Genomic DNA, 234,156 nt, shown 5'->3' with positions numbered 1-234,156 from the left:
GAATTAAACATTTAGGCCATGCTGATTAAATAAAGCAGCTCCACATACAGCTGGATGCTTGCTAGAATTTTAAGCTTTTCCTTTGATTCATGACCGAGATTCCCTGGCAAGACTAACTATTTTTGCCCTAAGGAGATTTACCAATCATCCAACAGGCAGCCATGTGGACAGAGTTTATGTCAGCCCAAGAGATGAACTCAGGTTAGGGTTGTTTGCAGGCTGTGTTGTCAGGTTGTTGTGGGATTGGTGCTGGTATTAGCAAGAGGGTCCAGTGGATTTCCCCAGTTTACCTCTCATACTTGCGTTAGACGTCCTTTAGGAAGCCTAAGGCTATGAGTTTGAACAGGCTAGTAAATGACTTTGCTGGGTCACCTAGATGGGTTTTATAAAGATGTCCTGTCTCCAGGCCCTTTCCACAGGTAGTTCAAGGGACAGAAGAGGTAGGGAGGAGTTGGGTGATGCTTCTAGGCTGTTGAGGAGTAACTGCAAGCCCATAAAATGAGAGCTTTCTCCCTTCTGTAGAAATGGCCAACTTCTATGGAGATGTCAACCTATTACTTAAACTTTCAGAGTGCTCCAAGACTACCAGTTAAAATCAGTCTTTCAAAAACAGAGGCAGAAAGTGTTTAGGTGAGTCACTAAGAACAGATATGCCTCCTTGAAACGACAGATGCCTCCACTACTGGCCAGCCATAGCTTCTTAATTGTATGTTTCCAATCCCATTTTATTTGTCTTTTGTTATGAAAAGCCAGATAATAAGCTTTCCCCTGCCACTTCAGTAATAATTTATGGTAGAACCAGAAGAGCTGATCTGCTACAAAAAAGTTCCAAGCAAAACCAAAAAACACCCCGGCACTTTTGAATTAATTTCAGTATTGTACTTTGCAGCCAGATTTCTAGGAAATGTTGCAAATAATCCAAGTAATTCAGTGGGGCTTTTTCGTTGTTTTCATAAAAACACAACAGCACATGGAATTTCAGTTCTGTACCAGAATCCACAGAAGAGTTCATTTTAACATAGGCCTCCCGACAGACGGTTCTCAGAAATAGGAGACCTGCGAGCTATCCCCCTCAGCTCTCCATAGGTAGCAGTAGTGCATCTCCTGCTGGTAAACTGAGCATCTCATCAGGGCAACCTGTTATGAAGGGATTTGTTTTTACAAAGACATTCAGATTAATCTCTTACACAAACAATTCAAAGACAGATAAAGGCAACTCAAAAATCACCCCAAAACAAAACCTCCCAGAAAACCCACACAAACTGAACTGCAAACTGAAAAACAAAAAGTAGATAATATATCTAAACATCCCAAGCCAGACTGGGGCCTTGGGGCCCTTCAGCACAACCGCTATTTATTGTGCCAGCAAAATCAATTAATAAATCAGAGGAGACCAAACAGTAAGGGATTTGCTCTGGAAGACAAGATTTATGCTGCAGCATCTATTGAGCCAGCTTTAAAATAACACAATTCAGATATCCCCAACTCTATATGGGGACTCCTTCGTTAGAATTTTGCAGGAGAGGTTATGAAAGCCAGCAGCTCTGTATCTTTTATCATAAAGTTCCTGGGTCAATTAGAAAACTCATCACACATTGTGAGAATTTAGTCACTTATGACTAATATCAATTTCTTTAGAGCTAAACCATTTGTAGTGAGCATGGGATACGTGCCCCTTCCTTCAACAGGGGCACACAGGAGGTCCTGATGGCAGGAGACAATGCAGGGCTTGATGAATTGCTCTGAATGTTGATTGCCAAGATGCATTTTATCATGGCTCCAATTAGGTTCTGGTTTGGATTGGGTCTATACAATCATCTCATTAGTCACCTAAATTTACCAGGAAGACAATTCATTTGACAGACAACCTTGCTGAAAATTCAAGCAACTTAAATGCACTGCCTGTGCATGGGGCAAGGCGGGGGGGAAATACTAAACACTACCGTGCTGTGCCAGACTGTTCATTTGCATGTACAAGAGATTTGTTCCCCTGATGCAAAAGGATGAGAAAAACATGCATTTTAATCAACAAGGTATTTTTCTCAGAGGACAATTATTAAATCCGATAAGATATATAGGTCAAATTAGAAGGTAGCTAACCACCATACTTTCCGTTACCAGAAACGGATCAGATACTTATTTCCTCTTGCTGTTGGCCTCTACAGAGCCAGCTGTTAGAATGTTCTTCTAGTCATGTGCATCTACTTTCTGCAACACCCTGAAGACCACAGAGATGGCTTTCAGTCAAGTTCTCCCTGGAACTTGTATCTGAAGACCATCTCCAGCTTACTTTTGTATTCTTCACAAAAAAAAAAAAAAAAAAAAAAAAAAAAAAAAACAGCTTCTCCTTAGACTTTCCAGATTTTTAGCTGCTCAGCTTAAGTAGGTTGGTACATCTTGGGACACCTTAAGAACTGAGTTTTTTCAGAATAGCATCCATAAACTGGAAAATCCTAGTAGGGCTTTCTCCAACTCCTTAGTAAGAACTACAAATTACATACTTCAGTAAATTCTTACAAATAATAAATAACCAGGAGCATCTCACAGAACACTACTTTAGTGCTATAATAGTGACTTCAGTTTTAGCTAGAAGTCTCAGCTTTAAGTTTTAACCTCACTGAAGCTGCTCTTGAAAACACAAGAGAAAGTTAGCTGGCAAAAAGACATGTTCTTAGAATAAAGCCTCAGATTTGGTCAAAAACAAAGCATCCTAATTACAATCCTAAGGATACAGAAAGCCATATGCCTCAGATTTCAGGAACAGGTAAGGAAAAAGAGTTTGACTGTGTAGAGAACAGTTGTAAAAATAGTTCTCTACTGAGCAAGAGGAAAATGTGAGTGCTAAGAGGAGCCAAGGATGAGTTGCTGTTTTACAGCCTAGAAGATGTGCTTGAAGTTTTTAATTTTAAAGATGGGGCAAGAACATCTATCTGCATCTCCATACAGAACTGGCCCACCAGAACAACAGCACCTGGTGCTAAGAAACAGCTTAATGATTATGTAGCTCTATTTCAAACCCGGCAGTTTTGAAATTATATGAACAGGTAACTTTCCAGGCAAGCCCTCAAGACTGTTTGAAACTTCTATACATAAAGAGCCAAAGAACTGCCTTTCAGGGCAACATGAATAGGCATCTTGGCAACCCCCTGGATGTGCCATTCCTAAATTCAGTGAAGAAACTCATGATTCCTCAGTGAAATCAGGTGACTCATCACCTAACACCAACTGAACTTCTTTAAAAGTCAGTTTGTATAACTAGAGGGCTCTGAAGAATAAAAATGACAGAAGATTTAGAGGCAAACCAGCAAGCAAATCCATCATGTTTTCAGTTACAATCTGATTTTTATATTGCACATAGACTTAAGAGAAACTTGAAAGCAACCTTCCTTTCTTCCTCCAAGCCATACAGAAGCATAATAGGATAAACACACATACAGCACCATGGGGTTCTTGTTAGCTCTTAGGTGCATCTCCTTAAGGCCAAAGAGGAAACTGGGCAGTACAGTTAGGGCAAAATAAATTCTCATGACCACAAAGTGACAAAAAATTGTGGCAAATAGTGGAGCTTTTACAGGGACTAACACAATTGCACCCATGTACTCCAGAAGTATTCAGGTGTCCACTTAGTTGTCTTTAGCACATCAGCTCAGTCCTGAATCTTCCTCCAGTTGGCCTATGTCCTGATAGGGGGCATACAAAGCCTTTACAATATGCTATGCCAGGGCAGACAGCTGCCCTGGCATTCCCTCTGGCCAAAGGGCTAAGGACAATGTAGGCAGCTCCGGCAGACACCAGCCTTTATCCTTCTTCTAATCTGTATACTGGCACCTTCTCCTGAGCCCTGGGGGAGCCTAACACTGCTCTCAGCTAGAGGCTTAGTCATCTCTCTGGGTCCCAACCCAGAACACCCTCTTTCATTCCCATTCTTCAACAAAGCAACCACCATACACAAAGCAGTTGTAAGCAAGCCAAGGAAGGTAGGGCTACCCAAGCTTCATGCCCTACATGCTCAGAAACCCTGCAAAAAGCAGAGAAACAAAGCTTAAACACTAATTCCTGCCCTTCTAAAGCCTGGATCTAGTCTCAGAAGAGACCCAGAGCAGAAGACTTGCTTCCAGTTTCATCCTTTCACTCCTAGAACTTGGCTCTGTGTAGTGCTTTCAGTGAGGGCAAGGTAGCCAGTGCCAAAGGAAGTACTCTCAGTAGTAATGCTAGATTTAACACAGCTGCATCTGGTATATATTCAGCTTCCCCTTCCCAGATGGCTTAACCCCTGGAACAAGAGAGATCAGCACTGTGACAACTACAAGCATCTGCAAGCCTAGATAACTGAAGCATTTTCATCCTATGCTCACACCATTTAGAAATTCTGAATGCTCCCAGCACTGCACCTTTCTAAGGGCAAGAAAACCTAGGCACTTAGAGATATCCTGAAGTTTTGAATTAATATCTCAATGCAATGTCTCCCTAATAACCTCCCTGCATATGATTTTTCTCTAAAACTAAGAAAAATTAGGACTCTGCTGCACTCCTGGCTCAGTTACACAGTACTTCCACCCTTTATCAGCAAGGTATCTGTAAAGAGCTCAGCCAACTGTATTGATACAAATATAGGCTTTCAAAAGCCACAGCTTGATCTTGTTGCAAAAAAATCCTTGAGAGCACTTTGGACCAAAGGGTGCATTTACTGGAGCCATCCAACATTTGCGATCCTGGCATGATCTCCCTGAAAGTTTCATACATACATATAGTCTTGAACTCCAAAAAAGAAAGTCAGAACAATTGCCAGCCTACATGTCAAGAAAACAGCCTGAAAAAAACTTGCAAAACAAGGAATGACCCCAAAATAGTCACTACTGGCAGTGTGAAGATGCTTACTTACCACTTTGAATATCTAGAACATCTACAGAATTTTTAAAATGCAGAATCTACTGCCAGTATCAGATTACACAACTGTCACTCAGTCCTGTGTTCAAATGCTTTTTAAGCTAAATGGATCTTCTATCACCTGTTTCAAGTTCTCAGCTAACCCTATAGCCAAACTCATCCTCTGTAAGGAGATACAATGCACAAATAAGTCAAATAATACTTGCCACTCTCTTCAAAGAAGTATCCATTTCTTGACATCGCTGCTGGTGGAGACTCTGAAAAGACAGAGAGAAGAAACGTGAGTCGTGATGCTGAATGTATTCACCTTACTGCTAAACTCATTGTAAGCACTGAATAAAACAGAAAGCTGGCTACAAAGTACTGTGGGTATCAGGAATTTTTTTTGACTATAGAAACTTTAGCCTTTTGGTTATTAACCTTAGCATTTACCAGAGTACCTTATACAGTCACAACCACTGTCTGAAAAGTTGAACTCTCTCAAGCATCCAGTACCGAGACCACAAAACAGCAAGACTGAAGATCAGGACAAGATATGTCAGATACTAAGTGTTGTGCACAAATCCTAGTACAGTCTAGGCTTTTGAGACACTCCTTTTTAATAGAAGCCATAATAAAAACCAGATTGTTTTGTTTGTCCAAGCATAAGATACCAGTTTAGTTTAGACAAAACAACTCTTGATTTAGAAGCAAACCAGGTTTCACAGTCTATTCTGCTGCTTCTAATCATTAGGATATCTCCATACCAGTGCTTGGCACTTGCAGATAAGCACAAAAACACTTCAGTCTTCCTTTACCAACTTCCTGAGCTGAGGTCCTGCAGCAAACATGCACCATCTGCACCAACAGGGTCTCACAATGAAGAGAAAGAATATCTTGCTGACCATAAGTGAGCTTGCAAACAACATCACCAGGACCAAATCCTTATATTCCCCTATAGAAGATGCTATATTTCTTAGCAGGCCAGTTTTATAGTCATTACTGATAAAACAGGTACTTACAGAGCAGACAAAGGGATGTTTAAACATAAGAGAACACATCTATTTCAGGTATGATCAATATCTAGTACCAAGCCCCAGTCTGTTTACTAGAAGTATTTGACAAGTCTGTGTGGGCTGAAAAGACCAGCCTTTCCTTGCAGGTACATGCTAGATTTTATGGTGAGCTATGAGAGCTCTACTTCAAGCCCTCAGAAAGTCACCTGAGCAGTCCCTGGGAAAACAGCTACTAAACACTATCTTATGTGTTTCTTCCCAGCCAAAATGCAATCAGAAAAAAAGAACAGGTTTACTGTCTTTCCCCACTTCATTAGGCTAATCAAATGTTACCTACGCAAGCCTGGGATGAATTTGGGCCAACAAGGAAAGACGTTTAGCCTGCTTTATTGTTCTGCAGATTAGGCTTCCTGCTTTTTAGTTTGAGGTATGAGTGTAAGTTTCCCAAAGATCCTTTCTCTATCCTGTAACTTCCTCAGCTTACAGGTTATCTGCCTCTTTCTTCATATCATACCTCACTTCCAAGCATTATAATTCACTCTGGTCCTCCAGGAGACTTTGAACATCAGACAGATACAGGTCACATCTTCGGCAATAGCACTAACCCCTAACTTCTAGCCCTCAGTTGTTACAGCTAAGCATAGCTAAGAGTTTGTGCTAGCTCAATGCGGACAGCGTTCAGCTGTACAGGTTCCTGGGGGACACCCTAATGATCATTTGAAAAAAATACATACGCAAATCAGGGCAATTCAAGTGTCTAGTCCGAGACAGAAACATAATGTTCCAAGTTCATCCCAGAACAATGGTTAGAGGAACAAACGCACCATGGCCAAGGGGCACCAATTACACAAGTCAATTGTTTCCCTCCACCTGGAAGGGAAGGAGAAGATCCATCCAGGCTGATTAGTATGTTAATGATCAAAGGATTTTTTTTTTTTTTTAAGAGCTCTTATTGTGTAACAATTGCAATCATATTTCAGAGAAACAAAATATGCCTAAGCAGGAGGATTACCTAAAGAATAGCAGGTCAACATTCCTGCCTGAGATGGCATACCCATTTCTCATGTCTATTACAACTTCTGAGAAAGCCCAAAGCAACAATGTTCATCCTTTGCTAGGCAGAGTAAGACACTGTTTGCTTTTGTAACTGAATGCACACCTATTCCTATGGTTTTGATAATGCCCAATGAACAGAAATTCAGAATCTGTTGCTTTCTTCATCAGAAATGCCTCCTAATTGCAGGATTACCTAGACTGACTTTACAGGAGTCTAGTGTGATCACTGCAGCATTACCTAGACTGACTTTACTCCTTTACAGGAGTCTAGTGTGATCACTGCTTGAACAAGACAAGAAGGGCAAGGTTGGGGTATTATAGCAGGTAGAAGCATTTCATTAGGTGGCACTGTTTCCTCTGAGTCACTAATGAGCCATGGTCCCCTAGGCAACATGCTCAGGCAATTATTATGTTGGAGGTGCTGTTTTTTCAGATGAGTCATAAAACAGAGGTCTTAACCTTGTAATTAAAGATGCAATGGCACATTTGGAGAGAGAAAGAAACCGGGCGTTCACCCTACTATGTCCTGGCTGAATTCCAGCTTTGGTAATTTAGCTTCTCCCTACGTAACACAGTCCCATAGCTCCAACTGGATTCACTCTTCCAAACAGTTATGCTGGAGCCTTTAGAAAAGTTCTTGCATCCTCCACAGAGGGATCTAAGCACATTAGTATCAAGAACTAACTGTAGTATGCCCAAGAGGTAAAAGGTGATAGAGGTTGTTTATACAAATCCAAACATGTGCACAGAAATATGGGACTAGCACAAAGGTCAACACAGTTTTAAAAGTGCAGGTAGGAGGGGGCAAAATGGAGGCTACACCATCTGCATCTTAGAGACTATCCACATAAATGAGCAGGATGAGGGAAACAGATTTGGGGAGGGTGGAGATGAACTCCTTTCTTCCTTACATCAGCCCCCTTCACCCCTGTACTAAGATAGGCTTGTTTGCGCCAAACCTGTTTTTGTGGGATGCTATCTGAGGACAAGGCCAGCTACACCATACTTAAGTACATGCTGAGCAGCAGGCAGCAGGTCAAGCATCAGTGAGCCTCCTGTGCCTCTCCTTTCACACGGCTTATGGAAATTTATCACCTGAGGTCTGCACTCCCTAGTCGTGTTTCACTGCAGACTGGACCAATGGGTTCAAGTTGTGCAGAACTGACAGCAAGCCATAGTCCTCTTTCCCCTAGCAATACAGCTACATACCTAAAAGAAGCTGCATTTCTTTTCCTTATCTCCCCTCTGCTCTGGAAATTCAAAGACCTCCAAACAGGGGGCAGTTGTAAGACATAGTAGTTTGTGTGTGTTGAGCTTAGCGAGAACTGGGCAGAGATACAAGTCTCCAGGTGTGTTAGAGATCAACATTACAACACCCCAGGGTTCATCCAGAGTTGCAAAAGTGCTTCCATGGAGTATAAATCAGACCCTGCACTAAATTTTGCAGCCCAAAGGAGCAGACCTACAGTCTGGGGTAGGGTGGAGGGGGACAACTTTATTACTACAGGGTGAGAGTTTCTTCCCTGGACCAGCACACCCACTTCTCAAGCCCACAGAAGCAGTGTTGCACATTCCTTTCCACAATATTTATTTTCCCCAGGTTTTCCCTCAAATTTAAAGCAATTAAATCCAACAAAGCAATTTCAGCAAGACACAAGGTCAGGCTTCTAGAGACAGAGTTGGAAAGCATTACTCGGAGGAACTAAGATCCACAGCACAGCAAGTTTTCCCCTTTCCTGAATCTAGCATCTCTCACCCAGAGATCCACATCCTAGCTCTTCAGACTCTCTCACTGAACACTTAAGAGAATCACTCTCCAATTGCATTCTCTATCCAGAGAACGCAGAACAAGATGCCAGCTTCCATCATCTCCCAAAGACAGCTCTTTTGACAATTTAACTCTTATAAAATGAAGAACATTGCTTAATTTACTTAGTTTCTACTGCCAACCCACCATACCCTCTACAGGGGGGGTCTACTTAAATGAGACTAAATTGGACAGCTATTAGAAGTGTCAGGCCAAAGTTTTGCTTTTGGGTTTTTTCTGAAAAAGCAAGGAGTTTTCACTAGCCTTTTTCATCCCTTATGTGCACTGAATTAAAAAGTAAAGCCCACTAAATTGTTGCAAAAATGAGAAAAAAGCATATTTCTTTAGTTTCAGGGAAACAAGATTGATTCATACATAAGGTGTCTTTTGACTTGAAGCTGTTTCAGTGACTCAGAGAGACAAAGGAAAGGCATATGAAGTTTACAGTATTTAACTGGTAAGAGAGTCAAGCTTGTTGTAGTTTAAGGTGCTCAGTTTTAAGGCTAGGATAAATTCATCGTTCTGTAGTGGGAAGTATCAGACAGAGTGGACATGTTTCCAGATTTCTTGCATTCTTACCATTTTTACATTTGCATTCAACAACAAAAACAGACAAAACCCTACCATGCTATCTTCTATTATTAAATTCCTTTGGGAAGTGTCTCAGATCTCCTAATAACCTATTTTAACTCTCTTGTTTTAAAGGTTAGTAATAAGCTCTCTTGAGCCTTGCAATATTAGTGGATTACAAATAAAAACACATTCTCTGGATACTTTGCTAACTTGATTAAAATGTTCTGCTGCTGGCATCTTCCAAGTAAACACATCTCTGCAGCTCAAGCCTTATATTGAAGCAAAATGTAGCTCTGCCAAGTTTAGAACATACACACTTCTACAAGTGGTACTACAGATTTCTGCATCTTATGACCTCCTGCCAATAAAGCTCTCCAAGTTCTGGTGTCTTACTTCACAGAAGCCTACTTTGAGGCAGTATTTCTAAACAACTATCTGAAAGGAACTTCTGCATTTATAGGCCTTTAATGATAGCACTTCTTTCATTATAGAGGCTGCCTACATTCAAATATGTCCAGAGTACATACAGCCAGTGCTACTTTAGTTATCCCTTAAGTATCATTTCAGGGTAGAGGATCAATAAGGTACCAAATGCTTCTGATCCAGGGTGTGCTTCAGTATCCCATTTCCTGCATTACTTGCTCCTCAGCAAACCTTTCTTCAACACTGCAATACTGGAGCTTTGGGGACAATTCTGAATCTCACCACATGCAATGCACTACTTTGTGGTAAACAAAAAAAAAAAAAAAAAAAAAAAGCAAATCACCAGAGTCTCTGAGCTAGAAGTTACAGCAAAAATAATCTGTTCATCTGAATAACCTTTCAACTTTCCCAGTTACCTCTCAGGAGCAATTGCCAGTTCTCCTTCCCAGAAGGAAGAAACCAGTTACCTGAAAAGAGAACTGTTCTTTCAAAAAAAAAAAAAAAAAAAAAAAAAAATTAGGTCTTCAGCTTTCAAGCAAGGTTTTAGCCATTTCAAGTTGACCTCCACGAACTCACTGACCAGCTTGGCCCCAGATCTCAGTTTAAGTGCATGTCCTCACCCAAACACAGGCAAAGCTAGAGGAAAAAAAAAAAAAAAAAAAAAAAAGAAAAAACTATCCCTACCTAGGACTCCACCAGACTTGGTATTTTAATATTCAGCTGTGGATTTGTTTTGTCCTCTCCCATATGTTTACACTGCAGGACAAGGGACTTTGCAGCTGTATGCACAACCAGAGTGCTACACCCAGGCATCACTGGGTTCATGCAGCTTAAGGCAGGGATGGAGCATCATTAAAAAAAACTCACATACATATCTAATAACTAAATTGCATTGCTTTACTCCTCCACCCAAAGTCAGCAGAAAACCAGACAGAGATAAAGGAAAAAAGAAATCACATACAAAGAATTATAGCCTAAGGGAAAACCTGCAGTAGAAGACACTTCTTAAAATATGGAGAGCATTGACAGAAAGGAGCTTGCGAGTCTAGAGATCTCTATATGCAGCAAGAGCTGAATAACAGGAAGAAGCCACCTTATACTTCATTTGAAACATAGAACTGGATAACTTTAGCTGTCAGTCAGGCTCACTTCCTAGTCCTCTAATAAGAATCCACTGACCACATTAACCTGCTTATCAGGTCTGAAGATATTACAAGATTTTCTCAGAGAGCATTGCTCATGTTTCTAACAACCATTTCTAGTAGAGGAAGTTCAAGAAAGAACCAAAAAAAATCCAACATTTTCTGGCAGAGGCATTTGCCGCACGTTATTTAAAGCTAAGTCAGCAAGAATTAATGGACAGCAGCATTCAAAAACCTTCCTATTTTGCCTTAAGGTGTAGACAGAAATGACAAGTTGCACAGGTAACTTAAGTAGCTGGCCCATTCCCACAGCGCTGCATACTTCAACCGGAAAGCTCTGGTGAAAACACATCTGTCACATTGGCACAAAGATAAGAATCATACCCTTATGCTGGCAATCCAGGCAATAGTGATTCAAGTTCAAAATGAAGGCTTGAAGTTTTACCTGATTTACCTACATCTAAAAGGTAGAAAGACAAGAAAAAAAACATACAATTCATGGTTTCAAAACCAATCACCTTAATTCAAGGAAGCGTAAGATGATTAAGGTGTGCTTGTTAATGCAGGAAAGCTCCAGATAAATACAGTGTACATGGCAAGCTCAGAAACCTCCCTCCAGAAAGCAGTTTACACGGATAAAGTTAGAGGACTTTAACCACAAGAGCTCAGAACCGGGGGTAGGAGGGGAAGAACTTGGATAGTTTATTAAATGGACAATATTAGCACTCTACCATCCAGAGAGGTTTATTGTCAGGGGAGAAAACTCAGATCAAAAGGCCTCATCTGCACTGCAGTTTTACAGCCTTATTCCCCCTGGAAACACCACACACGCTTTTTAAATGAACACACACACACCCATCAGTGCCTCATCTCAAGCAGAGGCTGACACAGGTAAAGTTGTCTTTCTCAACACATGCTGGAGCACTCCACCTCCTTCCATTGCCTGTTATTCAGCCCACAGCTATGGCCACAGGGAAGGGTGAAACAGAGCCCTGCAGATGAACTGCTCACTGGGCTCCAGGAACAGCTCTGTTGTCTTCCTCTCAATTAGATATGCATGGCGCCTCTCCATCTCATGTGCCTAATGAGATGTTTCTGATACTAACTCAAATGCTGCAGAAAGGAGTAAAATACTCATCACCACTATGACAGCCTGAGGATACACTCAAGCTGGTATTCATAGGAAAGGTGGACTCCTTCTGTCCACATTTCCCTCATATGCTACTTCCCCTGACACTTCCTGGCTTATCATTCCTATGAAGCTGTCAGGTCTTTGCAAAACACTGCCAGGTGCTGAAGGACAGCCACAATGTACAAAACTCATTTAATGTCAGGTACCTATGCACATACAGCATGCCCAAAAGTTTAAAGCAGGTATTAGCAAGACTTTGTAGCTGAGCATGGATTTCTTTGGGAACCACAACCTAAATGAGCTCTTTAATACATACTCCATGTGCAAATAGAGCACCCAAGAAGTCAGCTCACAAGGTTTGAGGTAGCTGAGACAACAGCCATGACCCAGTAAGATTTAAAGCTATTACAAACCCCTTCACCTCTGCAAGCTTTTAAGAGACTATAAAACATTGGCTAAAGCCAGTATTGAGAAGGAAAGTGCTTTTAAGTAGCTCAATTCAATGGCAAATTACTGAGCAGTAGCTCTAGCCAAGAGACTGAGCTACAGAGACATCCAGCTTTGCTCTTCTTACACACAGAAGTGCTGGGGACTGGGGACACAGGCTAATCCTTTAGCAGTCCTTGCAGGATGAGCACATTTGTTAGTCAAAGGCACTTTAATCTCAAACATGTGGATGTTTCCTCCTTTTCTTAAGGGCCTTTCACCCAATCTTTACTTCCCAAAAGGTCTCATATCCCCAGAGTTCCCATTTCTGGGACAGAGGTCTGCATTAAATCTAAAATGCTTTAAAACCCCTAGGACATGGCTTTTGTTGGCTTTTTTTGAACACAGTACTAACCATCCGACATTTCCTGGGCTACCTCAAAGCACACCAGAGGTTACTCAGGCATAAAACTTTGCTCCATGAATCTAGTTAAACAGCATCCTTGACCAAAGCATGACTGTCCTGGGATGCTAGTCCAGATCCAAACTCTGACACAGAGGGAGAAAAAAAAAAAAAAAAAAAAAAAAAACACAGCCTTACAGCTCAGGAGGTACTAAAGTAACAGCCCAGAGATTGTGTGCAAAGTATTCTTCAGATCCAGAGATATAGGGTAAGGAGGTCTTAAATCATGCCATGGACACTCTGGTAAATGAAATCCCAGCCTGCCATCGGGAAAACTCATTTTCACAGTAGCTGACTGAAGAGAGAAAGCATCATATTGAAAGAGTAGAGCAGGAAGCATCCTTCTGCCTGCTCACTCCCAGGCAAACACACGCCCACACACAAGCTCAGGCACCAGACATGTCTGCTTTCAAAGCATTTGTCCTAACGCATGAATACCTCCTCTTTCGCCACTCTGCAGCCTCCTCTAGAACACCCAACGCCCCAGTACAACCATTTGCTAAAAGATCACCAGTTGCAGCAGTGACAATTGCCACCCCCAGGCCTCAGAAAGGAGCACGCACATTTGGATTTAACCAGCAGCACCAGGCTGCCCAGGTTGACTCATCACAAATTAGCCCACCCAAGCAATTAATACGCAAGGCTGCCTCCCAGAGGTGATTCAGAAAAGGAAGCAGCCCTGCGAAGGAGCGCTGCACAGCTGCTTTACTAGCAGGATACACTCCCCTCTGGCACCAAGGCCAACATCCCCAGTCAGATGTCACGCCAGACCAATGGGTCCCCGCATGGTAGAGGGACCAAGGCTTGGTGCTTCCTGCACTTTGCACAAGCTGTGGCTGTCCAGTGTGAAGTTGCATGGGGTTTACACACAGCGGTGGCCTTTGGTAGGGGATCAGGACAAGCGGAGGAGTCAGGGAACAGTAACACTTCAGAATTTGGCTGGCCAAAGAATCTGGGTGATTCGCATGGAAGGGGGAGGTTTCATTTCGTCAGGCCCACTTAAAAAAAAAGTGATTTAAGACTCAAGAAATTCTTGCAGAAGTACTACATGGAGAGCAGAGAAAGCAAAATACCTCCAGAGATCCCACAAGTTGGCAAAGACCCAAGGACAGGCCAGTTGAGGCTTTTCAGTAGACTTTTAGTGATACTTATTTAAATTATTTAGAAAGCATTAACTCTTACTGACAGCTTTCCAGCCAGCTATTTTACACTTGCAGGGCCCTATCAGAAAACCTCATGACTCTTAATTAGAAGAGATACTTGACTGGCCTCAGATCATCAGGATTGGACTGGGTTTCTAAAAGGTACTTTGGATGTTTTTGTTAAGTGCTTTCCTTGTACGGACTGGGCTTCCAGAGGCCACTGCCTGCCACTTATCTGCATTATTGCTGTGTAAGACATGCAAAAAAAAAAAAAAAAAAAAAGTCTATCAACATTTCACTTGCTCAAGACTACTCTGAGTAAGGGAGCTGTTCCCTGGAACAGTTCAGCTGTGTTCAGTACTGTAAAAATCAAGAAGCTACAAGGTGTAAAATAGTAGATACAGCCCCCTTGTTTAGATTTTGGGTAAAAGATGCTTATTTCCACCAGCAGCATCCAGGGGTTTCACACTTCAGCCTTCCACCAGGGCACCCAAATCAGTTTTGCAACATCTTATTCTCTATCTCACTGCCACAAAGAATGAAAATAGCTGTCAGAAGGCAGCTGTGGCTGGGCCAAGTTTTGCAGCTAAATAAATTCTGCATCCCTCCCCACAAGTACCCCCCCAAAAGACATCTGGATGGACCAGGAGGCCAGCTTTAACTTGTACAAAGCCAGAATTCAGATCCAAAACCCAAGTCCTGTACTAGAAACACTGAAAGACACTGAAGTATAGCAGCCAGCCCAGTCACCTGATCACCAGAAAGTTGCATATTTTCAGTTGTGGTTCCAGACAGCACATCTAAAGAAGAGCCTCTCCCCACCATTAAAAGTGAAAACAGTCCAAGGGTTCACAAATGGCAGCCCACTGCTCTTTGCAGCCTAAACCCTCCCCATAGAAACAGGGATTTTTGGATCAAGGCAGGCTTGGCAGGAGAACATAAATCTTAATAACCCCATATAGTTTCTATATGGGGGAGCCACAAAACAGCAGCAACAGCAACAACATGGGTGGGAGAAGGACCAGGGAGGAAGCAGCACCAAATCTGCTTTTGCTGTCCATCATCAGCCCAAAATAAAGATGGCCTGGTCCAGATGGTGAAATAATTGCAGGCTGACAGTACACATTTGAGTGTTATTCATTAGAACATTGTTTATGGTTCGTCTACATGGCTTCCATGGCTACAGCAACAGGGACAATATTTGCGAGCATTTTGGACACATTACACAGATGCGTTTTGTTTTCGCTGAGCGGCACACTTTGCCCACGTGAAACATCAGTATGTAAAGCTCATCTGACAGGCTCTTAGGATGCTTTAGCTTTAATTAGAAAAGTAATGCTCTCTGCACTTATCTCCCCATGCATTTCTTGCAACTAAGAAAAAAAAATCAAACTCTGAAAGACAGCACTCTGGTTAATTTAAACCAGAATCTAAAAGGTATTCTCCATCCCTAAACACATCAGCACAGAGACATCAGGCACAAGCAAGAGATGCATCACAAAGCAGCAAAGCCTACTGAAATCACATCAAATAATGCTTTACTTTAGTGGATTAAATAATTGAAGAGCTGACTGAGCTGGTTTTCTAGATCTGTGCAATCGCATCATCCAGCACCAGTAGCGCTTCAGTATTTTTTTTTAAGACTACAACTTACCTGCACTACTTCTTTAATAGAGATGCTGCTCAAATGCAAAACAGCCTCAGGGGTCCCTCCCTTGGTGCTTTCCCCAAGGCAAACACTTGCTCCTGAAAGCCACTTGCTCAGGTGGCCACGGAGGCAGCGGCTTGTGGTTTTTCAATGGCTCCAACATTAATCCATCCAGGGCATCTTTCTCCCTCACTTCCAATTGGCGCCTGGCAAATGGGTGGAGTGAGAGCACGACCCATGAGAGCCCAGGGCCACCCGGCCAGTTTGGCTCCCGGAGAGCAGCCTTTGCACCGAGTCAAGCACTGGGGCAGCCCGGGTGCCGGCGAGCCGCCGAGCGCGCCGACACAGCCGCGCTCCGCATCCCAGTGCGGAACCGGCCAGGCTGCGATTCGGGCTCCCGCTCCTGCAGCGGAGGGCTTCGCTGTCTCCGAGCTATTTGCCTCTGCTAGGAAGGAGGGAAAAAAAGAAATAGACCAATTAAAGTGACCCTGCACTTCTCAGCAAGCCCTTTCTGCTGGCTGCTGTGCCGAGAAAGCTTGGGTGCCTCCTTAAGAAAGCTTCACAGCAGCGAGGCAAAGCTGAAGTGAGAAGATACTATACCTTATAGACAGAAGTACAGGGGAAAAAACCAAGATGTGAAGATGCAGGATGAAAAGAAAAAAACACTGCCAAGAGGTAGATATAACAAATCTCTTAAAGACATAGCAGCTGTATTCTGCGAGCCTGCTGCCTGCCCGGTTGCAGAGCTGCGCTCGGATGTTTTCCACACTGCCTGACACAAGAGATAGCTCAGCAGCATGTGCAACAGCAACACAACGGTTAATACAGAAACTCAGAAGCAAATACGGAGCCTGCACAAGGGACAGGGCAGCACATCTGTTATGAAATAGACAGTTGCAGGAAACAGCTGAAGAGACCTCACCTTATCCAAGCACTTATTTCCAAGTCCATCTGACAAGTACTCAACTAGCCAGTTCCTAAAAACCTTGGGGAGGGGGGAGAAGGATGGCACATCCTGCTCCCAGCCTGTTCTTCTGCTTCACTTTCTCTATTTCAAGATTTTCATAACAATAATTCACATCTCCCAGCTGGATGTTTAAAGCTTGGGGGAATGATTTGTGCTGGCCAAAACAAAACCAGCAAAAACGCAAAGCCCCCACATCCCCCAAACACTGCAAAAGATACCACCAAACCTCTCCAAAGCAACATTAATTCAGCCTTAGAAAAAGGCAGAATCCTAAATAAATATTTAATTGCCCAAGTGCTGGAATGACTGGGTCACTTCCATCTCTAAAATCCGTACAGTAACTTGGACAATTATGGTACCTGAAGAAATTCCCAGGGATCAGCTTTACCACGAGGTAGCAAATATCCCCCATCGCAAAGCAAGCTGAGGCAGGGCACTATTCTAGAAAAGCTATGGTTTTTAGCAGAAAGATTCAAAGCCACATACCCTGTTTTTAAGTCCCTGCTATAGGACTGTTTCCGCTATACAAAGCCACCAGCAATGTATGTTTTTAAACACCTCCTACACATTTTCTCTGCTGAGACTGCTCATCCAGTCCTGACCAGCTTTTCCAGGTAGGGTGTCACAGTCAGGGTGTTATTACCATGTCAAGAAAGTTTAGAGTTATGGAGTAATTGGAGCTGGAAAGGGCCTTAGAAGATCTTGGAGAGGGTCTGGCTCAATGTTAAATCAGATTGGTAGGACCTCATCTCAGGGTGCCTACCAGCTTCTCAGACAAGCTTTATGCAATGCAAAACGTCCTTAGAATCAGCACTTAAAGCATGGCTCAACCCAAAACAGGATTTGGAGTTTAGCATCTTTGCAACAACATAGCACATTAAATTCACTTATGAATCAAACCAAAATATAAGTTAAATTCTTGCAGCAAGAAAAATATCTGTAATAGAGTGTCTCCCACCCCTCCAATACCCACTCTCAATGCATATAAACAGCTTCTTCAGTGTAATTGAACTCAAAGCACCACAGTCTTAAAGGTGAGCCAAGTCTACCTAGGCTTCGGCAGGTGCTTCAGGTCTCCAACACCTCCAGATCCATTTTGGCAAGTAAACACGAAGCATCAGGACACCTAAGATTTGTTATTGCTGGTGGTTTGCGTTAAGGTTGTTTATCAGCTTTCTCCAAGCAGCCCACCAGAGCCCTGCTCCTGGAGAAGGGATGCAATTGCTTGAGGAAGCCGTGAGAGGAGAGGTCCCAAAAGAGCATCAACCCAACTGCAGCAACATGCTTGCCAAACCCAACGCCACAGCTGGGCATTGCACTCAAGGGCTCCCCAGCTCCCATCCCACCATTCCCGAGCCTTTTCCACCCTGGCACGCACCATCTGTAGCCCCGGTCCATCTCGTCACCAAGCGCTGGGGCCATGGGGCCAAGCTCTGTGTGGCATCAGCACTGGACCCAAACTGGCCATAGGGCGAGCGAAGAAACGTGAGCCGAGGATAGCAGAATGGCGCCGGCTCCATGAGGACAGAGAAGAGAGGTGAGCCAGGTACGAAGCAAACCGCGTCCCCCTTTGCCTCCTTGAGCGGGTTCTCTTGGGACATGCAGGCTTGGAGCTGCCTCACTGCGCAGCTCCTTCCCGGAGGGGGATTCAAGGGAGAGACCCCTACAGAAACCCCGTCCTGGCTGTCACAGCGCAGCAGAGCGCACTGGAAAGGCTGCGCCTCCAGCCTGTATTTAAGCGCGCCTCGCTCCGAGAGCAGAGATGCAGCACAGGAAGAGACAAATTCCAGCCCTGCGTCGGGCTGATAAGCCAGGTTTATAATATTCAAGAAGTATTGGCATTACTACAACTCCTCCTCCCCCCCCTTGAATATCTCGAGCAGTAGCTTGTTGTGCACAATAAGCAAAAAAAGTCCAATCCCTTAAAAAAAAAAAAAAAAAAAAGAAAATCAGCCTGTTCCGGTGGGAACAGCCAATGCGTTGAATAAAACAAACACACGCATGTTAAACCCTGGGGATGCAATTAGGCTCTGAGCAGAGGGAAGAGGCATTTAACTGCTAGAGCTAGGGATGGCAGTGGGTAAGGGGAAAGAAAGAAGGACTGGGAATAAACCTGTCTTGACACCCCCACGGGTGCCTCTTTGGCAGGGGGGAAAAGCAGCCAGAGTTGCAGCCCCCCTCCCCTGCAGAGCAGCAGTGCCTGCCCTGATATCACCCCCACGGCTAAAGGGAAGGAAAGCCACGTCTTCCTCAGGCCCTACTCCTCACTGGGCTTTCTGGTCCTTGCCTCTAAGTGAGCTCATGTGCATCAAGTCCCTCCACTCTGGCATGGTGGGACTTCTGAGCAGACTAGAAAATGCCTAAACAGACCCTCACATGGGAACTACAGCAAGGTGAACCCAGAAGTTGGAGTAGAAGCAGCCACGCAGGGATTGCACAAGCAGTCCCCTACAGAGCAACCTGTGGGCACCATGGCACAGCAGAGATGGCAAGCAGACATGCTCATCACCCTTGTGGCTCAAAATCCACCATGTCACGCACCCAAGGTTGCCTCACTGAGCTCTTGTCCCCGCCTGCTCTGTGGGGCTGCACTTGCTCATTCCCTGTGTACCTGTGCCATCATGCAGCTGAGCTGCCCCATGGGACACAGCGGTGCTGCCCATCACAACCTCCAGCTCTAAGAGCAAGCAGCAGGTCAGCAGCAAAGCATTAGGGTCCTCAAACCCATGACACAGAACGGAGTCCACATGAAAAGAGCTCCTGCCCAACATATAAGCCTGGTTTGGTTATATTACACCTGCTGGTGACCAGTGTTGGATTTTTGGGGGCTCTCCTTGCAGTTTGAATAGCACAAGCAGTTTACTATTCATTTTGGTGCTGTATTAAGAGCACAGCTCTGACCAGTACATGAAAGCTTGCAGAAGCCTCTCTCTCCTGCTTTAACAGCAGGACTGGACTGGCTGTGTCAGACTGAAGCCCTTAGTATTACTCCCCCCCACCCTTTTTAGTTGCCAGTGAGAACCAGGGCTGAATTTACACACAGAGAATCAATAGAAAAAAAAATCCAGAGGAGTTAAGTGACAGCTAAGCACTTTGATATCACAGCCAGTGCCGACAGATGCAGAAGCCTGCAGTGCTCTGCTTTGGGGCCAGCATGTCACTAGACTCAACAGCTTTAATGGGAGCTTATGCTAGATCATATTTAGAAGTCTACGCTGCATTTAGAACAGTTCTCCAGTGTCAAACCCCACCATGGAGTCCCAAAGCTTTGCAGGCTTCAGAGCAACAAAACACTGCTTGCCCCAAATCAGTGTTTGTTCACTGAAGAAATAGCCTCAGTGCTTCTCATGTGTAGCCTTAGCACTGTGTATCCTTTGTGGGACTCTCCCCAACTCCCTTTCCCAGCCACAGCACCATGCCCGCGCATTGCTTCTAGCAGTGGTCACAGATCATTTGGATTTAGTTTATGCTGGGTATCTGCTGGTGGAATTGGCAGTAGTTTGCATATTTAGAAGGTAGATGACAGTTTCATGATGAGGCATTAGTGTCCTAGAGAACTGTTTACTCCCAGAGAAATCCTGCATAAGGGAACAGGACCTTTCAAGAAGTGGTTTTGCATTAAGGATTCCTGGTAGCTTAAGTACCACCTCAGCTAGAGCAGCAGAAAGGTAATCAACCAGGCTTCCAGAGCCACCTAAAATTGGAGTGTGGTATTGGGACAATTTACTGACAAGAGCAGCTTCCCCCCAGTAACAATTTAGCACATGCCTCTATGCATAAAGTAGGCATGTGGAATACCACTTCAGCTCTGCAAGTATAAGGTTTGAGGTTTTAACATCATAGTCTAATAGGCAAATAATAGTATTGGACTATGCAGAGTTTGACTTAGTCCAGAGTTAGCAGAAGGGAGCTCAGCAAGTTAGCTGCAAGGAGCATCAAGCTTTTTGCTGACACTAAGACAATATAAAAAGTTTGTTTCTGCATCCCTTTGCTTTTAAAGCCAAGGCATCTTTGTTTTCACATTCAACTGCAAAAAAAAAAAAAAAAAAAAAAAAAAAAAAAAAAAAAAAAGAAGAAGAAGAAGCTTTAACAGCTATTTACAGCCTCAAGTGATTTTCTACATCTTTACTCAAAGTCAAGGCACTATGAGTTAACAGTCTGTTATCTTATGCCACCAGGGGAGTCAAGTGAACACTACACTCAAAAGCCAAACCCGTATTTCTTAGCCACATTCGTTTAAACAAGCCGAAGTGCTCAAATTGCCAGGGGATGACATGTGAGACAGAGGGGCTTCCTCTGTGGTACATAATTCCTACAAAGTGGCAACCGCCTAAAAGCCACAGATATTTCAGAACTAGAGGGCTCTGGCTGAGCTGCCTTAGCCAACGTGCCTTGATTTTTGGAAAGGAAACAAGGATGTACATCTCAGCAATGGTAGCAGCAATGAGAACAAAGTCTTACACCACTAGTTCCTTCTGGCATGCAAAAACCCTCTAGCCATGATCCCCACCCTGACAGCAACTCAGGGTTCAAATGCTGCAGGTTTCATCAGGTCAAGTGGTTTATCCTGTGCTTGAACATGGAGCTCAGGGAACACAGAGCAATACTTTTGCTCAGCAGGGATAAGATTCTCACTCTAAGGAAAGCCTCCAGGTTAAGAACTCCTGCAAACACCACATGTTTCAATAGTAGGGAAAAAGACTGTTCTCTTGCACACCACTAAGAGCAACAGATATGCCAGATGACAAGGCAACCAGTTAGTTTACACCATCAATTGATAAAAAATTGATAGTCCTGCACATGAAAGACAGCAGAAGCAAGTAGAGGAATAACAGGTCTGAAGCAAATTATTCTTTAATATTTAAGCTACAACCAGGCAAGGTGGCAGGGGCCTCCAGGGAGAAGCTTGAGGACCAGTTTGGAGACTGCCTGCTCCACAGGCAGCAAAGCTGTTGTGCCACCTACAGTTGCTTTTACTCCAGAACAAACTTTCCTAGGCAAGCTGCTGTGAAGTCAGGGGCATTCAATTTAGCATAAAACACAACACTAACAGAGCCATACTGATTAAGGAAGTGCTTCCTTTTGCAAGGCAGAGGGGAAGAGACACTTCAGAAGATAACTGAGTTTAGCATGAATCGAGAGCCATGTTTCTAAGCCCATTTAAAGATCCAGCCTCTCCCAGACTTTCAAAACAAGATTTCAAAAACATACCACCATGCTTTTATTGGGACGTACTAACACCCAAGTTTCTTGCACTGGTTCAGTCTGAGCTGCAAAGTTTCACCTTTTTATTGCTGCTTTTGCACCATTGCCGATGTGAAGTCAGGCAACACTGCATCCGTCAGCGAAGCAGAGTTAAATGCCATGCTCTGCCCTCCTCCCCCATTAGGTATAAACAAATACCAGAGTGTAGAGGGGTGGTGGAAAAAAGGACAGAAACCCAAAGTTTAAATTGCTCCTTTATCCTTTTAAGTTCCTTAACACCATATCTGTGCCCACTGGGTTTAAACAGCTCGCAGCTGTCAAATTTGCCCAGATTTACAGCATGTTGTTACCTCCCACCAGACAAACAAACAGCTCCTAAGCAAAAGTCTTAAACAAGGGTGCAGATCCGAGTATCCCCCCCACCATAGGAGGGGGAAACACAGACCCAGAACCCATCCCCGTCCCCTCTGGGTCTCACTTCAGACCACTCCAGCCTCCCTCCCTTCGGCATCCCGTGGCCAGGGGCTACCGCACAAGGAGGACCCTCAGCTCCCCCCCCCCCACACCCCTCCAAAAAGCTGAAGCAAGGAGAGGACACCCCACCAGCTGCCCAGCACAGCTCATCACACTTGGGGCTCCCCGCTCTTGCTAGCTTTGCCTCACCACATGGTTGGAGGTGAAACACCCGTCTCGCTGCCATGGCTTCTGGGGCTGCTTCGCCTTTTCCTCTCATCCTGTCTTCACCATCTTGACACTTTCAGACTTTTGCTGTTTAGGGTTTCAAGTTTATTATTTATTTCCTTTCCCCCCCCCTTCCAAAAAGGGGCAGCACAGCCAAAAATGAAACTCCCTGTGCATTAGTGCAGGCTGAAAGGGGAAGGGACTGTGCAGTGTCACACCCCTGCCTGGGTCCTAGCGCCCTCCCAAAGCCTCTGCCCGCTCGCGCTCAGGTCCATCCAAGGCCGGTTTTACTTTCCTCAGACTGCAGTAGACTATGCAATTATACTGAAATCATTGCTAGGTGAAGAGCAACTAAAAGCTTCATCACTGGGCAAAAGCACAAAGCTAGGAAATCCTAGTTCCCCAGCACCCCCGAGGACCAATTTACACCAAGAGGTGATTTACACCAAGAGACCAGGTGTCTTCACCTTTGTCCAAAAGGCCCTTCAAAACCTGTTTCCTTTGAGGTAATCTGATGCAGGTACATTTAAGTCAAAGACAGCCAACTTAGTTTTAAAGTAAAAAATTCCCTGAGATGGTGCAAGTTTGTTCATAAAAATCAAGCTAAAAAAAATTGAAAGCAGGTGTAGTGTTCTGCATCCTTTGCCTAAAAAAAGTAAAGAGTTACAGGATGCTTTGCTTTTTGTGAGCTTTTCCCAGCTGCTGCTATTTTGTTTGCAGCCTAAGCAACTGTTGGTGTTTTGCCATTCAACATGAAGTACCCCAAAAGCAGGGAGGTGCTGATACCAGGAGTGCAAAACAAATTAGAGAAGGGAAGCAGGAACCTGCAAAGAGCCTGTTGCATGTCAGCCCAGCACAAGTGTCTGAGCAAACCAGTGAATACAACTTAACACTCCTCTGTTCAAGCAAAAGCAAGGTAACAATTAGAGACCAGCAAAAGGACATCTGCATTATTTTCAGTGTATGTATTTATCCTAATGTAATACAATGTATAAGAACCGGACCCCAAAACCAATTTTACTATTTCCTCTATTTTTCCTTCCTCCAGAAAAAGAGGTTCTTTGAGCTGAACTAGCTGCAGCAATCGATTTTAGGTGCTTGGGGTGGCAGGGGGGAAATAAGTAAGAGTAGCAAATTCAATATCTTAGCATACAATTGCTACTGAAATTGGTCAAGTCATAGTAACCAGACAGAACCTTCCCTGTCCTCTAAACCATGAAACCACATCCAGACAGGAAAACACACACAACCACTCCCCTTTGCCCCCCTTAAAAAGCAAGTAGCTGGTACCAATTCAGCTGGAAGTGAGAATCAGGTTCTCTTCTACCTAAGGGCTTGAAGGCTTGAACTAGCACATAGATCCAGGTAACAAATACTGGAGAAAAGCCTCTATGCTTACTTAGTACTTTGATTAGTTCAAAGTCAACTAATTTTCCAGATTCAAAGGCTGAGTAATTACCTTCAGCTCACAAGATCCAACCTTCCAAAAACCAACATAGGAAGACAACTGGGGAGCTCTGATTTTATACTGATTACATTGATTTGGAAGACAAGTATTTTAAAGTAATGATTTGTGGTTCTGCTGAAGTTTTGCTTATATGGCATAAACTGATAGCTGCTTTAGTAATTTAATTGTGCAGATTTAATAGAGTTTAACACCTCCCACACCCTGAAACACTGAGTTCAGTTTCACCAGGTGATTAGATGGAGACTTTTGCAGTTGTCCATTACCAGTGTTCAACAGTTTCAATCCTCAGCTAGTTAGTGCTTGATGAAGCCCCACATGATGTAGGTTCCACAATGTCAGGCAAGCCCCCCAAAGGACACTTGTACTATAGTGAGGTGATAACATGGATTTTAGAGGATACAATGGGGCTAGACCTGTCCATAAGAGCAGCCAAGAGAAACTGTCCTTTACAGAGAAAAGGAACATCACCATTCACTACTCCGTATCTTCTCTGCACTAGGCTGTCAGATGGCAGAAGGTACCAGCTAATCCCCTGACTGGGGGAACCCTGTCTCCACTGGTGACCTGGCCATTCCCTCCCAAGAGGAGATGATCAAGGGGAAGGGGAGGAACAGCAAGGAAGACAAAGTAGAAAGCTGATGAAATTACTGCCTTTTGATCCTAATCTAGACATCATAAGTGTTTCAATAAGAGGAAAAATACATTTTTAGGAGTAGAATTCTATTTTTGATAGGACAAACAGCTCTTCCTCCTGCCCTGCCACAGCAGTAGTCTGGAATAACATGGAACATGCAACCGCATCAGGGCTTCAGCCATGGGCATGGTACAGCAGACAAACCCTGACTGGTAGCAAAACTCCATTCCCTAGTTTGCAGCAAGGGGCCAGGGCACATGGGGAAACCATAACAGGAGAAGGGCAGCTAGAAGAAGAGTTGTCAAAACATACAAAACAGCAGTGGCATTTGCAGGTTTGGAACTGAGATGCCAAGACTGTAGTGTTTCGTACTACCGTCCTACGGTTCTGCTACTGGGCCCATAACTAGTGATGAGTTAGCCAGATTGGTAGGGGAAAGAGTAGACAATGCTGAAGGAAGGGACTGCATGCAAGGGAATGCAGAGACGCTTAACAGGGCTATCCCCTGCAAATCTGAGAGCAGAGATCACATGGGAGAAAGGAGTTGGGCTGCACAGGAGCCACATATTGAGAAGAGGGAGGCTAAGGAGTCAAGTTCTCTGCTTCCCCCATGCTCCCTGCTGTTCTAGTGGATTTGAGGCTATATCTCAGTTTTATCTCACACAAATCTCCCAGACAGTAGTGAAGGACTCCTCAGAGACCTATATCTTGTGGGCACACAGCTAACAGGTTCAAAAAAACAAAAAAACAAAAACAAACAAACAAAAAAAAACCCAAGCCCCATATACATTTCCTTTTCTACCTCAAACCTAGCTAGGTTTCACCATGAATAATAATTATAGCAGATGTCTCTTGCTGGAGATTAGTCCCATTGCCAGGATAGCTTTCTGGAAGATGAACACAGGTATCAGCTTATCTGATTTGATATGAGGCACCAAAGTAGATATCAAATACCTTCTGTCTGGCGCTATCTAGTCTCTCCTGATGACTCCAGATCTGCTTTTTGCAAGAATTTGAGACAGTCACATTTGGCACATTAAGCATGGTCACCCAGAGAGATATAAAAAGCAAGAGTTGCACCCTACCCGGAGACCTTCAGCTTCTGAGGATCCTTATCCTTGTATTCATTTCTGGCAGGTAACATGCTTTAGGCACAAAGACAAGTTTCTTTCAGGAAGGATGGTTATTATTCTCTTAGCAAGTCACTTCAAGGACTGTCTGAGTGGCATTAAATAGGTCTATCTTTGTACCTAGACTTGTTCAGTGCTGAATCCAACTGGAAGTAGGCTTTTTGCTTGCCTTCCCAAACAAATAGTACAGGACCTAATCTTGCTGCACGAAGGGGATCAGTCACATGTCCGAACAGAAGATACCTTGGTTTCCTCCAAACCATGGACGGATATCAACTATATTTTTTCAGTAGGACACTGCCATCAACATTGATTCTTCTGGTAGGCTGATACTAGAGATGAGAAGGAAAGACTACGTAGACCCAAGCATTGCAGAGAAGCTTATCCAATAATAATGCATGAAGTAATGCTGGGATCCCCATGCCTGTGACACAGCTAAGATGTTAAGAGTTATTCATGGAATCAGAAATAAATACTACCATACTTGCAGAGCTTTTACTCTATTTTTATTTTACCTGAAACTCCCCTGATTCTGCTCTGCTCCTGATGCTTTGACTGCAACTCAAGTTAAACTTAAGGTTGCTTCACAGACCAAGCTCCTGTCAAACACAGCTTGGTTTGTGCGATCAGCTGGAAAGGGCCAGCTGTATTTCCAGGACAGTGCAATAAATGCTGCAGCACACCAGAGGGAGCACAGAAACCTGCTGGGAATCCCACCCTCCTCCAATGGGGCCAGCAACTAGATCATGGCTCCTTTTTCAAGCTCTTGGCATTAAGCTAAATGTTTATTCCACCACCAGTTTGCTTTGATGCTCTTCCAGCTTGCCCTGGAGCTGGATCCCACAGGTCTCTCCCAATCCCAGCACTAAGGATTATATTTCAGGATGCACATTTGAAGCTGCACTGGCACCCTGGCCTGCAAAGACTCAGGTTGGTTTTGGACACCAGATTTTAGTAGTGATTTTTTTCCTAATTAAGGCCAGAGTGACTAGTGATTCCACAGCCTGAGCAGTTACAGCTTGCAGGTTGAGAGTTCAGTGTGGATTCAGCAACAGTTTTTGTTGGTTGTCCCACAGCAACACAGACTGAAGCAGGACTGAATCAGTCCCTCCAAATACAAGGGAGCACATAAGTCACCCATTAAAAGTCAGAATTCCTTTGCTCTTAGTTCCCCCCACCATTCCCTACAGAGACATTCATCCAACTAGCAACTGAAGACCACTGCAAAGAAATAGAGCCATGGAGAGAAAGAAGTGTATACACAAAGCAAGTTAGCATAGAAGGCAAGACTTCTAGAGTCTGTCCCTCTGAGGGTGAGGGAGATCAGGCAAGTTTAAGGTCTGGCAGCACAAGGAGATAAAGCACACGTTTGATACTTTAGAGACAAATAGCACTTCGCTTCTTCAGACCATTCCCTCCAAAGGTATAAACATGCATGAGGAGAGGCAAGTACAGCTGGCTCTCATGGGGATGTTTTGAGCTACATGAGGCCAGAAAGGACAGTACCAGCATTCAGACCAAGGGCCACTGGGAAGGTCAGACTCCAATAGATAAACTTGACCAGATGTTTTCCTCCCAGTGTTGGAAGATGATTTTTGGAAATCAGGCACTCTCCAGCAGATTGTGCCAGAGCTAGAAACACCCTGGAAAGTCACACTAGCATGCAAGTTGTGTAGCTAGGACTGTCCAGCCAATTCACATCACTATCAAGTAGACTAGGGAGATGCAAGACAAAGTGATTAAGTGTATTTGCTACATAGTCCCTATCCCAAATACAACCCCCTCTTCATGCTCCAAAACAGTTTTTTGGTAGAGAAGGATGCTCTTACCTTCCTGAAGGGGAAGTGAACATCATAGGAGGAAACTGTAGCAGAGAAAGCAGCTGGCTAAGTCCCTGCAGCATCCTAAGAAGCTATAGGTATGGGTCAGGGACCATATTCTGAAGAGGAATAGACTTTCCTCTTCAGACAGGTGTCACCCATGCTGCTCCCTATCAAAACCTGGGCATCTTGTCTGGAAGGTCTTGCAAGTGTGCAGATCCCATCCTGCAGCTGAGCAAACAGCAGCAAGGCTGGACACCGGTAGTGCAAGTGCAGTTCACATGGCAGACCAATGCTGCCCTAGCACACATCTCCGATCACGTTGGCTAGGACGGACTGAACCCCCAGTCAGCCTCCTTTTCAGAGGCCCTAAGGGCAGAGCTCCAGTATTCTGCTAGCTGAAACAAAGCACCAACAGCAAAGTCTACGTAAAGCCACTCAAAGTACATTTGTGCTAGTCTTGGATATGGAGGTTGCCATAATCTTGCTCATACTATAAGCATGATTACTGCCTGGGTATTAACATACACACAGGAAGATACATGCATCAAGCTTAAAACTTCAAGCCAGTGACAATGGCATTAAGTGAGGACAAGTTCCTTTACTCACAAAACATAAGAAATACCAGAAATGCTCAGCATTTCTTCACTCTGGATGCTTCTTTCCCTAAAGAGATATTAACTGGTAAGACAGTGTAGTTAAAGCCACGCCCTTCCCATGTGTCCAAGAATGGACAAAGCTCAGTCTTTCCTCTCCACCTCATTTGAGAAAGAGAAAAAAAAAAAAAAAACACACCCATCCAGCCACCACAATGCTTTTAACAAACAACATTCAAGATCAAGCAGTCTGAAACTAGTCAAGCTTGCACCTTACTGGAAGGATGAAAGCACCAAGACAATACTTGATCACACCCATCTCCCTACTAGCTGGTCTTTTTGCAAGAGCAGCTGGAGGAACATTCTCTGGCTGAAATTTAGAAGATTTATCTGGAACTCTAGACTGCAGCCTGACACAGCTTTTGCTACATTACTGAAACACATGCTTGCTTTGACCCAAATGTGCAGCAAGTTAAAAATTTGGCATGGGCTTGTGGCAGCTGAAAGCTTCCACTGGACAGCACAGCCCCATGCACTCCCCTGTCTCATTAAAGCCTCCTATACAGTACACCATATAGCAAGGCATCCAAAGCTCAAGGGTATCCCAAGGGCAAACAGCTAAAGGGAAGCAAGAGAGGTTTCCCCAGGAAAGCGTCAAAGTCTTCAGTCTAATCCAGATCTTTGAGTGCTACTACATAGACACTGTCTGGAGTCCCTCCATCTCTTGATGGAAAGAATAGCAGCAGGCTTTAAGAGAAGACAGAAAAAGGAAGAGGGAGTTAAGAGTGCAGCTCAAGAGCAGTAGCATATGGGCCTGCAGAGTTCATTGCTCCTGCAGCTATACAGTCTGTCCTTAAGGCACTGGGGCACCCTCCACCTGAAGGCAGGATTTGGGACAAGGTTTCAAGAAATACAGCTCATTGTTTTACTGTCAAAGAAAAAATCCACTGCTAAAGGAGTGTGGCATTCAAATCGACCTATTAGTAGCTTAAGTTACACCCTGCCACTTTAATACCCCAGTGTCAGTTTACCCTTCTGTGGAAATTAAACAAATGGCATCTCCATGGAGCTCTTGAATCACATCTACATTTCATGGATCATTAACAGGACACAACATCTCCACCTGAATTGCTGTTCCCTAAACCCCACAGCAGCAGGCAACCAGGGACTGAAGCACAAGTTACTCTGCTAGACCACCTTGGCTTCATCTCAGGCACATGCCAGCCGGAGGGAGAACTGTTGTCTCATCATTATGGGGAAGAGTATCAACTGACATAGCAGGATCACCAAGATCCATCTGTATCACCAAAGGGACATTTTAGGCACGCATACAGGAAAAATGAGTTAGTCTGACATTGCTTCACTTTCTAGATGAGATTATGGGAAAAGGGAGAGGACAAAAATGCACCCTTAAGTGTTATAGGTATACAAAGAGTCCTGCTAACATAAGCAGGTTTTAGGCAGAGATAAAACACACAATAGAGATTTGCATAGAACCACAACTGAATAGCTGACTTCAGCCTTAGTTTAGCCTCAGAGCATCAAGTGATCTGTAATTCCAGAAGAGAATACACTTGCCAGCCTCTTTTGTGCAACAGTACTTTAAAGGAAAAACCTCAGGGACTAGTCTAGTCAGTAGAAACAGCCTCTCTTCCGTAGAGAACGGCAAACTCAAACATGAATGTTTTCACTGCTGCTGGAGGCAGTGTGCTAGAGATAACTAAACCATGCTAAACTCCTTATTTTCAAAATACTGATGGATTTAGAAATAAATGGTCCTTACCTAAGAGTCAGCTGAACATGTTATGAAGCTCGATGAATAGTATAGAACAGCAGATTTGGATGATGTCATGTAATAGAGCAATAAAGAATTACACAACTGAAAGGCGATAGATAAAGAACAGGAACACTCAGCAACATCCAAAGACATAAGATTTAAAGTTATTTCTTGCTAAGTGTGCACACTTGAAAAGCTCACTTGCCCAACACCCAGTTAGGTCACACTACATCTATGGATGTAAAGATTTACCTGAATGGTTCATGAACGAAGATTAGGGCACCAGTGCAGTTTCATGACTGAGGAAAAACCTCCCACACAAAGCAATAGATATGAAAACAAACCTAATGAATACAAACATTTTCCAGGCAAAATGTCATTTTTAAAAGTCTCAGCAGCAAGTTTGTGAGTACCTCCAAAGAAACGCCAATAGTCAAGAACTGGATGAGATCTCAGGCTAGAGTCTCACTTCTGACAAAAAGGATCATACACTGGAATGTGGTTGTGAAGAATCTTCACGCTTTGGGAAGACAACTTTCATCTCACTGAACAGATACAATTGCTGGCAGCAAACACCCAAGAACAGAAAAAGCCTCAAATTCCACAACAAGCTTCAAAGCCCAATAGTGTTTTACTTGCTGCTAAAACAGATTCAGCTTACTATGCTTGTTTAACATAACTTGTGGTGCATGAAAAGCCTCTTGCTTCTCCCCTTGAAGTGCCACTATTCTCCAGCAGCATGACAGTAGGGTACAAGTAGTGGGGATGTACTGTGTCCTTATAGTACAATCCTAAGTAATTACAAATTTAGCACCTTGTTTTGACAGTGCACAGATTGGGATCAGTGTTCTGGATATTTAGTAAAACACAGCAGTAGTAGAGGGATTTAAAATGGCAAGCCCAAGTAGCCTGCAGAGATGAATGTGACGTGCAACATCCCTACTTGGGTCCCCTTAGAGAAGGGTCATCTCCATCCTCCATGGCAGACTAGCAGAAACTAAGAAAACAGAGGCTGCTTTCATATGCAGTGTTGGTGTCCCTGCTTAGGTTTATGCCATCACCTGAGAAAGGGAAATCAATTTTAACAAGATCTACAGGGTCTGGAAACCCTTTTGACCAGCCAGGTATGGCAGTTCATGGTGAGCTGAAGGCCCCACAGGCTCCAGGACTGTCTTAGGCACCAAGCTTATACACACACACACACACACACACACACACACACACTTAAGTTAAGCTGTGCTAATTAGTGAGCTAAGCTCCATTCTATGGACATGCCAGTTCATGACTTTACCTCCCCACCATTAGCACAAACACAGCAAGGAAGGGCCAAGGGAACATTTGTTCCTCTCTTCCAGGAAAAAAAGTCACAGGGGTTAAGCACCTCAGCAGCACAGATGGGACAAAACCCATTTAACAGCCTTTTCAGTTTAGCCATAATCACTAAGGGACAAGCACAGAGCTATCTGGTTAGCAGTCACCTACTCCCACTAGGGCACAGAGGAACACATTTTAGTCACCAAGATCATAGATTTAAGGAGATATTGGCCACTCTCATGACCTTTCACAAAATACATTCCAGCCAGTTCCTGCCCTAAAGATACAGGATAGAAATACTCCCATTTACAAACAAGCCTTTCAGAACTAATTAGAACATGAAAGCAGTAGCTGGGTACATACATACTGGAGCACAGACTATTTGATTAACAAGAGCACTAATTTAATAAACTTAATCAGTTGCTTGATGATCAGTGGCATAATAGACTGCAGGAACTGCTGCCTGAAGATACAGCTACAGCTTTGCCTTTTTAAAAAAAAAAAAAAAAAAAAAAAAAAAAAAAAAAAAAAAACCCACATCCCAAACACAGTTGCAGAGGGATTTTCAACTAGGGTGATTTTGCATGTCATTATGCAGCCCTGGTGGTCACTACAACACAAATTCTAGCAGCATCTCAACATCAAATGCAAGAGTTGGCAATCCAACTCCCACACAAAGAGAAAGTTACCCTACTGCCAGATTAAAAGAAATCAAGCTCTTTTGATGTTAAAAGCCCAGCTGACCCAAATATGCAAGCTATTTGATAGCACTTGTTCTTTAAAGCTTCTTTGGACCAGTAGCACTCCTTCTGCCTGGAGGACTAGCTAAATAAAGCCCTTACTGCCATTAGCTCAATTACATTTTTGCATTAAATGCCATAGATATTGATACCATCAGGGGCTTATCAATTTCTTCTATGAACAGTGGCAAAATACAAGGCCATGCAGAAGAAATGGCTATTTGAAATACTTTTAGACTCCTTTCAAAGACTTATTTGCATTTCTCTTCTATTTATTAATGCCAAAGCTACTGCTTCACAGCCTGATCATAAGCATAAGACAGCTAACTCAAAGGTTAGAGCCTTTCTTTGCCTTCATTTTAGTCCACCATTTCTTTATGAACTATGACCCACATTGAACCAGTCAGCCCTTTGCAACTAGTTTTCCCTAAATGTCAAGCCATGGGCTTGTCAATAGGTAGATGTCCCCCTTCATAAAGGCCCTTTGTAGAAGCCTGGAGGGTCTACAGGCACAGAAGTCACTTATCACTTACCTGAGGCTATCTGCACCTTCCCCCACCACCAACCACATCACTTTTCCTCTTTCTACCTTCCCTTCCAGCACCAGGCATAAACTTCCATTTCCCATAGGAGGTCTGCTCTCAAGGAGGAGAAAAAAAAAAAGCACGGTTGAATAAGCCATTCTTGAGGTCATTCACAAGTGACTACTTTTCCACAACTCTTCACAAAAGAAAGTGTTTTGGATAGAACTGGAAGCTTCTGGCTTTGTTTTCAGTCTTTGCAAGGCAAAAGGGGGAACTTCCAAGCATTCAGCAAGCTTGATGTCACCTGCTAGTTCAGACGGATATTGTTCCAAGAAAGCTTCCAGGCAGACTGAAAGTTCTGTTTTGTGGCTTATTTGACCAGTCTGTATCTATAAACAAGCAGCTTAGTGTTAATAGTCAGAACATTAGTTCAGCTCCATTTCTTAGCATTAGGTATTGGTTTAAAGCTTACAGTTGGAACTGCTCCATTCAAAGTTGTTGGCAGAACTGACAGGATCCTGATAGCAAACCAAATGATTACTGTTTCTCAGAAAACTGACCTATGAGGAAAGCAGTTGTGGATAGTTTAAGACAGAGGAACTGGAAGGGAATAGAACAAAACTGAGCAAGATAATTTTGGCTGAGTATCAGGAAAGTCTGTGATTAAGCCAGTTAAACTATATCTAGTCATCCTCTCCCATGAGTATTATTCCTGCACAAATTGAAAGAAAAACAGGGGTTACCATATAGCAAACAGGCCTTTTAAAAAGTAGAGTTGGAAGAAAAACAAGTGGGTTCTTATCTCTGAATTCAGTGTCTTACTTCCAGTTCTGTGCCAGGAGAGTATAACTACTTCCTTGTGAAAGAAAGATCATCATATATAAGATGATGCAAGATATTCAGTGTAGGATTATTCTCTCTAAAGCCCAGGGTCAGCAGACTGCTTTACAACCATGTTCAAACAGATACTTCAAACCCTCAACTAGCTCTTAAGAGGGAAACTTGTAGCTTGAAAGCTACAGTCTGTTTCTGTGACTCCATTTTTCTCTCCTCTTTTTGCATTAGCCCAGCCATATTTCATGAATTCTCCCCTTTCTTCATTCTTCACTTGAAGTTGCAGAATGATATAGAATGTCTTAAGGCACCACTGTTAGTAAGGCATTTACCAACACAGAACCAAAATGTATGAAGCCAAACTGACAAAAATATCCCACAGAAGCCATTTGCCATTTTGAGATGTATTCAGAACTGTTCACCACAACAGACTCCTGTACAGCAAGCTGCAAATCCTGTTCTGCAGACAGTTGCAGTTACAACACACCTACCCCATTCTTCATATCTACGTTTTTGGGTGTCCTAGCTAAAGATAATGACGAGACTTCAATAAGCCACCTACAGAAATGCTGGCACACTACCATCCATTCAGATGATTTCCTCTTACAGACAGACTGGCTCCTGACTAGAAATCCTGAGGAAGTATGTAGAAGGGACTGAAATTAAAGCAGAGAACAACAATGATTTGCTTCTCCAAGGAGCTTCCACATGCCCTGCCCTTTTATCAGCCTTCTAGTTAGCAAAAGGGTTCTGCAGGCCCAGGATGCAGCAAGTGACTACCCAGAGATTGAGTAAATCACATCTGACAAGCTAATTCCTTTGCCACCAGAATTGTGGCCTTTAACACCCAGAAGAGGGTCACAAGAATTCAACCAGATGATAGGTATCTGCAAAAGGAGCCTCGATTTCGTTTGTGATCTGACAGCACTAGAACAGCTGAACCAGGTGCTTTGCAATGCTTTAACACTGGCTGCAGAACAGCCGCATAGGTTTTAAGTACTTTAAGTGAATCCAGATAATCTTGATCACTTAAAAGTTCAACTCCCCCAGTGAAAACATACTTTGGGGGTGGGGTAGGGAAAAAAAAAAAACACGCAACACATCTTAGATCCACTGAAGACCTCCAGTATCTGAGAAAATTCCAAGAAATGGATCTGAAGAAAGTTGCATTCAGCAATGGCCCCTCCTAAGGGTCCAATACACTGGTCAAAAGATACATTGCCAAAAAGCCCAGTGTTTCTACAAGTGTATTTGTCTAAACACAAACCTGCCAAGCATTTGTATTATACTTTAAATGAGACAGCACTGCTGTTCCCTAGAAAATACAAAAAGGTAAGATGTACAAACCATCTTTTGGCCACAAGGCCATTTCAAAATGACCATTTGTCTTCCCCAGCCCTGCATCCACCCAGGTCGCAGCACTGCTTTATTCCTTCAAGGCTTTCTCTTACTTTCAGTCCAAACTACCAACAGCTTCTATACTGCTGCCAGCTGGCAAAAACAGAGGGGAGCAAATCATGGCAGTGTTTTAAAGGAATGACTACACTGCTCTGTAGATTATGGCTTTCATGTAGTACTGTTTGCCTCCTAGAGATAAAGCATATACAATGAGCAGTCAAGCCCTCTGTTCAAACACATTGTATTAAGTGTTTTACTCAAAGTATTTTACTGACTACATACACCAGAGAACCACACAGCAACACACACTCCAGAATTCCCTCAGTTTAGCCATTTTGGTAATTACTGCCTGAACTATCACAGTCAAAATACTTTAAAGCAATGCTACACAGATTACCAAGCACTAACAGCCCAATAGTGGTCAGCCAATACCACCTTCCTAGGCCTTTTGTCACCTCCTCAGTGTAGGAGCATTCAGTGCTCAAGATGTCAGGATGAAGTTATCCATTTTGGTCCTCATTAAGTGCTCTTATCCGTTTGAGAAAGACACTTCCCTGAAGGGTTAACCTGTTTGTTACTCATCTTTTGGTAACCTCATCATGAGCAGTCCTTCACTAGACAGCCTGCTCAGACATCATATCTCCAGCTTTTATCTGCTTGCGGTAGACTGGGAGAACTACTTTGTGCCCTTACTGGAGACAGGCTGGTTCTGTCCCACTACCAAGAACAGCTCAGGCTTCAAACTCCACTCCAAGCCAGGTAAAATGAGATATGGCAACACCTGAGCAGTTCAAAACCTGTTTGCATTACCCTTATTGCCTAAGGTACATGCTCCAGCTCAGAACTGTTCAGCACTGTCTCCAGACTTCAAACTGACTTATCACTGCCTCAATTTAGTTGTGGATTGAGTCAGACTGCTTTCAATCTCAGTCATGAAAGTTGAAGTCACTCAGTAGCAGTGTCCCAATCCCATAGAGCATAGGGAAGTGCCAAGAGCACCATCTGAGCCAGATTCAAGACTATTATCTTTCCAAAGGATTAAAAGGTTCAGCTAGTGCACTTCCTCCAGAAGTAGTATTAAGGTCATGAACAAGTAATAGCAACAATGAGAAAACAGTTTAGGAAGTCCTGCAAGAGATATCCAGGAGCAGTTCGGTAAAAACCGGGCAAGACATGCCGAGAGTTAAAGGCTCGTCCCATCTCCTTACATGCACAGTGGTGTGTCTCACTACACTTCCCCCCCCACATCCCATTAATATTTCAGTCCCGCAGAGAAAGCTAGCTGAGGCCTGAGACTTACAGTAAGTACATTGGGAACTGCCATTATATTCAAAAGCTAACAACAGGTGGGGTCAAAGCAAGAGCACCAGGAGTTTAAGAACCACCCCATCAGCTGATCAAAATGTCTCAATTCAGCCCAGTATCCTGGCTTAGAAAACTATGAGCAAACATCTAGAAGAGAACTTCAGCACTAGTCCAGCCTATAAGGGAGACCTAGGTTATTCTGGGCCTCCAGCAACTCTGAACTCCAGGGACTTCAAGTTAGAGGCAAGGTCTTTGCTCTTCATAGGCTGCAGCACACCTCTCCCATGAAAGGACCAGTCACTCATTGAAGCCACACGTATTTTCATACAGTCCTGTAACAAGGAGGTCCACAGCATAGCGCAGGTCACACGAACAACTTCCTTCTACCAGTTTGACAACTTTCCTAAAGTGCCTTCATTTCCCACTTACTTTTCCTGTGCTCGTAGTCTCAGTCCTTTCAGGCTTGAGAAACCTGAAGTTTTAGTCATGCCTCATACAGAAGCTACTCTTTACCTGTGCTCTTCATTGCCTTTCTGACACTGCAGCAATGCTTAGGCCGACTGGGCAGGGGGCAGCACAGACCACCTCTACATTTCAGAATGCTGCATTTTACAGGCATACAAGATAAGTTCAAGAAACTAGGGAAGACTGCTTCTCCTTGGCTCCAAGAGCTTTTCCTCTGTTTTCTACTGAGTAAGCTACAGTTCTGCAGTTCTCTCCACTTTCAGTAACCAAGTGGTTCCAAAAAAAAAAAAAAAAAAAAAAAAAAGAAGAAGAAAAAAAAAAAAAAAAAGAGAGAGAGAGATCAGATCACACAAAGCCATTCTGATCTGCACAACTTTGAAACAGAATTAGCAGTGGCCGTGGCCTAGAGGAAAGATCAAGCAAACTGGGCTCAGTAACATAAGTTTACATTCTACTTCTGCCCATGAATTATGCATCAATAATCACAGAGGCAAGCATAGTCTAATGAGGACTGAATTAATTAACACTGCAAAGGGGAAGATTACAAAAAACAAGTTAAGGGGTTAAATAACTGCTCATCCAAAGCATCCTGACAGCATGTTTGCTTCTAACAGAAAAGGATTCAAATCCAGAAGTCTGGTTGATGAAGCCGCAGCACCTCTGCTCCAAAGCCAGGTGATTTGTAGTTATTTCTGACATCTGGTTGATTTATTTGAAAGACAAGCACAGCAGCCAAGAGAAACAGACCCAGGGGCCCTGAGTAAAGCAGCCAAGATGCCTTGAAGCTGGCTTCCTGCAGGTACAGACCTCCACATCAGACAGAGTAACAGACATCCTGGCAAGCAACCCTCCCTAAGAAACCAGCTAGGCAACAGGGTGGACTCAAGTCTTCCCACACCATGCGTTTCCTAAGCCTAGCAGCAGGGATGTCCATATGTTACAGTTGAAGACAATGCACTTGAGAAAGTGGAGTTCCCATTACACATCAATGTTTGGCACTGGAGTGCTGCTAAGTGGCTGGCAGCTGTCAAAGCAGTTATTAGTATCCCCAATAACCAGGAGACCCCAATGATGCCAAAACACTAATGCCATTGAAATTTTGAAGCATTTGACTGGCACAATCACAGGAGGCTGCAAGAACAGCCCTTTTCCACCTGAATCCTCCAGCTTTTGGAGCCAAATTCTCTGAGCTGGAAGATCTCAATGAATGTGAGACTAACAGTTTTGGGGGTAGGTTCCAAGTGTTTTTCCTAAGCAGCTCTTGGCCATCCCAGTTCAGAGACAAGGGCTGCAACTCCCAAGCCATTGCCAAAGCAGGCTGCTGCTCACATACTTGTGCTAAGAGCATGCATATGAACAAAGCCGCTACTTTTTGGGAGTCTGAACAGGATCAGCAAGCACAGGAGCTATCCAGGGTATCCCAAAACACCACCTCCTCCTCCTCTCCACAGTGCATCTCTGCAGAGATGAGAGCAAAAGTTCCCTGATTGCACATCCCCCCGCATGGTACCCTAACTCACAGGGCACATGCTGCAGATGCCTCATTTTGCATTTCATCTTTGGTAGCATGGCACACTAACAGTGAGCTGCTGAAAAGAGCAGAGCCAGTTCACACCAAGATAGCTCACCATCTGGTTCACAGCTTGCTCAGGAACCCTTGTCCCAAGCAGGAGGCAGGGAAACACAAGCTCTGTGGATTTCCTAGGGGGTAGCCTTGCCTCCAGGCTCACCATCTTAAGCCAGCACCATTCATCAGCTCTGCCATCATCGCCTGTCCCCAGGGGAGGAAGGCCACCGCTATGAGCCAGTCCACAGCCTCGCATCCACAGACCCGCTGCCCAACCCAGAGCTTTTTGGCAGTCTGTTGCAGCAGCCCTGCGCCCGGACTGATGCTGCAAGAGTTACGGCGGGCCAGGCTGCGCGGCTCCTCCAAATATAGCCGCGAAAGGGCATGCATTCTCCCAGGCAGGAAGGCCCCCTGCCTCAGGAAACGGCTCAGAGGGGAAGCACTCGCTCAGCCGCTTCCTGACTTGAACGGCCAGAGAAGCTGTTTGTGCTGGCAGCCCCGGGAAGGGAGACACGGCGTTCAGCTCAGCTTGCAGCAATTACCCGATTCCAGGGACTGCCCCTCAGGCTGCGCTTGCACATCAGGAACCAAGCCGCAAGATCGGATAACAATGCCTGAAAACTTCTCAGCCTTTCAGCATCTCCTGGGGAGGTACCCCAGCTCCTGCATGGTTTTTCCAGCTTTAGAAGAGGGGGGGAGGAGGAAGGGCTGGAAGAAATCAAGGCAGAAATAGATCTGCTTGCTAGAGTTCACAAGGGGAAGAGAGCAAGACTTGGGTGTCCTCTGCCCCAGTCTAGTATCTGGGCAGTCCTTCCTACTCTTTTCAACTTATTCTGGCTTATTCCTTATTCAGATAAGCCTGACATTTCATCTCTATTTCTTTATAGCCCCCAGAGAGGCTATTGCTGGGACAAAGCCTATCCCTACCACCAGCAGCAGGGAAGAAAGCTACAGGCAAGAACAGCACATTCACTTTAGGCTTCCTGGCTCATGGAGAAGAAAGTTAAAAAAAACAGTATTTGTGTACAAGAAATGCTGTATCTTATTACTGAAGTTTGTCCATAAGGCAGGTCCCAATTAACGGTGTCAGTATCACAATATTCCCAGTGCCAGAATCTGCTCACAGCACTCAATTCTTAGAAGTATTAGAGCAACAGGGAGGGGAGCAGGCACCAGGCCTGCAGAGCCTGCTCTCTAGCTTTTCACATACCTGGAGGAAGCCAGAGGCTCAGGAGATTTTCTATAGGTGCCCATAAAAACAGAGTCAGGGCAAGATCTAAATGCTCCCTAGCTTGAAAGTGGTCTAACCTACTGTAGACATTAGCAATTTGTCTGCAGAAAGGCATCTATCATCAACTCCTCTGCATCCAAAATTGCTCCTCAGATTCTCCCCCCCCCCCAACTTCCATAGCCTCTGAGCACAGCATCATTGCAATAGCAGATTGCTGAGTCCTCTGAGCTCCCTTCACACCCTCCACAAAGAGGGCCAGCACCTTTCTTGATTATAAGCCTTGCCTCCAGATGCACCACACCCCCCTCTACTGCTACTTCATCTCCCTCCCCTGGAGAAGGAAACTGCCTGGGTATTTTCCTTTTGGTGAGATCTCCAGGGAAATCTAGAAGCCTCTTAGCCAACCTAAATGTTTTTTTCCTGGGAGCTGGAACCAGCCTGTTTTGTCTCTATCCTTACACACACATCCTTGCTCCTGAGCTGGTGCAAACTCTTCACAAGACCCTCTAACCCAGGAAGAAATGTGCTTGCAATCTCCTGGCTGAGCTGCCAGCCCCTCTCCCTGCAGCTCTCACTACCTGTTCCTCCTCTCTGGTGTAGGCTGCTTCTTTCCAGGCATCTCCCCATCTTTTATCTGTCTGCCTGGCCCAGGCAGTCCCAGGACAGATTCCCTTACACACTCCCCTCCACTTCAACCCAACTCACTGCAGGGGACAAAGCCCACATCTACACCTGCAGGGACTTGAACATTATTCACTGCAGCAGGCAGGTTGCACCACTGGTGACTGAAGCACTTCCAGTAGGTAGCTGCACTTTAGTGCTGTCCAAAGAGGCCATGTGTGGCAAACATCTCACATAAGATGTAGCCAAGTCATTTTGACAAAAATACCCAGAGAAACATAAGTCTCAAGAGATATCTCTGCAAAAAAGCTACCATTTAGCAAAGGGACTTATACAATATTTCACTCACTGCAGTCGCTCTGTTGGGCCAGATTATTTAATGCTGCAAAGTTAACTCTTCCAGACAAAAGAGGGAACACTGAGGGGCTTATGACTTCCTTCTGGTAAGTCATTTAACAAGAAAGGAAACCCCAGCAGAATACACAGCACAGCATGTCCTGCGCCATAGGATTCCTGTTCTGCACATCTTGAATTTGACTGAATTCAATCACAGTTCTGTTTCCCCCCACCCCATCCCCTGAAAGAGCATTTTAGAGCTGACATCTCCCAGCACACGTGCCGTTGAGCGTCAGAGGCTTTTCTGGCTGTACGAATGTGACATCCTCAGAAAAAGCCAGAAACAGTATGAGAAACCTTGACCATCATAAAACAGTCATTTTTTAAAAAAAAAAAAGCTCACAAAAGAAAGTACAATAGGTATGTTCTACTGTGCTCCATTCCTCTGTCTTGCTATGGCATTTCCCCCCCACAGTGAAGTTTCCTCAGTCTTTGAGGATGTATACACACAGGCTAGCCTTCACAGCCTTGCCAGCCTCACATGTCCATCACAGCCACTTCTCTACAACACCAAAGGCTACCGATTTGCGGCATGAATTGGTTATCAAATCATGAATAGGACTACTAAAAAGACCCCTTTGAAGTGGGCCTGAACTCTCCTGTCCTTTTCAACTGCAGACAGACAAACTCTGAAGTTTGTTTTCCACACACACTAAGTTAGAAGTTTGTCAGATGTGAAACTACACATTCAACCAGAAATAGTTGCTGGAGCCCAAGTTCAAAAGACTCTCAGATCTGCTTTAAATTGCCAGGATGTTTCTCCAGGGAGAGAATCTAAGGATTAAACACAGTGCTTCAGAAGAAAAAAAAAAAAAAAAAAAAAAAAAAAAAAAAAGATAAATTTGCTCTCTGGTTCTAATATGAGAATGTTTATCCCAAGGATTAATCCTGGATTTTTTTTTTAATAGGCAGAAATTACTCACATGGGAGTCTTCCTAGGTCTGTGTCTAGAGAACTGCCTATTTTACAAGCTGGCATGGCTTTTACAGCATTTTTAAGCCTAAGAAGCTCTATTTCAGTAATTGTTTTGCATTTTATTTTGGTTAAAGTTCATTTGGATTGGAAGAAACACTATTGGCAGAGAAGATGGAGGGAACGCATTAGGCTAAGAAGTTTGGGTGCATTGGATAGCTGGAGGCTCATGCAAGACAGCCACAGTCAGTTCATCTCTCCTACTCCAAAGGGGATGCTCCATCACTGAGGATACTTCCTCAATGCAGTCATCAGGTGAGGAAGGCTCCTGAGTAGAGCAGAGCCTCCCAAGCCATATTGGCACCAATGCTGGAGAAGTCACGCAAGCCAGGGGAAGAACAGGAAAAAGTTCTGTCTGCAACATTACAGCACTGATAACCCACTTCCAGCTGCTGTCCAACTCCAACATGAGACATCCCTCAGCATGAACCACAACTCTGATTTCCCCATAGCTTCCACAGAAGATGAGGAACCAGAAGGACGTGCCTGTTGAAGAGGAAGAAATTCAAATCCCAAATGGCTGATGGCATTGAAGGAAAAGTTGGTTAAAATGAGTTCATCTGGTTTTAGCTGGCATATTCTTGCTGGAATGGCTTTGGGGTGAGCCAAGAGCTCAGGTTCCCCCAGGCAACTTCACATCCCTAAAAAAAAAAGGGGGATTTTAAGTGCTAGGTAATACATACATGATCATTTTTCTTCCCTTAAATAAAATTCAAGTGTTCAGATAATACCAGAAGACATAAGCAAGTATGAGAATGCTTGTTTTAAATGCCAGCCTGCCTCAGGCTTTTCCACTGGCAATTTCAACGTTTGAAGTCACCACAAATGATCATTTAACAAAACTTGCTTTAACAGCATATAAGAGTCACTTTTGTGGAGTACTAAGTACCTGGGGCCTTCTGTGTCTAAACTGCAGGATTGCTAAAGAGATTTTGGAAGGGAATGCATTTCTGCATAACAGACCTAGCCGCAGAGACACAGGGTAATGACTATGCAGTTGTGCATGGAACCAGGATGCCATGGTGCATCTTCAGAAGTGGTTCTGCCTCCTAGGCACATTTGATGCCTTGGTAACTTGTAATCCAGGTGCCTGCTCCTGAAATCCACAGACATTCATCTCCACAGCTTCCTGCCAGTTGCTAAGGATACTGAGGAGACAAGACCTTATTCCATCACAGGCTATATTACCTAACTTCAAAGACAGACATGGAACTAGGCATTTAGGTTAAGCAAAAGTGAAGAATTAGTGCTAGGTAGCCTCATAAGCAGACTTCCTAGGTTTGGAAGCCTTACATGCAAGCCACCAGATTGACTAGGTTATGTTTCCCCCCAACCCCAAACATCTGTTATGGATGGGCCTACATGCAGCAACAGGGCTGTTCTAGGCAGACAAGCTAGCTGGTAGACATTACTGGTCTTTTTATAAGGCAGGCATCCATGGATCTGCAGCCGTGAGTGCTCTTCCCATAAGCTGTGAAGAGACCAGAAATCAGCCAGAAATCAAAATCTGAAGATGTTTTCCTTCCCATCCAGTCTTTTTTGCAGTGAAAGCAAACCTGCAGGTACTTCAGTCCATCCCACAGTAACTTATTTCATAAGTATTCAGGTAAAATAGAGCTAATGTTGTCTTATTGCATCTCCCATCCTGTTTTTGCTAGTATTTAAACAGAGAAAGCTATTGTGCTCATAGTAAGATAGCATACAAAAGTCTTACCAGATTCGGTTTCAAACCATCAGTGCCAAATGGGCTCTTAGCAGGGTTTTAGAGGCAGCTAAAACTGCATATATGACTTCAGATAAACATACTGTATATATGCAGATGTATTTCATGTTCAATTTCCATCCAGTCCTCTAGCCCCGTGCCAGACAGAGCCCATCCTATTACTCAGCCTCTGAGGTAACTGTGAGCTGCTGGATGGCTTGTCACCCTGGGGAAAAGGTTGCTTCATTTCACTCTGTGGAGGTGCAAGCAATACTCTTAACAGTTTTTAGACACTCAGGCAACAGCTAAAGCTTCAAAAGGCTTCAGAGCTGATCAGAAGTGAAAAGCAAGGTTTAGACCCATGCTTGCAGTACTTCTTCCCAGGACACCACACCATTTTCAAGGTTCCCCTCAATTCCTTCGTACAGAAACCATCATAGCATAGCTGAAGTTGCAATTAAACAAAATAATCTAACAGTCAAAGGCCTCCTAGAGTTAGAGGACGCATGTGCAAAGCTGTTTCTATATCCAACCTTTAAAACAGAGCTCATAAATATGCATTAGAGAGACCATGCCCCACCCTACATCTGCCTGCAGTCACTGGAGCCATTCTGTTAGTTATTCTCCAAATTCATGTTTCACACCACAAGTGGTGGTTCCAGCAATCATCCAAGCAAGCAAATAAATTTGTATTCTTCAAGACACACAGCTACATGCCTCCCCAGATGCATTTTTAAATACTAAAGCAGGCTATCCTTTAGCAATCTTCCGAAAGGATGTCATTCTCACATTCTCATTTGCAAAGCTGGACAAACCAAGTGACCATGACACTTGTGTTTGAGTACTCTCCTATTAATGTCTATCTTCATGTGAGTTGAGACAAGGTCAAAGTTATATACACAGACCCTTACTTCAAGGTCCTTGCACTGCTTCACAATGCTTGCAACGTTTTCCACTATTTTTGGTGGAAGACCATTCAGCAGCAGGACATCAGGATGCCCCTAGCAGTTCAAGCAGTGTAGGATGACAGCCATATTTTACCAGCACTTCCAGCAGCTTGCCATTAGGCAGAGCTCAGCTGGAATTTGACCAACACCTAAGTTATCCATCTCCCAGAGCAAGCCAAAGGACTTCTAATCATTCCAGAAGTTCTGCAAAATACATTTTACTTAGCTAGTTTTCTGTCTCACAAAGAAATGCTCACTTGGCATGGGTATTAGTCCTCCAAAGAGATACTACTTAACTTTTAGTACACACTGTCAATGGTATGGATGATATCAGGTGGGCAGAGTTGAGTTACTTGAGTGACTGCAGAGTAAAGGCATTGGGCTTTCCTGGTTAAAACCTGTGAAAGCCCTATTGCTTTTCCAAGGTGAAAGTGGACTTTTATTTCTAGAGCAATTGGGCATCTCGAAGAGGCTTGGCTTTCAACAGCTCTGTCTCCAATGCTATACATCAATGGGTTCTCATTCTTGAAGGCCACTACACCATTCTGAAGGAACAGGCTTACATCAGGGACATAATTAACAAGTTTCCCCATGTGAGGTGCACATATGGCAAGGGAAAGTGACCATAAACAGATTGCCTTAATATTAAGGCATCTAGATCAGTAGCAAGTCACCTTCTATGAAATGGAAGCAGGGAAAAGGGCAGGCAATGAAAGCTACATCTCAGTCAGTGAACAAGTTATGGAAGACCCATAGCACATATGGGATTCCCTAAAAGGGTCAGACAGGAAGGTGCCTGAAGTCACTGTTTGTTATGAGAGGTGTCAAACAGATGAAGGTTCAACTTTGCTGAGCTTGGGTTGATGGCTAACTTCCCATCAGAACAAAAAAATCTACCTCTGACATGGGTCAAAGTGACAGTTTACTGAGGTATCTTTCAGCATAAGAAGCATCTGAATTCATACTTCCAATTAGTACTAGCTAAAGAAAAAGTAAGGGAGGGATTTAAGAGTGCCTTCGGGCCCCCTCAGAAATAAGCAACAGGAAAGTACACTTAATGTATTGGTATCCTTTGATTCCTGCATAAGAGATGCAACAGAAAGTAATGGCCAATCTTTTTCAGCCAGATAAAGGAGCTGAAAATGTTTTCAGAAAGGGAGAAGAAACTAAAACAAAACAGTAGTATCAGTTGGCAAAAAGGTTAGAGGCACAGTGAGAAAAACACCTAAGCACCTGCCACCCTCACTAATCTTCCTTTGGAAAAAAGGAGCTGCCACCCACAAATACAAAGTGTTGATGAACTGATAAGGATGCCTGTTACACTAAAAAAAAAAAAAACCTTGGTATTTAAAGCAATTTATTCCTCCCTCCTGCCAAGGAAGGATATGCTTTAAGATTTTTGCTTATTTAAGAACAACTTGTTCAGGGGAGAAAGTTAACATCCTCATATGGCTAGTCTCTATCTTTGTATTTTGGCATTTGATTATAAATCCTTACTTGCTGAGGAAGAATACACTTAGTGTGGATACATCCTTTCCCTGTAGCACAGTTGTCTCTGGTACACTATGTAAGTGAGACCAGACCTACAAATGAAAGTTACTCCAACTTGGGAAAGTCATGTTAGTGGAAGCCCACTTCAGAATTAGTGCCCATCATTTCAAGCTTCCTGTGCTTGCACTAGTCTATTTGCTGTATCACACCTGGACTGCATAGTCACCTTCTGGATCTCCATCTTTTCATGTTTTAGGTGCAATGACTCAAATACTGAAGTATCACATTCCTTTGTTGCCAATAGCCCTAAGTTTTATTTCTTAATAGGTACAGTAGGAGTTTAATGCATAGTCAGTACTTTCAAGACAAAGTGTTTTAAGTACCATCATGAAATACTCCAAAAAGACATTAAGAAAAGCTCAGATAATTCAGAGAAAGCCAGTTACATTCCTGTCTTTTCTGGGTACCTTTATAAAAGATTTAGAACTATCTGTACAACTTGCACTCTCTAATCAAGATAGGAGTCATCTGTACATTTAAATAAAATATAGTGGAGAACATTATGGTTTGTCATAGTTCTTCAAACAATAGAAGATCCTTCTTACCAGAAGTTCCTAACTTGTCAGAAGTATTACTTGGTCACCATTCAGGCTGACCATTTCTCCACTCTGCATAGACAGAATTATCAAATACAACTTAGCAACTGAATTTTATCATTGTTACAGATCCAATGTGCAGTGATTTTTTGATTGTGTGCATGTACATGACAGAACAAGAATCTTCCAGGGATTAGCCAAAAAAATGCACCACATTTAAGAGTTATTCTTGAATTGAGTATGTTTAATAGCCCTTGCCAAGCTCATTTTTGACCTTCTGCTCCTCCCCACATTACCATACAGCAGAGAACCACAGCCAGATGTGCTGCATTGATTCCCTACATGTCAAGCCAGCCAAGGGGTTGAATGACTTCAAAGAGCTTCCATTGCCACCAACAGCCAAGCATTTATTCCTGAGGGGTCCTCTGAGATTAAAGCTCAGTATTGCTCTGTAATTGTGTAGTTATGGAAAAGGCAGCTTCCAGAGTGCTGCAGATTCCAGAGGGCTTAAGTTTAACACCTAGCAATAATGGCAATCGGTGCCCAATCCCTCTCAGGCTGATCTAACACTGCTAACCCAGAACCCAGCATGAAGCTAGTCTTAAATTTCAGCACCATAACTAATGACTTGCTGAACTCTGCAGCAATAGTTGTTTTCCCATTAGATTAACTATTGTATACTAGAATGACATGAATGCAAGAGACAAGCACGAAGGTCTCTTTCCTCTAGGGGAGTTAGAGGCTGAAGCAACATGATTGAGTTCATTGTTAGCAGAAAGCCTCTCTGGAGGTTGTAACCTAAAGACTTTTTCACAAGAGGCAGCTGTCAGGTCATCTAAAGCCCCAGCCAGGTCCTGGGCAGCATCTTCATTTTACAAGAACCTGTCTCCTCCAACCTGAAGGTATCCACTCTCCAGTAAGGATTATCCTTATATAGACAAATCCTTAACTATTTCATTACAGAAATTGATGTATTGAAGACAACCCAACAGTACTAAATAACATGAACTTGGACTACTGAGAAGCCAGCTAGCTTCAGAGTACAAGCTACACTGCTTGCAGCATTTGAAAGTCAAAGGCTAGATTTCTCACTGACACCCCCCAACCATCGCCATTCCTTTGTGAGGAGTAAGAACAGTGGCTTCAAAAAAACACTTCATTTCCTCATACTTTCTCATTTGTCCCCGGTTCCACACTAATGCAAACCTCTTAAAAAGGCCATGCTGAAATCTAGACCTGCAAGGAGAACATCTTTTCTAGCAACACTAGTACCAGCAAGTGTCTGCAACCTCTGCAGGAGACAAAACACATCCATCTCCCTATACTTATTAGATCCCTTTCTGACCTTGGGAACTTCCAGAACCTCCAGAGGGCCCCAGTGACTTCAGCCCAGTCTATGCTGAGAGGTTGTTAGAAGAACAAAGCTCAAGTTGTAAAGGCCATCAGGTGGTAATGGTGGTGGTGACTACCTCAGCTTGAACCCAGGTCATTCACTTCAACCACAAGCCTATTGAGAGAGCTAGTAGCAAAACCGGCTATTTTTCTTGTTAATCCTGTAAGATGGAGCATCACGGCAATAAGCAAAGTTCAGCATTGTTCACCCACAATTGTTCACGCCAAGTACTGAGAAATGTTTCAAGCAAGGTCATTCAAGGGCTTTATAGGAGCTGCCCACCCACGATGCCAAGAGTAACTTAAATCTCCATCAACAAGCGTAGCTTTGATCTGAAGTGACAAGAGGGAAGAGTAAGATTTGCTTAAGTGCTCATGGTCATCCTACATTACCTATTAACACACAGCTTTTGAGGTTCAGCACATCTATGAGGAAGTGGAAGAGTACTGATAAAGGCAAAAGATACTGACACATCTGAAAGGAAACACGGGGCTTGACTGTTAAAAATAGCTACCATATACAATGATTAGCCTGACTACCAAACACAAGCAACTGAGATTCCAGGGAGCTCTGGGAGACAGCTCTTCTGATGGGGAAGGAAGTGGCTGGCAACTGGAAAAACACTCAAAATCACTTTAGTGAATGCTGCTTGCTGACTGCAGTTCACCTTCCCTATTACAAAAGCCAAAGCCCAGCCCTGTTGGGGCATTGTTCCCCGCTTTCCAGGGGTCAGGACAATTCAATCCTGAGGAAAGGTGTTTGAGGTATGAGTGCAGAAAGGATTACTTATAGCGCCAACTTAGTAAGAAAATAGGAGGGCAGAACACCTTAGCACAGAGGAGGCTGTGGTAGGGGCCCCTCATGCTCTGAATACACCTTTGGCATGAAAAAGCAGCAAGAAAAAATTGGGAACCATCCTGCCCTGCATGGAGGACACCAGATAGGCATCATAACCACAAGATATTTCTTCATTCTTCTCTTTTCCTCTCCAGGTTACAGGAAAGAAAGGATCCTCCAGTGTTTGTAGACATTTTGGGTTGCAAGTCATTAACATGTTACAGCTGTTAAACGAATGTGACCAAACTGAGGACAAAGGCTTCAGGAGTGTTCTGTCAAAGAGCCCACTATAAAGCTCTAAGCAGTTCACCCGCACTGGGGCAGGCAAGCAGGAGCCCCAGAGCAATAGTGCATCTCTTCTCCCTCCATCCCTAGAGATGCAGCCCCCTTGCTGCACAGCTAACCAACACACACATCCTTGCCTGCTATTGCAGAGCTCATGCACAGATGTCAGACCAGACAAACATCACTAACCTTTCAGAGGAAACATCTCCATGTCAAGGCACTTGCTTTAGTAGGCTGGATGAACACACTGCAAAACTCCCAATAACAGGGAATCTCCAGAGCTCAGACACTGATATAACATTGATAAAAACACTCAAAATGAAATCAGCCAACTCTGGCCTTCCATTTGAAAAATTCACTAGATCAACACCAGGCTTATTCCTTAAGACACAGACAGTAGGAGATGAAGTTTTTAAAGAGCTGTTGAATCACACCCATTCTTAAGAATAAATCAACTATTAAAAGACACACTGCTTTAGAGATACGTATTCCTCATTGTCCTAATTACAGAGTTGGCTGAATGCAGCTCTTTGAAAAATGAAACATGGCTGTTGTCATGCTGTTTCAGCAGGGTGGTGTGTCAGAGGAAGTTCTTTAGCAGACAATGTTCTTTCAGGGTCTGATTGTATATCTAAGGGAGGGCCACATGGCCCATGACCCCTAAAATGCATCTATTAAAGAAAATAGACTCTCAAGCACACAATCACTTCCATTTGTCTTTTGTACTATTGTGGTAGACAAGAATACTGGGCTATTTAAACAGGAATGATGTGGGGTCTGTGGAGGTCTGCGTGAGAGTGTGGCAAGTCTGAATTAAATCCATCACATACTTAGTGAATTCATCGGGGCTTGATTTTTAAGAGACTTTAAAAAGAGAGCCTTCTTTCCAAGAAGGCATCTTTAGACAGTATTAAGGCTGCCTAACCCTTCCCAGTACTGCTTTCAGTTGCTTATAAATTCACCAAGTCCTGGCTGTTCAAGATAGGAGTTTTCATACCAGCTGGATCTGCCTCAGGCAGAGTTGTTTTGGAACATGTGAATTCAACTGCTTCTCAGAAAGCAGCATGGGAATAAACATTGTTTTGTTCAGTTTCTGGTGACTTTTGGAAAAGCCTGAGACCCATAGTTTAGAACTGGGATTTTAATGAGCAGGGGACAGCAATGACAAATTTGACACAAAGCTGAAAATATAGGCAAATAAGCTTTTAGAGGAGAGGAGAAAAAGCAACTAAATTGCATATGCTCAACAACCCTTAGACTTTAGAATTTAAGGCTTGATGGTTTTGGCTTCACTGAGCAAACTTGGAAGCAGGTATGGGGCAGGCAGGAGGTAACTAAGATTAGTAGTCTATAAGAAAAACATGCAGCAGCAGGAGATATGCCACAAGAATCAATGACTGAAGATGTAATCACACCTTGAAGCCAGTATGCCAGAGAAACAGCCTGGGAATACTGAAGAGTTGTAACAAGCAACTGTGTAAGGACAGCTGTAGAAAGAAATGCTCTCCTGGCTCTACAAGGAAACATGCTCTTCTACATCTCAGGGAAGAAACAGGGAAGATCTTCATTTCCCCTATTCGCCATGTCAGCAGAACCCTATCGATCAAGGTATATTCCATACCTAGCACTGTTCAGAAATGCTGTTTGTTGTTGGAAGTTTCACATTAAGGAGCAGAGTCCACCTGGTAGTGCTTGAAGTGGGAACCTGCTGATGGACCACATGGACAACAGATGCACATTGAGAAATGCTTTCACAGTAGCAGACAGGAAGCATCTTCCACAAGTTTTTTTCCTATTTTGCAAGTGAAAGAGTATAGTCAGTCTTTAATTACTCAACTATAAAACAGATAGCATGAATTCCATCATTCTGTGCTTTTGAACACTGGTTTGTGGCCTGCACTTTTTTAAAGCAATTTGGCATGAAGTTGTTCATCTTAGGCTTTATGCTCAAGAGAAACTGACCTGAAACAGCAGTGTTTGCTGAGCCTTATTTAACATTTACATAACCTTATATCCAATTATTATTCATCTTGCCTTTATGCTTTGTAACAGGATTCAGTCTGAAGTATAACTGTATGCTTATTCCTGTCTAGCATCAGATCAGCCATAGCCAAATCTATCACCTTAGCTACAGACTGCCCCAGAGATTCCCAGCTCTAGTGAAGGGGTCTATATGGTACCACAAGACTTAAAGTCAGTAGTGTACTAGTTAGGTAGTATGCAAAACTTTACTATAGTATGTGGTTACATCATTCCCTGCCTGATGTCTATAGCATTTGGATGAAGGAGGCATCTCCAGTCCTAACTCCAGTGGACACCAGTAACATACACAAGTTTCTAGTCTATCATGTGCATGGTAGAAGCTGGATGAAGAGTCAGAACTTTAATCTCACTTTTTCTTCAAAGCTACTTCAAATAAGAACTGTGGTAACATCTAGGACATTTCTGCTTAAAGTTAAACCCTAATGAAATGGCAAAGGCTTAATCAGAGCATTTGAGAAGATCTGTTTGTAGATAACAAAGATAAACAAATAGATATTTGTTTTGTAGATAAACAGATATATCTGTTTCTAACCAAAGACATACCAGATCTTTAAGTAGAAAGATCTACACATGAGCAGAAATAGATTACAACCTCTTCCCAAAGGAAGCTGGGCTTCCTCAGTGTATAGAATCTCATTTGAGTTGAAGGTTTTCCTGGAGTGCTTTAAGATTTTAGAGACACAAACAACTGGATTTGAGAGGTGCAGGTATTATGCATGATTAACCTCAGTTCTGACCTCAGCAGCTCTTTTCCCCTTATACCCACACTGAAAAGGCCAATTTTGTATGCTTTTATCTTGTTTAACTCCTGCCAGCTTTCCAACCGCACTAAGTTTTTTCATACTTTGTTCAGGGTAAAACAAGTGCAATAGCATATGAAAATAACCTAAAAATGGATCTATTACATTGCTTTATTGAATTAATGGCCTACAGGAAGGTAATCAAGCCTGCCCCACAGAGGAGTCTATCCCTAAATCTTACTTACCCTGTGCAGTTCAGTTTCACCATCTGCAAGTTCAGAGCACTTAGTATCTGTTTACTGAAACTTAGAAGCTTGTTTTCAATGGGATTTCTTTTGTAAATGAGGGTTTTGGATTCCTAACCTAGGCAGAGATCACATGAGCAGCTCTATAGTCTTACTATACTTTAAAAAACAGTACTTTAATAGAGAGTAGGTTAGAACCATCCATCTGCCAATCCCTGCAAAGCCAAGTACACCTTAGGGGTCTTAGTTCAGGCCCAAAGATGTCAAACTTCCACTTGCCTTATAATATTATCCTTTAAGGACTGTTGGGCACAGCAAGCTCCTTTAAAAGGTCTTCTTTGTTAATTTAAGGGTAATAACAGGACCAAAAGAGAGTTAAGAGAGATTCTCTGCACCTAAGGATATCAAGCCAGAGTACATTGCATCCAAGTATGATGAACTCTTGGCTTCCTACTCATTGATAATAGTTGAGATGCTCTCATTCCACAGGCTTTTTTCCCTACAATTACTTCCTCACAAGATTCCAGAGCTTTATCAGCTCATTTTAAAAGAGTCCCAGGACCCATCTCAAGTGGAGTATTTGTTCTATACACACACAGGTTTAAGAGCCTTCTTAATCACGCTTTAAGTCTCTAGCATAGGTACTCCCATTTTGGGGATGTTTCTCTTCCTCTCCCACTCAGAGCAGAGATCACGTTTAAGTGCTGCTCTCCTCAAACCCAGTAGCTTCACACACAAAGTCAAGAGTGATCCTACATGCATGCTCTCATCCCACTATGAACCACTACAGCCCATCAGCTCATTTTCCTTGCTGGAAAGGGAGCAAGCAGTAGGTCCCTGTTCCCCTCCCTCTAGCTTTGCTTAGTGTCATCTCAGAACTCTGCAGTTCACTCTGCTAATGAATAGATGTGCCAAACTACATTATCACTTCCTCTGTGCTCGTACAGTCAGCTCCTAAAGGCATGTTCTCTTGCAAGACAGCTGCAGAGCTCTTCCTTTGTTTTCCCATTTCTTAGAAATTTGCTGCAAGTCTGATTTCCTAGTTACAGAAAGTTTAGTCTTGAAAATAACCTCACCCACATCCACTTTTAAAAATCAAAGTAAATCAGTCTGATTAGAGCTGAGATGCTAGCTTTGCCCCTCAATATCAAACAGCACTAAGTCTCATGGAAGGTTTAGCTCCTAGTGCAGCCACATGCAATTGCTGGCTTTGTATTCACTTTGTCTGCATTAGAGGCTTTGCTTCAAAAAAAGCCAGTAAACCCTATTTCAATGCCTGGAGGTTTTCTAGGTCCATCTACCCTCATGCCTCAAATAACCTGGATGTATCCCATTTTCATGGAGCAATAGAAGCATGGTAGTCTGCATCCACCAATACATAATTGTTCCAAAGAACTTATTTTCCCACCAACCAGTATCCTGAACAAACCTAACTACCTAATTGCCTTGTGCACACTCCAGGATCAATACTGGAACAAATTCAGTGGGACCACACCTACTCCTGGTGTAGCCTAATGGCCACCTCATCCTGACCACGCCACATCACAAACTGATCTGTCCTGTCTCACATCATCCAGCATGAAATAGGCCAATCCTGTATAGGGTTGAGTAGTTTGTCACAGTAAGTTCAATCCAGCCATCTTCTCTCCAACCAAGTATTATCCAACTAGACTGCAGGGCTTTGAACATTTAAAGGTAGGCCTCTGACTACCTCAAGGAAGCAGGGAGAGGTAGATTATGTAAATAAATGGCCACACAACCCATGTTGGTCAGAACTCTGGCACATGGGACTTGCACTGGATAAACAAGTCTTTCCTTGAGAAACACAGTAAAAACAATCAACCTACAGATTTATCCTTGGATCAAATTTGCACATGCATTCCCAAACATCTAGTGTAGTAAACATCCTTTAATGGGGATGTTTGTTGGACATTCCACTCCACATGCACCTTTCAGTCATGCAAAGGTCTTAATGTCTGTGAGATCATCCATCAAATAGGCATGTAGCTAGTTATTAGAGGAAGGAGACATGTGGGACCATTATATAAAACCTAGCTTCCTTAAGCAGGGGGGGGACAATGACTAAGAGCACCACCTCCATAGTTATTAGCCTGCTTCAAATACCCAGCACAGAGACTACAGCAGATTTTAATGACAAAATCCGGATGCAGCACAGCTGCAAGCTCAGTCCACTTTGATTCTTCAAAGACTGACAGCTCATGACATACAAGTCCAGGGAACTAGGTACCTCATTCACAGCAAGGCATACTAACACTGAGATTTATTCTGTTTTGGTCTGAAATAAAAGTCATCCTGGGCTGATCAAGCTGTCAGCTACAAGCTTCCAGGACACAAAGCAGCCATTTCATCTCCTCTGCACAGGGCATCACAGCACTGTTATTACCAGCTCCCTTCTAAATTCCCATCTCAGAGGCAAGGGAAACACCAGTGGGTTGAATGACCCTCCTGAGGAAACAGGCTGCTCCTGTATCTCATCACTTGGCAGTGATCACATGAGAAGATGGTCATCTGTAGTTATATATGGTCATGTAAGTGGCATGCAGGAACAGACTGGCAGGAGGCCAGCCCCATAACCACCATCTATTTTCTCTTTTAGTCTAGTCTCTAGATTATGGCTAATAAAGCCCAGCAGCTACTTGAATTAGGACATGTTATAACTGCAAGAATACAGGAATCCAGAGATTAGTTACATCTTCTAGTATTTGTCCAAAGATCACTTTGCACAAGCACAGAGATATGGATGCACAAGCATATTGTATAGATGCAGAAGAACTTCTGCCATTCAGATGGCAGGTATCAGTCAAGTCCTTACAGTAAATAGATCATCACCACCAGCAGATCCAGGTGCATTTGGAGATGCCAGTTTCCAACATATGACACTTGTCCCACAAGACAGACCAGCTGCAGTGCTCTGCATCATTCCAAGAAGCAGAAACACAAATGAAACCATGGATCAGTGACCAGAAAAGGAAGTTTGGGAACCATAGCAGTGTTAAAAATAGATTTTGGGAGGAAACAGTGACTCTGCACTTGAGAAGTCCATTTTGATCCGTTTGTAGGAACAAGATGAACACCTCTAAGTCTGTACACCAGAAGAAAAAAAAATCCTGGAGCAGTCTTTTTTCCCCTCTTTGCTTTTGGCTGCTTAGGTTGATTTAGCAAGGAGACACATACAGCTTTCATAATCCAGACAGTTGTGGACAGCTTCAGCTGACACAACAGCCTTTTGTAACTGTTGTGCTCTAAAGCACATTGCATGGCATGCACTAAAGCAGCCAGCCCAGACAGACCCATTTTGAAGCCCCACAGAACTGAATGCAAGCTAATATAACGCCTGAACCACTCCATCAAAGCCAAGCTAGACCTGGAAGCAAGTGAGCTATTGTGACTTCATGACAAAAACAAACACAAGCAAATTTTAAATACGCCTCACTCATGGGTTCAAGCATTGCATTAGCACAGCACCAAGCATTTAGATAAGGCTGTTGAAGTCGTAATGAGAGTTTACATAGAGGCATTTGTCTATATGCAAGAAAAGTGTCTGTCATTCCAAAGTTACCGCCACATCAGGAAGTGAGGCAGGGCCAACAAAGAGCTGCTACATTAACAACACAGGCCATCTACAGAGGAATCCAGGAAGTCACCTGAGGAATCCGCTGTCCTCCTTGTCTGTGCAGGCAAAATCCCTTAAGCAATTAGTCTGTTGATTTTGGAGTTGAAGCCAATTGCTTTAAACAATCAGCTGGTACATAAAGTTTTACTCCTTTCCATTATTATTAATCTGAAAGCTGACACCAAGATACAACCTGTTTGTTGTAGACTTAAACCTTTTGTCACTTTAATACAAGACAAGAATGAGCCTGAGCATCAGTTTACCTCCCTCACAAGCAAGTGCGTCATCTCTCCTGAAGGAACACAGCAGGAAGTGACTTATTTGGGAAAATGCCAATATTTAAAACAATTGAAATAATCTATTGATGCAAGAGATGTTTCATGCTTACTGTTATTCTTGAAATATTAGAGAATGCCATAGCTGCTTTCCTGATCTAGCAGGATGCAGAGAACTGGCTAAAGCTATGGTTCATTAATCACACATTAGAGGTATTTTAATGAGACATCTCCTTTCATTATTGGCACACGTGAACTTGTCTGTAACCAAGAGCCCATAGTGTTTATCCCTAGGTCAAGGTCAGTCTGGGAAAGGTAGTGTCACTACCATTTCATTTTAGTCACAGCAAGACTTAAGCATTTACTTGTCCTACCTTATGCTATTTGGAATATTGCATTTTCTAGAGCAGGAGGAATATCTGAGAAATCTGTATAAAAAAAGAAAAAAAACATACTTCCCTTTTAAAATAGTGGTTAAAAGCCTCAGCATTTTGAAGTGAGAAGCTGCAAGTTGCACAAAGCCAAATTTATGTTTTCTACTGAAAAAAAAAAAAAACCCACAATCAAGATGAAATTATAGTTCCCTTGCTTGAGAACATGACAACTCTGACCTCCAGAGCCAAAAAAAGCGTTTTCTTGCCTGCTAAGGCAAGCAGGCAAGAGGAGCTAAACATAAGCCCCTCTCAGAGGCCTGTAGAAACATGGGGCACTCCAGAAAAACTGGAGTTAGACAAACATTCATTTGAGAACCTCTGACTGAAAACAAAAGATCTTGTAAAGAAAATCCTGACTGACTTTTGCTACCAAATTTTAAATAAGACTCCACTTATTGTATATACCTTCCCTCTTTCTTAGAAAAATGGTCTGAATGAACACTGATGGTTTCCTCCCATTCTGAATTAGAGTTTAGGTAGAAAGCTGTAGACTTTGTCCTTGAACTGCCTGCCTGATCTCATGCATATGGAAGCACTTATGACTTGACAGCAATGCTGTTGGAAGTGGTTCCTCCCCTCTACTCAGCACTGGTGAGGCCACTTCTGGAGTGCAGTGTCCAGTTCTGGGCTCCCCAGTACCACTGGAGTGAAAATAGAAAAATACTAAAACAGCCAAGTGCTGGAGCACACATAGGAGAAATGTCTACGAGAACAGTTTTTTCAGTCTGGAGAAATGGCTAAGGAGGGAATCTTACTGCTGCCCAAAACTACTTAGCAAAAGGCTCTATAGGAGACAGCACAAAGCAAAAGGATGAGACATGAGCTGCAGAAAGGGAAATTCCAAAAAAAGGGAAACTCAGGTGGAAAGTCTTCCATCTTTGAAGATATTCAAAACTTGATCAGACAAAGCCATTAGCAACCTGACCTACCTTTGATTCCCTCTACTCAAGGCTGGAATGACTTCAAACTGCAAACCTCCAGACTTCCCCTTCAACCTCAATCTCCAATCAGAGAACTGTTGAGGTTGGAAGGGACCTCTGGAGATCATCTAGTCCAACCTCCCTGCTCAGCAGGGTCACCTAGAGCATATTGCATAGGATCATGTCCAGGCAGGCTTTGAATATCTCCAGAGAAGGAGATTCCAGTCTCTCTAGGCAACCTGGTCCAGTGCTCTGTCACTCTCTCACAGTGAAGGAGGTTTTTCCTCACATTCAGGAGGAATTTCCTGTGTTTGTGCCCATTGCCTCTTTTCCTATTGCATGGCACTGCCAAAAGTCTGGCCCCATCCTCTCTCCATCTTCCCTTAAGGTATTTGGGGATACTGATAAAACTCCCTGTAACAGATTCTAATGGAAAGTCTTAACTTTAGTAAAAATGCAAGTACTCTGCTCAGGATATTGAGGTTAACACCACTTTCCTTTCAGGACAGCAGCTGCACAGATAAAATGATTCTACTCCAGACTGTCCTCTCCCACACACATTAATAATCTCATTGTAAGAAATACTGCTTATTTCTATAATTCTTGCTACTGAAAACATTGGTGAGTCATGTCACAGAATGAGATTGAGCAATAATTCCTTTCCCTAAAGAAAATTTAAAAAGCAAGCCTAGAGTTTAGCTAGAGTGAACTCAAGCCCTGTTGTGAATAAGTGACTGTCTAGAGATGCAACTGAAACATGACAGCAAGAAGCCAAGGCAAACATCTTGCACTCTTGTTCCATCAGTGCAGGCACTGCAGAAAGCCATCTTGCAGTGGGTATCTATTGAGACTGGAATAGGAAAGCCTCATCTTTAGGAGCTCCTGTGTGCTTGGCCTTCTAAGATTTAAGAGCCCCATTCCCTTTCCCACTTCTCTCTGCTTCTGAAGGGAAGGATCAGAATCCAAAGTCCTCAAGGCAGCCAGGTAGGAAGCTCATCAAGCACCTCAAAATGAAGGTAGAAGAGAATCCCAACAGAAGGGCAGTGGTGGGCTTTTATAGTTGGATCCTGCAACCACACTGAAGTCACCCTGGGAAGCAGATAACAGTGGAAGTTTCCACTGTTTTCTCCTATGGTCTCTGTTCTCATATGTTGCATCACATCAACTCCTAGACTTCTAAGCTTATTTAGTGCCCAGCAAAGCAACTGAAGTATGCACCAGAGGTGATCAGCTTGAACCGCTGCTGGAGCGGAGGACTGCTTGTGTGCAGAGCCTCCTACCAGTCTCCAGCACAGTTGTCATGTCTGGCAGGGCATGAGCACCACACTGCTTAGAGCTCTGGAACACAGGACATAGGAGAGGATTTAGACCCAAGCAGAGCCACTTCTGGTTTGTTGAGGGAATTCTTGCATCCACTGTTGTCTAGCCCACAGCCTTGATAACATGTCGCAGCAGATCCCTGGAGCTAGCATGCACAGAAGAGGATGAAGAGACCACAGCACAGTGTCACTAGCTTTGGTCACGTTAGCTGAACACCAGTGCTCAGGCTTCAAGTTTCTTCTCCCACAACATGTTCCCTCCCCACCTCAGTCTCATACCAATAGCTGGTTCTCTGTAGAGAAAGCAGATGCATTTTTTAGCAGTAGGGGAATGATTTCTAAAGTTCTGCCAAATATCTTGTTTTGGCATATTCACATCCTCCTAACACTTTACTACAGGCCATTATCTTATGAGGGCTATATACAACTGCTGCAGTCTATGCACCTTCCCATACCAGCTTTTCTGCTCTGAACACTCAGAGGACTTTGATTAAGCAACATTTGACAGCTGTATAAAACAAGTATTCCTTGCAGAATTAGTTGCTTTGATTTGGCTGCATTTAGAAAGCTGACCCACCTGCCAGAAGATAACAGACACAATGCACAATACTCAAAGAAAAAACAGCCCATTTGCAGAGATGTAAGAGCCGAGAATCTTTTGCACTCCAAGATGCAAGTCTCTAACAAGCAATATTGTCAGAGGTGCACGCACCCCTTTGTCACCTTTGAGGGTCTATGAGAGTGTCTGCTTAGGCTAAGAAAGTCCTAGGGATGTAAACACAGTTGGTAGGAAGCATGGATCTGAAGGATCCATTTGCTTACTTGAGGACCTCAAATCCAACAGGTAGACTATGCTAATCACCTGGCAACACACCAGCTTCCCCAGAGGGATTAAGGAACATTCAAATAGCTTTTCTTGTCATATTGCATTTATTCAAGGCATACTTATGTAAAATGAGTACTTTCCTACTGCTACCATGACCATATTCTTTCACAAGGAGTTCTTATTAAAGCCTTGAGGTGAGATTAAGCAGCAGAAATGCAAAGTAGATACCCAAATTACTAATGAGGAATAGCAGTCTTCCAAAGAGTGAGCTACATGAGTTATGGCTCTTCAGTTTTCTTTTTACAGTCTGGGTTCCATCAAGGTCCTACCAACAAGTTCTTAGCCACCAAGCTCAGCAGCAGTGATAAGGTAATAATACCAAAAAATAAATTAAACTGACATTTCAGCAACCTTCTGCAACAAGAACTCGCATCTGAGGATGAGTATGGTCATGCTGGCATGTTACAGCTTCAGATCAGAGATTATAAAGAGCAGCCCAGTTAAGACTGCTGTGCACACAGACAGAACAGCATTAACCAAGGAGAGACTGTGACTTGCTTTCTGTCCTGGAGCCACAGCTGACTGGTCTCTCAGCCGCTAGTTTAAAGAACTACAGCTTGCAAACAGAACACCAGCAAAAGCAACTAGCTAGGACATGCTTTATGGTTTCTGGAGCCTGCCTATCAATCTTATCACCTGAAGGCATCAGTGGAGACTGGCTCCCTAGCCAGATGAAGTACTAAGCACATCTGCTTAGAACCTCCTCCCAGTGGGAAAGGGGTCAAGACATCCTCCACTGTCATACAAGCCATTTTGGAAAACAGTAGATTATATCTGCACTGAGACTGTGAGCAAGCAGGGCCTCTTTGGGCTCCAGCTATCACATGTCCAGATCCTTTCTGCCTGGGAGCTGAGAGATGGGAGTTGTGAAATGCAGTGTCTTTGTTGTCAATAGATGCCTATTCCCATGTCAATGTGACCTCACCACATCCAAATGGGTATCAGATTCTATCTTTTCAGGCTCACCACAGCACCACATAGCTACTCTGGCAAGGGGTGGGTTGTTGTCAGCATCTCTTGTCTCCAGCTTTCCTCGTGTACACTGCAGAGACAGTGAGCTGTCTTCAGCTGATCTGAGAAGCTGCTGAGCAGATATCCTCTGAACTGAAAACACCCAGCCCAGTTCAAGTTCAGATCTGTGCAAACGAGCAAGTAGTCATGCATACTCAGTAATATCATCCTGACAGCTTCATTGCCAAGTGCATTGCTGGCTCATCTATTCACAAATTATTCCCTTTTATAAGATACCAGTGCACTCAGAATGAAAGGTGTTATTCTAAGCTTATACCTTAACTATGATGGTAAAAGAAATATTCACAGCAATAAGAGCATCCATGCTACAGGCCACTTGTTAAATTTGGTATAATTGACTCAGTCTTTCCCACCTGAGGCAAAACACAGATCATTACTTGTAAGGTCTCACCAGAGCAGTCACTGTGGCTGAATTTCAAAGGCTCCCCTACAGGACTTAAGACATGTCTCACACAATGATCTACCAGAAGAGCAGTCAGAGGATCAAAGAGCATAGGAGAGCTAGGATTCAGCCTAGCAAAACTTCCATCACACCTATTGTACTGAACTGATTCCAATTTTAGTACTTCCAGCTGAGAGCACATGACAGATCCTGCTATTCATGATTCGGGTTATGCTTAAGTAGGAGAACAAGAAAAACAATGGTTTGCTAGAACTTGGCTAGTGCTTCCTTCAGCCCTGCACTGCGCTGATGCAGCTAGGTAAGCTTTTCATTTGGTGGGGACTGAAGAGAGGACCCTCAGCAGCAAGCCAGCTGTTGCACTGCTGATGGTCACAGCATCTCTTCCAGATGACAAGATAGTTTGAAACTCATTGTTTTTTGAGATAGGGTTCAGAGACATGTGCCGTTTTCACAACCTGGGGGCAGGGAGAAGTGTTTCTCTTTAAGCCATCTCCTCATCTTTCCCCCATTGCCAGTTGTGTTTGCATATTTAATTGTACTCTTTAAGTGAGATTTCATACAACTGAGTATGAGTTAGAGTAAACATCTAAACTTCCACAGAGGCTGCTCCCCTCAGCTAAGGCAAGGAAAGTACAGTAGAGATCTGGGAAATAGCCAGCTAAAAAGCCAATGAGTACAAGCAGAGCAAACAAAGCCACATAAAGTCCAAAACTGGCTATGCCCACTTGCCAGTAAGGCACACAGAGTGAGCAGAGGTAAGTTTAGGAGCTGCATCAGAGACTCGTATTTGCACCCACCTTGGACTGCCTTGGCCAAGTGCAGAGAGAAGCTGGTCACAAAAAGCTCTCAGTACCGGATGGTTGCAGATCATGAGCCCATAAACTGATGCCATTACGCCAACTGTAACTTTGCAAAATCATCCAGAACAACCATCAATGTACCTTTTATTTCATTTTGTAACAGATATGGTTTCTGTATTCTACAGCATTAATATTCCAGCCATGACTGATGTGATTCAACAGCAGCAACAGAGCAAAAAAAGACTAAGCAGCATATTTTTCAGTCTTCTCAGATTCAAGAGCTGCTCTCAGTTTACATGCAATTATTCAAATTTTATTTGTCATGCTGAAAAGCAGCAAAAGAAACAACCTGGGGGCTCACCCTCCATACTAGGTGCAGACCACCTTTATGAACCTTATCAGGATTTGAAGCTCCGCTGGCTTCAAAATCCAATTTCAGTGTAATTCAAGTATGCCATGTTACTTTAATCTGTGTAGCATCATTAAGACAAAGCATCATTAAGACACAAGTTTGTTTTCTATTAAAAAAAATCCCAGCTTTTATAGGTGAATTTTGGTATCATGCTTAGCATGGAAGCAGGGATAGCTGTGTGCTCGGTGATACCTGCTTTTTTAAAATCTATAAAGCATCTCTCATAAGGCAGCAAGGTAGACTTTAAACAGGAAGCGTTTGACTTTATATTCACTTCATAAAGCATTTACATGGATAAGAAGAGAAACAGGAGCTCCCAACAAGGCAGCATGGATTTCAGTTCAGAAAAAATATGAGTTTGCCCACTGTCCTAGCAAGCAATCTCAAGCATTGGGAAGCTTTAAAGCTGCAACATGTTCCCAAAAATGGAGCTATCCCCATTCAAGGCTTCTTATAACTTGAACACTAAGGGGGTTTCTGCAGTTGTCTTTTTGATAGCTTAAAAGACTGCCATAACCTGGAGATAAGAAACACCAGCTTTTACTGGGAAAGAACCAGCACAGAGAAAGCCTGTGCCATTATCAGAGTAGTAAGGCAATATGAAGACATTACAAACAGTTCAGAGATCTGTGCGAACTGGTAAAAGGACTGCATGGAGGAGAAGAGCTGTCAGCACAGCTAGACTGAGAAGCAGCAAGGCAGCACTATTCGGGTCTGCTCATCCACAGCCTCCTGGGTCCCCAACCACACCACCCTCCAGCTCCACCACAGCATTTGGAGGAGCTGCAGTATCCCATGACACAGGGCTTAATCTTAGGCAAGAGAGCTGTTTCTGCCACATGCTGGCTCTGCCATCCTCAGAAGATCAGCAACCCTCAGTCCCATATCAGGGGTCGCAAGGTGCAGAAGCATTAAGCAAGCAACACTTAAATCAAGAATTCCATACCCAGTTAAGTATTTGCATGCATAGCTGCACCAGCTTATTAGTTCAAAGCAGGTCCATGCAAGTTCAATTCTAGCTGGTACGAATGACTTGGGGAAGTCAGCATTGTCAGAGCTTGCACAGGTTCATGCTCCTGGGACAGAAGCACCACATCCAGTAACACCTTAGCCAACTGCCCCTGCTGCAAGTTCTGTAGATAGCTCAGATAAAGGCTTTCAGTGGTGAGGTGGAGCTCACAGCAAGAGAAGTGATGCTTAAATATAAGTAACTTCTTGCTCTTGGAAAGATGGACAAAAAGCTTGAGTGAGGCCTGAGTTAAGATGAAGCCTCAGTTATCCCCTGCCCTACAACAAAACTAGCTATCAGTAAGGTTGGAAGGGACCTCTGGAGATCATCTAGGCCAACCCCACTCCTCAAGCAGGGTCACTGAGAGCACATTAGACAGGGTTGCATCCAGGCAGGCCTGGAAGATCTCCAGGGAAGGAGACTCCACAACCTCTCTGCGCAACCTGGTCCAGCGCTCCATCACTCTCACAGGGAAGAAATTCCCCCTCACGGTCAGGCAGAACTTCCTGTGCTTCAATTTCTGCCCATTGCCTCTTGTCCTGTCACATGAGACAACTGAAAAGGGTTTGTCCCCGTCCCCTTGACAGCCTCCCTTCAGGTACTTGTACACATTGATCAGATCCCCCCTCAGTCTTCTCTTCCCCAGGCCGAAGAGGCCCAGCTCTCACAGCCGTTCCTCATGGGGCAGGTGCTCCAGCCCTCCAATCATCCTCGAAGCCCTACACTGGACTCTCTCCAGTAGCTCCATGTCTCTCTTGCAGTGGGGAGCCCAGAACTGGACACAGGACTCGAGATGAGGCCTCCCCAGGGCTGAGTAGAGGGGCAGGATCACCTCCCTCGACCTGCTGGCAACACTCTTCCCAGTGCAGCCCAGGAGACCATTGGCCTTCTTGGCCACAAGGGCACATTGCTGGCTCATGGTCAGTCTGTCATCCACCAGCACTCCCAGGTCCTTCTCTGCAGAGCTGCTCTCTAGGTCAGCCCCCAGCTTGTACTGGTGCCCAGGGTTATTTTTCCCTAGGTGCAGGACCCTGCACTTGCCCTTGTTGAACCTCAGGAGGCTCCTCTCTGCCCAGCTCTCCAGCCTGTCCAGGTCTGTCTGAACATCAGCACAGCCCTCAGGTGTGTCAGCCACTCCTCCCAGCTTGGTGTCATCAGCAAACTTGCTGAGAAAGCACTGTCCCCTCATCCAGGTCACTGATGGAGAAAGTTGAACAGCTAGGTGCCTGGATCAGCTCAGTGTTCAACTGGCAGAAGCTAGATCCTTAACACACTCACTAGCAAAACCTCACTGACCAGGATATTCAACTCACAAACTCCACCTTCCTTATTCCTCTGACTTAATCAAGCTTCTCCAGTTTCAGCCAACACTCTGGATGGAAGACCACCTCTTGCTCTCCTCATAGAAAAGGATCTTAAAATGGATGCAGTAGCCCTGTGCTATGAACTGTGGAGAGATTTTTCATTACCAACTGTAGCTTTAAGTACCATGAAATCAGCTATGGATTCAGCAGAAAGTCTGGCAAGGCATTCTGTACTAGTTTGACAAAGGAGATATTCCTTACTTGCATCAGGCTGAGCTACTTGGTCCCAGTCTGGTGAGAAAGAGTGGAAATATCCAAACCTAATTCCTGGAATGTTGTGTTTAATGGGAAATAACCTCGAAGTGTTTCAAATGCTCTTGCCTGTCACATGAACTGCCTCCTTACTACCTTCCAAAATTGCTGACAGATGCCACATCAGATCCATATTTGTTTCAAAGAAATTAGGCAGCGAGCATGATTTGATCAGCACAAGGACGCTAGCAATCAAGATGTTCACACAGTAGTGACAGTGGGTCCTGATCAACCCTTCAGCTAACGAGCTTAGACACACATTGTGTTGCCACCTTACAAGCAAGACAGCATGATACCGCCTGCAGGAGAGAGTTACAACCAGTGAAGCTATTCTGCACATGCTGAGAAAGGATGTTCAACACGGGATACCTATAGGCTATTTTAAATTAGTCTTATACATACCACTCAGTGACCATGTGTTATTAATATACCCCTTGCCTAGATGGATACAGCCACAGGCCTTAACACACCCATGGCAGCATGCATTACTTCTTAAAAACACATTCATTTCTTTATAACCCAGTGCAGATTTTCACATTTTGTTCTATTCATTAGCTGTGAATTGTTAAGGAAGTATTCTTATAGTCAAATGGAGATAAAAACCCAATGCGTGACATCTGGAAGCTTTGGCCTTAATTCTGTTTATGGGAACAGCTGATGTCATTTTGTTCTGGGAACATACATCCATCAGTTCCAATTGCACAGAACTTTAGAAAGAGCCACACAAAGATCAGAAAACCCCAGATATTAAAATGACTCGCCCCTTGCCAGGGCTTGGGGGAGACATGCGAAGAGATCTCTTCAGGCTCCAGCAGATCTTTCAAGCTACGGTACCATAGTATTTACATGGTAGACTCAACCCCCAACAGCAGTACCTCATGTTGTCTACACACCAGACATGTGGCTGGAGGCTCCCATACCCACATAGCTTCCTCACTGAGGATGAAGCCACACATCACTGTGGCTTAGTAGCAGCAGTGTTGAGTCCCTCCATCACCATGCCATAGGTCTGTAGAGGTCAGCAGCGGCTGATTACAGCAATCTGCAAAAAGGTAGCCTTCCCCCCCCCCAACCAGAGGATATCCATTTTATAAAGAGATCAGCAAGATAAACTTGCTTTTCGGGGGGGGGGGGGGAAGTAGTAGAATGTGGCTTGTTTTGCCCAAGAATGGAGTTCTCATAAGAATTTTCCTGCATCCTGTACCCAAACAGGCAATGGGGATCCCAGGCTTCCCACTCTTATCACCTCAGGCAAGCCACCCCGTCCCACTTCCTCTTCAAGCTGATGTGAAGGTGCCACACACTGGTCCAAGGAACAACACCATGGATGTTAAGCAAATATTGAGTCAGCTAGGATGAAAGGAGAAATCAGCAAGAAAAAATAAGTAAGAATTATTCTAGGCAGTGTTTCCACTCAGTGGGAGTCCCTCCCATTTTCTGCATTATAGCTGTTCTGTTCCCCACTCAGACCAGGAGAGGCCCTTGACTAGATGCAGCTCATCCCACCTTGCAGTCTACTTCATATTTTAAATTGCTGAAGAAATCAGCATGGCCCTTACTAACTCCTGCCATGAGCATACAGCCAGGATAGTTATACTACACTCCTGCACCTACTTCTGACCCTGTGCTCTACTGGGAGAGTAAAACTTAAGCAGTCAGTTCTACTTCAGTAGAAGTTACTGGATTGAAGGAGGGCTTGGCAAAGCAGCTTGCTCCAACTCTCTGGAGAAAGTTTTAGCCAAATTGTGTGTGTGTGAAGTAGTAGGTTTTGGCAGCTGATTGCAGCTGCTGAGTCCTCCAGGGAACTATTTAACTTGGGATTTATATTTTAGATTGGTCACTGGAATGAGAGGGTTGGAGGCACAACAGCACAGTAACACTGATGAGAGGATTTCCCAGCACTCACCCATGGCTCTGCCAGGGGAGTCCTTTCCTAGCTTTGCAATCCAGAAGGAAATTGAGAAGCCGACTCCAACTTCCTCCTTTGTTGAAAAGTTTTACTGAAAGCCTCAAGCATGGGGATCAAAAATTCCTTCTCCACAAGAAATAGTAGTTACAGAAATGCCTGCAATAATTTATCATTGGATACTGTAAGACATAAATGCCTTCAAGATATCTATCACTGTCAAGTCCAGTTAAATTTGTTCAGTGGGTTAAAAAAAATGACCTTGTCTCTTTGGGCAGAGGAGGATGGAGAGGGAGCAGGAAGAGAAAACTGAACAGACAAAGAAAAAGCACAGACCTTATTTCCCCAAGATGTCAAGGTAAGAATTATTAAGGTCTGGATTTCAAATATGGGCTTTTTTTAAAAAAAAAAGGGGGGGGGGGGACAATTCACTGGACTAGACAAGATTTCTAGATAAGGTCACTCACAAATGCCAGCACAACTGTGAAGTACAGAGTCAAAAGGAACCCATGCTTTGAACCAAGGCTTTTTCAGAAAGAAAAGCCTAGCTAGGCACACTTAAATAGAAGGTTCCCAGTCATTATTTCCCTGAAGGGAGCTCTTCTGTCATGAAGAACTGACCTATGAAAGGCAAGTATCTCCTCTGCTTCCCAGAGCCTCCCATGTGACTCCCACTCCCCACACTTGATCTGCAGGGACGGCATGCATCATCACAGGAGATATTCATCAAGAGAATGTCCATCACAGCAGATAACAGGGAGCTTCAGCTTTTGAACTGTAGCTCCCATTCACTGCACATCAGATTCACTGTGTTCTGAGCCAATTCTCACAGCTGTTCAGCAAATTAGGTTTACTTTGAAGACTAAACCATAAGTTCATTTTCTCCCAGGGTCATTGAGAGAGAAGACTCTCAGCTCCAAGTGACACTCAGCTTACTAGAAAGCAACCATGTCCTCTGTAGGCTCTTCCCAGCAAGACCAAGAAACCCAGGGACAGATGGAGGTCCCCCCCAGGAAGATGGAGAAGCACCATATGAGCTACTTCATATGAGTCATCTCCAATTCAAGCCCTGAGCAGCAGAAAGGATATAGGATGGCTAGCTTGCAGAATATATCTTAACCCAGGAGCAGAAATGCTCACTGGGGACAGACAACAGAATTGCTATCTGATCATCAGCTACCTGATGAAGCACACCTGAGCTTCTCCCACACAGGAAACCAGCAACCACAACCCTCCTTTTATATAGGAGGGCACTCCACAGCTGACAAACTCAACTTATTCCCCCTCCCCCCCCACAAAACACAAACCAGACCTTGAGAATTAAACAGAAGGGAAAAAGCCCACAGCAAGCCAAGTCCAGCAACCAACAACCAACACAGACACCTCTGTAGCAGGTCAGAGGAAGCAGGAAGAGGGGTGCATGTCTTACCTTCATGCAAAACAAAATAATGTCAGCAAGAAGGCTCAAAAGATTTGTCACCAAGGAGGCTGCTTGTGTTTCCTTACAAAAGCCAGCAGCTTCAGGAGCTGCAGAAGGATATTCCCAGGCCACAGTCTTATGCCTGGGAGCATTTTTCATTGAGCTCATCTCAGCTGCCTCCATCCCAGATTTAATGCTTTCTTGACTGAAGAAGGGACCAAACATTCAGCCTCCTTCAGTATCTCTTGCACTGAAGCTCCCACTTGGTGGCTATCTACATCACTTCATCCCTTCACTATAAGGGCAACCTGGTCCCTCAAAGTCTAGCCAGAAGATATGGTAAGTAAAGGAAGAATAATCACTTCTGGGACAACTGGAAGAGAAAAAGCCTCCTCATCACCTCACCATGGGCATTCAAAGGTAGCTCTTTGACCAGAAGCAGCATGCAAGGTTCAAAGCTTACTTTAAGTGAATGGAAGAACACTCATTGCACAGAATCTGTCCCTACAGCAGCTTCACATCTGTCACCCAGACACCTCTGAGGGAGCTAGGCCAGGTCACTCAATGTAGCATCACACAGGTTGTAACCATGTCCCCACTGACAAGGGGCTCACAGCCTCTTTCACACTCTATTTATTTCACCTCTTTTCAGCTCAGGCAGCCAAGGTTCTCACTAGGCATTAGCTAAAATCCCTAGGCACAGTCATTTCCTGGTCTCCTACCCATATGCTTAACTTCTCTCTTGCTGCATTAGCTCAAGTAGTCATGTACCACCCTGTCCACAAGCTTGCACTACCACAGGAGGCACGAGGAGCTCTCAGCTGCACCTGTGAACAACAGCAAAGAAATTCCTTCCTAGCAGCTATTGGCAGTTCTCCTGAAGAACATAGAGATGCCACCACTCAAGGGAGAAGAGGTTCATCCTTTCATCACCTCAGCTTCCTTATTACCCAAGTTGTGGTTTAGTTTCTCTGCCAATTATCTCATGCTAGCTAGAAGTACAAGCTAGCTATGGGGTACATGACATCAGTTTCTTGCAAGCTTCTTATCTGATACTCTTCAGATGATAGCAGCCCCACCAGCCTTTGTATTGAAGGGAAAGAAGTCTTGAAGTTTTTTTTGTGCCCCTTACATTGTTTCACATAGTCCTACATACACCACCCTCTCCCCTTTTCAGTCACATATCCTCTGCTCATTCACTCTCCCCTTATAGTAGGGCCTCTACTATCATCAGCCCTAAGCATTGCATTATTGCATTTCTTAGGAAATGCACAACAGACAACCCAAGTTCCTTAGGAAAAAATCAAAAAAAAAAAAAAAAAAAAAAAAAAAAAATCCATAAAGAGAGACATCAGAAACAAGATGCCTTTTAACCCAGCCCATCAACAACTTTCTACTTCACTTGCTTTAACAGCCTACACAAAACCCAACCACTCACTGAATCACCTAGATTAGCACCCCCCACACACTTCAGAGAGCCACAGCAAGACATGAATTCAACAAGACAGAGAAGTCACATCTTACCTTGCTGGACAGAGAGCACATTTCCATTATTTTCAACCTTCTTTGGCTCATCTATCGTTGGCTCAGCCATCTTCTCTCTGGACAGTAGGGGAAGGAGAGCACTACTGCCTCCCTCTCCTCCCAGATGGGTCTGACCCCATGCACCAGAAACCTCAGAAGTTCTGCTTCCCCTCTACTATCAGGAAAAAAAGAAAAAAAAAAAGGCACACAGCAGGGAGGCTGAGTCCTCTAATGAGGGTGGGGAAGGAAGACAACCTCCCCACCCACCCTAGCCTTTGCTCTCAGCTATTTCCTATAGATTCATTTATACTCTGGTGGTGGTGGTGGGGACTCTATTGAGTTAAAGCCTGACAATTTAATAGGTCAGGCCTGAGCTGCTCAGGGAGCTATACACAGCTTGCCCAAGCTGCCAGGCAATATTTCTCCTCTAGCCAGGGAGATAGGTCAGTGAAGGAGGTGGTGGGTTAACTAATGCTTCCTGAAATCCTTCCAGGATTTGAAAATGAAGATATTTCTGTGGGTGGGAGAGGGAGGCTGTCCAGTATCACCTGATGAGAAACCAGACCCAGCTGGTGAAGAGAGTCCACCTCCTAGGTGGAAATGGGCTCTTCCTCTGAAACTTCTTTCAGTTGCATCTTCTAGGGGAAAAAAAAAAAGACCTAAAGAAGATGCAGTGAGGAATAAAGAAGGTTAAAGCTCTTTAGAGTAATTAGGATTTGTGTCTGTGACATATTTCAGGGACTGTCAGATGGGGAGAGCTTAGACCATGAGACTAACTTTGCTTTTGGTTCCTATTCAGCTTCCTGTTTTTTGGAGTGTTCTCCGCAAGTTAAGTTTTTGTCGGAAGTAATTAAATTTTCTTATACAATTCTATGCTCCCAGTATTTCTGCAGTCACACATCTTGGTGTCAAAGCACTGTTCTATATAGATTCCTCATACTGCTGGGCCCCGGTGACTAAGATGGAAAACAGCAAGAAATCATAAAAATAAAAGAATTATGAGCTTGTCAGTATTGTTACAGACTTTATATCTTAGGTAGATTTGAGGTTTTAATCATGATTTCTGAGGAGAGAAAAAATATACACCCAAACACCTACTCCAGTGACAGTAAATGACACTTTATCATGCTCTTTTGTATTGTGTGACCTAAGTCTGTGTCACACAGTCCTCATATTGCCAGATGCAAATATTTATCACACTCCTTATACAGAGTTTGAAAAAGTTATTGAAAAAGTGCACTGAGGTTGAAAAGTTATGGACTTTGCCACAACTGTATTTTACTCTATCTTTTCACTTTGTTCTGCTCAATCACATTTTTCAGGGGTTCCTCCTCCCATTAGACTCTTTCACCGGATGGGGAGTTATTTGCTATTTCTTTTTATCCTCCTTAGTTTGTTTGAAGCATAAAGCCCATCATTCAGATTTTGCTCTGAAGATGGCATGGCTTTTTCTTCCAGAGCAAATTCCATGATGGTTTTTATACTGTCATATAAAAGAACTTGCAAAAAGCTCTGAAATGAACTTTGTACAGCTACTGCAGTGAGCCTGGAGATTAGAGGGAGAGCTGCATGTTTGAGCCTCTATTTTCTGCAGGTGACTCTCTTTTACAGCCAGCTGCAGCAGGGAGTGATCCCTGCTTTGAAAGGCAGGATGCCCTGAATGTACGTCTTTACCATGCTGCCCATGGAGAAGGAATATCCTCCAACTCATTTTCTTTGCAAAATAACTCATAATTAATGAAATGCAAGAATTCCACTGTGAAAATGTTTCCACCCAGCATGGAAGTTACCTCATCTCTCAAACATGCTGCTCTGACAGCTAGGTTATACTGAGCATCACAACTGGTGCCAGCAAATTGCAGTGGTGTGATTGGACTCAGATCAGAGAGCAGGTCACCCATCAAGAGGGATTTCCTCCCGCTGGTCTCTTTTACAAGCATTGATTGGGACCTGTCTTGCTGACATCAGTAACCTCATAGAGATGTTATTATCGTGAAAGATGAAGCATCTTTCATTCAGGGACCTCAGTAATGAGGACATGTGCTATCTCAGGAAGGCAGGACAATATTATTCTGCACATCTCACTAACTAGGTGCTTGAGCCACTAAGCAGTTGGTCTCTTGCATGACCATCTCTGTCCAGAGCAGAATCTGGCATCATTAAGCCTACTTTCTCATCTAAACTAAAATGAAAAAACAAATAGTTACATCAATAATTGAACACAGATATCTGCTTTCCTACAGGCTTGGGGAGGAGTGAGGGGCTGGTTCAGAGATCTACATGGACATGAGACTACCCGTGAGCGGATGGGAGATTTCTGATGTCTCCTCTCTCTGCTCAGACGTCCATTTCCATGAAACTTGTAGGAACGTAGTAATTCTGTGGCTCTGACAGATTTGGTTAGAACCAGCCAAAGGGGTAAAAAGTTATGACAGGGAGGAGGGGGGAAAGGAATAACACACACACACACACCGCTCCTCCATACACCATTTTGTTAGAAAATCAGGCTAATACTCTGTTTCTTTTTTGACACCAGAAACAGCAACAATTCCTGCTGGAGAAGCCTAAGAAACTGTTGTTATTTGGTACTATACTGCGGAGGAGAAATACTGTTGTGGAGGCAAGTTTAAAGGCAAGCGTCTTGAGCAGTTACCCTCACCGACACAGCTGAGTCCCAGCTCGAGTCAAGCCCTGCTCTCTGCAGTGATTTTGGCTTTATTTGGTGTGGTCTACTGAGGCAGATATTGTCCTTGCAGTGACATAATCCAAATATAAGGTAACTTTTATAATCATTATTAATATTTATTTATTCAGGCCCAATGGATTTGGCTAGTTTAGCCGAAATTTTTGATTAGGGAAACAGTGCCTTCTTTATTACCAGGGGAGGAGAGAAACAGGTAGAGGATTTTTGTGTATAAGTGAGTTTCCTAAGGAAATGAGTCCTATTCTATTAAGCTGCATGCGAAGGGGGAGGTCAGACAGTCACGCTGTTCAGAGAGTGCTGTCTGCTTGATATTGCACATTTTGAGGTGAAGACTGGGAGCATGAGCATAAGGTCTGGGGATGAGAACAGGTATTGTTTCACTTTCTTACCCCTGCACTGAGGACTTGTAGGACAGATCCTGAGGACATGGAGCAAAAGTTGGTTGAAAATTTCAGGTTTTAAAAATATAACATTCCTCACTGCCAGACAGAGGTGACCAAGATACTGAAGAGCTCAACAATTTGATAGACACTAGAGAATCTACACAGAGTTGTATTATTGTGAATCATAGAAAAGCTTTCTTCGGGTCTCTCATATAGATAGATATGAAAACTCAGCCATGAAACTCAAATTCATATGAAGGTGGCGAGCCTTGATATTTTTGAAGTTCCTTGAATTCCTTATTTTCTTCTTCAGTTTCACCATACTGTCCTAGAACGAGTGAATTCAGGCAGATACGCACTGGAGCACTTAGAAGCAATGCACATTTACAATAACTGAATCATATAATAGCTACCCATGCATCCAAGACCATAATCTCAAATGGCAGCAGCAGAAGACAAGTTAATAATAGTCATTGTTACATGATTAAATTAGGTAGACAGGAATAATTTTTGCAGGATTCATAATGGTTTTAATGATATTATTTAGTTACCAAGAACAATATATCTTCTCTATTCATGAGTTCCTGGAAATCAAAGATGTTGAGCTGTAAAATATGTTTTTAAAGACAGAGTTACAAGCTACAGCCTCTCTGAAAGTTAGTTATATACTATATTGCAATCCTGCAGCTCTGAATTTTGCTTATCCAATAAGCAGGATGTGAAAAGGACCTGGAGTGAGACTTCTGTGGAAACACAGGGATTTTTTTTTTTTTTTTTTTTTTTTTGACATTTTGGGCAAGTGTGAGTCTTGCTCTTGAAGTCAGACTCCACAGAAGGATATCATAGTGGATTGAAGCCCAACAACAACTTACATCTACCTCACTGACATTTATTTAAAGCAAGCTGTACTGCCATAGCATGGTTTGATGTTGACTCGTATCCTGCTTTTTGGCTGCACCATCTCCTCATCCCATTCATCTACTGATCAGGCCATGAGTAGTTTGTGTCCCCAAGATGAAGCGTAGCTGTGTGCTTTGAGGACACCCTGCATGGTGTTCCATGCTACACTACCTTGTGTGAATATACCACTCTAGTTGATATTACCGTAAGAGTCTACATTGCACTTCATTGTATGATGCAGACATACACTTATTGACTGTTACTGCTTGTGTACTTCCATATCTCCCACAAAAACACTCCAATCTTCATACTTTTTTTTTTTTTTTTTTTTTTTTGAAGCTCACAATGTTGGATATATTCTCATATCACTCTCTTCCTTTGAGGCAGCTGTGGTAGAGAAAATTTGCAGCACATTTGTGAAGGACTCTTTTTCAGTCTTTTCTGCATTAACCTGAGGGCGAGATTTATCATCTTTTCGTCTTTTCTCTTCTGATGTTTACTTTGGAATGAGCTATAAATCCAGTATCCTAGCTGGAAGATCCTTTGAGATCAGACGAGGTCATATCCATCTTGACAGGAATTTCATGATTTGCCTTGTCTTCCGGAGCCTCATGCCTACAGCCTTGTCCCTGAGCTATACAGCGGCCATGAAACCTTGTCCAAAGCTGTGAGTTCAAATAACATATGAAAGGCAGCAAGTAGATCTCCAGAACTCATGTGATCCTCACTTTTATCATGTTCCAGACTTTTCTTTCTTTCCTTTTTTTTTTTTCAGTTCTGTCCAAAGGTGGCATTTTTTGTGAATGAAAATTAACCTTTTGACTGATTTGTGGGACAGTGTCAGGGAATAATCTGTTTACAGGATTTTTGCTATTTTCCTTAAATCAGGCAAATCATAATTGTTAAGGCTGGACAAGATCATTAAATTAACAAGATCTGTTTGAACTCCTGTCTAGAACAGACCATTTCATCCTGTTAGCCCTTGGGTTTGTCCAAGGCATCTCTTACAGAAAGACATTTAGCTTTGATCTCAGGAAGTGAAGCAACAGAAGACTTCACTGCCCTTGGAGAATTTCACTTCTATTGTGAAAAATTTATACTCCGTTTCCCATTCCGCTTTGTCTGGCTTTAATTGGTGCTGAGAGAATAGCAAAGTGGCCCATGTAGCCCCAGAAAAATCCCACTTCCTGCGTTCAAGTCACAGGGCACTGTGCCACTATGCCATGCTGGCTCTTATCATCTTCACTGGAGAAGAACTGCGTGTCATTGCCCAAGTAAGTTCTTGCAAAGGCCGCTAGCACAGAGTGTCATCATTAACATGTGCCATAACATAGGAAACTTCCCTTCACAAGGAAGCCTGATCTCAGATTCTTTGGCTGGAGAAACACATCTTCTTTAGCGCTCAGTCAAAAAAAGCTGGGAGGACCAGGGAATTAAGATTTCAGAAAAGGCATTAAATTTACCCTAATGATTGAACTAATTAACAAGCAGTGGAACCTGCCTCCACTGGAGGTTTCCTCAACTCTGTGGTTATTCATTATGTCAAAAAACCATCCTCCCCTACTGGTACAAAATAAGCACCACAAAACCTGCCTGTTGGACAAGAAAAGGTCTGGCACTGAAGGCAATAAGCCATAACACCATGCTAACTTTCAAACCTACGCCTTTGGTGAGCTGATGGGCACCCAACACTGCTCCTCAGGCTTCCCTACAAAAGGGCATTTGCCCTAGGTAACCAAACCACTTCTGATTTTGCGCTCCTTGTACCTACTCCTTGCACAAGGACTTCTATGAAGAGAGCACGGTCATGGAGGAAACCTGAACAATTCATGGCATGTTGTTTGCCTTCCAGAGACACAGAAATTCAACAGTGAATATTGTTGACAATGTGCAGAATGATTGTTTGCAGAAGATCAGAATACAGCCGGGGGGGGGGGGGGGATTATTCCAGCTTAGTTCAGAAGGGGAGTGAGCAAGTGTTGTTACCATCAGATGTTATCAACTGTGAAATTACTCTGTTCAGTCCCTAACAGATAGGCAAACACATTGCAAAAGGACAAGTCTCTGCTCAGGTAAAGTGCTCCTAACAGCTAGTTTTCTGGCAGCATCATGAGAAAGGTTAAGGACTGAACAAGTGTAAAAAACACACTATATTCTCTAGCATTCAGGATTTCATTCTCTAGAATGGGTGTTCAGCAGCATAAACTCAATTGCCGCTTTTGCTGAAAGGGTAAGCTCCATCTGGTTAACTCAGTTTGTGCTTTATTGTAAGAAAAAAAAAATAGAGGGGAATTAAAACTCAAATATAACCCAAAATACAGCAGAGTCCCCAAAATGCTGAAATCTCATTTGACTGTTATATGCAATTGGGAAGTCCTCATGCAATCAATTGCCACATTGCTTTATTATGTAACACAACAGCAAACCTGGCCTTACGGCCTAAGAAAATATTTTCACTTCACTAACTCTTTGTAGCTGAATGAACCTCATATTACTAAGCAGTAATTTTTCATTTTCCTGAGGATGAGGCCTCCCTTCAGGCATATCGAAGTCAATGGTAGGACCTTGTGCAGTCCAATAGCTTTTAGATCTGGCTGTGCTAATTTCCCAGAAGATCACTGGAAAACATACTGGAAATGGCGACTGCTGTCTTCTACCCATGCTGGGACCATACTTGCTTTTATTTGGCTATCAGCTTGATATACATGATTTCACAAATAAATAGCAAAGATAAGATCACAGTAAGATGATCCTTAATATGAACAGAAAAGCAGTGAAGAGAAATGGAATGTTACTATTGTTTGCAAGAAGATTAATACATCATCAAACAGAAACGTTGTCTGATTTCTGAGCCTTATGTAACATTTTTGTGGTCACTGCTTTCTGGAACATCACAAAAGAGCTCTCTTGTCATTGACACCTGAAGGGTTTTTAGCTGTCTCTTCAAGCTTTTCTCAAGTAGAGGCAGCAATAGCAGTTCCAAATTGGCTTGACAAATTCTTCTCCTTCTCTTTTTAAAGGAATAGTGGTTTCATTAGTAACGCCTAATAACCCCACTGCATGATAACATTCATGCAGCATGAAGGAGAGGGATCAAGCACACAGAGCTAGCAGCTGCAAAGTCAAGGGTGAAAGTTCAGCTCCGGTTCTGTCCCCAACTAACCGTGATGCACAAGGCAAGAGTGGTGGGATGAGATACGTGTGACATCTAGGCATCTTTCCATGAGCTGTTTGTCCTTACAGCAGGTGCCCTATGAACCCACTCCAGAAGGAGAGCTTTCTCCTTTTCGATGCCTTCTTCAGCATTGACATTTCAGCAGCCTTGGTGAATTCAGGAGCAGAATTAAAACAGAGCTATTCATGCCAGCATTTACTGACTTGGCCTGTTGTCCCCTTGCAGGCAGCAGCGGTGTCCTCCTTGGCATTTTACACTACTTGGTGAAACTGAGGGTTCAGTCTTCATTGGTTGAAAGGGGAAGCTCTTAAAATATACAAGAGAAATAACATCAGTTTTTCAGTTGAATAGAAATGCTGCAAGGACCCAGCAGTTAATGACTGCAGCTATTTCTGTTCTTCTCAAAGACAAATCTCTTGGCTATGGATGAATATGCAGATTTTTTCCTGAATTCAGCTAAAAAGCACAAGCTTTGTGTTGTTACCTTGATTTACAGTCATCTGACAATGTTTGGACATCCTTAATTTGCAAACTGCTGCAGATGGGAACTCCTCCTTCGTATTCTGCAGGTGACACTGGGAGTGGGTTAAACCCTGTGGCGTAACAGACATCTGCAGATGTTGCCAAGACCATTTTCGCTGTGACTTCTTTCTTTTTATTTTTTTTCTCTTATACATGGCTTTACACTTATACACTTAAATCTAAGCAAGTAGATTTAAGCTCCCTTTGCTCTGCCTCAGCTCTCACCCCACTGGGCTCACACAGGCAGAGCAAAAAACACCCCATGTATCTGCTGGTACTGTTCAGTTCAAGCAGACTGTGAATTTGGGCCCTGGCTCTCACTGGGACTAGTGAGAAGTAAAAAATCCCTGGCTGGCTCTGATATGCTTTGATGTATATATTTTTTTTAGTGTTGTTGAGACAAAAACATGAAATTCCTTAAGGGAAACAGAGCTACTGATCTAAAAGGGGAGATTTTCACAGGCAGCCAAACGAAGGCTTACACTGCAATGCTCCGTGTCCATCACTTTGTGAGGCCTTATCTCATCTGCAACAAGAAAGGCCGAATGAACAATATATTTCTGACTTACTATTGCCCATAGTTCTGTTCTTTAACTTGAGCTTCCCTGATTTCAGGGAGGTGCTGCACTACTTTCTTACTTTCCACTGAAGTCATTCTGGTCAGCAAGGATGGATACACCTAGGATTCCTTCAGAATTAATTCATAGATTCTCAGAAAGCAAATTTGGCAGCAAGTGGTTCCTCCTATTTAATCTACTCTAAACCATGAGAATCCAGTCTTTTCCTAGTTCACTCTATGAACTGCTGAATGTCTTTGAAGGAAAAGGCTAAATTCAACTTGCACTTTTTCTGTGATGGAGAATACACACAGGCTTTGACAACCTACTTCAAAGATTATCTCCCATCATGGCTAAACATGTGTCGCTCACTTCTGATCTGAGTCTACCTGTCCTCCAACCACTGTGTCTTGCAATGGTTTATTTATTTATACTGAGGAGACTTTTGCTGTTAGATTTTCTCCTTGCTATGCCACTTGGACATTTATAAATAATGATTGGGTCACACCTTCACATTCATTTGGGGGTAAAGTTCCTATTACCCAACTTTAGGAACTCCATTGAAATACCTAAGCGAGGAGTCTCAGAACCTCCACAATCAGCCGAAAGAGACAGGTGCCTCCGGAAAGTGATCCAGAGCAGGAGTCCACTTAGTGACCCACATTTACCGAATACCAAAAATGCCTTAAGTATGAAAATACCCTGTTTGCTCATTCAAAAATGAGCTCCTTCCGTCTCATGCTGCAAGGAATGTCTGCTTCTCATGAATCATCTCGTGACTCTATCAGTCCTCGCTGTCAGCTTTTCACAAATCTTGATTCCCTGAGCTGCAGACGGTACTTCCGTGCCGGTTTCAGCAGGACTGAACCCAGGGGTAACACAGCCTTCCCATGCCTACTTTCTGCTTCCCTCTTCCACTGTCCTCTAGTCGCAGAGCTGTAGTGGGAGCCCAGGTTTGTGTGATTCCCTCTGCACCTCCAAGCTCCTGAAGCCTTTCCTGGTACAACGCCCTTGTCCGTAAGGCTGGCCTGCGCTCATGGTTCGCTGCTGTCTGCTTACTCAGCCATGTTCAAACACACTTTCGTTGCATGGTAATGAAAGAATCAAAAACTTTCTGCATTGCTGAATTTTTTCCTTCATCATTCACGACTTCCCGCTCTTTGGGTTATCTGAAAGATTTTATCAGTGATGAATGTATGTTTTCTTCAGGTCATTAATTCAAATGTTAAATAACATGGAAATGTTTTCTGTCCAACCCCAGTGGAAACACAGCGACTACATTTATTTCTGTGTTTACAATTACCCTTTGAATTCTATTTAGCTAATTTGCAAGCCATTTAATGTCTTCCACACACATTTTATACCATTCTAACTCTTACTCAAACTAAGAGCAGGACTAACTTGAAGCACTGCTTTCTACATTTTTTTGATGAAATCTATTAGATAACATTGGTGCATTTATTTAGAAAAATTGGTAATCTTATTTTAAAAAGATATCAAATTCACTTGAAATTATAACTACTTGGCCTTCATTTTGTTACCCTCCTTTAATTTCCTTCCTCTATTAATTATCCTCTTTTAATTTATTGCGTCCTGTGTGAGATTCTGTATTATTTTGCCTGGGATGGATGCCAGGCTAGAGGACTTACGCTTTCCTAGGACATCCCAATTACCTTTTGAAAAACATAGTTAAAACATTAGCTGGACTCCTGGCTTTCAGAACCACCCAAACTGACTGAAAAAAACATCACTAATGTCCCAGAGATCTCCTCAGGCGGCTCTTTGAAAACTCTTGGGTGCAGTTATCTAGACCCAGCCGTGTCAAGAATTAATAGCTGCTGCCCAACCCCCCCTTAGGGGATTACTGTTGGAATGCAAAGTATTTCACCATCTATGCTGTGATTATATTATCTGGCTATTCCCAACTACAGAGCAGAAATATTTACGGAACTTTTCTACCTTCATTATTATCAACACTTTTTCCATCTCACTCTGGTAATGGCTCAGTACCATGTTTAAGATTTCTTTGGCTTTTAATGTAATTTCAAAGCTCCCCATCATCCTCAGCCATCCTAGCCATGGATCGATCCTTGCATCTATTCTGTGTAACTTCCTCAGTTTACTCTGCCTTTGCCAGCTGTGAGGGCAAAATGCAAGATAAGTGAGTGGCATCAGGATCAACACATGGCAGCTCTGCTCCCCACTCGTGGACCTGCGGTGCCATCGGTTCACAAAGCTGAGATGGCTAAGAAAGACGACCTTCATGGAGGAGCACATGGGGAGGGCACGTACCTGCCATAGGGCCACAGAGCTCCAGAAGCAGCTGGGCGGATTGCTGGAAGGAGCTCTCTTAAGCATTATTAAAGACGAAGGCATCGCCTTTGGATAATGAAGTTATGCTGCAAATTGCTGGAGGCAGGGTAGCGGTATCTCTCCATGCTGGCCCTATTTTTATGGAAGCACCTCCCTGAACATCCACTGTGGACCGGTGTTTAGGAGCCAGGGCGTTCGCCTTGCTGGATATTTGCTCTGATCCCCTAGCACTGGCCAACTTCTTTGCAGGAAAAAAAGAAAAAATTGCCTAAGACTCACTTCAAAGAGTAAATATCCTCTGCCGATTAATTTTTTACACCCCAGTTGGAATCTGATATATCAGAAAGAAATACAAAGACAGTACTGGAAAAAACGTTTGTACTCAGTGTTCAACATTTAAGTAGGTGTTTTATGAGTAAACACAGTAAGACCATGGATATTAAAAGGAACGGTTTATTTGTTTTCAAGCAATATTCGATCAAGCCAGCAACAAAATTAGCTTCAAAGGCCTTGGAAACATTTCAAGCAAAAATCCTTTTACATGTGGACACTGTTCTTAAATAACAGTCGCTTTCTATCCTATTTCTAAACAGAATACATGGGCTTTCTCAGTCTCTCTCTTCTTTTCTTTTTTTAATAACGAAAAGTGCTACAGGTAATACATGGAAAACCCAGTTCTTCGTTTGTGCTAGAACTCCCTAAAACTCTCACCATATTACAGCAAGGAAATAAAGCACTACAGGCTCTTGTTTCAAATCTTTGTGGGTTTTAAATCTTTCATCTTTGTGGGTTTTTCTGAGCCCTTTAATGATCAGCGTCATCTTACCTCTTGCACAACCGTTCAGCCTGCTAGTCTCCTTCCTGACCTGCATTAAAGCAGTCTAGAGCCTCCCCTTGCAGCGTCCCGCGGCTCTTGCGGTGCCCTCAATGCTTTTACTAACATAAAGGAAAGAGATGTTGAAAAAAAGGAGAGCAAAACAACAGAAATAGATAAAGTCACGCATCTCGCTAAAAGCTCTTGACCTGCCCCTCGGCTGAAGAAGCGGTTGGTGTATTAACTGCCCGAATATTCCCTGCAACCTCCGAGCTAACTGGCACATGGGAAACTTCAGCTTCGGTGAGGAAGTGAGCCCTTTGGTCACTTGAAAACTGTATAGAAAGCTGCCTAATGATTTTTAATTGGTTTTCTACTTCACTGAAATTTATGTAACTTTTTAACTTTCTGTAAGATTTTCTACTGCTGGTTGTTTTTGTTGCTCTTGCTATTATGAAAAACGGGGCTTTTCAGCCTTGTTTTGTGCTTTTCTTCTTACAACTAGGGCAGCTCTGAAATCGGAACTACAAGAGTGAAACTGCAATAATAACACTTAAGAAGAAATTTCTATTTAGAATATTTATAAATCTCTGTTTCAGCTAATTCTTCATGTCCTCAGAAGTCTTAGTTAGGAGAAAACTTTTTATAATTAATGAAACATAGCTTTTCATTCACCTTAGGGACTGAAACACTTTTATATCACATCAGAGCTAGAGAAAGTGTCTGGAAATTCATACTCATCCTGTTTCTAACATTAAACAACAAATAGGACAAAAAGGCGTATGATACAAAAACAGCAGAAGACAGAAGATATCCACCATAGCACAAATACAATACAAATACTGAACAATATGAAATGCAAAATTTTAATCTTTGACCAAATAAGTAGAGAAGAAAATGTGCAGAGAGAGAGAAAGGCTTCAGCTCGCTTCCCTGTAGGTCTTTGCAAGCCACTTTTAATGCACGTGTGTAGAGACACAGATCTACTGCTGGCCGTAAGGTCAGCCACACCAGCTCAGAGTCAAGGCCGATGTAGCCCTGTGTCCTAACTTCTGGCAGTGGCTATAACAGCAGATGCTTAGAGAAGAGTATAAAAAAAGGGCCAGTGTGTAGCAATACTCCCCTGCAATGCTTGGTTAGGCTGCAATTTTTGGCTCCAGAAGCCTCTGAGCTGCAAGTGAGGTCTTTTTATTTAAGTTTTCAATGGACTTTTCTTCAATTAGTGTGTCTAATTGTCCAACCCCCCCCCCGCCCCCAACAAAAAAAGCTCCAGGGAAGGTTATGGAGGTTGGGCATCCTGCCAGGACCTCCTGCCTATGGTGAGAAACTGACTGACAAACACAGGAGAAGTTTTCTTGCTGGGAGGAGATATGTCAAGGAGAAGATTTCACTGGCTGGTACAGTTATCACTGGAAATCCTGGAGGGGTGTTTGGCTGGATGATTCTGGGCCTGCCAGGCAGCAGGGATGGAGTGGACTTCTCCAAGGATGGGAGAACCTGCTCTGTGTGCTCTCTGATGGACCGGATTGACCGAATGACACCAGCCCCCGAGTCCACAGCATACCTGTATATTCATGGCTATAGAGTCCAAATGAACTAGGTCCATATCTGGCTCTTCCTTTCATGGGGCAGAAAAGCCAGGCAAGGGGCCCTATTCGTGAGTTCAAAGAGTGCATGCAACTAGCATGTCTGCTGAAGGGTTGTGGAAGAGTTTCCACCTGGTTTAATTCCCTGACCCTGATGCCGCAGGGCAAGAGGACTGTCCTAAAGGTGAGCAGGCTTATTTCCTGCCTCCCCTGAAAAGAGGAGGTCACCAGACTGCAGGCAGGAAAGATGGCTCAATGGATGGACCAGGACTCATTACTTGGCTGGCACAAGCTTTATTTACACTGTATAGCTTTTCTAATGGGACAAGGCCTGAAACAAATACCAGGGTGGTAAGAAACCCAACACACTGAGCAAACACTTCCTCCTTTTGACCTACCACAAGAGAAGCTCAAAGAATAAAATCAAACCACTTCCGTGCAGGTGTTTGTTCCTTGTTTTTTAGCATGCAAAGATGAAAGAGACAGCGAGGTTGGAAACATGCAGCTTGATAATGAGCTGGTTGCTTAGAGCAATATGCAAAACTGGGAGACCTTACAAACACATTTCTACCAGCCCAAAGAGCAATCAAAACATGCAGATCACGCCCAGCCTCCAAAAACATTGTGCTGATGTACTAGAAAGTGTTTTCTGTGATATGCCTCTTAACCTACTGCAAAAGGACAGCTGGGCTTGAAACGAGCAGAAGGGAAATTAATATTCAAAGTCCTTCTCAGTTTTGCTGTCACTCCATCTCCAAAGCTCATAGTAGACTGGACTGTGAGAACGTTTTTCAAACCAAGCAATGCTTAAACTGCACCAATTATGCTTTTAAAGCTCGTCAAGACCAAAGGAAACTCAGAAGACCTACTTTTTTTCTGCCTACACCACGAGAATCATCAGCAGGGCATTCATTTCATGTCTGCTTATGAGAGAGCACTGGCTGGCAGAGCAGTTTTTTTGCTTCTATTGAGACTCTGAATCTTGCTTTTCCTGCACTGTCTTCCTTGAATATGAAATCCCCTGCATGTGGACATTCTGGGAAAGTGGCAAAAGACATCTATTCACAATAGGATTGCAGGAGACAGCTGAGGGACTAGTTCCTGGAATGATGAAAAAGACTTCTTTGTGGATATCTGTCTGGAGTGTTTCTAATTAAGTGATGATTTGAATGCTCCTGGGGTTTTGCTGAAATACTAGTTATATATTGAGACATGCTGACCCTCATATGAGCACGTTTTTAGTATTACTTGGATAGAAAGAAGTTGATGAATGCTTGAGCTGAATAAAAGCAGTAAAATGTGGCTGAAGGCAAGTGTATTTGAGCTGAGGAGGGGATCAGAGGTGTATAGTCATTCTTCAGTGGCTGGGTTTGGAGTTGGGACCCAAGATGTTGCTATAGTGATTAAATGTGGGAGATTATGCTTCTGAGGTGACATTTAAAACACAACATGGGGGCAGAGCCATACCCACCAGCTGTTCTGCACGTGTAAGTACTTGCTGTGAGCAAGTAGATCTAGAGCCACCTTTCCCTTGCTTCATCATAAATTGGGGAAGTTTGATGCTTGTTAGGAAGAGATTCAAGGGCTCACCTGTAGGCTTTTCTGTGTCATCTCCTCCCCTTCCTTTACCTTCCTTCTGTTCCTTGCACTGTCTCTTGCTCCTCTCCTCCTCAAACATAAGCAACTCCCATTCCCTTCCTAGTTGCAGGCTGATCTGGCACCATCTCATCCTCATCTCACTTTTCCTGAGCACTTCAGGCACCAGGTCTGGCTCAGCATAGCTGAACCTGAGCTCGGCGTGGCCAAGTTACCTCCCTGCAATTTGAGACCATCACCTGAGCATCAAGCTGTGCCAAAAGCTCCTCCAAAAATACCAGCCTTTTATTTATTTCTGTGTTTGGGCAGGCCTCATTCAAGGCCTTTGCATCCTATGTCTCAGGAATGGGACATTCCTGTTGTTCTTGTTGGCCTCACTAGCATCTTCTTCCTGTCCAGATGGTGTTTCCAGGAATATCCTTCTGGCTCAGCCTTATCACTCCCTATTTATGGCCCTCCATGGACCTTCCTAAGCTCCTACTCCTTGCCTGGGATCACAACATGTCTGCCCTCAGTGTAGCGTTGGCCAAGTATCTCTTCTGCCAAAGACAGCAGAGGTGGGTACCATCTCCACACTTGAGCACCTCTGGGCTGCCCACTCTCATGTCCCCTTCTCCCTCCACCCCCACCCCGTCCAGTAGGATCTAGCAAACAAACAAACAATTTATGAAAGCTGAGAGGGAAAGCCAACAACAGCTGCTTTAAATCTGTTGTAATGCTGGCAGCAATTGCATAAGGTTTTTGCATAAGGCAGAGGTTTTGTTGATGTCCCCACCCCATTCCTGAGAAATATTTAATTTATTTTAGTGTCACTGTGCCCACTGCCCATGCCCTCAGCACATTTGCAGTGCTGGAACCACCCGTCCACATTTGCAGCACACTGCCAGCAAGTGGCGGCATCAAAGACCATCTTTGGAATCATTTCTCCCCTGACACAATCCCACAAGAAAGAGGCAAGATTCAAAACAGCCTCCTCAGCCCAACCCAGCCAAGCTCAATGTCATTCCCTAGACATGCAGGGCACAGTAAACAGATGGGTCTCACCACGCTCAGGGGATTGGTGGCTCTTGGCCCTGACCGAACAGCAAGGTTTCAAATTAAACGACCCTTCAGCAAGAGCATCCTACCCTGGTGATTCTCATCTGCTAGCAAGATGCATTGCTAGGCCCGTGGCACAGCATCGCACGAACCTGTCCCCGAGCTCTGGTGTGCGTTAGATTTTGGGGGTGAAGCAACTGCCCTGTTTTGAAGATCTTACCTGGCCTTGCAGATCTGCGGCAAAGTCAGACTTCACATGTCCAGCCCTGGGAGCTGAGATCTGCCTTCTCAAGACTCACTTTGCACCAAAAACATCTTCAATATGAAAAAAAAATCAGCATAGAAAATACTGGCCATAGTTAGAATTCTACCTGCTATGTCTGTAGCATAACTTGTAGGCCAGATCTTGTTGTGTACGCTGACATATAAGCGCAACTTTTCCTTTGCAAATCAGGTCTGCACACTGTTTGGGGAAAGGTAGGACCCATATGCCCGAAACATTAGTGCAGAGCAAAGCCTGCAGCTGCAGAGTGAAGAACAGTTCATAATTTTTTGAGATGGAAGTTAGTCAGTCTCCTTATCTGGAGATATTCAAAACCTGCCTGGATGCAACCCTTTCTAACATGCTCTAGGCGACCCTGCTTGAGCAGGGAGGTTGGACTAGATGATCTCCAGAGGTCCCTTCCAACCTCAAACATTTTGTGATTCTGTGAAGCTGTAAGATCTGCAAGGATCTGCAAGAAAGTCACAAGAAACTTAGAAAAAACTAACTAAAAACCCCTAATGTTCTAAAGCAAAGAAACACCCAAAATTTTGCTTCCCATGCCACAAATTCCCATTAGGACTGTAGGGGAAAAAAATCTCTTTCAGCAAATTATACACATCTTATCATTTTACCCTGTCCTGTAAATTGTAAGGATACTGCCAATTAAGGATTGCCAACGTGGAACAGATGGAAAATATTGAATGAAAAAAAACGGTTCACTCAAAATCTGCTGTACTAATTTCTGCCCAAAAGGATATTTTCCCCTGCCTCCATTCCCCAAATGCCTTTCTCTTTAGGGACTTCATTCCAATTTCAGGCACTAAACACCTCAGACAGAGCAATGAAGTATTCAGGACCGTGATGTTTACATCCGTGTTAGGATTCATGGCCAAATGATTTGTTCAGAGCTGCAGAGGGGATTTGTAACTGTGCCAGGAAATAAATCCACATTCCCTGAGCCCCAATATGTTTTCTTAACTACAATGTAATTCATCCTGTCTCCAGAAAGGGACATTTGGAGGCTTTAGTATGGGCTTACTGGGAATAGTAATATCTGTTTCTCCCCCAAATTTAGAATTTCTATCAAAAAATAAGAAATCCAAGCCGGAAGTTTGAAATCTCTAATGGACTTTTTGTTGTTTTTTTAAATCTCATCAACTCTTGAGATTTTTTTAAAAATAGTTTTAACTTCACAGCATTTTGATTCATCCTGTTTTGACTGGGTTTAGCACAGAAGTCAAAACAAAACGAGATGATGAAATCTGAACGAAACCTCCCTCTCCCTCCTCTCTCTTTCAAGTGAAATGAGAAAGCTGAGAGCAGGGTTTGACTCCCCTGGGACAAATACTGTCAAACCTCATGCACCCCCATGAAAACGCTCCTACAAAACTGCTTCCGGAGCCATGAACAGTTCTGCCAAAGGTAGTTTGGCCTGCTCCACATTGAAGGGAGGGGGGAATAAAAAAAAAAAAAAAATCAATCTGTCATTTAAGCCTACGTCCCTCTGCCTAGCAGAGTCCTCTCAGCCTCCCTGGACCGACGCAGTAGCTTTGAGGTTTCTACCTGATGACAGCGGGAACCTGAAAAACGAAGTGCACGTCAGATGTTTTTCCCTGGCTCTTCCGAACATTCATGTCACTAATGAGAAAGGTGGGTTTTCTGCTGAGAGTTGAAAGGATTTCAGATTGCAAAACAGGGAAAGGCTTTCCCCTGCCTCATGGGATTTGCAGTTCATTGAGAGGAGATGAAGGAGAGGTGACATGAAAGAACGGCATAAAACGACGAGCGGTTCTGAGCGCAGAACTCCTTACTTCGCTATTTTCATCGTATCTTGAAAAAAAATAATCCACCCAGCTGAATTAAAAGGCAAACAGAGCACCTCGTCAATTTAAAATGTGTTATTACAATGCCTAATTAAACTGTGGAGCTCATCACCAACAGACATTATGCAAGCTCAGGTCTTTGCAAGACTGAAAAAAGAGAAGTGGAAAGAAACTGGCATTTGTCTGGCTAATGGAGCATCTTCAGTTATGTTAGTCTGGTTTGAAAAAGTTATCAATTCTCGTACTACAGAGCACAAATAAGCTACCAACAGCCCATTAAGATGAAATTTCCCCTGTGGGAAAATTGCATAATTTATCAAGTGTAGTGTTTCTTACATCTTTCTTTGAAACAGCTGGAAATTATTAATGCCGAAAGCAAGATCTGGAGAAAGATTGGCCACTGATTCTGGTGCTCTCTGGCAGTTTCTGTGCAATTGAATAATTAAAGCTCTGAGGGTACAAGCAGGCCAGGCTAGAGTTAAATCACTCTTGTATAACTTAAGAACTTCTCACTGGGTCTAGAAAGCAAAAATGCATTCTCCTAAGCCTATTCCAGGAAAAAGAGGGAATCAGAAAAGTGTGGGACCTTCCTACAACGTGAAAACAGATCGAAGGCAGTTTTACAAAGTGTTCCAGAGCCAAAAGGCTATGCCAAAGCTATGTGTGCTCAGATTCCCCAAGTGAGGGCTGTGGTTGCCTTGGTGACGACAGGATACAGCGACTACAACTCAAGAGGATTTTAACCCAAAGGAGCAATCTGACAGCAGGAAAGAGGGGTTGCTCTTAGTCATAAATACAAGGAACTGCAGGTCTGTGAAGATTTTTGTGTTTTCCACATAATTACATAAAAGAACCTGTGACATCCACCAACAAAGATGTTAGGACCATTACCAATGGTATCGATCAGGAACCTTCCTGGAAACCATTTTAGTGTCTTTCGTCTTACGCGTCAATTGTAAGCAATTTGAGACAGGGACTGTCTTCAATTTTATACACAGTACTTAACTCAAGCCATGCCCACAACTAGCACTTTGAGTTTCTACAATAATACAAATAAAAAAACTGGACAAAAAAAAAACAATTTTTTTTTTGTTTTGTTTCCTGGAAAAAGTGCTTTACTTCTCATTGAAAAGTCCTCAGTTAGACAAAAGCTTCCCTGAGGTACCACTGTAGCAGAAACCCGTAGTGCAACCTAAGGGGAGAATCTGGTATGTGATGGCAAATGCCATGACCCCTGCAGAAGAATGGTACAGAAGGCCACGAAGAGACAACTTTATATCTTCAAAATATTTTTTTCATCTTTCAATTAAAAATACTTAATTTTCAAATTTTTTATTGAAAAAAATCAAATTTCCCGTGGGGGAAACTGTCACACTAAGTCATGAACAAGATATTACTACCCTTGCTTTGGTTTGTTTTTTAAAACCAATGTACATGTGGACTAATGTTGCCCACTAGGGTTATTGATTTCAGTTGTTATAATCCCTATCTCATGAAATTGATCTTTTTCCCACTGATGTGTAAGTGGGAACATAAGTCAGGAGCAACACAACTGGTTCACTACCAGGACTGCAGCAGAGACAGAAATCCATGCAAAACCACAATGCTTAACCATCACTGGTGTCACCTCACACATAAAGGGAAAACACATGGAGAAGCACTCAGTTCTGGGACCATAATTACAAAAATAAAACTGTACCAAGATCCTACATACTCTCTCAAAAGAGGCATATGGGCACCCTAATAGTGTTACAAGAGATGAGTAATGCCTCAAATGCCATAGATGTTACCAGCAGCCATTTGTCTGAGACACAAGTCTATGTCAAGGTGGGTAGGGCCTCATTTATTTAATCCAAAGATGCCAAAGGTGCAGCACAGAGCAGAGAAACATGACTAAGTACTAATTTCATATGTGTGCTGGAAGCTGGTGGAGCTCGATATCTTGGATATTAAGAAGGACTAAATTATCCACAGGTTCTCGATTAGCAAATTGCTGGAGGATATGTGCCCTGGTAGAAATGAAATGTGATGTTCCAGCTCTCATCTCTGGCACAGGAACTCTAACCTACTCATCACTAGGAGCCTGGAGGGTGCAGTAGGAGTAGGTTGCTCTGCACTCATCTTTCTTACATTGCTTATCTAACCCTGTGCTCCTTGCCTCTGCAGGGAGTGGGTTTTGGACTAGATGGACCTTGTGATGACTTTTCCTGTCCCCTTGTTTGATATTAGCCTGGAATTTCTCAGGTATATTAAGTGCTTTTTCATATCAGGTCAGGGCCTGTTTGCTTTCCTCCTTGCTCCAGTCTCCCCCAGACACCAAGTCATGCTTTCCACTTCTGAAAATTTTGATGTAAAGCCAGCTGTCATGAGCCTGCTGAAAACTCTGTCCTCTTCCTGCCCTTCCCAGGAGCCCACACTTCTTTTTGGATGAGAGGGCACAGTCCCATGAAAGTCTGTGTTGCCTGCATAGAAGAGCCCTTAAACGTAAAATTCTGGATTCCTCAGGAAAGGAGAGAATCACTTCAAGGTGTCTGCTCCTGCCTGAGACCACCATCTCATGATCAGAAATATGGAATGTGCCTGATTTCTCTAACAACATTAGCATGAGCACCTACTTCAGCTAAATAGGACACTTAATTGCCATTAATGTTAAAATAATTAGAGCATGGTCAACAACAAAGGAGACAACACGATCATTGTAACTGTGTAGAACTATTCATGACCTTCCATAAAAAATACAGGCCATACTTTTCCTCCTCAAGCTCAAAGGAGAGTATAAATTCACTGAATAGAACAACCAACAGCAGTCCTCAAGATTTAGTCTTTCATCTCTCATCCAGGGATAAATTTATCTACAAAGAAAAATCTGTTGAGATTCATGAATGCAGACAAAGACAGTTGCATTAGTCAAAAAGCCTGCATTGCTAAATACAGTGCGTATACTGAGAGTGACCTAAATATCCATAAAATTACCCTATCTAATTTCAAGCAAGAAAAAGCTACACAGAATTGCTTTAATTAGCTTAAAAGGATGCTGTCAGCCACTTTCTGGGAGCATATTTAATGCTCCATGTTATTCATTGTACATATTTTGTTCTTCTACCATGGGATTCTATGTTTGTCTTCTCATCATTACTAGCATTATTATTATTTATTCTTATCCAGGTCTCCTTAGAAAATGCATTTTGTGCTCCTTTGTGCATCCCATCTGGTCACCCCTTCAAAGCATTTTGAACCCAGCTGTCAGTTCTAAGTTAACCACAGTCTGAGGAAACTTTCATTTCCTTAAAGTTTCATGTAAACAAGGGGTTGGGTAGAAGCAAGGGCTTCTGGTAGGGTCCTTATTGAAAGAAACATAAGAAAAAACAGCCATGGTAGTTGACAGTGAGGGGCCATCAGCACATACAGATTGGCAGGCCATTCAGCCCAGGCATGCTTCTGGGTGAGCTATACGAGTTTTGTCTCTTCTCTAGCACAGTTCACATGCAGCAGAGGTGCAAGGGAGATTCACCACTGTCATGAGGGTGAGAGCTCAGGAGACAAACCCACAGGAAAAGAGGCTTCTTCAATTCTAGAATTCATGTGAAAGCTCCTCTGCCATCCTGCCAACAGCAATACGAAAGTAAGCCTGGGAGATAGAAAATGAGACAGACTAGGAAAAGAAGATGGGAGGAAAAGGTGAAGACAGAAGACTGTATGGAAAGGTACTGAGAGCAGTAAGAATATGGCAGAGAGCAAGGACTGGTTGAATTCTGTATTGTCTTACACAAAAGCCCAGATCTTGTTGACTGTTTTGTACCACCGTGGATTAAATCTCAACATCCGAAGCCATGTTCATTGAAAGTGAGAATTTGTGGCCCTGTTGGGCAAAGTTTGAGCTGACATGCCTGGCATCACCAAGGAAGTCTGTGCAGAGGTAGGGGCAGAATCTAAGCCTCCAGAGAAGGATTCCTACATTTTAATCAGCCGACCTCACCCCCTTCTGGAACTGGGTTCAGAGAGGACAGACAACCTTAAATCTGGCATTTTCTCACTTCTAAACATTCAGCTTTGGAACCCAACTGATGATCTTTTTGCTATCAAGAATTCTTAAAGCTGGAGAAGAGAGACAGAGATAATAAAAGCCCGCAAAATCAGCAGTTCCCTGGAGAAAGAGAACAAGAAGTAATTGTGCAAGAAAGAGAGTACCATTTGAAACTGTATAGCGACAACTTCAAACATGCAGTTAAGATGTGAAGCTTCCTGTAGCTGAATATTGCCAATGTTTTACATGCGCCCAAAATGGGAGAAATTCAGGGATGAAGAATGCTTTGCAGGATATTAAATAGACCTATGGTTTAGGAAATTCCTGAACTGCCAGTTTTTAGAGACTGAGATACATCCACATCAGTGGAGGTATCACTATAGCCTTGCTGACTTCTCGTACTCTTCCCATGTTTTCACCATCAGTTGCTTGCACAGAATGGGCTAGATGGACCTTTAGTCCAGACCAAATGCTCGCTTCTATGGCTTTATTTTTAAATACTTCCTTTTTCATATGTTATTGCAGTAGGCTAGAGTTGGACTTCACTGAATGTCAAGCATTTCAGATAGAGAAACAGACTCTGAAGTCAAACCCAGAAATTTTCCCCCAGGAAATCTCTCAGGGAAGCAGCAGGCTTTTCAGTTAGTCCAAGCCCTATGGTCTCAAGCCATAGTGAAGCTTATTCTTGACAGCTGCAGGCAAAGAGGGGGAACTGCAGGTGGAGAGGGAAGCCCTGCTGTGGAGCAAGCCCTCTGCATCCATCTGACAGTGAGATAGAAGGGAGCTGTGAGGTGTCATTTCCATTTCAGAGGTGCAATGGCTCAGTTAAAAATCTCTGAGTTCTGGAAGGAAAGGGGATGACTTGTCTTGGTTTCCCCTTTGATAAATGAAAGGATCTAAGAAATTCCTCTAATGCATTTGGGGCAGTAGCAGGAGGTGTTACACTGACTAACAGCAAGCTGGGAAAGGCTGGAAAAAAGAAGCAGCTTCAAAGAGAAAGATTCAGCACTTCGGTGCTCCTGAGATATGGAGCATCCTTTATATCTTTGGTCTGTTTCCTGAAATGCAGTGCAGTGCTGAAGGCAGGGAAACCAGGGGCAGGACTTGGAGAGCATGAGTCTGCTACAAACACAGAGGTAATCCAGTGAGAGCCTCTCTCTTCATCGCTGGAGCTGAGAGAACAAGAGAAACCCAAACCACAATCTCTATCAATTTGGACAACCCAGCAGGATACAGCAGGGGAAGGAGAACTTGACCTCCTTAATCACTCCCAACTGTGAGAGGAGGGCTACATCTGGGTATCTTGCCAAGACATGGCTGGGACTCCCAACCTGATTCTGTTTTCCCATCTCTCTTTGCTCCCAGTCATCTCCATTTTGCCTCAGTTTTGAACATAATTATATCCAAATTCAGGCCTTGCAAATAGGGAAGCTTTTGCCTCTCAGAAAAATCCAGGCCAGCACCTTCCCTGGTCCAGACTTGAGCTAATACATCCTTCAAGCTTTCTGAAGATGCTTGCTGGCAACTAAACTTGTCCTTGAACAGATCTGAAGGAGGCACTTGATCATGGTAAGGAGATGAGAACATGGCACTGGGGTGATCATGCAGTATGTGGATGGAAGAGAGGGGGCCCCATTTCTTAGTTTTCTGCCATGGGCCTCTGTAAATGTAATAGAGCCTGACAGCCTCTTATCTGGGTGGGTGAGGGATTCACATCTCTGACCAAGTGGATCTGGAATATTTTGCCCCCGTTGTAAAAATGTGGTTGCCATAACTCACCCATAATGCCTTTCTTGGGAGAGTTTCAGGGAATGAATCTATCCACTACCAGTTCCCTACACCCTTCACTTTCCTTGCAACAGCTCCTGCTTTCCAAAATTAGGAAACTTTCCAAATGGAAATGTAAGGAATGTAAATTGATGCCTTCTCTCCAATATGAATTATCTGACTCCTGCAGCCATCCCTGTGAGATTATTTGAGCTGAACTTGACTGTTGCAATAATTAATTTCCAATCAAGCAAATTTGCCTACATCTTCCCTTTAGAAGTCTGCCTTAAATCAAGGGTTTAGGCACAATATTCCAGCTTGGTTTCATTAAAAATAGATTGCTATTGAAAGCTGCCAACACTGTAAATACAGGCACCGCGCCACCCTGCAGGACAGATACACACTTTCCACATAATGAAAACGTGCCTTAAAAGCCATCTCCACAGCAAACATCTTCTGTAACTGAGGGTTGCTGGGCTGCTATCAGCAACCCTGATGACCTTCTGCTGTTGACACGTCTAATCTTACACGGGTGACTTTGAAGCGACCAAAATAAGCGAGACAAGGGCTCCAGCAGGACTCGGGAAGGGAAGGTCTTGCCAACTTCAGAAAATTTCTCAGAGATATTTTGTGTGCAACCCACAAACCAGAGAGCAGACTCAGCTGCTCTGAGAGGAGAAAGGATGAGGAAGCAAAACTCCTCTCTGTAGGACACAAACAGCATTGTGAAGGCCAAGTGATGAAATAAATTGCAAGTGATGACAGACACCGAGAGAAAGGAGAGACAGGTAACGATAAAGCTACAACCCTCCAAAGCAGTGTAATTCACACCAGGTAAGGAGCCACAGCTGCCCAGCATCTCGGAGAGAGGATTCAAAACACAGCATTCCTGGGACTAGTTCTGACCTCATGGCAGCCTCCAGCCCAAGAAGGTGTAAGTGGGACCTGGATGGGCTCATCTTTCCAAGGCTGCCAGGCCCTTGGGAAGGGATGGATGGAAACTTTCTCCTTCTCCTCGGGCTTTACCCCTTCATTTCCCTAATGCCAGGCTTAGGCATATGCCCTTCTCTTGAAAGAAGTTCCTCCATAGAGAAGGTGTCACTGACCAGCTCTGATGCTTTTAAAGGACTGTGGACACTGACACTGCAGAAAATGAACCTAGCAGTGAGGAGAGACCATCCCAGCTATGTCTAGAGACTGAAGCTAAACTCATTAAAAGTACAATCTGATGACATGCTAAGTGAAGCCAGTTATATTTAGGTCTGCTGAACCCTTCATCATTTTGGGCTGTGTAGTGTGGAAATTCCAGCAACATGCCCAGGAAGATACAAATTCATTTTCATAATGCTGTCCAAACCTTCACCCCAAGTTTTAGAGGTGAGGTGCTCTCCTTCCTACGAAGATTCCAGCCAACAGTGAGGCCTTTATCTCTGATTCGTCTCCCACCAACACCAAGGTCCCTAAGAGGGTTGTCTCCAATTTGGTGGTGAAGGCAGTTTTGGGTTTTTGTTTTATTAAGGAAGCGGCCACTGCAGGAGAAAAGGGAGAAGATATAGTCAGGCAAAAGAACATGTAGTAATCTTGTTTTCCAGTTTCCTCAACCACCAGAACTGCAGGGAGGAATAAAAGTTGACAGTACAAGCTTGCCTGGTAGTTGAAGCACACCATGTATTCTAGACCTGTGAATAAATGAGAAATCTCCTGGAGAAACTGGTGTCTCAACATGCTATTCTGAGACCTACCACTGGTCAAGGGAAAGAATTCATCATCTTTTATCAACACTAGGATACAGAAGAGGAACTATTTTTTTTTCCTGCTTTTTCTTTATATATAAATCTTGTGCACAGTTATTTATTTATTTTTTTAAATAAATCATTCAGCTGCTTCTGTTTAAGGAAAAAATGGAAGACAGATGCCTGCCCTTCACTGCTTCCTCACTGTGGTCTCTCATCCTTCTCAGACCCCCAATTCATGCTTTAGTGCTTATGCACTGAAGAATCACACTATTCTTTAGTGATATACTTAAGCAGATCACTAAAGAAAATGAACGAGTGCTCTGTGCTGAAATCATGACTGGCAGCATGCAGAAAGGCAGGAGGAGAGAAGCCAACACCTACTTTTCGTTTTTCCTTTTGTGAGATGCTGAATTCAGCAATGGGACAAGACATTAAATATGTTCCAAACACACTGGGCTTTGTGGCCAGTATCTCTTTAGTGCCTCAACCTAAGTGTTCAGAGAAGTCCAATCCAGTAGAAACTTGGATGGTTTTATGAAGAGTTCCTGTGTTTCCTTTTGCTAATCTTTCTCAAGCCACTGGATACTCTCCATTGAGTAGGTGTATGATCCAGACTATGCCACTTCAGGCTGCTGGTCGGCCAATTAGTATCTTGGTGTTTACCCAAGATACATTCCTTCTAATGTATTTATGGTCCCCACTTAGCCCAAAATATAGCTTAAGGAGCCAGCTGAGGCTGGTCTTCTCATCTACAACAGAAAGGGTGCTAGGATCTGACTTTTGTCTAGCTCTGTGGTGAGTTCAAGGATATTCCCTGATGTTTCTACAGCTTCAGGGGCCTGAGAGAAGACAGGCTCCCTTTCACTCTCTCCAGCTCTCTCGTCCTCATACACCTGCAGACCAGGGGAGAGGTGGTGCCTGAAGAGAGAGGGCAGTCCTACTCCCCTAGTCCTTGTGCTGATGGTCTACTTGCTGAGTCCTTCATTGCCATCACCTCCAGTTACGACAGTAGAAACTGACTCCAGCTAGAGAAAAGCAGGTCATCCCTTACTCAGGCTAAGTATCACTGAAGGCTTTCTGCTATCCTTAACATCCTCTCATTCATTGCAGCCTGAATTGGCAGGTGGAGGAGACATAACTTCAGCTTAACTAAGTCAGTGGCACAATTTGAGGCCAAGCCCTTTATCTTTGATGTGTCTTTAACACTAAACCTACCTTCATGAGAAGCTTGGCAGGAGAATAGTTGTGGAGCAGCTGCAATATGACCTTGGTCTGTTATTATCCCATGTACTACAGTGGAATGCAGCAAACACAATATATAGCTTCCTTTCTCAAAGGGACAACAGAGATGTTACCTGACCAAGGAGAAACAGGACAGCATTGGCAGAGATGAGCACAGAGCTCAACTCCGCTAACTCCTTGTTCAGCTAGGACCTCTAGACCTGTCCCTCCTACCCACTGCAATTGAGGCATGAAGCATCTCCCCATGAGGAAACCAGAACAGGTATGGACTGATGGTGCACAAGGCCTGAGCTAACTTTTGGAGGTGTGAAGATCTGTTCTCTCCTGTCACAGAGAAGACACTTTCTCTATTCAACACAATATTTCTGCTCAGGTTCCTGGAAAAGGGGAATGCAGGATAAGTAAGGAAGAAAGCATCAGGGAAAGGAAGAGGTCTCCTGGAGGGGGCTTTTCCAAGGCTCTTCACCACATTCAACACTCCCCTGAATCAGCATTGCTTCTAAGACCTATTTAAATCACTGAACTGAGAAAAAGGGACTTCTCTGCCATGTGAATTTCTAAACCCGCTGCCAATTCTTAAATAACAGAGATGCATACTGAAGCCATTCTTGCCATTAATTGCTAGCAAACCCACATCCCCAGTAAGTGCATTGATAGCATATCTCGAGTCCAATTTTTGTTGCAGGATATATGTATTTTTTTAAAAAAACAGATTATTAGATTTTTTTTATTCTTCTTGCTTGTGCCTGACTGGCTGGGTTAGGGGGATACTTAAGAGACCACTGTAAAATTACTTTCATCATCTACTGTTCAGTCGGTCTCAGAATCTATTTTCCAGACTACAAAGCAAAATTACAGTCATTCAATATTAAAGTATTTGCAGAGTGGTATTAAGCAGGGGTGCTGCTGTATTATTTACCATGGCAACTCAGGATGCTAATTTATCTTTTTCCTAAATGTGGAAGAGCCAAGACACTCAGAAATACTCTGCCCTTAATGTGACAAAACGCAGTTGTGTTGCATAAAGCATTTTACCTATGCGGAGAAACCTCCTTGTCACAGTGAGGCAGGCAGAGCTGGGGATAAGAAGGGTGTTTGTGCACTGATTAGATGACTCAGAGTTGCCTGGAGGGGTCAGGCCTTTTCATTCATTAGCTTCCCTCCAAAACTTGGTAGAGAGGCCTCCAGGAGGGTCTGAATATCTCCTGCAGAATAATATGGGATACTTACACAGGCAACATTTCCCTGGGTTTTGTTTCAAAGTGGGTCGTTTTCTTTATTCTGCAGTGGATGTTTTCATCCTCATAATGTTTTCATGAGTTCTGCTCAGCTCAGATGGTCCTAAAACAACAGGCTCTGCTACCTAATTTTCCTTTCATTTGATTCAGCTCTGTCATCTTGCAATTGCATCTAGTGATCCATTGCTTTCTATGAGTGCTGTCATCACTGGCACCTTGTGGTGCACAGCATGCCATGTGCACATGAAAATGTTGATTTTTATTCATTACCACTAAATGATGTGGTAATGTCCCTATTCTTTGGAATTACCACAAAGGTGAAATGATTTGTCCAAAGTTGCTTGAGGAAGTTTTAAGAGAGTCTCTAATCCCCAGCCTAGAGAGTTCATTGGTCTTGTCTAAATATAAGTTATCATTGACTCATTTGTTGTTTTGAATCCAACAAGCTTCCTGCTACTTCCTCACCCTAAGCAGCCTCAGTCTCTCCAATATCTTGCCATGAAGGGCTTTTCCATACACCTGTCATTCTGGCTGCATCTAGGTTACCGGATAGGAGTATGTCCCAGCCATGTTTCCAGTGTGCCTTAGAGTATTCATAGAATCAGTAAGGTTGGAAGGGACCTCTGGAGATCATCTAGGCCAACCTCCCTGCTCAGCAGGGTCACCTAGAGCATGGTAGACAGGGTTGCATCCAGGCGGGCCTGGAAGATCTCCAGAGAAGGAGACTCCACAACCTCTCTGGGCAACCTGGACCAGTCACTCTCACGGTGAAGAAATTTCCCCTCACCGTCAGGCAGAACTTCCTGTGCTTCAATTTCTGCCCATTGCTTCCTGTCCTGTCACACGGGACAACTGAAAAGAGTTTGTCCCCGTCCCCTTGACACCCTCCCTTCAGGTACTTGTACACACTGATCAGATCCCCCCTCAGTCTTCTCTTCCCCAGGCTAAACAGGCCCAGCTCTCGCAGCCGTTCCTCACAGGGCAGGTTCTCCAGCCCTCGGATCATCTTCGTAGCCCTATGCTGGACTCTCTCCAGTAGCTCCAGGTCTCTCCTGTACTGGGGAGCCCAGAACTGGACACAGTACTCGCGATGAGGCCTCCCCAGGGCTGAGTAGAGGGGCAGGATCACCTCCCTCGACCTGCTGGCAACATTCTTCCTAATGCAACCCAGGAGACCATTGGCCTTTCTGGCCACAAGGGCACATTGCTGGCTCATGATCTGTGATCCACCAGCACTCCCAGGTCCTTCTCTGCAGAGCTGCTCTCCAGAAGGTCAGTGGTGCCTAGGGTTATTTTTCCCTAGCTGCAGGACCCTGCACTTCCCCTTGTTGGACCTCAATGAGGTTCCTCTCCGCCCAACTCCCCAGACTGTCCAGGTCTCTCTGAATGGCAGCAGAGCCCTCTGGTGTGTCAGCCACTCCTCCCAGCTTGGGAGCATCAGCAAACCTGGATGAGGGGACAGAGTGCCTCCTCAGCAGGTCATTGATGAAGAAGTTGAACAGTATGGAAGTCAGTACTGAGCCCTGGGGGACACCACTAGCCACAGGCCTCTAACTAGACTCCATAGCACTGAAGATGACCCTCTGAGCTCTGCCTTTCAGCCAGTTCTCAAGCCACCTCACTGTCCACTCATCTAACCCACACTTCCTGAGCTTCTCTAGGAGGATGTTATGGGAGACACTGTCAGAAGCCTTGCTGAAGTCAAGGTACACAACGTCCACTGCTCTCCCCTCATCTACCCAGCCAGTCATTCCATCAGAGAAGGCTATCAGGTTGGTTAAGCAGGATTTCCCCTTGGTGAATCCTTGCTGGCTACTCCTGATCACCTTCTTTTCCTCCATATGTCGGGAGATGGCATCCAGAATGAGCTGTTCCATCACCTTTCCAGGGATGGAGGTGAGGCTGACCAGACTATAGTTGCCTGGGTCCTCCTTCTTGCCCTTTTTGAAGACTGGAGTGACACTGGCTTTCTTCCAGTAATCTCTACTGGAAGATGAGCTGCAGTGCACTATATCTGCTTCCATACCCACATACCCAGATCTCCCTCAGCTGTGAGGGGGAATGGAACAAGGCCTGGTCTCCTGATATGGAGTCAAAGCATGGCCAGGATGCATGCAGGAGCCTGGGGATTTTCATGGACCACTGCTGCCCCATAGAGTCTATTCAGCTTCTGTTTACCACTCCCAAAGCAGGGGCAAAGACAGCCTGTGTTGTGGAAAGATGTATGGTTTGTAGAATGACACGATAACGCACAGTTATTAGTATCTTCTCCACTCTAAACACTTGGTGTGGTTTGTGTGCTCTTCTCCTTTTCTTGGCTTCTGCTGTTAGAGGAACAGGCTGACACACTGTTCTTGGTTAGTTCAATATTTACTTTGGGATTCCATTATTTCTTCAATGCACAGAGAGACACATGACCCACAGCCCAACAGTTCATAGCATTGAACCTTGCCTATACCTGTGACAAGGCCTGTGCCAATTTCTCAGCCATCCGTTACTAATCCAGCACAACATCTTCTGCTATGCAGTTATCTGTCCCACAGGCTTCCAATGAGAAGCAAGACACATGGGACCTGTTGAATCACATCAAGCTTTCCTTATGACCAGATCCAATCACAAATCCCTCACTGCAAGGTGATGCTTTGCTGCTCCCCAAAAGCTGAGGGAATTCCTTGTGGTCACAAATACCACAGACACATTACACCCACTAGTGAAAAGCATTATCTCTTGGCCATCAAGATAAAACTCTACCTCCCAGGAGCTGTTTGATCAATTCTCTACCTCCTGTTATCCAGCATTAAATCAAATGCCCTGTTGCTCCCGCAACATCTTCAAGATTTTGACATATGGAAGAAGAAAAAGAAATAGAGCCTGGTATTTACTTGCCCAGTAGTTTTGAAACACATACATAGTCTGGATGGGGAGTGTGGGATGGGTTGAGCAGGTAAGTGCCAAACATTTCAAGGGTCCTTCAGCTTTGGAGGAAACCTTAGGAGAACAAAGAAGCAGAGGAAGTGCCTGCTGTGAGCTAGAAGGACTGCTCTAGTGTCAAGTAGAAAGGAAAAACCCCTGTCCCAAGGGCAGGGCCATTCTTTCCAGCTCTAGAAGAAGGAGAGAGCATGGAGCCACCACATTCACAGGGCTGCAGTGTTTCTGCAGCATCCAACCCATCTTCTCTCTTCACATCCCATCCCTTGCTAGCCATGCCGAGCACACACCCTTCCCCAGCACCCTCCTTTTCCCACTCTTCTTACCTTGGCCTGCTGCAGTTCCCAGTTCTGCCTGCTCCTCTTCCCTTCTCCATATTCCTCTCTCACCCAGCCTCTCCTCTGAGGCCCTTTGCCTCAACCCCTGCACCTGCCTCAGATGTCTTCAACTCCCTTTGCTGTAACATTTATGTTTCTGAGGCCACAGTCTCTTGCAAACCTTCTCCTCACTCCTCTCAGGATCCTGTCTACAGCTCTCCTCACTCTTTCCTCTTCTTTTAGCAAGCACCTCTCCTGCCACTATACCCTTCACCACCCAGTTTTCACTCAGAGCTCTTCTCCACCCCCGCTCCTGCATTTTCAGCTGTCTCCATCAGTCTCTCTTTCTCTCACCTGTGCACATCAATGATATTTCACCTGCCCTCAGACTTTTTTTCTCACATCTCCCACCACATCCGAGTCCTGTGCTTCTTTGATGTGCTTGATCATCACAGTCACCTGCACAATTGTCTGTGGCTCACACCTCATATCCATCTCCATTACTCCACTACTGCCATTATGCCACTCATTTGTCCTTCTCCCTGCCACCAGGCTCTTTTTTTCCCCTCAGCAAATCAGTCTTCGCACCTCCAGGTCTTCCACCTTCCTCACTAGGCAGCAGAGCTTCTAAAACTTTTGTTGACAAGTCACATTGCAGCCCCAGGCTTCTTTACCAACCAAACATAGCAGTCACCTTTTGAGCTGCTTCTTCTCTGCTGCCTCGTCTGTACTCTGTACCCACCTCATCCATGCCCTTTTCAGTCTCCACTGGAGCAGTCTTGCTGACAGGCAACACAAAGGCCTTTTACATGATTCTGTGTGGTGTTCAGGAAGGCCTTGCTTAGGAGAAAGGCAACAAAGTCCTTCCTTATGGGATCTGCATATATGTGGTCCTCATGGCACTGTGGTGAGCACTGCCAAGCGAGTGATCTGAATGGAGATGCCCCTTGCTGAATTACAACGGATCTACCAACCCTATCCCACAATGTGTAATGTAGTATAAATGTAATCGTCTCTGCAGAATGAAAGGCATTTTGCCAGGCTGCACACAGCTTGGTCCTGGATGATAAAGACATAATTATGGCTTTGGTGGGTTTGCTTTACTTTGAGGTTTCCACCAGTGGTGAAATGTTGTTCCATCCTAACCTTAGGGAAGCAGATGATCTCATGAGCTGAAACTGCACAGGCCAAACTTACCACAGAGCATATTGAAATGGGAGAGCTGATAGCTCCAGACCCTCTCTGGTTGGCTGGCTGTAGCAAGGAAATATGTGATATGCCTTCCCCCGCGGCTAGGAAGGAGCCTGCTCAGTCCAAGATTTATTTGCTAAGGTGTGGGCTTCTTGGTTGTTGTTTTTGATTTTCCCTGAACACCTGAGGTCAGTAGATCCCAATTCCACTCTGCTCAGGAGAAACACAGGGGCTCATTGCAATTCACCACTAGTATCGCTGCAAGGTATCACTTCAGTCCTGTGTGCACGTTCCCACAGCACCAGTCTCCCAGATCAGAAATGTGCTGTGCCCCTACCAGATGATATCTCCATCATACAGCGGGGACATGCTCATGCTGGACTCTGCACCCAGTTCTTGTCTCTGACTGCCCAGTACAGCTCCCTTCTGGTTTCTGTGCCCAAGTTTCACTTCTGCAAAACCCAGGACACAAAGGAAGGGAATACATTTGGCATGCAGCTATGGAGCACACCAGGCGCTGTTATCCATCTTACAGGTTAAACAAAGACTCAGTGTTCAAAGTCAAACCATGTAGACAAGTACAGGATGAATAATGGCACTGCAGGCTTTTCCCTTTGGAGGAAGCAGGGGAAAACCACCGTGTCTACTTGAGCTCTTTCCAGCCTGGTCTCAGATCAGAGGCCCTTTCATGGTCATGATGTTAAAAAACTGCACTCCATACCTCATCCAAAACCTATTTCTCAGCAGTTCATAGCTCTAGTACTTGACTAGATAGTTCATTATCTTCCACAACTCTTCTCCTTCCCTGTTATTCATCCTAAACGTATCCTGTCAGTTCAACCAGGCTCTACTAGGACACCACATCAGGCAGAGGAAATACTGAACACTAATTTAATTCCCAGGCTTTGCTAGGAAGAATGCTGGTTGTCACAAACTAGACCAAAACATCTTGGAGAGATTAAATCACTTAGATGATCATGGGGCAGTTTTTGAATCCATTCCCTGTCCTGTTTTGTTTACTAGTGTAGTTATAGCCATTGTATCTACCCGGTGTTGCAGCACACCTTGCAGGCTGGCCAGCTTCTCTAGGAATCTTTCACATGGCTTTCTACTGGGCAGGATAGGCCCTAGTCTTCTTTTTCTGCATAGGCTCCTGTTGTCCTATCACTTGCTCTGTATCTCTCTTTCTGTCATGGTTCATTTTCCTTGCACATGAGGAGGAGGAAGAAAAGGGAGGAAGCAAAACTTAATGAAGCTCTTGAGATGGAAGAGTCTGGCAGACAACCTTGCTTGACATAGTCAACTGTCATCATCAGCTGTTTGCAGGTAATTATTTACGAGGAATTGCTACTCTCTATAAATCTATCAATGTTTCAATGAGTCTTAACCTTTTCCCCGTGCCTTCTGCTAGGCTTGCCAAGAGTAAAGGTCTGAGCCAATGGCTTAAAGAGGTGTAAATTACACTGTTTGTCTCTAGCACAGCCCAGGACGTTTTGCACTTTCTCAACATGCCATGGGATAGAGCCATGATTGACTTCATCGTATCACTGACACATTCCTCTTTCTGTCTCTGCAGCTGTTGTGACCTGCCTGAAGTGGCCTCATGTTCTCCTTGTGGGGAAAATAGGATAAATTAGTTGGATTACATTGCCTGATGCCTGTGGTGCTGCATGGAGCCAGGAGTTTGGGTTGAATTTTCTGCCTTGATGTAGGGAACCTGAAAGGCAGAATGGTGGGCAGGCTGCATGACAACACTCATGCTCTGGAGAATGGTTTTGTAACCAAATTCAGGCTACTCTAATTTGTTTCTAAGCTCTACACTAATTTGCAGCTATGTCCTAAAAGACATGTTTTGTTGTAAAGCTCTCTTCTTTATAAGACATTTAGGGATTTTAAGAAATTACAATTAAACCCAGCTTTTACCAACAACAAGCTATTTCCAACAGCGCACGTCCATATACTCCAGCAAACATTCACCAGCTCCAGTCCTCCTCTCTGGCTGCTAAAATTTAGTTTGAAAATAATGTATTTGTCATGGTAAGCCATTCCCAAACTCTTCACTTTGTATGGATTTGAATACTGAAAAAAAAAAATAAAATAACATCTTCAGAATCCCCAAAATGAAGTGAGCTGTACAGAACATTTCAAGACCATCAGTCTAATGAATACAAACCAAAACAAAAAAAAAAAAAAAGATATTTCACAAACTCAAATTTCACATCTAAACTACCTAGGTTAGTGATGAAGAAACCATGGTAACTGCACAATTTAATTGAGTGTTTTGTTGGCTACAGAGAATGGGAAAGATTGCATAATTGGTGCTTGGGAGTCTACATAAACATGACATGGTTTGGGTAGAGAGGAACACAATATAGCACACCTGGCATTGGGGTGTGTCTACTTTATGTAACACAAAATCAGAGGGTGTCAGGAGCTTTGTAGTGCTCCTCCAAAACAGCACAACGCCTGGTGAGTCAGCCATTCCTCACCACTCCACTAGCAGCCTGAACCTGAGGCTGACCTGGAACACAGAAAGGAGTGGCTTCATTCAAGGTCCTCCCCTGTCCTCTGAGCCTTGCTCACTTCATAGCAAGCCAATATAATGCACCACACAGCAGCAGCACCCAAAATGCAGCCATTTGGCTGTTAGGTCAAAACTTTACCAGCTGACCCCAAATTTCCCACCTCTGTAAAATGAACTAAATAAACTTTGGGTTCACCTTGCTTCCCTGCTTCCTTTGCTTGCCCTTGCTTCCTTTGACTTACTTTACCTCTGTTTCTGTCTGTTCAAAATTTCTACTTCACCCTTATTTCTCTGATCTCTTCCTGAATATTTTGTCATTGGCTATCTGGCTAAAATACAGCACTTAAGATCTCTGCTACAATTCTTCCAGTTGCTGTACATCACCATCTTGTTTGTCACTCATGCCAAAGCTAGGCATTGCCTTCAGCTCAATCATTGCCTCTAAGTTGCATCTAAATCTTGGACATAAGTCATTCAGAAAAAATCTCACAGGTTGTATCTGCAGTGCTGATTGGACCATAAGCCCCAACACACATACCAAAAAGCTAGAAGATATCCACACCGATCAAGAAGTTCTCCACAGAAGACCTTCCAGCCTAAAGCAGTACCTAAGATTCACTCAAAAAGTGCAGGCCTTGACTGTGTGAAGTCCAGCAATGACAGCTCTGCTGCTTGTCCTCTGGACACTGCAGCTTGTCCCTACTTCCCATAGCCAGAGGTAAATCCACAAGAAGCAACAAGAGTGCGTCCAAGTAGGGCTCTGCTTCTGGTAAAAGCAACACAACAAGGAGCGCTTTCTGCATCACTCTAAATAACATACAGCAGGGGCAGGTGGCATGAGCACATAGCATTGGATGAATGTAACATCTCCAAACTGACCCTAATTATCTACATAGATCTTCTCAGAGCTACAGCCTTTCAAGTCCACCTTCACAATTTGAGCTTGTGTTTGGGCTCTCAGTGTCTTCACAGCAACATCCCACTCTTTAGGTTGGACAAATACAGTCTCATCTTGCTAACAAGCCTAGAAAAAGTACAGAGAAGAGCAAAGGGAAACAGGTTGTAAAGTTCAACTGATTTCTTCAGACTCTCAAACGGAATGAGAAAGGCGAAGCTGAAAACACCAGTGAAACAAATTGCAGCACACTCACAACCTTGACACAAGTATCAAGCCCATTCCTGTTCTTGGATGTTGTGCAGGTGCACAGCCACTCTCTAAACTGTGTGTGACTTTCCCACCGTGCTCTCTGTGCTTGTGGCTCGAGGAGCCGTCAGAATTGAGCCGGCATGCGTGTAGACAAGCCTGGCATGTTTGGAGAGTCAGCAAACCCTGCTGAATGGAATCTGGCTGTGCTGTTTGTGTTGCTAAAGAGCAGCATATGGGCATGGATTCACTAGGCTCCACTAGTTGGTGAGGAACGGCTGGAACCCAGCTGCATTTCGAAATACAAGACATAAACAATAATTTGCCAAGGAGAGTAAAAGTAACACTTCTCAGCAGATGCTATAAACAGTCTTGCACATTGTATTGGAAACCATAAGGCCATTAGCCTTACTATCGATACCTCAGTAGCGCAAACTGGAGAGAAACCACTATCAAATTGCTCTGCTCTATGGCTCTTCTCACGTGCCTCCTTCTTGTGAAGGCCACTCCTCTCTTCGTTACGGTGACAGAAATTGCCCTTCTGCTTTCTTCAGTGCCTTTGGTTGGCCTCTCCAATGCAATTAAAGCTTGGCACAAACCCTTATTTGATAGAAATAGAAACTGAGCCTAATGGAACACCTAATATTTGCCCATGGAGGATAGGTCTAATTTTTTTAAGGGATGAACCCCTCCATGCTGCAGTGTGGCTCAGGGCGTATTCTAGTCCGGCATGCACAACTGGAGCCAGGTACTTCCTTGCTTTTCTGCAGCACTGAGCTGAAGCCTCACGCTGAATCCTTATATAGTCTTGCAATTGGCTACACGAGACTGATTTTCTTCCCAGACTCACCAGTCTATCAGTAAGGATGACCACACAGGAGGGAATATCATAATCAGATGTTTGCCTCCATGCTGAGGCCATGTGCTGGAACTAAGGATGACCCTGGGCTAAAGAGAATAGTCCTGACTCCTGAAAGCTCCCTTTTTTTTGGCCTCTCCTCTCCTGTTGAACCCTAGAGCTTTCCATTCAAGTGTGAAAGCATCCTCTCTGATCTCCACCTCTGCCTCTATGCCAGTCTTTCTGCCTCATTTCATTATTCATCCTTGGCTTCTGGCCCCACACATCAAGGCAGGCTCCTGACAGCCACATGTGGGGGGAAAAAAAGAGACAGTGGTTGCTGACAGGGAGATATTTGGCTGATTAGAGACCACCAACAGGAGGCACCTTAAGGGAGCCTTCTGTTCATCTCCTGCTCCCTCTTCAGCAGGTTCACCACCAGAGCTGGTGAATTTCCAAGCCTGACAAAGAGCACATGAAAGCAAGGGCTGCAGATGCATTTGGGAGGCAGAGGAGCAATGAATGAAATAATAGTAATAAAGCAATTCAAATCATGATTCCTCTGGTGCTTGTCCATGCTCTGATACCCCTAGCAGAAAAAGGCTTGGGGAAATATAGGCTATATCTGCACTGGGATGGGAAGAGTAGCCTTGAAAGCAGAGCTGTGATGAAGGTGCTTTCGGTCTGTATTACCTTATCCATCCTAGCTTGGCTTGAAGCAGTCAACACCTGCCTTGAAGCAGCCACGGCATTCTCAGGAAGCTCTTGGGATGCCTGTGGAAGATGTGGAGAAGTCGAACAGAAATATGAACTCATGAACCCCTTACGTGTACAGACTATACGAGAATATTAGGTTTCTTCAGTCTGGAAAAGAGATGATAGAGAAAAATACCACGGAGGTCCACACATCTGAGAGTGGCCTGGAAACTCTGACCAGTCTCTTCCAGGACAATGACCCGATATGTTGCAAGAAAGGGTAATGCATCAGGTGAAACCAGTAGGACTATTCAACAAAAGCCCATAGAGGCAGTTCTTCACTCCTGAGCTGTGTATATCTCTACTACATGATCATGAGGATGTTCGCAACTTATGCAAGCTCACAGGGAGACCAGATAAGTTAATGGAGAATAAATTAACTGAGAATTACAACATGTGTAGAGGCCACATTCAGCTCCGGAGATGCCTTAGATAGGATGTTCAGGGCTTGGGAGGATCTTCAAGGAAGCACCTGGCTCTGTTCTTCCACTTTTCCCTAGAAGCCTGCTTTGGCCATTGTCAAACACAAGACATAGGGTTAGACGGATGCTCTGTATGACCAAGCATGGCCTTTCTTATGTTCCTGTTATGTTGTCTTGCATCTGTCTAGACGGCCCAGGTGAAATGAATGAAAGCATAGGTCCACCTGGGCCTTGCTTCTCCAAAGGACTTCAGATGATCTGACAGTGTATGACGAACAGCAGGCAAAAGAGTGGTTTTGGAACTATAGTTAGGCAGTAGCACAAACACAGCCCCTGGGATTAGGGCACTGAGAGGCCTCAGAGACAAAAGACAATTGCAAATGATCAGTCTTAGGTTGCTGGTGCAGGAAGCAGTGAATTTGTCAACACAGGGAAAGCAGAAGCAGACTTGGTGTGTAGTGTTCTTTGCCTGGCAAGTATTCTGCAGCTAGCAGCTGCTTAGCCAGGGAGAACAGTAAAATAAGAGGTCGTTTGGGGAAAATTTGGAGAAATCCAAACCCAAAGAGAATTCAGTCCGTATTAAGGGTTATCTCTGTGTCCACATCACAAGGCACTCTGTGTCCCTCCTACACCCCAAAACACTGAGCATCTCTGCTCTTACCCCTGGTGGGGCCATGCGTCTGACTCTGGGGAATGATCTTTGGTCTGAAAACCCAGATGAGAAAACTGAAATTTATATTTCCCGAGCTGAGGATGAACATCTGTTCCAAGTACAGACAAAATCCCACCTTCCCACTTGAGCTGCCCCACCTTGCACATAAAAAGACTCTGCTAGCTTGGTCATAGCATCACACTGGGAGTTTGGACTTAGTAGGTCAATGCCAAAATCCTTTGCAGTCACAGCTTACCAGGTAGTATTCCCCATCGTATGAGCGTAGCCTACCTGACGTTCTCCTGGATGCCCAATATCACAACTGACCGTGTTGAAATTCACACATTTGGCCACAAGCTTTTATTTTGGTGGTTATTCTGGGGTCTCCGAGGCTAATCTTCTGCATCCTCCCATGTGCTGATTTGTGGACACAAAATTCTTTGCTGAAAAAGCTTGTTTCACTCTGTTCCTAGCATGCTCCTTCTCTGACTGGCTCGGGCACCTGCTGTGAATAGTAGGAGCAATAAACACATGAGTCCTTCCTTTTGGGGCCTAACTAAGGCAGAGAGAGCAAGATAGATACATACCTTTCAAGTGGATTTGGTAAAATAGGGGTTAGGGGGAAAAAAATTCCACACAGAAGGCAAGTGCTAGTTCAATACCTGAGCTGGGATTATCCTCTGCATATATAGTGCACGTGCTCACATTTCATTCTCCCTCCTTGTGTTTTCTCTTCACTTACCCAGCAGCATATATGCCTCCTGCTCAGCAAGGGCTAAGCAATCAGTTTGCAACCCCTAGAATATTCAGCCGTAAAGAAATTTCCCCAAAGCCACATCTGTTCATAGACGTGTCTTGTGTGCCCCATGCTGACAGTGGTCTCGTTTTACCAGGGGTTACTCTGTTGGCTCCTTCCTCTGAAATCCCTTCCCAACCTGAAGTGGAGCTTGCATGCTAGCCTTCTTGGGGCTGGTGATGCACGGCCATCCCCACCCGGTGCAAACTCCCAGCCCACCCACCATCAACTCCTTGAGGACCTTTGAGGGCCACAAAAGCTCTCCAAACCCATGGAGACACTGCCCAATTTCAAAGCCTGCCCCCCAACCCAACCCTGTTCCTTGGCCTGAGCTCATTTCTGTACCCGAGAAGAGTGAAAGGATTGCACAAGGAGGAGAAATGGGGAAATTCCTTCACTGATTCGGAAGTATTCAAAGCCCTGTGGCATCAGGACCTCGCAAGAAAGGGAGAACTTTAAGTTCTTCTCGATGGTATAGTTTATCATTTGTTCCCACTAGGAAAAAAAAAAGAGAGAGAGAGAATATGAAACATTATTCTCTCACAGGGAAAGTGGATATGCGCAGACTTACCTGGCCGAGGTGAAGACCAGTGTGGGCCTCTGCCCTGGATATTTTTTTCTTTCGAATAGTGCTCAGTAATGTCTGGGAGCAGCAACGATGCCTCAGTGCTTGCCCTCAGAGGCTGAGTACGAACCCCGAGCACCACTCGTTCTGCAGCATGGATGTTGCAGAAGCTCTCCGTCCTCCACCTCCCATCAGCTGCAGGTGCCCAGGAGAACACTAACACCTTGCTGACAGCGGCGCAAATTCATCAGCGGCCAGTTAATTAACTGACAACCAGCCAACTTTGTTCCCTTATCTCACAGCACACAAATGAGCCTGGTAAGGTAATTCTGCCCGAAGTGGACTTCATTAATGCGACACTAAGAAGTCAGCCCTGGAAGGGAAGCATCTGAAGAAACAGCAGATATAAATTCTTACCCTCGTGTCTGCATCCTTTCCATCTGGAGTGACAAAATACAGTTATTTGCTCACCAACGCCTGTGTCTGAAAGACTTTGCAGTGCAAGAGACCAAAGATTTAGGAAAGTTCTTTTGTTCCAGGAACTCTTACAAACTTATTAGTGCTGAGAAATGTCAATTAAAGAAATTTTGGTGCTCTGAGAAATTCAATAAGTCTTCCCTAACTCATGTTGCCTTTAATAAGGCATTTCTGACCATAGAAATTAGTTCATTTCCCAAACAACATTTTACCCGCATTTCACACCCCCCACACATGCACACTCAATATTTCAACATTGCCCTGTTTCTGGGACCGCAGATCCATGTAGGAAAGGTTGTCTGGGGCCTCAGTGTGAGTCTGAAGTTGCAATAGAGAGATAACAACATATGGTTACACAACATTGAAATTCTATGGGGAAATTGAAAACATGAAATGCACATTAGGCATTATGTTCATTTATAATGTGCGTCAGTATAACCTGCAGGGTTTTTTCCTCCCTTATTCAGAGGAGAGCACACTGGACCGAAAGTCTGAAGAACTGGGTGATATGATTAATTCTCCTAACTAAAAAAATAGGAATCAGCTCATGTGAAAAAAATGCCAAGGCTGCAGATGGGACTGAATTCAGAGAAGGGCAATGGCACTGGATCTGCTAGGCTACGAGTTTCTCTGCCTGTAACCTCACAATATTCTGGCTGTTTCATTTTTACTTTTCTTTCTTTCTTTTTTTTATTTTTTTTTCCTGAACACCCAGTAGGGCTAGCTGGACATGGAGTCAGTTCTGTGGACTTGTGCACACTTTGCAAGCCACAAATGCGTTGCACTTGCCACCTCCCATCTTGTGTCCTGTAAATAAATCATAGTTGGCTGCTTGTTGTGGGTCTTTCCTTTACTTTTCTTCTTCTTCTTCTTCTTCTTTTTTTTTTTTTTTTTGTTTTGTTTTTAGATTTATTAAGTCATCTTTAAAATGTTCACGCTCCCAGATATTTGCCAAGATTTAGCCTGGAGCAGTTCCTTCCCAGCAGCTGCAGCTTTAGTGCTTACAGTGTGGGGAATAGATTAATCCCTGGCGTCATGTCAATAAAATCAGCAAGTGACACAGTGGGCCCAGACTTTGACCCTCAAAAGCTTTGCTTTTGGAAGGTCTCCGGTACGATGATTATCCTGCAGCTCATTGTCAGGTTTACCTGTGCAAAGCCAGAGCAGAAGGCTCCCACCAGCAGGAGCTGCCTTGCCAACTTTCCTCCTATGCCTTCTCTACAACTTAATGCCGTAAGATAGTGATTTTCTAGAAAAGTGAAAAGTGGCAGAACTTTTATCTCAGAAGCTCACTGATCTATTTGCTGATGTCATGCCTAGCATCTTATTTATTCAATAATGTCTCAAAAAGTAGGATTTGTTTGAAAATTTTAAAGGTGAGTAAGTATGTAGCTGAGGATGACAGGGGAGACAACAGTGGCTTTTGATGGAAAAGGAACTGATGGATTGGAAGGAAGTTATTAGTGGAGTTTAAAGATCAGCCATATGGACTCTTTTTAAAAATATCTATAGTAATGGCTTTGACTAAAGGAAGAGTAGGGAGCTGATGGTGTTTGCAGTGGGTGCAGAGATGAAGACAATCTCTGCAGAGGTAGGAATTGGAAATACCATGAAAGCAAAATGTCAGAGCTTGAGAGACAAAAAAGGTGACATTTAATAATACAAGGTGCAAGAATGTGCACTGAGGGATCAAACAAAAAGTTTTACTTAAAGGGAAGAAATTACAGTTTGGAAATAATGGAAGAGGAGAAAGTATGGGTATATGAGCTATCTAAAAGCTATGGAAGTGAGACATCTGCAGAAAAATGACATCCCTGGATGTAATGTGCAAGAAATTTCGGTGCTTGTATGGAAATCTTAATGCCATTGCAGTAGATGTTAATGAGACTTCAAGTGAAGGATCCTGAATGGCTCCAATTATGCTTTCAGCCTCCCAACAACTTAGATGGGAATGCTCTTTACCAGCACCCTGTGGGGATGCAGCCCTGTCGGCTAGGAGAAAGGCTTGTCTAGCTTGGGGGCAAGTGGAAGAGCAGTGTGCTAAAAGGAGGAGGAATCTGGTCAAGAGTAGGCAGAAATTCAGTTGGGAAGGTGTTGCAGAAAGGAGTGAGGGTGCCTCCAAGCTCAGCAACTGTGGCACGGCCTGGGCAACTCTGAACTATGGCTTGACAGATTTAAGTTTACCCAGGACAGTTACTTGTGACAGCAGGGTCTCACCCAGACCTACATAGTCCAATGGTTCCTCTTGTTGGGCCAGGGATATAGGAACAGTGCCTGCTGTCTGGAGCTGCAAAGCTGCAACTTTCGTGCTCATTTTCTCTGTTATCCACTTGAGTCACAAGCTCCTAGGAGCTTCTTTCTAGGAAGAAACCCTTTGAGGAGGGTTTACAGGGAGAGCTCCCATAACAAGGCTTTGTAATGTTCTCTGCAGAGACCTATACCCATTCCCATACAAATGGCACTGTTTCCAGATACCATGTCTGTCTCTAACATAAGCTTTTTACCACTGAATCTATCCCACAAGAGTACAATTTTTGTAGACTCCAAAACCAATAAAACAAAAATGCAGCCCACACTTAGGTGTCTGAACGAGGCACCGGAAATGAAGGTTGAGCAGTACTGAATTCTGCTGTTCAGGGTCTAGATAGAACGTATTTGCAGCATAGATGTGATATATTGAAGAATTAGGTTGCATGCTGAAAGAAAGACATCTGTAAGTGTATAGTGACTGGTGAAAGGTCAACAAGAAAATGGGGTCTGTTTAGCAAATCATAACCTTGCATGAGCTGAGCCTTTGAAGCAGAGGAGTTGCCAGGTTGCCCCACATCACAAAATACACACAAACTAGAGATGGCCCTATTCTTTTCCTCCTACCTTGAAAGGCAGATGACCAAAAATGGGAACCCCAAACAAATCCCTGAGCAGAACTGGCCAAAGTTTAAATAATCAGTTTGGGTAGCAGTTCCCGCAGGCAGAATCACAGCAGAGAACTGCACAGGAAAGACGGCAAGATAGCTCCCTAGGAGTGGTAGGGAAGAGAGATTACAGATACTTCCTCTGTTTGTTACTCAAACAATATAGAAAAGAAAATTCGTTTCATTCCTAGCAGTGATGCACAACTGTCCTCTATTCACTACGTGCGCAGTGTGCTCCCCACTGTCCTCAGGCCCCTGTATGTCCCACAGGGCTGCTGCAGCTCCCAGCAATGAGAGACTTGGTGCTACTGGAGAGAGTCCAGCACAGGGCTACAAAAATGATTAGGGGACTGGAGCATCTGCCCTATGAGGAAAGGCTGAGAGAGCTGGGACTGTTCAGCCTGGAGAAGAGAAGAATGAGAGGGGATCTTATCAATGTCTACAAATATTGTAAGGGAGGGGGTCAAGAGGATGGGGATGGACTCTTTTCAGTGGTGCCCAGTGACAGGACAAAAGGCAACGGGCACAAACTGAAACACAGGCCGTTCTACCTGAACGTGAGGAAGAACTTCTTTGCTGTGAGGGTCACAGAGCACTAGACCAGGTTGCCCAGAGAGGTTGTGGAGTCTCCTTCTCTGGAGATATTCAAAACCTGCCTGGCTGCAATCCTGTGCAATGTGCTTTAGATGACTTTGGAGCTTTGGATACTCCAGAGGTCCCATCCAACCTCACCCATTCTGTGATTCTGTGAAAGCAATGTAGCTCCTGTGCTCAAGCTGTATAGACTGACCCAGCAGACAGACACCAAGCAGGGATGCAGAGAACCATAGCCCTTGTGCGGTGATTTGTTGTCATTACTGATCCAGCAGATAGGGACACAGAGCCGGCCAGAGCTAACAGCTGCCTTGCAAACACCAGCTATTACAAACTAAGGGTCCACAGCCCAACCTAAAACAAACCTGTCTTTGTGTATTGGACTCAGAGGAACTGTGAAACAACCCTGCATGAGGAATGTAGGAAAACTCCTCACCTCCTTCCTACATTGGAGAGCTTTCCAGCTGGCATCATAACTTCTCTTATAACTTCCAGCCAAATCAAATATGTCTGTGCTGCCTCCTTCTACCTCCTCCCTCACACACAATCTGGTCCAAATAACCATCTGACCTTGCTCTCCATATCCCCTATGCAAGTGGGTAGAAACTATTACAAGTTGGAGTAGATCAAGAGTCCCTCAAATATTTTTTTTTTCAAAAAATCTCAATTTGTCAAAAAAAAAAAATATTTGGGAAAGTACAAGGCTGAAAGGCTGTGGGAGTGCTTCGGATCAAAGCCGCCAAGGCTGCTCTTCCACCCATGCCCTGTCTTCCCTCTCTTAGCTCACTACATGCCCACCTCTGACAGTTGGAGCATACACTGGAGACTGAAGGTCAAGTCCCAGCTGTAGAGCAGAGATCCACGTTCACTTTAGCAAATACAAAACTAAATTACAGTTTCAACAGATTATCTGCTGTATTATTGTATTGAATCAAGTCACACCTGACTTGTTTCTTCATCTGTGAAACGGACAGAAAACTGATTGCGATCTTCATCTCCCAAGGGGTCTGCCAAGGAGTTGCATATTCTCTGAATAAGGATAGGGAAAGTGTAACAAAGTTATGTGCATTTAGACACAACACTTCCTCCATTCCTTTGCTCATTTTTGACCAAAAATTCATTACATGAATCTCCTGCCCATCATTTCTAATTAGAAACCAAGGGCCCTGTTGAACATGTGCCCAACTTCCAAGGAAGTCACTGTGTTCACTTTGAGATGGTGATTTAGGAATAGCTGTGCCCAGTGGTTGAGGCTTCGGCTTTATAGCATAATCTCATTTTGAGACCAGTATTACGAGGTGGGGACGACTGCTACGAGTCAAGTATTTCTCAGAAGCTGACCTGTAACTGTCACTGTGGACAGTATGAATTTTAGTCACATCCAGTGTTCCCCATGCAGCATTGTGTTAGCAATTGAAGGCAGCTCCAGAGATTCACCAAACCTCTCTCTGTCCTATACTCACTGATTTTCTCACTATACTGGCACCAGGCCTTTCCATTACCCTGGTACTTTTACTTGGCCTCTCCAAAAAACAGCCTGGAGAATCTTATGCAAGCAAAACACTCCACATTTTTGGTAGCTTACTTATTAAGACATTATTGTTAGATGGGAGCTGCCATCAAAACCATTTGGCTGGCTCCACAGGTCTTTTGTTTCCTTGCTGAGCTCCTTTCAAACCCACAATCTCCTGACATTTTCTTCCGCAAAGACCTATGTCTTGAGCTGCAGCTATGTCATGCATGGCCTTCTGGCATGCTGGTCTAGACTCATCATCTCCAAACAGAAACAGGTACCACCCTTCCTTGAGGAAATCTATCTGAAGGCACAAACCTTAACGTCGGTCATTGGATCTTAGAACTAGAAACTCTCATGGTAACATTCATATGAAGGTTTGAATAGCCAGTTTAAAGCTGTTTTAATTGCACAAACCATCACAATTTCTACTTCCACCCTGTCACTGAGAAAGCCAAGGAGTGTTTCATTTAGTTCCACTGCAGATGGAGTTTCCCTGTTGGCTTCAAGTTTATCAAGACTACAGCTGCTCAGGAAAATGAAGTTTTCTCAAGATTAAAATTTTCTCTTGGGAATCAATCATTTTGCCCCCCCCCCCCCCAAAAAAAAAAAAATGAAGGAAGACTCTAGTACCTAACAGTCCACCTAGGAAAAGGACTGGGTGCTGACTTCAATTAAGACTTCTCCTGCCTGCCTGGCAGTTCAGCTGCATATCTCTCTGCTTTTATTTTAGCCTGAGATCAGTTTTCCACGATATTGAAAGCAGCTGATCTCCAATGAAACATCTTATCTGCTTGTCTGAGGTGTGTCTTGCTGCCGGAATGGAATTGTTTGACTTGTTGAATTAGACAGTAAGAAAGGGTGGGTTTTTTTATGACATTAAGAGTAAATGAAAAGAAAAGATAAGTTTGATTTCTTTTAGAGAAGCTTAGTATCAGCCACCCACACAGCTGAAGTATCCTGGGATAATTTCAGAATTTTAATGTTAGGATTCCTATTTTCCTAACAGTTGGTAATTCTGAATCACTGTTTTCCAGATAATCAGACTTTTCAGCAAAAAGGAATTTGTGAGTTTTGCCCAGTGCTAGTTTTAATGCATAGGCACTGCTATTAATTTTCATGTACTCCAGGGATTCTACAGCTTACAATGGAGTTTATGGGTCCATAGAGATCCATGAACAAGAGTTAAGATCACAGTGCTGCTTGTTACACTAGCAACAACAATTAGCTGAATAAAAATAGTCCTGGGATGTGTGTATTGGATCCTCAGCTGGTGCCAGCTGGAATCAGTCTATTGCCTCACATGTGAAATACACACAGTCCTTCTGACAGAGCCAAAACTCCTGGAAAAACTAAGCAGCAACCATGGGTCCTCGGAAACCATAAATAACCCAAGAGAAGAGCAAGGCATTACAATAAAGTGAACATTTTGCCTGTGTAAACAACAAGCAAAAAAGCCCTCTGCTCAGTTTGTTGACCACTAGTTCTCCATCCCAAGTTTTCAGGATGCTGATGAGAACACCAAGCGAACATCATTTTGGACACATAGTCCAACAACATAAAGGAGCACTATGCTATCCTTTGTCACCAAACCAAGAGCAAGTCTCTGGATTCAAAGCAAACTTCTGCTCTTCAACTGCTGAGCAGAACTACCCAACCGTGCTCTTCACTCTTCTCCTGCATCCAGGTACAACAACAGCAGTTTCTGAGCACTTTTTGCTAAGAAATTACTCTGTTTTGTTGCTGCATTTCCCATCAGGGCTCAGCTGAGGGACTGTTTATGGTGATCTTCCCATACTGAAGGCTGCACCCTTGCCCTATAGTTATACAATAAATTCAAGGTCTCTGACTGCCCACTTGCTCAAGATGGAAGAGAATTTTTGAGCCAAAACAGCTAGTCTGTTTGCTGCGGTGTATCGCTCAAGCAGACAAAGTCAGCTCTTCCTTTCTCTTCCTACAGCTCTCCAACAGATGGCATCAAAGGTCCCTTCTCTGTTATTTCGGGATCATGAAGCCATGAAGAAAACCCTAAGTTGACATCACTGTCCAAGCACAGCAAAGCCTACCATATTGATAGATAAGCTCGTGAGAAAGGTGAATCCCTGTCTGTAACTCCTGGAGAAGGGCTGGCTATTTGTCTCAGAGCTCTTGCCCTGCACAGCAGTACTATAAGATAGGTAGGGATTAGAAGCTGTGCATTTTACTCACAAAACCACTGCTGAGTTCACATGTCACATCAAGATCTAAAAGCCACACTTGCTGATTTTCAACCAAGGTCTCATTAAAATATTGTTTATTTTCTTCCTTCCTTTGAATCTGCAATAATAGATCATTTGTTCCTCCCACACATTCCATCTTTGCAAGGCAGGGACAAGCAAAAATAAACAGCAGTAGAACATTTCTGGGAGCATACATCGTGCAACACTCTGCCCTATCCGTTCTTTTGGGGAGAGGTCTGCAACTCAGACGTGAGCCACAATGTGCAAAGAAGGAGACAAGAAGCAATGTGAAAACCAAAGACCCAACACAGTGAACGCTGCTGCTAACACAGACTGGAGACATATTTATTGTTATATACCTGGGAGTATCACGTGGTCTCTTCTACTAACAGATCTATCAGAAGTGATCCAAATTATTTCATTTTGCAGACTTTCACAGTTAACAGTGTCCAGAAACCTGCTGTGGGGCCCACATTGACTCTATGAACTCCATGCATTTCTGTGGGGAACAGACCTCAAAGGCCCTGACATTTAGTCCCTAGTTTTCTCCGTCCTGTCCCTTGGACTCACTTTTGGAAGCTTTTCCAACACTGAGATCCTTATTAGAGTTGCAATATACCCTGCGTTTATAGAGATACCACACAGTTCCTCACAAAGTGCTTCACGGTGCACCAGCTCCTGCATGGTGCATTGGTTGACCCGTGGTAACTTTTATGTCATCAGGCAAATGATCGCAGTCAAAACAATCTTACTGCTGTGTGTTACCAGACCTTTCAGGAAATCCCATGGGTGAGTTCTGCTTGGTAAGACATACATTAGGGTAGTATTGCATGGAAACGCACATGGGACTGTGCATGCTATAATCCTTGGACATGTTTCCCTGCTATTCCAGCCTTCTCTAAACAAAAAGGTCACATACATTGTTCCCTCACTTTGTCTGCAGCAGCCTGACAGCTTCAGCACGATGATACCAGGCCCAGCTCAATTATGTCAATTAAATACTTGTCCGGACTTCAAAGATTTTGGTGTCAGATTGGTGCCAGGAGGCGGGGTGCAAGAGGGGACGGCTCTTTTCAGCGTTATTAAGAGCTCATCAAGCACGTTGTCACTCTTGCGAGATGCCAGTGCTGTGGGTTTGTAAAGCAAAATGTGCCCGGTCTCTGTGGGATTTCTGTCTTTTTGATCAGAAAAAGGAATTGACTCATTTCTGGTTCAAGTATTCACCTGAAAGAAATAACAAAAAAATAAAGAAAAAAAAAGGGAACTGTGACAGAAAGGAACTGTCAAAAGCCCTGTGTTCTTCCTCAATCTGCAAGAAATAACTATTCATTAAAAGAAAGCACTTGAAAAAGGTCGTCAAAGACAGTGATACATAAGATGAGGCAACTTAGTGACAGACGTGTCTGATGTATTATTTCCTTTATTGTTCCTTAAAATATACCTTTGCAGCATAGCAACTCCAGCTCTGTGCTGCAAGTGGGTGAACTCTACTCAAGAGAAGCATACTCTCCTCGAGAAATCTTTCCACGACATTGTAGATATGTTCTGGGTGCTGTAGTAGCACAAAAAGGTCTCTCCTGAGATCTGAGTCCCCAGGTACCAAATGGTCAAATGCACTGCCAGAGATGGAGCTTGCAAGCCCAACCCGCAGCAAGCTTGCAGTGAGAGCAGCGGTGAAACAAGAGGCATTATCACCTATCCTCACAATCTGATTAGGAGACACCAGGACTTCAGGCTTTATCCACTCATAAAGGCAGGAATCTCAGTTTTCATTTTTTTTCCTGTATATATCATGCCATTAAGGCTGCTGAAAAAAAGCTTTAAAATACAATGTTAGAAAGACATCTCACTCAGAAAACATACTGAAACATCATCAAAATAAGCTGTTTGTTTGAATCTCGTGATCTTAAAGGCAATCTCAGAGCAAAAAAATCTTCCCTAGCTGGGATTATTATAAACTACTTGGATCTCAGCAGCATCACTCTTGGACACTAACCCCAATATTAGGTGTTGTACAAATACAGGACAAAAAGATAGCCCTGGTCCTCAAAGAGTACACATTTAGGTCTATGGCTTTCGAATCAAGCAGCCAGATAAGTAACTGGTGTCCAGTGGCGTTACATTGTCACCTGGAAATTTGCAGACTCCAAGTAAAGTACAAATTTTTAGCAGCAAGAACAGCTCAGTGTTAGTTTTGGAGTGTTTGGGGTAAATTCAGGCCCACCTGAATGCTCTGACTGGAGATGGAGTACCCTCCTGAAAGACATGCTGGTATACAAATACAGAGCACTGTGCTACTTGCGAAAAACACCGTGAATTTCTCTGATTACTTATGCTTAAGATCTGCTAGGCTATGAAGGTTGCTAGTTTGAAAAGCCAGCCCAAACCTAGGCTAGGTATAGCGGCTTGTCTGAATCATTTTAAAATACTTCCTTAGCTCTTTTTCCATGTATTCATCCCCTCTTTCCAGGGAAATAAACTGGATAAATGGCTTGTAGCCAATATCTGCAGAGTGAGCAATTCTCTCTCATCTCTTAAATTCTGTTTTCCTGCTGAGTGCTTTGTAAAAAAAAAATATAAAAAATAACCCCCAAACCAGCTTTTGAGCCAAGAGACTCCCTGAGTCTGGAAGGCTTCACAAGTAAAATAAAAGATTACAATAAAAATTACCTCCTCGCCAGTCTCTGCAACCAAGACTGCTGCCATGATCAGCGCCCTGCAGCTGGTCCCTTTTGGAGGCAACACCTTGGACTCCGATCCTGCAAATCCCACGTTCCCCGGTTCACCATGCAGAGGTGAAGTAAATGGTGTCAGATCAACCCTATTGGAGAGAGATATACTTGTAAACCAGCCTGAATTTTCTCCTCACTCTGCAATATTAGCAATGCTCTGGCCTGGGGAGGGATACTACAGCTGCTGGGGGCTGCAGCCAACCCAAGGGGCAGTTTTATTTGCCTAAGCAACTGAGCTGGAGACAGACTGGCATATAGTTGGAGAGAAGGTGCAATCTCAGACATGTAGTAGGGCACAGCACAAATTTGTCCATCTTGGCCCAATCTGCGAATAATCACCAGCAACTACAACTTAGGAAAGAAACTGGCCTTTTCTGCCATACATGGGAAATTAAGATCAAATCCGTAGCAGCTTTAGCTGGTGTGGGCAGTTTTTCTTAAATAGCTGGAGCCTGCACTCTTCCCACATGGCATTTCAAAGCAATGCCCTTCCCTGTCCACCCACACAGCCCATGGGCTCATCAAATCCCTTGTTGTTTCTGCACAGGGTTATTGCCACAGTCTCTCTTCTTGGCTTGGCTGATGCAAATTTGCCTTCATTGCACATGCAAAATACCTCTCTGGAAGAGTATTTTTAGCTCCTTGCATGGGTCTGGTCAACTCTCTCTGCATCCTGATTTTTCTCTTTGCACTGACTCCCCCTTTAGAAGGAAGGTATAAGTGATCTCCCGTTGCTATCTAAGGCCTCTGTGCCCGCTCGCGCCTCATCTCCTAACCTGATCCCATCTCCAGGCTTACCTGGCTCATCCTCTACTTGCTGCTGAATTCTCAGGCAAGCAGTCTTGTGCTACTCTCCCCAGCTGTCTTCATGCTGAGAGGAGCCCCCAAATGCAATCACAGCACAAACCCATCCTTCTCCTTTAATCTTTCTCTGATAGCTTGCCTTTTCCTGTGACACCTGCAATAAAAGGTTTGCCTCTTGGATAATCAAGAGAGCTGCCTGGCCACAGTGACTCATACGGGCTTATTGCTTCTTCGTGACTCCCTTGGTCTGTCTGTTGTGGTGTTTTCTGCTATTTCAGTTGCAAACACTTTTGTTCTACCTTTGGACAGCATCTAGCAAAAGAGTCCCACAGCCAGGACACTGTGACGTCTTACCACATATCAGAGACTAAACTTCAACCTGACCGTAGTTGCCTCACTTGGCCAGCACAGCTGAGCTGAGCTTGTTTCTGTAGCAAGTGTTGCTTCTGGAAGGGACACGGCCAGCGCTGAGGCAAGATGTCACTGATTTCCCCGCCTAAAGAAGCAGAGTATCATTTACAGTGGTCTCAAGCATGGCCAGACTGCCATCCACAGCTCTGCAGAGAGGCTTGAACACATGCCTTGGCTCCAAAGAGAGAACTGCATTAGCCAGAGGGGTGTAATGAATGCTGATGTATAAATAATAAACCAGCAAGATGAAAAGAGTAGAACACAGCATGGGATTAATCAGGTATTGCCAGAAGGATGATGCCAGACAGGCACTTCTTGTGGTCCCTTGCCTTACAGAGCCTTCTTGCAGCATTTCAGCAGGTCTCTGGATTGGGTAGAGACCAGTGGAGGGTCACTAAGTGCAAAACAGAGCCAATAATGGTCACAGACAAGTGGAAACATCTTTAAACTACGGCATTTCATGCTGTCTCCCCAAAGACCCACAACCTTCCTTCGCCAGCTTCCTGGTGCCAAAACCCGGTCGCTTTGAAATTTTCAGTTTGAAACCATTTTCCACAAACTGGAAAGGTCTCGTTGCTCTGACCCAAATGACATGTTGTGCTCTCCAGCAGCTGGGTGTGGTTTCCGCTGCGTCTGAAACGAAGAGCCGACCCTGGGCCGAGAAAGGAGCGCTGGAGAACCTGCAGGATCAGTAGGCTGTGATTTCCCTACCCAGGGAAGAGAAAGCAAACTTGGGAGACTAGCATCTGGGCAGCATTTGTATGACTTGTTTCGCTCCTCTTTTCCAAAATACTCTCTCTTTCTTTTTTCTCTCCACTTTCAGCCAAAGACTGTGAAATTTTCTTCCAAAAACATTTTCCCATTCTGCAGGCAACTATTTCCCTCCCTTATTCTTTCCTTTCTGTTTGATCAAGAAAATTCTCAATATTTGGAGACAGAGTTAAGATGAGTGAACAGAAACAAGGGATATGATGCCACTTAGTGGAACACTGTTAGATAATAATAAAGCACAATATACCAGCATCCGTGTTTCGGATTCTTGGTCATCTCTCTGAGAGGTTTTTCTTATTCCTGGTGTGCACTAGGGACCTCATAAGGTACCAAGCTAGAGACAAGGGATGCAAATGTGGCCTGTGCCTCACAACCCTAGAGGAGAAGTTCACTTTCTTTTTCTGCACATGCAGTCCTATCGCACAAGGGATTTTGCAGAAGAATAGGAAAACCAGGGATGCAAAAAGTTCAGGGCAGATGCAGTTGATTTTGAAGGTGTTGTGAATTGCCAAATGAGCATCTTGCAAGACAGCAAGCCCTCATGCTCTCCAAGCAGAGGGGGAGTGAGGACAACCCCTTGCTGTGCCCCGGCTAGATCTGCTCTTGGCTTTCCCCACCAGCTCCCAACTAGAGTACAGCCAGGATGGCAAAATTCAAAGGCTGGTGACAGTTCAGTGAAATTAATTCCTGGTGGGATGGCAAGAAAAAGCAGGCAGGAGCATCATTTTTTCAAAAGCAACACGGGAGCAATGCCCAAACCCATGGGCTGCACTACGTCCCCTAGACAGTTCCCCTCCCCGAGCAGGGGCTGACATGAGCCAGCTGCGCAGAGCCAGCCAGCGCTGCCCTGCTGAAGGCTGGCTGCTGATAAAAGAAAGTCTCTTATCTCTTCCCTCTCCCTCCTGTGCGTATACCCACATGCTCTGCAGAAGTGCCAGGCCCGCGGAGGCTTTGGTCAGCAGCAGCGAGCAGTTACCATGCTCGCAGGCGCTTTACAGTATTTTTAGCCCTCCTGACATTACCAAGGTGCAAAAAAAAAAAAAAATACATGTGCTGATTTGGCACATGTATAAAAGGGGTCTGCAAACCACGGGGATTTGCCTGCCCTTTGAAAACGGCGGGGAGCCGCGGCAGTATGGTGAGCCGGGTGAGTAGAAACAACCCCCTTTTCCTAGCGTTTTGCTTGCTCTTCCATCAGCTCGTGCGCACGCTGGTTTCCCAGGGAAACCCGGGTGCTACATAAACTCACTTGAGAGCATTTCCCAGGGTTTGCTCACTCTTCTACCTACCACCCCTTGGCTCTGTTCATTTCCATGCCAAAACAATACCTGAATGAATTTCCACATCCACATAGTGGGGTGGCTGGTGTCCACTGGGATTGTCCTCTGATGGCTTCTCTGTGGCTGTCCCCCATCTCCTGATGACCTCCACCCTCTTGTCTCCAACCCTCTGCACCCCAGCGGCTTTTTTGCCACCTCTGGGCTCCTCCTCGCATTTCTCTTTCCCTCTCCACCCTCTCCCAGGACAGTTACCCTGGGAGAGATGCCACAGAGATGTCAGATGGGCTCTCTGTTCATGCTGTGGAGGTTTTGCATTTGATCCTCTCTATTTCTGAGCCGCCACCGTTACAGCATGTAAAGGCAAGCCACTTTAGCCACTTTCTGCCCTCTCGATATTGAAACTGCACACAGCTGCCTTCGATAACGTTGCCTGGGGTACGTCAAAGTTGCACGGGGCTGTCCTGAGCTAACGGTCTGGAGCCTCCTGTTTAAGGCAGAGGGAAAGTCCATGCAGTTTCAAGGTGACTGGAATTATTCCCAAATCTGGGCTAAATTCAGAGATTAATTCCACCACCCCCTACTACCACAGGAGAAAAACAGGAATATTTTTAACAAAGAGACAAAGTGTTTGATGTGAAAATTTCTTGAAAGAACCCCAGAAAAAAATTTCTTGAAAGAAACTGTTTAGGGTTATGTCAAAGTGGAGCTTTGGCTTACAAAGGAGCTAATTTTTTTAAAAGGCACAAACATGGAAGTGAATTGGAATGAAATAGTTGGTTTGAACAGAAGGAGAAATCTTCAGATTAAAAATACAACTGGGCAAGTGAGGACTGTAGTGATGTCAATTATCTGAAGCGACCTCAGTTGCTCCAGTATCTCGGGCACTGTGGCCAAGTGCCGAGTGCGCAGCTTCCACTGCTTCCCTGAATACTCCCTTCCCAGTTGAGATGTGTCAAGGAAACAGAGATTTGCCCAGAGAAGCAAAGCAAAATGGGGCGTATGCTCCCCAAGACCCTTCTGCGGTAGGGTGCACTTTGCATGGAAAAGACCAGGCAAAGCATGAAAAATGAGAAATTCTGTGATTCTCAGGCTCTGCTGGGATTTATTTTTCAAGTCACCAAGCTCAGTGCATGTCAGGTAACGACAGCAGAGGACACAGAAGTGGCCTCTTGTTGCTCACTTAGCAAGAGGCAAGCAAAATCCTTCTCCGCCTGCAACAGCGGGTGTCTGTGCCAGGGGATGGGAGAGCAGCCCAGCAGCAACCGCAGCTCGCATGCACAAGGACAACTCGAACGTGTCAACAGCTGGGCACAAACAATTCATCTCCTCATGCTCAGATGTGGTCGGCGAGTAAATATAGAACGTACGGCCTCCGCGGGCTGCACCAAGAGCCGGTGACGGCAGCGCGGCTTGGGCGCCCGTGCAGGCTGCCCTGCAAAGAGCAGCATCCCTCACGGGCGAAGGGAAGGACCTACCTAGGGGAGGTCCTCACATTGGGGATCTCTCTGGTTATTGAACCATCCAGCACAAGATTAACTCATTGGCGCTGGTTACAAACACTTGGTGTTTGCGCATGCACGTACGTGTTAATGGAAAAGCATTTTGGGGAGCTTGGGGTAGACGCAATCTGTCTTATTCCCACCTGGACACGGCTGTCCTGCCTTGGGGCAAGCACCCCAGTGCAGCTGCTGAAAACCCAGCAGCCTGCCTCTGCATGGGAGAGGCTGGATGAATAAGGAGAGTGACATTTCTGGGCTATGCTAAGTGGCTCACAGCAGGCTCTGCTATTTGCATTGCACAAATAGTCATTTTATGATTAAAAACAACAACAGCAAATAGAAGCTAAAATGAGATAAAACTAGCAAGTGCTTTGCAGATGTTCAGGGCATTCAGGAGTTGGCTCTACCAGTGACTTTAACCCAACAGCCTCGTCAGTCCTGGATTGTACCTTTCATTCCCCCTTTTCACCCCTTTCTTCCTGCAACCTTTTCAATCAACTCAGCTACATTTCAAGTGTAAAGCAATAAAACAAAAAAGTGACATTTTTCCACAGAACTTGGACAGCAGAGTGAATCTGAGCACAAAAAAAAAAAAAAAAAAAAAAAAAAAGAGATATATTGAGTGTGAAGGATGGGAGTCCTCCTAAAGAAAGCATTTGCCTGTGAAGGTATCTCTTTGAAGCAAGAGAACACTAATTATAGTAGCTCTCTGTTCTCCCTGATTCCTGGCTCTAAAGGTGAAGAGAAATACTATATGATGAGTCCAGGCCATATGCAAGGAAGCAGAGGCATAAATGCATTCCCTGCACTCACTCACAGACCTTTCCAGTACACAAAAACATCTCTCTTCACCTTAATTTCTTCCATTCCCTTCCAGTGCAGAGACGCAATTGCTGATAGCCCACCAGTAAATCTGTAACTGTTGAAAAAATATATTTTCACTTGGAAACAGCTGAGGGCTTCTCTGTGGCATTGTCATCCCACTTTTCTTCAGGGGTTGGGAAAGAAACAGTACTTTCGGCTAAACTCAGTTGACCAAGTCCTGATTGGCTGAAATTAGCCATATGGGCAGGCAGACAGGCAGGCTCTGAAGGAATCTGTACAGGATATGTTCTTCTTTTTAAAAAAGCATCTATCTTTGCGTCCACAGACTGCCCTGGTTTCTTCGCTCCCTTACCAACTGCATGGATGAAGACCAGCTATAACAGAGGCAAGTCATCCAAACCCCAGACTATCAAAGCAAATGAACCAGTTTTCCCCTGTTACTTCAGGAATGCCAACCACCATGGAAAAACAACCTACCCAAAGCACATTGAGATGGGCCCATCACAAGAACCACAGAGAAAATGTGATGCCAGCCCATGCAGATAGTATCATGCCTCGCTGGAGGGAGACTCAGCCATCGGATGTTTGTAACGGCAACTTTTCCCTGGGACGCACTTCTGAACAGATTGACCGCAAGACCCCAGAGGAACTCCTCCACCGAGTCACCAGTGCAAATGGGAAGCTGAAGCAAGGCACGCTGAAGAAAGTCTCGACAGTGCAAAGAGTAAAACATGAGCTCAAGGATTCACCCTCCAAGGATGTTTTCCTGTTTTGGGCTAACAAAGTCAACAACGGCAGCAAAAAGGCTACTTTCCAAAAGCTGCTGCAGAAGTCATCTGTGACTGTGGAAAACTGTTCTCCAGTCCTTTTTTCCAAGGAAGGGCTTGGCAGCTTGAAAGAAAGGAAGCAGGCCAAAAATCCCCAGAGAAAAACCAGAAGCGATCTCTTTCCTGACTCAGAAGTTTTCAGCCATGTAGACACCCATGTCCTATGTGTAAGCCAGCAGGTAGGTACTGGTGTCCTTCAATATATGCACAGATGGTACCACGGGCAGATCCACATCCTAACATTTAGCTTTTTGCCTTATGGTCTGATGACAACAGTGGCAATGTAGTGCCTTAAAGCAAAATTAGAGGACCTCAAAGCCATGGGATATGAATTTGTCCTCACCATGGCCAAAGATCCCTGCACTACCCTCCTGCAACACTCCTGCACTGCTGCAACACAAGGTGCTGGCTGGCAGGGGACAGGGACTCATCGGGTGAGACTAGGCAGAAGGGCTGGTTTCTAGGGCTCATTATGGGGCAGGGTTTCTCATAGCCCCAGATAGGATTGCAGAGGGCAGAGGGATCCTAGAGAGGCTTCTGCAGAAGGTACCAGGACAGGAAAGGAATTAGATGACAGGTAGCATAGCGTGTGTTTACTTGCGAGGGAGCCAGCATGCTTCCCGCCCAGGAAAGCATGCAAAGCCAGTAGTAATCACACAGTCTGGCCACGTCCAGCAGCTTTAGCAAAGAATCCCCTTCGTATCTGTTAGTCCTGAATCCTGCTTTTTCACAAGTGAGAGGCCTCTGTTGTGTCCTCTTTTCAAGCAAAGCCGCAAGCAGGTGGTCTCGAAGCAGGGACAGCTAGCTAGGTTCGGACACGGGCCAGCCCCTTGCTCCTTTCGCAGCAGGGTGCCGGCAAACGAGGCCGTGCGGAGCGGGAGGTCTGTCTGCACAGGAGTAACTGAGCTCGCTTAAGGTGAAACCTTTGATTTGTACCTAGCCTGAGGCTAATCTCCTTTGGGAATTAGGATGCTCCAAAATTTCAGGGTCTACCTGGAGGGGAGTGGAGGGGTTTCAAAGACGTAAGAAAGAGGGTAATAAACAACTAAAAATACCTCCAAGGCAACGGAGAGCCATGGGAACAGCTTGTTTCTCTGTTTATTCAAAGTGCTAAGCTGTACTAAAATCTAGTGCACTTAGTTTCTCTAACCATGAAATATTAGTGCCAAGAGCAGCAGCAAAGCAGTCTACTGACTGCCTACGAGTGGGGTGTTGCTTTTCTGGTGGTGGGTGCTGCTTAGCTTTTGGAGTTGTGGGGACACAAGACTTCCCCTCCTGTGGAAGGAAAATTCCCCTCTTGTGGAAATCCCTCTCCCAGGCCCGCAGCCCTGCCGTCAGTTCCCAGGGAATCCATGGGAGAGCCTCAGATAAGGTAGGCTCAAAGATGAACATTTTTCCCAGCATTTTAGGAATAGTCTGGGGAATGCGTGTGTGCACCTGACTTGAGCACACGCAATGGATTTGGTAGGATCATTGCCTGGGTGGTTTTGGAGAGAATAGACCCATCTGCCAACTTTAAATACTCCACTGGAGCAAGCAGCTGCTTGTGACCCAAGATGCTCTAACCCATTTCTTCAGGCTCTGCAGACATAGTCAGGACCTGGATTATGTGGGAATGTTGTGACTTCCTGACTCACTTTTTACCATCTCTGAATGAAATAGAGAATAGAGTAGAACTGGGCTGCAGATCAGCTGGAAAAGAGCCAGCAGAAGCTGGACCACTTTTCATTGCTGTAAGAGTCCTGTGTACTGAACATGCACCAAGATGTGTCAACAGGGAAGCAGGGAGCTAGATATTGAATGGCTGAGATTTTCTTTTCTTCCCCACCCCCCACAGAAATAATTGACATTATTTGTTTGCCTAGCAGCTGCACACTCATAACAGCTTCATGACAGAAATGCAAGGGATCAGCAGGAGCACCATAATCTTAACATAAGTGCTCTCCGGCTGGACTGTGTTTTTAAATACAGCATCTCAAGAAAAATCTTTGGCCATTACAAATGCAACATTTCCCATAAGCAAAAGATAGAAATTTCCATCTATGTGAACCTCTCTGACAGGTGGTTTAGGGCAGGAAAATCATTAGGGAATGAAATAGCAGTGGCAGGAGCTTGGAGGAATGAGCTAGACTAAATTTTACCCACTGAAAGAAAAGCCTGCTGCCAAAAATGCATGTATTAGCACAAAGGAGGGAAGAGCTCAGAAATGGACATCACTGAATGGGAGGAAAGGGGTAGGAAGGCTTTTTAGGGGTCAGGGATGGACTAAAAAGTTAAAGACATTTTAGAGGTAGGAGCAAAAAAAATCTTCTTTCCACCAATCTTGGATAACAGGTTTGACAGAGGTTTCACAGCTTCAGGAAGAGTATCTGAGGCAGCATGCTGCTGATTTTCTCCCTTGTAAATACACTGTGTTGTTAACCAGTGCGTGGCTGGAAACTCACTGTCCACAGCTGGAGCATGATAGAGCAGCTTCATCAGAGACTTACCTCTGTGCAGAAGACCTTCTGGATGAGGGGATGTGTTGATCCAGATAGAGAGAACTGCAGCGGTCGATGTCCCAGCCAGCTCCATGTAGAAATGCCATCTTCAGTCCTAAGGCTTACAACTCCAGTCCTCTAGCTTTTTATAAAACACAGCTGGAAAAAAACGGGATAAAACATTGAGGTGGCCCCCACACTGAGCAGGCATCCACTGGCACAGTCCCTCAATGGCACAGTGCTGTGGCTGTGGTGATACCCATGGTCCAGTTAACCTCACCTGTCCTCTCCATTCCAGATGAAATCCAGGCAGGACAGGCTGTCCATCCCGGCCACTGTACGCCTGATCACTGCCGAATCCCAGAGCAAGCTGGAGATGCTGCGGGCAATATGGTTCTGGATCTGCCACAACATCGGTAAGTCTGGCCCCATGGCTCTGCGTAGATGGGGCAGAGCTAAGGCACCTTTCCTTGGGCCTTGCCTGTACCACTTCCTGGGTTTAGTTTCCCTCTGGCTTCACTTCCTACAGAGCAGAGACTCCTCAGGCAACCTCCTGTAAGCCCCATATTCCTCCTTTCCTGCAGTCAGTGCTGAATTGAAATATTCCCCTTTCAACCTACCAGGAAAGATCCTAGAGTAGGAAGTGGTCCCCAGAGTGAGACCCTCCATCCTGGACAGTACACCTGCTTCAGTCCAGATCTACAAAAGTATTTGGGTGCCAGACCCCCCACAGACACCAGTAAAGGCCACAAGCCTCTGTTTCACTCTGCTTTAAAACATCTGAGACTATTTCTCCGATAATGCGTGTATGGTGCAAATTTGACCAGGCTAGACCATGTCTGGCAGGAGTCATCTGGAGACATAAGAATCTCAGCACAATGCAGCTGTTTTGTGCTACTTTACCCTGCTACGTCCATGTGTGCAACACAACACGAATGCCCCATGCCTCTCTGAATGGCACAACAGCTGTTTACATGCACTGAGAATCCAGCTCCCCGAAGGCTTTAGTAATCCTTTGCTCATACACGGAATTGTCAGACTCCTGAATAATGATGGATAGAAGAGCTGTCATGGCTTCCAGGGTGGGTAAGCAGAGAAATAGGGTTGGGCAGGAGAAGGCATGAGGTTGTTTTGGAAATAATAATGCGTTACATTGGCCTGGAATTGTGCGTTTTTCTCCTTTTCCTAGAATACGATGTGGATGGTTTCCTAGGGCTGTCTCAGAAGATCCACATGCCAGAGCAGGTCCTGCAAACTGGACGAGCTGTGTGTTCAGGTTATGCCCATTTATGCCGGGAAATGTGCAGGTAAACCTGACCTTGCCCTTGTGATTCCTGCACCTTGAAGATTTGGGGGTAAGGGGCATATGTAGCTGGTACAGGCTAAACAGCTGGCATCATTTACCAACCACATCCCTGGACACAGTAACTGCCCTTCCCTCCATCTCTGCTCAGACAGGAGTAGATCTGGGCTCAGCAGACTGCCCCGCTGTCTTTCCCTAATTCACATTAGAATCAGAGATATGAGGGCTAAGGCTTGGCAGCGGCTCTGCTTGCTCCCCTGGGTAAAAGCAGCAAGCTGGCTAAAAGCTGAATTTGGCCAATGGCTGGCACAAGCAGAGGGGGCAAAGGACCAAAAGAAAGAGTGAGCAATGCTGGTAGTGGGGTCTTGGTGTTAAGAAGGAGGAGGTTGAACTTACCATGCTAGTTGAGGTGGTCAGCAAAAAGCAGGCACAAAGCAGCGTCCAGTTTGTGGTTACCCTCTCTGCTGGCTGTCCCCGAGCAGGGAAGCAGGTTTGAGCTGCGTGGAGGTCCCGGGATACGGCCGGAGCCCTGGCTCTCGCGGAGGCCGGCAGTGTCAGCAGCAGAAGTCCAGCCACATGTGGAACGCGGTGGAGCTGGAAGGACAGTGGTGCCTCCTGGATGCTTGCTGGGGTGCAGGGACTGTGGATGCAGAGAGCCGGTTGTTCATGCCCAGGTGAGACATCCCCACCACCTCGGGAGACATGGTCCTCAACACAAACAGGCAAGGCTCAGTCTCTGCTTGTGACCCTTGAATCACCTGGGTTTGGATCTCCATTTCAGATACACCTTCAGGGGTCATTTGCCGGTGGTTTAGTGAGCTACTCTGCCCACCTTCAACCAGAGCAGGCACTCGCTGACCTCACGCAAACGCAGACGCTCTGCACATAAGCGCCTCCATTCAGTGCCTTAATTCATGAGATAAAGTGATAACTTTTCAGGTGACAACTTCCCTCCCCCAACTTGTTTTAATTTGCAATGAGTGTCACTTTTTAAGTAATGAATCCTCATTTTCACAATAACTTTGCTCTAATGTGGCTCTGTATGTAATTACTTGAGATTTCTCAGCCCATGCTAATAATAACGCTCATGAAAGTTATTTGTACAATTTAATAATTACCATTAGCTGTATTACAGGATTGTCTTTTTCAAGTTTTTCTCTCTAATAATGCATAATGAAATAGGCATTATTAGAGAAATAGTCGTGGAATTTCCAATGAGCAATTATTTTACTGAGAATAGTTTTAAACACCAGCGAGTCTGCATTGTTTTAGCTGTGCATGGGAAAAGAGTAGAAGCAGACTGAAAGATCACTGAAAGCAAAAGGTAGAGATAACAGCTTCTTGTGGGTCCGAGCAAGCCAGCGTCCACTGCGTACTTGATCCTTGTTGGACAAGCACAACAAGCCCTAACCTGCAAGATGCTCAAATCTTGCAGGTGAACAGAAGCAACGGGGCTTCACGGGATCATTCCAACACAAGGAAGGATGTAGGATCATTCCTACATCTGCAGACTGATCCAGTCAGCAAATGCCTAAGCAGGGGCAATGTTTAGAAAGTCAGGTTAGATACATTCCAACTAGAACCAAGATGCATTTTTTTAAAAAAAAATCACAAGTGACTTCTCCGAAGAGCTTTAAATCAAGACCAAAAGTCATAGTAAAATATGTAACAAGCTTTTGATAGAGGAATCACTCAGTAAAACTATCTGCTGTGCAGTGTATGGGGCCACCTTAACTTCCCGTAAGTGGTCTGTTAAAGGGCTCTGAATAGCAATTTCAGTTCTGGGCATCTCAATACTGGAAAAATAGAAAGTAAGAGGAAGCTGAAAAGGCAGCAGCATGAAAAACTGAGCAACCAAATGTGCTCATTTATAAGGGAAGAATGAAATATGAAGGAAGGGCACTCGGAAGAGTTGTCCCCAATCCTGAGAAGATTAGGAACTAGTTTTAGGCAAGTCACAGGACTGCAAGTGAGGAGAACTGATTTTAATGTAGGGAAAAATTTGCAAATGCATCCGGGCTAGACAGAAGGAGGATCCTTCTCAAGGCCAAATGAGAGCCCCTTCCTCCCTTCCTGAAGTTGGTGCAGCTTTGATGGTATCAGCAAAGCATCACTGCTTGGCATGCGAAGGGTTTTCCACCCTTCTCATTCCTCTTGTCTTGCAGGTATGATGATTTCTTCTTCCTTACTGACCCTGAGCATTTCATTGAGACTCACTGGCCAGAGGACCCCGAATGGCAACTTCTGCAGCCCTCCATCTCGCGGGAAGACTTCGAACAGAGAGTTTTTAAAACTTCAGAGTTTTTCAGACTGCAGCTCTCCCTCCTTTCTCCGAACACTTCCCTCCTCAAAACAGGTAAGTGCAAGGGCTTATTTCTAATAATATTGTTCTTGCTTGTTTGCTTGCTTTAAAGCAATAAGCCTGAGGTTGGGAAAAACGTATCTCATTCAAAAATGGCCTATCTGTCTATTTTTAAGCACATTTAACATCCAGTAGAGCAGAGTATGTATTTAAGTAATTTCTGGAATCATAGCCTATGTGTGATACTGTGATTAATAAACTGGGAATTAGGATTCGTGAACTGTAATTAGTTGAGTCAGATCACTTGAGCCCTTTTGCCTTGGCTTTCCCATCTTAATTCACCAAAAGCAGCAAAATAGTTTCAAGGTACCTAAGACACAATCTTCACTGTATTCACAACTTGGGGAGGAAAACTACCAGTTAAAGCATGGTCTGAAATGTTCATCTCCCATTTCCAGAGAAAGAAGGAGGGGTGGGAGTAGAGTTGTTTTCCTTGGTTGTAGTTTTATGAAGTTTGTTCAGTTTGGATACAGCATGATCTTTATTTACCTGGACAGTCTTTGTACATCCATCCCCATGAGTGGTCCCAAGAACATACAGATTTTTTTCTGCAAGGGTAAGCTAGGAGACAAAGCTGAGGGGAGTTGTCAGAATTGATGAATATGAATGGCTAAGAGGCAAGGCACACTGTAAAGCTTTTGACTGAGAGGGGTTACAACTTACCCAGAAAGCAGAATCCTCCAGTATTTCCAGGACTCTGGAGCTTTACCAAAACTGGCTGTAGTGCACTTTTTGGAGGAACAAATGCCTGGCAAAAAACAAAAGATGCCTGGAAGCAGCTTAAAAGTCTGTGCAACCTTGTCTGCAGGGATCTCATGGTGCTTTGCCAGCGCAGAATGGCACAGCACCCCAGGGAGGGGTCTTCATGCAACTCTGTCTCGAATCATCTTCGCAACAAATGTAGGAACAGAGGAACAGACACTTTGAGAACCACTTTTGGGCCCAGGTTGCAAGTGAGGCTCCAAGGCATACAACCAAGTAACACAATGTCTGCAGACTCAAAGGAAAACAGGAGATTTACAGTCCAACCCGCCCCTTTAAACATGTGCCAAAGCGATAAATTGCAAAATATAGACTCCCACCACATAGCATTAGTGTGGTGCAAAAGCCTAGAGGGAAGAATGAAGAAAAATAAGTATTCATTATTCCCTCCACCTCCCAGGTTTTGATAGCCAAAAGATACAGAGATGGAGCCCAGAAGTAGCTTTGGGTCCTCGTTGGGCTCTAAGCCCTAACCAGAGGCTGCCATGTGCCATCGCATACCTGGGGAGAAGTGCTGGGGAAGCAAAGCAACTTGGCCCATACCAGCCACATCCCTTCTTTGCACCCACTTGGCCAGAGGAACTCATGTGCCCCAACCACAAAACTTGCTGGATGACCTGGACTGCAGGCATAGATTTCTTTTCCCTCTGAAACTGAGATGAAAGAAGAGTTTCCCATTAGAAGAGGAAAAAAAAATGCCAACTATTTCTCTGTGAATATCTCATCTTGAGGAGGGAAAGAACTGTATTTCTGGACTTGACCTGAATGGTTTAATTGCTTCAAGTAGCCTCAACAGTCAGCTCCATATCAGATGTGTGCTTAAAACACCAAATTGCAAATCCAGATTATGAACTAAACCAGATGTCTATTTTTATTGATGCAAAATTATGGTTATATTGATCTAGTTCGATGGAAGTAAACCAGCATCTAACCGGGTGTGTTTAAGCAACGAGGATAATCTCAGTGCAAAAGCGCTTGGGATCTTTGATACCAAATCAGCCCATTTTCCCTCTTCAGCTACTGCGGATCAATTCCTGCTCTATTACATTTGAGCAGCTCCCATCTGCTTAAAATGCTTAAAATGCTTAAAAGCTTTCAGCCAAGATTCCTCCCACAAATCACTGTCTGATGGGAGCTGAACGTGGGGCACCTTGCAAGGGACCTGATTTTCAGGAAATGCCTGGCATCCATACCCATCCTCTGAAAATCCAGCCCTTGTCTTTGGTGGCGTTGCCTGGGCCGTGAGGGTTGGTAAGAGCAGTGACTGAGCAGTGATTCAGTCCTACAGAATTAGGACTTTGTAAGATTTTTTTTCTCTAGAAAACCAGTCATTGGAGGCATGTTGTAGATACAATAGCAAGGGTGGGAGAGGGGAAGGGAAGACTTTTAAACACTTTGAGAAATTAGAAACATGCCTGTATTTTAATGGTGTTTTTTTCCCCTGAACAATTAACACAGCCTGCACTGACCTCCTGCAGCATTCAGCGTGCTGACACAGGAACACATCCCCAGCTTCACCTGGCCTCCCTGAACAAACCAGGAATCTTTAGCTCATGCCTTGAGCTAACTCAATAAAAAAAAACACAAATGTTTTTTTTTTTTTAAATGTAGCCATTAATTATCTCCTCGGGTCCCCTTCCCAAGGCGAAAAGCATTACTGGCTTCCTTATCTCATCATCGCTGGCTCCGCTGCATGCAGTGTTCTGTTCTTTTCTTCCTTCCTACACATCCTAATACGATGCAGCCAGCCAGGCCAGCAGCTTCAGAAACTAGCATAGAGCAAATTTAATAACAAGCAAACCTGCAGTTAATAAAGGCTGTCATCAGCAATGTCTCCACTGAACACTTGCCAGGAGAGAATTGTTTGCACTTACTGTGTGAGCCAAGTCACAGCTTTAACAGGCAAGGCATAAATAAAACCCAGCCTTCCCATTCTTTTCACATTGCTGTTTCAACCTACCAAAAAAGAACTGTGGGGCAAACAATGAAAAAATCCAGACTCCAACAGGAATCCCGCCCCCCAGCTATTATTCATTAGACTACAAAACATGCTTTATAATCTAATAATTAGCAAGGAACAATTTTTTTCAGCATGAATCTGGAGGGCCTTGTCATTTTATGTTAGTCCCCAAAACAAATGGATATTGTGCACAGCATGGGGGCTGATACCAGTCGCGGGCTCCCGCAGTGCCATCGCTTGGTGCTGCACTCTCTCCAGCAAAACCATCGTTGTGGGACCAGGACACTGCAGAGCAGCCACACGCTGAACGTGAGATGAGCAAATCTCAGGCACATACTGTGGACCCCAAGTAATGAAGAGTAGGCTTAACTTCAACAGTCCTTGAGGAGGGTGGGTTTAAATACGCATTTAGGCATATCTGTGTGCCATGGTTGGGGTCCGTGCAGCACCTTGAGATCCTTCAGGGCCAAAAGGACTCCAAGTCTTCCTCTCCATGGCCCCTTTTCCCCGTGCTTTCACCTATATCTGGAGAAAAAGGGTATATAATACCATGAAATCAGGGCTTTGCAGTGAGGTTGCCCCAGTACTTGTAACTCTGAGCTGACGTAGCTCATCATGTGCCAAAACGAGCTGGCTATCTGTTTGTCAGAAAATCCCATCTTCATCAGTACCAGGTCTGAAGGTTTGCAAAACTTTGTCCATCACAAAATCAGTCAATAGTCCCTTCTGCCCAGGAGCAGACAGAAATCCCATGAGAGGTTTCACTTCACTGAGAAACATCTGTCTTGCTGCAGTAGAGACTTGGAAACAGCAAAATAGCATGGCAGGGGGGTGGGGAGGGGGAAACCAGGGCTGCACCAGCTCTCCTCCTCCATGGTGACCTGTCTGAGGGGCTTTGTTTCTTGGTGTGAGGGTGGGTTCTCCTTGGCTTTAAAGCTGCCCGCTGCAGCCAGGCTGGGGGAGAAGGGTTTGCTATCAGACAACACATGTTGGTAGGTGCAGTGCCTGAAACCAGGGACCAAAACAGTCATTGGGAAGGAGCCCTGGACCTTATCTACAAGCCATGGTACCACCACCGGGTACCAGTAACAATGCACCCTCCTGCTCTGCCCTCCTCTCTAGTTAGAACACACTCCAGGCCACAGCATGTGGATTTTTTTTTTTTTTTTTTTGAAGTTATGATAAGGCCAGAATTTAGAAAAATACAATAATAGTAATAATAATATAATAGCAATGGAAAGAATTAAACCCATTTCTAAAATCTGGCAGTGTTGTGGGATCTCCTACCATCAAGGCTGGAACATCCTGATACTGCCAGTTGGTACTGGGTTGATACCACAGTACCAGACCCGCAGCTTAGAGGAACAATTCCAGCTCATGAGACAATGCAAGAATTACCAATGTATGGGAGACTAGCTTTGTTTTGGGTGTCTCAGTGCACAAAGGATAACTATATGTACCTATCCCCACCATCTCCAGACCTAAAGACATCTACAGGCAGGTAGTGGTATCATCACTCCACATTCAGCGAGGAGAGAAAATAGTAAAAGGTGAGGAAGAGTCTTGCTAAGGTCCTTCAGCAGGTAAGGGTAAAACCACAGGTGGAATCAGGTTTCCATCTCCTGCACAGACATTTTAGGTGCGCACTGCAAAAGATCAAGGTCTTGAGCTGAGATGTAAATGTATTATACCACTGATGAAAGAGTTGTAAAAGGTGTTTTCACCCTTCTACAGCCCATGGAGAAGCATCAGTGACACTGGGGAGCACTCATCCAACAGAGTTCACCTACCAACTCTCCAAACTGCAGGGCACAATAACTGGAGAGGATGTAGGCGCAGTTCATGGAATGATGATGGTGTCTGAGACCAGTACGACCATCAAGGTGACTCCTCCAACTGAGGGTTTGTTTGATCTCATGATCTTCGCACGCGATGCTGATTCTCAGGCCCCCTACAACTGGGTGTGCTCCTATCAGATCCAATGTCTGGAGCCACGCACTCAAGAGAAACTGCCTGAAAACCCTTTTCACTTCTGGGGCCTTCACCAAAAGGTGAGAGATTTTGGCATCACAGATAGCAGCCACAAAGGGGAGCTGCTTGTTGCTTCACAAGGAACTTTGCTGTTGAGTCTCCAGATATCCCGACCCTTGCTTGCCACATATGAGCTGGTTAATAGAGATTTAGATGCTACTCTGAGCAAGAAATGCCTGGCCTCTCAAACCGAGGAGGAGAAGCTGAGTTGTCACGTGCTCTGTCCTTTCCAGGGTTACTACCGACTCTCCGTGTTCGTGAAAGATTTGGGAGCCAGCACCTTCAGGAATGCAGCCAACTTCCTCATTCACTGCTTGGGGCCCATCAACCAGAACGAACTCTTCCCCGCAGGGCTGAGCATGCACTGTGGCACTGGGATCAGCTCCACCAGTAATGGCCTCTTCAACCCTAGCCACTCTGCCCCCATCATCACCACCAAGATAGGGAAGTGCAATATCACTTTCCACACACGTGCTGACGTTGAAGTGATGGCCAGCTTGCACAAGGACAAAGTCATCAGTGCCAAGTACCCCCTGGAGAGATACGTCCTGGTCACTCATCTGAAGACTAAAGTCAGTGTGTGCATTTTGCTCCCCGAGTCAGGCATCTACAAAGTAGGGCTTTTTGGGAGAAGCAAGGATGGCAAGGACTTTGTCCATATTTGTGACTACATCATACGCTGCTTCTCTGACCCCAGCTGGCCTCCTTTCCCCAAGGTGTACAGCCTGTGGGGGAGAGGGTGCATATTGCTAGAGCCACGAACGGGAGTGCTTCAAGAGCAAAGCTGGGTTCGGTTCAGGCTTAAGGTTCCCAAAGCCTGCAGTGCTGTAGTCATTGGGCAAGAGAAGGTGGTACTTCGGTTGACCCCGAACATGGTATGGGAAGGGGATGTGTTCACTGGGTCTGCAGGGACACAGGTCAAATTAGCAGCCAAATTCAGCCAGCATTGCCCTTCCCTGGAGGTCATCCTGGCATTTGAAGTTGCAAGTGGGTCACCTGCATCCCTGGGGTGTTCAGGGTAAACCACAGAGTAGTGGATGAATTCTTCAATGGAAGAATCAAAAGAACTAGGGAAGGAAGCAAAAGCTCTTAAAACTGAAGGATGTTGAGGAGACATGGACAAAACTCCCAGAACTTTATGGCATGTTGAGGAGAGTCTGGGTGTCACATGCAGAGCTTTTCTTCCCACAGGATATCCAGATATTTGCCAGGGCCTCCTATCCCACTTGGAGAAGATGCTGCCGTTTAAATCAGTACCAACACATGGAAGGCTCCTAATATTTTGCTTCTGTCAGAGGAAACCATTGTTCAGCTTCTCTACAGGAAGGATGTCTCATTGCTTATTACCAGTTTGAATAATTGTTTGGAATGTTTTATTTGACATCTATTCAAGAACTTGGAAACTCACATAGTTTCTTTCTTTTGAGAGAATAACAAAAAAAAAAAAAAAAAAAAAAAAAAAAAAAAAAAAAGGAAAAAAAAATAAGCCAAGCTGGAGCCAACAACATTAGATGGCAGCAAGATTTTAAAAATGTAAATATATAGTAAATCAAGTAAGCTCTACTTGTGGAGGAAGTCTGTGCTTGAGCAATGGAGAGGGTAAAGGAAGGAAAGGGATACCATATTTTATCAATTGTGTCTTTAAAACATCTTCCAGGTCTTTATTATTAGGGATGACATGTAGATAAATACTTAAGAGCATTGAGGGTTTGAAATGAAGAGAAGGAACATGCAAGGAAGAAGTTCTTTAGCCAAAGCATCTAATCACAGAGCAGAAATTGCAGGCAACTAAGTCTTAAACTCTGGCACATGCTGGAAGGCAACATAAACAGGAGATAGCAACACTGTGCAGGGCCCTCGCAGCATCTAGGAGAACAGATTATACTTGCTGTTTGAAAAAACATACTCTAAGAATCTAAAGAAAAGGCAGGAAAAGTAATTACATCATGTGACACATGGAAACAGTGCCACTGTTGGGGTATATTTAGACAATTTCAAAGACGTATTACATCATGCTTGAGAATAGTGAGATGGCTGTCTCAGGAGAGGAATTACAGCGTTGTCTTCACCTTTCTTGGAAGCTCTCTTCCAAGTTTGTACACTGGGTTTTCAGGCTCTTTTGATTAACAGGTTTTGTTTTCTGTGGAATCCTTTGCAGTGCTGGTTCAAGATCCCCATAGAGTGAGCACTGACTTACTGAAAACAAACTCGATTTTCATGGTTAAGTGAAAGACTATGGGATAAAAAGGTATATAGTTAAAATACTTCTCCATGCCTGCACTGGACTGATGCTGGAACCTGGGGTTCTGGCTGCAATAACAAAGAGCAAGAATTGTAGATTATTTTTGGATGCTGCACAAGAGACAGTGGGGTATACGGTCTACTTTTTTTTCAGGTTTGGTAATTTAAATTTGATTTGTAGTAGAAATGCTAATAGATTTTAACCTTTTTTGGAAATCTGTCAATGGAGCTAACGTATCACGTTTCACACCAAGCTTGCTGGAACTGCGCTGGTGTGTTGGAACAAAAGCATGGACATGTTGGAAGACTCCATTGAAGAACAAAGTACAAGGACTATTCTTGACCTAAGGGAAATGCTTAGAGTGACAGATAGCTAAGCTCTTCACTAATGATGCTAAATAACAACTTAAGGAGTGTGGATCCCTGAATTTCTCTTACAGCCCACATTCAGACTATTTCATATTGTACTAACACCTTAGATAAATTAGACAATCAGACAAAAAAAATCTACTGTCTGTGAGACTGAGCAGAGAATCCAACCCCAAAAGTCAAAGCCCTGAAAGCTGCCAGCATGCAGGACTGTCCTCTGCACTCCTGCCAGCTGAGTACTTTCACATCTCCCCTTCACACAAAACAACAGTCTTGACCTCCGCAGAGCTTCCCAGTTTGTGCTTCGTCCACAGATACCACTAGTAGTGAAGACACATCTGCAGAACCAGCAGATTCCCTAAGACGTGATTTTTGTTTGTTTTTGTAGAAGAACTTTAGCTTGACAAAGAAAATGACTGCTAAACAAAATGTCTCTCAGCTACCATACCCACCTTCCTGTCTATGGGTTTCTCTCTCTCAGCTGGTTTTGCTATTAATTTTTCTCAGCTGTGCCGCTCTGACCCTTTTGAATCGCTGTACGTGTCTGCGTGTACACGTGGGGCTGGAACTGCCCCATCTTTGCCCAACTTCATGATGGTGGTCATGATCACATGCCTCCAGAGAAAAGCTAACTTCCAGCTCAGTGATTAATTCCCCTTGATGCATCATAACAAGGTCCAGATTAGAATTACCTTGAATTAGGGTCCAAACAACTTATGTCAGAATATAATTACCTGGGGGTGCTGAGAACTTTAATGATACTCCCACGGGGGATTTTTTGCTTCAAGGATCTGAAATCAATCTATCCATATTTCCTCTCTGAGTAGGCTTGGTAGAGCACGCAACCTATTTTGAATGTCATTCTTATTTAGATTTACATACCTCAAAGCACGCGCCCCCAGGTCTAAGCGCCTTTGCAATAAACACAAGCACCACCTCTCCAAAAATAACAGCCCTGAAGCAAGTGCCACTCATGAAAAAACGACGATAAGCAAAAGAACAAACCCGTATGCCTCTCCCTCTCTCACCCCCTCTGCCCAGGAGGATTAAATTAGGTAAAGACATATTACACCACATACCTGCAGCGATAAAACACACCTAGATCCGAACAAGGTTGCTTCAAAATGTCATTAGGAGGCCTCCAGGCAAGCACTGAGCTGTGGACAGCCGAAAAACAAATAGGAGGCTGTGCCCAGCTCCAGGTGCCATCTTGATTGAAAGGCTCTTTTACAACAAATGTCAAAACACGTAAGACCAGGAAGGGCTGAACCAGAAACTTCAGCACTGAAAATACGGGCCTTGCCTAAGCAAGGGAAAGCCAGTCACCACCTGGAGTGAGCTTTTATCTTCCTCCATGGAGCTGTGAGCGATATTCATGGAACATGGAGTCCAGACTCCTTGGTTTTATACATTTCCCTGTGTTCTGCCTGTGCATATTTTGCTATTAGGGTGATCTATGTTAATACTTAGTTAGGCTGAATTTTTCCAATGAGGCCATAGCATTGAGGTACCTACACAATGTGTTTTCTTTGGCTTGTTGTTGTGCTTCTTCACTTAAGTGCTATTAAAACCTGAGACGACTATCCTTTTCCACCTGTGTTTGGACTTCGTTGAGTTTGTATGTGCCCATGGGTTTTCCATGTCAGGAGATCATGCTGAGGCTGCAGTACAGGAACTGGTATGGTGATATGACAGAATGGTTCTGCTGGTGGTTCTTTCACCCCTGGAGAAACTCATGGCTGCATGTGCACTTCTACACGTGCACTGCGTGTTCACGTACCTCATGGACCAGCCTGGCTCAGCTCCAGTGAGGATGTCCCTGCACCCTGTGCCCATAGAGATCTTACTGCTTAGGTACCTAAGGTAGGATCCATCTGTGTGGATACCTGCACTAGGACAGGATTCACTGACTATGGAAGACTACAGAGTGACCAGACCAGATGATATGTCTGTTAGGATTAAAGATGTCCCCAAATTAGTGTCATCATCACTAAGACTGCTGGGTTTTGGTCATTCGGGTCAGAGAACATGCCTGAAAAAAACAGGTCTTGCATGCCGAAGCATCTTCAAAGTGCAGAAAGATGAAACATCATCTACTTTCAAGGGTTATTTCATGCTTTTCCTCTTTGGTCTGAAAACTGGAGTCTCATAGCAAAGATGTACGAAAAAGCTGGGTATAGAAAGAATACATGGAGAAAAGTATTCCTCAAAGCAGAGCTAAGCTTTCTCATTCCGTCACAAGAGGCATTTCGGTGAGAATGATCTTGTTCAGCATGCCCCTAGAGATACGGTTGGGGAGAAGAGTGGGAGGGAAGAAGGTTTAAAAATATTCTTCAGAGGAAGCTCAGCTGCAGCTGTGTCTCCACAGGCAGGTGTGCAGTAGGGACCGGAGCTAATCAGACCTCTGCCAAAGGCACGTCTACCTCTCCAGAATGCAACACCGTATTGATAATGCAAGGCTAAGTGGAAAAGATGAATCAGGAAAATCTCTGAAAACGAGCACAAGCACAAAGCGTAAGAGACTCAAGTTGTGGAAGTCCACCCCACCCCACCCCAGCCCCTTTCCACAAAAAAAAAAAGGGAAGGAAATGATGAGCAGGCATTTTTGCACAAAGAGGGAGAGAGAACTTCCAAAGCTGAATGCTGGTGGGAAAGCCGCAAAGGGCATTTCTATAACAACAGAACTGAGAGATTAGCTCCTGGGTAGGCTAAGCAGCAGGCAAACACATCTCCTAAATCCCGCATTATTAAGGATTTAAGCTACAAACCCATTTTACGAAGCTATCCAACCATGGACACCTCGTTAGCATTTTTATGATTGCAGCCAAAGATGCTTCATGTCTAGGGCTGAAAAAAAGATAAAAAAGTCACCATGGGACATAAGTTTGAGAACAAAAGAGAGAAGGAACAACTTCCCATTGTACAAAGTAACAGCCAAACTCCTTAGGAGAGACTCAGCCAAGAGCACTGGAGTGATAAAACCATGACATCACATTTACAGCAACACATTTACTTGTTCTACCAAAGTCTTCACTGCCTTGGCTCTGCTGTTTTCCATCCTTGGGTACATTGCGTACTCAGTAAATACATAAGAAAGGGACTTCTGCTATCAGCAATCCTGTTTACCATGAATAAAAGCCCGGTAACCAAGGTTACTCGTGTTTTGCTCTTGTGGTTTTGTTTCCAGAGAAAGCAGTATTTCCCCTCCCCTTTTTGGTGTGGCAACAGCAACTCCTCAGAGAAAACAGGGCTCCATTGTACTCACCCCTGAGCACAGAAAGATGATTCCCACTCAGCAGACCTTTCAGCCTCTACGTAAAGCTCTACAAGAAACTGTTAAACACATGGTACCTTGGCTGGCAGCCTTCACCTTCACCTAGGCCAGGTGGCAACCAGAACCGGTGCTAGGGGAAAGACCACAACTGTACAATGACGGTGACCTTGTCTTACTCTTCTAGTTTCCAGCATTTTGGCAGTTTAGGGCCTGCCACAGGCGGAGTTTGCCTTCTCGTTATTCTGCTTCATGGATTTTGATGGAATGTTTCTTCTATGAACTCGGCTTTCTGAACGCGTTTATACCTTTGGCATTCCCCTCGAGAAAACACAGCGAAGCGTTCCTGAGTTTAACTGTAGATTGCACAAAGAAGATACCAGTTTCCCTGGTAGCTAAATTCAACCCTGCTTGGAAACACTGCATCACTTACGCAGATCAATTGCAACAGGGTCTTCATATCTCTAGGTACTTTGTGTTGCTAGTAACAATAAGATCAGACTTTTTTTTCTTGCATATAATACTACTGATGGATCAACAGTAAGGTTGATTACCTGGCCAGAGGAGAACATGTTGCAGGATGCCACTATTCTCATTACTCGGTATGGTGATAAGCTCTGCTAGCAAGGGCAAGCGTGTGCCCACACAACGGCACTTGGCTCTGTGCAGCCTAACGTGATCTAGCGCATGAGGACCAGGCACCTGTGAACCACATGGGAAGAAGGTGGCAGAGCTCAAGCACTTGAAAAAGAGAGCAGAAAGGATCATTTTGCAACGATGTTGTTAGGGTTTTTTTGCCCAGTGATGCTCCTTTTCTAGCAGAAATCAGTCCCCTGTTGTCCGAGTCCATTTAGGTCCCATCTCAAGTTGGGATATGCAGGCTTGGGGTCCATTTTCAGATCACGTTAGTATCACAATTGAAGTTTTCGAGTGAAGGATGAGCTCAGGCTTCTTTTCTCTCTTAGATACAAACATACTTTATCAGTTCATTTTTTCCCCTATGCCCTCTCCGAAGACACTTTGAATTGATTTTTTTTCAGGTATCTCAAAAGGAGAATAAACATAGCTCAGATCCCCAAAATAGCTGCCGCCAAAGCAGCAGCACAGAAGCCAGGAAACAGCTGTGCTTTTGCACATTGTTTTTGTTCTCCCACCTTGTTTTATCTTCCCTTGGGAGGAGAATGGAGAGTCAGCTTTGCTCCTGCCCTTGCAATACTCTGCTAGTTTGCGCGAAGGGCTCTGTGCAGGGATCTACAGCCCCACACGACTCCAGGCAGATGTTGTGTCTCTTCAGTGCTCTGATCTGGATTTATCATGCTGAACTGAGCCTGGCCCCTCATTACAACCTCTGCGGGGTTAGCTAGAGAGCAGGGTCTGGTACAGGGTGTTTGGCATCTAGAAAGCCTGGTGTGTCCTCAGGAGGTGCTGCACGTTCGTTGCACAGCCAGGAGGACATCCCCACTGACTCAAACCCTCACTGAAAGCACCCACAGCTTGAAGGGAAGAATGAAGGCCCCAATTTTCCTGGAGGAACACACTGCAATGGGGGTCCCATCCTGCCACGAGGGGGTGCCACATTGAGTTTGGGGAATGACTGCGTCCTGCTGCACTCATTCCACAAGCTGAGAGAGATCATCTAGAGAGGAGACCTTGGGGAATCACAAATCACATGCTGCTCTCCATGGAAAGGGATCACAGCTCCTGATAATGCCCTGTGACACACAGGGCACTGAAGTCATCCAGGTAAAGTCCAGCATTCGCTCTGAGCCCCATCACCAACATCAGTGGATCTCCCCGTCTGCTATAGAAGGTCTTTGCTGTGACAGCTTCTGAATGGCTTGAATACAAGCTGAATAAGGGGCAGCCTTGTTTCGTGCTCTGGAAAGAGACCGTGCTCAGAGGAGACCTTCAGATCTGACTGAGCCGCTAAGTACAAAGATGATGGGACTAATATCAAAAGTGCCTGTAAACATCCTCCCAGACATGCCTCACGTAAACCCATTCTGTGTCCCATACCACACATACAGCAAAACAGGGGTCTCCTTTGGCAGAACTTTCCTTCTGAGGCAGAGACAAGATTTGCTCAACATCTTTTCCCCACAATCTTGCTTTTTTTCCTTAATTCCTCCTAAGAGACGCAACTTTACAACAGCACTTGGGCTAAGAGTGTATTTCTAGTACAGACAAGTGGTCAAAGCCATGGCTTTGAATTGCACAGCTGTCCAAACACATCTGTGCAGAGAAGGATGAGTCTTCACATGCACCACAGATGGGAGAAAGCTGCCAAAAGCAAAGCCTTGGAGACTTCATCCACTTTCTGCTGCAGAATGCAAATACACCCTGAGCAATCTCACCACTTCTCTTGCAATATTTCTGGAAGCTGACATGGAGATGTGACTAGGAGAAAGAAGGTTTTCTGTTCTCATCCTGCTCCCAGTTAAGGGTCCCCCCTCAGAAATGCTGATGCAGCTTTCCAATGCAACCGGCTAGAAAGTTCAGCCCTCAAATGCCTTCAGGGAAGCATCATGCCCCAGAAGAAGCAAGGGAGAGTCCTAGGACCAGCTAAGCAATGCCATGGCCTGGCACTGGCAGCAGTCCTGCTTTGAGCGGGTTGTGTTAGAGGTCTCCAGAGGTCCCTCGCCAGTGGCTCTCCCCAGCTCAGTGCACCTCGTCGAACATGACAGGAGTTTTGCCATCCAAAACAACACCAGGGTGTCACCTGCTCACTGTTTTGCAGCATATCCACACGCATGGTACTGCTCTGGCAGAGAAGGATGGACATAGAAGGTAGCAAAGCCATGGGAGCTAAAAGCAGCCTTCGGCAACCCAAGTAATGAATTGTGCATCATCTTTTTAATGTACCTTGCAAACCAGGCACGTTACAGCCGCACTTGCCCAAGCGAGGTGAGTGCCAAGAGGCCAGTGCTGAAATCAAGGTACCAGCAACAGAGAGCAGGGGTTGAACCTAGCATCAGTGATGGGCATTTCCTCCTACTCCCTGTGACTTTTCTTTCCAAGCAAGGCTTAACATCTCCCTTTTCTTCCTTGAGAAATGAGAGAGGAAATCTAGCTGCACATGACATAATTAATTAAAAGACTGACTTACAGGAACAAAAGCAATAAAAGAAAAAAGAACAATTATATTAAATTAAATTAAAAAAATAAGCTGTGGCATGATGGCTTGGTTGAATGGTTGAGAGCAGTTTTCTGCAAGCTAAAAATCTTTCACAGGTATTAGTTAACTCTTCAAGGGCCGACCGACAACCGCAAGGCTTCCTGCAAAGCGCTAAGGAACACCTTCCTCAGCTAACCTCGCGCGCGGTGAATGATCTGAGGGGGAGAAAGGCAGAAGCAAGAGCATCCTTCACATTTGCTGAGCTTTGCTTCTGTCTTTAAATGTGGCAACTTCCAGGAACTTGCATGCTTCAAGACAGGGGATTCAGAGGGAGAGGTCTAGGAAGGAGAACTGAAGAAGTTGCACAAACATCCAGATCCCGGATCTGCCTCCTATTTTTAAAAATCTGTAATTAAAAACATAGACAAAATGCAGGTTTTAAAAAAGTGCTCTCAAGAGGAACAAAGCAAGCAAGAATGGTGCTGCATGGAAAATTTTGTCTCCAGAGTAGAAAAATCAGGGAATTAACTAATTAAAAAAAAAAAAGAGAAAAAAGCTCAAATCTTCACATCATGAGGAAAATATTGATTTTCTCCTTACCATTTTGCAAGTAGGCTACCGCTGTAGATTACTAGTTCAAACAGCAATGGGGAACCTACTGGGACAGCCTACGCAGGAGACTGTGAGCCCCACCGTTAGCAGATACGCGACTTGGGCTTAGGGCAGGCCTTGAAGGCTACATATAACAGCACCAAACAGCACTGGAAATGTTAGATCAGAGCTCGCCCGGGGCTTCCAACCAAAGAAAAGGGACGAGCGCATCTCCGCAGCGAACAAGAGAGACTTGGCCATGGTAGATTAGCTGGAGATAATCATCAGAGATGTTTTCTCACAGCAAAGAGGTGACCTGGGGCAGGGGGAAAGTGGCTTTCTGGTGCGCTCCAGCGGGCAGCCTTCCCCCACTGCAGGCTTTGCCAGAGGAATCCTCTGGGCTGCTTTTTGCATGCATTAAACTTTGATTGAAAATTATCATTATTTTCTGTCCTCACTGTCTGCCAAGAAAGCGCCAGACGGGTGAACTCAGTGCTGCCGCTTGCGAGCAAGCTGAATCAGGAGCTCTCCGAAACGCAAACTCCTCTGCTCGTCCCAGAGGGACTGGCGAGTTCAGGGCAGAGTTTAATGTCTCCTGGACAGTTCTGATGTCTCCCTCCTCTGCTACCAGTCCCACGGCATTGGCTGGTGGGCTGCCATCTAGACTGGTAAGGAAAGTTTGCAGTTTGAGGCCAGCTGAGGAGAGGAGAAAGAAAACTTACAGCTCTAGCTATATGAAAAAACGTCCCAACGTTATAAGCTTTTCCTAGATATCAACACCTTCTGGCTTGCAGCATCTATGGTTTCTCTTCCCCCTACTAGAAGACATTTTTGGAGGTGAGCTCTGCCCTTCAGGGGACATCTGCTTTGGGACATCACGTCCACTCCAGCAAAGCACCACCGAGGGATGCTCCCACCAGCCCCATATCACATGCTGCCGGGAGCGAATCCTGACACCTTTCCTCCATGTGCCCAGCAAACCAAACGGTCATTTCCTGTAAGAGAGCCCAGAAGGAAATGAAAGCAGCAGACTTCCTCACCTTCCACCACAGCCAGGATATACTGATCTGGGCTTGCCCTCGTGCTAGCATCATTGCAAGGCACTGTCCAGGCCAGAGCACTGACAGCATGAGCTCATGTTTGCCCAGAGAAGAGCATGAAAACAGCGGTCCCCCTTATCAGGACATTACTCCAATTAATTCTAGCAATTACCCATACCCGGCCCACTGTGGCCCATCTGCCCTTCCTCACTCCAGGGATGCTCCTCTCATCCTTCATCCACTTTGGCAGATCTGTGCTAACCATGCTGTCACATCTGGAGTGTGTTTCCACCTTATTGCTGAATCAAACCACAGTTTGCTTGTTTGTTGCCACAGTTGGACTGGAGGGGAAGGACAGAGATCCCCAAAGCCTCCAGCAAGTGGAGCTGACCCTGACACACAGACCTATCACCAATGGCTCAGAGAGACCACACCACCCTTCTCCAACCTATGTGGGTAATATTGCCGCAGGGCTGACCTACGGATGTCTGTCAAGGTTTGGCACTGTTTAATAAGCTGCTGGTTAACAGCAGCTGTGCTGCTGTATTTCGTTGGGATTTCCTCCATGGATTTAAGTCAAACTGCTTGTATTTATCAAACAGCATTCCTCCTAGGGCCTCCGTTCAGTTTTATTATTCAAGAGAGATTTAAGTAAGTCAGACACTAAGAACAACTTTTTCAAGTTCAAGAACAACTTGGGAAGAATACGGGAAGATGGGAGCTGCTCAGTTGGGGAGGAGAAATCTCCACTGCTGGATTGAACTGCATGTTGAAAGATGCCTCAGGAAAGAGTGACCTCCTGGGGCAATGGGAATAAATGAAATGACTTTTCATGGGTCTTTCCATTCTTCTCTGAATTTCCTACCCCTCTCTTCTCTCCCTCTTCGCTACCTTAAGTCCTTTAGTAGTCATGACCACTTAGGTTGGGAGAAGATGCTTACAGGGCTCAAGAACCAAAGCAATACCCACAGCTGCTAGCAAGGAGGGGCGCAAGACAAAGTCAACAGCATATTATAGCTACAGCTAAACCCAGGAAATCCCCCTTCATGCGTGTCCTTCCCTTCAATTGGATCCCTTTCATGTAAAACCTATGTCTCCCTCAGGACCTTTGCAAGTCTGGTGGGCCTCATACTACAGAGAGCAGCAAGAGACATGACAAGGGCACATGGAGGTGGCTAAGATGACCGAGAACAAACAAGGACAGAGGGAAGGAGCACACTGTGCTCCTTTCTGTTCCCACCCCATTCTCCTGTGCTTCCCCACAGCATCCTGTCCTATGCCCTTGGAGGCTGTACTTGACCAGCCAGCCATCAAATTCATCGGAAAGTTTATTACAGTTTGTACTTACCTAACTTAACCCCCCCCCCCAAAAAAAAAAAAAAAAAAAAAAAAGAGCTATTAGTGGAGGGGACACTCTGCTTAAGAAAAGTTTGTATTTTATTTGCTTTTCAGCAGAGATTTTAATCTGCAGAACAGAGCAAGTGCGTACAGTCTGGTGACAAGGGCTGGGAAATGGGAGCACTGACAGACCCTGTTACACAGTAACTGGTGAGATTAGCAAGTACGGTTCACGCATGTTAAAACAACAATCCCACACTTTCTCCACCTGTTCTCTCTCAGTTCTAGTTATTTTCTTTAGTAGCAGTTCCCTCCCTGCTCCCTTTGCCTATTTTAGAGAAAATGAGTGATGTAACTCAAGGAGCTTTTTAATCACATCTTTAAAGAAACAAGGCCGCAGTGAGAGCAAGGGATGGCCTGTATTTTTGTGGCTTTTCATTAGCAGCTTTTGAGTTCTTGGCCAACCTCAGCTGGAGCTGAAGAAAGGGGCCAAGCCTCATGTAGCCAAGCCATTTCTGCAAATGGAAGGGAGCCGCTGAGCTATGTCCACCCTCATGGATGCCTCATTAAACACCAGAAAGCCTAGGAGTGCAACAGCCCTTGCATCACTGCCATGGGCCAGGCTGGCAGCCTGGAGATGGGGGAGGACTCAAAGAGACTTTCCTTGAAGTAGGGCAACTACTGGCTCTTCCATCTGCCTTCCTACTGAGGACCAGCACAAGTCCAGGAACAGCAACCGATTTCTTCCTTTTCTTCTTAAAATACAAAGCAGAAGTCTTCCATTCCCTCCAAACTGGTTCTGGGAGTACAGCACTGACCAGGACATCAGGACAGGCCTAGAGATCCAGATCACACCCCTTGCTGCCAGACTCACTAGCAAACTCCTGTGATTTAGTCACTCTGTAACTACACTGACCTACAGCATGCCTGAGCCTGCTGGATGAACCAGCGCCTGGATAAACCTGTCTCCGCTGCCTAGAGAAGAGTAGGGAGGCTACACGCCTAACTTGAGTGAGACGTCCAACTCGGGTGGATCGGGGTCTCCCAAGCCATACCTCTGCGCGAGGATGGCACAAGGGAGCCCTGGCTTAACAACATCTCCTAACGGCATCTTTAAGCACTAATGCACAGGAAGACCCATCTCATGCGGACGCATTTCATCCTGCTGGTACATTCTGAATTGACTGTGCTGAATATGAGCAAATCAGTCTCTGACAGTGCAAGGCATAATACAGAATAAGAGGCACGATAATTTGTAATTATCTGTTCATGTTCTTTGTGCCAACAAAGGCAGAAGCGACGTGTCTGATGGTACAGGATGAACTTCAGCCCTTATCTCTAGAGGTTCCATGGGGAAATAAAACAAAATTCTCTATTGTTGCACAGGAAACACATCTTTCAATAGTCTTAGGCATCAAACCTGCCTCTGGGACCTCCTCTGTCTGCCGGTGACATCCCTCCTGACCTTGAGCAAAACGCTTCCTCTCGGTTTCCCTGTGACATGGCGAAAGCATGCAGACAACCCCATAGCTTCAGGAGGGCACCTATCCCCAAACTAGCGCTAAGGCAGGGGGAGAGTACGAAGGCTCCGTTTCGATATAGGTGGCAGGCACGCCAGCGTAGGGACTGCTTCTCCTCCAACGCCTCGTGCAGTCCCCAGCACCGGGGACTCCCTTGGAGAGGAATGGACAAATCCACCAGCAACAAGAGCAGCAGCACGCTGAGCACCGGAAGCGTCAAGAGCAGCATTGCTTTCGTGCTGACTTCAGGCAGGAGGCTTTTGGCCATGTGTTTTGTTTTCGCTGTCCCCACTGTGATGAAGGGACACGGGCTCAGGCAGGTAGGTGACAGCGCTGTAGGTCGCAGGGAGTGCTGTGAACCAAGAGGAGACACCATCCCTGTGTTTGCCTACAGAAGGGACACAGACAACAAGGAGCCCACCCTAATCTAATGCATAGTCCAAGTAGCCACACAAGCCTCCTCACGTGCTCTGAAACTCTCCCCAAAAGATACCTTACCCTCTATGGCCCATCTCCACCATACGTTCCCTATAGCCTCCCCTCCTTGCCTGCTCCAAGAAGGAGGGGAGGCAGACCAGCTCCTGAATTACTCTTTCTCCATGCCTTCACAGAGCAAGCAGAGGGAGAAGAAAAAACTGCCGACAGAACCAGCTCTTAAGTGGACAAGATAAAGAGTTAAAGCAGGCAAAGCAAAAGCTTCAGAAGAAAAACGGTTATGTAATAAATCAGATATTAGAAGGCAGGAAGGTGTGCTATATAGAGGAATCAAAGTACGGAACAGGATGTATATAAAGCAAATATTGAACTAACTTTGATAACACAGAAAAATAGAAGATTTTTGGTGGGGTTAACTGAAGGCTCAATTTTAACTATTATAAATTTCCTGTTTTACTCGTGTCGGGCGGTTTTACAGTGATCTATACAATACATTGTGTGCCTAATGATTTCCTAGCCATGAATGGGTCACTCAGATTTTACTTTCCATGCTTTTTTTTTTCTTTTTTTCCCTCTGTCCTGGAGAAATAAAGCTATTGAAACCCTCCAGGCCTTGCCCATTGGGTGTTTTCTTTCCTACCAAGACATCAAACTAGCATGAAGGTTTATTTTAAGCAAATTCAATAGGATGTATCATACAAGCACCTTGTTAAAAGCGTACAATGGGAGCCGAACCCATGGTTATTCAATTAACAAGTGTTCCATTTTCATGCAATTCCTGTTGTGAATTCATTACTCTAATGAGGCTAGCAATTTGTGAAGCTAACAAGGCATCATTTGTCTACAGACACGTAGGCTAAGAAATTCCAAGTCAACATACATCGGAAGGCAGACTTGTTTGTGAAAAGCTAAGCAGAACTGGAAACCTCTACAGGTACTACCAGACTTGCCTTAAATGAAAGACAAACTAAACAAGAGTAAGGAACATGATTAAAAGCTCTGTCTCAAGAGACATGTTCAGATTTATCAAGAACCACCTAGCTATTCTCTCCAAGGAAATGAAACCTGTATTGCAGGCTTACACTTACCTATTATCTTTCAAAGCTTTTCAAGCTTAATGTTAGTTGAAGTTTTTATTCTTCACCTACTCCTATTGGTATGGGAGCACCATGCTCCTGCTGGCTGCTAGAGGCCTTCATCCCAACTTCTGCTCTGTATTCATCTGTGGCCACGGAGTGCCTATTCTTTCATCAGGCCAAAGAAAGACTCGTATTTAGAGGCTCAGCGTGAGACAGGATCCACTCTGATCAGTCATGCTTGTACGTTTCTGAGTATTTCTTTCTTGAGCATTGGTGGCCGGAAAAGCACAGGCTACGTCTAGGTTCTCCCTTACCGGACTCGAAATATCCTACTATTCACGCCCCAGAGTCCACCTGTGTTTTTCAAAGGTGCTTCCTTGAATTCAGGTTTTCTTCCTCAGTTCTTTATAAATACGTGAGCTCACACCCCTCAGTCAACATCCTCATTAATTGGTTTTTAGTGCTTCCTCCTTTCTGCTACCTCAAGGTCTTCCACTTCATTCTCCATTTCTTGACTCCCCAGTGTACAACATTCTTCTCTAAATTCACCAGGGATGTAAAACAACATATAAACTAAGATCATTCATAGAAGTATTTACTACACTCATTTCTTGTGAACTCCACTAAGTAACCTTCTCCAAGCCCAATTAGTCTCCTTCCAACTGTCATCCAATCTTTCAACAACCCCCACAGCCTCCAATTTAATGGCTTCCCATCTTGTAAACTTACCAAATGTATTGCCAAGAACTGCCATATTTTCTTTGTTAAGTGAAGGATTCTCTTACTGAAGGAGGAGGTCAGGGTGATGGGGTGCAGTCTGTCTGAACAATAAGGGGAATAAAGAAGTCAACCTGCAGAGGTCTTTTCAAACCCATCTTTTATGGTTTCTAGGCTAATCCATGCTCTTTCAGATACTCATGTATGAGCTTCTTCTGTCCCTGACTGTTGGCAGTAAGAAGTGTTATCTTGTACCTGGTGGGGAGCGGGAACACAACACAAATCAAAACAGAACAGTTTGAGATTTTTAAGGCAGAGGAGATCTTGCAAGTCTCAGCTTGATCTTGCCTAATCTCCCACAATAGGGATTTCACTTGTACACTCCCAGTATCATCACTGAAATGTGGATACCAGAGACACTACATAAAACAACATGTTTCAGTTTGACACATCTGGAGGTAGCTGAATGAAGCCCAGGAGTCTGGGGCTCCACCACTGGCATCCATGCTATGGGGTAGGCAACCTCAGCTCCACCTAAGCTCCATCAGCCCACAGATCCCACCAGATGAGGTGGCCCATCTGAAAGTGAAAAGGAAGGGACAGAGGTTAAAGCAGACACACACACAGCTGTGCCCAGAGGTCCTCCTTTTTCAGGAAGGCACCACAAAGACTCAGCACTGCCAGTTTCCCCAAGATACAGGCCAAGAGTTTTTAAAATTGGGAGTATTTAGAACAATACAGCCTTGTATACTGTCTTTCTCAAGGCTATTACTCCACTTTATTTTTGCTAAGGCACAAACATAAGGATACGTCATCCGTTCCTATGACACAGGAACGGTAGAAAAGATTATTCCCAAGTTAAATTATCACGAAATTCCCCAAAACATTGCTTTCTTAGAAGATTTGTTGATATAACAATGTATTTGCAGACGTCTTAAAACACTCTGGGTCACAGGGACTACATTGGTGAACGTTCAAAAATTTGATGCCAACATGAGCAGACTCAAACTTGAATCTGCATGGAGAAAGCTTTGCTGGCCCATAGAAAGACTCGGCACAGAAATTCTAGCCACCCATTCTGTTCACTGCAGAAACCTAGTAGCTATACAGCACAGACCCCAAGACCACCTCCTAAATGGGTAAAATAGAAAATGAGGTGGTGGAATGGCGTTTCCTGCACTATTTCTGGAAGTTTTAGGCTAAGTACTCCTGAGGAAGAGGTAGAGAAAAGGAGAGGTTTCCTGATTTTTACCATGGAAAAATAACTAAACAGGACAGAGTACTCTGAGGATTACAATATAGGGCAGAGTAGCAGGTAGAAAGGCACACCTGAGTCAACCGCCTCAATCATGGGAAGCACAGAAAGGGGAATCAGGAGCTAGCAGATTATATGTAAAGTAGCAATACAGTGTTAGCTTTAAACGCCTTCCTATAGCAAACCTTATGGCACATATATACAAGTACACACACACACCCCGTATCTATCTATATATATATTCATATACACACTAAAAGTGTATTGTGAAGTCAGAATGTGACATAAAACCCCTCCCCCCCCCAAAAAAAAAATCCCAACTTGTTCTGTATTTTTAAGTTATGTTACTTCAAGTGCTCCAGAAAAGACTGTCATAACACATCCTTCCTAAGCCCAAGGCTGATATCTGCAACATATACTTGGACAGAAGCACAGTGAGAGGAACAGATTTGAGCTCTCAGCTTTGTTAAGCATCCTTAGCAGCACACAGCTAATTCTAGGGCCTAATCGCAGCCTCCTTTTGTGTCCACTTGTTATTCATGACTTCTGTTGAGGAGAGCATCTTGAATTCAGCCCAAGATAACCACTTAACGTCATGCAGCGTTTATGGAGGGGAGAACAGTTAATCCAGAGGTCTCAGCCACCAGAGGTTCCCGTTAGTCTGAGGACCAAAAAACATTCACAAACCAAACATGAAAGTGGTCTTTTCTAGAAATTCCCAATTAACATCGCTGGTCAGAGTTTTCCTCTTTACATTCCAGCTAAAGAACTCTTAAGAATAGAGCTGTACAGATTACTCGCCCCAGGCAGACTCTGAAGAACTGTACGTACTAAAACATCATGCACTAATTTCTCTAGCCTTTCTCTAAAAGGCATTTCTTTTGCAAAGAAAATCTCTTAAAATCTTAGCAAAATGATTTTTACATTTTAATGATCAAATGCAAACTGATCTCAAATTAAACACTGAGAATTCAAACTGAATGGAGGAACAAGCAGCAGAAAATACAGGCAGCACAAAGGCAGCAACCAAAGCGCTATTTAAAACCCACACTTGATGGATACCTCAGGTTTAAAAAAAATAATAAATGAAGCAGCTTTTATTTCTTTGACCTTCACAGTGACTTAGCTGCGTTTGCAGAACATTTTTAAGAATAACTGCTTGGCAAGATATAAATAAAGCCAAAAACTGAGACTGTAGATTTCCCTACGCAAGCACCTGGTGGGGCGATGGTGAAAAACCTTCCCAGTTACTTGGCTTGTACCAAGGTCTAGCCCAAAGGCTGGAGTTCAGAAGATACTCCCACGTTATTAATAACAGGGCCTGACTGCTCCCAAAGTCAACAGGAGAGCCATTTCTGGGTTCCACAGTCTAAGATTAAAATGATAACGAGCTGCCTCTCTCAGAAAAAAAAAATACAGTGATATGAAAACTGTTCCGTTCCGTTCCGTTGATGGAGCCTACCACGAAGTCAAAGGGAACCGCGCACACTCAACAGTTTAGAAGAAATGGATGCAGCCCAGGTGCATGTACAAATGAAAGTGTTTGTGCCTTCAAACACCAGCCGCTTGGCAAGTGAGAATTCCTGGATTTCAGTCAAATGTATATACAACAGAAGCTGCTATTTCTTGTGTGGGTATACCTGGAGTATACAGAACAGTCTGAATTTAAACACGTTTTTACAAAACAGTTCATAAAGTGAACCAACCGCAAAGCTATACTATAAAAATTGCAAGAGTGTTTGACAACCTGAGACTTAATTCATTTATAGACTCAGCTTCATCAGCTGACTCATGCAGAGCCTCCCACGCAGAGACCAAAGCAAAAAAAGGAGGGCAAGGTGGGACTTTAGATCAACAGAAGCTGATCTTGAATCTGTATCCCCATTTATATCATTAAAAGGAAAAGGATTTAACCTACAGTTAAACTTAACTTATAGTTGCATATATGCAACTATCAACTCTTTCTCTACAATAAATCCATATAAACTTTCTATGATGAATATTAGTAAGCAAATAAATCGTGAGTGGGGAAAGGCAGGGAGGAGGGGAAAAAAAAAAAAAAATCAACCTCATGGTTAAATACAGTTTCTGAAAGATGCAGATGGCAGGTGTGAAACTAAGATACCTCACACTCTATAACCAGGTTTATATTTTACCCAATTAGAAGCCCATGCAAGACAGTCAAAAAAATAGCTTAAAAAAGAATCAAATTTATCTCCCTGTTTTAGTGTGAATACAGTTGCCTTTCTTCTGTTTTTCTCTTTGCTTTGCTACTTCAGAAAACTAGCCAGTTTTAAAACAAAACTTCTAAATGCTTAGAAATTCAAGCTTAGGAAATAATCAACTAATTAAAGAGATCAAAGAATGACAGAAGATGGATACTGTTTATTGGTTCTTTCCATCACATCTGAGTTACAAGTGTAAAAGTCGCACAAACTACAGGTATAAACATGTAAAACAATACAAAAATAAATGGAAAGGTAATTTTATATTCACTGAATCAAGTTGTGTAAATAAATACAATAGGCAAAAAGCTTCAATCACACAATTCAGTTTAACTGAAGTTACAGTAGTGTTTGTAAATATAAGATTTTAACTTAAGTTGCAAATATTAAAGCATTGAGAACTAGTATAAAAGTGAATTTTGGCACATTGTAAAGTGAGAAGTGTTATATTAACATCTGACAATTGTGTAAAAATGAAGCAATTTCTCACTAGCTTTCTGAGGTACATTTTAAACAATCTAAAATTAGATTAACGCTGCAGTTCTAACAACTCACAGTTTACTATACTAGTTACAATTTTTCCCTTTTAAGAATACCAGCAAAGTATGCTAGAACTTAAATCTGTGCAAATTCAGAAAAGTCTCAATTAAAAAAAAAAAAAACTCAACTTACTAGGGAACTTTTACTTGCAGCTTAAATCCTCCCTGCAATCAGTTTTGCTAAATGCAAAGTGTAAAACTGGACAAATACCAAATTGCACAGCTTAATATAAAATACTCCTAGATCGCAGCATGGTTCAAGTTGCAAGCATTCCTCTCCTAGATTTATCACATTTTTCTCCCTATAACTTCAGTAACTTCTGATCACACTCATTCTCTCCGTGAGGGGGAAAAAACACCACAAGTTGCTAACATGAAGGTCAGCAAAGCATGTAAACCCTTTGAGGACTCTCAGCACTTCTCCACAATATCAGAAATGCCTGGACGTAAATTTACTATTACCAATTTTCAAAATACAGTAAAAGATATAGGAACAGTGTAATGGCACTTTTAACATATCCAAACATTTGCATTTTAGAAGTGGTAGTTTTTGTTGTTTTTTTATTTTTCAGTTTTACAGTAGCTAAAAAACTAGATCATTAGAAGTAACTTAATCCTCACCTCAACTTCAAAAGAACTGAGAAAAACAGATTACCCTATAGACGGGTTTTGATATGGTATAAACATCTCTGACCAGAGTACAAAAGTTACACTCTTCTTAAAAAAAAAAAAAAAAAAAAAAAAAGTGCTGCCGACTGCAAGAAGCAACTCCAAAATAATCAGCAACTGCTATTAAATTAGCAGCAGCATCATATATTTATACATTTTAGTCCTCAAAGAGTTTTTTTTAAACATTATAACCATTTGTGCTAATATTCTTCACTAGGTTAATTTTAAGTCCTTTCACCAAAACCGTTTTTCCTTTAAAAAAAGAGGGTGCAAGCAAGACAACCCATGACGTCCATTTATTTTATGCTTAGCGCACCGATGGCGTCATTTGCAAGGCACTACTATGTTTAAAGGATACCATTGTCACAGTTTCGCTATTTCGGTAATTTTTTTTTTTTGTTTTAAAGTCACAGTTTTTAAAAAAAAATTGAGGTAATCAAATTATTTCAATATCAAAATATATTAATTGAAACAGTACCAGTATGGTGAAAGGTCTTCATATTACACAGTTATTATCATATAGCATGCAGTACAGTATATAAGTATACTAGGCCTTTGTTCTGAGCTCTTCTGATTCATTTTTTAAAAAAACTTCTCAATTTGCACAGGAGCACACCAGTTTTACATATGTATTTCCTTTTTAATCACAAGGTATCTCAGTTGTAATTACATCTTACTATGCTAATTCATCTCACCCAGATGAATTAGCCTCCTGGACAATTATTTAAAGAGCTGCACAAATTGGAGTTCTTAAAAAAAGAGTTCAGCAGAGCAAGATAAGCTACAGTATCTTCACCTATCATTTATCAATTGCACTTAAACCTACGCTGTTATTGACTTGCAAGTTGAGGCAAAGCACCCAAGTGCCGTTTGTCTCAGCCACTGGTGTTTCTTCTGACATTACATAGTTCATACCACTACTCTAGAAATATGGCTTTGCAAATTAGATAACTTGTACTGGAAAGGAGCACACTGGGTTTACACTAAGTTTATTGGCAAATAACTATAACTTTTTAAAAATTCCCTAATGCCCCTTTTATTGCAGTGTTACCTCCAAAATTCTGTACTCTATTAATCCTGGTTTGACATATAGTTTCATGCAGCCAACTGTACTTAGTTTACAAACACCTGCTAGTCCCCCAGGATCCACTGCTAGCTACATTTACTCTAACAGGCACTACAGTATATTAAGACTAAAGTATAGCCATGCATAGATAACTCACGAGCCTTATCATGACGCTCTATACCTGTAATATGGGTTACCCCCAAAAGCCTAAAAACATGAACTAATTGCTGGCTTTTACTGTACTTTAACAGGATACAAGTAGTTTCATAAAGTCTCGCGGTGTGCAAAAAAATTCTTAAATTCAGACAATTTAAGTCTAGTAGGAAAGCTATTAACGAAACCTTATCACATTTATATCCCAATCTGCAGCACCTGGAATTGCAAGTCTATACTGTATAACCACCACAGTACAGGCGCCAAGTCAGCTAGTAGCAACTCATACTAAAGTCTACCTAAATGGTGTTTCAGTTTTTCATAGGTTTACCGAAATTTCAGCCATTTAAGATTCCAAAGGTAAAAAATGTATTTCCTACAGCATAATATTGTACATAGACTTAAGTTTGACAGGAGGAGTAAAATCTTATTCTCCTTCCGTAAAGAGACTGTATGGATTTTAGTTATGTGCAAGTATTTCAGCAAACAAATTATTTCTTCAGTAATTTCTTACTGTGTAACATACCTCTAGCCAAAAAGAAACATTACAGCTGCGTTTAGGGATCAAGTTGTTCCTAAGGCAAAGGAATCTGAAAATCAAAAATCCCCCCTTGACTGTTTTCACTTCTCTAAATTCTGAACACATAGCATGCTACAATAATCTGATAATTACTGAAATTTATTTGAATTATGTTTAAGTAGCTGCTAAGGTACCTTATAATGCTTCAGCCAATGATCTATACAGAGACACTTAAAATTGTACTAAATTAAGTTAAAGGATATATTGCCATAATTCCAACCGCAGTATCATTTAATAGCTGTAAAGTTTTTGGTGCAAGTAGTTGAAACCTAGTGTAGCAGCTTCCTAGAATGTTAGTGTGCAAATTCTTCTGAAAGCTTCACAAACAAGGTATTTCATATTTGAAACATTTATTTTGATATTTTTCACCTTTGGAAATAAGTCATTTTCACAAAGACGACTTCAGCTGAAGAATCCTGGTTTTTCGTGCTCTCTCCCTTCTCTTGCTTTACTTAGTTTTTACTACTGAAGTAAGAATCTTTCCAGATAATCTTTAAGCAACATCAAGTCACAGATTACACCAATTTGTGCAACAAATTTTACGGAACCGTGAAGAAAGTCAGATATCTCCTGTTATCTTGTTTCACCCTGAATTGTATAAATATCTTTTCAGAAAGAAAGAAAAAATGAAAATTTCCGCTGCAGATTCAAACAGTGCAGAGGTTTTTCAGACATGCTGTCCCCTTGGACAAAGGCAGCGGTGCTATGTGTTCCCCCATTTCTCGCTTTAGGAACACCCTAACAGCAGCAGGATTAGGTACTCTCCTTGGAGTTTTTAAAATGTTCCCCCATTTCTCGCTTTAGGAACACCCCCCAATCCCGCCTGCTGCAGTACCCCACTGCCCACAAATGCTTCAGTTTCAAGGGACATCTAGAGAGTAACCTGGTTTGATTATCTGCACGACAGACCAATTCCATGATTCCGTTCTGATCTACTAGAAAACACAGTTTTGCTTCTTTTCTTTTTCTTCTTCTGGATACATTTTCACTACTAGCTAGGGATTCCAGGCGATGCTTTTTACGATCTGGAATGAAGGTGAAGTGGAAGCAAACCTCACAGTACAAACAGCTAAGCAGTTACCAGATTAAAATGCCAACCTTACAGGAGTGATCTCTTTGTTTTAAAACAGAGTGCTGAAAACTGATATTTCACTTCTAATTTTTTAGTTAACCAGCAAGGACAACAGCATTTTTTGGTTACTGACAATAGATGGTTCAGAAATCCACAGAACGCACATGCTTATGTCTTCTGCTCGAAGAGATCATGATATTCTTGTTCTTCTAGTTCTCTGTTGTACTTCTCTATTTCTCTGTTGGCCTCTTCCAAGTAATCATTCATGAATTGGTCCATTACTGATTTTGAAAAACTGAGGAAAAACACATTTGTCCAAATAGTGTTTATTAGAAAAGAAAGAACAGGTTTGAAGGATTAGTCATTTCAGGGCCACTTACTGAGAGCAGAAATACGATACATCACCTTCTGGGAGACCTACTCTTTATTAATAGGGATAAAAGAGTTGCACAATAGGCATCTCCCAGGCAAGAGGAAAAAGGTAACATAACCACAGCAGTTTTGCAGATGTTTACTGCTATTTTGTAGTGTGAGTCTAGAAATTCTGCCCTAAATTCAAATCAGCCAGAAGTTGGTAACCAGTTCCTACACATACAGTTTTTACTTTCAAAAGTAAGACAGTAGTAGGGTCACAGTATCAGTTAGTATTACGTTTCATGAGAAGTGAACTTTTCAGCCTAAAGCTCAGGTTCATGGATGCTGGAAGGCTGCAATATGCAATTAGTTAGATCCCTAATAGTGTCAGTAGTTGGAAGAAGTGTTCTCTGACTAATCTCTTGTTCCTCCTATGGAAAAAAATCCCCTACTGTTAGAGAAACCCTGAGCCTTGTGCCTGTATGGAATTAGGCTTCATTCCACAGAGCTAGGCAAAATTCAAGGTAAGTGGCAGTAAGGATTGTCCTGAGGATGAGGTTACTTCAGTTCAGTGCTTCTTGATTCTTAGTACAAGTCCACTTACAGGGTCTCATACAGGTTGGGAAAGACAAAACTTTAAAAATGGTAGAAGCAGAGTAGGAGAGCTCAGGGTGTCCCTGCCTGTTGCTGGCTCAGGCTGCCTTTGGAATTTGTTCTAAAATCGAGACTGCGCTCACATTGCAATATCGCCATTCTTTAAAGATAACTTTCAACTCCTCTTTAAGGAACGGCACGATTTCATTTCAGACAGTAGACACCTACAAGGAATGCACTTCTGAGTGTGTCACCAGTACTAAAAATCTAAGTGGCTGTTAACAGAGAAATTGTGGCGCATTATTTAGAAATTAGCTCAGTGTCAATATTTTTGGTCTTCTGTAAGAGTAACAGACATATTTAAATAGATTTTCTGAAGGACAAAAGTCACCTAAGGTTTAATCAACTCACACCAAAAGCTAATACTAGAGTGGTGGCCTACTGAATAGGGAAGCTGGAGTCCACTCTGTTATCATGTTTTCTACCACCATACCACAACCAAGAACTTACTCAATGGACAGAAATCTGTTTAAAATTTTAAGTTGTCTTATAAGACATGCAAAATACCTGTTTGTTCTTATTCCAAAACAGAAACACAGAATCCACCTGAATTTGTGAAGTTCATCAAACTTATGGAGTGAAAAGTAAACTGAGAATATAAAGCCAATATTGAAATTTAAGTAATAAAGACAAAAATGATAGAAAGCTAGGAAATAAGAAAAAAGAAAAGGAATATACTGGAACATCAGTATTGCTCTAGTGTTTCTTGCCAAAGACAGAAATATGATCAGGTTTAAATTAAAAAAAAAAAAAAAAAAAAAAAAAAAAGGCAGTTCAGGAAAGAAAGCTAGAGGGCCCTACTTTTGGCCACAGTTTACATTCTGTAATTCATACCAGAGAAGACCTTGTAGAGCAGCCAAGTAAGGACAGCCCATTTAGGAAGGTCTATTTGTCAGTTTGATAAGTAAATCATATTGGTAGCTAAGATGAAGTAGTTTTAAAATAAGGTTTCACTTGCTTAAATGAATTCAAATAGTTATTAAAAAAAAAAATAAAATGCAACCCCACACCTAATCCTACACTCTATTTTGTATTACTACTTTGCATACAGTAAGGTTTTCATTTTTCAGGCTATGTTCCAAACTACCGTAAAGATATGCAACAAAAGGTAAGATATTGTAGTAAAACACAAAACAACCCTGACTGTTTTCATTTCAGTTTGTGCACGCACACATATGCGCACAAAACTATATTCATTTGGCAGTTTTATCAGTCAAGACCAGGAATTAAAAACATTACAGGACTGTTTTATTTGAAAAGTATTTCTTTCACAAGCTGTTGCTCAAATTATTCTCTGCATTACCTCATGTACAGCAGTTTGGGATTTTGGGGGGTTCTATTCTGCTTCTTAGATCACACATCTGAAAAAGTGTTTTAATACAGTTTTAAATGGCAAGTGGCCATGAACAGATTTAAGCAAAACCACTTTTCACTTCATATTACTACCTGCCAGTCAGTTGGCCCTTAAACATAAGATCTGCTTTGATAGTCTACATTTCAGATTTATACAGCCTGTAGTCTAAAATATTCACCAAACAAAATGTACTTTAAAGGATACATGGATGATAATCCATTTTGTCACCAAAAAAATTCACAAATTGAGTCCCATTGTAAAAATAACCAGCTGGAAGTGGATCCAAGTGGCGTTTCACCTAAATTAAGAAGCAATATACTGTATATTAAATATTTAAAACTAAAAACTGCTAGAGACAGTCCTAACAAGCTTAAATAAGGATAAGAAAAATTCCATTTGCTGAACTTTAGCAGACAGGGAAGAAGGCATGGCTCCTGGCTAAAATGAAGCACTTTGCAAAGACAGTATGACAAATGAGATCCATTTAGACTCAGGGAGTTAGATACAGCAACACTAATCACAGCCATGCCAAACCTTTAGGAACTCAACTCCAGAGATAGCACTTATAACCCTAAATTAATTGATGGGCACAGGCATTTAGGGTTGTAATTTGCACGTGACAGGGTGATGTGCAGAGTGCAAGGCAGGGAGGAGATGGAGAAGAGCAGATGCCTGCACAAGCGAGAAGTATGTACATGTCCAGTACCCTACATTTCCACAGTATCCCACACTTCCACCTGCTTTCCAGGGCTGACTTGCGGCCCCGAGATAAATGCTGATACAAGACCAGCATTTACATCTCAGATCCCTCCTGGACAGCCTTGGTTGTGTTTCTGAGTATATAAAAGCTAGTAAGTGCTATAATAGTTTAGTGCTCAGCTCACTTGTTATGGCAGATATGAAGGCGCTCCATCATACAAATGAGCATTAAGGAAATCAGCCAAAAGGAAGTCTTGCTATTAATTACTTCTACTTACATGAATGTTTTTTATCTCCTGAAGGGTTAGCATTCCTCTGGTTTTCAGGGCTTTCCTCTGAGGTTTCTGTAAAAGGAATTAGAGCCCAATTATACATTTACTGCATGACAGTTGTATTAAAAACAAACAGAACAAAAATAAGTCACACAAAAAGCTAAAACAAGTTATTTCTTTAAAACATGGAAAAGGTAGTGAAATTTAGAATCACATGCTCAAGCCCAACACGGAAGTATGCATTTCAAAGCATCCATTTTTAAAATTAATTTCTAGACATAATTATTCAGTTATGTGAAAATATTCACAATTATATTCTGAAAATAAAATAATCACATAAGTCACTGTTAGAGAAGACAAATTATAGAAGTATTTTAAATAATTTAAGTACAGCTTTACAGAAAAAAGTTTGTTATATGAACAAAGAAACAATCTTGGTTTTAGTCTGAAAAATTTTAAAATTCATTTTTTTAATGAACTCCCAAAACTTTGTGAAACCCTAAATTAACCATCACCAGTGAGACTGAAGAAAGAATAACCAGTCTCTGAAGATGATTTTGTTCAATCTTAGTTAAATGTAGTTCAGACAGTCCTGAACTAGTCAAACAGAAAACACTTCACACTTGAGATGCATTTACTTTTGAGTTGCAAGTTTTCATAAAATTAAAATTCTACAGAATGCTTTCTTTAGTGTCAAAATCAATTGTCTCCATATATTACCAGGTATAGAATGAATGAGATCTTACCATGGAAGTACACTGTCCTGAAGTAATATAATCTGCTAGAAATAGAGCAGAGAACCTGAAACTCTTTAGAACAGCCCTAAATGGTCTGCAGGAAACTTGTTTTCTGCCCAACACAACTTTCTAGAGATAATACGCAAATCTGAAGCTGTAAAGATGTAACCATGAGTATTTTTAAGTAACTAAGGTTCCAAAATGTACATCACGAGAGTGCAGAGTTAGAACCACATGTTCAGGTTCCAGACTAAGTGCTAAGAACATGTAATTGGCATGGTTCAGCGGTTTTTCCATCCAGGTGTATTTCTGAATTCAGACTGCCAAGATTCACTTTTTCAAGACATTAATCTGCAGCCTGACAAAACTGCTGGTATTATTTTGTTGTGTAGTAGTAAACCATCTTGTCCTGCACTCCTGAACAGACTGTTTCTGCAGAGAGTTGGCCTAGCAGGACACTACAATTGCAAAAAGTGCCTGCTAGACCATTCACTCTCAGTCTAACAAAATGCCTATTCCCTGCCTCCTGCTCCAAATTTTGTGGCACAAGCCTATTAGCTACGCAGGAATACAAAGTCTTACATAGCTGCATACTCAATAATTTTGGCAAGAAAAAATGAAGGGAAAAAAAAAAAAAACAAACTCCTATACCCTCCATTTCACCAGATTACTTTCAAGGAGATTTAATTAGTGAATCCAAACAAGTTTAACTTTGCAGTGTTATGGTACTTTAAGAAAAATTATTCTACACTACATGTTAGCTTTTGGCAATCATGTCTCAGTCAAGTATTTTGGACATACTCCATTTGCTCAAGTGTTCAAGACAAGCAGATCAATCCATGAATATGCTGTAGTAAATATTAAAATAATACACAAATTACAATACACATTTGCAAACTATCAGCACTCTACTTGAAATACATTTATCCTGAAATGTTAATGCCTTGGTAGAAGAGAAAGTAGTTAAAACAACTGCTGAGACACTCAGATTTCTTTTCTAGTTGTTAAGAAATGCCAGATAGATCACACTTAACAAAAGTAAATATGCTCACAAACCTGTTTTGCAGTTTCTCTCAGCCAGTCTTTTATATCCTCTTCCTTAAGAGAGCAGCCAACGAACACAAGGAAGTACTCCTGTTGACTGCTGCAATCTCTGTTATCATTTCTTGAATCAGGAGGAGTTGGCCCCTCCTGAACAGGCACAAGGCTTAGCAAATTAGACGATGTATTGTGACAGACTTCAATCACTTTATCAGAATCTAACCAAGAGATCACAGAAGAAAAGAGTTCTAGTAATTTTTAATCTAATTCAGCATAACACACTTATGTAGACAGAATACAGTATGAAAACTGTTTTCAAATACAAACACAGACATACAGGCACAAGACACTAAGTATTTTGTCTTTACCTGAAAACTTAACTTTGCCCATGATGTGATATATGTTTCCAGAAAAAGGACTTGGTTTGAGCAATGACTTAATTGCTGTTTGAAATAGAAGACAGACAGGTTATCTCATTTATTTTTCTTTTTTGTGTAGCTTCTGTTCACACCTATGCTACAAGTAGGTTCTACTTCACATCCTAGCATCCTTCACATCAGGGGAAAATGTTGGCAGTGTCCCCTCTAGCCCACACTACATAACATTTCTATATGTTCTCATATCTTCTCTATAGGGAAAGTGGGAATTATAACGTGTTTGGCACAATGAACGCTTACAGTGTGAGCGGAAAGTAAAATGGCGCTCCTTAAGACACTGCTTTGCTAAGGAATGAAGCAAGGAAAGGCATGATTAAATATCTGCTATAGTAACCTAACACAGAAGTGAGCCTATTTTCTAGTAACTACAAATACTTATTCTGCATGAAAAGTAGGAGCTGACACTCACTTATAAATGGCTTTCAAACACTACTAAATAAATAAACTAAAAAATAAAAAGCAGAAATAGATAGCTGTCTAAACCCCCAAAACAAAACAGATTTTCATTTGAGTGAAATCATGGTTCAGTTTTCCAGAGCAGACATGAAAGATCATATTTATAAGGAAGAGAAGTTGAATTTCCAATTAAAAGTTTACTTCAGTAGCAATTAAAGAGCTGTACTATCTCAGTGTCTTCCTTCCCTCTTTATTCCTCAGTATTTTCAACTCTGATTTAAGTCAAGTCTGTCAAAGTTCATTTGTACCTTTACATTTGGTCACAAATCGTGTTTTTTCTAGAGGACGATTAAACCACACACAGATCTGAACCATTGGTGGAAAGACAGACCCAGCTCCAAATTTTCCTTCATACCTTAAGACAAAAAAAAAAAAAAGAAAAAGAAAAACACACACACGCCTTCAACAAGTAGAAAATACAGTTTTGTTTTTCATCTAACAGACTTATTTTACAACAGATAAGCTTTCTCATAGAAAGAAAAACGCTAAGTTTATTCTCTAAGAAGAAATCTGTAAAAGCGTGATACTAACTATATGAGGTTGTTCAAAGAGCTCTGAACTCACCTGAACGTTCTTCTTGCTGCTGTTCCCCGCCCGCAACTTACATCCATCATCAGCTTGGGTAAGAGTTGTCAAAAAGTTTTAAATAATCTTTCCCTGCTTTACCTCTCTACCTTTTAACCTCTTCTTCTGACATTCTATACTTCACATCAATTCACTTTAGGAGCCTTCTTCACATCCAGTTTAGAGGCAAGTATTAATTATGATAAAAAAAGATATACATACACACAGGACTGGCAAGCTATGGTGAATAAATTGTGCTTTCATCAGTATGAGTGCAACTAGAAAACAGTCAGCTAGGACTTAGAATGGCTGACAGGCTTATATTCTCCACCAAATCAGTGCAGCACAGATATCTGCAACAAGATGTGTAAAGCACCCCGATCCCTGGAAAACATCACTGATGTTAGATGGAAAGTTTGGTACAGTGTATTATTTTGCCCTTAGCCTCTGCCAAGGCTGTCAGTAAGGTTGCTGGGTTTTTATGAATAATTGTTCTGTTAATAGCTAGACTGACATAGCGAGTTCGTTCCAGCAAGACTGAAGAGCTGTCAGAATGAAATTACACTAGTCAATATTGACCTCACCCAACCCTTCCCAGCTCATTCCCAGAGGGTTCTTCTCAGTTCTTCCAAAAAGCAACAGTAATCTCACCATTTATTTAAATGGTGGCCAGAAAGGATCCTTTCCCCCATAAAAGGGCAACAACAGTGTATCTACTAAGAATCATCACCCGTTTTGAAAATTATTTACAAAGCTTGTTTGTTCCGAACGAGTAGCCTTGAAAAAATAAGATTATATATACACACATATATACATATACATACATAGAGAGAGAGAGAGAGAGAGAGAGAGAGAGAGAGATTGTGAGACTTTTTAGTCTTCAAGTTAATTAGAATATTTCCCAGTCTAGATACTTGCCAGCCAGGATACATTAAATATCGAGCTCTCATCATCTGAGGATTTGAAAAACTGCTTTCTGAGAGAATTAGTTCAATATCCTCATTCCTATAAAGAGATAAAGATGAAGATTTTTAATTTATAGGCTCAATAAAACGGTTTTTAAATAAAACAGTCACAGTAAAATTGAGCATTTTTCCCTTAGAACAACAGCAACAGTAACATAAGCCTACTCTGCAAGCAAAAACATACATTTCCTAATCCCTTTCACAGAAACGTAAAGGAACATATACATGACAAGCAGTTAAGAAAAAAGCAGTCAACTCCTTAGCTTGAAATACCAGAGACAGACAAGAGAATACATACAACTTCTAAATGCATGTGTCCCATCTGCTGAAAGTAACAAATACTCGAAAATTACTAATATTACCTAGTTACAACTCCGTTTTCTGCCAAGATGAATGAAACAGCAGGATTTGCGGCTCGGATAAGGCTTTGTAGTTGCACAAGCAGTGGATGCTTCTGCTCAGTAGCGTGACTTGTGAAAATGACATTACTCACTAGTCCTGTGTAAAAACATCAGAGAATAGTTCAGAGAAGCCAGTGACTAATGAACGATTAAGTGACAAAATCACCATTTTTCTCATATTTTCTCTCCATCTACACTGCATTAAAGTTCCTAAGAACAAGCAAGGAACTTTGTCCCTCTTTGCTGTCCAACAAAAACTCAGAAGTCCATCTAACTCTATACCTAACTGTGTGGAATTATTACACAAAATTATTACTAGCTATCTATTTTGCAACAGCATCTAGAGGGCAGCCAGCTCAGAAGCTCATTGCATCACAAGCCATAAACCCATAGGAATGAGAGCTCCTGAAGAGGACAACCCCTTTTCGGCCACTGGGAAGACCAAAGGGGAATTAGGCAGGATATTGCAATTTGGGAGTTCTTATGACTTAATGAAAACAATCTTACACCCCCTAACCCCAGCACAAGCCTATGAATACAGCACAAATCACTGAAGATTTTACTGGTGAGGGAGGTCTGCTTTGTTAAAACACAGCTACATCAGGTCAAGACCTTTCTTTTGTTCTTTTTTAATTAGACGGAATTACCGTAACAGAAGCAATTTTGATCAATTAATGCAAAAATCAATGCAGGAAGAACAAGTTTAATAATAATAATAAAAAACCAGACATTTTAAACTACCTGGCAAATTCAGTGTGCAGAAATATAGCTTTAACAGCTAAAAAAAACCACTTTGGACTTTGACAGCTGTCGCTTCCAAAGCAACAAAAGTTTTTGTTTGTTTTTTTAAAGACAGACTCTGGAATTCTTTTCAGAGAGCAAGTCTAAATTCACAAGAAACTGAAAAAATACAACAAATGGAAACAACGAGGTAACTAATTTATCCTGGGTCCCTTCAGCTGCGTCACCAGAAAAGTGATCCCCTTTTCAGACCTCAAAAATCTCCTCCAGTCTACTACCAATTTGACTGAAGAAACAGTTACTCTTTTCAAAAACTTTCTAATATTCGAAGATGGCTGTACAGTCTTCATGTTATACCCTCTGTCTTTCCAGATGTAAGAGAAATTTCACATTAAGTGAGAACAGCTGCCGCTACTGCGGAAGCCTCTGAAGGAAATAACACACCAACAACCATCAAAAGCCTTGTGAGGCTGGAAGGGATCTCGTTAAGGAAAAACACTGGAGGATATATTGGACTTATCTTCTAATTAACTTCAGTGCTATAGGATTTTTACTTTCCAATTATATCAAGAAGGAATTACACCAGAATGAATCTCAGCCCCGTTCCTCGGCCAATAAACTGCAGAGCTGACTGTTTGGTACTCCCTAGGATGCCCAGAATGTTATTTCTCTGGTCAGAAGGTGCAGCGTGTTCACACTCATCACTAGTCAAAGCAGAGTATGTTATGAAACTCACACCATGATCTGCTGAGGTTCTTCCTGATCTTCACAGAAGTACACTTATCCTTGCACATGCTTCTTCATACAGAAATCTAACATTTCTGGGTTACCTACATTATAGCACGTGCTCCCATTCACTGCTATTTGCATCACTGTCCCTCTCAAGCTAGAATATTAATTATAACCTTTGCAAACTTCCATCTTTATTTTTTTAATCCCTCATAGAAGTTCCTACTCCAAAATTCAGAAACATGTAAGTCTTCTGTAACATAGCTACTCCTGAAAGAGACTGGGGGAAGACAGTAACAAGTATGCAGAAATTGAGTCATATGAATGCTTGGAATTATAATGTAGATCATGCAATTAAAATGAAAACTATGAATAAGCTAATAAACCACCACCACATTGTGGGTGTGCTGCATAGTGTTTAATTTTTAATATCCCCAAACAATACTGATTTAAAAGCCAAGTTTAATTAAAAAATAAAGTTATACTTTCTGTGAAGTCAACAGGGAATGATAAAAAGGCGTGTAATATAAATGCCACAAAGCATACACAGTCAGAATCACCATATATTAAAGAGAATAGATAGTTATCAAGGACTAAGCTGGCAAAGACTGAAGTTAGGAAGACAAAAAAAAAAAAGAAAGAGAGAGAGGGGGGGAGAGAGAGAGAGAGAGAGGGATTCAAAGGTTAAAATATCCATCAAAATAGAAGCCAACGCATTTAATCTCACTCCTCACCCACACTTTTCTCTATCACTCCCTTCTTTTGCACTTCTCTAAGTGGAATATCTTTTAAGCACTAGCTGTCTTGCTTGCTTGTAAACTCCCACACAATCTTTGTAGTAACAGAAGACTTCTGGGTTCAAAGCCTGTGGAACCTACCAGCTTCAGCTCCGCACACACGTACACTTAAGCCTTACTGGTGCTAGTATCCCACAAGAATCAGCCCTAGGTTTAGAAGGTGACAGACCATATTGAACTGACAGACATGTGGTGGTAATATAGAGAAAAAATAGTTGTCTAAGAAATAGAAGGTACCTATGTAGCCTTAGTAACTAATAATTTTGACCTCTTCTATTTGAACTGACACCAATTTCTCTTTATACTGCATTTCTAAGATAACCGGTTTTGATTAATTCTTTATTTGCACATCCATCTAAAGGAGAATCTTTGCAGCCTGGGGAATAGTATGTTAGATAGAAGCAGTAATGGAACAGAAATAAATCTAAAAAATATACATTTAGCAATAGTAAGGATCTCCTTTGTTCCCAAATGTAGGATAAGCACACTAAACAACAGTCATGCCTCGATGTGTATGACTTTATATACAACAAAAGAGAAGCCGATGTGCACCTAGAATAGCAAGATGTCAACCTATGGCTCCTGCACAAGGAAAAAAAAAAAAAAAAAGGCAACAAAAACATACACCGAGGCATATTTGAAAAAGGGTGAGAGAAAAGGAAATTACAGCACACAGATGGTAGCAAGACTTGGAAAAAGTTTAAACAAATACGCAAGAGACAAAACAAAACTGAAGTTACAGTCATAAATCATTGATGCATGCAAGGCTTTATTAGTTTTCTTTGATCCTGAGCCATTTCCACTAGTCTTGTGGCTTTCCAAGCAGAAACTGTCAATCATGTAAAATGATGATATACTAAAAACACACCTAGGTACTGATTAAAGTAATCTTCACATAATGGAGCAAAACTGGAAACCAGCAACAGAAGACTAATCCTACTTGCACTCTTAGGTTTGAAACACAACTGATGTGGACAAGTGGTCATTCCAAAACTCTAATTGATCCCTATTTGCCTGTAACTGCATTTGTCTTGTTACTTGCACAGTAAGTTTTTTTTTTTTTTTGTATTTGTGCAATGCAAACATGAATGTCACTAAATACTGTTACTTTTGATCTAAAAACCAATTCAATTATGAAGAAGTAGATTCTCCAGGTTGCGCATAAAACAATCTCTCCCTCCTTCTTGATCTTCCAACCTCAGCAGTGACACACACATACATGACTCTTGGCCCTAAATCTACCCAATAGTGTTTGGATTCCTACATGCTATAAAACTCTCTATATATTTTTAAAAGGAAAAAAAAAATTATACTATTAGCCGATTTATATTTGTTCTCTACTGTACAAGAAATACAAGTCTGCATTTGCCTGGAAAGACTAAAAGTTTACTCCATCTCAATTCAAGTTACAGTTTTCCTCCTAAAAATCTATTAGGCAAAAATGGCCCCCAATCATATTATGCAATTTGCTTTAAAAGAAGAGACCCCTAGGACATCTAATGTCATATTTCGTATCTGAAGTCTTACTAGATGACAGAACCTTGCAACATGCAGAAATAATTTGCTGCCAGAGGAACATTTTTCTGACTTCCAGTATTTTTCCTTGTTTTAGGAAAAGTTCCTTCTTGAATGATGACAAATTCTGACCAAATTAGGTTCATTTTCGAATGCACACTTTCTTTTTTTTTTTTAAATAAAATTTCTTTTTTTTATTCCGCTATGAAAGAAAAAGGCTTAAACTCTTAAAATAGCAATAATTGTTGAGAAGTTAATTATATCTTTAACATTCTCCCTGTCTTTTCAAAGAAGAAAACCCATGGCTATAAACATGCTAGCTATCTTTTGGTCAGTTCCTCAGTTTGTAGCATCAACATTCCTTTCCCAAATGAGAATCTAATATTGATTTATTTAATCATGTATACATACTTCTCATCTTATTCACTATTTCATTCTTCCAGTTTTTCACCTTTTGTGCACAATCAAAAGGTGGCATAATTCTGACATCATTACAAAGTGCTACAGAGTCTAAAGAGCCACAAGAAGAGAGTACAGCTACAGCTTACCTAGACAGCTATACCTGACAAAATACAAGCAAATACAAAAAGCAGAATCCTGCAGCTCATTTGAGCAGACGAAAGCGTAAGATTAGTATCACTCTGCAATACCAGGTCAGAAAGTAACTTAAAAAAAAAAAAAACAGCCATCACTGGTCTGTGACCTGTATTAACACAGACCGACATTCCGACTTCAAGCTGAGCTTACAGTCTGCCTAAAATAAAGATTATTTCACCAGAGAGAGTTGTTCATACACACACAAGATTTACTATTCTCAATACAGTGAATCACCATTTCTTAAATGTGACTGTAAAGTGCTGTTGCTAAATTTACTTTTCCTCTTGAAACTTGAATTTGATGATAGGTGAGAAATGATGGTACCCTGCTTATGCTAACAATTTCTCCATGTTCCCAGTCTTATCAGGAGATCAATGCAGTAAACATCTTGAAACAAAGTCAGGATATAAGACTGTATATACAGCTAAAAATGAGATCTTCTCCAGTTGAGTTCTTTTTTCATCTTTCATCACCTCTCAGCTCAGAACTGAAGTGTATTGAAGCAAAAACTACCCTGTAGCTGTATTTAAGTAGAGTAGTTATTCCTTCAAAAACTCCTTCAGTAACATTATCTATCTGGGTTAGAATACAAGATGAGTGTTATTCCCTTGAAACGTGCTTCTCAGGAGACAGCCTAGCATATGTACTTCATTTAATTACTTTAAAGAATGTGACAGACTAAAAACTGCTACATATTTGTCTGGTCTACAGCACTGCTGTTTAACGTGCAACTACTCAGAAAGAATGAGAAATAGATCTAACCATTACCAAACAAAACAAAACACCTAAAAAAAAAAAAAAAAAAAAGTGACTTTAAGTAATGTCTTGAATTTCTTCCAAAAAAAGAAGAAAAAGAAATCAGCCTGGCTAAACAGTTCCATTATAGGGAGAGAATCTACTATGTCTTGCAGCTCAGAATCTGCTCTAATGCCAGATGAGACTCCCAAGGATTCCCCATATTGCACTAAGAGGGGAATGTGGGGAACAAACTAACTAGTTCATTTTTTTCCTTCCTAAAATAGACCAAACATCAACCAAAGGACAGCTCCTCTTCGCTTCCCTGGAAGGACACAATTGACAACCAGTCAGTGTGGCTCCTAGATTACAAAAAGAGCCTAAGTTACCAGCAGTTTAAAGTAAGGTTAACTCATAGCCTTGGAAGAAAAAATTCCCTTGTGAGGAGATGCATGCATGTATCGTACTCTAGATTGTTAAAATCCTCTCCAGGTACCTATGGCATTCAGCAGTACAGGTAGGGAGAGATTGTCTGTTCTGGGTAGATGGTTCTCACCTCTAAGAATTCATCATGATTTTGACTTTAAGCATGCACAGTGTATGTATTTGACAGTATAGCTCAGCTATTTGTTCTACATAGTTAATAGTCAAAAAAGACTATACATACCTTGTGAACACTGGTCCAAGAACTTGGGAAAAAGAAGTCTAAAAATATACAAAGTTTATATATTAAGAATAGATAGTATTTATATATATGTCCCTTTTATACAAAGTGTTTCTGTTCATTTGAACATTGACAGTGAGAGTCCCACTAGCCAACTGACTTGCACGAATTATGAGGAAAGAAACAGAAAACAAACATCCCCACAGGTAATGCATCTCAAGAGCTCTCCCCCAAAGTTAGCCCTCTAGATGATTTTATTTTTTTCAAATGTATTTGAGAGATAATACCCATCACTCAATCAATTCCATATTCTATTAAGTTAGAAAAGCCTCAATAGTTCTTTAAGTCTTGTTGAAATAATCGGAATTTTCAGCTTGCCTTACCTAAAGAATTGAGCCTTCAGAACAAAGTAGGAACTCATCATGGAAAGACTGTATGTACTTAATGCTTTCTGCCCCCTTTTAGGTATCATACGAACTTCTGATATAGTGTCACACATTTGACAATTATTTTCATGAGTTTTATCACGCACAGAAAAGCTTCAGAGAGAAAGATAGCATCGTATCTCTTTCCTTTCAGTCACCTCTCCCTTCCTCTGGCTTGTTAGTCAATACTGCAAACAACTCCACTCTAGATCATGAATGAGCTGGACATACATCTACTGGATCAAACTTTCAGTGACAGGAAAGTACTCTGCATTTCTTCATTGCAAAAGTTTCAAATCAAACATTAGATCACCTCTTCTGGAGGCTCACAGTGAAATCACCAAAGCTTCCCAACTGAAAGACTTGCCACTGGCAGTATATGGCTATTTCATAAGTTCTTATCAGAAGAAACTTCAAAGCGAGACACAAATAGTCTACATTGTAGGCTAAGCCTCTTCCTTCAATTGCTACTCCAGGAGACAAACAATGTTAGTCAAAGGATTGTAGACTATTGCTGCTATAAATATTACTCAGTAGCAGGACAAGCAACACGTTAAGTGAGTTTAAAAAAAGCTGAGGGAAGCAACTTCTTCTTGCCACATTTTCGGAAAAAAAGGTTAAAATAGGACTCTATCAGCCAATTAACCAGTATTTTAAGTAGCCTGTATTATTTATTTACAGACTTTGTTATGGAGTTCAGAATAATCAGTAAGGTAATTTCTATTTATTGACTAGTGCAAAGCACAAGAAGTTTATTATGGTGTGTTTTAAATACAGTTAGGGATTTTTAGGAATGCACATTTACGAAACGATTGGGTAGTTCAGTTTTGAGTTTTCAAAGTTATGTGAAAAAAATAGCAATTCTAAGAACTGCAAAAATTGCAACTACTTTATCTTACTTCTATCAAATTAGCTGCAAAACATAATTACAACACTTGACTATTGCAGTTCTACAAATAGATCTACGAAAACAAACCAGCACTGTTTGAAAGATTGCTGAAGTTTGGAACACGCATACTATGAAACAGCAACCATATCATACTATTTAAAAATGCCAGCAATGTGGCTTTGCTACTGATCCCTCCCCACCCTGCCTCTGCAGCAACCCAGGATATCAGATTTTAAACTTGCAATATTTGCTTCTGTGTTTTGTTGTTCTTTTCTACAAAATCTGAGAATGCTTCCTCTAAGTTCCATATCTAAAATATGGAAATTTTTCATTCAATATTCAAAGTAGCGATATAATCAATAATCCAAACTGAGATGCAAATCTCATTCTTTAGCCACATTTGCAATAAGACTCGCTAGAAAAGTAAGAATAAAAAACTAACACATGACAGGACAGTTGACTGTCAAGATTTTACACGGTCTTTATGTAGAATATACATATTTATTTTAGCAGTGTGCTAATGCCAATGTTTTTTTGTTCTTTCACAACCTAAACTTTTAGAGCAAAATTATATATCTAATGAAAATCAAGTTTCATCACTGTAAATCAAACCATATTAATTTTGCCCAATGGGGATCACCTAGCAGTTTTGAGATTTAAGATAGATCAATGGCATTTAACTGTCACATAGCTCAAGTTGTCACAGAAGTAATCTTATAATTTGCACACAATCTATTTTCAGACTACTAAAATGTATTTTTAAATGTACCTATGTTCCATATAGCAACTCAATGGCTCCACGCAAGTATTAATTGCTCCAATGAGGAAAGAAGATTTCACTTCTGGGTCAGGATGAGTTTGCAGAGCCTGTACAACATCAATAATATCAGTATATCTGTAAAAGAACAAAGTGAAAATTTGCTTTCAGAAAAACAAAGCGAAACATTTCAACATCTAATAAAATGCTTGCAATAAGGTTAGATTTCTAGAAAAGCCCCAAAACAGCTACAGGGTAGTTCAAAACTCTGCAAATCCAGGCAATTAAGCAGTCTGCATCTACCATGAGAAATAAAGTATTCACAGAGAAAAGTAGTATAAGCTTAGTAGTGAACAACCTTAAGTCTGGCTTCCTGGAAGTCCCAAAAACCCATAAAAGTACAAGCATATTACACCTTCTGCAAAACACAAGGGTACTAAGTTTCATTCAACTAAAAGAGAAATTAGTAAGTAAAATTTCTCAATTTTACCAGCATTCAAATTTAAGTGAGCTATTATAATTAATACACCAATTTTCTATCGGTTCTCCAGATACCTCTGTATTATAGTTCTGTTTGACAAAGTCAAAACAAACCTGAGTTTTCATTCCAGAAGTCTATTTTTCAGTAAGCTATAATCTTTTCTCAAAACCAGATCAATAGTTATAAAGTTAATGGATCGCACAGAAAACTCTGGCTACCTTAAAGTTTTCTATCTCCACACTTTACTACCCAGAAAACGTGGAAAATCCTACAACTTATTAACCATTCCTGAAGTCAGTGTCAACTGCAGAAAAGTAATTATTTCGCATCTCTGTTGACTTTATTCCATTCCTACTAAAATTAAGAAAAAAAAATTCTCATCTACTCTAACATGGAAAAGAATAATGCTTTTTAGTGTTATCAGAATGGACCATAATGAAGAAAATGCTCTAAGTTTTATACAGGTCCACAGTGAAACAGATTAACAGTCTACAAACCGGAAATACTACAGCCATGTTATGGTAGTATTTTGCTCATGCTACTTTAGCTTGTCAGAAAAAATGTATGTCATCTGCTAATGTCTTATACAAAAATAGAGCAGGGAAACATGCTGTAGAAGATACTAGTTTGCAAGTGCTACATGTAAGGTGGAAATGGTGCTGTCTCAGGGTCTTTACCTTTATTTCAGAAGACAACTGGCATTTACGCTGATTATTTTAATCAATCTTACTTAAATATTCCCTGCTATATCAAGTGAACAGTATATTTCTGACAGCTTTATATTGGTAGTTTCAGAGGTCACAAGCCTTATGGAGCTGTTCATTCTATAGTATAGAGAATAACTATTATGCCGTATTACCTCTTCTTCCTCCTATCCTTTATTAACTGAAATTTTGAAAATTCAAACAAAGAAATTCAAGTCACATTTTCCATAGCTAATACTTTTAAGGAAGCAAAGCACTGACTACCACAGATGCAAAGAAAAAGCAAGAATCTGTACACACAAAATGCTAAATATCTGGAAAAAGGAAAGATTAGTTCTTTTGCTTACTGTAGCACATCCATTCTTTGTTCAAAAATTAAAAAAAAAAATCACATTAGTTTAGGATTTTACGTTTTTATTTGGAGGAAAAATAGCAAACTGAATGAGCCATTTAATTCTGAAAACTATGAATTTATTTTTTAGTTATTCTGGTAGCATTTGTTGATCTTTCAGAAGTTTAAGGTATTGCAAGCACTCCGGATATAATTACATACTAATTCACATTTCCTGAAATTAAAATTCTACTTCCAAGCTACTTAAATTAAAAGTTACCAAAATATCCTCAACCTAATGCCTTAAGTACAATAGATTTTCCTGTGAAAGAAAGGGATGTGCTCCGCCCTTATTTTTAAATCAAAACATTTCAATATTTTAGCAGTCTTTCAAAGAAAATTATACATGAGAAGTAGGGTGCGAACTCAGTTAACATGCCTTTCTGCATTGTGCAACAAGTTGTTGTTTATTTAGCCCATGTTTTATTGTTTTGTTATCTGCAAAATACGTGTCCATTGGGAAAAAGTAGCAAGTATTTGTGTACTAACGAGGACTACAATATGCAACATTCTTTCCATAGACATTAAAACAATGCTACAGCAGGTACAGTAATATTCACCTACAGCTCTAGAGTGCAGTTTACAATATGATCCCATGCTGTCCCCCCTCTACTGCCCTCTTCCAAATCTATAGTGTTAAAAGACTGAGACCAGTCTTTGCCCTTCAAGTGCAAGTCTGCAGTAGATATGAGAATATGAGCATGAAGCAGTCTCACCAGTCTTTGAAGGACAAATGTCTCTATCAAGGACTTTGGGAGATTAAAAAAAAAAACACCCACAGCTGTACTAATAAAGTGTCATTTAAGAACAGCCTAAGATGCAGCTGGAGAAGGGGAAGAAAATGCCTTGTGGGACGTCAAAAACACAGCTAGCTTCTCAAATGCGGAAGGCAAACCAAACCCAGCCCTTTTCAGTACATGATGGAAGGAGGATTTCACAGTCACCTTATTTTCTATGAGTAATAAGAAATAAAAACAAGCAAGCCGCAGAAAAGCTGAGCTTAGTACATACATCAAATAGAATTAACAGAACACCACTCTTTAGCATATAAATTCAATTGCCTCAGAGTGATGGAAAACTTAAAGTGCCTTGAAAATAGGAACAGAAGATCCCTTATTTTATGCAACAGTTCAAACATGTTTCAAACATTTACCCTTGCAAGACCACTAAGAGCCTCTTGTTCTTTCTAGTGTAAGTAGCTTGACGGACACTGTGGTTTTGCTGCGCTTCCAGGACGCTAGAGAGGTAACGCTGGAAATGGGCTGCACTGAAACATTCAGGACTATCCATAGTTTGTCGATAAACAAGCCACCTAAAAAATTAAAAAGGTAAGCAGTTAGCGCTTTAAGACACAGTATTTCTGTTTACTTTTTCTTTTGAAGCAATGACCAAGAATAGATTTGACAAGCTCTAAGATCCCATATCTCTCATAGCACATAGGAAATAAATTTACTTGGCCTTATAATATTTCAGCGTAATTACATTCTTTAAATTACTGACAAAAGGATTTGTGGGTTTTAGGATTTTATTCATTTATTAATAAAACACTGTTCAACAGCTTCTTCAAAGTGGCATATCAAATGAATAATTCTGACAGTACTTTTTTCTTTACAGTAAATGTAAACAAAACTTCATGAATCCAATATATAAGACTTTGGGCATGAAAATACGCCACTGTAAAAATAAAAAGCAACAATGACATTTGCAGCAACACATGATGATATGTAGTATTACAGAACAATTCAGAAGTTACCTCACATGTCTGCACTAAAAAACTAACCCACAAAAGTATTCTGAATCAATCTGCCAATAGAAAAAGATTCTGAGCCAGAAGTAATACAACAAAAGAGTCTAGAATATTACTAAGATTAACCTCTAGGGTTTCAGGTTTTAAGATTTAAAAGCAAAAGAATTACTTTTAGGATTTTCTAGAACAAAGAGTTGCATCAGCGCACAAAATAAGGCAAACTTCTACGTGAATTTGTCTTACTGCAATACAATTGTAGGAGATACATTCAGGACATCTATTGCAAAATAGAAACCAGGTCAGACTGAAAACAATGCTATATAGCAGGATTGTTAGTATAGTCTTTTCTCTGAGAAGAAAAATGCACTTTAGACTCGCTACCACATAAATCAAACAAACAGAAGTTCTTCACCTATTTCCTTAAAGTTGTAACAGCTACCACTTTCACATAAGCTTAAGACAGGATTCATTTTGACCCTTCTAGGATTACTCTTAACTGTCAGTAGAATCAGGGATAGTTCTGGATGCAGACAGCATAGACCTAAAATGATACCTGTGGTATTCTATTTCTCAATATGAAATATCAGCAAATAATTTCTTGTGGTATTTTTCTTGTCTGAGTATCTAACATCTAAGAGCTAATACAGCTAGCATAACACAGTTAATGGACATACCTGAAATGACAGAACTGCATTCATGTAGTACTTCATCAAGCTAAAATACCATAAGTTTACTATGTAGAGCTAATATTTACTGTATTTATTCTCAGAACATAACTGAGAGGCAAGCTGGTATCAGCACCCCCATCTTAAGGATCAGAAACTGGGATATATAAAGAAGTTTAGGAGAAGAATTTTATTTTCATTTCCTTCTTGCTGAATAGTGAGTGCATTGACAGCCAATATGACCATTGCTTTAGAACACAGAAAAAAGAACTACACTAACCTTCCACGCTCCTTGTTAAAAGTTATGAGAAAAGTGGACAGATCACTGCAGTGACATCCTGGAAGGCCTGTAATAATTGTGATGATCACCTAAAATATAAGGAACAGGTAAGAAGGGGGCCCTCTGAAATGCTAGAAATGGGCTAGTGACAACTGCATGCACATAAAGTTATCCCTGTAAAATCTGAAGTCTAAACACAAAACTAAGAGCCATCAATTTGCTGAAGCAGCATGACAAATACAGTGACTACAAACGTTTATGCAGTTCCTCAGATATGCCTCATTTTAGAACAATGTGTTTTATCGTTCTGTTTTCCAGAACATTTTCCATACCTTGAATACAATGAAAATATAGTTAACAAACACGGTCCTATCAAAGCCATTACATGAAGACCTAGCCTGCAGTGTACTAATGCAAACACAAAACAAAAACATTGCCAGAGCTTGAGGAGCTCTTTTGGGAAGAGACTGTACAGTAACAGCTCCAACATACCAACATATTTCCTGCATAAAGCACCCTTTTCCTGATGCCCACTTCTGTGGCACCTAGAGAGGGATCAAAGCACCTTCTGGTCTAGCAAAGAAACACTGAAAAACAGTCAAAGTGCACTGCCAAAGCATATGGTGTTCTACAATACATATTGGAGCACAGCACAGTGGTAACCAAGCTAGCTCTGCAAACAGGACTGAAACATTTCTTTACATGGTGCTGAACTGCCCTGCTTCTAACAGGCATATTCTCTCTTCCAATTTTTACCTATATTTACAGAATCACAGAATGGTTAAGGTTGGAGGAAGGGAGCTCTGGAGATCATCTAGTCCAACCTCCCTGCTCAGCAGGGTCACCTAGAGCATGTTAGACAGGGTTGCATCCAGGCAGGCCTTGAAGATCTCCAGAGAAGGAGACTCCACAACCTCTCTGCGCAACCTGTGCCAGTGCTCTGTCACTCTCACAGGGAAGAAATTCCCCCTCACGGTCAGGCCGAACTTCCTGTGCTTCAGATTTAAAGATACAAATGTGAAAACTTCTGTATGTTATCTTAAAAAAACATTTTTGGATGCTCACACACATACTAATGTATTAGTGACAACAGGTTCAGAGAAGTAACTCAAAAGTCAGAGTTATTATGTTGGTATGTTTTATAGAACTTGGTATGACCATTAAAAAAAAAATCAGTCCTTCTGTAAACTCACACATACATACTTAAATGATCAGATTTAAATTAGATTTAAAAATACTATTAATACAGCTTTATTTAAGTTTCAGTATGGTCTGGTCTTTGAACTAAGTCTCAGGAAATAAAACTGCCACAATACTGCAATATTCCAAGAGAAAGATAGGCTATGTTTCTGCTTCTTTTTTGTTCTTGCTTAAAGCAGATTTAAAACATTGAAAAGTTACTAGGAAATATTTTCTCAGAAAATGTTATTTAAAGCACTCCTGAAGTTTGACAATTGTTATTGCCCCTATAGAGAACTGAGCGTTCTACAGATAATATCAGTAAATGTTAAATATCATGTGCTGCCTCTATGCTATTTAAAGGACTTTTATGTTCCAGAGAACAATTCAGTTAAATTATTCAGCAATTCAAAAAAACAAACTTCTGCTTTAGGGCTAACTCGCTCTGGGCATTAAAGAAAACTGTTCACTTAAAGATCTATTCCCCATTTTCTGCCTCTATTTTATCAGAGCTGAAGGGCTATTAGCACTTCCAAAGGACTGTTCAAATGAAAAAAAAAAAAAAAAAAAAAAGTAACGTAAACATGAAAAGAGGACAGAACAATTTATTCCAAGAAACACAGTCAAAGCAAATTCAGTGTGAAATGACGGTATGGGAAAGAAGGCAGAAAGTATGGTTAAACATTTGTCAGTACTTTACTGCATTACATATAACTAAGAATATAGAGTAAATATCCTATGAGGGGAAGTATTATTGGGTTGTTGCCTTACCTTATCACTTTCTGCTTTTTCAGGAATGATTTCTGACTGTTGTAATAACATAGGAAGATGTGCTCTCATTATTGGCTCATGACTGACGCTGCTGACCATAAAATGTTGCAGAAACCTTTTAAAAACAAAGTTTTATTTTCTTATAATTAGGACCAAAAGACTCTGTTCACATAAATAGCTGACAAATAATTTTACTAAAATAAGACTGTTGGTAAAGGACAAAGAGGCTTCCTAGAGAGGAAATAATTCATCTCTGCATAAAATATCCAGTGTGAAGACAGACTTAAAAAAAATAATTTTTAGAAAAGTATTACAGATACCACAATGTTTCGTACTATTTCTGAGAAACCTCAACTCACCTTTCTAACTCAGGGAGGGTAGCCGATAGTTTCAGCTGACTGCATCTTTCCCCAGAAGGAAAAGACAAGGCATTAAATAGCTTCTGAACTCTGGAGTGTCTGAAACAAGCAAATTAACTGGTAAGTTAAAGAACCACCTAGACATTTATCACCTTTAAATCAGATGGCTACACAATAACTAGATTTTTAAATCAAAGCAGTAAACGTTACACTAAAAATGCAAAGATTGATTTTGAAGTCATTATTAAAGTTTTCATGGAGTGTCAGCATTTTTCTGATTGTAGCATACAGACTCCAAGGTAAACTACGCATCCAGCTAAGTAGCATGAACTTACAGTCTCTTTTGTTCCACAGACAGGAATTCTTTCTGGACAACCTTTAAGCATAATCCTGAGCTGGTCTGGTTTTGCCACGAGGAAAAAACCTGGAACAAACCAGACCAACTTGTAAATGTCATTAATTTGTAAGCTTAGTTTTGAAGTAGTATTTACGTACAACCCATGGCCTCTTACAGTTTGTTTTTCTCTAAAATTACACATATTTTAACTAGCGCTTTGGAAACAATATTTCACAGTACTGTTTCTGCTAATAGTATTCAAAATGTGGAAAAATCTCCACAGAACAGATTTGAAAGCTTTTCCTTGACTAGATTGAAATTGCTTTAAGAAATAGCTACTGAAACAACCTAGTTTTCCCCATCTTCATAGCTGGGAAAATATTCCTACGGATGAAGATATCCGCAAAAGCAACTGTATCATTCACACGCATCCTTTAGTCATAACATACTTCGCTACTAAGAATGATAAGTATTTGTTATAAAACTGTTACAGCAAGAACTATAATAATACATATCTCCTTCAAGCAGTCCTGTAATTTGCATGAGGAAAGAATGCAGCATTCCTGTTTCTAGAAATGTAAGACAAACTCTGTTCCTTCCAAAAGAAAGGGAGCCCTTCGTTTCTCTAGGGAACAATGTTTCGGCTCACGTCCGATTCCTCTAGCCAAGTTACATTAATATGAATGGCACTATGAACCTAGAAATCAGATTCAGATGAACCATGCAGCTATTTAAATGTTCAGTATTTCCCTTCTTTTAATAAGGTAACAGCCATTGTCATTTTCCACAATAATTTGCTGCAAGACTAAACAACTGGGAGGGAGCAGGGGGAAAACTGCTTTCCATTAACGAATCAGCATCATAAGCACAAAGGTACTGACATAAAAAGCATCAAAAACAAAATAAACTTCTGATATTAACAAAGACAATATTGCTTGTGTTGAAGGATCCATGTGGCTAAACAAATAAGCACTTCAAAAAACATACAAGGACTGAACAAAATGGAAAGAGGACCTGGTCAACAGCAGCAGCAGAAAGGTGTTCTTTAGAGGTCAAAGAGTTAGGGATAAAGTGAAAACACAGGTCAGGCTCAGCAAGAACTTACAAAGGAAAAGAGCAAAACAAAAGGGAATCTGAGAACTAAAGAACACAGAAAAACACACTACGGCATTAGAAAAGGTAGGAAAAAAAAAAACGGAGAGAAATCAGGACATCCCAAAGTCTAAGCAAGTTCTCCTCCACTATCAGTGAGGATGTGAAAGGTGCCATTCTGTCTTTGCAGCATCTCCAAATCAGATTCCACTTCTGTATTTTCAAAGTGTTGCAACCAACATCTCAATTACAAAGAATTTATTGCATCCAAATACGGAGGAATGGGTAATTGCTGTTCCCTATTTCATGGAGACTTGGAACATTAAATAATCAGCCCAGTCTTTTAAGTATGTATCATGCCGTATGATTGGAAAAGAGTATAAATGGTACCTATGTATTAGCGAATCCTTGTAACTATGTTCTGTAATGGTGACTTCAATGTCATGGTAAGTTTTAGAACAGGGTCTTGGAGGAAAATAGCAAAAAGCTGAAGGTAAATAGTAATAAAATACATGTAATAGCTGTTTCTCACGGCTTATGTTGTGAGGAATACTTGATTTTATGAAGTTTTCTTTGAGATAACATTTTCTAGACAAAAGACATGTTTTATCTACTTGAACTTGAGCAAACCATACAGTATGGTGCCAGATAAGAAACCGTTAAACTGCAGAAACTGAAGCTCATTATAGAGCTGTGAGGCAGAAAGCTAACTCAAAGGAGGACAGGTCTAAATAGCGTAGAAGAAAAGAAGTATCAGGCATGGAAAATTCACCAGTGGAGTTGTTTAGGGAATGTGCTGAGAAATTCTTTCAAGAGAGTGGCATAAAGTGAAGTGAATTCACAGCATTTGTTGGAGTGCAAAGTTGGGAGACAGTCTACACAGCACTGACATGATTTACATAGCAAAAAAGATTTAACTATTTACGGAAGAAGCAGAAACAGTAACAAAAGCAGGAAGAAGGTAAGCACGAGAAGCAGGAGTGCCCACATAAAAACTTCTGTTATCAACTGGAGTATCAGTGGGGTGCCAAAGAGATGGATCTCCTGGAGCTTCTCATAAAACACCTCTAATCTATTAACTGAAGACAGCAGTGAAAAAGCAAAGGCAATCCTCAGGACATTTTCAGAAGAGACAGAACTGTTACTGCCTCTGTACAAGAAACATGTACCCTCACCTAGAATACTGCATACAGTTTGGAAATCTATGTCCAAAACCCAATAAATTCAATACAGATCCAATAGGGAAAACAATTATGACAATCAGAGGAAAACAGAACATTTTTATAAGCACAGACTAAAAAAGGGTATTATTTCAGGCTAAATGAGCCAGGAATAGAATAGGTCTGAAGTTCCAGAACACCTCAAGGATGTTTACGCTGACAACAGAAGAAAAAACAAGTAGATCTAATAAAATAGGCTTGAAATCTGGGGGAAAAAAATATCCAAGAGCTAGCATAGTAGAACAGCAGGAGTAATCTAAACACTTTCAAGGTAGACAGAGGACTGATTTTATGTTCTCATTGATACAACCAGTGGAGACTATTCTCATTGAGCTAGGTGGTCTTTTCCAGTCTAGTGTTACAATCGCATATCAAAATCCCGGTGAAATCCTAAAATCTCCAGGCTCATTTCCTCAAAAATGCTATTGTTATAAAGTTGTCTTTAATAAAAGCCTCTGCACTACAATGCATGAGGCCAATCTATTTCAGAAAATAATACAATGCCATATGGGATCCTTAACGACTTTTACAAAACTTCCCTCATGATGATGATCCTAATGTGTCTAACCACAAAAAACACACACAATAGAGCCTCTGACACTACATACAATTGCTGTAGCCAGTTATACACCAGTGCTACATTTAAGATGCAACTACTAGAAAACAAGCTTTTACAGTACTCACTTAAGACGACAAAATAAATGCACATGGCAAGCATTAAACTTCACAAGCAACGTGATCATTAAAAATACCTACATAAACTTAACCTTCTCACACATGCAAGGTCTTAAGATCAGGAGTAATCACTTCTCTCATAATAGTGAGGTAAAAGGGTTTACTGATTAACAGACTATGACTCTCTCTCTATGTATGTATAATATATATATATATATATATATATATATATATATATATAAAACCTGTTACAGAACATGTATTGAAAAGGACCACATGTCAAGGCAGTCTCTCATTGGAGACTCTCAATGTTAAGTTCTACAGAGCAGAAGATGCCACAGGACAAACAGAATCAGTGCTTCTAGCTGGAAGAAAGCCTCTGGAGATCTCTAGACCAACCCCTCCTCAAAACAACACAACTGGCAATATATATAAGATCAGCCATAGCTTTGTCTAGTCAAGTTTTCAAAACCTCCAAAGATGGACATTCACCCATTCCTAGCCTGCACTGATACATGGAGTTTTTCTGCCTCAGGTACAGATGTTCAGTTTTCTTGAGCATAAGGTTTCTGTTGATGCAATCCTCCAATTTCTTAAGGTCTCTCTACAAGCTCTGTCAGTCAGTGTCAGCCAATCCTTCAACTGAGTATCATCCCAGGCTTGTACATGAAAATACTAAACAATACTGGACCCAGGAAACAATACCTTGTTGCTCTGTTCATTATCAACAAACTGAATTTCAAGCCACTGATTACTATCTGTTGAACTCTGAAATATAGTAAGTTTTCAACCCACCTGAGCAGTTCATTTCTCTAATCCATATCTCCTCAGCTTTCAAATGAAAATGCTACGCTGTGAAAAGTATAGCTAAAGTTAAGGTATATAAAAAAACTGCAGCGCTCTTCTCATGCATGTGGCCAGTCATTTCATCACAGAAGTCACTGAAGTTCATCACAAACATGGTCTGCCTTGGTAAATCCATCCTAAGTATTCCCAATTACCTTCTTGTCTTTACATGTTTGGAAAAGGATTCCCAGAAAAGATGCTTTATTATCTTCTCAGGGACTGAATGGGGGGAGACCAGCACAGACAGATCTAGCTCCCAATATCCTCCTTTCCTACCTTTTTCAAAGATGGGTGTAATATTAGCACTTTTTCAGTTGCCAGGGGTTCCCATGATTCTACATAAATTATATAGCCATTCTCAAAATCGTATCAACCACATCTTTCAACATACTAAGTATGTACTTCCTAACGTGCAGCTCCCCCAGTATTGGCTGTTCCTTCTCCTTTCCAAATGGTGCTGGTTCATAGAGATATGATAACAGGTTTTGCTTGTGCAAATTGAAACTAGAGAGTACAGAATGGATTAGAGTACTAGGTCTTTCTATCGGATGACAAGCTTTTACTGTTCAACCAACATGAGAAACAAACCCAATAGTCTGTTCAAACATCAGTTAACACAGTTATATTAACAAATCCACCCTTGCCACTCCTCCAGAATGCATGCGAAACATCTGAATTTTTTTGAGGGTAAAAAAGTAAAACACCCCAAGGTTTATTTGCCTTACCTGTGAATAAAAGGCTTTATAAATCTTTGTTTTGGGGAAAAGTGCAATCATCAAAAAGTTTCCTTGGTTATGGAATTCAATTGGTAGATGTGCAAGCAAGGAACTTTTGAAGTCTATAAAGACAGCAGCAACAATACTGGTTGAATCCTAGAAGAAAAGAAAGAAGATAACTAGTAATTGTGTAATTATAACTTAAAAAGTGAGAAAAAGGCTTAATACATTAAATTCCATAGATCAGGAACAAAGGATTACAGTCCTAGCTGGGCATGTATAAGTATCTGAAGATTCATTAACTTGTATCATGCATGTAAACTGCAGAAGGATCAACTGCAGTCACTTAAAGTATACTGCAGTTTCTACTCCCTGCCATTAGAGTTACCACAAGAAAGCATGTTAAGATCCTTAATCTGAACTTTGTCTGTTCTTGAGAACAACACGCATTTTAATATCTATTCCCTTTCCCCTCTTTTCCCTCCCCAAAACTAGAACTTCAGCCCTTTCCTCTGCAGAACCTCAGCCCTTCCTAAAGCTTCACAACAGAACTACCTTGTTAATCTACACCTATATTTCTCCCTGACACAGATACCTTAGAAGACTGAATAATTAAGTTTGTCACCTAAAAAGAAGGATGGTACGGTGCTATTACAGACTCTTCATATCATTCTCTTCAGCTCCTGACATGAAGGGAACCCTGCTGCAATGACGTAAAATGAACCAGTCTGCAATTTAAAGTACACACCACTTGCACAGTGGTAGTATCATGTTTTTATTACTTCTATTGCTCCTGCAGTGGAATTGTATTACTTTTGCTAACAAAGTTGAAGCCCACATGATTGATCTCCCTCAGAAGCATGGGACTCAGTTTCCTTCTCATTTCTGGTTTAATACATCAACATTTACCCTTGGTTTTCCACATTCTAGGAGAAAAGTTTATGTAAAACTACACAGGATGCTGAAGTGTTCTGCTCTCCATCTTTGACTTATAACTCTTTTCTTTTCTCACTAAAGTATTAGACATATAGTACAATTCAGCCATATGAAAGCATATCCCTGGAGAACAGGACTTCCATTACTCAGAATACAAATTAAAAATCTAGTAATGCTCATCTCTCTTTCCACAGGTTAAGTGGACTTAGAACTTTACTTAGTAACTTCTACAGAAGTAAGCTCAAGTTGGGAAGACTTGAATAGGAATCAGCGTCAATTCAGAGACATTTACAAACAATCTCTACCCCCTCTGCTGACTCACAGATTAGTTATAAAAGCAAGCCTCTAAAACACTTAAAGTGAGAGACAGTTACTATCTTAAGAGAAAACTGCTTTTAGACTGTAGTGCATAGACCCTGCACTACAGTCTAAAATAGATTCTGCAGGATAACTTGCAGATTTCATGAAAACTGACTAAAAGGCAAGCTCATACATATTGCAACTAAATATGAAAAGCCTAATAGAGCATGCACCTCCCTTTAGAAAATGTTCAGTGCTCCATAAATTGAAGAAAACTGAAGAATAATTCCCATAGGCACCTAGTTAAAATACTCTATTTCAGAATTTTACAAGACATTCCTACTATTGAGAAATCTAAGTATTACTTAATTATGTTTCTTCACTTGATGATTCACAGCTGAAATGAATATTGGATTCAGGTGCTTACAAGTTTTAAGACCTAGTCTTAAATAAGACTCTAGAAACCCAGCACATGGCATCTAGGCTCCACACAGTCAAGATGCCTTAATACAATATATTGATATACTGAACAGCTACGGAAGAAAAAAAAAAAAAATCTGAGAGTTTGGAGATTAGGTGCCAACTCAGTCTGCTGCGTTTTCTTCTTTCCCCCCCAAATAGCTGGTACAGAGCTAGAACGGTGCTGCCTTACTTCATGGAAGACTGGAGATATAGGGTTGTGCTAAGATTGGTATGATTTCTTCTTTAGGTCTTCATGGGACAGTCTTGTGACGGATCTGATGTTATCCTCCACGCTCTGGATGTTTACAAGTCTCAAGTACTTCAGGAGTCTGGGTGAGAGCTGGCTGTTCAGTTCCTTGCTATAAGAATACTTTGGGTGTGTGTTGGAGGCAGAACAACTGCAGGCGTATTTTCAGGTCAAAAAGAGAAGCATCTAGCAGGCACGTGGTAAAACAGCTGCTGAGCAACTGCATTTTGCATCCATAAAATCTCATATTTTAAATCTACCATTAAATTATCCTTTCCTTTGCATCTGCATTGCTGTTATACTAACTTTCAAGAAAGCTCACTAACAATTACCCATCTCCTCTTGTCACTTCTTAGTATTTTAAGCTCTCCATCCTTTCATTATGCCAAGTCTGACAGAGAATTTTATTGTCTGACAAGGTTTAGCCTTACACAAAAATCTGGCATAAGTTCAAGAATGATAGCCAGATCCCATAAATAGCTAAAGTTTCATGAAAGTGAGTGTCTTGAATTAAACAATTGAAGGAAGGTCAGCATTAAAATAGCTTCTTAAACTACGAAGGGGCAATCAATATGATATATAAGAAAAGGCAACTAAGGCAAGATTCTCTTCACTGTTGTGTTTTCATCTCAATTGAATTGCATGCTTTTTTACTGATTTCCTCCATTATATGATGAAATCACAGTCACACAATGCTCTCTGGAGGTCACTAAACAAACATTTAATAGTGTACCTGAAGAAAATAGAAACTAAAGGAAACCAAGATGTCTTTTCAGTGCTTAGGAAATGATAACCACCCAAAATAATCTCTCCTTTCGATTCCAAAAAGATATGGTTAACCCAGTGTGTCTGCCTCAAAGAGAGGAAAAGAAAAAAAGGAGTTGCTGTCATTAACCTAATTCTCTATTCCTGCAAAGAATCTTACCAATAAAAGAAAATAATCCATCTGGCAAGTCAGCCAAGCTAAGTGAACTGATACAACTTGATCACAGGAATGGCAAAGCTCTGTGCCTAACATTGTCTTCTACTGTAATTACTACGAATATGTGTAATTACACGCAACATGCCCTTCCTTCTTATTTCTCTCAACTTGGAAAATGCAGACCAGTCATTCCCTTCACCCTGTCAGTTACACAACACTCCACAACAGTAGACAGATACTCCTCATGACCCCTGCCGAGATAAGCAGTACGTTGCCATGAACACTGGACTGAAGGTTAAACGTATTTTGAATAGACGGCAACATTTCACCCCACCAATACACCCTATGACTTCGCAATGCCTTGAACTTTTCTCCATCCATCACTTAAGATGGCTAGATGTTTTAGGAATGCGATGTTCTGCAACTTCTCTGTTAATAAAAGGTGATTTTCTATGCCATTAAGAATGTATCAATAATTCAGTTCTCTCTTACCCGTCTACAGTTTAGTTAATCGAAAACTAATACAAAATGTCATAATCACAGCAGGGCTGAGGTGGAAGGGACCTCTGGAGATCATGTAGTCCACCCCCCCCCCCCCCCCCGCCCAAATGTGCACGGAGAACACATTTCCAAGGACTGCATCCAGATGAGTTTTTAATATCTCCAAGAACAGAGTGTCTACAACCTCTCTGGGTAAAGTGCAGAGATTTACATCAATACTATTAGTTTTATACACTCTTAAACTAAAACTTTACTTGAAAACAAGCACCTATATTAGTATTTTAGAAAAGTATTTTTTAAAAATCAATAAACAGTCTATGACAACAGGAACATACAAACAAAATACTCACTCCATCGTAGAAAGAAATGGAATTCATATGGTTCTTTGAAATGGAAATGCTGCCATGGTGGGGATGAGAAAAGAGAATGCCATCTGAAAAGAAGTTCAATTTTCCTAGAATTCAAAAGAAAAGGATTGCAGTATCTCAGCATCACATGACGAATGTGTCTTCTTTCTGAAGAGGAGATCTATATTCTTGCAAAATTGCCATATTCAATATGGAGCACATTTCAGTAAAAAAAAAAAGGGGGGGGATAAGATCTGATGGTTGTACGCTGGATGCTATACAGATCTCTACTGGATCTCACAGTCAAGGGACAAAGTCATGAATATGGTTGTGTCTCACTTAATCTTATCCCACAGAGCCCAGTTCTCAGAAATTTTTGACTTTTTTAAAGAAAATTAACCACCTAAGAATTTCTATCATGATTAGTTCCAAATTTACAGATATGTGGAACTTTGACAAAATAAGCAGAAGTTGCATCCAAAATAGAATATTTAAAGACAATAATACTATTAACAAAGATTAGATTTTCACCAAAATATCAGCATATTAATACAGATCATGCAGCCATGTAGAAGAGTCAGAGAAGACAAGTTTTCTTCACTAAGAGAAAGTTTAAAACAGGAAAAAAATCCTTATCTGCAGGTCTGAATTTTATTTTGCATACAGAGACTGCTACTGGGTTAGTAACTTGCCTGGCAGCTATTAGGCTAGTGACAGCTAAGAGATACAAGTATTCATTCCATCTCCTCCTTTCTTGCTATCTTACGGACATTTAGGCTCTTAGCAAGCCTGCATGACCACAAAGGAGCTGGAAAATGGAAAAATAGCAAGGCCAGATGATAAAACGGATAAACAAGAAAATTCTACCTTTAGAGTTCCATAAACTGACATTGGCAAAAATACTAAATTTCTGATAGCTGTAAGAAAGTCAAGAATGAAAGAGTATGCAAGGGCTGCAATCTGGACCTCTACCACCAGTACTACAACATGCATTAGAAGCAGGATTACATACCATGCACAGTATGTATGTAGAGACAGGCAAAGAGAAAGCTAATTACTTTTTTTTTTTTTCCAAGTAGCATGACTCAGTTATGCTTTTAAAAAAGCAAAATAGAACAGAACAGCTAAAAAAAATTCAACTAAACATATCTATCTGCGCTTTCAGCTCAATCTATCAATGCTCTGAAGAAACAACAGAAAACAAAGACATTTTCCTCTTGAAATAGCAGGTTAAAATAAGACCTCCAACATTATTCAGTATTAGGGCTTTGTTTTAACAAACGAGAGCTTGATACAAATCAAAGCATTATACCTAACCATTCTACCTACGTAGGTGATTTTAAATTACATAAAAACAGTATCGTCCCTGTTAGGTAAGCAGGCAATTGATTTAGATTGCAGCTTCCAGTTAACACTAAAGCTGCACCAAAAAGATGCCACTATTAAAGAGATGAAGATTAAAACCACAAATTTAAAATTTCACTTCAGCAACTGAAAGAGCAACTGAAAAAGAGACAAAACCTAGTTGTTAACAAATTCACTATATTCTTCAATTAAAAAGCTATACACAGACGGATGGATTACAGGGACGTGGATGTTCAGCTGTTTAACCTGCAAAAAGAAAGGTTATTGCTTATACTTCCAGCACTTGCAAAATTCAAAGCATAGCACAGGCAACATGCCTTCTGTTGGCCAGCTGAAGAAGAAAAATGGCAAGATGCAGTATCTGGAGTACAGTTCTGTTAAATCTCAGAGTATCACATTTCACAGAGTAAGAGTTGAGGTGGAGGAAAGAGGGGAAAAAAAAAATCACAGAGACTGTTTCTTTTGAAACAAAAATTGGAGCTTCAGAGAGCAGTAATTCACCCAAACAGCCTCCTATAATTACAATTAGCCAATTATATCAAGAACAACTTTTTATACTACCTTTCAATTTACACACAAGTTACTAATGTTGGAAGAGAACATTTAATCAGCAAGAGTCATTGATTCACTTAAGTGTATCCTATGAAATTCTGGAATGCAGCAATTGTATTAGCGTAATAAGGAAAACATTTACTAGTCTGATTTTTCTTTTTTGCTGTATTTTGTTTTTTCATTAATGTAACCCCTTAATTACAGTAAGAAACAAACGATGGAGAGAGGAGATGAGTGGATATAAGTGTATGACAGCACTTCTTCCATCTAACCGTGCCAGACTACAGAGTTGCAAGCTCACTAGAGCACAAATCGTGCAAGATAGTTTGCTATCTTGTGAACTTGCTATCTTCTAGCACATGTGAAAGGGAACAAGATAAAGTTCATTTTCACTTGACACCTAAGAAAATATCTTTGTTGAAGTGTTACATAATAGTCCTTATGCCACCTACTTATAACTCCCCATCCCAAGAGCCATGAAAACATTTAACTTAAATGTCACCATAAAAGGAAAAAGCAAATTCCTCCATTGGCGCAGACAGTCGGTTTTCACAAAGCCAGATAAAAACCATTATTTGTTTCCCTAATTTACTGTGTGAAACTGCACCTACAGCAGTGTGTTGCAAAATAGCTAAAATACTTTATTCTGCAGCATCCTTCCTACTTGAAGATCTGTTAAAGTCAAAAATAAATTCTGCCATGTGCAGACAGCTGTCAAACTGCCCTGCGCATCATTACTTATTCTCAGTACTACTTTTGTATAGCTACAAAAATAAAAAAGCTGAAGCTTTTCTCCTCAAAATTGTAAACTTGTACTAAGCACTTAGATGACAGATGCTATGTTCTGTTGTGTATCGATACTGTGGAAAAAAAAGTACCTTCACTAGACAGGAGGAGTGAAAATATTAGGCCTTAAGGAGTATGTTTTGATTCAGAAACTCCTATTTATTCTTCCACAAGTTTTCTCAAAACAACGTAAGGTGCATTACTGCAATGCTGTGGAGCGAGGGAATTCACTCTGCCACCGCACTCTAACAGTCCTCCTGAATTGATTGGGGGCATTCATGTCACCTAGTTTCTTGAAGGAAAAGGCACTAAAAGAGCAGCAATGTTCTATCTGAGCCCAACATCAGTAACCTCGTGTCAGAGAGAGGTAATGTCACTGAATCTGAAAAGGACCAAAATCAAGTATTTTTCTTTGATATAGTGAGCATCTGTGATAATAAACACTGCAGCTCCTGTGTAAAAATGACAATGGGAAGAACTAGCACAATGTCAGCTCCAGGAAAAAAAAGGCTTCAGTGGAAGCAAAGAACACCAGGCTGTAAATAAATTTAGACTCAAACCATTCTAGTGTCCTACATCACAGGCAGTGCATTACACTGTCCAAAAACTGCTTACATACTTGCCTCCACCTCTTAAGCTGGAAGCCCACTATGTTCTCTCACTACTTCATTCCAGACTCCTTTCAACCTAGCCTTCATATAGGTATAGAGAAGCCTCAAGACACTCCATATAATCAGTTAAGGAGAGAAGGAGCCAGTCTGCTCACTCCCATAGTCACAGCTCCAAAATATGCACAGTCTCCCAAGATTGCAAAGACTCATTCTCAATCATGTGATGGGAGTCTCACGTGTCTCAAAATCAAGCCTATAGCACTGATAGGAATCCTTCTCCTGGAAGGAAAGAAAAAAAAAATGACGAAGATTGGGAATTTCAAGCAGCAGTTGAGGTCAAAGAAGAAAAATATGGCATTTAACAAGAGGGAGTTACAAAGGCAAAGAAAGCAGCTTAAAAAGGCAGGATAGGTAGTCTCACCAGATTTGTGAATCCTGCTTTTGTATTTCTCTCTCCTGTTTAGAAGGAGGTAAAAAGACTCTTTAAGCAACTGAAGAAGACAGCTCACCTTTTGTAGGCATGGTCTGTGGATTACTAGAATAAATATATGCTCCATCGCCTCCAGTGAGTAAAGTGCCCAGAAAAGATTTATCTTCCTAAACAGAAAAGAAATAGTAATATGATGGTGTGCATCATGTCCTGGAATCTAAGTCAGAATGTTTTTTCACAGCTTTGCTATCAAGAATAAAAAATTTTAAACAGCCTCTGTCAGAACTTTAAAAGAGTTTTAAATGACACTGATAGAGAAGAACTAGTAAAAGACACAGCATGTCAAGAATGTATTTTTTAAAAGCACTTCTCCTCTATTTGGTCTTGCCAGCAGCTATTAAGTTACAAGCCATTGTCACAACCACAAGGCATAGCTTTTTGTTTTTAGAATGTCGATCTACTGAACTAAAAGTATATTACAGGAAAATAAATCTATTTGTAATGAAGATTTCTGGTAACCACAAATTAAACCACAAATGTGAAACTCATGTGGGTTAAGATGTTCCCAGATCCCAAGTTCTCTTCTTTTCGTAGTGCTTGAAGTGTTTTTTTTTCCAGACATTCAGCATGCTAATTATGTTAAAAGAAAGTTGCATGTAGAGTGGCATTGGTCTTTATTATTATCCTTTTTTTTTAAACATGTGAGCTCCATGGGTAGTATTTAATGAGCCTTTCATAGAATCTTAGTTTTATTATTGCTGATGGGTTTTGTCATTCATTGAAATAGAGAAAATTCCAAACTTTCAGAAACAATATATCTTTTTCTTGTAGGCCACAATTTGAAAAACACATGATAGAACAGGCCAATTTTTTCTAACAAACAAGAAGAGTAAACAAAATACAAGCCAGCCTTACTAGCAGTCAATATTTTCAAGAACCAGTATTCCAGAAATACAATCTCTGTAACTCCAATGTTTAATTTTACCTTCAGTATATGTTGTGCCTTTTCAGATAGTTTCACATCACTGTCTTCAACCTGTAGGAAGAGTTTCCATTCATACTGTTAGTACATAAAGTGAGACTAATGTTAAACTACTTTATTAAAAAGTACTAATGAAGATAAGGCCAAGGAACTCTTTAGGTACCACAGATGGTTAAAAGTCTAGAGACCACACTCTTGTTTTGCAAACAGTTTTGTACTTCTCAACACTGTGCTACTATAGGACACAGACAGCTCCCTGACACATACTCAAGGAGATACTCCCCAATATACAGTCTTTATATGCTAAAACAGTGCTGAATAGACACAAAAGAGTACCTGCCATTCAATCTTTTTTATCATTATAATTATTTAAGCATTTCAGCTTAATAACATTTATTGGAACCATACCTTTAATATAGTGTAGTATATTAGAGATCTGAAAGATGATCTTCATTTCTGTTGGGATGGGCTTTTAAGTAATCTTAACTGCCCAACAATAAACAGAATTTTCAAAAGTGATACTGTGTACTTGAAAAATCATGCCTGTAGCACAGCTAAAAGTTGAAGTGGTAAAAACAGAGTACCTTAAAACTTGTGTTATGTTTTCATAACATGTAACATGTACATTTCATTTATGTATCAGGCTGTTTCCACTTATTAGTAACACTTAGTGTCCACAGCTAAAAATCATACTATTTCAAAATTTTATTTCATCATCCAAATCTTTGATTTATTCTCATACATCTATATATTTATAAACATATCTATATATACATATATAGATAACTATGTATATATATATATATTTATAAAAAGTTTCTTTTGTCAATTTGCATATAAACAGAAAAGCTTCAAACAAGTTCCTATGTACTAACCAGCCAAGATGCGTATCTTGGAATACCTGCAGTCAGTATTATGTGGCTGGTTTCTGAATTAATACTGCCATCTGCAGGGAAATAAATGAAAAACAAAGTAGTATAATATGATGTATGTACTTCAAGTTAGATTAATAGTTTGGGGGTGGGGGGTGTCCTAAGAAATACGACAATTATTTTAGAGACTCATTACTGTATAAGTGAAGCTTATCTTTCTCCTACTGCAACATATCCAGAACATATCTAGTTCTTACTCTGGTCTTGGTACATGATTCTTATACTTCCTAAACTACATATTTCCCTTTCTCCCCCAGCTTTTGCCTTTGGTCTACCCTGCAACCTACCCCAAACTGGTAGTCCAAGACTTGTGTTTCTGAGGTTGGACTATGAAGTTTAAACTACTATATATAATGTTAATGTTTGAATGTACAATAAGGGGTCTTCCTTTCTTCTCTTGCCAACCATAAAACCATTCTAACTCCCATAGTTAAAAACCCATAGCAAAATACCGTATCTGGATACAAGAATTCATAAATATTGCCCACACAACCTTAATAATGAAGTTTTTGTCACATTTAAACAATTTGGAAAATATGCACTTGTTTATAAAGTTCTGGAAATTATTCAGTATCCTGTATGTTAAATACAAGATTGTTTCAAAAGCAAGTATTTTAAAATCCCTTTAAAAAACTTCACACCATGACAGATCTAATAGACTAACAAAGCCAGTGTTCAAATTAAAAATAGTTACCTTTTTCTTTTACGTGTATCTGTGAGGTTAGAAAGGATTCTGAAAAGACTACAGACCCCAAGCATCCTCTTCCTGTGAGCAAGTCTGGAATGTCAAACACTGTCATAGATGCCTACAGCCGTCACATGGGAAAGTAAGAGAAAGCAGAACTTGAAATTATTTCAAGCAAAAGTAAGATGGTAAATTTCAAACGTCCTAAAACTCAGTGCTTCTATGTTGTTCGCAGCAGAAAGTCTGACACAGTAACTGTATTTTAAGGGTTTCTTCCAAATTCTGTTATCCAACCCCATTTGTAAAACTCAGGCGTATCTCAGTTTCAGTATCTTCTCCCAGAACCTCATCTATCCCCTCACGTTTGCATTTATATATCTACAGTGCTCAGCATGCCCCCATATGAAAAGGTATGCAAGCTCTACTTTTTTATATATATATATATATAAAATGTATAAGTAGAATACTGAACAGCTTACTTACCGTTTTAACCAAATTCAGGCTATCCTCGTTATCTAATGGAGTAATTCTAGAACAGTAATGATAATTACATATTTAAAGACTAGGTCATTTTGAGTGACTTCATAACAGTCAAAAAACCTATTTCGTTTTAAAATAAACTATTATCTGTGTAGGCCATTTCAGCCAATTAGGCAACATGAGGATTAAAAAAGTACAAGTTTGTGATGTCAACTAAGTTAAAAGCACATTTTTTAAATGGAAACTCTTAATGGGCTCATGCTGCTTCTACTCATTAACAGACTTAATAAAAACACTCTGCACAGATGTTTTACTATTACTTTTAAATGTTACCAAGATTCTACAGAATCATAAAGATGCGAATCCATTAAACTGTCTCATACACAAAAGCAAACAGTGCTTGCTCTTACAGAGAACAATCAAATGCAATATTTTTCCAGAAGCTCTGAGACAGCAAAATATGAACTCTTATTATTTAGCATTTTTTATAGTCAGTAATGAGAGAAAAAAAAAAAGAAATGCAAAATACAAACCTTCCATGATTATTCACAGCCTGAATTTGAAAAGAGATTTTGGAGCTGCAGAACAGAAATTGTAACAGTGAAAGTGTGTTTTATACTTCTTTACACATAAAAACATGCAGTAATAGGTTTACTGCAAAACAGCCTAAGTGTTTAAAACCAGAAAAAGAAAAATGAAATAATTACTGATTTTAAAATGTTTTAATGCATTATGAAAAGTCTTGGAATCAACTGTCATGCAAGTTAAATTTAAAAACAAAGATTCTGTGTATTTTATTCCCCAAAGAAGCTAATACATTGATACAATACATCAACTAATAGCTATTTGAAAGTACATACCGTAATGCAGTTTTGAGTTGTGCTGAATGAAGGGTATCTAACACAGACATAAGCATCCACTCTGCTACCTCCTTTGCCTGAAAAATGAAAAAGTCAATAATAGAGTATCTATTTTTCCCATGAGTTTCCCATACTTACAATTCCCAGCCACTAAAGAAACATCCATCAGATAAGCAGAGGCAATACACCGAACAGTAACACTGATGCACCAGGCTAAAGTTTGCTCTTTGGCTTTGCTTTAATTTTCCTTACTACAGGGTTTGGAAAATTCATGACAGATGAGCAACAGCTGTAAAGAGATTAAGTTTAGATATCTAAACTCTGAAGTTTCACTCATTTAGCAGAGATCAGAGACACTGGTTGGAGGCCATAGTACTAATTTCATTAATGTTACAAAGTTATTCCAAATGTTTTACTTTTTATTTTGGTTTGCATGTAATCTTGTATTGCAAGCAGTCCAAATCAACAATTACAGTGTACAGAATCAGTACTTCATTTACCTTGGATTCAGTGGAAGTTTTAGCATAGCACTCAATGCCAGCAAGCACAGCCTCTACAACAGCAGTATATATTTGCGACAACAGCATACTGAAGAGAAATACAAACACAACATTTACTAGATAGACAGAGTTTGGCTTCCTCCTCTTTTTAAAGGAGCAGTTTTATCTCTCATAGCACAGAACTCCCTCATATGGAAGGGGTCCTTGTTCAAAAAGTGACTAAAAGCTTTGTACCTCTATCATCCCAGTTTAAAAATTAAATTTGGGCAAGCAAATTGCTCATATTAAACAATAGCTTGAAAAAACAAACTCATGGCACAAGAGTAACCCTGTTCTTATCATAGTCAAGAAAAAAGAATGTTTTATTGTTGACTTTCACTGGAACTGTCTTGAGGATCACATCCTAAATATTGAAATAGAAAGAGTGGTAGCCTTACACTCTGTAAAAGCAAGACTGGAAAACAGATTGAACCAACTTCAGAAAATGTCTTGTTCTGAAGGATGTCAAGCAGATAAAAAAAAAAAAAAACACAAAACAAACTAGTCACTACAACTTTTTGAGCACATCTACATCATAGCTTAAATCAATTCTCTTTTAAAAAGAGAACGGATAGTACTGAAATAGATGAAGATTAGGTAAAGCCGTAAGTGAGTTACAATTCCTGACATATTTACAGCTCCAAAGGTGTTCAAAAACCACCTCAGCCCAACTAAGAAGACATAGCCATCATCTTCCAACTAAATTGGAACAGGAAGATAAATAGATTGGCAGAATATTCTTACTTCCCCAAACTTCAACTCCTCTTGCTACTCCTCTGCAAATGCCAGATTTTGAGGGAGGAATGGAGGAAAGAAGGGAAGAAAGGAAAAGGATATAGCGTTTAAGCCATATGCAAAGCATGTCTGAAGGATGGGGAAAAAAAAAAAAGTATCTGAAGCTCCCAAATATGGCCCAACCTGGAAGAATCTCCAAATGCACCAATGCCTATCTAGACAGACATCACCACAAAACAATTCAAACAAGCCCTCCGCAGACCACACTCATTTAACTACATCTCTGATGACAGCAAGAGATTTTAAAAATCATTAAGGCTTCCTAGTTTTTGTTTATATCTATGCAATTTCATGAACATGTCCATTTCATTTATGCTTTGAGTACACACATTAAGAAACAGGTAATTCACCTTAACTCCATAAAACTCCTATATTCACTCAAATTCCCATCTATATTTGCAAAAATAACTAGTAACTTCACATTTTTGTCTTGGAGAACAGTACCGCAATTATCATAAGTCAACAGTACTTAGCATAAAAAGTAACCACTAACAGCTCCTCTGACATATCTGTATCATTTCTCTAACCTATCATGCAGGTTTGCAGGTGGCTCTTCAGCAGAAGTAATAACAGGCTCCTGAAATTTTCGTAACCACCACCAAAGACAAAATCTTTAAGAAAAGCCTAGATTTGTCATTGATTGAGATTGAGAGCACCACCAAAGCAGATTACCTACTTGTCCATGCTTAAGAACATGGTATCTAAAACATGCCTAAGAGTGGACATCAACATGGATAAACAGCGTGTCCTTTTGTGAAGGTCAAAATGCCTAGAAGCTGCATAGGTTACTAACAAGAAACTTCGGAATTTGGCTTTTATCTCATCTTTAAAACAGTAAACTCTCTATGCCAGCCTGAGTGCTCCCTGCTGGCATTATCACTAAAAATGCTAATTCTTATACATCGTTTAACTTAATGAAACTAGCATAAAGATTACTTTTACTTTTATCCATGGAACATGTTCCCATCCAGTTATGGATGCTTCCACCCTCAGTTTAGGGGCACAAAACATTTTAAAATGATTTAAATGAGTGTTAAGATTGAAAAAAAAAAGTTTTTGTAAAATTTCTGAGCAAAGTTTACTAACATTTCCTTTCAAATATCACTATAAGGCTGAAGGGATGTTATGCTAAATAACAATTCCTAGTTTATTTATTAACATTCTAGGAAATCCTTTCATATTCACATTACTCCAAAGAAAAATGTTGCTCTGCAAATCCCAACAGTTACTGCTTTCTGAGTTGAAAGGGTGAAGGGTTAAGGAAAAAGTTCGCAGCTTACATTTGCTCAGCTTTCTTGTGCACCTCATTGTCATTTCCTGTAAAATAAAAAAATATATATATAAAATATATATATATATATATAAAAAATAAAAATGAAATCTATTTGCTTTAGGCATTTCTGGAAGAGAACAGAACTTTTCAAAGAAAGTTTCTACTGCACCTCTTTGTCCTACTTAAAGACCTTATTTATATTACCTTCAGCTTGTCTTTTTTTTTTTTTTTTTTTTTAGAAAAAAAACATACACACACACACACCCCAAACAAACAAAACCAAGAAAAGCCCCATCTCTCACACTGTAACTTTTATCAGTACTGCCAGTACTTACTATGGCAAAGATTTTAAGACCTGCATGCCACAAGGACAATTACTGTAGGTCAGATTAAACATCTCCCTCACATTGTATCCCGTCTCCTGCAAAGGCCTTTATTGGATGGCCAGGAAAATCATGACCAGCTCATGCTCCCAAGGTTCTGGCCATCTTCTGTTCAGATAGATTCTGAGCTGGACACAGTTTCAAAATACACAGTAATCCTAAGGAAACTGGGTTAGTGGTCTTAGCCACTTAAAATGGCTAAGAAAATTGTTTTTAAAAATTCCACATGGTTTGCTTTTATTAGGAAAGAGCACAGTTATAAAACTCAACATTCAATACAAGCAAGATGAAAAAGGAAAAAAAAATCATAATTTTTCTCCATCCTTTCTAAAATACTTCACTATTTTTAAAAAACTGCTTTGTATGTTATTTGTATGTTATATTGTATGTTATGTTTGTATTTTATTTGTAAAAGCTCTGTACCCCCAGACACTGTTCACATTGCATTCCAATGCATACACGCCTCCAGTTCTTGAAATTCCCTCTATTTAATCTTTTGAATTTATTCAAATTAAGAGTCACAGAAATTGTGTTTAGTGTGACCTCTGAAGGTCACCTGGTCCGACTGCACACTTAAAGCTAGCTTAATACTGCCAAACTAAGAACTTCACAAGAAAAAAAAAACAAACATAGTATTATCATGTAAATCACAGAATAATTTAGGTTGGAAGGGACCGCTGGAGGTCACCTCGTCCAACGCCTTGCTCAAAGCACGCCTAGCTAGATCAGGCTGCTCATGGGCTTGTCCAATACACTCTTGAATACCTCCAAAGACAGAAGCTCCACAACCCCTTGGGCAACCTTTTTCAGTATTTGACCACCTTCGTAGAACTTTTTTTTCCCTTAAAATACAGGAATAAATAAAAAAAAAAAAATACAGGAATACTTCTGAATCATTCTTTGAGAACCTCTGGCAGATTTTCAAATGAGGCTATGGGACATGCCACAGAACAGTGTTCTGCTAAGATCTTATGTACTAGCTATAGAATTATGCAGTATCTATCACTGAACAAACACTACATGGCATAACACTCGAAGGAACCAAAACCACATTTTAATCAATACAATCTTAAATAATCAATGAGAAGAACTGCCTTAAATTACTCCTTGATTCTTAATACACTTACCCAGGAAAGGAATGTGAGTGGTTCCGAAGAAATAGGTCCTTGAACAAGCCAGAGGTCCCTTTGGAGATACACACTGCACTACCTAGTTTTCAGTATTAATGAGATATAAAAATATCTTAATAACAAAAAAGTGGTGCAATAATTAACAATAACTAAGTTTCCCCCTAAGTTTGCTAAAAACTGACATACTACAGGAAGTGTAGAACATCGGACCAACTGGATTTTAAAAAAAAGTGACTTACGTTTCCAAAGGTATATCTCAATTTTGACTTGACTTCAATGGTTCAAAAGCTTTGGGAAGAAGATGAGCTCTGAACTGTGTAGGTGTTGAGAATATGTTTTCAATTTCCTATGTCAACTGCTCTTCTTACGAAATAGAAAGTGTGTCAGCTTCCCATAACTATGCTCGCACTTGATCTTATTTATTGTTTTCAAGACACCCTATTAAAACAATGCCATCTGTATCTGTAAATAAACCGTCTTTTTAAGAACAATGTCAGAATCTGAGGGCAACTGATGGGGCAGATACTGCATCAGAAAAAAAAATCATTTGAATTACAAAAGGTATCAAATAGACTTAACTGCAATTTTTAATAAAGAGAAAAAAGTGTCTTTACAGCAATAGTGTTAGAGCGGCAAATGGAGGATGAGATCTCACTGGAATGCTAATATGGTCCTTTCTTCGGCTTCTGACCCATGTAATGTGTCCATCCTTAAAGGCAGCCATGTATGAAATGTCATGACAAGATCACCAAAATCATTCCCTCAATCATACGTTCATTCCATGACGACCTGTACTCGACAAGCCACATCCACCTACTCAACAGAACCAGACTTACAACTCGCACAACTGACGGACACTCCCGAAGCCTATGGCATTTGGCTAGCAGGGAGCACTGCACAATGCAATCTGCACACTACCTCTCCTCCTTCGCTGCGAGTTACCTTCTTGATGCACCCAGCCCAGCCAGCCAGAGGATCTGAATTCCCTGGGGTCGCTTCCCCAGTTACGTCCCCTGCGCAGTAGGGCAACAAGCCATCGACCTCATGATATGTTTTAAAACTAAACTTTTACTTGAAAATGGAAACAAGTTAATCTTAAAACTTCATCTTAACATTTGTTTGAGCACCAGAAGAATTTTCAGAGTTTCATGAACTGTTTGATTGCTGAATCACAGACATACGTGTATCCAAATTTCAAAATGTTTTGTACATTTACAAAGTCATTGTCAAAAAAAAAAAAAAAAAAAAGTGTCTTCGCTTTTTAAGAAAGAGCACTCATTCAACTAAATTCCATGTGTCATAGTTAATATATCATATGCTACCATTAGGAAGATTTCATGTTAAGGCTAGATCAACAGTCATCAGAAACATTTCCCTCTCCCCGACACCACATATTTACAGCAGCACAGTTGTTTAAAAAAAAGTCTTTTCAAAATGGAATAAAAATATCACATCATTCAGCAGCCCATGAATAAATACCCATTATAGTTTGCGAGAAAGAAAAAAAGGAAAAGTTTTCCTTAAACTGACTGATTAGCTGTTAATATATGCTTTTGTATGTTAAGCATTGGGTATTTAACGTGTGAAAAAATAAGTCCTCTCGAGAGACATACAAATCCGAAAAACAATGAACTGCTTAAAAATATCAGTTATTTAAAAAATTCTCACCATATGCTTAGCAGTGCTTCCACCAAGGCCAGTGTTTCGAACCAGATGTCCTTCCGATGGAAAATTAAAATTACCAGAGTTCAAGTTTTCCTTAGTTGAGTGGCTACCGAACAGAACAAAAGGCTGCCGGCTAGGGCTAAGAAGAAAGAAGAATCACCACCACAGCACTAGAAGAAAACTTAAAAATAACAAGGGAAATGAAGATTTCAAGCCTGATGGAATACCTATTGAATTTTTCACTAGAAAAAAAGGTCAAAAATAAAAAAACACAAAAACACCATAACACAGATGCACAGACTGAAGCCATAGAAAACTTCATTGACTAGATCAAGTTCCACACTTTAAAAAAAAAAAAAAAAAAAAGGATTCAAACGGTTCCAATTTTTTTTTGTATACAAAAACATATCTCAAAACTATTTCTTAAATGATAAGCATTAGACTGGATTTTAAGACCTTGCTATTAGAAGTTTTCTTAAAAAAAAAAAAAAAAAAAAAAAGGCAAATTGCCTTGAAGAGTTGAGTAGTTTAAAATTTCTTATCAAGGAAAACCCTGAAATAAGTAACTGGAATTAAGCCAAACTGGTGTAGTCTTTATTTTGGCTTTGGGCCCAAGACTCAACTGGCGAGGTCAAGGTTTTTGTTTTAATTAATTGTAAGAAAGATAGGAAAACAGCTTGTTTGCTGAAAACAATAAAGGACACTGAACTTCACTGTGTATTTCCAAATAATCTACAGAGACATTTAAGTAGCTAAGCAACCTTTATTCAGCTCAAAATAGTAGAATGCTTGCTTTTGCCTGATATGACAATGAGCCTTCCCCTCTCGCTTAAGATTCTGTGCCAAAATAAAGGTGACTTGTGTTCAATAACTTAAGATCTATTTTTTAACTGTTCCAATTTTAAGCATTTATCTTGTGGGTACTGTGACACACAAAAGTATACTGACTTCAACTTTCATATTATGATTGCTTTTGAGTAACATGAAACATACAGTCAGGTTTTCAAAAAGGGCTATCCTAGTTTATTAAACTTGTGGCCAAATTTAAACACATGAGCACAAAGACTTTGATCATATTAGAATGCACAATATCAACAATTTCAAGTATATCAACGTTACGCATGTAATGAAACTGCAGCATCAAAGCTCATGAAAATGTTGACCAGCAGCTCTGTGTGGTACTTTATATACACAAAGACGGGATCCAATATATTGAATTGGTCCCAAAGGGAATTATAAGCATTCTCATGACATCACAGATACAGAAATAACACAGAGATATAAGTGAGATCACAGTTTCACAGCGAAGTGATAAGTAATACCTGTTATCTGTTATATGGCTCGAAATCATTCCATGACTGAAATAACTTCTGAAAGGCTGCAAAGGAGAAAAACACATTCTGATTAACTAGTATATGAAAGGACAGTGTGAGCTATCACCATCATTAAGAACAAGTCTGAAAACTCCTCAGCCCTCAAAACTATTATGAACTTCCAGAAACAAACTCAAACACTGTTAGTCTGTACTTTTTACCTTATTCGCTATGTTATCAGCAATAATGTTTGAAACTTGACGATTGCAACCTCAGCTTGTCAGGAAATGCACGCACAGAAGCTACCATCAAAATGAGATTAGATCCACCTACAAATAGGGATTTCTTGTGCACACATAAAACAACTAAGTTTCATTATCGGTGAACAAACACTCAACCCTGAGTTGTAACAGGCAGTCCAAAGCTGTCACAACGTGCACTAAGTAAGGTGGGTTGTCAATTTTAAAAAACTTTAAAATTAGGATTCTATTCCTCAAACATGAAAAGAGAGCTGGGATAGGAAGGGGGATAAAATGCTGAACACTTAGTATTTTACTATCGTAAGTATAATTGATACTTGTAGCTTACTATTACTTATGCTGAGTATTTATTACTACTTCTGCAAGGAGGACACTGGTATTTCAAAGATCTTCTCAAGTAAACGTACCTCCCCCGCCTGAGATTCTGATAGTTCCAGAATGAAAGGAATTTCAGTATCAAAATTAGCAAAAAAGCTGGTCCACTGGTGTTCAAAAGTCATTAAATCCTGGAAGAAAAATATTCAATGTGTATTCATTACAGCATGCATTATACCAGAGAGAGAGGAAAAAAAAAAATCACAGTCATGTTACTCAATAAACATATATTAAACATTAGCTACATTGCAATAATATAGCTTACATTCCACTATGCAGTATAAAATACTACTTGACCACTGAGACAGTAAGAAAGTAAACAAAAGAAAACATATTATAAAAGTTAAGGTCATCCAGGGGGAAGCGGCTGAGGGTATTTTGTTTGGTTTTTTTTTTTTTTTTTTTTTTGATTGCCTTTTTTCAGAAGAGGCAGAAAAATGAACAGTGCCTTCCACCCACTAACTGCTTTTAATCTAAGAAAGCACACTGTTTTGAGATCATTCATAACCTGGATCTCATATTTCCCATCAGACTCTCAAAATAAGCACATATATAGATTTAATTTTATTTCCAAATCTGTACATGGTTCTGAAGTAGATATATTAAATGAGCTTATGGATGGAAGATGAGGAACAGAGCAGGGAGTTTGGGAAGTTCATGATGTTCAACTGGCAAGCAGTCATTTCTTCACTTGCACTGATTAAAATGTATGTATGTATGTATTTTACAAACATACATGCATTTTGTTCCAGAAAAGGAAATACCATTTACACCTCACTAAAGCAGAGACTGAAAATGAAGATGACCCACAGGTAAGAATTGTATGCAATTAAAAAAAAAAAAAAAAAAAAGAGAGAGAGAGGCAAAAACAAAAAAAGAGTATGTCATGCTGATAAAGGAACTTTACAGAACTACAAAATCTTAAAATTCACAAGATAAATTTGTTCACAAGATTAATTTCACTGTTTGTCACACATTAATTTGGAAGAGACATCCTGATTTTAGAATTTTTTTCAAATATATAACAAACAAAATATAATTATAATTCTAGCAGTTGCATGAATATTATATAGTATTTATTTTCAACCACTTCATTAATATAGTAATAGATAAAATTTAGAGAGTGAATTCTGATGAAATCTTGCAAGTCTTCTAAAATAATAATAAAGGCTCTATTAATGGTTTAAAATTAAGATTTACATTTAGGGGGAGAAGCGATCATTGCAAAACATTCTAGCCTCAAATATGTTTTTCATAGAAAGTAAGCGCTAAAAGCATTTTTGTCAGCTTATTTGGAACATGCCTACATTGTACAGAACATGAATTCTTTTAAATCTCAAGCAGAGTTAGAATTTCCTGACAGTAAAGCCGTATTAACCAAAAAAGAAAAAAAAAGTTTGAACTCCAAATATTCTTTAAGTAAACACAACTTATATCCTTACTGAAAAAAATCATTTTGAAAAATTACCAGTTTCTGTGAAATAAGTAATATGAAAACTCTATCCATTATTGTTAATCTTCTTCAGATAATTTGAGGTCAATTTAACAACTTCCACACTCAAAAAGCTTTAACATAGTAAAAATAAGTCTGCTACAGAGTAGGTTTATCAGGTATAAAATAATAATCCCAAACACTTATCTGTACTCTAACCTGAATCCTTACTGTAACATTTCCCCCACTTCCACAGAGAGGGGGTAAAGGAAGTATCTTGTAGTGTGACTATTTAGACTAACAGCCTTATAAAGTTTTGAGACTTGTCTGATGTTTTTTAAATCATCCATATTAAACAACATGATTTTAAAATTTTCATCATAGCAGTAGCTACAACAACCCAATAGGGTGGAAATCTACCAATATTTTATTAATAAAGGATACTTAATGATGACCTTGCTACATTTTAGGAGCCTGTTTTGCTGCTAAGTTTGAAAACTGACGAAAAAAATACAACCATTACTCCTGAATACTTAAACTACACTTCAACAAGGGACAGCCATCAATGCAAAAATTGGTCTGAAACCAACTCAAGCTGAAACAGTTTCTTATTGTTTAAACCAACAGACCAGGCAGAAGTTACACAAGTTCTTAAAACTGAGTTTAAGAGACAAATAATATCTAATAATATACACATACTGCTTTCATTTCTAGCATCGAGATCAGACCCCTTATTACAAGAAGGAAATACTTAACAGTGAATGCTTGTATTTCATAAAGCATCACTGCTGCCACTGTGTGTCACTGTTATCCACTTAAACTAGCTCATGAAAGTGTTTTCTCCTGAAATAACAGTTGTATGCTAAAGTGGATTTTTCCCCACTTACCACAAGGGAGGGCTGAAAAACACAAACATTCCCAACACTTTCTACTCTGTACATAGTCCTATGGCCTAAAGGATATCCACGTCATCTTTCATGAGAATTTTACGCATTTTAAGGAATTAAAAGAATTTTACAGAATCCAAGACAAGCTGCTTTCTTCTTCTACAGAAGTTCTGCAGAATTTGTGGATGGTATCAGGAAAGGAAAGAGACCCTGCAATCCACAATGTCCACAGTCAGTAGATTAAGCCTGCAAACACTTAAGAAACAACAACCACCATTTTGCTCTGCAGCCGTGCAAATGCAGGAGTTGGTTCGGCAGATTTCACTTGCATTACCTCAAAGAGCAAGTCCTCCAAGGAAACGGGATCCATTTTGCCGTATGTTTTCCACAGATCAACACTGACATCCATTAACTGAAAAATATTTTAAATGTATTTCTGTGAGAAATGCCACTAAGGAGTACCACAGACACAGGTTTATGTTGCATTGAAACGGACTTAGAAGCGTGCCACCCAATTCGAGAGTCCTTCTTACCTCTGGAAGTCTGAAATGTTTTTATGGCAATGGTTACAAAAGAATTGACCAAATCTGATGCAAATGTTATGGATACTGGAAAGATTCATCTGCTCAACTGACAGTTTAAAGTACATGTAAAGTTTTGTTTGCATCTTTCAAACAAAGCGTTTCCCCCAAAAACTTCTCAAAATTGAATATAATTAATAAAAGCCAAGAAAAATATCAGCTGGTGCAGCCAAAAGGGAAAGATTAAGTTTCCTGAGCTAAAACAGCCAATAAAGGGATTCCAAGATTACTAGTCCTACATGCTAATCAATTCTTACAGTAAGCGTAATGTAAATTTAAGGAATATTAAACTAACCTAGCAAGCAGCATTACTATTTTTTTTTCTCCTTCCAAGAATGCCGATGAAGACTATTCAAAAATGTATTTTTAAGGGACATCTGTATTTGAGTAACTTCTGCATTTACAGGGTTGCTCCAACCAATTATTTCAAACTGCAACACTGATTGAAATATTGCCTTACATCGTTATTCCAATTATTCATATTATTGGATGCAGCAATAAAGACTTCTAAGACATTGCTTCTACCCAACTATTGATACAATAAACTCTCTGGATTACAGCATCTTAACCAATTGTGACTTTCATACGTTCGTTCTACCACGGAACACAGAAAACAGCTCTTCACTGCTATATTTTTTTTAGAAGAGAGGAAGTATCCTTAAAACAGCAAAAATACTTTGTAATTTATCATCAGATTATTTTGAGGAATACATAGCAGGGGGAAGATACGTTTGAAGAGCTAAAAATGCATTAAGAACATCCCCTCTTCAAGAGTATTAATTTTTTAGATTCTTTACAGCAATCCCAAACATACATACACACAAATATTTGTATGTATGTATGGGTTTTTTTTTGTTTTAAGAGATCTAGCTTTTTCCCCCTCCATCTGTGATACACAGCAGCTGCTTAACAGATAATCATGCATGAACAACTACGTAAAGCATTAAGAATGTCGCTTCCCACTTGAAATCCCCTTATGATTCTAAGGAGGAAGAAAGCAAGAACCCAAGCTGGAAGTTGGCTGAAATGTGTGAGTTATACATACATACTCTGAAAAAACAGATGCCGAGAATCTGCACTGCTCCTTTTCAAGTCTGCAAGAGTGCCATGAGGGCAGTACTGCCCCTCACAAGGAAACAGGAGGGACCGTGCTTTACCAAGTTATCGCTACACAGGTAACTGTAACCCTAGCACAATTTGCTTCGTGGGAACCTTTGAGAAAATACGTAGTTAAGACCCAACTTCTGCTCCCACCGAATTCGCACAATTTTTCACTGACCAATTTCAGACCATCAGGAAGGGCTACCTATACCTAGTCAGACCTCCACAAGAATGCTTAGCTGTTTAGGCTTTGCATTTAAAGGTTTTGACACGTTCACACAACAATACTACTACAGTACTGTAATGAAATGAAGAAATAAAGCAGAGAAAGATTTCAGTGGAAAGAACAGAGAGGTCAGGAAGAGACCGGAACACTAACTCACAGAGGAGTTTTGAGCAGATGTGCAAGTATTGCATGTGATGAAATTCTTTAAACAATGGCAATACTAATTCCTTGTTTTCCCTGAATTCTGCCAATTAAAAAAACAATATTCCAGCTACACAAATGGAGGAGTGAAAAAAAAGAATGGGATATTTACATTTCTGTGGCAAAGGCGCCAGAAAATGAAATAAAAGAAGCTTCAAATACTGAAATATGAAGCCTTTCTCTGAAGATGCTCTTACAGTGTATCTAATGAATTGGAAAACCAAACAATGCAAGTTTTCCACAGTGGAACAGCAAATCCTTTTTAGAACTAGAAGCATCATCCAAAATCTTGACTATTACCCTATTTAACAGGCCAAAATGACCCCAAAATATTTAATGTGTGACAGAAAACCAGATACGTTTATTGTACCAGAACCAATGACCCCAAGAATACAGTCACTTCTTAGTTTATTTTAAAGCAGCTGTGACTAAACAGCTTCTCTTACAATGCTCTGGCAGTTCTATCACCACTTACCAGACCTAAGTTTCTCTGTTATTAGCAGAGGAGTTCTAAGTCTAGAAGATAAAGAAAACATCCTAAATCACGGAGGGAGGAAAGAACCATCAATCCAGGACAGAATGTTGCATAGCTCATTCCAATCTCTCAATGAGAGTATGGTATCTATCTCTATTCTTGGACATTCAAAACTCAGCTTGACAAGATCCTGAGCAACCTGATGCAACTTAGAAGCTGGTCCTCCTTCAAGTAGTGGGTTGGGACTAGATGATCTCAACAGGTACTTTCCAACCTAAATGATTCCATGACTATTTCTGCTTAAGAAAGGAGAGAAAACAAGATGAAAAATATAACTACTTACTTCGTATTTCATTGTAAAGAAGCCATCACCCCCAATTCCTTCCAGTGCAAAAGCCTGCACTATTGGCCACTTTTCAACAATGAACATATCAAATATCTGTAGATGGCCTGCAAAAGACATATTCCACAAATCTCAAACACTGATAGTTTATTAACTTTCTATGAGATGTTACAGTTGCTCTAAGATTCTAATAAAGGACCTTGATTACCCTCTTTGCTCATGCAATTTAAAATCTTTAATCGAAGTATAGATTTTGGTGAAGAAGGTAGTATTTGAAGAATGCTTTCTTTTTCCACTCCAAATTTTGTCCCTTTTTTTCAGCTCTCAGTCTAGAAAAAAAAGATACTCCTTCTCCTTGCAAATTAATGATTCTTCAGTCAATTAAGACATACCACTTTTTCTTTAAAGAGAAGCAGTTTAAAAAAAAAAAGTTTCCAGATTCCACTTCCTCAAGTTGAGAATACATGTGGAATTTGTGAGAAATCAAAGCCAACTGAATTAGCTTAGTTTGAATTTGCACAGTTCAAAATAAACAAAAAAAAACAAACAAAAAAAAACACGTATTTTTTTTTGAAATTTGCACTTCGCCTACTATGGCTCAAAATCCCAGCATGCCAGACAGCAAAGCACTGCATGCACTGCTTTTGCATTATTCACTGCTTGGATACCACAAAGTACACTTTACCAAACAATATAAGATTACATTGTTCAGACTGCAAGGCTGGCTACAGATCATAACAGGAAGTCATGCAGCCCAGTCTTTTCAGTGCTAAAAAAGGAAACTTGCATAACAAAATGTTTATTCTTTCCCTACATAAAGAAGTATTTATTTGAAGCTCCCACTTGAACAGAGAACTTCTGTACGTAGCAGAACACACTTCTCTGAATGCAAATTATTCCTCTGCCTCATGCTGTGAGCATCCACTCTTCAGATGAAGTCTAACAGATTACAGTTTTCAAGAAGAAACGCAACTCAAGTTAAAAAAAAACAGAACCACCAGTGGCATATTAATTGTGATTTCTTACCAAAGACAAGAAAATCTTCATTCACTGAACTACATGAATTGCATTATACAAAACATTTATGCTAAGTATAAAACAAGCTAACCCACCTTGGCAGCTGTATGGAATACCAATTCGACTACAATCTCGAACCATGTCTACAAAGCTGGAAATTTTGAATTCCTCAGCAACTTCTTCATCTTCATCTTCATACTGGAAAAAATAATTTAAAATAAAATTTCAGTAAGCATAGCTAATTTGATTGTTAGATTTATCCTAAAGACCACATTCGTAGTACAGTTTTAACTCGATGGCAAATGCTACTTTTTATAATCCACTAACTTATTACCTACATCTCCCAGAAGTTAGAGAGCCTGTTTAGCTTCTGTATTTTGGAAATTCTGTCACAGCAGATACGTATTCAAGACAAATGAGACAACTTCTTTTAAACCGAAGTTAACTGGAAGCATTATATAAAAGCATAAATATACACTTTGCTTTCAGTGAAGTCTTTAAACATCATCTAGTAGATTCTGGGCAGTCTTTAGACGACTGAAAATGTTTTGAGAGTATCAACTGATGAGCCACAGAAAACTGCCACTGAGGAAAAACCTATTTCAAGTCACTTGCTTTCTGGAGCAAAATCAGGGGGCAGTAATGTTTCATTTACCTTTTTTCTTTTTTTTGGACATACATTGCTCTGAACTGAATAATACAGAAATAATTTACACAACTATGAACTTCAGTAGTATACTGATCATCTGAGTTTTGGATTACACCCAACCAGTTTATGTTGGAACAAGTTACTTTAAGAGAAGACTGAATTCAAGACGCAGCCCAAGTTACTACCATAATGTTTTCTTTCTCCAGTCCTGGGACGTTAGATCCAAGTTTCAGTTCAAAGTCAATCCCAAACAACTGCCAGTTCCTCAAGAGGTAAAATACCATCAGAATAAGAACTTCTTTTTCAGTAAGATGCTAAAAGCTTGCCAATCTCATAGTTGACCCCATCTTTATTAAGAAGTTGGACAAGACTATCTCCAGACGTCCCTTCTAGCCTGAATTATCTTATAATTGGTCATGTACACACATTATGGATCATCCATGCAGAAACATCACCAGTCATAATTCCCACCATTTTCAGTCTGGAAAGAGGATACAGCCAATATGAGGAGAAAAAAGGCCTCTCTCTGCCCTCCCCATTCAAACTTTCACCAGTTACACCCATTTACAACATAGCCTTCTAACAACTAGTTGCCTATCAGCTTCTTCATTTATGTTATCCACAGCACAAAGAATCACAGCCAGAGAGTAAAGAACAATCATTTTCATTCCAACTCCTCTAATATCACTTTACTATGTTAAATCTAGTTCTTCTAGGAATACTTTCACTTCTAGATGTAAGACAAATTCATATCCAGTAATTATTGCTCAACGAAAATGAATGCTAGAACTCAGCTTTTTTCCCTTACTGAGGTTAACAGCTCTTGAAAGGAAGAGTTGAAAAAGAACATACTTAACAAAGTTTATGGTTCTTAAACGGTTTACTAAGCCGATATTTTCTAAACATCTAAAGCTATAGGCATATGACACATTAATATGCTACTTTGGTGACAAATAAGTATCATTGGAAATTTCAGTGCTGACTATATCACTTGATTCAGATTCTACTTTTCTCTCATCCCACATACTTTTTTCCTCATTAAAAGATCATTAACTCAAGTCAAAATAATAGCAATTAGTGGGGAGAAAAAGCTTTTGCTTTCACTCTCTAGCAAATACAATTATTAGAAATTTGTTTTTTGTGCACACATTAATAAAATAATTAATGCCCCTAAATAGGAGCACATCACTCCCAACAGAATATGAAGGTGGTGGGGGAAGAGACTTCCAGAAGTGTAAAAAAGTTCCACTTTGAGTATCAGTTCATTAGCAAGCTATTACAGACATGCAGTTCTCATGGGCATTCGTTTTCCACATACCTCATTTTCAGTTAGACAGTGAAAATGCAAGTTCCTCCAGTATGCCACATATGGCAAAAGATAATTGTAATTCACAGGATTACAGTACAGATGAACACTGTCAGGTTTTATTAATATGATTATATCTGCAACAAGCAGAACAGATTTTATTCTAGAATCAAGAGGGCAGACAGAAGATTTACACAACCACAAAAAACAAAGGAGCAGAACAGAACACACATTTTCCTATATTATATTTCACTTTTTTAATAAAAAAGCTGGCAGTCACATACAGTTCCAAGTACAACAGTACTTTTTACTGTTCAAAACAATAGTGAGTTTATTCTAAACTCTTACTCAGAACTTGCATCAGTCTGTGCTTTGAAAAGCCAAGACCGTCAGTGATGAACACTTACAAAAACGTTAACTGTATTTGCCCTTGCCTGGCATTAGATCAAGAGCTTTTTCCTACTACAAACTACCATAGCAGCATATCCAATGTAAAATAAGATAGTCAAAGTTTTGTGCAAATAAGGGAATAATCTATGACCTTGATAACTGGTCACCTTTCAAATATAAAAATGAGAGTTTTTATTTTTACTTCGGCAAATTATCTCAAGTATTTTAGAACCCCACATTAACATCTGTTATCAGTTATTGTATAATCAAAATTTATTTTATATATCTATATATAAATAAATAAAAATATATATACATATATCTAGACTGAACTAAGATTTCTACTAGTGGGCTCTTTTTTTTCTATATTTTCTCTAAATATTTCTCTATATCAAAAACATTTAGGGAAATACGGAGGGGGAAGTTAAAAAAGGAAAATACTTTTTTATGAGTTTATCAGCTGTATATTCACAATTAGGAGGAGATTTACTGACCTTTTTTTTTAATTCACTGATAACTATGCCCCTTCTGCTGACTCACCATCCCTCCAAAAAAAAACTAAGAAACACGTGAAAAAGGTTATCATACTACTCACCATCAAGAACTTCTTCAGGAAACCCAGTTCTCTCAAAGTCATTGTTACTCTGGTTATACAAGCCAAAAAGCAGATAGTTTGCTAGTTCCCTGCAACCTTCATTGTATCGACTATCAATTCCTGCAAAAAACAAACTGTTTGTGAAATGTGTGCTCTAACGTAGTACTCTCGAACAGCTTGTGTTCTTCCCTAGTAAGACAACTGTTTAGATAGGAGTATTAACTGAATCTCTCATATAGTCAGTGAATACTTACTCCAACATCCTGGAAAGACAGGGAAGGAAAAAAGAGTTTTTGTAATTCATTGCTACATGCTGACATTTCACTCTTGAGCTAAATCCACAGGCACCGCTTAAAAATAAAATTTAGCTTTCTGCAGTGTTAAGCAACAGAAGTTCAATTTTATCTAGCAATCCAAACCTAAACATCTGTATATATGCAGTGTTCATTCTAATGAATATGCTCTTGATTGAAGCTTCCTAATAAACTAATCCCATGACCTAAATCTCCTGCTTTAGAATACATGATTAAACATTATAAGTATTATAGTGCAGTCCCTGAGTCACCAGAAAGCCAGTGCAGTCTTCTAACAAATCATCAAAAGATTTGACAAACATATGGCACATGAAAGGCTTCCAAGGGAAGTCTTTTGTGTTCATTGGAAAAATAAAAACAAAAAAAAAAAAAAACCCCTAAAGATCCATAGCAAGGAGAGTTAGAAGATAGATAAATCAAAAGAAAAAAAAAAAAGAAAAAAAGATTAAGAAAAAAAAATCACTCACAGATTTAGGGAATGTTTTCGTCTTTCTGCAAGACCATCAATACACACAGTCATAATTCCTAATACTTAATTCAAATGTAATAAATCTCCACAATTAAAACTATGTAAGCAACACCATCCCTCACAAGCATACATAACAGCAGTCACTAGTCTTGACTATGCTACAAAATTTCTCATAAGCATTAACATCAAGTTATATAAGTTGTGTGGCTGTACAAAAAAAATTCGTTAAAACCGTCCACGTGAGAGATCAGTGCAACAGCATGTCATAACACATGCACAGCACAGCCTGCACGCCTATGTTTCAGGAGCTGCATCAGAAACCAAACTACTTAGGAGTAGTTCTGAAATTGGAACAAACCATAAGCTCTCTCATCTTAAGTTTTGGAGTGCTAACCAGATGCTCTGCTTATATCCAACCATTGAATCCCATATCATACTAACCACCCTTGTCTGCATAATAACTGGTCTTCAGATAACATATGTTCCAAGGCATCAGGTATTCAGTCTAAACCTGCAGAGGAGACGAACTTGAATCCATCGCCTGGATCTACCAAGACTTGCAGAGCCAACCGCTGTCTCTCTAGCTTGTGCTGAAGTTACAGAACCTTTGTAACTCTGTTCTCGCTTCAGGGCTTTGCGATTATATGCACCGATAACGCACACTACTAAGTTGCATTCCTTGAATGGTGTCGGGGCCAGGGAAAACTGAATAATACCTATTTTTCTCACCACCTCAAAAACAACAACAACAACAAAAAAAAAAACAGTTTCCTGCCAAGATCTTGGAATCTTCATTCCACTGCTACTTAGCTTCTAGTACTGTTCTCCCATTTCCACACACTCCATCAGAGCACACTTTTCTTAAGCACAAGCCACAGTTCTCTTTCAGAGAGCACGTCTCACAGAAGGTATGCGAATTCTCACACCCAGACACTCAATTTTTCCCTTCTGCTACAATGATCTGCCTTTGTTACACCTATTGTCTGTGCACACATTGTCTTGCAGGTAATCTGGTTTACTGCTCGCTTGCCTAACTGATCAGATAAACATCCATTCTAGTGCAGCAGTTAGGACAGTCCCTTTTGATGACAGCAAGCTGTTAGATCAGCTGTTCTGTAAGAGCGCATTTGTAGGCTGTACTGAAGTTTCAGGAGCAAACATCATCTATCAACTCAAATGCTAATCTAACAAAAGACACCCTAAACATTAGTCCAAATAGCATGGATGAAAGTGGCCATCTCACTACATTTGCATTTTTACTTATCAGGCTCATGGCTAGGAACTCCAAAGTCCAGAAAGCCAAGGTAGCATGCCCAGGTACAGGCTAACAGAATAACACAGAGCAAAGCAGTAAAGGAAAAAGGAGAGAGGAACAAAGAAAAGACTGGCAGACCAGAAGACAAGGGAGAAATTATCCTTATAAAAAAAATTAAGATGTAGCCATTACTGAAAGAGTTTGAGAGCAAGTATGCAGGCACATCAGCTCTTCTTTGGACTTGAAACAGAAAGATCTTCAAAGCTAAATATCAAGCCTCTGTTTTTCCAGTTAAACTAACTGGCCTCTGTTTTTCCAGTTAAACTTACTGAAAAAAGAAAAATGAAAAGAAAGATGGTTGGTATTTTTGACATGAGGAGGAGGTAGAAGACAAGACAAGAGGAAGGTGTTTACAAAGGAGCAGCTGATCAGCTTAACTCTTAAAACAGGACATGGGTGAATTTATTGCCTGAAGAACACACCCAGGCTACCAGGGAAGACAGTGTGCCATAAAACCAACTTCAGAGAATACCTGATTTTTTTAGTATCCAATAGAGACAGGATTTATCATACCCAGACTTTAATACTACTCCACACAAGCATATGGAGTTAAATGAATAGATACATTTAGCGGAAAATAAACAGGAAATGAAATGATGACAAAGATAAGATACCTCCAGTATATCATGAGGCCTCACAGAGCAACAGGAAAAGCTATTAACTAGGAAAACCTCACAAGCCTGGCTCCAGCTGAGCTGCGCAAGTTTAGTAACTCCTAGTCTTTCCCAGCTCATCACAAGGGTGTAGTCGACAGTGACTCAGTCTGTCTAGCAGCCCACTGCTGCCCAAGGAGCTATTCCTGCTCCTTCTTTTCTTCCTGCATGCAGTGCTTTATCTGACCTCTCAGGGAGCTGATTCAGTTCGCTAAGCTGGCAGAAAACTAGTTCAGCCGAGTATGGAAAAATTCGGTCAGCTCAGTAAGATGAATCCAGTACACAAGAGCTAACAAGCACTGGAACTGATGCAAAATGCACGTGGGGAGGGAAAGGAAAGGGAAGAGGAGCAATCTAGGAACAGGTCAAGACTAGCCTTTTCTGAGACAAAAAGTATTTGGGAGGGCTCAGCTATCGCAAGTGCTTGGGCAGCAGTTGCTAAGCTGACATAAACATAATCTACATGTAACAGAAGCCTTGTTTTCCCTTTCTTCCAGTCATGCATTTTTTACATTCCCCATGTATCAAAACAAAGAATAATTGTTTTTTAGCCCATTTAACAGCCATGTGAGCTCCAAGGACACAAGGTGGGAGGCCAGCAGGAAGGTGAGGCTGGAGAGAATGGACCTTCTGACAACTTCTGACAGCTGCTCAAAACCACTAGGCAACTGAGAAGCAGCAACCTAAGCGACATGCACATTAATCATTAAAACAGTCTCCATTTAGACATGGAATGAGATGAACAAGGTATTGAAGTGTCATTAAGATTTCTCCCACAACCTAAGACCAACAGTTCTATGTAGGATAGACATTTCCTAAAAACTTGTAAAGAAGGAACGCTATATACTAAGTATACAGCTTCAAATACCAGATTAACTTAATGAGCTAAAAATCTCAGTTAAAAGGTAAGAAGCAAGAAATGCTATTGCTTAAAAATAGTTTACAGTATAATTTAGGGAGTTTCATATCCAGTTTTCTTAGCAACTTTAACAGTGATTCTTCTAGAATCTGGAGTTTATCAGACATCACATCTTTAATTAAAAGACATATCTGGCATGCATCTCTTCTCTCCCCACCTCCAAATTTCTTTTTCATGTCAGTTGTGATGACATGTTTTCCCTGACAAAGAATGCATGTATACTACCATTCAATCATTTTAAAATAAAAAAAATGTAGAATTATTTAAAAATCAGCAGCAGCTACTTTTAAATAATTGTATCAAGCTTAAATTCTCCCTTCTCTTTGGTACCTTACCAAACTGCTTTTAATTTCAGTATAAATATTAATCTAATTGAAGTGAAGCTATGAGAGTTTATATCACTATCTCATGGCCTAGTATATAAAAATAAGGAGGAAGGGGAAAGTTAACTCTAGGTACTTAAAGCTAGCAGAGTGAAATACAACATGCGTTGACTGGAAGAAAAAAGTAGGTATAGGACATTATCTGGTTTCCATAAAAATCAAAAAGATGCAAGACATGAGGATATTTAAATTTTGTTATGTGAAGCCTGTATTTGAAGACAGATTTAATGTCTTTACAACAGAGAGATGTTGCTTCTAGACCAGAAGTTATGGGGGAAATCCTACAGCCTACATTAGATAGGTCAGAATGGACAACAACAGTCCTATTTTGGGTATAGAAAGAGATTAGTACAAAGCACAAGTCTAATGAAAAAAAACACACTTCATATCTCTATAACAGAAATGCTTATTTATTAGGAGGCATGATCTTTTGCAAGGTTTTAAATAATCCATATCACACTGAAGCTTACAGAACAGGATTCCTTTCACATGTAATGTTTGCTCTAATGCCATAGAAACAACATCTCTTAAGGAGTATTTTGAGCGACTACTTTTATGTCTGGGATTTATTGCAGCTTCAGAATTAACAAAAGTCAAGGAGTGCATATATATATATATATATATATATGCATATATATATGGCAAGAATTGGGAGTTGACACAGCTTGCTGTATTTTTACAAAATTAGACTGGCATCAAAGGCAAAACCAAGTACTTTTTCTTGTAAAATTAAATGTTGCAAGGTTGCCACTTAAATCAAAGTTACTACTTTTTTAACCAAAAGGTTTCTTAAACTATTACAAAAGAGCAAGTAGAACAGAAAGTCTTATTATGCAGTCAGCATCTATCAAACTGGAATAAGGTTCGATGTTTTTAATCAATTTTTCACACTCCAGCAAATAAGCTTCAAGTTTTCTTGCTTCACCATTCAAAAAATACAAAACCTATTAGTACTCATAGCTTCTCTAGGGCTACACTAAATTTTCCATCTTTAAGTGTTAAACATAATCTGCATAATCACCCTCTAATCCTATTCTCTAGGTATTCCAACTGTCATTCCTGAAATTTTCTTTAATATCTTAATAACAATTATATATTGAGAAACAAAAGTCAGTTATACACAACGATACTAAAGCTGTATGAAAAGCATGTTACTTTCCCAAAACATATCTGCATGTACAGCTTTGTTTTGCATCGCTCTTTTCCCCTACTCTGAGAATAAATAAATAAGCACTGAAATTGCATGTTCTTTATGTGCCATAATTTAAATTACAAATGCTGCCCAGGCTTCCCATATGACTTTTAAAATTCATTTTGAATTATTTCTTAAGCATCCCTCCCCCCTACTTTTTTCATTAGCAGGTTTTGTTAATTCTGCTGCTAGTTTTTCCTGCAAATTTTCATGTATCTCTTATAAATCAAGCCTGTCCCAAGCACTACCCTCAACAGCCTTGCATATCACGATCCCTAACGTTGGCACACTTAGGTTTTCCTCCAGTCCTTTAACTTCCCTACCAAGTCTCATAAACATATACAGCACCTGCTAGTCCCTTCCACCTCCCCAGCGAAGCGGCAGAACCACCCACAGGGCACGTTCCTTTGGCCTTCAGTCTTTATTTCAGTTGTCAGCTAGAAGACAAATGCTGCCTGGGCAACCAACTGTTTATACCAAATAGATATGGGTTAAGTTCTCCTCATCTTTCCTTCAACGCGGACATTGATAACGAGTCTCTCTTCTACCCAGCCACTCAGTTTTCACAAAGCTTGGAGGAATGTTGATATCACTACTACTACACTAGCAAGTTTGCCTGAAATTAGTAAACAGATTCATAAATTATTTAGGATAAGAACAGCAATCAGGTAGCTCTCCTCATTGATAAACAGGCTGGGAGGGTAGGGGCAAAGGAAGAATAAGAGACAACATTCATATATTCATCTTTTATGACTTTTTTGGGGTACAGCAAGCGTACACAGAGAGAGAGAGACAGAGAGAGAACTAACCTAAAATGCAAAGGATTCCATCAGGTTGAGATTTGCTGCTCTGTGTCAGGATACTCTGAATGTTTCGAAGGCGGCTGCAGCTGCAAAAGAAAGAATTGGTCCTAAGGGACACTGTTTTGACATGCTCAAATCTGGTAGGCTTAAGTGTTGATCTATGTTGTTTTCTTAATTATATGAATTCAATACACACAATTTGACATGGTTACCTTGAAATACACTTAAATCTCACACCAATCCTTCCCCAGATTATTTTTTGTCTAAAGCGTATCAAAGTACGTAGTCCTGAGAAATGACTGACCCCTTAAGAATCCCTTCTAACCAAGTACCCTGTTAGTCTCTAACCTGCTGCGAGAATTTTAGCCCCAAACTTCCCTCTTCTCTCATCCTGTGCTCCTTTCTCTACCGGATAAGTACAGTAGAGAGCAAAACTGGAACACGGGGCAGGTGATGCCGAAGTAGAAAGCTGGTAACAGAAAGGACTGCAATGGGTTCTACTCTTCAGTAGTATGAAAGAGACGAGAAGAAACTCCAGGACCTCCAGCTCCATCCAGCAGCCTCCACTCTGCGTAACTGTACAATACAGACATGTCCCAAAGCTCCTATAAAATGAGTGGAAAGCCTGATATTTGCAGAAGGGTATGGAGGAGAACAGGAGGACATGGAGAAGTTGCTACACTCCCAAAACCTCTGTCCCCACTCTCAACCTTGCAGAGTCTCAGCAAACTCCTTGTTCAAGACTAATAGCATCACGTTATCTGCTGGTGTCACAGCGATGGTTTTACTTACCAGTATAATGAAGACTCATTACTGTCACTATTACAAACATACACACAAGCAGAAATGCAGAACTAAGGGAACATTCAGATAAAAAAAAGGAAGCAACTTTAGTGAACACAGATTTAACAGCTACCGAACAGTGGATTTTTCTATAACAACTTAGTCTTGAGGCACTACAATTCTTCCTTAGATCTGGCTTTATTCACCAGAAGTATATTCACTCCATAATGGAAAAATATATAGCCAATATTCCTATTTAACATAAAAGCTGAACAGAAGGAGAGTCTCCTTTGAAGAAAAATTTTCTCTACAAGAGAAATTAACAGACTAAACTTGTACTATTGAGCTTCAAGTGAAAAAGAAAACAGCAGGTCAAAACGACTCCGCAGGTGAAAAATACTATATGCAAATCAAAAGCAGGAAATTTCTCTCTATATACTCAAAGAAATACCTAGAGCATTTTCATAAGTTACATCTTAAGTCACCTTTCTCAATTTACCTTTCTCAATTATTTCTCTATTATAACCATGAAAAATTTCTCTACAATGAGCAGTCAGAGAAAACTGTAAGCCTAAAGTATGATCATTTTATGATCCACATTAAAAAGGAAATGACACAATAATACTAAGTCTTGCCAAAAATTTCATAATCAAAATAAATTGATCGTATTGTTATATGTGCCAACATGCAGCTGTATCAGCTATAATAGCCACACAAACTGAGAGTAACATAGTTCATACTTCTAACCAACCTTTTCTTTAGCACAGATATAACGCAAGAATTTTCACTGCTGATAATGAATGTATTTTCTTCTTTACAGAACTGAGCTGTTCAGCTGTAGAAAACAAATGTCTCCTACAGAAAAACTTAAAACAGAGCTAAATTTATCATCTGCTGAATTATTAGTTATTTAAGTCAAGTAAAGAGCAAATAGACCTTTGCAGTGATAGTGCAGTTATAATGCTCTACTTTCTCAGAAAGACAGCGCACATGTGAAGAGTGTAAACCAAAGCTAATCTAAGTGCAACTCAAAATCTACGCTAACTAAAACTGATAAACATTTCAAGATGCTGAAATTTTAAGTTATTTGAGTTTTGATCTTAGCTTACAGAGAAATTATTTAGGGATCAGGTGAAGGCATATAGAACTGCTTAAGTCTCTGTAAAACTCTAGCGAAACAAAATATGTATGGACAAAGCATTACCTCCAGACTAAAATGTTTCTTAACCTATTTATAAAGGACTGTTTAAGAGAAACTGTGCATCCCAAGATCATAGGAAGGACAGACTGAAAAGAAGGTGGAAGAAACATGCCCAAGGATTTTTGCAGTTACACAATAAGCAGCTTGCAGACTGCCTTTTAATAAAACATTCGCCATATCAGAGGCTGCATCTTCCTGCTATTGCTCCACATGTGAGAAAAGAAACTGTCATCAGAAAAACCCTATGAACGCTCATGAAGTGAAGGCACGAGAGGTAATTTTCCAAAACATTCCTCTCAAACAAGACTCAAAAATTCCTCTGCTAGGAGCGTTCACCTAACTCAAGTCAAATTTAACTAGTTTTCCAGTAAAGAAAGGTCAGATTTGAGCTTAAGATGTTTTACTATAAAACCTCATATGCATATAAACACAGCGTGAATACATACCACCATTTTGCAATTTTATTTTCATAGACTAATCATTTTTAAAGGAAAAGGACATTCAGAACTGAACTTGACAAAATAAGTAGCAATACTACTTGCAGCAACTCACACACCAGGGTAACACTCATTTAGTGAAAAAAAAAAGAAACACTTTACAATACAAAGTAAATTACTCCCCCACTGAAATTATAACTTTAGTATGCCTTTTAAAATACAAAATTCTCAAATCAATATATGCTAAGAAACTCTTGCCACACACAGTTTAATGTCAATGCTACACTTCATTCACGAGACTCTCCTGATACAAGAGGAAAAAGCATAGGTCAAATTATACATGAATTATACAGTTAGATATATGACCATAAATATGTTTATTCCAATTATAATATTGGAGAGTCTTCAGAAGGATATTCTTCCTTGCCTTATTTGAAGTCGCTTCTATAAAACTGGAAGTCTTTGAAAAAGCTTCTTAATAGAAATATTTTCTACATCATATCAAGTGCATATAAATCATTATATTCACAGGCTGACATTAAAAACAGAAGACTTCTGTGCCTGAATAAAGCTATTATTCAGAAATACCAAAGAGAATAATTAGAACTCCAACTACGTGCTGTTAATACAAACTAAACTGCATACAAAGTCAGAAAAAAATAAGGTATTTTCTTGCATTTCACACTAAATAGTCATCCGACAAAAACAAAGAAACAGGCCTGGGAACAAAAATCCATGACTTCTCCCGCCTCCGAAGCAAGTGCCCTAGCAAGGATACTGGATTTTATTCCTTCTCTCTTTACCAGAGTAACGCAATTTCAAAGAGAAGCAGGGAGGAATGACCCACCTGGAACACTGTAACCCTCCGGTCACTGGGATGCTTTCCCAAAAGACGTAGCTCTGAATCTCCTCGGGCTCAGGGGGAGTATAGGTACCGTATCACAGAGCAACCTCTTTCTGTGCACCCTTTCTTCCCCCATAGGCAAACGTATAACCACGATTTCATTTTACAGTAGCCTGATCCTGATAATCGGCATTAGAGGTCTTTCAAGAACACAAGTATATACAGCCCTTTTAAGGAAATTCAGAATTCTTGGACTCCAATGAGACTTGGACAAGACACGAGTAGCAAGCCATTTAAACTAAGTCCGCTCCAAACATACACAAGGAAACATCGACAGAAAACGAAGCAACTTCAGAAGTGGATAAGGAGCTGAAGTCGGTTAATTGAGAGTTTTTCCAGCTCGCAGTTTTGGACAGACAACGTGATTTCTAGACCGGTGTCAGTCAGGGTGAGATTCCCCGTTACTGCAAGGGATCCGCTCGCCCAAGCCGCTGCCTTTGTTGTGGCTGCAGTAACAATCTTGAAGCCATGTGTCAAGTCAGATCAGCTTACTGATCCAAATGAACTCTAACCCAGGAATTAAGAAAAAAAAATGTTTTCAAGCATCAGCAAGATGATCTGACTGCTGAAAAAGGAAGGTCAGAAGGCACAGTCGTAGCTTAGGGCACCAGCTGGCAATGAAGTGTGCTTAGGCCAATTAAGAAACTGTAAGATGAGGTAGTTGATTGTCTGCTAATCTTGGACTAGAGCCAAAAAAATTAGAAAAAGCAAGAGAATTCACCATCATTAACTTTTAAGAATTACTGCTCATCTGTTCACACATCTTCATACTAATTATGCAAAACGCCTTGCTTTACAACATCTAGACTGTTATAATTGACAGTACAAAAGTCATGCATGTTGGCCAACGCAGACAACATTGGCAGTTGCACCTTTTCCAATTGTAAAGAAAAAATACATTTAAAGAGAATTTCACATAATAGTTAAATTTTCATTTCATAAAGGCTTATTTATTCTTGCACAATGTGCTTTTTTTTTTTTTTTTTTTTTTTTTTGCATCCCGTATTGCTAATTCAATTAATTCTATGCACTGCAAGGAAGATTCCTTTTCTTGTTGTCCTAAGCCAGTAGCACCAGTGTAGCAACGGTATTAACACTGAATTAACATCGATCCCCTATTGATTCCCAATTGATTCCTACCGGCTAGCCTACCATATGTTTGGGACAGCCACAGCTGTGATTCAGTGTGCAATTCATCTGACAAAGGAGATAATTTCACTGCTGTACCGAGCAGCGAGTTGAGTATGTTTTGCTTCATATTGGCAGATGTTACACTCCTCCCCCACAAATGCTGGGCAGCCTTTAAAAACCCACACACAGTTAAGCTTTAATAGATAGCAGTGAACAAGGGGGGAAAAAAAAATCTGAGATGCTCCTTGCGAAACTGTGCAAATCCTCACATTAATAAGACTGATCTTCAGGGAATGAGTTGAATAAATTCATGCTCTCTAATGTTAAAACCACTGTCTAAGAACTTGATTTGAAGGGAAAAAGAAATAAAAAGAGGAAAGATGGAAAAACGTATTAGGTGTTTTCTAAATTCCCTTCCCATTAAATTGCCCACTGCTACCATAGGTTCCAGGTGATCCGTTTCCACTCTACCTCAAAAAAAAAAAAAAAAAAAAAAAAAACAAGGATATTCTTCATGGGCATTTGGTTGACCTCACATTTTCTACCAGAAACAGTGTTACTGGCTGCTTATATTTGAATACTGAATTTTCCTGTGCTTCCCACAGTATGACATTATCACTGTCTTAACCAATTTGTGAAAACAGAAACAAGGAGTCAAGCTAAAGTACAAATCCTCAGAAATTTCAAAGCAGTTGTACATTTGAAATATAACATCTAGAGTTAAGACTGACACTTAGGCTTTCTCAATTTTTTCTTAAAGTTTAATTAAACAATTCTATTTTACTGCTTGTCACTCTCAAAGGACAACGCACCTCACCTACCCTAAAACAAGGCAGTCTTTCAGATATTTTCAAAATTTCTCTACAATGAATGTAGGTAATTTGAATATAAGGAGATCTAGCAACTTCAAAACCACTTAGTATGTTTAACAATTTTAAGTAGTAAATATTAAAATAGATTTAGGGGAACAAAATTCAATTCTTGATGTGCATTTTACAAGACCAAAATCTTTGCGTCCAGGGTTTAACTACATAATAATATCCAGTTCTGCAACTCAAAGACTTCAGAACACACAGGAAGAGTCACAAATCTCTCTTTACTGAATGTTTGGAACTACCTAGTGAAGTTGACCATGAGCCAGCAGTGTGCCCTTGTGGCCAAGAAGGCCAATGGTCTCCTGGGGTGCATTAGGAAGAGTGTTGCCAGCAGGTCGAGGGAGGTGATCCTGCCCCTCTACTCAGCCCTGGGGAGGCCTCATCGCGAGTACTGTGTCCAGTTCTGGGCTCCCCACTACAAGAGAGACATGCAGCTACTGGAGAGAGTCCAGCGTAGGGCTACGAAGATGATCAGAGGGCAGTTGCTCCAGCCCTCTGATGAGGAACGGCTGCAAGAGCTGGGCCTCTTCAGCCTGAGGAAGAGAAGACTGAGGGGAGATCTGATCAATGTGTACAAGTACCTGAAGGGAGGCTGTCAAGGGGACGGGGACAAACTCTTTTCAGTTGTCCCATGTGACAGGATAGGAGGCAGTGGGCAGAAATTGAAGCACAGGCAGTTCCGCCTGACCGTGAGGGGGAATTTCTTCCCTGAGAGTGACGGAGCGCTGGACCAGGTTGCCCAGAGAGGTTGTGGAGTCTCCTTCTCTGGAGATCTTCAAGGCCCGCCTGGATGCAACCCTGTCTACCATGCTCTAGGTGACCCCGCTGAGCAGGGAGGTTGGACTAGATGATCTCCAGAGGTCCCTTCCAACCTTACTGATTCTACGATTCTAAGTTCTTAAAATATAAGCTTGTTCAGGATTATTGACACTTCAGGGCATCTGATCAGCAACATTATCTTACAGAATGCACGTAGACATTAATTTTGTATTTTCTATAACCATGCTCGTATCAGTCCCTTTTTTGCTGGAAAAAGGATTTATAGGCTCTCTGTAGTATAAGAATTCTTTAGTTTGACAGCCAAATGATAGACTAGTAGAACTCCTGGTAGCTACAGATACCAGACTCTCCTATCAAGAAATGGATGGTCAAAAACTGTATGATAGCACCTACAACTAATAGCAGTAAAGCTGTGAAAAAAAATAAAAATGATGATGAATACACATGAATACATAAGGTCTGAGAACCTCAATTTCCACAGCTGTCATGTCTTATCACCTTATCCCTTTCTCAAAAAGGACTCCAAAAACCCTTTCAACAACCAGTCAATTTTTGAAAGTTACTGTACTCCCAAAAACACCTGCCTAAGTGTATCACTTTGATAACCAATACACTGACAAATGAGAAGATTTTGTTCTTCAAAAACAAAACAAAAAACATACCACACACACACAAATGAACAACCCCAAATTCTCTTACTATGCTCCAAATGTCACATAACTAAATTAACTATGAATTGCTAGGGACACTAAGCCACACTAAAATGGAAGACATTGAACAGCTTTTCCCATGCGAGTAAGCCACATACCCAGTACAGCTATTCAGCACACTTGTTTACTATAAGCAACCAATAGGACCTGTTTTAATGCAAGTGTCAAGTAGATACATGCCAGAACAGTCTTAGTAAAACAGAAGGTCTTGGCATTAGAAAGTGGACTGGAAGCCAAGTGAATCTGGGTGTAATCAAATGATAGATTGCCCATGGCATGCATGTATGTATTCCAGGTAAACAGAGTGCCTCGTGGCCACTTGTCTAACAGGCTGATTTATGAACACCAAGTCTATATTTTCATTGGCAGCTGCTTTCTTGAACTGCAGCACGTTGCTGAGGAAGTCAGCTATTTCCCTCCCCCAAAATGTATCACCTAAGAAAAAAGACAATATTTAAGAAAACATGAAAGGCTAACAGCTCAACTGTAATTACTCTGTCATCAATCTCTTATCAGAAAGAGAAGGCAAGTGTCTGTCTCTTCAGCTGAAAACAGGAGTACCTATTACCGGATCACAACTGCTGCAGCCACAAAGCATCAAACCAGAACACTCTCCATCAATTTAGGCTTAAGGATTGGAAAGGGGTAATTTCATGTAAAGCTCCACTGGCAGCTGAGATAAGGTAATAGCTCACCTCCTCTCCTTGGCAACTTTTCCCTCCTAAGTACTATTCTACTTTTCTATTACTATCAACTACGTAGTCCCACCTCCCTCATGACTTTGGCCTATCCTACCATTCAGTAGTCCCTAAGGCATCTTACATCCTCCTACAGTAGAAAATTTACCCACATTCAGTCCTATGTATTCACAGACCTTCAGAAAGAAGTTTGGGCTCTGTACTACGCTGTATCAACAGGCACTGAATAGCTTGGGGTAGCACTTTCAGCAGATCAATCTACTATAAGGATAAATTGTGATCTTTTTTTTTTTTAAAAAAAAAAAAAAAAAAAATTATCTGCAGAAGTTAGAGGCAGTTTGCCTACAACAAAAAATACCTAGAAGCAGAGGTCTATGCACAAGAAAATCACAAGTAGGAAGTCTGTTTGTTTTTTTTTTTTCTCCTGTCCTAGCACAGTGAAAATACAGTGGTTTCCTTAATAAAAATCAGGTGCAAACGTGCTACTACAAGATACTGAACATCAGCTTAGTTATGCAAGCAATACACAAACTGTTAATCTTTCAACACAAAAATGTCCCATGCAATTGAGAGACCACAATACCACTTTCTTCCCTGTACCATCACCCTCCCAAGCACTCCAACAACTCTTCTGGAGCTGTAGAAAAAAAGGCACATATTTAACCACTATGTGATTAAAACCAGAACATTTTAGAGGATAACACAGGCAGAGACAAACATAAATTGAACCCAGTTTCGCACTCCCCCCCACAGACACACAATGAAAACTAATCTGTGTCATATTACAAATATGGACAAATTATTATAAGGATCTGCCGACTCTTTTTCAACAGGATAATGTGAAGATGGGTCTAAATCCCTATCATATAGAACAAATTTATATTTAATTTAAGTGTTGATATCAAACTGTAGCATTTAGTAGAAATTTTGTTCAGAAATATGTACATTCTTGAGCAAAACATTAGTTCCTCACTAAACACAGACTCATGTAAGATGACATCAGCTTCTAAAAAGGCATATCCTTTTTGAGGAAATACTCATCTATTGGCTAAGGCAGCTTCTCTTTATTTTCAAAATTTTCATTCTTTACTCCCTTTTGTTGTTACAGTGCCTGTGGTCCCAGCGGTAAATGCCAGTTTCCAATGCACCATATGGCAGACCAAAATTCTGAAGCATGTGGAAGAACTCCAAGAGTTATCTCTGGCAGTTTCTCTATTCTTTTATATAGTCTTAAGAATTTTTCCACTCCTGTTTGGGACTTGAGGGGTGGAGGGAAGGGATAACGGATTGTTTTGTTTTAAGTTATTTTTATTAACTGCCCTGGTATCTGCTGACTGCTTGGGAAATTTATTGCAAATGCTATTTTCCCTGCCTCCGTCCAGTCTGAAAAAACTGTGCAAGAAGGAACGCTGAAGAGGGAGGGAAAGGGGAGCTGAAGAGGGAGGGAAAGGGGAGGGAAAAAAAAAAAAAAAAAAAAAAAGTTTAACGGATAACATGCCTCCTACAAACATGCCAAATTACAGATGCTGTTTGGATCTCCCAATGGAGCTGAAAAGCTTGCAGATGTTCGCAGACAGTTTGAATGTTCTCATGACAACTTTGAAACAGGATCTCAGATTACAAAATCACTCATACCCTTAAAACATGGGCTTGAGTGGAAACCATTTTCTCTTTTAGCTTGCTTTTTCACTTCTTGGTATTTTGTTAAAGGTCATGAATTTTGAGATACTTTCCAGCGATAAAAGAAAAAAAAATGGCTTCTTCTAAACATACGTAGATTAATATATTCAGTGAAAAAAATATATTTGAAAAAGGTCACTCTTTTTTCCTCCTTTTAAGACTAATCCAGTTTCTAACTAAAGGCAGGGAAGGAACATAACCATTACAAAATGGCCATGTTCATGTATTTTAAATGCAAAGAATGACATTTATTTCTCTCTCTTACAATAGAGAATTTCACCGTTCAAGGGCTCTATCCTCTGAAAAGCAAAAACTCTTATTCCCTTCTTGAACTGCATGTCTAAGTTTTTTTTTTTTTTTTTTTTTTTTTTTTTTAATTTGGAAGTTTATTGCAAACAATATATAACCACTTTAATACTCTGGTAGTTTGGTCAACTATTTTTTGGTGGCAATTTAGCAATTTATGTGCAATGTCCCAGTTGCTCTATTATCTGACTTTACACAGTTGAACACTTCCATGTATTGTACTTTAACTATTTAAAGCATCAAGCATCTCAGCCCATGAGTTGTGCTTTATAATATTCAAACATTTTAGACAATAAACATACTGTAGCTTAATAGACACATATGTGTGCACCTTAAGTCTTCGAAAGGAAATATGTACAGTTCTTGCAACCTAACAACAATTTCTGAGGTGACACCTCCTTCCAAAGAGCAAATACCATCATCTAACATGTATCTGTGCCCAATCTCTTCTCCAGCTCTATCATATTTCCACAATGCAGAAAATGTTATCACCTTCATACCCTTTAGCAGTTTCTGCACAAGCCAACCACATGAATATTTGCATCACTTTCTATAATTCCTCAAACCACCACAAGCTTCTTCCCCTGCTACCCCTAGTCTAATTAGGCAAGCATAGCTTTCCCAAGCCCTTTCTCCCAATTTCCCTGTCACAAACCAGAATCCAGCTTGGTTCAACTCCAGTAACACTATCCCCGCCACCACCAAATCATCCACTCTCCAGTGTCCCCAAATCTCTTTTTCTGCTCTCTCCCTCAAGCCAACCATAGGTTCACACACACCCTTTCCTCCACATTATTCAAGATTCACCAACCCCCACATCCGCAAGCTCAAGTTAGGCTCCTGCCTTCCGTCTAGTCAAGGCCACTGACACTTCCGTTCCAGTAGCCTCCAATCATCTCCAGAACTAAGGACCTCTTCCAACTTCTCAATACACCACCTCTCCCCTACCATAGCTCCAGATTCCCAAATTCTGCTAATGCCCCAGCCCTCCACTCAGTTAACTCCAAGCCCCTCCTCTAGCCCACTCTCCCTAATGCCTCAGCCCTCTCCTGCCCATCCTCCTCCTCCATACTTCTATCTCCTTCATACCCATACACTCCAAACCTCTCCTCAACACCTTCAACCTCTTCAGCCTCCAAAATGCTCCTCATCAGCCCCCCTCAATGCCCTTAATACCTTGAAGCCCTCATCATCAGGACCTTCTGTGCTCCTAACTCTCTACTCTCCCTATCAGGTCCTCTCCATACCTGCCAACCTATCCCTACCACCGGACCCCTCAGTATCTCAATCCCACCACAATCAACCCTTTCAAAATCCCTTATCCCTTTAACGCCCCCATCAGATCCATCAATGCCCCTGGACACACCCCCAATCAACTCTTCAATACCCCCAACCTCTTCAGTGCCCCCAAAACTACCCTATCAGACCCCTCAATGCCCCTCCCCCAGTGCCACCCTATGTCCCTAGGCCACCGCAAGCAGCCCCCTTCAAGGCCCCCAGACCCTCCCCATCGGACACCTCAGTGCCCCTAGACCCTCTCAAAGCCCCTAAACCCTCCCCATCGGACACCTCAGTGCCACTAGACCCTCTCAAAGCCCCTAAACCCTCCCCATCGGACACCTCAGTGCCCCCAGACCTCCTCAAAGCTCCCAGACCCTCCCCATCAGACACCTCAGCGACCCCAGACCCTCTCAAAGCCCCTAAACCCTCCCCATCAGACACCTCAGTGCCCCCAGACCCTCTCAAAGCCCACAGTCCCTCCCCATCGGGCCCCTCAAGCCCACAGCCCCCCCCCAGTGCCCCAGCCCCTCCCTCTCACAGCCCCTTCAACGCCCCCAGCCTCCTCAGCACCCCGCAGACCCTCCCCGTCAGTCCCCTCCACGCCCCTAGCTCCCCCCTCCTCCATATCCCCAGCTTCTCCCCGAACTCGCTTCAACACCCCCAGGCCCCTGACAGCGCCCCGGGACCCCCTCGGCGCCCCTCAACCCCCCCCCTCCCTGTCAGCCCCTCAACCCCCCTCCCGTTCGCCCCTCAACACCTCCCCCCGCCCGTTACCTGACGAAGGCCTCGGCGGCGCCGGCGCGGGGGGCGCGGCGGGGGCGGCGCGCGGCGGGGCGCGGAGCCGCCAGGAGGAGCGCGGAGCGGGCGCACAGCGCCATGGCGACGGCGAGGTGGTGGTGGGCGGTGGGGGGAAGAGGAGGAAGAAGAGGAGGAGGAGGGAGACGGGGGAACCGGTGCCGCCCGCGCTGCCGCCGCTCCGCCGCCGCCGACACCGCCCCGCGCCGCCGCGGTGGGCGGGGCCGCCCGCGCCGCACCACCTCGCCCGCTCGCCGCGGGGGGGGCAGGGGGAGCCGGGGGAAACGTCCGCGCCGCCTCCGCGGGCTCCTCGCCTCTCCAGCGGCGCCAGGCGAAGCCCTGCTTTGCTCCGCGTCCTCACTTAAGGCAGCTGGAAGGATTCGCTCCTACCGGCAGCAGCTGGACACAACGGCGGCTGTTAGCCGGCGCCTCCCCCCCGAGGGAGACATGGACTCGCCCAACGCCTACATCCCCCCCCCTTCCCCGCGCACCCCCCTCCTTCACACATGGGCGCGTCCTCTCCCTCCCCCCCCGGCGCCGCGCCGCGTGGGCTCGCCCGGGCCGCTGCGCCCCCGAATGTCCCCTGGTCCCCCGCAACCCCCCCTAGTCCCCTGCACCCCCCCCAAAATGCCACCGCCCCGCTTCCCCCCTCCAGCCTGGACTCCCCCGGATGGCCGCGGTGCCCCAGTCCCCCCTCTCCATACCCGCCCAGGATTGCACCCCCAAATGCCCCTCTCCCCCCATCACGGCACCCCCAAATACGCTGCGCCCCCCCATGCCCCCGCAGCGTTGCACCCCCAAAAAGCACGCGGCGTGGGTGTGCCTTGCATCCCCCTTTAACCTCCCCAGCATTGTACCGGAACGGAACGCAATAAAAGCGTTG

General features: G+C 41.9%; 2 protein-coding genes across 4 annotated transcripts; one reads left to right on the top strand and one right to left on the bottom strand.

Annotated features, from left to right (window-relative positions):
* The first annotated feature begins 122,529 nt into the window (after nt 1-122,529).
* On the top strand, nt 122,530-140,990 carry LOC134140154 (kyphoscoliosis peptidase-like). 2 transcript variants are annotated; one of them, XM_062575024.1, is made up of 8 exons: nt 122,530-122,607; nt 125,390-126,070; nt 128,670-128,787; nt 129,561-129,678; nt 130,157-130,348; nt 131,840-132,030; nt 136,493-136,809; nt 137,023-140,990. In XM_062575024.1, exons 2-8 carry the CDS (start codon nt 125,483-125,485, stop codon nt 137,809-137,811), a joined length of 2,313 nt encoding a protein of 770 aa, XP_062431008.1. In that variant the 5' UTR covers nt 122,530-122,607; nt 125,390-125,482; the 3' UTR covers nt 137,812-140,990. The 2 variants fall into 2 exon arrangements, with proteins under 2 accessions (XP_062431008.1, XP_062431007.1); XM_062575023.1 differs by having other exon boundaries at nt 136,493-140,990.
* Nucleotides 140,991-156,125: 15,135 nt separating this feature from the next.
* On the bottom strand, nt 156,126-233,470 carry DNAAF9 (dynein axonemal assembly factor 9). Of its 2 annotated transcripts, XM_062575017.1 has the most exons (37): nt 233,253-233,470; nt 221,699-221,778; nt 215,645-215,764; nt 214,672-214,796; nt 212,800-212,902; nt 211,688-211,794; nt 209,095-209,172; nt 206,474-206,572; nt 205,816-205,871; nt 204,497-204,632; nt 202,826-202,907; nt 201,323-201,359; nt 199,209-199,296; nt 198,709-198,785; nt 198,382-198,426; nt 197,852-197,897; nt 197,378-197,489; nt 196,627-196,697; nt 195,755-195,805; nt 194,849-194,936; nt 191,029-191,132; nt 187,320-187,466; nt 182,760-182,848; nt 182,425-182,523; nt 182,066-182,180; nt 180,116-180,204; nt 178,577-178,735; nt 175,860-175,985; nt 173,780-173,817; nt 167,960-168,095; nt 167,551-167,637; nt 166,317-166,423; nt 165,544-165,618; nt 165,191-165,393; nt 163,404-163,469; nt 162,631-162,724; nt 156,126-160,345 (listed from the first exon to the last, which is right to left on the bottom strand). In XM_062575017.1, exons 1-37 carry the CDS (start codon nt 233,354-233,356, stop codon nt 160,233-160,235), a joined length of 3,552 nt encoding a protein of 1,183 aa, XP_062431001.1. In that variant the 5' UTR covers nt 233,357-233,470; the 3' UTR covers nt 156,126-160,232. The 2 variants fall into 2 exon arrangements, with proteins under 2 accessions (XP_062431001.1, XP_062431002.1); XM_062575018.1 differs by lacking the exon at nt 162,631-162,724 and having other exon boundaries at nt 160,234-160,359.
* Nucleotides 233,471-234,156: the final 686 nt, after the last annotated feature.

The sequence above is a fragment of the Rhea pennata genome, chromosome 4, assembly GCF_028389875.1.
Source record: "Rhea pennata isolate bPtePen1 chromosome 4, bPtePen1.pri, whole genome shotgun sequence".
In the NCBI taxonomy this organism is placed as follows: Eukaryota; Metazoa; Chordata; class Aves; order Rheiformes; family Rheidae; genus Rhea; species Rhea pennata.
The sequence above is the reverse complement of the archived record's forward strand: the minus strand, read 5'-3'. Positions and strand labels throughout refer to the sequence as shown.

What these genes read in the sequence shown, in the direction of transcription:
- DNAAF9 (XM_062575017.1), bottom strand. Translation starts at nt 233,356, where the DNA reads ATGGCGCTGTGCGCCCGCTCCGCGCTCCTCCTGGCGGCTCCGCGCCCC. An exon ending in TGGAGGACTTGCTCTTTGAG is followed by an intron (nt 206,573 to 209,094) that starts GTAATGCAAGTG and finishes TTTTTCTTCCAG; the next exon opens with GATTTAATGACTTTTGAACA. An exon ending in AGGCACAACATATACTGAAG is followed by an intron (nt 194,937 to 195,754) that starts GTAAAATTAAAC and finishes TTTTCTGTTTAG; the next exon opens with GAAGATAAATCTTTTCTGGG.
- LOC134140154 (XM_062575023.1), top strand. Translation starts at nt 125,483, where the DNA reads ATGAACCAGTTTTCCCCTGTTACTTCAGGAATGCCAACCACCATGGAA. An exon ending in TTATGCCGGGAAATGTGCAG is followed by an intron (nt 129,679 to 130,156) that starts GTAAACCTGACC and finishes GTCCCCGAGCAG; the next exon opens with GGAAGCAGGTTTGAGCTGCG. An exon ending in AGCCGGTTGTTCATGCCCAG is followed by an intron (nt 130,349 to 131,839) that starts GTGAGACATCCC and finishes CTTGTCTTGCAG; the next exon opens with GTATGATGATTTCTTCTTCC.